The 288,358-nt window shown below is 38.3% G+C and overlaps 3 protein-coding genes and 1 long non-coding RNA gene across 14 annotated transcripts; 2 read left to right on the plus strand and 2 right to left on the minus strand.

The window, feature by feature from the left end:
- Positions 1-38,372: 38,372 nt before the first annotated feature.
- EDNRB (endothelin receptor type B) lies at positions 38,373-59,352 on the plus strand. 3 transcript variants are annotated; one of them, XM_051780494.1, is made up of 8 exons: positions 38,373-38,594; positions 38,809-39,321; positions 48,815-48,927; positions 49,090-49,294; positions 49,681-49,830; positions 50,745-50,878; positions 51,431-51,539; positions 57,545-59,352. In XM_051780494.1, the coding sequence occupies exons 2-8, from the start codon at positions 38,863-38,865 to the stop codon at positions 57,635-57,637; spliced, it is 1,263 nt and encodes a 420-aa protein (XP_051636454.1). In that variant the 5' UTR covers positions 38,373-38,594; positions 38,809-38,862; the 3' UTR covers positions 57,638-59,352. The 3 variants fall into 3 exon arrangements, with proteins under 3 accessions (XP_051636454.1, XP_051636452.1, XP_051636453.1); XM_051780492.1 differs by lacking the exon at positions 57,545-59,352 and adding an exon at positions 53,036-56,426; XM_051780493.1 differs by lacking the exon at positions 57,545-59,352 and adding an exon at positions 52,730-53,020.
- Positions 59,353-69,958: 10,606 nt separating this feature from the next.
- On the minus strand, positions 69,959-174,861 carry SLAIN1 (SLAIN motif family member 1). 4 transcript variants are annotated; one of them, XR_007903342.1, is made up of 9 exons: positions 174,365-174,861; positions 170,902-171,041; positions 144,991-145,140; positions 142,912-143,061; positions 140,497-140,835; positions 130,711-130,875; positions 128,475-128,772; positions 72,393-72,547; positions 69,959-69,977 (listed from the first exon to the last, which is right to left on the minus strand). XR_007903342.1 is itself a non-coding variant. In XM_051780476.1 (8 exons), the coding sequence occupies exons 1-8, from the start codon at positions 174,814-174,816 to the stop codon at positions 72,529-72,531; spliced, it is 1,713 nt and encodes a 570-aa protein (XP_051636436.1). In that variant the 5' UTR covers positions 174,817-174,861; the 3' UTR covers positions 72,094-72,528. The 4 variants fall into 4 exon arrangements, 2 of the variants coding, with proteins under 2 accessions (XP_051636436.1, XP_051636435.1); XR_007903341.1 differs by lacking the exons at positions 69,959-69,977; positions 72,393-72,547 and adding exons at positions 122,500-123,127; positions 124,265-124,475; XM_051780476.1 differs by lacking the exon at positions 69,959-69,977 and having other exon boundaries at positions 72,094-72,547.
- A 141-nt stretch (positions 174,862-175,002) lies between these two features.
- Positions 175,003-183,694, plus strand: LOC127467923 (uncharacterized). 4 transcript variants are annotated; one of them, XR_007903344.1, is made up of 3 exons: positions 175,003-175,154; positions 177,344-177,447; positions 182,128-183,694. It is a non-coding gene; the product is annotated as an uncharacterized LOC127467923 (long non-coding RNA). The 4 variants fall into 4 exon arrangements; XR_007903347.1 differs by having other exon boundaries at positions 182,701-183,694; XR_007903346.1 differs by having other exon boundaries at positions 182,717-183,694.
- Positions 183,695-183,805: 111 nt separating this feature from the next.
- Positions 183,806-232,007, minus strand: SCEL (sciellin). 3 transcript variants are annotated; one of them, XM_051780504.1, is made up of 18 exons: positions 231,587-232,007; positions 225,330-225,405; positions 221,446-221,563; positions 220,762-220,824; positions 220,384-220,452; positions 215,092-215,160; positions 213,293-213,358; positions 212,032-212,097; positions 209,967-209,999; positions 207,959-208,030; positions 197,490-197,549; positions 195,824-195,880; positions 194,749-194,808; positions 193,156-193,245; positions 190,227-190,301; positions 188,856-188,964; positions 186,449-186,551; positions 183,806-185,465 (listed from the first exon to the last, which is right to left on the minus strand). In XM_051780504.1, the coding sequence occupies exons 2-18, from the start codon at positions 225,370-225,372 to the stop codon at positions 185,449-185,451; spliced, it is 1,170 nt and encodes a 389-aa protein (XP_051636464.1). In that variant the 5' UTR covers positions 225,373-225,405; positions 231,587-232,007; the 3' UTR covers positions 183,806-185,448. The 3 variants fall into 3 exon arrangements, with proteins under 3 accessions (XP_051636464.1, XP_051636463.1, XP_051636465.1); XM_051780503.1 differs by having other exon boundaries at positions 220,384-220,455; positions 231,587-232,001; XM_051780505.1 differs by lacking the exon at positions 195,824-195,880 and having other exon boundaries at positions 220,384-220,455; positions 231,587-231,996.
- Positions 232,008-288,358: the final 56,351 nt, after the last annotated feature.

The raw sequence follows: 288,358 nt of genomic DNA on the forward strand, positions 1-288,358 counted from the left end.
TGATTTAAGGGGGGGAAAAGAAAAAGGAAGAAAAAAGGAAAGAAAAAGATTTTAAATTTTCTTAAATGGTTTACATACACTATCTTATGGCCTGTAGAGTGCTACGTATTTTGTACAATATTTGGCATAAAATTCATAGCACCAGATTGTCTTACTAACAAGAATGACAATGATGACAAAAATTTCCTGAAGGAGAGTTTTATATTGTGCAAATTCTGACCAAGAAGTGTCAGGACTGAAAACACCACGGGCTGTGCCAGTCAGATGATCTGCAGAGATAATTAACAGCAGAGTTCATAGCTTTAGCCCGGGGACAATGTCATGCAAACTGCTTCCAGGACCTGAGCTACCAGCTTTTTTTTGAACTGGGCTGTCAGGGAGACCTACTAATACATTTGGAACAAAAGCAGAAATTCCTGTGTGATCATCATGTGGTCTAGACATGCCTCAAATGATCAGCAACACTAAAATTTCTACCTAGATATATTAAAAAAAAAAATCAGGCATGTGTCACTTTAAGTTTTTCATATGTTTCATAAAAGGGCCTTTTTCGATAGGAGAAGGGGTGATGGTTTTAAACCATTAAGGAGGATCAATTTAAATTAGACATAAGAAAGAAACTTTTACAATTAAAAAAAAGGGTGGTGAAACACTGGAACAGGTTGCCCAGAGAGGTGGTCCCATTCCTGGTAACATTCAAGGTCAAGTTTGGATAGGGCAAGATGTAATTTCAAATTAGACACATATTTCATAACTTGCCATTAAAATACTCACATATTTTGTAAAACACTAAACCCTGGATTCCTATGCCCTTGTGTTTTTCTCTTCTGCTATGGTACCTAATTATTTAGACTTCATATTTCCTCCCTCCTTTTCCTACTAAGTGATTCATAGGTTTTCTAGTTACATTCTTATCATTTTTCGGCAGAACTGCAGCTAAATGCTGACCAGTTTCAAACACAGGTATCTAGGTCTACGGGTATTAGAAGTAATGAACTATGGCAATTGCACTTTTCGCTCTGAGATCTTAAACTGAGTTTAGGAAGAAAAAGATACCTACACTGAATAAAGAACCAGCATTTCGTAAAGACTTACTCTTCCCTTCGTGAGTGTTTCAGTGAGTCTCCCAGCTCCATTATCCCAATAGCCTTCAGGAATCTCCTTTACTATATTCAAGGTACAATCTAAATTTTTTTACTGGATTTACTAAAACCAACCAAGTATTCTGAAATACTTAGTACAGCATTCAGCGCTTCATTGTCATGTAATATAGTATTACGTAGCATTATAATGTAATGTAATATAATTAAAATAAAATTATAGAACATAATATAGCTTTTGCTTGTAAATGCTTGAAAACAGGTCTGAAGGTACTATACTGGTAACAATCAATATCCTCTATTTCCTGGGTAAAAAGTAGTTCAGCTAATAGTCTTCAGTGTAGAATGTAAACTATCATTTCACAGAATCATGGCGTCACAAAATCACAGAGTCACGGAATGGTCGAGGTTGGAGGTCGTCTGGTCGTCTGGTCGTCTGGTCCAAACCTCCATGCCTGCTTGTCTCCATCTGGATGGCAGTGACCAAGAGTTGTCCTTGCTGAAGAGTTTGCATGGAGCTGGTTCACCTTCACTTCCTAGAACTAGGTTCAGATTTTTTGAGAAGTGAATCCATCCCAGTAGATGATCTGAGAGATCATCCGTCTGCTTCACGTTAACTTCCTTCAAGTCAATACTTGGTGTGTGAAACTTAAACAACTTTAGCTATATTTGCAGTAAGATGACTACAAATATATATACAAATATATAAATACACAGCTGCATACAAACAAATGTATTTAAAGACTGTATATGTGTTTTTAGATGAATAACATTTACGCAGCACTAATGATTGTTTCCTTCATGTTAACCATCAATGATTTCCCTGAAAATGGGCCTAACAAGACAATGAAAGAAAAGGATGGTGGAAAAGGTTCACTCTGACCAATTCTGTCATATACTACCTTCCTAATATTATCATTTTTCTCTTTATACTTCACCTTATATTTATACTCTTAAAACATTGATTTTTTTTCTTTCACATTTAGAAACCTAGCAGGGGATATTGGAAAATTTTCAAGATATCTCTAACCTCTGCTCTGACAAGTCATATATAATAAAATTTTCCTCTTGGAATCCAAAAAATATAAGTATACTGGTTAACAAACCTTTAGTACTAAAGCTTACACATCACAAATCAAAATGAGAAACTATTTGAAAGTCCAAATATTTGTGAGGACCCCAAAAAAATTAAAATCTGTATGTCTTTGTATGATGTGCACCAGAAAGAGTATCCTTTCACAGACAATTTAGACAATGAAGCCATTAGCTGGAGGCTCAATCTTTATTTGACAAAGGAAAACGTAAAGATAGATACAAATCTCAAAAGAAGTGAGCAGCTCTTTTAAGCTTATGCATTCATAAGTATAAGAATTTACCCCGCTACATTGAAGTGTGGACTAGAATACAGATAATTTAAAATAACTAAGTAATAGTTCTGGCAGCAACAGGAACAAATAAATGAACTGTGATTTGCTGCTGTATTAATGCAAGTATGAAATCAAATCAGACTGAAAAACAACTATTTTTAATTTCTTCTCTTCCTACTTTGTGAAGAATAACGATTCAGTTAGTGTGCTCAGACAAATGTTTTAAAGACAAATGTTTTAAAGACAAATGTTTTTCCCCAGTGGAAAAGAGTAATGTCACTAGATATTATATATAGCATATTCCAAACACGTATTATTCCTCCTTCGAAACAATTACTAATTACAGTAGAATAAATTCCCTGTACTTCAGAGAAAGTCAGTGACTAAGAAGGGAAGTAGATCTTAAATTAATCATTTTTGATGTCAAATAACATTATTTTAATAGTTTACTCTTCTGGTAGTGTTTGTGCAGAATGCTAATAGAACTCTTAAATATACTTCAACTAGTAGATTTTGTAACAAATCAGGAGTTGTTGTGTCTGTACTTTTAGTCTGAGAAGGTAAGGGAATTACCTGGTTTCTCCTCTACATTAATTTGCTTATATTACTTCACAAGCATAGAAGAGTGATGCCAATTCTGATTTCTAAGAGACACTTATATGAAAAGGTCAAATTATCCACGTCAGTCAATCTTAAAAAACACACTGTGCAATGAAGATAACTTTTATTCTTAACTCTAGCATTGGTGCACTTCTGGCCTGTGTCTGAACTAGAGAATTCTAAAAAAAAAATAAAATCATACTAGAGCCAATACTAACTCGGCTGCTCTAATGGAGACAAATTCTGTCAGCTTCTGCTATTCCCACCAGTATGTCCACAATCCTTCATGGTATGAAGAAATAAGAAGCACAGTTAGGCTGAGTAGCAAACAACTGCAGTAATCCGTGTAAGACCAGAACAGTCTTTATCACAACAAATATTATTGCATAGAAATTGAATGCTGACCACTTTTAAAATTATATTAGTGGAATGGCCTCAATTTTTTTGATTAAGTGCATTTGGACAGGATCTTTCTCAGTTTAACTAGATACATGGCAGATGTTAGATATGAAAGCTCTTTCTATCATCAGTGAAAAACATCAAAAGTATGATTTTTGCAAGCAATCTTGGACAAACCTTCCACAAATAATTTGTCCACTGACTATAAAAGAAGTATAGATGCCCACTTTAGATTAGATGCTTAATTTCAGTACAGCTCAAAGCAGGCAAGGTTGCCCAAGTTGCCTATATAGTTATATATAATTCCAATACATAACATACACAATACATGTATTATATACTTATGTGTGTATATAGAGTCTTTGTACATATCAATATGTGTAAACACATGGGGGGACATGGGCATATGAGTGTGTGTATGCATATAAACTCAAATTACAGAATGTGTACATCCTAACTGCTTTATAAATTTAATACAGTTATACTGTAGCACACAAAAATGTATTGCTGGATGCCTGGATGCATACTTTTAAAAATCATAATAAATCATCTTATACAAAGAATAATCTAAATCTTTTAGATTAGAGTTTGCTGATGTACCAATGAGTATTTCCTTTCTAATCTCTGTTTCATTTGTATAGTTACACATGTACTTAAGAGTATTTAATAATTCAGGCCTTAATTCATGACTTAATGTTGAGACCAGTCAGAGCATGAAATAGAAATAATGCTCCACAAGTGTAAGAGAAAACATGAGATTTCAATCCAGTAACAATGAGATAAAATCCTATCTATGCCTGGTGCCCAGTGAAATCATTTATATTCATAGAACAATTTTCTTTTTGCCTACCCATGCTCCCTAATTGATATCATCTGTGTTCTCCAAACTCTTCTTGTTGAGCTCAAACCAACAGACTTAATGTTCTTGGGAATCACTGACTAATTTTCAGTGTATTTTCTACAGCAACAGAAATGAAAGAAATTGCATAAAGAGGATGCAAGAGAAAAGCAAAATGAGGAGCCACTGCCATGATGGAATCAAATTTCCAGACGTGTCATTAAAGTGAGGAACTAATTGCCAAATTCTGGAGCCAGATTTTACACTTGGATACATGTACATAACTCCCACTGGTTTCATTAAGACCTATTCTTATGTACCATAGAAGAGAGTTTGGCTTAAGATTTGCAATCTTATCACATTAAAAAAACTTGTTCTTCAGGTGCAGCCAGAAGTTCAACAAGTTAGTCATGCAAATCACATTATGTAAATATTTGGACTCTTTCTTTTATAAACTGTTTCAGAGTAAGCAATAGGTCCTACTACACTACTCATTTTATCAGTGATAGTGTTTCTTGAAAATTGTCAAATCAAAACAGAACAAGCAGCAGAGCAAAAGAACCATGAGGCAAAATGCAGGAAATAATGTGTGCTGAGATTAGTCACTGAAAAACAGGGTGACAAGACACTAAGGATTCTAATAATTGACCTTCTGTTCTGCTACACAAGCAAATAACAGAAAGAAGCTAAGAAGTGCTTAGCAATACTATTGCAAACACTATATCCAACATATTATTAAGAATTCTTTATCAAGAGCACCTTGACTAACTCTCAATAAAGATATACACAGAAGGTATAATCGCTGCTATGTGTTAGGAGAAGATATACAGGTGTTTGTGTAGCCCTTAGCATCATACAATTGATATGAATATGTCTGTGGGTAGGAATTTGTTGCATATTCAAGCACTCCCATTGGAAGCAAGAAGAATACAGAGATGCTGATTTTTTTTTTGGAGGGAGAAAATTTGTGCCACTAGAGCTCAGTTGGAGTTGAAGCTGAACAGAAATGCGGGGAACAATAAAGAGTTTTTTTCAAATATATTAATGTCAATAGGAAGTACAAGAAATATTATTGGCCCGTTACAGAATGAGGATGATCAACTCACAAACAGGGACAGACACAAGGCAGAGATGTTTAACACTTTCTTTGCCTCTGTCTTCAACACAGATGACACACCAAGGGGGTCTCAGTGCCCTGAGCTGGAGGACCATGACTGCGAGAATGATCAACTCCCAGTTGACCCTGAAACTGTGCGGGATCTGCTCCTCCAACTGGTTCCCTACAAATCTACAGGGCCTACATGGGATTTATCCCAGAATCCCCTTGATGATTTTTGAGCAGTCTTGGGAATCCAGAGTGGTCCCAGCTGACTGGAAGTTGGCAAACACTGTCCCTATTGTCAAGAAAGGCAAGAAGGAGGATCTCAGAAACTACAGGCCTGTCAGTCTCACTTCAGTGCCTAGTAAAGTTATGGAGAAGATTATTCTGGGAGCTATTGAAAACCACCTGTAGGACAACGCAGTCATTGATCACAGCCAGCACAGCTTCATGAGAGGAAAGTCCTCCTTATCCAACCTGATTTCCTACTATGACAAGGTTGCAGTCTACAAATTCCTCATAAGGGAAAGAGGAGAGGCAGGCCCTGATCCCTCCTCTGTGGTGACCAGTGACAGGACTCGAGGGAGTGTCCCGAAGTTTTGTTGAAGGAGGTTTAGGTTGGATATTAGAAAAAGGTTCTTCATCCAGAAGGTGGTTAGGACTGGAACAAGCTCCCCAGGGAAGTGATCACAGCATCAGGCCTGACGGAGTACAAGAAGTATTTAGATAACACAGGCACACGATGTGACTCTTGGGGATGGTCCTGTGCAGGGCTAAGGGTTGAACTCAGTTATCCTTGTGGATCACTTCCAGTATTCTGTGATTTTCTGATCACATTGTATTTGCAAACTATGAAGCTAATTTCATATTACAGACATGGTGTTCAATTCAATTGCCTAAACATAAGAGTATGGTATCTTCTGTAACATCCAAGGGTAGCTAAGATCCCACACAGGACTAACAGATACGAGACAGGAACTACATGGGATCTAGATCCTTCTCAGTAAAAGAAAAAGAAAAAGGAATATTCTGGGCAACTGTGTTGAGGCCTTTGCCAATACACAGACATAATACATTTCTGTGAACAGAACCATCGAGTGCCATCTAACGTTCCAAGGATGCTAAAATATCTGTACACATCTGATGGATGTGGCTCAAGACCTATGAGAGATCTGTGATTTTCCACAAAAGCAGCATTTTCCTCATGGCAGACTGACTCCAGAAAGTGTAAAATGGCACCAAACACAGATATTTATGCAACTGCATTGTGCCAGTTGTAGTCTGGAGAGCTACTAAGTTCATCCTAGAGTAGGCATCCTGGGGGAGATTTGGCTTAAGACAGGTGTGACATTTATGACTCCATCAGTATTTTAGAACCTTCACAAGTCAGGCAAAGTATGTGAGGACAAATGAGAGACTTGTGGTCTTCTGATGCATCAATTTTATACCTCTCTGAATCTAAAATTACTCCAATCACCTCAGCAAGCAACCAGTTGTATAGTTACATTAGATGTATTGAAAAGGTCAATACTACCTATGTGGATTTCATTTGATTACATTGAGAGGTTGCATTGCACATAGATTTTTACACAGTAGGCACATATATTAGAGCAACTGAATCTAGAGTTGAAACTAAATCAATTAATTAACTAATATCAGAGATTCCAGTGTATCTGAACTGTTGATGGAAGACTGGACAGGAGTATCACCACTACAATGCTATATAACCTGTAAGTCAGGGAAGTTAAATGTTCAAGGACAGGTTGGATCGGGCTTTGAGCAAACTGGTCTGCGTGAAAGGTGTCCCTGCCAATAACAGCGAGGTTGGAACTAGATGTTTTTTAAGGTCCCTTCTAACCCAAGTCATTCTATGATTCTGTGAAGTCCAACTTTATATCAGCTGATACTGGTGGTAGAGAACATCCTAGGTGTTCCTGTAATTCTATCTTACCTCTTAACTGTGATATATAAACCAAAAATTTTAATATCTCTGTACAACGACCTGTATTTGAAGCCCACTCTGCTTTATAATTATGGAGACTGATTACATATTAATATATATTTTATATATTTGATTATATATTTTATATATACGATTATATATATTCATAAATATTTTAAAAAATCTTTAAAAGACATTCAAAAGACACAGAAACACTCTTGAGACCCTGTTGCATTGAGTACAAATTACAAAATGCAAATGTAAAAATTATTTGGATTTCTTTCATATCATGAATAGTCTTTACCCCTCATTTATTCCATCCAATGTGTTCATTAAACTATGCAGCTTAAAGCAAACAAATTTAAGGACAGGAAACTGAAGTTTAATATTCTTAGGTAGGGACTTCACATTCTCTTAATATAATGCAAAAACACAGATTGGGTCTTCCATTTCTGCCCTGAAAACCAGACAAATGTTTACATGAGAGACAAATAAATGTTTGGTCTATTGCAAATAACTAGTTTACACAATTTTTCATACTGTTGTATACTCATGTAACACAGCCAAAACCTTGGAAGGATGAGCTATCTTATGGTTGCCCCTCCGCCAAGTAAAAATACACGGCTTAATTAAAATTTAGACCTTTAATCAAGATGATTAAAGAACGTGGAATCCTTTTTCACCAGAAACACATCTGGCACTATAACTATTATTATTTCTTTTTTCTTCATTTTACAAACTAGAGATTGAAACATTAAATACCATAGAATTAATCACCAGCAGGTCAGATATTGAACTCACTTGTCCCAAAATGCTTCCAAAAAAGGATGAGAAAATGCAATTTATTTACATTAATGATATATTTATATATCTAAGAGGTGAAGCAAGCTTAATGAGCAGGACGCAGATCTAAGTAATATACATCCCCAAAAGAATTACCTTCCAAGTGAGATTGTCAAGTCTAGACGAGAACTTATATAACAGTTCAAATAAAAGGATGACGATGAAAATCATTTCAAGGTGATTTCAAGTCCTATGTATGTTTTAGTCAATGGAGTTCTGTTAAAGACTCCAGCCAAATACAGTCCTCAATGACACAGAGGACCAGATGTTTTTGTGTCAACTATGCAGAAGACCAGATGTTTTCATGTCAACCTGGAAAAGGGCTTAGGTTAGTAACAGCATAATGAATGGAGCTACTTAGGGTCTAATCGTTTTGCTGGCATGGGACAAGAGCATACAGCCAGCAGTAATCAGTGTGAAATTAGTGGTTATGCAAAGGAGTAAATAAAAATACTTCACTGCATTTTATTGAGTTCACCATCAGAAGATCCTGAGAATTGCTATCTTCTGCCATTCTTTCACTCCAATGCAATTCCTAAATTGCAGCCTACCACAATGACCATTAGGTGCATTGTAAAATGCACAAGTAACTGAGGGTGCATTTTACATGTCCTGGAGTGCTTAGAAAGTTTGTCAAGGATTTCTGAGCTGGGAAGATTCCTGGGAAATACATGAGAACATGTTAGATGTGTGACATGGGGAGACAAGCATAGCACCTCAACACAGGGAACAATACCTGAAGACAAATATCTCCCACGCTGGGCCTAGGTCTTACATGGAGATGCTTATTTAGTTTACACTTAGCAGAAGCACATATTCAATCTTGTGGCCGAGATCCAGAGGTGGTTTGGGAAATTATGTTCTTGACGAGGTAAACTTAACTTGCATCATGTTTAAGATTATGGTAGCTATTTCTTTGAAAATACAGACTGCAAAGCATGAAGATATGCTCTGAAACAGAAATCAAAATTGAAAAGTTACAAATGTAAAGTAAAATACACAATGGCAGGGGGGAAAAAAGTTTTCTTTGTCTGGATTAAAGATTCTCATCTCTAGCTGGCCAGAGGCCCACTAGAAAAAAACAGTCTGACTCATCAGATGCCCTTTGAGGAACAGCCAGAACAAATACAGATGGCCAATAATGTACAGTAAATGTCATCTATAGATAACATTCTGTCTAAACACACTTTAGAAAGGAAGACAACTGAAATACAGAAATGATTTCTGTCAGTCTGACTTAATCATCCACTTCGTCAGAAAACCCACAAAATATAGTAACTTCCTATAGAAATCTTTACAGAAAAAACTTAAAATTTCCTGAGGTATACTTCTCAGAGAATAATATGAAATATAAATGTTCTGAAACAGTACTTTCCACAGGTATCATGACAATCCTCTGATCAGCATTAATGATTGAGGTAGGCAGAAACTCTGTAACTAGTTTGCATGATGGCAACCTGCTCTGGAACATTATTTCTTATCAGTTCTGTCTTTCCTATGTGCTTTATTACAGTGCACACCAGTGGGAATGGGCAATGGGTGATTGCCTCTTTTGCAGGAAATTAGACACTTGCTGAAATAAAAATCTTTCTGACTGTTAGATACAACACAGTAGTTCTAGGTACTGTAAAAGACAGACTGTGCAAGGGAGTCCCTCTTCCTGATGGTTCATATAATATTACCCAGCTTCAGCTTGCTGACTCTTCCTTGCTATTTCCCACTGCTGAAATGTGCTAGAAGACAGTGAGAAACACACTGAATGCTTCCATAGTTGCTGCTACAGGAACACTGTGTTGTTACAGATGTGAAAAGAGCCAGTCTGTGTGATGATGAGAGAGGGTAATGGCAGTTTCTCTAGACAATCTCTCCCTCAGAACACTACAGAGATTCATATCTGTGGGAAAACAATGAATAATTGGCAGTCTTCTATGGTTGCTTCAGAACTCAGAGCAATCATACAGCTAAGTGACCTCTGTTTCTGCTGGGTCACCAAGAGGTAAATAACAGGAGAAAGGCAGTAAATGAAGCATTATTGTGCAGATTCTGCCTATACTGTATCAGTTCTGTAGAAAAATAAAGGTTTCCTGTGTTCTCTTCCTCCATGGTCTCAGTGGCATGATTAAGCGCAGCACTACACTATGCATGATGTGAGTTAATTTGCCCCAGGCTGAGCACTGGGAGGTTCAGGGAAACAAAAAAGTTCCCAGAGTGATGTGGTTTACTCAATGAGAGCTTAGGTAAACTGCTTTGCGTCTGTGGTCTGGAACATATGGACTGAGCAAGTGGCAGTCCCAATCCTGTGCCTTAAACTGAGAAGTAGGAAGAGGGAGTTTACCCTTCCCTTTTTAAGGCACTTTTGCCTCCACTATCTTTCTCCTCCCAATTTACTAAAGCCATAATTTGTAACACCATTCCCCAATGACTGCATTTCCAGAATCTGGTCTTGCTCATAAAGAGCTAGTTGCATTGTAGCATGCCTGGTGGCAATATTCACAAGGAAATGCTTAGCCCTTCTCTAGCAAAAAGAAGAATTAGAAAACTGTGGTGTTTTGGTTATGTTCTGAAATCAAAATAAAGCAGTCCTATGAAATGCAGAATTACAATAAATAAAAATTTTGTCTGTTTTATACCTGTGATTTCTAGTCAGTCTCATGTGTCATAATTTACAATTTTCAAATGTTCTATACTCAGCATACCGTGTTAAAGTCCTTTTTGCTCCAGCAAAAAGGTGGTTGGATTGTCAATCAAAATATGCAGTATGGTCAATATTTCTGCTGCTTTGAAACCAGAGTTAAACATGATTCTAGAAGCCTTTATTCCTGCCAGTAATCCTCACACACATGAACACCCCCAGTTAAACAATGAGGATTATTCACTTCAGGTGAGATAGGTAGGACTGGCCCATTTTCTTCCATATTCTGAATCTTACCTGAAAAACTCATTTATGCATGGCTTGACAACATTCACTATTGAACTTCTTAATTTAGAGCAATGACTATACCAGGTGCTTGGATCAGAATTGCAGATTATATTTTGAATCTTAAATCTGTTCCAGCCAAGTTTTCACACGCAAAGATTAACTACTTTCATGATCCACTTAATCATTCTTCTTTCAAGGATTCAGACAACAATTTATCTTTTACTTTTCTATTATAAATGAAGCATCACATGCTTAGTGGAAAGAAAGCAATATATGATTTCTCAGAATAAGGACCAGATTTGAAATAGACACAGCTTTGATCTGCAACCCTGCTATATTTGCAGTTTGCTAATATGCAGTATAAATGCAAATGAAAAACCTTCAACATAATGGAAATATTTCTCATAAAAGTCAACACATACTGGACTTAGAATTATACTATTAGCCATCAATATAAACTTTAGTAGCTCTTTTGTAGTCAGTTGTCTACTAGATATTGTGGACACAGTGCCAAAGCTGGCAAATCAGTGAACAGGTAAGGCAAGACTGATGCATAAATGATGGAAACTGTGTGAAGATACATGTGCTAACAAGAGGAAGGAGGGACAAAGCTGAAGAAAGAGTCCATAATAGATAGGCTATCTGGAAAATGTGTAGAATATCTGCTAAATATCTGAGTCTGAAAATATTTTTCACAACAAGCTTATCTGACAAAAGGAGAATTAAGAATTTATTTCATTACATCTGGCTTTCAACAAAATATCTGAAACCAGATCAGCCCTGGTTTGGGTGGCCACGCTGCTTTGGTGGTCACTTATTTTCCCATCAGAGACATCCAAGTTTATCTCAGATTAAAGTTCTAGCATAATGAAATTTTATGATCTGCAACAGCAATCTATTCTTATTCAGACTGCTGATATATCACCCTGAACATTCTGACAAGACAGAGGAGGTCTTGAAAAACAGGCCAAAAATGCTGTGGATGTTTATGTACATCATACCATTCAGCTATTTCACAATGCTGATATATTTCTATTTATATTTTCATCAGAGATAAGAGGTATTTATATTTCCCTCCAAGAACTGTTGATTAAATAATACTTGTCAACTAAACTTTAGGTTTACACAGTTTTCATGGAACAATCTGAGAATTAGCTTTTTAAATGTCGATTTAGATTTCCTAGCAAGACACCAGAAAAAACGCATTCTAACAACTGAACCCTTACTAAGGGCAGCTGTGTTCAAATTTGAGTCTCAGGGTTTAAAATTTATTTGATTTTAGTTACTAGTGGAGACAGCCACCGGGAAAATACAAGTTCTCTGTGTTTCATCTGGAGATACTGGCTCATGTACATAGCCCTTACTTGAACAAGACATTCAGGGGGAAGAGCTGGGCATGCCATCCAGCCAGGAATTATGTGACTTGTACCAAAGTAAAAAATTTATCTCGTGTCTGACGGCATACAGATACAAAGGGAACTGTGACCCAAGCAAATACAGCTGAGCATGTAGTCACATCATCTTCTCCTTGCTTTGATTGCAGTTCTTATGCAGCAAGGTTTTCTTCTAAATAGAATGACACACTTACACCTTTCCTGGGTATGTATAGCTCCTATACACAGTAAGTTCAGTCCCCTTTACTTTGAGAAACATTTCAATATAATACGTTCCCAGCTGATAGATTCACTTCATCCAACTGCCAGCAGAATAGCTCTCCACATCCAGAGTCCTAGAACTTGATTGTTTCATAGGGAACTATGCAAGTGTCACACAAGAGCCATTTCAGAGTATAAAATTCTTAATCCATAAATCTGTGGTTCTCAATTAGCGGTGACACTGTCTCAAGGAAAACACTCCAAATGCAGGGAAGGAAAGCCTTAATGGAGGAATTCTAACAGCATCTGATAATGCACACACACTGAAATAAGACATAGAAATCCATTGCCTGGAAAAATATACAAATATTTTTGCACACTTATCATCGTGTCAGATGCCAAGGCCAATTGAACGTCTAAGGCACCCCTCAACTGAAGGCCCTCCACTGCGCAATTCATGCTGCTGGGGCTCAGTGAAACCTTTCATGTCACATGTCAGACAGACATGTATCTGCTCTGTATGACATTGGTGACATTCCTTCGTGATATCAATGGACTTTCTTGTTTAGGCTGGATCATTTAAAGTTATGTGAACAGGAAGGACATGAAGCCCATACCATGCACAGTTTACCATGTGATACACACACAGTCTTTCCTTAAAAAATATTTCAAATATTTCTTTTATCAGTGGGTTGCTACTCCATTTCCACTTTAGACCTAAAGGGACATTTAGACTGTCTTAACATCCATTGATAACTAGCAGGAGAAGATAATCTAATCAATACTAAAATACCATGAATATATGACTAAACTAGATTTATGATTTTATTTCATATCACCACGAATTCTATTATAAGCAAGAACAAACACTCCCTTTATCTACAGCTCATCACTAAGGAAGAGAGCACTCCCTCTGGTATGCTCTAATAGCCCCATGCCATGTCAGATATGCAAAGCAATCATAAATCCACTTTAGCTTGTTAGTTTACTGCTGTTTTCTATCACCAGACAAGCACAAAGCAACTGGAATGTGTCAGTGAATCTGGCTCTAAATCACATTTCTTTTTTTCTTTTTCAAGTGGTATTTTTAAGCTGCGCCAAGTAATAACATTCCAAGACACCCAGGGAAGAGAGTAACAGCACATACACTGACTTTCTAGCATGTAGATGGCCCAATTCTCTGTGGAGTCCTGGCTGCTTGGCACAGTTTGAGCAAAGCAGTACAAGCCCAGCTCAGATGACTGGGTATATGGAGTTTACTGGAGTAGCATGTACAAGCACGTTCCTGAAAGAAGTGCACAAAAATTCAGTAATTCAATTTCCTTTTTTTTGTTTTATAAATGTATTTTAGAGAATTTAGTAAATCATAGTTGTGGAGGAAAAACACTTTCTAGAAAACTTTCTAGGAGGAATAGGTTTCTTCCCTTTCTTAATTTCCTTTTTTTTTTTGAAGTATGTTACATCTACATTTTACTGTTGTTTTATCAAGAGGAAAACCAGAAGTACATAAGTGACAGTCAGGAAGATAAAGTTGCACTATTGATCCAAAGTTAAAGTCAGCTCTGCAGCAGGGTTTAAAAAAAATCCACATAGAAGATGTAAAGACAATGGCTGATGAACCTAGAGAGACTTTCTTTCTTTAGCAAGACATGGAAACACATAAAAGTCTTTTTAACCTCACATTCCTGAGTGACTATGCCTGGTTCCATAGTCAGACTTAATGAAATGGCAGTTACTCATCTATTACATTTGACAAGGATTCTGCCGTTTTTAAAAAAAAAGTAAAATTGTTTCTTTTGTGTGTCATTCTATTTTGAAGAAAACCTTGCTAGTACACCAATGGTTCAAGAGATATTACGATGATATGAATGGTCCTGTGACCAAGGAATGACTTATAAACATGACTTGTAAAACTATGGAACTTACATTGTTTTGCTTAATGTGATAGAAAAGATCAAGAATTTAATTCTGCTTTTCCCAAATTATGGATAACAGCTTTAGTTGCTTTAAATAAGTAAGTGGATCAAACCAACTACCTACATAAAGAAGAAAATTCTCAAGAAAACCAACACAAATACAGTATGCCAACATATTTGGCACCAACTCAAGTAATCTAGGGCAGGAGAGAGATCATTTGTATTGAGAGCCAGCTACTACATTTGTCACTTAACTCTCCAGCCCAGCAGGGCTTCAAATAGTGCCAGCAATTAAAGCTAGTTAGGCAACCAAAGGTTACATAGAGACAAATGAGGCCATAAAGGGGCCCTGCTTGTAAAAAATTTTGAGAATTACAGACTTCTTTTGTGTATATTCTGTTCTTCTTCCACAGAAAATTTATTTCATAGGTATTTCATAGTGCTAATTTAGCAGCATATGCTTTCTTAGAGCAGTCTGAAAGAGAGATAATAAATTAGAGATTGGTAGAATGTAATGGCCTCATTTCACAAAGATCCAAGGATGTGGTCATCTTTTCCCCTATAAGCCTGTATTTTTGCATGATTTTTACAAAGCTAATTAAATGCTGTCAAGTATTTCAGCCCTTGCTGCTATAGCTGTGGCTGTTTGTCTTCAATACTAACATCTTAGAAGCAGCATGAGACCATGCTTCTGTTTCAGAATATCCCATGTTCATATGTGTACCACATGGCCCAAGAGTCCACCTACGTGTGCCCTGCCCTGAGCATGCTATGCTAACATGCAGTGAATGATTGTACCCAGAGGCTATATCTGTACTATACCATAAAACAACCAGGATTGGTGCTCAGGTCAAAAGGCTGTGCTCTTCTGAAGGTTTATTGTAGAAGAGGGTATAACCTGTGATGTGTAAAATCTAGCCACTGGATGTGTCTGTTTGAAAGTTTGAAAATAAAACACATACTGAGAAAAGGAAGAAGGAAGTCCTAGAAATCTCACATGACCCAGTACCTCAGTTTCCACTCAGATCAACAGTTAATCAAGTTCTCAGACAACTTTCTGAAAATGTACATTACCATGTTTCACCTTTAACCATGGTGTTGGTGTTTGGGAAGTAGCTGTAGGATAACAAGATCACAGGATAATTGAGGTGAAAAGGGACCTTGGCAGGTTTCTAATGCAAGCTGCTGCTCAGTGCAGGTGTAGCTCTGAAGTCAGATCAAATTGCTCAGGACCGTGTACTCTGGAGTTTAAAAACCTGACAGAGATAGCACAACTTCTCTGGGCAACATGTTCCACTGCTTGACTGTCCTCAAGGTGCGCAGTTTGGGGTTTATTTTTGGTTTTTATGACTTTGTAACTTTTCTATTCCAATGTACTGCTGTTGTTTCTTGTTCTCCTGCCATGCAACTCCTCAAAGAGTCTGTCTCTGTCTCCTGAATACTGCCCTGTACCGGGGTGTTTCTGTTAGATCCCCCCTCAACCATCTCCTATCCAGGCTGAACAAGCCCACATCCCTTGGGTTTTTTTCTAAAGGGCAATTCCAGTGGCCCTCCACTGGACCATTCTCTAGACCTGAACAATCACATTTTCTGCACATGTGGCTGAGAACAGAATTTGAGGCTTTCACCCTCCTCTCCCTGTCTCCTTCTTTCTCATTCCTTCCTTCTCTACACATACTATTTTCCTTTATACGAAAAAAACCCTTCAAACAGCCTTTTTTTTAACACTTTTGGTGAGAGAATTTTCAAACTCACAAGGCTGTAAAGTGGCAAAACACCCAAAAGGAAAAGCCATTTAGGTCCAACTGTTTTCTCTGGTGGGCCTAGGCTTGTTTGGAGGAATAATAATAGTAATAATAGTGTAAAATAGTAAGAGTAGTAATAATAATAGTGTAGTGCATCTTGAACCAAGACATTGCAAAATGTGAGACAATTTGAAATGAAAAATATAAAAAAAAAAAACAAAAACAAAAAAACCCAAACCAAAGAATCACAGTCAATTCTGACAGGTACAAAACATTTTGTTATCCCTGCAGTTAGTTAATATTTAAAAAGAATAATTGCCTTAAGCTGACAGGCTAAAACAATTTCTATCGTATCTTAAATTCATTATTATAATTCAGAAGATTTCAAAGACTTATTAAACCAAAAATATTACATTTGTTTTGAAAGTACCAGTTAAAAGAGCTGAGTGTTATTTGGTAACTAGTTGCCCTCTGCTTTGGAGAAGGAGTTACAATTTCCTTACAAAAAGTTCCCAGCTTTAGGCAGGGAAAATACATTCTGGAATTGGCACACCAATATGCATGTCCTTGTTAAAATGGGGCCTAAGAGAGTCAACAAAGCAGAGGATTAATCAAGGCACTTTCTGTGTCATTGTGTCTATGTGCATTCAGAGTGCTGCTCTTCCAAGATGAAGTCTTTCCTTCTGCTAGCTGGATTCCTACCAAAAAAAAATATATATATATATATATATAAAAAAATACTTCTACTCGGTGCAGCCAAATATTTAGGCCAGAAAGGAAAAGCATACCAAGCAGCATGATGGTCTAGCTAAATGGTCAGAAACAGTGACAAGAGAAGAGCTTAAATCTCCCACCCCTGTTTCCAGTTTACTCAGTGCATGGGTAAAATTAAACACAGCAAAAATCCTGGTGGAAAGAAGTGGCAGCCAAACCTGTAAGTGTGTATTATACATTCTCAGAATATATTAGTTGTATTGGGCCTATTAGGGAACATAATAAAGGAATATTCATTAGCCAAATTGCAACTCAGTTAGGCTCAGATGCTCAGCTCTGTTAAAAACGGAGTAATCCTATATGTGATTGGAAACATGAAAGTCAGAGAGTGAATTTTCTATAATATTTGAGTGTCTCAAGGTCTCAAGTTATGTGATACCTGAGTGTAGTCTTATTTGTATGCATATAATTTCAGCCTAAACTCTCCATTACCTACATAATTCCTGTGTTGTCATTGAGTTCTTAATGTAACTATACCAGCTTTTTTCCTTCTTTTTTCTTTCTTCATTTCTCTTTATGGCAGATACCGACAAAATAAGAACAGAACTGGTCACACAGTACTAGGAAAACAGCTCCTATCTGACTTGGCCTCCCAAAGTCAGGAGTTCTTTCAAAGTAGTAATTTCAAAGGAACAAGATAACTGCAGAAGAACTGACCTTTTTGAAATATCTTAGGCAAAACAGAATTGCTCATGTTGCATGTCAAAACCCATGCCAAAAGTGGTTCTGTCTTTGGTTTGAGAAATCTTTTCTTATGAAGTCTTAAACTAACACAGTACATTTCTCCAAAGGTTTTTTATTTCAACTACAGTTTTCTGATAAAAATTACCTTCCTGAGAAATGCTTAACTGCTTCTCCCCACAAGAAGGACATGAGTCTTTTTAAGGTTAGCAGAGGACTAAAATAAGGAGAGGAAAACTCATCAATAGGTAGCTAAAGGATTGGTGCCACGGCAGAATTTTGGTTTTTTTCAACCTTGGAGCAAATTCTATGGTACCTAGCCTGGTAGAGTCAAATGGGCTTCATTTATCTAGCAAGGGCAAAAGGACTCTAGCCCATAAGTTGCCAGGGCTGATGAAGAAGGCCTTAAACTAGGTTTGAAGGAGGAAGGAGATGAAACCAGGCTCTCCAGAGATGAGCCTAAGGGTGGAAAGCCTGAGTTAGAAGTGATATCAGCAGCCCAGCTGAAGTGCATGTACACCAATGCATGCAGTGTGGGTAACAAACAGGAGGAGCTGGAAGCCATCATGCAGCAGGAAAGCTGTGATGTGGTCGCCATCACAGAAACGTGGTGGGATGACTCACATAACTGGAGTGCTGCCGTGGGTGGCTACAGGCTCTTCAGAAGGGATAGGCAAGGTAGGAGAGGTGGAGAGGTGACTCTATATGTTAGAGAGTCTCTTGACTCTGTAGAACTTGAAGTCAGTAACAATAAGGTTGAGTGCCTGTGGGTCAGAATCAGAGGGAAGGCCAACAAGGCTGACATCCTGGTGGGAGTCTGTTACAGACCACACAGGCAGGATGATGAGGGTGATGAATTATTCCACAAGCAGCTAGCAGATGTCTCAAAATTGCCAGCCCTTGTTCTCGTGGGTGACTTTAACCCGCCGGATGTCTGCTGGGAACTCCACACAGCGGAGAAGAGGCAGTCTAGGAGATTCCTTGAGTGTATAGAGGATAATTTCCTACTTTATCTGGTAAATGAGCCTACCAGGGGGTGGGGCCTTGCTAGACCTGCTGTTCGCAACGAAAGGGGTTGGTAGGAGATATGGTGGTTGGAGACCATCTGGGGCACAGTGACCATGAAATAATAGAGTTTTCAACACTCAGGGATGCAAAGAGGGCTGTCAATAAAACTTCTACCCTGGACTTCCCCAGGGCAGATTTCAGTCTGCTCAGAAGGCTGGTTCAGAGTGTACCCTGGGAAACAACCCTTGAAAACAAAGGGGTTCAGGAGGGATGGACATGCTTCAAGAAGCAAGTCTTCAGCACACAGGAGCAGGCAGTCTCCGTGTGCCGAAAGGCAACCCGTCAGGGAAGACGGCCAGCCTGGTTGAACAGGTAGATTTTAAAGGAAATTAGGGGAAAAAGAGAACTTACTGACTATGGAAAAAAGGGCTGGCTGCTCATGAAGAGTTTAGTAATACAGTTAGGTCATGTAGAAAGAAATTAGAGAGACAAAGGCACACTTTGAACTCAATCTAGCCACTTCTGTTAGGGATAATAAGAAGTGCTTCTACAAATACATTAGCAAAAGGCGGGGTAAGGAAAATGTCCATTCTTTGCTGGACATGGGGGGGAACATAGTCACCAAAGATGAGGAAAAGGCTGAGGTACTTAACACCTTCTTTGTCTCGGTTTTCAACAACAAGGCAGGTTGCCCTCAGGACAACTGGCCTCCAGAGCTGGTAGACAGAGACGAGAAGCCAAATAGCTCCCTGTAATCCAGGAGAAAACAGTTAGTGACCTGCTGAGCCACTTGGATCCTCATGAGTCTATGGGACCAGTTGGGATCCTTCCTAGGGTGATGAGGGAGCTGTCAGAAGAGCTCCCAAGCCACTCTCCATCATTTACCAACAGTCCTGGCTCACTGGGGAGGTCCCAGATGATTGGAAGATGGCAAATGTCACGCTGATCCACAAAAAGAGTTGGAAGGAGGACCTACAGGGTCCCTAGTTTCCCTAGCCGGGAAACTACAGGCCTGTTAGCCTGACCTCAGTGGTCATACCATAACCTGGCAAGGTTATGGAGCAGATCATCCTCAGTGCAACCACACAACATCTACAGGATGGACAAGGGATCAGACCCAGCCAGCACGAGTTTAGGAAGGGCAGGCCCTGTCTGACCAACCTGATCTCCTTTTATGACCAGGTGACCCGCCTGGTGGATGAGGGGAAGGCTATGAATGTGTCTACCCAGACTTCAGCAAAGCCTTTGACACCGTCTCCCACAGCATACTCCTGAAAAAGCTGGCAGACCAAGGATTGGACAGGAGCACTCTGCTGGGTTAAGAACCGGCTGGAGGGCCAGGCCCAGAGAGTGGTGGTGAATGGTGCTACATCCAGTGGTGTCCTCCAGGGATCAGTGTTGGGCCCAGTTCTATTTTATATCTTTATTGATAATCTGGATGAGGGGATTGAGTGTACCAAATTTGCAGATGACACAAAGTTGAGGGGGTGTGTTGATCTGCTGGAAGGCAGGAGGGCTCTGCAGAGGAACCTGGGCAAGTTGGAGAGATGGTCTGATTCCAGCAGGATGAGGTTCAACAAGACCAAGTGCCAGGTCCTGCACTTTGGCCACAACAACCCCCTGCAGCGCTACAGGCTGGGGACAGAGTGGCTGGAGAGCAGCCAGGCAGAAAGGGACCTGGGAGTCTGGATTGACAGGAAGCTGAACATGAGCCAGCAGCGTGCCCAGGTGGCCAAGATGGCCAATGGCATCCTGGCCTCTATCAGGAACAGTGTGGCCAGCAGGTCCAGGGAAGTGATTCTTCCCCTGTACTCAGCACTGGTGAGGTAACACCTCGAGTACTGTGTCCAGTTCTGGGCCCCTCAGTTCAGGAAGGATATTGAGTTGCTGGAGCAGGTCCAGAGAAGAGCAATGAGGCTGGTGAAGGGACTGGAGCACAAGTCCTATGAGGAGAGGCTGAGGGAGCTGGGGTTGTTTAGCCTGGAGAAGAGGAGGCTTAGGGGAGACCTCATGACTCTCCACAACTACCTGAAAGGAGGTTGTACCCAGGTGGGTGTCAGTCTCTTCTCCCAGGGAACCAGCAGTAGGACAAGGGGGCACAATCTTAAGCTCTGCCAAGGGAGGTTTAGGTTGGATATTAGGAAGAAATTTTTTATAGAGAGAGTAATCAGACATTGGAATGGGCTGCCCAGGGAGGTGGTAGATTCACCATCCCTGGAGGCTTTTAAGATGAGACTGGATGTGGCACTTAGTGCCATAGTCTACTAACTGCTGCGGTGTTGGATCAAGGGTTGGATTTGATGATCTCAGAGGTCTTTTCCAACCCAGTTGATTCTATGATTCTATGATTCTGACATACCAGCTGGCTAGACTTTCTTGAGAAACACAGCAGACAGAAAAAAGTTCAGCATTAATTTCACTAAGCCCCAGACTTGCCTGTTTTGCACTGGTTTATGAGCAGTCAGTAGCCAGTAAATTTCATTCTTTCAGTGCAATAACAAAAGCAGTGTGCATGACAGGCTAAAGCATAAAAAGCTCGTGCAGTATGCCACAGGATTGTCCTGGTAAATTCCTACGAACTCTTCCTTAAAGCCTTGAAAAAAAAGTTGGATAAAACATCATTGCTTTGTTTTCCACCCATGACATGGTCTTGACTCTCATGAGACAATCAATCCCTTACAGAAACTTAGTCCTCTGTTAGTGGTCCTCTGGAAGTCAGACTAGCATTGGCAGAAAAAAAGAAAGGATTATACTTAAAAGGAAAGATGTAAGAGAGACAAATCAAAACAACTCAAATTAAGAATGTTTTTCTATTCTATTGTCTGTTCTGGAACAAATTACAGCTTGTCACAAAAAATGTTCCAAATATTTCTGTGGTCTGGTTTTAGATTATTGTTATCTTTTGGGGCTTTTTTATTCAAAACAGTTAGTGATATATAACCAAAAACACTAGAGTACTCAGTATTTCACACCAGTGAGGGACATTTTGGATCAGATTACTAGCTGCTCATTTGTTCTTTTGCTTGACTTATTCTTCCTTGGCTAAGAGAGCATCATCTGTTTATAAGCCTTGAAATGGGCTCGTCAGTATAACGTAAATAAGAACTTAGCCCTGCCTTTGGACCCTCCTTAGTCAAGGGAAGTTCAGACCAGAATCCACTGGAGTACTTGTTTAACTGTTTTACTGAGTCAGGAAAAGAGTGATCAGCACATTGGCAGATCAAGTCCACTTGTTGTGGTATTTTAATAAGAAAAAACCTTATATGAAACCTCTAAAGTTACTATGTACATTACATTTCTGGAACAAGCAAGCATTCAGGATTGGCTATAGAAGAATAAAGGCAGTGCTTTCTCTTCTGTTATTGTACAGACAGGAGAAAAAAAATATTAGCATTACACATGGGGAAACACATAAATTGTCTGAGACTCCGGGTGTCTCACAGAGAACCCAAGTCACTTTCAAAGGGTAAAGAATGGAGCACATGGCACCACCAGAACACATTTTAACATGCCTTCTTGGTTGAGAAATTATTAATATGTAATTATTTTGGGCTCATAATTATTTTGTTATTTTCTGCGTTTCAGTCACAGCCAAGGAAAAAACTGCTTAGCACAAAACGAAAGCACAACTGAATCAAATATGTTTAGAAGTTTAGAAACAAAAAGAAACTACTGACACAGCATATTGTATAATGAACTAGTGAAATTTTATGCTTAAGTGGTCATCAGTAATGTGGAAGATAGCCAACTCCCCTAGACAGCTATCATTCAACTTTAGCATGATTTTAACAGTAAAAGTGTAAGGGAATACTTCCATTATTGCTAGTGGAAGAAAAGGTTTCCATGAATGTATTAGGTAAAAAGCAGTGTAATCTCAGTGGGCATGGAAAAGATCTATCAGGTCTTCCAAACTTGCCACTTGTCACTGTATGACTTTTCCTCCAATGGTAAATTGATTACTGTTGCACAGAACCCTGCTCCAAAGGTACCTATTAAGGGTTATCTCCGCAGTGACAGCATAAATGTGTTTTACTAGGATCAGTATAATTCCCACCTATTCCACTCTGTCGACACATCTGCATATATTGAGACTAAACCTAATTCTAGTTCAGATAGTAATTTCCTACTGCTGAACTGCCTAAAATAGCTTTTCATTTTCTAGACTCTCAGTAGGGTAGAAGCCTTTTATTGAAGCTTATTCTCAGCACACAGGAAAATTGCACAACCATATATAATGAGATTGCATCACGTCACTTAGATTTCTCCTTAACTATCTCCAGACACTGCAAACATGTAATCTAGATCATTCCCTGCATCTCTGCCTGTTCCATCTGAACACCAGGAAACACTTTGTTACACTTTTTTACTGTGAGGGTGACTGAGCTCTGGCACAGGTTGCTCAGGGAAGTTGTGGAATCTCTGTCCTTGCAGATATTTAAGTCACCTGGACATGGGCACGGACAAACAGATGTACATGGCCCCATTAAGCAGAGGAGTGGACCAGATGACCTCCAGAGGTCCCTTTCGACTTCAGTGTTTACCTGATGATGTGGTAGTGTAATCTTCAACACCAAAAAAAATTTTTATGAGGTAAGACTTTGAAAGAAAGGAGGATATGGAACTGGCTAAGTATCAAAAAGAAAGCTGGGACAGAAAGGGAATTTGCATAAGTTCAAATATTTAACAAGAAAAGAAATCTCAGGCTACATCTTATCAGTTTATAAGCTGATACATTTTATAATGTATCCTGTTTTATAATATCCTGTTCACTGCATATTTTGCTACATGAGCCTGCTGAAATTCAGTCATGTGCATTGCTTTTTCTGATAATTGAGAATGAGTGAAGACACAGCAGAACAGACTGCTTGGACTTCTGCATGATAATCCAGAAAAAAACTCACATTCAAAATGAAATATCTGCCACATTTATGTTATACTTATATCTTTGTGATTTGGTCCCTATCAAAAAGTGTGGAAACCTTACGAAAGACACTAAGAGCATCCCCACAAAAATATCTGAAAAGTGGTCACTCCGGGCCTCTGTAGCAGTGAGATTTACCTATTGATGTCAGATGCAGCAGCTGTTTCAGATTTCCTCTTCTCCTTTTTAACTTCATTCCCTGGTGAAGCCAAATTTTCCTTCCTTCGGCATTGATTAGTGCCTCAGGAGGAAAAGGAAAGTCCAAAGAATTCTTCACTCTATAGCATATAATCCTCCTTTTTCTCTACAGTTCTCAAGAAGCTCTTTTATTAAGATAGTTCTTTGATTGCCTTTCAGACAGAATCGTCCTGTATTCAGTCCTGGATATCTGTGGGAATCTCTGTAGTCTCTATCTGCATGATGTAAAATACCTTAGACACTTTTTTCCACTTCCTAGTTATTTTTTAAGTACTCATCTTCATATACCACTCAAAGAAATCTTCCAATCCTTCATTCACATGTAAGTTCAAGAAAGAGCCATATTTCATAGTATTGGCATGAGTTCATCTCACTGGAGTTCACAGGAGTCATTTGAGATGGAACCTAAAGTTTTCCTTTATTCTAAGCAGTCTTGTAAAGGAAATACCTTGCTTGATCTGCAAAACACCATAAAAGCAAAACACTGTTCTGCTACTTTTCCAAATAACAGTTTAGCTGATTAGCAGCTTAATCACACAATTTGTTATTAATTCACTTCAGGTTACTGTGGTTGGATATTTAAAACCACATGCCAAAGACTTGTGATGTTTCTGTCAGGTCACATTCACTTCAGTTGGTAACTGGCTAAGTACTTAGGGAAGTGTTTTCATACAGAAAATCATGGGCAAACTTTGGAAAGCTTGGGTAAACCAACAGATGTCCAAATGATTGTTTAAAGGTAGTTTGAACTTAATAAGTTGTGTTTGTGACAACCTCATGGGATGACTTTCTCTCAAATACTTGCTAACCATGCTTGTGCCAAAAATACACAAAAATTGTAATTTCTTAAAATATGCTCACAGATGCATATCTAACTCTTCAGCAAATGATGCCCTGTAACTATTTAAAAACAAAGTTAACCAGATTTGATTGTTTGATTTTGGAAAAGTCTTTATTTCTTTGGAAAAGTCTTTATTTCAATTCAGTTGGTATTCTAAATGATGAGTCTAACTGTGCTTCCTATAATCTTCTTTTTTACAAAGTAAGTTATTTTGTAAAAGTACTGAGCAATTGGCAATCAATTATGCTAAAGTCAGCAAACTTCTATGATGGCTTGCATCAGTTTTTCCATCTTTAATCAGAATATTTATCTGCACAGAAGTAACAGTTAAAGTTAGAATGTCTTTTGTGAGATGAAAATTAATGACCAGAATCTTACACCTTCAAAAAGCTGCCCAGTAAATAACTAGCTCATATAATCAAAGTGTTTTACGGCATAAAACATTATGACAAGATTCTTTTACTAGATCACAAACAGCCAATAAGTGGTTTTTTCCTCACATGTGTAGAAATAAATCATTCGTATAAAATAGAAATTGCCTGCTGTGTTTTTTATGAAAATAACAGTAACACTTCAGACAATGTAGCCAAGGGTGGGACTACTAAGGTTATAAATACAACATTAACAACGTCATTGTATTTCCCTTGACTTCCACATTTGTATCTCTGGGGAAATAAAGGCCCTGTTACTTACTAACTTGAATTCCTGTCATTGTACTTTGGGAATCAGTTGCTTGGGATGAAAACAGACAACATATGCCTAAGGTTATCATATTTGGGGTCATCCACAAGCAGTGAGGTATAGCTGAAAAATTTATTTTTTTTTTATTTAGAAAGGCACAGAGCTAGAGAGACTTGTAATAAATCAAGATAAACAACAAACTATGAGACGGCAGAAAGTGTAGTGGAGAAGTGAAAAATGTCCCACTTTTTTTTTTAATTAAAAAATAACCACACTCTGCTGGGATAATCATAATATTTTTTTTAAGTTTTCAGCCAGTCCAAAGTGGTGATGTGTCAAGCTTTGCAAAAACACCTATTCATAGTTTCCTTCCTGGCATCTTTCCCTCCTTTCTGCCACTACACTGTTAAAGCGAACTGATGACAACAAAATCTTAAGTGAAATGCTTATCCCCTATTCTAGCTAAGGCCAGTGGGTAATTATCTCTCAACACTCACTAAAAATCTACTCTGAGTCACACAGAGCTGCTGTTAAACTTCCATCAAGCTGTAGCATTCCTTTTCCTCTGAAAACATCCATTTTTGTTTAGAAAGGACTGCATTAATGTCATTACATGTTAAATCATACTATATACGTATAGGCCCTTCTTTGGTTGGTGCAGAGTCCCGTTGCTCATGCAAATTGGTGGCTGAGAGTCCTGATGAAGCCAAGCATGGTGTGGGTAAGGATGGGATGAACCAATCAGTTTAACAAATTAATATCACAAAAATCCAGACTCCCAAAGTCCTACAATCCCAATGCCGTCTCAAACACAGTCCAGTTCCTACTCAAGGCTGCAATTCATAAGAAATTCTTGGAAACATAAATGAAGGAGGAGTCACATGGGGACAGAAAGACACAAGGGCAATGGTCCCAAGCTTCTCTGTCGTGCTTCTCCATGAACCTATGGATGTTATATATATTCCACTTCAAGAAACTCTGAAGTCCTTAAGAGAAATAAGGTAGCACAGTATCAGCAGTCATCTATTTTGGGTTTAGATCTTACATATCTTCACATCCAAATCTTTACTATTCCCATTTGGTCAAAAAATTTATAGCTGTACACTTAAAGGGGAATGGCCAAATGCTGGTGTCAGTTAGATGGTGGAATGGCAGAAGCAGTTTCTTGTTGCAATGTTGCTTTATCTATATAGTTAAGACGAGGCAAGAAGGGTCACTTCAATTTTTAGTTCCTGGACTGAGGCCACATGTGAAGTAACAGTGAAGTAAGCGGGCTCGAAATAAGCAGGCTTGAGCTATTGGGACAGCCAAGCACCATACAGTTCAACTGTCAGTTTCCAAGACAAAATAGCTACACCCTAACAGCTTGTAGAGAACAGTTTTTGCCCCTGATAACTCTGGAAGCATGCCCAAGTATTGTTTGGGAGGGTGATAGCTAGTCGCTAGAGTTGTGCATGCCATGGACTATAGCACACTTTAACAGCATGGACCTCCAAATTCCTGTGTACTCTGGGAATGTCTACTTTACTTATACAGACACAACTAGATGTTCTCGGGATGGCAAGAAGTGCTAACTTTCTGGTACATCTGAAACAACCTCTCCAGTGACAATGGAAGTTATAGCGAGGTGGAGGTCCATCTTTAATTCCAAGGAACCAGTAACAGGACAAGAGGAAATGGCCTCGAGCTGCACCAGGGGAGGTTTAGATTGGACATTAGGAAAAATTTCTTCTCTGAGAGTGTTATCAAGCATTGCAGAGGTTGCCTGAGGAAGTGGTGGAGTTACCATCCCTTGAGTATTTTAAAGACAGGTAGATGCGGTGGGGTGGGAAGGCAAGGCAAGGCAAGGCAAGGCTAATTTATTTATTTTGGTATCACTGTTTTTAACTTCGGGATAATTGAATTCACCAAATATATTTATTGTGATTGACCCCATCTTGTCCTTCCAGAAGACCAGTGGGAGTACTATTATTGATTTCCAGAAGAGTAGAATTGGGTCCAAATTATCTGAATCAATGCCAAGAAAAAGCTTGTTTTCATCTGATCTTATGGCTAGTGCCTTATGCCAAAAATAGAGATAAAGGAAATGTTTCCTCCTTATCATTAATATTAACCCATTGGAGCAAAGTGTGTGTTACACTCAGTGATTTTAGAAATTAAAACTATGTGGAACATGCAACGAGCCATTGTGTAGAAAAAGATATCATAATTTACCGATGGCTTAAATGGTGAATAATGTTAGACATGGAGAAACAATTGGTTAGGAAACATGTTCAGATGAGGAATAAATAATAAAAGAGACAATATGACATCATTTGTCCTTGAGTGGATCTAAAATTTATGTGACAAGACACAGACAAATGTAAGAAATCTCAATAAACTCAACATACAGATGTAGGAAAAAGCTTTTCTTTTTAACTTATTTATCCTATCCTAAACCTTCTTCAAGCTAAAACTCAGACACCAGGCTTCACCTCATCTATTTTTAAACAACTAAAAGATTGAAAATTAAATCCAAGCTAATCACTGTACTCTCACTAGACCTAAAGGAGACAGAATAGTAGATTACCCAGAAGTCAAATCCTCTGAGCAACTTTATACCCTAATGTCCAGATGCAATTAATCACCTTCAGAGACAACTGATTATATTAATGCAAAGAAATCTTATAAAAGCTGCTTCAAGTTTAGCTTCTGTCATGCAGATGCCTAGCTCAGAAATTGCTCTAATGCAGAGTACAGCCTCCAGCACACTTTTTGTGGGTAAACAAGGAGATCAGGAAAAACAGAGTTCCATTTAGCCAGAAAACATCCACTATTGTCTAGTCTTTGATGAAGGTCTTATTTGCCTCATACTCTTTGAAAATTAACTCAGAAGAATTGCTCTTTAGACATACTATGGCCAATCTGCACAGACTCATTAAGGTACTTAGATAGGTCTCCACCTAGCTTTAAAAAGGGATGGGTTCTTTTTTTCCCTGGTCCACAGCTACCAATTCCCTTACAGTTCAGACTGAAATGCCCCACTGTTTTTCCAGATGACCCTTTTCTGTCAGCTGCTCATCTCCGCTATCTGCGTTACCAGTGGATCCAGCTCTGAAGCTTTGTCTGCTTACATTGAGTGAGTGACTCACTAACTGCATGTCATTCCTCCCTGTGTAGAAGGCAACACCAAGGTCCAGTGTAACCCTGTCCTCAAGGCTTCCCTGGAACTTGCAGGATATGGCTGTATCAGCAAATAGGATTAGCCAGGAAGCCCAGGATCAGTGGCATCATGCAACTTACTTGCATACATCTAAACCCTCTTCCCTGCAACCCACCCCATCCCATACACACCAAAACAAAGTGGCTGTGTCCAGATTCCTTTTGGAACAGTCTCTATCATGCATTACCCCCATAACGCACAGGCATTATCCAGGGCAGCTCTAGCTGTTGTGTGGTGGTTCTCTGAAGAGTGGTGAATTTAATCCACTCATCAGTTAATAAGAAATATGTGGAATTATACTTTCCCATTTCCCAAGACTTGCTCTTGCACAATAATGTTTAGATCCATAACTGCTCATGGTGCCCAATAGGCTGGCATGTTCAGGAAGCAAATCACCTGCCTAGGGGGAAGCAGTAAGCGGGACACGAAGCCCTCAGAAATGATGGTTGACTTACATTCTTAAGAACATATTCATCACTCAGCTGCTGGTATGTGGTAGGAACCACTGGTTACACATTTACAGCTAATATGAAAAATTAGGGAAGGAAACCGATTCTCTGGTTGTTCCCTTCCTTTTTATTCCGGATGCAAGACATATATACTAGTTTCATGTTTCACCTATTGAGCCTGCTGGGATTTAAAATATTAAAAGGGGCAAAGGGGTAGCTTAAAATGGCAGCTGCAAAAGGAATGATGAGAAAGGGAGTGGAGCATATCTTTTTTTAACAGTGAGGGCAAGCACGTTGGCAAGCTCATTGCTGGTCTGAAGTATAGCAGTGTTAACTAACCCCAACTGTCTTATACCATCAATAAGTAGCAGTAAATCTGCCTCTCTGTATTATCAGTCCATAAAAAAGGTTTAATCTAGTAGAAATTAATTTTGACATTTTTACATTTGTACTGACAAGATACTTTTGGTAAATTGGATGTTACTACACAAGCTATCATACAGCAGAAAAAATTACAATCGCATTCTTAAATGTTATGGCATCTTATCTTTGCCCTAATTCTCATGGCTTTTTGCTTTTTTCATGTGGACTTCTGGCATAACACAGCTATGAAAGAAATGTGTGTTTCAGTCAAGTGTTTCAAAGGAAGGGTTGCATCAATCTAAATGCATAGGAATCATGTCTGAGGGATGTAACTTGTATTTAACCAGGAAATTCACACTAAAATAAAGTGTCTTGTTTGCAAAGCCATTCTGTGTTTAAAAACAGAGGAAGGAATAATCCTCATTCACGTCATTAGAGTAGGTAGCCAAGGAATCTGTATGAGGACATGGGCTAATGGGTTATCATACTCTTATATTTAACGTAAAATGCAACCTTGGTACTTTATTTTTAGCATAATAGAAGTAAGCTCGTTCTGCTGACTATGAACAGAAATAGGGGAAATGGCTCAGATATATTGAAACTCTCCTTGACGATTCGCCAAAATTATAATTACTCTTTTAGAAGACACAACATTTGCACTTGCTTTTCTTTGTTGTCATTTAATTTTCTTCCTCAACTACTAACCAGAAAGAGAAGTGATGAGAAAGCAAGATAGTTATTGTATGATTTCATTCCTGACTAGAAACAAACAAACAAACAAATTAGAAATGGACATAGACTGAGTTTCTAGTGGGCTAAAGTTGCTTTAACTTTAACCCACTAGTTGAAAGTGCAAAAAGTGCCCAGAGCTGCATTTGCTAACCCAAGCTGAATGCACACTCCAGCTTACGTGAGTTAATACAGTGCTGTGAATTTCTGTTCCATTACATTGCACATTTTACATGGTCCCATTCTAAAAGACAATTGCATACAAATGTCAACACACCAAAGAAGAGGAACACAGGACATAGGAGTAGATCTGTGATCCATTTCATCTGCCATCCAGAATAATGAACACAGGAAGACAAAGACATGCTATAGTTGGGTTTGTAGGCCACCAGGAGACTGGCACGGTGGAGAATGAGAATGAACAGTACAAACCTGGAATGGTGAGAATGATGCAGAAGAATGTTGAAAACCACAACATCTACTTGTTATTTTCAAGATGTTGAATATTTATTTATTTTAAGAACATTTTCATTATCTGCAGGTGAAAAACCCTGGAGAATTTATTCCCTTCTGACAAAGAGTCTTTATCAAGATATATTCATGCGGACTGTAGCTAAGTTTGGAATAAGCTTTCTGCAAATTTTTCACCTATTTGTAAAGTCTTTCTGAAGCCTAAATCTGATATTTCAGCACAGAATTAAACACACTTATTCTGCCCACTTGCTACAGAATCACAGCCCTTATTTAGCTACAGTGAAAAGACTATAAATATGCCTATAAGAAAATACTGGCTTTATGAAGAACTCAGAGAAGGTTTAAGTCTCTGCAAACAGAAACGAAGCAAGATCTATTTTCTGAAGTTAAAAAATGAAACCATAGAAGAAGCGTCAGCAAATTTAATCTATGAAGAGTGGGTGAGATGATAGCAGCAATGTTTGAATATCAGTTTTGTCAAAACAGATATCTGAGTCATGCCGTTCAGCTGCAAATCTGTCAATATGAAGGTCTCTCTGGATGATACATTCATGTCATATTAAGAAGCTTTGAAGTGAGAGAGTTGGAGAAGAAACCAGAGGGTTGCTCTGAGAAGAAATGGTATTTTGTGGCTGTGGCTTCTAAAGTTCAAGTTCTTCTGTGGGAAGATTACAGAACATATATCAGATATTACAGAAGGAGATATGCCAACAGTAGGGTTTCAAAACCTGGATGATAAAAAGGCCCAAAACAATAACAAAAAGATCAGGAAAAAGTGAAGAAAGTAGCTTTAGAGAACAGTTAAAAATGGAAAAGAGATAGAGCAGAACCTTGAAGACTACATTTTTCCCCCTGAGAACTAAGGGGAAATGAAGTTTTCACTGAAATAGTGCCATAAAAGGGTAGTTTGCTTGGCAGTAGCAGAAAGTCTCCAGCTTAAAAAAGTGGAGTTAATTTCTATCTGATATTGGGAAGAATATGATTTTGCTGGCTCGGAACTTAAGAGAAAGAGATTTAGGTACTCTCTCTAGTAAAGCAGAGAAAGAAGGAAGGGTCATGAATGGGAGGTCACAATAAAATGGTACCTAAAAGTCAAGGATGGGGAGAGAGCTAAAAACAAGTTAGGGTGATCTTTTCCCCAGAGAAACCAAAACGTATTTTTGAGCAGGAAGTAGCTTTGAAGAGTTCTTCTTCAAACATGAATACTCCATTTCCTGGAGATAAAAAATAGATTGCAGTTGGGAGCAAAGGAGTCCACTTCAGAGAATGGTGGGTTAATCTAAGAACAAATACGTGACCAGGCTACTAGAGTATCTGTAGCTTATCACAGATCTGCGAACTCAGAAACAAGCAAGGTAATGTTCTGTTAATGGCTGCAAGTGGATCGAGTGTCACAGAACATGCTTGTGCCAGCTGGGTGTGAGAGTTCTGGGCTCTACAGTACAAAAGAGATATAGAAGTACTGGATAGATACCAGCAAAGGGCCACAAAGATGATTAAAGACCACCTCTTCTATGAGGACAGGTTGATAGAGCTGGGACTGTTTTTCTTTGCAGAGAAAGGGCTCAGGGTGGACCTTATTAATGTATATATGTACCTTGGTGTGGAGTCTCCATCAAAAGCCATCTGGACTCACTTCTGTAGAATCAACTGATCTTGCTTGAGCAGGTGGGGTGGATTGATGACCTCCAGAAATCCTTTCCAGCCTCAATCATTATGTGATTCTGGCAGTGATAACAGTACCTGTGGCTAACAAACCTACTCAACTGAAGGACCAAAGACAGTAGGAGAAAACATCACACAAAAATCACAGTATTTGAGAACCAAAATGGATTCCAGAAAAACAAAATAAAACAACTCCAATGCACCTGGAAAAAAAAAGGACAGCAAACTAAAAGAGTCCACTGTGTAGCAACAGAGTACTCTGTCTTTTATGGAGGACTTTGAGGTTGTAGGTCAATACCTGTATGGGTTATGTTAAAGGATTATTCTAATAGTGACCATGCATCTGAGCAAAGGAACCCACTTAGGCCTTTAAGCCCAGATGCTCAGTCTGTTAATATAATGTAAAACATGTTTGTAATGGAAAGAAAGTTTTTGAACCTAGAATCATCTTGGTAACATCAATAAAAATGTCAGATGTCGAGGCTTCTTCCAGAGGCCACCTTCTATAAATAAAACAGCATCTGGAGACAAAATTCCTGTTTTGCCTTTGTTGACAGCATACAATCTTTTAGCACTAAATATAGATGTATGTAAAAACTGGTATTAACAGTTTGAGCCTTTACTACATAAAAGGAGAAGACTTGTTTCTCCACTACCACTTTTTTAAGTGGCTAGATTTTGTTGCAAAATGCACAAGGTAACGATAATACATGCCTGTTTTCAATATATTAAGGACGGTGTTTGTTGAGGTCCTGAGAAGACATGCATCTATAGTAACCACAGAATGTCTGTGTAGAATACAAATCCTTCAGCAACACCTATTGAAAAATGTAGCTAAATAGCCATCTCATCAAGCAGGTGCACTGATTTGAAAGAGTGTGGTTTCAGTTCATTAGATCTGGGCCTCTTAAATACCTCCTTACCAAAAATGTGGTGTCTAGTAGAACCAGTAGTGTTAGGAACTTCCTAAAAGATATAAGTCAGCTTCAGTCTTTGCTGACCTGGAGAAGAGAGTGCTCTGACCTTCTCAGGGTTGAGAGCTGATGAGCTACCAATCTATTTCCATGGCAAACATCCCAAACTGAGAAAATCACCAAGCACTGCTTCGCATTCTACATCCAACATCTGTTTCAAATAAAAGTGAAGAACTTCTTCAAAGGTCTGATCAGTAAAGACCTACTTGCACATATAAAATCTTTTTAGGTCTTATAAGAGAAAATGTTAGAGCCCAAGATCATGATGTAAATCTGTAGAAAACCTTTTCTAGATCTTTGAGCATTTGAGTAGCTTCCAGTCAACCACATAAAGAATATTCCTACCTCTTGGGATATATGGCATCTAAACACTACCTCTTGCATATTCCCCTAGGTCTGTCAGTGCAGTTTGGTGATAGTCACAGAATCATAGAATCACTTGCATTGGAAAAGACGCTTAAGATCTTTACGGCCCCTCAAGGAAACAACTTCCACTTTAGAAATGGAAGTGTCTCCCTTTTCAACCCAAGCAGAGGATCCCACAGACTATTTTACTTGTTAGGAAGTGCAGCCATGTTACTGCCCAGAAGGTGCCCCACAGTGCCTCGTAGCAAGAACCAGCTTTCATCACCACTACTTTGGGCTGGCCCCTCAGTAATAGATTTCATTTGGAGCCAGTTGGAACCACCCTGTATAAGCATGAAGCAAATAAGGCGGCTGTGGACAGCCAGCTGTCTTGCACCTGAAATCCCTCCCTAGCACTCTTTTTCTTTCCAGCATGGATTTCCTTGTTATAATGATTTTTAACTGTATGATTTTATTGGTGTACAGCTTGACAGTACATTTTAAAGTCAGAATGTGGTGGCAGCTTCATTAAATCCAGATAAATGCTGTGTTTGTATTACATGGACACACTTTCAGAAAACCATGGATGAGTGAATCACTGCACCTCTTGCTGAGGTCAGACATTTTGTCTGGAAATGAATTTAATCCAGACTTGAAAGGCTTGACTGGAGTGATCTCTATGTGATAACATAAACAATGTATGGTCAGTTATCACCTCCTTTGTACAAATTCATACATTTCCCAGCAGCTGAAATATGTACTCTTTTTTTAACAACAGATCTTATCTAGGCTTTCTGGAAGATTCTAATCCAAACTCCTACTAGAGCTGAAATTTAAAAGTAAACTTGTTCACCTTTATTCTATTGAAGTAGCATGGGAAGAAGAAAAAAAAGAAGTGGTTTTAATAATTTCCATAAAATTCAGAAATGCTGCTCTTTCAAATCTGCAGCTACTTTCACAAATATATTTCAGTAACTTCTACCTTAATAGAAGTTACAGAAATACACTGATTCAGTGTATTTTATACATCAAGTTAATTACATCAATTTCAGAATTGTAATTTACTTTGTGATTTCCTTTGCTGTTGCTGAGTAGGAAGAATGAGAGAAGCAAATTTTACTATGTGGCATATTGGTTTTAATCTTGGAGTTATGTGGAAAAGTGAATTTCAGTTTGCAATCAGTCTGACTCAAAGACTTGAACTTTATTCCATATAAAAATCATTGAACTCTTATAAATAAGGACTGTAAGAGGCAGTCAAATGTTTTCTCCTTAGTATAAATTTGATTGTCTTTCACTGTTTTGCATTTTGTAGTTTTAAGTTAAAATAAAGAACCATTTACAATGTAATCTACATTAAAAGAGGTATCTGCATTCAAACTTCATGTTTCATTTGTGGTATCTACCATTATTATTTATTATATTTTTTTATGATAAAATAAATATTGTTTCATTCTTTCAAGAATCAGGTATAATGTCAACACACTGCAGTCAACAGTCAACATTATAATTTGTGGATGTTGCTTAGCTTTGTAGAAGAAGAGACAAAGCATAGTTATACATCATATTAAAAAGAATTTCATATTTTTGCATAAATTTAGACTAAGAAAAAAAAGGAGACAGATAATGTCATTCTTCTTTGTCATTTGTCCAGTATATAAACATATGCAGCTACAAAACTGCAATATCCTAATATCACAATTTCTTAAAACATTTTTATTCCTTTAAAATTGCCATTGGAATTGTTTCTATGGTGACTTCTGAAACACAGAAAACTATTTTCTGACTTCAGTTCAGCTCATACATCTAATGAGTGGCTCACACTGAGACAGCTATTCTTTCTATTCATCCTAGACTTGCCCCTGTTAGCGGGCAAATTTCTACCAGACACAACAAAAGGAAAAGAAGGCCGGAGGGGGCAGGTTTCTGAGACTACTTAGTTGCTGAACTGCATAAATAGAAAATGAATGAGATTTGCAAAAGTACCTGCAAACTCATAACAAAATTGTCATTGATTCAATAACAGGAATTAAAGTATACAATCCTGTGGTATGTCTTATGAGCTTGTTAATAAAAGGATTTTTGATGCCGTAATTGTGACTACTTCTCATGATTTATATTACATAAAACATAATAATCTTTAAAGTCTTTCTGTTGTTAACAATCATTCTGGTGGTGCTTACGGTTTATCCAGTCTCTTTACTTTGTGTATGACATTTCAAATTAGAAAAGAAAAAAAAGTCAGAACATTATCAGTCATTGATGGAAATGTTGCATCTGACTGTTGCATCAGTCATTAAAATAGTGACTGGTCACAATTCATATGATTGTTAATAGTTGGTGGGATGGAATGCAGTGGAAGTGCAGAATATAATAAAATGAATCTCAGCCAGTCTGGAAGATCTTTGAGAATGGAGTATAGTTTTCCCTATTTTGTACAAAAGTGAACTTTACATAGGACAAGGAGCATTTCTTCTGCCTAGGAATTAAAAAAAAAACCAGATACACTAGCAGCAGTTTGCATAATCTTACATAATGTATTTCATTCACTTCATTAAGGAATTGATTTCATAGCTTAATTAGCAGAGGCAGCTTAAGGGACACCAGTCTATCATATTTACAGATGTTTTTCTCTTGTTGAAATCCAGATTAAACTTGTTAGTTGATCTTCATTTAAATTACAGTTAATTTGCCAAGATACCCATTATGCTCTCAGTATTTAATACAGTATTTAATCCTCACATAAATTTCTGTGAAACTGTGTTTTCCTTTAATTTTCATTAATTTAAGCAGACTTGTGCCACAGCATATGCTCTTTTTATTTTTCAAATATCTGAAAAAAAATTACTAGCAGCAAAAAGGGTGGTAAATTAAGCTAGTTGCAACCAGAGACAGCTTAGATGCCTTGTCACATAGACTCATTTTGTGAAATATTAGAGAGTAATATGTTTCAGGCATCTGCAGCCACCACAAAGTTCTGTATATACTAATGTTAAACACTTCAGAAGCTAAATTGCTATTACTAAAACTTCTGAAGCTGAAGTAAGTGGCAGTAATGGTGTTGCTATTGAACAGTAACAAACATATCTTGTGGAATTGTGCTAACAAAATTGTTAGCAAATATATCTCAATGTAGTCACAATCTATTTCTTGATGGTCAGGATCAGCACAGAAGCCTTTGAGACTTAGCAGGAACCTTACAAGTAAAAAAGCATTTGAGATAAAAGTTAATGCTATGTTAATTGGTGAGACTTTCTAATACAAATCAACACTGCATTTAGCAAAACATTGTTCACTTATGGATTGCTGAAGTGGAAATTGAGAAAATACAGAAGTGAAAACTGAAAATACTTTGTTTAAATCCCCAGGGCTCAGAATATAATATTGAATTCAATCTTCATACTTTTGGGAGAGGAATCAGTCCTGCAAAATGAATCATGCTGCAAAACACAGTCTTGAAAAGCCTGAACCTGGAAAGATCAGTCTTCCAGCTGGTGTGGAATCAGCCTCCAGCTACTCTTGTTCAGTTTAGAAGTGACTTTGGTGTCTTTATTCCACAAATACTACAATTTAAAATGGGATGAAAAATCAGTGTGACATAAATTAGGAAATGGATCAACAATGATTAAATAAAAAGGTATTTGATATGTGAAAAGGGAGCTAAATGAGGATGAGAAAAGCCTGTCTGCTACAGTAGCTCAAGAAAACGTTAGCAGGAGATGTTGGAAAGATGAGATCAGCCCACCAATTTCTGAGAAAAGCATTTAGTTTTCAGTGTTTTCCCCTATGGGTATGTCAATAATATAGGTCAGTGGGTCACTTCTGTAATGAAGCACGTATATATGCAGGATTTAGCATCCAGCATGATTAAAGAAAAAAAAATAAGATTAGAGGTGTCAGAAAACAGCTATAAATTCAGCTCTTTTTAGTTAGACATGCAACTGTCTCCAGCCTGCAGAGGCTGTTCTTAGTCTCCAGAGAATCCTGTACAAATCTCTGCGCCTTTCCTTACGCTTCACTGAAGGGTGCAACGACTGGAACGAGCTAGCTGAGATCAGATGCCTTGCTAAGGCTGCGCAAAGCGGCAACCAACCAGAAAACCGAACTGGATCACTGCAACTTCAGAGCAGTCAAAATACCATTTCTGATGTAAGAAGGGTATACAAAGTACCCCGGTTTGTGAAGCTCTTTAAAACGTGGCACTAATCTCGTAGGCGTTGCACAAGCAGGTTCTCCAGTGTGTGTGCCCCTCGGGGCGTGTAAGAGGGCTGTCGGTAGGGAGGAGAACCCCGTACCCACTATTGGGAATTAGCCTCGGAGAGGACAGCAGGGAAATGCCCTCCTTCTCCCAGTTCTCCTTCAGTAATGCCCAAACCTCTTGTAACAACCCTTCTGATCTGAAAAATTGTTTCAAAGCCGGCAAAGTTACATCTTTAGGCTGCCACAGTCAGATTAGTATAAGACAAGAGGGCAGGTCTCAGGGCATGTCGTCCGGTCGGTACCGAGGTGGGGAGCCCTCTGGCCCGGGGGCATTCCTGACCGCTGTGATGGGAAGCTCGGCGGGCTGGCGGGCGGGGGGGCTGGGCTGGGCTCCGCGGGGGGAGGAGGGCGCGGGTGGGGTCTGGCTGTGAGTGATGGGCCAGATGCGGCTGAATGTTTTAGAAAAGGGGGGGCCCTGCCCCGCCGGCGCGGCTTTAGCCACGGGGTCTGGTGCGCGGCTGACGGCCCCCGGGCTCTGCCACAAGCGCCTGTCCCTCCCGCCTCCTCGGCGGGGAGCTCCCTGGGAATCGCTGTCGAGCGACGGCAGCCGGCCCGGGCGAGGACAGACAGACAGCCGGGGCGCGGAGCGCGGCGACAGCCGGCGGAGCGCGTTTCCCTGGCTTGGCCGGCGGGCGGGGAGGATCGGCTCGGCTCTGCTGGGCGAGGTGAGCGGGAGAGGAGCGGGGCACAGAGCGGGGCGACGCCGAGCCGGTCCAGCCGGAGGGGGCTGCTCGCCCCGGCGCTGCCCTGCCGGCTGCACCCCCGCACTGCCGCCACCGCCCGGGGACAGGCAGCGCCCCGGCTCGGCCCCGGGCGGTGGCGGCGAGCGGCGGGCGCGGTGTCCCCGCAGCTGACGCCCTGTCCCCTCTCTCCGCGCAGGTCGGCGCTGACGGCGGCGGGCGCCTGGCGGGGAATCGGCCGTGCCGCGGAGCCATGCCCGCCGCCCTCCTCCTCCTCTTGCTGCTCCTCAGCTGCCGCGCCGCCGCCGAGGGCGACGGTTCCCTGCGCCGGCCGGGCCCGGGCAGGCAGACCGCTCCGGCGGCGGCCGACGCCGCGGCCCCGACGGCCGGGGCCCCCGTAGTGCGGGGCGCCGAGCACAACTCGTCCCGCCCGGCCGCACTACCCAAGGGCGGGCGGGCGGCTGGAGGGCGGCCTCGCCCTGCCTCGCCCCCCATGTGCACGGGGCAGACGGAGATCAAGGAGACTTTCAAGTACATCAACACGGTGGTGTCCTGCCTGGTCTTCGTCCTGGGCATCATCGGCAACTCCACGCTGCTGCGGATCATCTACAAGAACAAGTGCATGAGGAACGGCCCCAACATTCTTATCGCCAGCCTGGCCTTGGGCGACCTGCTCCACATCATCATCGACATCCCCATCAATGTCTACAAGGTAAGGAGGGGTCGGGGATGGATTCGGGAGCGGGTGCGGGGGTGCGGTGGTCACGGCGCGGGGAGACGCGTCCCTTCCTGTCTAGGAGTCATCCTTGGACTTCGCCTCACGCCAAATACCGCCCGAAGGTGGTATTTTGATCAGATGTTGTCGCAAATGGCACCCTCTCTGTGCCCCAGTCGCATCTCAGCGTTCCAAGCTGGGAATGGGTCGGAATGGGGGTGGCCAGGCTCTGAAAATCCCCTGGAAACAGCTGCTGTCCCAGGGATAAAGAAAATAAATGCGTTTGTCACTTCCTTCTTTTCCCGCAAAGACTGGAGGGGAGACAGAAGCTCCTTTCCTCTGGGTACCGCTCGGTTCCTCCTGCTCAGCTGCTGCAGGCTTGGTCGTGATGCTTCACTTCTGTACAGTCGGTTTTGGCATGGGGGTTTTTCAAAGAAACCAAGATCGTTCAGCTGAGCGGCTTTATGCATCTAGCGGTTGGGAGGTACGATGCTTTTCTGAGCCGTGAACGGTTTCCCCCCTTCGCCAGTGTTGCACCATGGGCAGCCGAAAGGGAGCTTGCTCCTCTTGAACCTTCATTAGTCTGTCCGTTGACGTAATAAGACTTGCCATGGAAGGAGTACAACCCCTGTCTTGTCTACCCAGCTTGTGCAGTCCATTTATCCTCAGGAAAAAGTTGGGAAGTTGAATCCAGCCTCTAGCTGCAATCAGTACTCTTGCGAGAGATACTGGAAATAACATAGCTCCTTCTGCTTTGAAAGTTTACAGTCTGGGTCCCTAAGCACCCATCAGTTACTTCATAAAGTGGACAAAATAGCCTTCATCTGTCATCTTCTCTTAGTTTTGTATATGATTGTAAACAGGGAATTGTTATTTTTAGCTTTAGAAAGCCACGTCAAAGGGTTAGGTTTTGAATCCATAATGATTACTCTCAGAAGCTGCTGAAATAGAAGAATCCTTTATCTTCAGTCTTTTAAAGTATTGCAGTATTACAATGCAGGGAATGTCATCACTGTGTTAAATTCATGAACCAGTTAATTTGGATTACATGACAGTTCTTAGATTTGAAGTTCAATGTTTTTTATACTCTACTTTTTACCTATTATATCTTTATTTTTACTGTTTATCTTAGTTCTTGATAGAGGAGTGACTCTTCTCAACGAGGGTGAAAAACAAAAAACCCTTAACATGCTTTAAAAATGTGTTTTTGTAATAACATACACTGAACAAAAAGGTTTTTTTCACCTATTCTCAGAAAAATCAAAAAGATTGTATCAATAACAGCTGCTCAGTACAAGACTTTGCAATCTCAGCGATACTATCTCAAAATTTAATTACTGGTAGCATGCAATAATATACCTCAGTTTTTATCTCGATTGAATGTCATCAAGTATATCATTATGAGTAGGTTGGAGCGGGAGAAATAAAAGGTCAGATTGCAAACCGATAAATATTACACCAGCTGCAAGTCCAGGATTTTTATGGTGCTGTTCATAATGCTAGGGGCTGCACAGTAGTTCTCAGGTTCTAAATCTACCATGCTGCTACTCATCTTAATGAAGAGCCCATAATCAATTTATATTATCCCTTATAATAATGAATTAAATATTTACTGGTTTAAGATAGGACTTTTGAATAAATGTAAGTTTACAAAAACAAACAACCCCTCCCCATTAGATACTATGTTTATTTAATCAAGATTTTGAGGGTGGTTTGAGTTGTTAACTTTTTATTGATTCCACATCCCATTTAATTCCATCCTCAGAGCAATATTTTGAGGGAAAATGCAATCAAAAACTGGCTGTTATCACGCAGCAAAAGCTTGGTTAGTAAATCAAATATGCTTAACAGTTGAAAGTTGCAATTTGAAACCATTTAAGATGGGATGAAACAGATCCAGGGGTAGAATTGCCAGGTCCCCAGTTAGGCAACTGCATGAGAAAGAGAGTGAGAGAATTTCTTGTGTTAATAAAATGCCAGCAGTTCGCTCCACAACACTTGTCCTAGAAAGTGTGAAAGTGTCTGTGAATGCTTTCCAGACAGACCCATAGGACACAATCCAGAATCCACACCAGAAGCAGCTTTTTATTAGGTATTAAAAGTGATAACTGCAAAAGATATCCCCTGTGACTACATAAGTAAATATGTAAGTAGCTGGAAAAAACCACACAAATGAAAATTGATGTCTCTTAAATCAAGCATATCTAAAGAAAAGCAGGTGTTATCTAGATTGTGAGGCAAATGCCGTCCAATGCATAAGATGCTAATTAGCCCATTGCACTTCATAAATTTGAATATCAATCAATACTTTCAGTAGAAAATGGAAAGTATCTGGAATCTGTCACACAGTCAGTCAACTGGGTATGAAATGAGGGCTTGAAGGGTGTTCAGTTCCAGCATGCAGAACCTGGCAGAGCTTTTCAGCATTGGTAAGTGGTTTGGCTTCGGCTGAACCTCCAAACTGCAGAATGGCAAGTAGATGAAAGTCTGAGGCAATCATTCTGCAGTATGTAATGTTGTGGCAGTGTAGATACTTTGCAAGATTGTTACTAATTGGATGTGCAGGTGGTCCTGTGCCTGGTCAACTGCTTCACTAAACAGACTAAGTTAGCATGTCTTTGTTAATTTGAGGCCTTAAACAGCAATTAAGGAGCAGAAGGAAAGAGTAGCTGGTCAGTGAGCTTTTTATGTCCTTCTCTGCACTTAATTTTTGGAAGACAAGACAATGGTGGCTTGTACACCTGACAATACAGGTCTGCAGTTCTGGAAGGCTTATGCTCAGTTTCCCAAGTCAATAAAGCTGCTAAGTGCCGTGTATAAGGCACCAAAACATCAGGACTGAAAATTCCAAACATACATTAGCTTTGCTTCTCATAGACTTAAAAAGCCATAATGAAATAGCACAGAAACATGCTTTCTCTTTTGATACATAAACAACACCTCACTCTCTCATTTTGTGATATTTATTCTCTCATGTTAAATCCAATTTATTGTCATGTCCCATGGATTTTTAACAACAAAAACAACCTATCCTCTGCACATTATTGTGTGGCTTTCTGAACTCTGTCAACTTGCTATGACACAGATGACTAAGCAAAAATATCTACCTGGTAATATTGTCATAGGTTCCTTTTTCTCAGAGCACAATAGAAAAGTGGATAAAAAAATTTCCAGGGAAGTAAAAAAATCTGGTCTTTATCCAAGCTAGTGATCAAAGGCCAGACTCAGCTTTGTAGGCACTGATTTCTTTTCAGTAATGTATTCTAAGGATTACATAAAAATTATGGTTAACATGTAGCATTATCAAGCACTGGAAATACAAGAAAGACCAGATTAGGGACTCTATATCCCATGCAGACACAAACTGGCTCCTTTTTTAATCCAGCAATGCTCTGAAAAAGGCAAGATTTCCATGGAAATTTGTTTGTGATGATCTTACTAACTCTTGTAATGCAATTACCTGCATCATGATAAAGCCAACCCTTGCCTAACTTTCAAAAAAAAAAATAAATCAAGGTGCTTGTCTTTAGAAAACGTTGCTAATATTCCATATTAGAACTCTTGGCCACTGGTTCTTTTGATGTTAAAGATAACTGCCATTTAACTGGGAGAAATGCATCATTTCCTTTCTTTCAACCTCTGAACCACTTACTTGGGATCTTGCAAAGTTCATCTCAGAATTTCTTATGCAAAGTTTATTGACATCTGGCCGTATCAAGCTAGAAGTTTGTTTGGTGAACAAGTGTGGTTTATAGGCACTTAAAAAGGATCTGAATTGTCCAGTGGAGGAACCTGTCTGGACTCTGCAGGCAATGGCAAGGTAACTTGGTTCTGTAGTTATGTGGGAACAATCTACTCTGAAGTCAGATATATGGACTACTGGAAATGTCTGAATGTTGTTAAAAGTACACATACGTAGTTTTCATGAGGATCTCCAAACTGAAATAAGTTAGATGATGCTAATATAGATTTGTAAACTTAGGGGAGTAGTTTTTTCATTATGTATACATTTGTTGTGTATACATTCACTTAAAAGATATATGTGACAAATTTGAGAAGTTTTCATCTGATTCGGTTTTTGCTTCTACCCTGTGTTTATATATCCCAATCTGACAGCAGCATGGCTTTCTAAGCGGTTACTTTTGATGCAGTCTGTTCACTGGGGTTGTGAAATTGCAGAAATGTTCTGACAACACATTATGAGGTTTCTGTAATTTTAATCTTCATTAGGTATTTTTAAATGAAGTTTCTAAGCAGAAGTCACTAATAAAAATACAAGAAACTAATTGCATGCCTCATATTAAGAATTACAGTTTATGGGACTGATATAGTTTATTGGATAGTTAAGTTAACTAGAAAGCGGGAAATACATGTTCTTGTCTAGAGGGAAGATCCTCACCCTAACATAATTATAGCTGAATATTAATAAGTTTTGTAATGCTGTGTGACTTATCCATTACCATAAGCTTAATGTCCTGGGCAAATTTTCTGTATTGAAAAACGGTCCTATAAAATACTTAAAAATACTTTATCTGCATAAAAATATCAGGTGAAAATTTGCTAGTAATTTCATAGATATATTGAAAAACCGTTGCTTGTGAATTAGGTGCACCACTGCATATCTGATTTCCCTTGTAAGTGTAGTTCATAGTGATGAAAATCACATCCTACTCTCCTGTGAACTGGACTTGCTGTGAGCACGCAGCTAGGAGGAAATATAAATTCCTGCCCTGCATTTCCCATGTGCATTCATTGCTCTGGACTAGAACACTGACGTAAATATTCGCACGCTTTGCCACTTCTTCCTGCTCAACTGCAGTGGGTCACCAGTTGGAGCCATGGTGTCAGCCTTCTGGCTGGTGACCACGGCAGCTGAGCCCTCAAGAGCAGCGTATTGTGCTTGCATGCTGGTGTGTTCCAGCAGCAGATTGTGAACATCTTTCAGTTCTTACACAACCAAGAGGAAGCAGAGCAGGAATTGTGATTCGCAGGTGTCTCTCTGAGTCACAACATCTCTTGGGGCTACTTTCATAGCTGTGCAGCTTGCGTATCAGTTTAGGCTCAGATCTGTCTGGTCTGAGAAAGTGTTGATTAGGAATGAATCAGAGGTATTGGTTCTTTCAAGTATGATTTCACATAATTTTGAAACTGGAAAAGGTCACTCGGAATATAGCCAGTGGTAGACTTCTCTTGGCATTTTACTGATGAAAACACAACATTATTTTCCTCTTTGCTGCCACTTGGCAGTATCTCATCTCATGGCTCTAAGTTGTTTATCATTTATAAAATGACACTGTTTTTACAACTACCCTATTGTGAATCATAAGAAAATCATTGTACTTATACAAAATTGCAATACACTACATCTGTACTTCACTAAGAATAATTGTTGCTCTTGTCCACAAATGTGATGCTCCTGAATACTTTACATTGGACCTTCACTGTACTTTAAGGCAGTGTTTGGAGGAGATGGCAATACAGAGAACAAACAGAAACCAAGGAAACACAGTTCAGCAATTAAAACATTCTACTTTTTTTTCCTTTTACTTTCTTAATGTTTTCAAGCTTTTGGTGTAAAGCATATCATTAACCATTTGCAATACCATGGTAAACTTGTGACATGCATTAAAATGCTCAAATTTCAAAATCCATCAGCTGCAAGAGATAAAGGACATGTTTTCCCAGTGCACTGCAGCAGCTGCATGTCCATTTTGCCCTGATTTAAGCTGGCTGAATGCAAGTAATATATATAATATTTTGATGTTATGCTAAACCCAGGCATCCTTTCTCTCAGTAGAAGGCGTTCACTCATGTGCCACCCCTTTATAATCCAGCTGCAGGGGTCCCAAACTGGAGCTGGCTCCAATCCAGTCAGCTTGGAGCACAGGTATGACTGTCTGCACCTGAGAGATAAGTTCAGGGAAATCTCCAGCATAGGGCTGAATTGTGATAATCATACTGTGATTTTAGGGAGAAGAGACGGGGAGTGTCTTGCATGTACACCAGCTAGATGTAGATAAAAGTTTTCAACAGAATCTGCCAACAGAGATTTGACCAAGTTCTGAATTTAAATTACAAAGAAAAGAAATATTTTACTTTTGAACTGCTTTTTTAATGAGTCATCTGTCATCTAATATACACACATGTACAAGAGGTACCATAAACAAGTATACAATATACTTGCTATCTAGTCCTTGATTTCTGGAGCAACTAGATGTAATAGGCTGGAGATTCACTGCCTGATTTATATAAATTAAATTAGTTCAGGTGTCATTTGATTCTGTAGAGTGAACATTTAGAACACCTGTAATTATTCACATTGCAGTTTCATAGTGATTGTTACTGTCACCCCCTCACAGCAATTCAGGAGAAGAGTCAGGGAGAGGCTTTGCTGAAAATACTTTAATTGCAGACTGAGTTATTTTCCCACATCACATAAGAAAAAGATACTTTATAGTTATTACAACCTCATCCCTGCTTCTGCTGCTTTATTACTTTCCATAAAATTCTCAAGAAACATAAATCCTTAGAATTTATCTTTCTGGTTCATTTCTACAGAGGCATCATGTTCTTTGTCTTACTTAAGTAGATCATTGAGGAAATAAATCAGAGCTGGGCCATGTTGCAGTTTCTCTGCTATTCTTTTAAACACTCCATCATAGCACAGGGCTAAAGCAGGTATTTGGAGCATTCTGGTATCTGAAAATACTGGTGGGCACTTCACAGATTTCCAAAAGCCCATTGTCATGAAATGTACTTAACTCCCTTGGTGTTCAAATAAAATGAGACTTAAATTATGTCAGGGCTTTTCAAAAAACTCTTGTGGACCATGTAAGTGTTTATCTTTAGATGCACATGTCATTTGTGCGTAAGGACTTTGCTGAACCAAACTGATGTGAGCAGGCAACTCTGTGTCAGTCTTCAGTTACAGAATCATGGAATTGTTAAGGTTGGAAAAGACCCCTAAGACCACTAAGTCCAACCATCAACCTTGCACTACTACATTCTCCACTAAACCATGTCCCCAAGTGCCACATGTACGTGTTTTTTGAATATTTCCCTAGGCAACCTGTTCAAAAGCCTGACAACCCTTTCAGCAAAGAATTTTCTGAATACCCAATCTAAACCTTCCCTGGTGCAACTTGAGGCCACTTCCTCTTCTCCTGTTGCTTCTTACTTGGAGAAGAGACCAACCCCCAACTCACTACGGCCTCCTTTCAGATAGTTGTAGAGAGCAATAAGGTCTCACCGCAGCCTCCTTTTCTCCAGGCTAAACAACCCCAGCTCCCTCACCACTCCTCATATGACTTACTCTCTAGACACTTCACCAGCTCCATTGTCTTTCTCCGGACATGCTCCAGCACCTCAATGTCCTTCTTGTTGTGAGGAGCCCAGAACTTGACATAGGACTCAAGGTGCAGCTTCACCAGGCTGAGTACAGGGGTATGATTAGTGCTCTAGTCCTTCTGATACAAGCCAGGATGCCTTTGGGCTTCTTGACCACCTGGGCATACTGCTGGCTTGTGTTCAGCCAGCTGTTGACCAGCACCCCCATGTCTTTTTCTGCCAGATCCTTCCGACCACTTTCCAGTCAGGTACTGTTCCCCAGGGCTGTAGTGCTGCATGGGGCTGTCCTGTCCTCCCAATGGCAGGACTTGCCACTTGGTCTTGTGGAACTTCATACAGTTGGCCTTGGCCCATCAATCCAGCCTGTCCAGAATGGTCAGTAGAGCATTCGTACCCTCATTTTGGTACCCAACAAAGTCTATACAGTATGATGAGCTATTTCTTCTTTTCTTACAACACTGTTAAATGAGAGGTTTGAAGAGACTTGAGCCAAAGGAAAGATTTTTCAGTCTCTTTTGTGTAGTCATCATTCTTCTTCCCTCTCCTTTTGCATTTTGTAGCCCTCTATCTGCAGCAGACCGAAAAGGCCTCATTTGAAGAAAGTTATGAAAACATAAATGGGCTTAGATTAACTACTTACAGAAACTCAGAAACCTTACTCTTATGTATAACAATTGCATCTCTATTTCTTGGCATAACCCTTGTTCTGGAGAGTCTTGTTTTTATGAGACCTGGAAGATTTGGCTGCTGCTGTGGTGTGTTTGAGGCATTAGAGCAGCTCACAGCAGAGTTCAAAGATTAAATATTTCTAAACTGAAGCTGCAGTCAAACAGTCCATAGCATCAGCTGTGAGGAAGGTGCTTCCCATGTCCAGTAAGTCTTATCTCCTAAATCACATAAAATGTACAGTTGGGTATGTGACAAGATTTCCATTAAAGTGTATGACTCAAAGTGTAATTGAACCCACCTGAAATTCATTGTGCTGCTTTTTTTATTCCATTGCGCTTATAGGTATGTCGAATGTGCAGATAGTCCTTTCGGTATTGTTATACAGAATCATTGGAAAACTGGTCAATAAAGATCTTTAGTGAGAGATTCATCTGGTCTGTCTTTACCTGCTGTGAAACATTTAGATCAAACTAGCTGTTTAGGCTCGCTGTGTGTCCAGTGGGCCTCTTTGTTATCAGAAGATCAGCTAAAAACTATGGGGGATACATTTTCTCTCCACTGTTGCCTGATTTCTCAGCTGATGGAGCCTAGACACTAAGCTTCAAATAAATCCCATCCCAGATGTGCACTTTTTGGCTTTGTCCCTGTTCGGATCAGCCTGAAGTAATTTTCTGTATTTCTAGTAAATGATGAGTTACTTGGAACATGTATGAAAAGCAATGAACACTCAGGGGAGATAAAGCCAATACACATGAGGAAGATCTTCACCTGCCCAGGTGCATCACACTGAGATGATGAAGATAAAAGCAAAAAGAGTGGAGTTTGTGGGCTTAAGAAGTCAGGACTAAGCCTTAATTCATATCCTTGCCCCGCCAAGGAGTAACTGAAGCTACTGTCCAGTTTTTAGAACACACACCTCAGAGAGTCCCTTGTGAAAAGGTTCTTCTTGACTAAGTTTTACATAGAATCATAGAATGGTTTGAGTTGGAAGGGACCTTAAAAGGTCATATAGTTCCAATGCTCTGCCATGGGCAGGAACATCTTCCACTAGACCAAGTTGCTCAATGGCCTCTCTAACCTGGTTTTGAACACTTCCAGGAATGGGGCATCCACAGTATCTCTGAACAACCTGTTCCAGTGCCTTACCACCCTCACAGTAAAGAATTTCTTCCTAATATCTAACCTAAACCTACCCTCATAGTTTAAAGCCATTCCCCCTTATCCCATCACTACATGCCCTTATCCAAAGTCCCTCCACAGCCTTCTTTCAGTCCCCCTTTAGGTACAGAAAAGTTGCTACAAGGTCTCCCCACAGTCTTCTCTTCTCCAGTCTGAACAAAGCCAACTCAGTGTGTCTTCATAGGGCAAAACATGGTGGAAAAGAAAAACAGTCTAGACAAAACTCCATGTTTCAGTTTGGGGATTTTTTTTATTTTTTATTATTTCACCTTTAATTGTTGTTTTCTTTTCACAGCTGCTTGCAGAGGACTGGCCCTTTGGTGTGGAAATGTGCAAATTAGTACCTTTCATTCAAAAGGCATCAGTTGGCATCACAGTGTTGAGTTTGTGTGCCCTCAGTATAGATAGGTGAGACCCATTTTTCATCAAACTCTATAATTTCCTTTCTATATGGGCACTGGCTTGTATTCACCTTTCCACTCAGCTGATATAATAGAAGATGAGTTTAAGCCATTAAATCAGGTGGGGTTTCTCATATTTTTAATTTGTAAATGTGTGCTGTTGCTTCAGGTACCGAGCAGTTGCTTCTTGGAGTCGCATTAAAGGAATTGGAGTGCCGAAGTGGACTGCTGTTGAAATTGTACTGATCTGGATTATATCAGTGATACTGGCTGTTCCAGAAGCTATTGCATTTGACATGATTACGATGGAGTATAGAGGAAAGGATCTTAGAATCTGCTTGCTCCACCCCACACAGAAAACATCCTTTATGATGGTAATACACTGACATTTATAAAATCTCTGGAGCAGTTCCTTGGATCTTCTCAGTGTTGTGTGGATTGTAATGTGCACAGGTGTATGTGACATGTAGGTGAATATAATGCTTAAATGAAATACTGACATTTCTGAAGTATATTGGTTAAAAAGAGAGCATTCATATGAAATACTGTCATTTCTTAAATATATTGGTTTAAAAAGAGCATTCGGAAATGTTTGACTTTTTGTGAACTTTGAACCTGTTGTCCTGTTTTCTCATCTGTAATGTACACCTTACAGAGATGCTTTTCAGGACAGACTGATGAACTAGTTATAGCACACTTAGCAAAATGCTCAGCATTCAACTCCTAACAATGTTTTTGCTTTGGTTCTTTTTCATTTTAGTTTTACAAGCAAGCTAAAGACTGGTGGCTGTTCAGCTTTTACTTCTGTTTGCCACTGGCTATCACAGCGTTTTTCTATACTCTCATGACTTGTGAGATGTTACGAAAGAAAAGTGGGATGCAGATTGCTTTAAATGACCACTTAAAACAGGTAAACATTTATCCCTGACAACTCTGCTGACTGTAGACAGGATAACAATAACACCTTTACTGACTTTACTGACACATCATTTTTCTCTTCCTGTATGATTACTAGTAAAGAGAAGTTTCCTAGTAGTGGTGCTGCTGAACTCATATACATGTGTATGCATCAGAGCCCTCAGAAACCTAAGATTTTAACTGATAGTTACAGGATTTGTTCTTTCTTGTTTGGTTTTAATGCTTCAGGTTTTATAGTTTTTATTTCTTCTTTACAATAATTAGAGCTGAGTATTTTGTAATGCAAACTGAAGGTATGCTATAGTCTAGAAGATGGTGCTATGAAACTGTTAATTATTTTGAAGCATGTTCTTGCTAAACTCTAGTGAGGTTAGCAGTAAATGTTAACAGAACAAAACACATTCCAGCATACATTCCAAGTTATTAGTGCATCAGACACAAACATCATACATCACTAGAATTAAACTACAGTTATACTATAATGCATAAATATGCTCTTTTCCTCTTACCTTGTTAAAACTGTAATTGAAATCTCTTGGGGCATTTAAAATAAGACCTGAGATCAAAGCACAAGAAAATGCAATTGAAAGCAAACTGGTATTTGAAAGTGATTGGGAAGACAAATATGTTCCTAATTTTAATTTAAATCACTGTTTTCATGACCTTGGTTTTTCATATTATTACTCATACTTTTTGAAGTAAGAGATACAGTGAATCAGTGCAAGACATCTAAAACAATAGAAAAGATTAAGTACATATTCCAAGAAAATAAGGTATTTGATGTTCTCGTAACTCCTGTTTTGATAAGCTTTTTTATCTTGTTTATTAAACATTTGGATATTAGAAAACAACAATCCAGAGAGAATCAGAAACTATAACACTATTCTGTCCAATTTTCTTTCTCAGAGACGTGAGGTGGCCAAAACTGTGTTCTGTCTGGTACTTGTTTTTGCCTTGTGTTGGCTTCCACTTCACTTAAGCAGAATATTAAAACTCACTATTTATGATCAGAAGGACCCCAACAGATGTGAACTTTTAAGGTGAGACTGCAAAAATAAAATGCTTAAACACGCTGGCATTCTCCATATGCGTATCTGGATTTCCTAATGAACTAACTTAGTTCTGTGTTAGTTCTGAAGTTGTCCCTGCTTCTTCGTCCAGGACCCTCTGCTTTCACTCCAGTAGCAGAGAAAGAAAGTTGTGAGAAATGCCCTCACTTTTCCCTGTCTTACTCCTGATCCTTTTTGGGACTGTACTACTGTCTTGAGAGTAGAAGAGAGATTTCTGTCCCTGTTTTCCCTTTCAACAGAACAGCTAGGATTCAGTTTGTGCAGAAAAACTTCATGAACATTTTCTTCCACAAATTAAGGTGGTTGGATCTTCTGAATTTACTTTCATGAGAACAGTCTACTGATTCAGACTTTAATGTTGACCACAACTGTGTTCACCATGAGCTAATCCTGCTGATTTAAGACTCCTTACTATTACATTTAATAGTTAATCTTGATTGAGTGAAGCTGAGACCAATTTTCATAGTTGTAAACCTCTACTAAGCTTTTTAAGAGAAGTGTCTCACTTTAATTTCCACACAGCTTTTTTCTTGTGATGGACTACATCGGTATTAACATGGCTTCACTGAATTCCTGCATCAATCCAATAGCCCTGTATTTGGTGAGCAAAAGATTCCAAAACTGCTTTAAGGTAAGAGGCTGTTGGGAGCTGCTCCTTTTGTTAAAATATGATGTCAACAGTAAAATTCATTCCCTAACATGAACAGACTGTTTCAAATGGTCATTAAATTTGACTTGAAATTTTAACTGGGTTGTGGTAAGTGTTCTCTCCCTGTCCTGCTGAAGCTACATAGAAAGGAATTAAGGTTTAATGGGAACAAAAAGAGAAAGCAAAAGAGCAGAGTGTATAATAAACCCTCTCAGCACCATGCTAATCAGTGCTACATCACTTCCTGTCTGAAGCTGGCACTCAGCCACTTCCAGAACACTGACGAAGCAGACTCAGACCGCGCTGCAGAGATTCACGTAGCCATATCCTCTGCAACCCATTTGGGAGGGCATTGACCCTGGGTTCCCCCCTCCTGCCTGAGCACTTAAATCAGTTTTGTAAGGCAGAGGGTGCGAGTATCCACTCATCCCTTTGCAATGCCAACATTTTATGAGACAGACCTGTTCACAGTTTTGCCCTGGTCTGACTAAATATACCCGGGCACTAATTCTCCATGCAGTATTTGAGGCTCTAGATTGCACGTGGACCTTTAGCCTTCATGTCTGCTTGGAAAATGACCAGATTTGGACTTTTTTGTGGCCTCTTACCATCTTCAGACATTGTATCAGAGTTTTTACATTGACAAATTCTCGGATTTTTCTTTTCTTGACAAACATTTAACCACTCACCACTGCCAGGTTTATTGCCTGGCTGTGTAAATTCCTTACTGGCTATATCTTTCAACCAGAAGCTAGCCAGCCCTACATCTAGTAATGTTAATGTATTTCCCACATAATTGTGATAGCACATGTTGCAGATGTTTTAGTGTTGGTCTTGTCTTCCCTCTCTATGCTGCTGGCTCCCTGAAAGAGTCACTGGAGCTGAGAGCATGTAAGAGGTCTCTAGCATCCTGAGTGTGGAAGTAAGTGGGTGTGAGGAATACTTCCAGCACCCAAAGACCAGAGAGTAGCATCAAAGGTCATTAAAAGTTCTGCAAGTACACCTAGTAAATGTATGAATTTATGTAGATTTTCACCATTCTTCTACTTTTCATTTTGCACCTCAAAAAATGAGCTAAATATCTTGCTTAGAAAGTATAGATGCTCATACATTTTTTTCCCGAGAAAGATTATCAAAGAAAGGACAACAAGGAGTCTTAATTTTATTTTCAGGTGCATTTAGAATTGCAGACCAGATTTGAAAGGATACGTGTGTGGCTGCTATCAGATATAACTCAGTATAACTCCTCCTGCTCTCCAGCACTCAAGTTGCTAATGGGGCATCCCAGTAGTTAGTAGTGGCCATTTGAGCAACTCAGAGATTAACCCCATTTCTTTGCTTACACTGTAATCCCAAAACAGCAGCTTATACATTTGCCATTTCCTACTGTACCCCTGAAGAAGGGCAGCTTTTCAGTGCAGTTTGCCACACGTGCAAAACAAAGTGATGTAATATGTTTATTCCTTTTGTTTTAACAGTCATGCTTGTGTTGCTGGTGCCAATCTAAAGATCTGTTGTCCCTGGAGGAAAGGCAGTCCTGTTTAAAGTTCAAAGCTAATGATCACGGATATGATAATTTCCGCTCCAGTAACAAGTACAGCTCTTCATAAAACAAGCGTAAAAGATATATTCTCTTACATTAAAGTTGGTGCCTTTTTAAGTAAAAGTGGCAATTACTTTTAACAAGATGGTAATGTTCAGAAATATATAGTTTTGTATTTGCACAAAAAGAGAGCATGAAAAAAATTGCCCTAAAATTGTGTCACATTGAAAATCAAGGACATTTATAAAATCGTCATTTATGGAACGCGAAGAAAAGCATAGAAAGAAGGAGTCATTGTTAGCACTTGAATACTTCTGAATCAGCACTTCCAAATGATCCCCACTTCCTGTACATTAAACGGTCATTTGTATTCTCTGTAACAGTTGTAGGAACTGAAGTCACAGTAATTACTAAATAGTATAATATAAAGTTAATTGGATCAAAGCCATTATTATATATAACTCAATGTATTATCTTTTATAAAGCAGATTAACCACCATCACTATTGTGAGTTTTTTTTTAAAAAGCATTAAATATTTTTTAATAGATGTTTAAATGTAAAAAAAAATAGAATTTTTATCAGGGATTCTATAGAGATAGCTACTGAAAATATTAAAGGATGCAGTGAAGTCAAAAGTGCATTTTACATTGATGGTTGTTTTTACCTATTATTGTTAGAAGGAACCTCCCAGGGATTCTCTAAATACCATTCTGTAACCACTGTGCATGTTTAGGGCATTTGGCAGCACTGTGGGTGTGAGTATTTGTGTTTACTCATAGCAAAAGAGAGAAAAACACACCAAAACCAAAAAATTGTAACTACTAGAAACATACAAACAATGGCTGATATTTCAGCTATTTTTAGCTGAAAACAAATTGATTGTATTCCATGTAAAAAGCGGGCATTTGAGAGCCTGATGGTTCTTTACTGGAGATACTTTTACAACAATTTACAACTGTTTTTGCAATCCAAATACTGTCTTGGGGAAAAATGCTTTAGAAAGATCAGGTGGAAAAAAATTTAACCAAGGAAAACAGAGAGAGAATTGGAACTGCTATTTTCATTTAGATTTAAATCTTAATAAAGAAAATAATTCATGAACTGTACTTCTAGAGAACAGTACTATGTAGCATGCTCATCTTCATACTGTTTTAAAATATGTTCTACTTCTCTAGTTCCATATTTATGGCTTAAGAAGACGTGTGATTAGTTTCTGCATCTGTAAATAGTTTAGAGAAACATAATTAATTGTAAAGTATTAAGATATGGGCAGGACCCTGTAAGAAAACAGAAAGATAAAGATACCTGTCGTAAACATGGTGTGTGTTGCCAGGAGCAATGCACATTTTGTACATACGTGACAGGTCATTCTTTGGCTTTTTGTTTCCTATTAATTTGTTACAGATGTCCCCAAAGACTTATTAATGTATTTCATGCACTAAAGCATGAGTTTTTCAGGAAAAATTGTCATACAACGTGCTTTTATAAAATACATGTTTTCAATAGGCTTGGTATTTTATTATAATACAAATATTTATCAAAACTCAGGAACTTTTTTATTTTAAATTTCCAAATTTCTCATGTAAGGATTTTTACCTTGTTTTCCAATTTTGATTAACTCCAGATTTTTTAATAAAGTGCTTTAAATATGCTCTGCATGAAAACAGCTTTCATTAAAATGTTCAACTGATGATATTAACTTAGGTGATTTTCTGACTTTAGGTAGCTACAGCTACCTTGCAGACAGCTTATAACGGGGGAGGTGAACCCCAGTTGTGGTGTTGCCCCCATCAAAAGCTAGTAAGTGTATGCTTGTATAATCAAGCTGAGGAGAACCTATGCACATGCATTTGACCATGGGCACATGGGTGTGTGGGTGTGGGTGTGTGAGTATTGTGTGCAAGCATGTATGTTGTTTACCATTAGGTTGCTGTTACCACCTTTCTGCAGCAAATGCACTCAACTGCTATAATGCTGAACTTCTATAAATATAATTCTATTCTAAGGTTTGTTCTTTACATTTTTACCTTAACTTTCATGGTAACTTTCTCACAGTAAGCTGTGAATATTACTTCACTTCACCCTACCTGCATCTATTTCTGTGAAATGCATTTCATCTGTTAAGGATGGATAATCAGTTAAATCCTAAGTTTGATACTGATCAGTGTTATTTTCATCAAATTATATCGTTACAATATTGTACATTTATATTATTGTTATTTTTATTTAAAATATAGCTGTTCTATTGGCAATTGTGTAACATACTTTTCATTTTTTCCTGGACTAATTCTTAGTTAAGACAAGTACTGCTAAGTCAGATATTTAGGTTTTGCAAATAAAGACAATATATACTGCCCCCTTTAATATACAAATGAAATATACAAATATTAGTGCACTTTTTGTCCTTTTTTCAGTATTATTCAAAGCAGTATTTTTAGTGACATTCTCATTTCCCCTAATGAAAAATTTCAAAACTTCTGCTCCTATACAGTTCTAGCTAAGATTAAATATCTTAATACTCAATACAGGTGTTTTCTGAAATCCTCAGTATAGATCTATGCCTCCATTCACTGAAATCACTGAATGTTTAACCATTCAATTCAGCTGGAGCAGAACTAGGGACATGGAACATAGCTCTTGGAAAAACCTAGCTGACATTTGCTACCCTGAACTAAAAAAAGCTACTTTTTTTTTAAGGAGTTGATTAGGAAAGGTGGGAAAAGAGGGTAAAATAAGCTTGTGGGGTAAAACACCCAGTCTAAGGCTCTCTAAGCCCCAAACAGGGGTAGCATAACAACTGCAGAGAGGCACAGCCTTCTTTATAGGAGTTCAATGTGCTTGCAGAGAGTGGTATGACAGAGTAAGAGTCATCTGTCCCAGTGGTCTGATGAGTTGATACAGAATGGCTCAAGATGAAAAAAACTTGCAAGAAACTACATCACAACTCTGGGTTTTGGCCTTCAGAGAGTAGTTTGATTTTAGTTCCCCAGCTGCTCTGAATTCTGCCTAAACTGAATGGAAACACTGGTACTACAACTCAGAGAATCAAATGCAAAATTTGACAGTTACGGAGCATCTGCTGTGAGCTGTGACATTTCAGTGTCCCAAACAGCTCTTAATCAACACATAAGTGGCTTAGCAAGAAAATGTCGTATGAACTGAAATAATGTTTAAAGGATCTTTTAATACTGTTCTGTATAGCTGTGTAAAATAATTCTATATTTCATTTTCTGTGTTCACTTAAAATAGGAACTTCTGTGGTTCAGGCAGTGTAAACATACTAAATTACCAATAAAATATTTGTAGTTTTGATTCATTACAAAAAGATGTCTGGCCTTTTTTCTTCTGGGGGGTCTCAATTATTAAAAAGTAACAGAGATATAAAAAGAAGTAAGCATTTCAGAACTAAATATCAAAGCTTTTGAGGGGGATGGTTTTATATAGCTAGTTGAAAAGAGTTCAGACTTGCATATGCATTGCAAAATTGTCCGATGTTTATTGGAAGAGTCGTGCTTATCTTTGCTCTGTTTGTTTTTGCACAAAATGTTCATCTCAGTCTCTTCTCTACACACCCATATATAGTCACAAATTCTCTTATGTTAGGGACATCACAAATAAAAGTCACTAAGCTTTTAGTTCATTAATTTAGAAGTGTATGCACTCTATGGTGGAATATGCCATTTGAAAAGCATCATACCTTTGTATGCTGACAGTGTAATTTTGTGCATATTTTCATTTACCTTTCTTAAAGAAGTGGAAAACAGTATCAGACTAAATATGCTGTAACTGGTCAAATATATAACTAGATGTTTGCAGTGTCTGTACATCCCAAAATGTGTTTGATACCACTGCTGTTTTGCTCCTAATAGTTAGGTTTCCTTCTCTTTACTTGGTGGCCTGTTGCATCCATGTAGATTTGTCTTTTTTCGTGCTCCCAGCACCTTTAGCACATAGTTTCAAGTTTCCCTGTGCTTGGAACAGAAGCACCTGTAGAAAGGAGATACCTTGCAAGTAAATGTTCTACTTAATATCTCTCCTGGCCTCTTCACTTCCTTTCCCTTTATCCTGTCCTATGGTCCAAGGTCTTCACCAACCACTCACTATGAAGAAGCATTTTTTGCATATTTCTTTGAAGATCCTACAGCCTTCTACAGGTAGGCCATAGTCTTCACAGCCCAGCTAACTTTTTATCTACTGTGGTCTTGGCTCTTTCGCTGGGGAGATTAACTGCAGCTTGTTGACAGTTTCCTAAACACACTAGAACTTTCCCAGCAACATGCATATACATGTAGCTTACGTTCTTCAAACACTGGCTCGCTCTGACCCCTCCTGAGAAGGGCAGATTTGGCACTTTGGTGTTGGTGGAGCAGGATGGTCCAACTGGCAACCTGTGCCTGGGTCTGGTCCATAGAGTGGTTCACTTTTTACTGCACTCTTCTGCAGCCTGCTGCTCTGACCACTGGGTTCTTGGAGTCTGCTCAAGAAGGCCCGAGAGTTCTCCATGTACATGCTGTGCACCTCTGTTTAAATTTCTAAGCCAAGTTACTGAACGCATTAGAAGACCAAAGGAAACAGAAGGACTCAAGATTAGCCTTATATGTTCTGCTGGTCATTTTTCTTCTCAGTCAGCAGTGGTAAGAGTACTGTGTTATATAACAGCAGTAGTCACATGATTTACTGGCTTGTAATTGCTAGCTTAAAAACATTAAATAAACCCCTGACATCTGTTTGGTCTTGCCAGTTTTTTTAATATACTCTCATTTATCTGTGAAGGAGGTCCCAAAGATCACCCTTACCAATGAAAGGGCACAGGCCCCACCCAGTCCTCTTTCATTCTCTTGAAAAATAAAACTATCAGCAAGAAAAATCTACTGTAATAAAAAGTAAAACCTTCAGAAATTACACCTTAGTAATCAGTATCCTAAACCTCCATGAAATCTTTGTGACAATCCAAGGGTGTCCTGATTGTGGGAGGTAGTATCTGAAAGGAATTTTAAAGTATGACGTGGAAATAGTCAGGTCATACACCTCAGCACGAGGGTATGAATGTTGTGGCATGTAAGGCCTGCATCAAAATTTTTCAAAACAGTAATATGGAAAACACATCAATACTTAGATGATACCCATCAGTGGATATCTACAACTCTGACTTCAGTATTGCCATAAAAACTTCACATCCCCTATAGTCAACCTAGAGGAGTGCCCTGGAAAAAAGTGGGAGTCAAATCCTGAAACCCAGTAAAACCTGAAACACTGATAAAAAATTAGGGCAACCATACTTTCTTCGCAAACCACATCCTCCAGAAATCACTTCTACTGGTTTTGCTCTTGGGTGAGCGGAATGGGGGAAAGCATTTGTTGCCATTTTACTTTTTCATGACCTTCATTTCCCAGTTTGTGTGAGTCGCTCCTAAGTCTATTTACCCTGAAGAAACAGATCAATGGTGAAACCCAGGCAGTCAATGGGTCTCATCTGAAGCTTTTAGGAAAAAGGTTGATGATAAATCCCCAAGATGCTCACGTCTTCCCAATACATGCTCAGCCTTTGAAGGGGCAGGAAAGAAACATGCCAAGCTGACAAAATCAAAACTGGAGGATTTGGTAAGTTTTAGTTTGAGCTGCGAGATGGCAGAATTCAGGGGCAAACTGGATTTTTCTTCTTTCCTTTTTTTTTTCCATAAACGAAACTGTAACAAACATCATAATTACTATTGGGTGTTCACAGAACCAGACTGGAGTTTGCCAAAGATACCGGAAGCTTTTCCCTGAAATGCACCTGCAGCAGGCAGCACGTCCTACAGATTTGGCCCCATTGGTCTTCTTAATGTACTAGCATAGACATAGCAGGAATCTTCTGCTGTAATCGAATACTTGACACCTACAGTCACCAGGTGCATACACTTTTGATGCATATTTATACGAGTTATATTGCATATTATGTAATATAATGTGTAGTATACAGAATGTTTTTCATTAGTTTTATCTGAAAAAGTTTACAATGAAATCAAGAATTTTTTTAAAAACCATATCAATCTGAACAAAATGTAGTCCACTGACTTCTTAAAAAAATCTTAAAACACTTTTAATGTGTTCTATAACTTTGTTGTTTGATTTTTAAGGAGTTTTTATTAGACTTGTAAAAAATTTTACATTAATTTATGCCAGAATATGACTAATGTAAGCTATGTGTGTCACACATGCAAATTATGAATGTCTGCCTAACTATTGGACTAGTCTTTTGCATTTTTAAATTATGTGTTCATTAGCATTAATAATGACAACTGTTCATTGACAGAAATATTTTTATTGTTTTCTGAAGTGGATATAAAAATTTGAAATACTGACAAATCATGTAGTACTCACACTGCATGGCTATATTATGAATTGTAATGAAAATATGTCTAAACTTTTATTAACTGGTATTAATAAGTTCCAAAGATAATTGGTTATGAAATAATTTTATAACTTTGTCATTTTAAGAATTTATAATTTAAAATTCTTCATAGAATCAAATTTTGTAACTTTCCTGGCCATTTTATGACAACAGAAAAATATTATTTTCAAAAAAATTTAGAACTTCATATTTTCATAGGAGATGGAAACAGACTGTGAAATTAATGCTCTACTTCAAGCACCTCCATAGGTTATGAAGATCCTTCCTGTTGAACTAACTACTAAAACAATCTTGTTAAATTTGTTTGACAAAATTTCAAAGAACAAACAGACAAAGAATATGGCAAGCTCCTTAATATTTGCAACTCATTATTAAGTATCTTAAAAGCATTTGACCTTTATAAAAGCATTCATACTTTAGTTGATGTATTTCACTTACAAATGTCTTCATAGAAAGATCTATTTGTCTCATATAGGTGAGGTTATTTAATATTTGTTTATGTATATACTCAGTTTATGAGAGAAATCAAATTATTTTTAGTTGACAGAATAAATTGATATTGTAATACAAGTCAAATACCTTTAAATTACAGTATTTATAAACATATCTATGCATAATGCATTTTTATCTCTGTGTACGTACATGCACAAATATACATATATTACGTAAGCAAAAATATTGGTCACAACATAAAAGATGCAGAAGAAAAAACTAGAGAAGGTATAGTTGGGAGTAAAAATACCAGAAATTTTGAGTACATGTAATTTACTGAGACTTCTGTGCTTTTGCCTGAACTGAAGAACTTACAGCTTTCATAGAAGTAACCAAATTTTCCAACTGTTCAAGGTCTGAGCATGATTAGTCCAGTCTTCCCAATGAGTCGCAAAACCCACAGTAGAATCACATTTCATGGCACTCCTACACAAGAGCAGGATTGCCAACTATGGGGTTTTGACCAAATTCCAAATTAAATAATTACAAATTAAAATCTGTTTCCTCTGTTCTTCTCTCTTCCTGTCAGTGCATGAGTTAGCAGAGCATACTGCCCTGTTTTGCAGTTTCACACTTTGCAGGGAGACATCTGCTGTGTCTTGCACTGGAGGAGAGTGCATTTCAATACTAGAAAATGGGAGCCTTCCAAATCCATTGTCAGTTTAGAGTATTTGGGAGTGTTTCAGGATGAAAAGCAGAATTTATATGTAAAATCAGTATCTTAACACTCAGAGTTTCTTTAAGCATATGTCAACTCAATGTTAAGTGGATCTAAATCACCCCTTTTTAACTGACTTTGTTAAGTTTTATAAACATGTTTTAAAAGGCTTTTAAATCTTTGTGTATCTTTTAGTTGTATAGTTAGAAAGATTTATTATAATCTGGAATTCATTAAATAGCGCTCAATTATTTGAATAAGCATTAAGGATGTCTACAAGGTTGAGTGTAGAAAGCCATGAGCTGCAGACATCCATGTGCTCCAAGCTCAAGCTGAAGTAGTTTAATTGCTTCCAGAGCTAAGCAGACTAAGATCTTGGGTAGAATGAGCTAGTGTCAATCTGTTGTCATGCAGGTGGCTCCTAAGTGATGTGTAACTACTTACAAAAGCAAGGCTAAGTGCTTGAACCATTTGACTGTACAAATATAGCAAGTTCATCATAATTTATTGGCTGTATTAAAAAAAAAAAAGGGGGTTGTTTGCTTATATTCAGAAATTTCATAGATTGCTTTGAGTTGGAAGGAACCATAGACAGGGACACCTTCTACTAGACCAGGTTGCTCAAAGCCCCATCCAACCTGTCCTTGAACACTTCAGGGAAGGGACATCGACAGCTTCTCTCAGAACCTGTTCCAGTGTCTCACCACCCTCACCATAAAGAATTTCTTCCTAACATCTAACCTAAATCTGTCCTTTCAATTTAAAGCCATTCCCCCTTGTTCTGCCACTACATGCCCTTGTAGAAAGTCCCTCTCCAATACTTCTCCAATACATTTGATTGCATTTGTTTGAAAGAATCAACAAAGAACTGGCAATATTTGTTTTAAGGTATTTCATTACTTAAATGCACTTTAGGAGGATTTGACAGATAAGGAGCAGTTGAGATATCTGGGACTCCTTACCCTGGAGAAAAGAAGGCTGGGGGAGGATCTCATTGATACCTGACAGGGGAGTAAAGTACCTGACAGGGGAGTAAAGAAAGCAAAGCCAGACACCTGTCAGTGATGCCTAGTGAATAGACAAGAGGCAGTGAGTAAAGATTGAAACACAGGAAAATTCACTTATAAGAAAAACATTCTGTAGTGGAAAACTGCAACAGGTTTCTCAGAGATGCTGTGGAGCCTTCATCCTTGGAGATACTGAAAACCTGGCAGAGTACAGCCCTGTGCACCCTCTCTGTAAGTGACCCTGCTTGGAGTGAGATGTTGGAGTACATGATCTCCAAAGGTCGCTGCCAATTTCAGCAATTCAGTGATTCAAATGTAGTCCATTCTATCAAGTGTGTAAGTCCCATCTGGACCTAAAAACACTGCCACTGTCAGAGAATAGACATGAGATCAGACAGACAGGTTACTGCAATAGAAAAAAAGTTTCCATTTTTTCCCTTCCATGTTCATATTTCAGTGTTGGTCAAGTTTTTTCATTAATCACTTTTCTTTAATTAATTATTAAAAATATAGAGATTATAGATAAAAAACTGATGTTTTCATATGCAGCGTTGAGCAAGAAAAGAGGTACTTGTAACTACAAGATTCAGTAGATATTTTGGAAAGCTTCTCTTAAAATGCACCAAAACTGTCTTCCTTGTGAGATAGCTGGACAGCTGAAATAAATGGAAGTTTGCCACGTAAAGATGTGTTGAGCTTTCTTAGAAAACAGTTTAGTTTAGTTCAGTTTAGTTTAGTTTAGTTTAGTTTATTGTGGGCAAATGCATATCAGATATAGTGCTAATAATACTAGGTAGGTATGTTTACTTTTAGTTTTAAATAAATATTCAAAGTCTGCATGTCTTCTTTCTGTAGACTAGCATATCTGGGGTTTGTCTACCACTTTATATCCTTCAAGAGGGATTAAGTTATGACTGGACCTCTCATTGCATTAATTCACTGTATAGCCAATATGAAGCCCTGATCTCTAAAGAATTTGTTTCTCTGAATATTTTTTTCTATAACTGGATTAAATAATATGAACTACTGCTTCTTTCAGAGGGTAAAAAGCAAAGGAATATCTTATTTGTAAGGTGACACTAGAGCTACTGTATACACTTCCCTCCATTTTGTCTCATAGACAATTGTATGCATTTCAAGTGATGTTGAAGCAGTAATTCTGTTGCTCAGAAATCTTTGACTTTGTTGTGTTTCTTGAAAAGTGGGAAGGAAGTTGTGAAACACACATCATATATATACAGATGTCAAGTACAGTTAATGAAGATAAGCAGAAGCATTCCTTAATAGCAGTTAAGCAGAAGGAGGCAACATGTTGTCCACTTCAATTAGGAATTTTCTCTTCAAGGCTCCTTGCTTAAAAAGGCTTGTCAGTTCCTTCACCTAATTTTTATCAATATGCTTTTATATTACTCTCTAAATTGTATACCACATTAAAAATTACACCAGACTTCTATGTAATACAGGATTATAGATTTGCAGCTGCAACTGCAGTGTAAGTACTAAAGACCATGATGTTTTGCTGTAATAGGCACACGATACACACCAAAATCTACCGCACAATATTTGAAAGATGTTAAAATCAAAGTTATCGCGCACTGGAACTCTACAAAATATTTGTCATACATATGACTCTCCTTTCAGTATGTCCCAGAATGAGATTTTTCTCTTTTTGTGATGATAAAAACACTAAATTATCTTTACATATTGGCCCATTAACACCACTGACCTTTGTTGCTTGTAGCAGCATACACTACTAGCCTTTACCTAGTTTCACACTGATGGCTGCAGACCACCTTAGCGGTCTTTGATTCATCAAGGCAGTTTTGAATTCTAATACCATCTCCCATAGTGCTTCCATATTCTATTTCATATGTAATGCATTAAGTGTACACCGTGTATAACCAGTCCAAGTCAATTGCAAAAGTACTGAACAGAATGACATGCGCAAATGATTCTTACTTGAAATGTAAAGTCTTGCTTGAAATAATCTACCAATGTGAGAGAGATAGCTCCTGTTTAAGGATGGTTTTAAAAAATTTTGAATTTAGGACAATATTAGAGTGGTTACTTTTTAGATAAATTTTCTCCATGGTGTTCACGAGGACATCATATACGACAAAGTCAAGGAAAAGTCAAAGTCCAACCTCTAAGCTAGTCAGTCCTTATTTCTGTCTCATGTAAATCAAACACATCATTGTCCAAACTACCACTGCATGTAAAGACACTCTTGAACAGATCCCTCTTTCTGTTCACGTTCCTGCTGTATCCAAGTGATTCTGTGCTGCCTTCTGCCAAAACTACCATCCCACTCTGAGTTTGGACAACATGGATTGTGAAACATGATAGGGAAGGAATGGAAACTTAATCCTATGTCTGCAGGGGCAGACCTACCCTCTGGGATCTCCCTTTCTCTGAAGCAGCAGACAAGCAGAATTGGTGTCCTTGTCATGGCTACTGCTTTGAGCACAGTCAATTCAACATTCTGGGCCCGAAGAAATGGTTTCTTGTTTGTGTGCAAGGGACAGGACTGGCAATGCTGAACAGAATAGTATTCAATGGAACTGTGATCAGGGAAGGGAAGGGAGCTTTAAAATCTATTCTCAGGGCTGCCTCATTGGCAGCTTACTTGGTGAAACTGTAATATAAATACTTTCTTGAACAAAAAAAGACAGAGGCAGAGGGAACAGTTTCTGATGCAGTTAGGTACTATGTAGATTATACAGCTCGTGGTCCTCAGGTTTTAAAAGGCACAGCAGCCTTTGCAGTCATGGTACATGACCCTTAATATAGCACAAAACTCAAACTGGAATGACACAGGATTTCTCAGTGGCCTTGTACTGTCACATGTCTATTAGATCTGCACTGGGCATGATGTGGACTCCATAGGCTCACACCCACGTTGGAGGACAATTCAGATGGAGACAGATTTTGTTTCTTCCAAAGCTGATCTACTTTGAAACCATTGAAACTGGTATAAGAACCAAACCAAATCTCAGCAAGTGAAGAAAATTGAGGGGTTTATTTACAAACCCATTCTACTGCTCTGAACCAAATTGCTGTAGGCAAGATCAGAAGCACTTTAGGAAGAATGATTCAGGAGGCATCTAAACTTTTCATACAGTTAGCCTATCTTGATTTAATCTACATATGTGTTGACCATTTTTATAGCTATTCTCAGCCTTCTCACCTCTCTATTTTTTTGGTTTGATTTCTATTTATTTTTCAGATTATTAGTGTTTCTGTACTTTCATTTAGTGAGAAAGCTGTAATTTTAATTCTAAGTTTTCATCACATATTTGTGTATTGGGATTGTTTATTTGGGGAAATCTTTTTAGAAAGATGTTGTAAAGTTCCAAGTGACTAAAACATGTAGGAGAACCCTTGTGTAAGGCAGAGTATATTACATACACCCTTAGCCCACACAGGTATCATGGAATCAGAGAATGTCTCTGGAAAATTCCAGGGATGAGACCCAGTGATGTAAATAATTACTTGTATGTTGCAAATATTTATTTGGAGTAAACAAAAAGTAAGAGAGGTTCTGGTGCAATGACTCACCTACTGACTGATATAGTAAACAATTACAAACTGTGAAAATGACTCCACTAGATTTTTGTCATTTCATAGCTTTTCACAGAAGAGTTATTCACTTCCTCATCATCTATTTCCTCTTCTCAATATAAATAATGTCACAATAAATCCTCTGTTCAGTGTTTCTCATTAAATGATACAAGTAGGAACAACAGAGCCAAAAAATAGCTAAGAAAACCAGGAATAGTGTGTCATAGTGTGGCTAGTATGCTAAGAGAACCAGACACCCTGTAATGTCTGAGCTATCACTGGTGTCAGAATACATAAAACAGTTTAAAATACCACAAGTTACAGTAATGACTTTACTTTCATTAAAGAGAGAAGCACTTTATTGCAACCATTTTTTTAGTACATGAAAACAAACTTGCCTAGGGTCTATATTGAACCATGCATACATCAAACAGCTGCACAACTCTGGATTGTGTAGAGCCAGCTCCACAAAGGGAAAGCAGCATAGTCATGTTACCACAGATGATTGACTAGCCCTTGTGCACGACATGGTTAATTAGCCTGAGCTCATCACCAGAATAATGCTGCTGTGCTGCTTATCAGATCTAAGGTAGCATCATCCCCATGTCACGCTATATAAATACAGATACCAGTTCTCTCAGAGCACACTGAAGAATGGGCATATCCATACAGTAGAAAAAGGGCAGAAGGGCTCAAATATCCAGTCTGATCCCACCAATGACAGTCTACAGAGTCTCACAGGGTTATTTCTGCTACAGGATAAGTAGTCCCACTGAAAATTAAACTTGTCTTTAGAGAAACACCCAATCTAGATTTAAAAACTGACAGTAATTCTTAGGTGAAGCCTAACAATATAGCCTAAGAATAAGGTAAATATATCCACTAATGTAATAGATTGCTAAGAAAAAAAGTGCCTTTATTTTTGTTTGAATTTTTAGCTTCACCTTTTTGACAGAGGAGCTTGTCAGACCTCTGACTGTTGGACTGAACAGCTCTTTGCTGTTTGTCCTGTTTTGTGTACCGTGACCAGTTATCCTTAAGTCATCACGTTGATAAGCTAAGTAGATTGCACTGCTGGAGACTTTCCAGGTCCTTAATATTCCCATGGCTTTTCTTTGACCCTTCTCCAAATTATTCACATCCATCATGAATTCTGAGCACTAGAACTGGATGCTCTATTCCAAGTAGCAATTGCTTCTCTGCCAAATGACTTCACCTTCCACTTTTGTCCAATGAATACACCTAGCGATAGTATTTGCCTTTTTTTTTTTGTCCATATGATCCCAGTAAAGTGTTATGACATGTCCTCTTCAGAATCTGTGCTTCATAGGAAAGTCCTCACTCCTGTTTTTATGGCTTACATTTCTGTTCCTATATGTTAGACTCTCTATTTGGCTGTACAGACAATTTTTTGTCTATTCTTGCTTACGCAGTCTCCCTGGATACTCTTTGTTGTTAATTCATCTCTTCTTAATTTTTTCACTCCTGTTATCTATGTGTCATCACCAAATTTTGTCAGAATGTTATGTCCTTTTGCCTAATCATTGGTAAAAATGCTCAATGACATAGAGCAAAAAAATAGTCCCTCTGGCATCTCATGGAAAACACAGTTAATCAAAAAAGACACAGAAACCCTCTCTTTTTGCAATTATGTATGGAGATAAACAGTTTTGTATCAATGTAATGTGTGCTACATTGACCTGTTTTTCTGTAGTGTATTAATGAAGTCAAACCTCTACCAGAAGTTCCTTAGTTCTCCAACCAAATTTGGATCTTCATTCAAAATATTCAGTAACTTTGCCAAGATAAATTTCTCTCAATTTTATTGACTGAAATAATGATATTAACATTTCTTAGTATTTTTAATCAGTGTATGTATATTGATCCATTATTTGTCCTAATACTGTGCTCTGACTGCCAAGCCTGTATTATCCAGGTCTGGGCTTTTATCCCTTTTATCCAGGTCTGGGTTTTTTTCTGTTTTAAAATAATGGCACAATATTAGCTTCTATCCAGTCCTCTGGAAATTCCAAGGCTTCTTGAAAATCAAGACCAGAGGTTCTTTACACTAACCTCAACATTAAACTTGACAAGGGTTTGTTTGCAAGACTATTGGAACTGCTAACTTAAGATCATGTGATGTCTTGCACCTGTACCTATCCTTAGTACCACTGGAGGATATCAGATCAGCATCACCCAACAGGAAGACACTATTCTTTTTTCTCCTCAGTCCATAATACAGAACTGAAACACTTATGACTGCCTTTTCTGTGTCAGCCATTGCAATTCTATTAGGGTCATCCTGCCTTTATTATTGTTAGTATTGGTTTTGTTTGGATCTACTCAGAAAATACTTTTTCTTTGACCCAGATGGTTACAGGCTTCCACTTCTATTCCTTAATCTTCATTAATTTTCTTTATGTGCTGGCTTCTATGCTGTTCACTGATATCACTCATAAATATATCCCTGATTTTACTCATAAATATATCTTCTTTTTTATTATTTGTTCTGCTCTGATTTCTCTTACGTTAAAACTTCTTCTTTTCTTAGGTCAAACACTCTGTTTTCTTTGGAATACTGTCACTTTTTCAACATCTGGTAAAATATTTCTAAGTAGGTCCTAGTTATTCATAATTCTTCTCATATTATTTCTTCTAACTGGATCTTTGTATCATATTGAATGACAAGAGTCAGTACTGTGCATACAACTAAGAGATGCAGACTGAATAGAAAAGACTGCCACCCTCAGATGATTCAGGCATCCTGCCACTTCGACCATCCGGCAATGGACCAGTGCAGGCTTAATGGGAGAAAAGAATCCCAGAAGGATCTGGTTACCATTGCTTTGTACAGAAAGTAGTGAAAGCATTCCCATCACCAGACAGTAGTACCACCATCATGTAAGAAGACAAAGACACACAGAAAAGTTTTGCTTACGCTGAAGAATTAAACTCTCATGGCATTCAACAGCTACATCTTCATAACAGCATACACCAGACCAGTGTCAGACATGGAAAAAAAATTCATTTCTCTTAGAAGTTAGTTGCAGTCCTTGGTGATTGTTTGAATAACGTGTACTGTTTGCGCATGCTTAAAATGTGTTTTCACCTCTGCAAGAAAAAAGTGGCAGCTTTTTTTATAATTATTCCTGCTTTGAGGCAACGACAGGAAGCAACAAAAATAAAAAGAAAAATCCCTCATATGGTGCTTGGATTGGTTTCTCTTTGGCTGTGGTAAGTAGAAGTTTTAGTGTGCATGTTTGGACACATATATGAAGGCTACAACTTACTCTGTTGTCTGATCCAGGAAAGGGCAGAGTATCATTCCATTCTTTTTCTTGGCTCCACATATCTAGGCTGCCAGCACGTATGCTTATTGTAGCACCTCTGCAAATATAATATCAAGCCTTACAAATCCCAATTGTTCTTTTGATGTGTGGCACTAGTGTTTTTCCAATTAGCCTTCCATGACACCAGTTTCATGGTAGATCAGCATGGTCAGACCACAGGCCAGATGTGCCAGGTGGAAATAATCTCCACTAACTCTAAATGACTGCAGAACAGATACCTACATAATCATACTAGGTTTGCTTTTTAGTCAGTGGAGAAAAAGAGGTACCCTCAAATCGAGGTCTATTTTAACTATTTTGGAGATCTCTATGAGAATATCACAGGGAGTCTATTATTTTCCAACAATAAAATGACACTTTAGCAGTAAAAAGAGTTTAAAGAGAATAGCTCAGATGTACATGTTCTTAAAAACTGTTATTCCCCTGTATCGGGCACTCCAAGGATATCTTTCGAGCTCTTACAGAATATTGTTCTTCTTGGAGAGACAGGTGAAAATAGAAACAAAGGGTTGTTAGCTGAAGTGTTCTTGCTTTGGATCTTCTTGGTCTTCAATTCCAGAGGAGATTTAGAGACATTTTGGAGTTCTGTTTTTCCTAGACAACAGTGAAAACCTTTGTTTAAAGATCTTTCCACAGAAAGACTACTAATAACCATTATCTTTCACTAACCTTAAAGGCCAAGGGAGAAAACTTGCCTCTAAATCAGTTGAAAGCAAGGTATATTAATTGGAAAAGGAAAAGAAAGTTTTTATCAAGCTAAGTTTTACTCTAAATGTAACCAATGTCAGAGACCAAATGTATTCAAATATGGGATTTTCTGTTGATTTCATGTGAGAGGTACAAGAAATAGTGATGGGCCTCAGTTACTTATACCCTGTGGTTACTAAAGGAAATAATGCAGTCTTTACCTCCCACCCTTTTCCAGTGTACAATGTTTTTCTCCCTTCCCTATGTGCTTGATGAAATCATTTTGACTGTAAAACTTAATTGGCTTAATGCAGTTTGGCATAACTGCCACCTTTTCTGAGATGAGATAGTAAATTGCTTGGACAACACTCTCAGGCACATGGTGTGATTATCCGGGTGTCCTGCGCAGGGCTAGGAGTTGAACTCGATGATCCCATTGGGTCCCTTCCAACTCAATATATTCTATGATTCTATGATATTTGGTTCAAGGAACTTAAAGGCTCTACAGGTATTCCTGGTTAGGCATGATTCGCCCTTGGCAAACCACATTATTTTCCTCCATATACCTGGAAATGGTCTCCAGCAGTTTTTGCTCTATAACTTCTCCACAGACTGAAGTGAGACTGATTGGCCTGTAGTCTTCCAGATCCTCTTCCTTGCACTTTCTAAAGATGTACATGACATTTGTCTTTTTCACATCTTCAAGAACCTCCTGCACTCTCTACCACTTTTCAAAGATGATGATGAAGAGAACCTCAATGACATAAACCAGATCCGCTGGCAATCTCTGATGCATTCTGTCCAGTCCCACGGTCTTGTATATGTCCAGTTTGCTTAAGCAGTCTCTAATTCTAACACACCCTACCTGGGGTAACATTTCTTTCCCCCAGATTCTGCCACAGAAATTATGGAAGCTGGAAAGGAGACCTTGCCAGTAAGAGTCAGGTCATTGAGTCAATCTGTCTTTTCTATATCCTTCATCATCAAGTCATCCATCCTATTCATCAGTGGATCTGTATTTTTTGTTGGTCTTCCTTTTGCTCCCAATGTAGTCAGAAGTCCCTCCAATTGCCTTTCCTATCACTAGTCAGTTTAAACTCCAGCCAGGCTTGGGTTTTCATAACTTTACCCCTTCAAGCTCCAGCAACAATTTCCATACTCTTCCTTAGCTGATTCCCATTTCCCCTATCTGTATATTTCCATTTTGTGTTTGAGCTCAGCCAGGAGTTGTCTGTTCAGCCAAGTTGGCTGCCTGCCACACCTGCTGTTTCCTGCATATCCAAATGATCTTCTTGTGCTTTGAGGAGTTGTCCCTGGAGATCATTGCCCTGCCCTGCTCCTTTGAGTGAGGCCTTGCTGCAGAAGTCACTGCCAAAGATTTCAGCATTTCTACAATTCTGCTAGAAGAACAGTTTATATTAGGGTTTCCTAATCCACTTCAGACAGAGCAAACCAGGTAAACTGCTTAAACAAAAGAAATTAATACAATTAATTTTCCCTGAAATGAGTTAAGGGAGTACTCACAAATTGCTTTACTGGCTGGATATAGGGTGGTAAATGGCAGAGGTGATAATGAACATCTGGAGGGAAACAGACCACTGAAAGTCAGTGAATCTGTCTTCAAAAGCTCAAATTGGCAATACTTAGAGCAAGATTAGGAAAGGTTGATCTGGTACTAATCAAAGTAAGTACTTTTCAAGTTATGTCACAGAACCCCCAACACACAAATTTATATTCACATTTATATATATATATATATATATATATGTGCAATAATTGAACTAAGAATTTTAAATTCATTTTGACATTTTAGATACCTTATGTACCTGTAGAGACCTGGGGTTCTTTGACACTTTCTCTAAATGTCTCTTATTAACACTGTCTTTTTTTTTCTTAAATATTTCAATATTAATTCACCTGTGAGAATGAAAGGTTCTGATAATAATTCCAAACATGGATTTTAGACCAAATGAGTGGCAGTATTCAAGATCATCTCAGACAAGGGTAATACTTTGAAGTTGCAGCTTCATGATCTGGATTATATATTCAACTTTCAAGGGAAAAAAAGTAGAAAGTAGAATTTATATTTATTTTTTTTTTATGGATAATGCCCTGAAACATCTGCAAAATAAAAACTACTCTAGTTATTAAATGGTGTTGAACTAATTGTACTCCTTCCTTGGTAGACCCACTGGATATCCATACCACTGGATCTACATGCACAACCGCCCCGGCAGTGATTGGAATGACTTCTGGTTTGTTCTCATCTTGCCAGCAGGCTTGCAAGGTTTGAAGAACAGTAGAGCTGGAAGCTCTCTGCAGTTACACATGGGCCTTGTTATTGTGCAAAATCACATTTCCTGGCCTTCAATGAACCATTACTCTATGGTTAAAAACGTGTCTCTGAGTGGTGTGTCCTATTGACCATCACTGCAACTTTTTAGGCTGAGATCCACTTGGGAAATGGCTTCTCCCTTACTCTTAACAGACACAATGTAGAGCCTTTATCAAAACCTTGTTAGTGCATCTTCATCATGAGTGGTCTGAGTCTCAGTTTATTAGGACTATGAGTGCTGGCACTGTAGGCAAACATAAGGGGAGACTTAATGTCTGGTGCCCTGGGTTTGGTTCTGTGATACCCCCGAGGCCACCTCAGCACATGGGTTCCTTGAGTTACCTCCACCAAAATTTCAAGAGATGGCCACAGTCCTGATCTATTAGTCTCCAATTAAAAAATAACTAACCAAATTTTGTATTTACAAGTACAGATTGAATTCACATATAGTTTTAATCATGTTTCTGGCAAATAACTAATAGGGGAAAATATTATTCAGTTCTAGCCTTATATTTATTGCAACAGTTTTATAAAATTCAATAACAAATAAATTATAAACATCAGTGCTTTGAAAAACAGAAAAGGCAACAATTTTTCTCTGTATTTCAAATACATACACTGTATAGCCAGTTATTCCTTGGCTAAAAATTCTAATGTTCTCTCCACTGTTTGTGTTTTGCCATTGTTAACAATTTTGCCATTGTTAAGTCTCCTCCCCTTTACTGGAAATAACATTTCATTTTTCCCTCTCTTCAAACATCCTACTTTGCAGATGAGCAGGATACAGAAAAAGGCACACCTACTTACTGAATCTAAACATGCCTGAGTTATCATGACATCTTCAAAGTGCTCCTCTTCCTTCCACTCTGTCCCCCACCCTTGTTGCCACATCCATATTACGATTGCTTTTGATGTCAATGTGTCTGCATTCCTGGTTCTAGTGTCAGCCATCATTTAGGATACTTAAAAGAAAAATTGAAAGAGGAAGAACAAGTCAGACTAGGACTATGTTTTGTTGTAGGAAGCCTTCAGAACATGAATCATTTTAGACATAGGAATAATCGGATTAAAATCAGGGGCTTTAAGCCATTTGTTTTAAGAAGCTGTGAAAATAACTTACAAGACCAAGGACCAAGAGCCAAATCTAGATCCATGGTTTTGTACACATAGCATAACTTGGTACATTGACCTGTGCTAGGAACCAGGAAGAAAATACACAGATTAATGGTATCAGCCATGCTAAAGACTGAGTGGTGGTTTTCAGTTGCCTGAACACCTGTGACTGGAATAATTGGAGGTGTCCTGCCTGCTCTCCCCAGTATCTTTTTGTGTGCTATAGTTGATGTGCTCAGTGTAGTGGGTGGTGAGAAGCCTCCCTAAAGTCTCTGTGTCATCTCCCACAGATCCCCTCCCCACCCACCCTCCCTCAGCCAGCAGTAAGTGACCAAACTTGTTAGTTACATTCCTAGTGACATTTTGGATACAGTCCCACATCTAAACCAGTGAACGTCTTGTGATAGTCAGCTTCTAAGCACTCACAAGATTGCTACTTTTTTGGCACAGCTGAGCAGCTCAACATATGTTTACACATAATTGGAATTTTAAATTATGCTTCTTTTCCAAGAAACTCAGTCTGGCAGGTAGACTCTATGCACACATAACTCACTTCTAAGGCATAAACTCCATGAAGAATACAGCAGTCATAACCACCTTCCTTTTAGAATTCAAAACTAAGATATTTGCTATGCAAAAGAATGGCATTTACTATTAAAAAAAAATAATTATTCAGTCTTAATTCTTTCCAACCCTTTATATAGTAACTCAAGAGACACAGTACCTTCTGAAAAGCAGGGGATGATAACACTTTTTTCAAATGTCAGTTTGCCTTTTCTCACCTGTAAAAAGTGTACCAGACATTAGGCTGCAGGCTGCTCATGACACAAAGCAAAGCTTATTCATCCCTGTTGTTCATCTGTGCTATTATACAAAAATCAAAAGTGCAGCCAAGGTTGATGTGTCTGGAGAAGAGCAGAAAACTTATTACTCTTCTCCAGCAACTAGGACACTCACAAATGTGGGCCTCTCATTCCTACTTGAATTTCTTCATTTGACCTGAAACAGCCATCAGCTAGCATGAGCAATGAGTGCATTCATGATTTTCTTTTCTTGCTAAATTATGCAAAGCCCTGAATGTGAAGAAAAAACCCAGTGAAATCTGTCTTTCTTCACCAGAGAGAATCCCCTCATTAACACATTTCAAAAGTCATCATGAAAAAGCTGGATTTGTTTTCTGAGACTAAACAGGATCTATTCAAGTATTTGTTTAGAATAAGGACGGTAAGGTCACTACAAGTCAGTCAGCAGAAGTATTTAATTCAGAAATCAAATTATTTTTGATTGTTATTTGTATTTCTTGTCATATATGAAAAGAGTAGAAACCTATTTAGTTGCAACTTGTGAGACAGGCTAGGAATTATTTCTAAATTCAGATTTTTTAGTGTAGCATAGGTAGTAAAGACACATCAGTGTTAACACTGGCACAGATACACACAAATTTAAAATTGTTGGTGGAAAAAGTCTTTTACATCTCTTAAAACAAACTGTAAATAAGACTGAGTCTACCTGAATGCCATGTGAAAGATTGTCTTGCTAATCTGGAATTTCTCTCATTGTATTCATGTATTTTTGTTCTTCTGCACTTAGAAAATTTTCTAAAATATGTCGGGAGGATGGTTAATACCTTGGGCCTCTACAAAAATATTTAAATTCAGTTTAATTTCCAGTACCATCTACTCTCCTTTCCAACTCTAAACAAACAATAAAACATGTCTTAGATTTCAAGCCTAGAATTGCAGATGTGGGTTCTTTTTCTTTAAGTAAATTTATTTAACATTTTTAAAAGAACTGTGGAGAGGATTATGTCTTCTTCATATACAGGTTCATTCTTTGGGCTCTTCTAAATAGAATAATTAACTTAAGATAATTATATAATGGGTGTTTTCAGTCCCAAATTCCAAATACAGTCAATACATATGTGTGCACATTTCTGCAGAACATCATGTGGAAACTCTTGGAAAATCCAGCCTCAGCAACCAAGGGAAACCACACTCTTATCACCATGCTGGCAAAACCAGCAATGCCCTGTCAGTACTGGCACCTCATCTATCAATAAGGTCAGGTAGAGCAGTTCACAAGCAAGCAGGCAGCATTCCTACTCCAAGGCAGAGGACCTTTACTTCCCAGGCTATACATTACACACAGCTTTTGCTTGGTCCAGGTAGCAAAAGGAAAAGTATGCTGGATGTTCACTGTTCCTCAGAGTTCTTGAAAATACAGAGTTATCACTGGCCATGTTGCTTCCACATGGCTGCATTTTCTGCCTGGAAACTTAATTATGGTAGATTTAAGAGAATTTTAAATATTCATCCAATATTCAGTGTGGAAATGCTGAATGATATCCCGATCTCCTCTCTACATAACTATTGCAGCATGGAGATCAACTGCACAGGAGGTTCAATGAGAACATGTCCCATATGCAGCACGTTTCATATTTACTTTCACATTTAAAACTTGAAAAGGGTAGATTGAGATTAGATATTAGGAAGAAATTCTTTACTATGAGGGTGGTGAAGCACTGGAACAGGTTGCTTGGAGGAGTTGTGGTTGCCCCACCCCTCCCCCATTCCTAGGACACAAGGAATGCCCACTTTCCTAGGACATTCCCTAGATCAGGGAAACAAAGGCTCCTCAGGTGAGTTTATGTCGTGGTGCATGCATCAGGCATTGGTGTAATCCCTTGGTTTATTAATAAAAAGTGGTTGAGCAGTTCAAGCAGAACTGAGCTTGAATGGATGCCCTCCTTCCACAAATTTCTTTTCTCAAAAGGATTCAGAAGCAGGGACCTGGTTGACACCCCCATTACCTCAAGGACTATGCCACTCATCACAGAATCACATAACTGTTGAGGTTGGGAGGGACCCTGGGGGTCGTCTGGTCCACCATTCTTGCTCAAGCAAGACCACCTACAGCTGGTTGCCCAGGACCATGTCCAGACAGCTTTTCCAAAGGGGGAGACTCCGCAAGCACTGCGGGAAACCTGTTCCAGTGCTCAGTCTTCCTCACATTAAAAACAGTGTTTCCTGATGTTTCAGTTTGTGTCCATGGCCCCTTACCTTCACCTCTGCACAGTGATTCAACTTTAACAGCAAACAAAGACTGTTCCTGCATCCCTACTTTGGCAGTAATTATATAAAATAGCAACAAAGGATTCAAAGCCCTTTATAAAAATAAGGACTTGAAAACCAAAGCTCCCAGTTCCTATTTCATGAGTTTCATGTCCTTCCTCTGTCCACACAATGAACTGAACCAATTGTCCATATGCTCAGTGGAGCATAGGCATCTATCAACTGCAGCTGGCTTTATCTTCATTTCACTCAGGTATCTAAGGACTTTCTAGACATATAGGGGCTTACAGTCCACAGGAGTCACTTAGGTGACTCCTGGTAGTCACTTAGGTGACTCAGTTCTACTTGAACTGGTAGGCTTAATGTAGCCCTACATGTTCTCATTGGCCTGTAAATAAATCAAGTAATGCAGCAATAGAAGACAGATATTCCTTGATGGATGGCAAAAGCTACCCTATAAAATAAATTTTTAACAGTATCTAGAAAATACATCATGTCTTAAACACTTATCTTACTTTATTGGAATGTAACAAAGATTAGAAGACACGAAGACAACTAGCAATTATATTAATAATTTTGTTTATTGCTTACTGAGTCACTTTAGTCACCCTGAATGAGACTGAATGACCAGTTTGGCAAGTCTCTCTGAAGAATGGTACTTAACATTTAACAGAAGCATTATTAGTTTGCCCTTTAATACCCCCTGTTCTTCAAACTCGACAGAAGTTCAGCATTCAGCCTTCTCTGCACTCAATCTAAATCCCATTAAAGTCAATGCAAGTCTCTCCCATTTTAATGGGATTTAAATCAAGCCTTTAATCCTCAGTGTCTCTGTCCTCTGTGTCACCCACAGACAGAAAATTATGAATGTGGGTTCCTGATGTAGATATTGCTGCAATGGGAGGTGAATTGTAGAAATCAGTGCAACTTACTGTAAAAAAAAAAATCTTTGTGTCTCTTTCTTATTAATGAGAGCAGAAGATATTGTATAATTTAAGAAAAGTTAAAGCAAATATTTAAGCTGTAGAATCTTGAAGATCTTCACTCTGTCGAGTCTACACCTCTGAAGAGATTCGCCTGCATCAACAAACTTGCCTAAATTTTGGAAGCTAATCCTTCAAGTTCCTTTACAGGACAAAAAAGTGTCACCTCCAGAGGGCAATTCATCTGATCTGTCTTAGATGTATGTTTTAAGCTAAGATGAACAGCTTTCTTCTGATGCTTATTTCTTGCCATTGATCATACTGGGAAGGTTGAATGGATAACTCAGATATCTCATTTTTGGCTGTCTATAGTAAAGGCAGATGTATTTCACCCCTCATAGGATTTTTTTTTTTTAAACTGCAAGAAAGTTTAAACCTGGAAAGTAGAGTTAGCTCACCTCTACTGTGATGGTGTTCAGTTCCATTTCTGTGGCTAGATGCCAGGAGCATAAGACGCTGGTTTTGAAAAACAATTTTTTCTTTAAAGTAGAATACATATTTTATGTAGAAACAACTGAGTTTATATACATATTTTGAATTACAGAGAGATCATCACATCACTTGTTAGGTTATTGCTATAATTAATCATCCTTACTACTAACCATATTATTCCAGCTCTGGTAGAACTTCATAATTTCTTTAGTATTTGATGCAAATCCTCTCTAATAGTTTGCAGTCCATATGTTCAAGACTTTCATTTGCCCTTTAATCACAACAGTATGTTAGGACCACATAGATAATTTGGTGTTCACTGAAACTCTTTAAAGCTTTTAGCCATGTTGCTTTTCAAGGTACATATCCTTGAAAAGTAATATATTCATTTTTCCTGCCATGAGTGCCTCATAATTAGCTGTACTATAAACCTGTTTCTCTCCACTGAAGAGATTCTGTCAATTTGCTCTTCTAGCAAAGCTATTTTAGCAAAACAAGATACTAAAGGAGTTTTTCCACCAGTGCATCTACCACGTCTACTTTAATCATTCTCACTAAGCCAAGATTAGAGCTGCATATTGTGTAGACAGATATATGAGTTTAGGGTGTGTGATGGTTTTTCCCCAGCTCAGCTGAGACATCATACTGACAGAAAAACTTTCCATCATAGATCATATCCATACCTAAAAGCTTCCCTACAAAGCCTAAGGACAAAAAAAACCCAATCAAACAAAAAGAAAACTTAATGTACACATAGCTTTCAGTAACAAGTATTTTTGGGGATACAACTTGGCAGGCTCCACTAGCAAACACATTTACTCTTCTGTTACACATTTACACCAGTATTAGAAATATTGCCTTGTTTCCAAGCATTTTGTTTTTATAGAAGTTTCACCCCAAAAATCTGTTCCTTGATGCTATCACAGTGATGGGAAAAAAAGTGTATAACACCTGCTTGAGTCTACCATGCAACACGAGCTGTATGAATGATCTTTCCTCCTCACTATTTAACTATGTTATTGCCAAAAAGTATTGCAATAAAAAATTACTATTATGAAAGCTCAGTTGTGGACTATGGGGTGATGAGGTTGCTTTTTTATATGTAATGCAATTATTTGTACATGATGCAACCATGAACTCTCTTGTTCTTTTTCTGCCTCATATTTGAGAAAAAAAAAAAAAAACAACCACAAAATATTAGTTACAATCAAATAAAGAAAGGTCAGGTTTTTTGTGGATTTTCTGAAAGTATAAAAAATGCATGACTAGGACTAAATTGCCACTTGTAAACTAAACACTGGAAAAGTCATAAACCTTTGAGTCACATAGAAAATGTATACTCTGAGCAAGAATATTCTTCAAACCACTAAGTTTTACATATAGCACATATATTAATGGGTATGGTTTGAGCTGAGGAAAGAGTTGTGGTGACATAGAAATCTAAGGATCTTGAAAAAGTGAACAACTTGGTATGAAATGGTCTTTTATATAACTCAGAAAGAACTGCGTGTGGTTGAATGGCTCTAAGACCTTTCTAGTAAAATCATGATCAGTCAAGCTACTCTTGAAAAAAAAAGGAAAAAAAAGTAGAAAGAGTGAAGTAAAGAAAATTCAGAATCAGGAGTCATTTTTTTAGTTCATGGGACTACCGGAGTGCTTACAGCTCACAGCTACACAACTGGCAGATGTAACCACAGCACTAGCTGTGTGCCTTGTCATTACAATGCTTCCTTTTGTCCGATGGCTGCAAATGTTTGACAGTCATTAGAAAGTGGTCCAAGGAAATACTTCCTTTCCATGTACGAGATCCTTGTCGTGGGTTTTTAACACTGAGCATTCTCAGTAATTCAGCCATCATTAGCAAAAGAATAGTTTCTTACAGCTTGCCTCTGCCCTTAAGGGTCTTTTATAAAGAGGACAGAAGCTCTTTGTTATCACTCCTTCACACATTATTAACAGAGATTTAACAGAAAGAAGAAGGGCTTGTTACATGCCTGCTGCAATTTGTCTTTTATTCGGTTCACTCGGATCTTCATCATGTTCACCAGAAGATGGATGAATCCAGATCCAGGGTGACTCTTTCAATATTAGACAGAAAATTATTTCAAAAAGGCAGACAGAATAATCTCGCCCTGAAAAGAACCAGATCAGCTAACGAGACAGTAACTATTCCTGCATACCAAACAATATTTTTGTACAACAAACTGCTGTTCAACAGAGGAAAGTAAACCTCAGTAATATGCAGATATATTACCTTGATAACTTGATATGATCATCTTTTTGTCTAGTGGATGTTTTTACTTTTTGTCTCTGCTGCCTAATTCTTTCCAAGCTACCTATGCACATTGCACATCCGTTGCTGAGCCCCGATTGTCAGGCATAAAGCAGTAATTTGCTCTGATTTCTTCTAATCCTATCGCATTTGGGTCTGCAAACTGATAGCTGTGATGGGGTTTTCAGCTGGTGTAAAATGGGATCGCTCTACTGCTGACAGCAGTCAGGCTGACTCAACACTAGCTGAGCCTCAGCTTCCTCAGTTCAGCCTTTGGCAGGGTCCAGGCCCCCACAGTGACTTGCCACTTTTTACAGTTCTAGCAATATTTTGATGAATTTGGGACCATGCCCAGTATGAATCATAGGCAACTATCCAGCACTGATGCTCAGGGCAGGAAGTTGTAGATCTTTCCATCATGGCCCAATGAGTCACTTAGCTTTCAGTGAAAATTTCTGTTGCCTCAGAATTTCACAAAGGGATGAAGAAAACAAAAAGACACAAATATAAAAAGGGAGTTCACAACATGGGAGCCAGCATTACACATCATACCTATATGCTAAAAATCTCTGTGACTTCTTGACAGTCAAGAGCTCTCAGCCTAAGAAATTTTGAGAGTATCTGAATGCTGAAGCTTAAAGATAAGATTGCTTAAGTGCAGATTATCCAGGAAATGGTATTATCTAACCTATATTTTTCTTAGAGTGCTGTTTACATGTTCCATTTTATTTGGCAACAAAATTAATTCCTGAAAAGTCCCACTCACTTTCAGCATCTGTTCCCACTCCCTGTTGAGGTTCTCTGCTTTACAGTGTGCTCTTGAAGGGTCACAGGGATGTGCCAGGTCTTTTCAATGATCTAGGGTTAAAAAAAATAAGCAACAAACAAAACAACAACAACAAGAAGCCAATATCTATTGTGACTTTTGAAAAAATTGAAATGAGGGAGCAAGCAGCTGTGGGTGGACAGGAACCTTCCAAGACAATTTTAGCATTGAAAAAACTGTAATGCATAACTATGATTAAAAAATAAATAAAAGCATATAGGTATATGGGAAGCCTTTAAATCTTCCATATCAAGAACAGTGCAGTGCAGGTCTACTGGTTTAGTTCACAGGAAACTAGAGGATGCTCTCTCCCTACAGGTTAAATTCTTCCAGCTATTGGATGGGTTTGAGCAACCTCCTCAATTCAAGGAGTTGAATAGTCTCAGACCGAGCACAAATTTGATCAGGTGTGTGCAGTGCAAGATGTTTGTAACCAGCCTGTCAAAGAGAACCAACAGTGCTGCAATGAGGCATGTGGATGTAATTAAGTCATTCCAGGTAGAGTAAGCAAAGGGAACCATCCTAAGTGAAACCGCAGGTGGAATTCAACGCAGATAAATGTAAAGCCATGGGGGAAAACATTTGGAAAAAGAGACCTCGTATCACATGCAAAAAGGTGATTATATATAAAATGAGCAGAGGTATTCTGCAGCAAGATCTTGGGCATAGGCTAGACAGTGCTGTGAAAGCACCAACTCCAAGTAGAACATTAGGATACATTAGGGAAGGATAACCAAAAGGACAGGAAAATGTTTATGTCATTGTTTAAATCCATCATTCATTCACACCTTGAATAAATATTGTTTACAGCTTTGATGCCTTCATTGTAGAAAGAATATTAGGAACTGGAAATGTTTTGATCCACTTTTTCCCTTCCCTTCATGTCAAGACACTGCTAGGGCAGAGTACTGTGCTAGACAGACGCTTTGTCTGAACCATTCCTATGACCACACGTGTATGTGAAGACTATTTTGTGACCGAGAGCTACAGCTTAAAGTTCTGAAAAGTGAGTGTTGGCAGCCAATTCCAGATGAAAAATGTACTTGTTGTATACTCACCACCATACCTCCATGTGAGGACAGGGGGGATGAAGACTTGATTACAAAAAGAGCATTTGAAACACTATACATATGAAATCATCTCAAGTGTAAACAGCAACCAGTGTGAACAACTTGCTATGCTGCCTATACAGGTAGCAAGTTGAATGCTTATGCAGATGGAAGTAATGCAATAACTGCTCGGTACTGTGATCAGGGTCAAAATATGGCTCAAGTATACCTGCAATGTCTGTGACCGAGCTATGGCAGGTACAGACACATACTACAATCATCCAAAGCAGAGCTTTAACTGGGTTATAGAATAGCCTAAGGTTGCTGCACAGATAGGGCTTTTGATGCTGTTCTCCCATGTCCAGTTCAAGCCCACCCCACCTTTCTCACAGCTGCATACAATGCCAGTAGGGCACCACCGATGCTGGAAAGCTCACAAGCAAATTTGTTTGAATGCTCAGCTATTAACGGTTGCAAATCCCAGGAGAGGCTGATTATTTCCTCTTTGTATCAGCAACATTCCAACTATGTGGGAAAGTGCAGTTAATTCAAATGATATATTTCTGCTGCTGAAAACAAAATGTCATATTCAGAACTCTGAAAATACCACAGACTCTGGTAACATCAACAGTACCCTGTTGTTGGTGATAGTTGTAAGTAACACGCACCCCATTCACTTGACTGTTCGAACACTAAGAGACGTATTCTCTTCCTCACTCTGTTTCCCCTTCACTCAACTGCTAAAATGACAAAAGGAGGCCGGCTGAATGCTACAGGCTTTTTACAGAGTATAAAACTAGTGCCTTCACATGGTCTTAGGAAAACAATAGTGCAGACACAATCAGCTGCTTCAGAACAACTGAGCAATATGGAGATACAATTTGGACTGGGAGAGATCAGTATCTACTCCATCTGCACTGTGCCTATGCTGCTTGCTGACCATGAAAACAAATGGAACTGAAGAGCTAGATACTGCTGACAACCTCCTCCTCAGAGGCTTTAATTGGATTAGGGCTCACAAGCAGTTTGAGTAGTTGGTCACCCCTCTGTACTGGTATTTTGAATGTCAGCTGGGAAAAACAGGGAAACAGGTTTGAAGTTTAGCAGGACTGATCAAAGCAGTGGTGAGTTCTGGTATAAGAAGGTCTAACTGATGTTCAGGAGCAGGGAGAACAGTTTCTCTAAAATGAGATGTGTGTACAGTACTTGTTTCAGAAAGAAGAAGTGTACACAGCATAATCAATGTGAAATACCCCTAGGTATAATTAAAAATATGGCCCACTGTTAACGAAAAAAAAGCAACATTCATATCGATGTCAAAAATGAAACATCTATATAATCATAAAGATAAGGACAGTTACCTCTGTAATGTCATTCACTATACAGGGATCTTAGAAAATCTGAGACCCTGAATAATAAGCATGTAGCAAATAAGAAAGCTGCAGCACTGCTTCAACCCTGTACTGCTGTTTAAGCCAGGATTGCATAGCGAAGGGAGAGGAAGCCATCTGAAGCATAAGAAGCTGGCATTAGTGCCAGAAACAAAAGACCCAAATCCCATGGATATCTTCAGCATCAAAGAGTCTTTATTCAGTGCAACCACCTTTGTGTGTTTTCAAGTAAAATTAGAGCCATGTGCCTGATCAGTCTGATCACTGTAAATCAGCCCCCACCAGAAGAAATTTCAGGAGTTCAGGTTCCCACAGGTCGAGATCAGAAAAATTCTGAGGATATGTTGGATCCTGCCTTTTCAGCTCCCAGGGAACCCTGCATTGCAAGTCTAATAGAATTAGACATTTTCAAGGGCTGTAGGAGGCGTGTCTGGATGCACAGGGGATGTGCCAGGGCGATGGGCCCGAGGGGACATGCGCAGTCACATATAACTCTATTGGCTGAAGAAGTCACATGGTACACAGGGATTTAAGAGTGGGAATTTTGAATAAACTTCCTCTTTGTCTCACCACCGCACGAAGAGCGTCCTTTATTCCTTGCTGTGCAAGGGGTCCATGCCATAAGTGGCGCCCGAACAGGGACATCTTTAGCTTATATTAAGTGAGATATCTATCCTGGATCAGGAGATCAGCTGGTGTCTCCGGGATCTTCTTCATTTTCGAAGAAGGGAGACTTCACCACAAAAAACTTTGACGTCAATAACCCGTGGTCTTAGTGAGATCTAAGAGACGGACAGTTAGTTTAGTGAGCTCAATAATAGTAAGATAGTGCACGGAAGAAGAGAAGAAAGAGTTAAGGAAGAAACCGAGAGGTCAAAGCAGCCACCGGAGAGAGCGGAGGGGGTCAACGCAACATCGAAAGCGGTGAGTGACTGGGACGCACCCCGCACGTCTAAGACTGCTCCCTGGGCGAAAGCGTGCCTGCAGCTCGGAGAACGAGCCGCGGAGCACCTTAAGATCGTCAGGGAAAGGCCTGTTAGTCCCCTGAGGGTCGGTCATCTGGTAAAGCGACTCTTCGCTACCGACTGTGTGGACCACGTGCAAAAAGCGGCTTGCCGCTGCCGCGTCCTAGCAACCCCAGCCACCGCTGACCCCCGCGGAGCCCCCGATCCAGTTTTCTGTCCAGCAGAAACTGGCCGCGGCTCCCCGCCTGCTCACCGCTGCAGACTGACCCTGCGGCGTGCTTAAAAAGCACTGCCAGCAAAAAGCCCCTGCACCGTATTCAGACCGCGCGGGCTTCACCGAGGCGCCGCGCCGCGCCTTCCGACACAGCGCACCCCCGACCCCCGCGCCGCCCAGCGAACCGCGGGAGCCCCGGAGCCGCCGCTGCCGCCGCTGCGAACGCCGCGTTCACCGGAGACGGAGCCGGGACCACGCCGAGCCGCCGCCACGTGACTGAGACGCCGCCGCCAGCGCCGCCGCTTCGTTCGCCGCTTCGCAGCCCGCACACGCCGATCGCCGCAGCCCCAAGCCGCCGCCTCTACAGCCAGCCCCCACGTCTGTCGCTACAGCTGCCCGTGCCTGCCGCCGCCGCTTGCCGCTTGCTGCCTGCACCGGGACATCAGCCGCCGCCAACGGGACGCCACAGCCCAACCGACAGTGAGCCAACACAAATCAACAAACCGACAGACCCTCTTCAGCAGCGCACCCCAGCAGCGCCGAGACACAAAGGTAACATGGGGAACTTTTTCCCTACTGAAGTATCACGGGACACAGAAGCACTGGCTGCTCTGCTGAATCCTTACTATGTTCAGGTTACAAGGGCTGAACTATCAGAGTTGGTGCGGCTCATTAAAGCAGCCGTACCAGAACTACCTCTAGTTGAAGCCCTCAACATTCACATATGGGACAAAATAGGCAATCTTATCAAACTCAAGGCTCAGGGAGGGGATTCCCAGGCAAACAATGCTTACCCAGCCTGGCAAGCTATAATGACTGCATTAAGCAGATCCCACCAAAGAACGACGAACACATACACCCCCACTCAGGCTGCAAGCAGCAGCCCCACTTTTACGCGCCGCAGTTTGAACTCACAAAGCTCGGCGGGAGGAGGGGGTGGAGCCGTTCACGATTCTAATACGGGGAAGGGAACCGGGAGCCCAAGGGACACGGACCGGCGGGAGGGAGCGGGGCCCCAGATGCGAGGTTCCAGTCAGTGGGACAGCAGCAGGGGGTCCCGTGACGGGAGTGGGGGGGCTAGCCCAGCTTACTCGCCAACCCATCCCGCGCATGAACGCCGAGTACGCGCCCAGGAGCGGGCACCACCATCTCGCCTGCCACGCGGTTCGGACACCGACCCGTCCTTCCCCGCCCCCGCGCCGTACTCCCCAACCACCACCACCACCCACCCACAGACAGCCGCTTTCGCAGGAGCTGCGGGGGGGAGGGAATGGGAGGAATGGGGGGAGGAGGAGGGGGATTTCGGGATAGCTCCGCCGGCAAGGGATGAAGCAACATACCGAGAAGGTACAATTGATAGGTGGGCTTTATGCAGAGAAGAGGCATTGCGTACTGGGGACTTACAAGTTATACAAGCATGTCCAGTAATTATTGGTCCACGTCAAAGCCGCAGGTTCCAACCATTACCACATGAACTAACCAAAGAACTAAGACAGTTAATGAGAGAAACTGGCATATCATCCCCTAACACGCTTGCATTTTTAGAGTCACTAAGTTCCACATACATCTTCATGCCTCATGACTGGAGAACCTTGTTACAAATAAGCCTTTCTAACACACAATACAATGTATGGCTGAACGATTTTAGAGAAATCTGTTCTGCTTACGCTAATGACCCGCAAGCAGGGGTATCAGCACACCAACTCACAGGGGATGGGAACTATCGTTCCATAGATGCTCAAACCGGTTACACTAGAGAGGTATACGAAGTAATAGCAAAACATGCCATGCGGGCAATAAGAAAATTGCCTACATCAGACAGAGATGCAAACTTGTCATTCACCAAAATAATACAGGGCCCAACAGAACCCTACACAAAATTCTTAGATCGGCTGCAATCTGCTCTGGATAGGCAGATTGAAAATGAGGAAGCCAGAGAGATCCTTAGCAGAAGACTGGCTTTCGAAAATGCTAATGTGGATTGTAAAAGAGTTCTGCAAACCCTTCCTAAGAGGGAAACTTGCAGTATCTCAGAATTAGTTCGTGCCTGCCAAGAGGTGGGTTCTTTAACACATCAATCAGATTTGCTAGCAGTAGCACTGAGTACTCAGTTAAGGACACAACAGGGAGCCAGACCCAAAGATGGTTGTTTCATTTGTGGGGCCCCTGACCATTTCCGAAGGGACTGCCCTCAGAAACCTCTAGCATTGGCACCTCGAAAACAACCCAAAGCAAGGAGGATGCCAAAAAACTGGAGGCGAGGGGCGCTGTCGCACGCCCCGGTACAGCAATCACATGCGACACAGGGGAACAGGCTGGCGATTTGTGCCCCCCCAGCTCAGCCAGCGCTCTGTGCCCCTGCACCCCAGCCAGCGATCTGTGCCCCGCCACATCAGCCAGCGCTGGGCTGGACTTATCCAACAGGGACACAGTTCTCATAACTTCCACTGAGGTGGTGCTAATCCCGACTGGACATCGGGGTCCCCTTAATCCAGGGGTACATGCACTGCTGATTGGAAGGTCCTCTACCACCAGAATGGGTTTGTTTGTGCTGCCAGGTGTAATAGACTCGGATTCTCATAGCGAGATTCTGATAATGGCATGGACCCCTTCACCCCCCTGCTTCATTCCGAAAGGACAGAAGCTTGCTCAGTTAATCCCCTTCTACAGTGCGTCGCCTGCAGGGGAGGGGAGGAGGGAGCGGGGTTCAGGGGCCTTTGGCAGCACGGGACAACCACAGGTTTACTGGGCAGCAGCCATCACAGCAGCACAGCCGCTCATGACGTGCCAGGTTAATGGGCACCGATTTACAGGCCTTTTGGATTCGGGAGCTGATGTTTCCATAATAAAGGACTCCGAATGGCCACTTGACTGGCCTACTGTTTGCCCAGCTGCAACCATTCAAGGGGTGGGAGGCACACAAAGACCCAGACAGAGTGCTCAAGTACTCACTGTCTTGGGACCAGAGGGGCAAGTAGCAAAGGTAGCTCCATTCATAGCCCCAATCCCTTGCTCTCTGTGGGGACGTGATATACTTTCACAGTTTGGCACAGTAATGCAAATTCCTCCTGCAAGCAACCAGGTTTTTCAATAGGGGCCATTGGTCAGCTGTCCCAAGCACCGATTAAGCTGGTCTGGAAAAGTGACCAGCCGGTCTGGGTAGACCAATGGCCCATGAAAAAAGAAAGGCTTGAACATTTAAAGATGCTTGTAGAAGAACAATTGGAAGCGGGACACATTGTGCCAACAAATAGTCCCTGGAACACTCCTGTATTTTGCATTCCAAAAAAAACTGGCAAATGGAGGATGATTCAGGATCTCAGAGCAGTAAACGCAGTCATTGAATCTATGGGGGCATTGCAACCAGGATTACCCTCACCTGCTATGCTCCCAGCAAACTGGCCTCTGACAATAATTGATTTAAAGGATTGCTTTTTCACCATATTCCTGCACCCCGAGGATGCCCCAAGGTTTGCATTTTCCATTCCAGCATTAAACAACTCACAGCCTATGCAAAGGTATCATTGGGTTGTTCTCCCTCAGGGGATGAAGAACAGTCCAACCATATGCCAAACAGTAGTTGCAAATGCTATTCAACCCGTCAGAAAACGTTTTCCTTCTGCAATAATCTACCAATACATAGATGATATTTTAATAAGCATGGCCACAGAAAATGAACTGCAAATTGTTGTTACTGCTTTAACTGATGCTGTCCAAGAAGCAGGCTTACAGGTTGCAGCAGAGAAAATCCAGCGATCGCAGCCCTGGAACTATCTTGGATGGAGAATCACGCAACAACAGATTTCCCCACAACCGCTGCAGCTCGAGGTAAAAGACACTTTAACCTTACATGAGTTGCAAAAACTTCTGGGAGCTATTAATTGGTTAAGGCCTGTTCTAGGCTTAACCACAGAGGAGCTACACCCTCTCTTTGTGTTACTAAAGGGGGACTCTGATCTGACGTCTAATAGGGCTCTGACAGCAGAGGCCAAACAGGCGTTAGACATCTGTGCCAAGGCGATAGAATCTAGGCAGAGCAGAAGGAGAGATCCTGAACTGCAAATCTGCCTAGCCTTAATTCCCAGCAGGTATCAGCCATTTGCAGTCTTATTCCAGTGGGACCAGACTGAAAAGGACCCACTGCTGGTTCTAGAGTGCTAATAACGCCAAGGTCTTTTCTACCATTAACTCTCTAGGGTGGTTTCCTGACAGTGTGGCATACCTTGATGATGTAGCTTTATTAACTGTTATTTTGAATGGTCTCTTAGAGAACCTATATTCTGATGGAGAATGAATGAAGCAATTGCTTGCCTTAAAACTCTGGGTATAGTGTTAAACATTGTTGCTTTAGCAGCTTTTCAGTTTCTGTCAGTCATTGGCTGAGGCGTCTCAGGATGTAATTTTGTGTGCATTTGTATACAAATCATACCTTTTGTAACTCACAGGAACCAACCAGAACGCATTTCAAACAACAGGTAAGGGTTAACAACATCTCACGGAAATTCACTTTCAAAACAGGTTATCAACTTCATACAATAATAAGCACAATCATAACATCCAAGGATTGTTTTAGAATTTTCCCAAGGTAATGACACTCAGTCCAGAACTATACAGAAGCTTAGTTCATGGATTGTAGTTTTCTTACTGTTCCGTGGCAGGATTTATTTAAGTCTATTGCAGCATATTGAGTTTTTCTAGATGCATGTGTGAAGGCCCTGAGGCCTTTCACTGGTCCAGTTTTGCATCTGGTGTGGTTTTTAAAGGTAAACTGTCGATTTCTGCCACAATCTGTGCTTAAGGAGATGAGTTAAAATATTACCACTAAAACTTGCTAGGGCATCTTGAAATCCAGCGTCCTCAGCTGTCATCCTATCCAAATTGTCCTTTCAAAGCTGGAATGTTGGTAAAGGCAGGATTTCTTCTGTCCAGTTCCTCAGTCGTGCTCTGCCCTAAATGACAAGCTTACAAACTCAATAGCAACTTACACAGATTTAGGTGGTGAGGTATGACAGAAGAGGCTGTTTTAGAACTAACAGTGGGCTTCTCTCAGTTTGATCCCACTGAAACAAAGCTGCAATGCTTCATACCTGCTGGAAACAAAAACTAGGTAGATTTGCCTTTCAGGATCTCTCCTGTTTTGTTTGCTTTTCGTTACCTTGGTATAATTTTCTAACATTTGGTTTGCCTCTGCAGTTAGCAATTCGTCAGACTTTAAGTTGGAGTTCTCCCCTAGCAACACAAGGAGAGGGCAACTGGCAGCCCTCTGAGGTTCCTGCAACTCGTGTAAATACAAATGTTTTTTACCTCGAGCTGTGTCACCTGTGTAGAGCTTTTTTGCTGTGTTCTCTTGTCCATGGCAAGTCCAGAGTTGTGCTTGTTGGCTTCTTCCTGAAACAACCTGAAGATCTGCACCTTGGGCAGTTTTGGTTAAAACAGCAGAAACAATTAGCAGTTCATTTCTTGTGGCATTGGTTATTAATGTGTCCTCTGCATAATGGTGTATTATGGCTGTCTGATACTTCATCGAGGTATTTTGCATCTCCTGAGGAGAGGCGGCCCAGCAGTGATTTTTGATAGTCTGTGCACTGCTTGAAACCACGATGGAAAAGAGGGGTTTTTGGGCATCCTCAGGGTGATGGAGAATGGTAAGGGAATGGTTTTTTGAATCAGTTACCACTCGTGACCAATTTGCTAGAAGCCTTATAGGTAGAGGCAGTCCGATCTGCAAGGCTTCTGCATGTTTTTTGACTGCGTGTTCTGCTGTTAACATCTGTAATGTTTTCCACCTGTCACCTTTCTCTGAGGTACAGGGTACATGGTTATTTTGGGTGTTGGTTATTGGTATATTGTGGTTTGCCTTAAGTAGGTTTCTCTTTTGCACATGAAAAGTAGTACAAAAAAAGAGTACAACTAGCAATGCTATTACAAGCAATACAATGCTTGCAGCATATCTTTTGTTTTGCGTATGGCACCCTTGGTACAACTGAGTCATTTCTCTGCTGCTAGGGTGTTTGTGGAATGTTGCTATTAGGGGCTTCCAGGGGCAATCCTCCTGAGAGTGATCCATTTCTCCACAACTAAAACAACTAGCTGTGTGTCTGACTTCCTTGTGTATTCTCATCTGGGCATCTAAAGCTGCAGCTAGAGAGGCAGGTAGTTGCTTCTCAAGGCAAGTTTCTTGACAGGGTTGTACCAGCTCAGTAAAGTCACAGTTCTCCCTTGCAGGAGGGCTCTGCAAAGCTTTTGCATTTTCTCTTTCAAAAGCCAAATGCTTGCACAGCATCTCTCTGGCTTCATTGTATTCAATTTGCTTGTTCAAAGTCGACTGCAGCTGGTCCAAACACCTTAAATTTGTATAACTTTGTAACTCTTTACTGTTGGATAGGTAATCAATTTGATCAGCAGTGAGAATGTTTTCCATAGCTTTTAGGGCTTGCCTGGCTATCTCTCTATGGTATTTTGATTGTGAATCTAAATTACAATTTGCTTTCCCGCCTGATTGATGTGCCGTGGTGTCTGCTTGTAGGTATTTAATATGAACAGAGCAATTTTTCTGAAAATCAGCTAACCAGACTGTATATTGGGTGTCACTGAGAACTAGTTTTGTCAGTTCCTTCCAGTCATATGTGGTGAGGGGATAGGTGTGACTCAATGCCTCCAAATATTTAAAAATATTGGTTAAGGACAAACCAGGACCTCTTATCAAATGCCTCAGGTTCTCTGTGGCCTTATACAAGGCCTGACTCTGAGGGGACTGGCTTTGGCTTATATCGTCTGGGCATGCCTGAATAATATTCAGGTTTTCCATTCGAAACGCCCTGTCCAGACATTGCTCCCACATGTTAGCTGACTTCTCCCCCTGTGCCCTATGCCATCTCAGGAAGGTGTTAACCCCAGAGGGTTATTATCCAATCAGATATGGCAAACAGATGTTACACACATCCCAGAATTTGGCTCCTTGAAATATGTACATGTAACTGTAGACACACATTCACAGTACATCACTGCTACAGCACACACAGGTGAGAAAGCCAAGGATGTAATAAGACACTGGCTAAGCTGTTTTGCTACCCTTGGCACTCCACAACAGATTAAGACCGATAACGGACCAGCATACGTCTCTGAAAAGGTAAGGAATTTCCTATCAGAATGGGGAATTTCACATATCACAGGGATCCCACACTCACCTACGGGACAAGCAATTGTAGAAAGGGCACACCGCACACTGAAAGAGATGCTAATAAAACAAAGGGGGGGGGAGAAGCTATACAGTCCGCAAGAACGTTTGTGGAAAGCCACATATGTTATCAATTTTTTAAATTGTGACAGTGCTGAAAGAAGCAGATATGAGAAGCAGCACAAATCTCAGGCCTTTACCTCTCCCAGGCCATTAGTCATGGTAAAAGATTTGATCTCGGGACAATGGACAGGACCTTTAGATCTTCTGACTTGGGGGAGAGGTTACGCTTGTGTGGCAACAGGAAAAGAACTAAAGTGGATTCCCTCCAGGTGTGTAAAGCCCTATTTGGATACACAATCACAGCTGCAGGAACCAGATAACTCAGGAGTTTAAAAACAGTTATGTTATGTTTCAGTTTATATTAATGACCAATGTGGTGACAAGCAAACTGCAAATATTGGTGTGTGTATGTGTATGCGTGAATGATGACGGCCGTCGTGTGTGAGATGTGTGAATGAATAAGAGAGTTGTGTGACTGGAAAACATAGAAACACAGAATACCTCACAAGACCACATTACCTACACCACAAGGTCACCTTGGAAGAATTGAGTTTTGATATGCTTACCCTGTTTCTTGAATAAAGTTTGAAATCCCCAGTTATTAAAAAACCCTCAGATTAATAAAGGTTATAGTTTATACACAGTTGGGCTGAAGGCCCCAAGTTAATAAAATAATTATCCAAGTTGCACTACCCTATAGGAATATAAGGTTTTAAAAGGTTTATGTTAGAGTTAAGAAGCTAAGCGAAGCAATGCGCTGGGTCACTGCGAAGCTTGGTAGTTTACAATGTTCTGGTTGTTTGCACTGTTTTTTTTACTGTCTTTTGTGACTTCTTTAAGATATTAGAGAGAGGGGATATGTAGGAGGCGTGTCTGGATGCACAGGGGATGTGCCAGGGCGATGGGCCCGAGGGGACATGCGCAGTCACATATAACTCTATTGGCTGAAGAAGTCACATGGTACACAGGGATTTAAGAGTGGGAATTTTGAATAAACTTCCTCTTTGTCTCACCACCGCACGAAGAGCGTCCTTTATTCCTTGCTGTGCAAGGGGTCCATGCCATAAAGGGCTATCAGCTATCTGTTGCAGATATCCTTAATTTCTCTTTGAATCTTGTCATCAAAACTCAGTCTGAATCCAGTTGAATACATCTCAAATCAGAGAGTGAGCAGTCTGATTTGACACCGAGAGTGCCTTGCTGCACTTAAACATAATCCCAAACTCTACCTGTTCTCAAATTACTTTAAGTAAAATTGCAGAATTGCATTGCTATTGCAGAGAAGGTGGCACACATAAAACCTCAGACATGCTCTCCTGGTGCTTTTCTCTCTTCAACATGATAGGATTTAGAGAAACCCTCCCATAAATTACATGATTTGACTAGGTACCTGAATCTATGTGAAATAAATCCAGAAGATAGGACCTGAACAAAAGGCTGTTCACAGTGAACAATATCTAGCAGAAAGTCTATTTAAATATCTCAGTGAAGTCAACTGGGTAATTATATAGTATTCATATACAATATGTAGTAGGGAAGGAAAAACTCTTTCTACAGAAGAGATTCTCTGCTGCATTTCTTCTAAAAGTAGAAGGAGGTCATCCTATCAGGCAGTGTTCAAGTTTGAACTCAGAGGGAAAGCAGGAAAAAGAGGGAAAAACAACAGCAATGACCTCTCTCTTATACTTTAGGAAATACTTGTTTGGAGGATTGCATGAGAACATATAGTTTAATGTTTTTGGTTTCTTATCAGGCTGGACCAAACTCAAACCAATGACCTTAAGGTTAAAAGCCGTACATGTCTTTTCCATGTTTCCAAACAATCCTACCCTTCCTACTCATAAAATATCTTATTCAGAAGTCCACACCACTGAATTACATATGGCTTGTAAAAACAATTAAGTCTAGACAAGGATGTTGAAAGGTTATGCGGGGAGAAAATTAGAAGGGCCAAAGCCTAATTAGAACTTAATCTGGCTGCTGCCATAAGAGACAATTAAAAATGTTTCTATAAATATATGAGCAACCAAAGGAGGGCTAAGGCAAATCTTTAGCCTTTACTGGATGGAGATTCTGGCTGGCTGGTCAAACCCAGAAAGCTGAGGTGAATGGTGTCAAATTCATTTGGTGGCTGGTCATAAGTGTTGTTCCTCAGGGTTCAGTCTTGGGACCAGTCATGTTTAATATGTTCATTAATGATCTGAACGAGGGGATTGAGTGCACACTCACTAAATTCACAGAAGACACCAAGTTGGGTGAGAGTGTTGATCTGTTGGAGGGTAGGAAGGTTCTACTGAGGGATCTGGACAGGCTGGATCAATGGGTTGAGGCCAACTGTATAAGGTTCACCAAGGCCAAGTACCAGCACCTGCACTTGGGTCACAACAACCTGTAAAGCTGCCTGGCAGAAAAGAACTTGGGAATGCTAGTCCACAGCTGGCTGATCATGAGCTGGCAATGTGCCCAGGTGACCAAGGTGGCCAATGGCATCCTGGCTTGTATCAGAAATAGTGTGGCCAGCACGGCCAGGGCAGTGCATTTTGGCTGACCCAAGTGCCTACAGGTATGTCTGAGATATGTGTGAGCAGATAATTGCTTTGCCGAGAAAAAGTGTGTTTGCATCTGTGTGCGTGTGTGTGTACATGTATGAGCAGAACTAGGCCAAAACCCATTCTAGGAAGGTGTAGTGGGTGTGACTGGCAAGGTTTGGGTAAGAGAAAGCTACAGAAGTGACTTGTCTGGGAGAAGGCCATGAACTATTCTGTACAATCACAGCCCATTCCAGCCAGCTGAGCAACCAAACCAAACTGTGCCAAAACCTCAGCTGGTCAGAGGAGCACACAATGCTTCTGCTTAGACCTAAGTAGGAAAAGACAATAGCCAGAGAAAGAAGAAGCCAGACAAAGAAGCCAGACCATTTTATTATGCCAATTAGCTTGACAACTCTACCAGATAAATGATGAAAAAGTCTTTGCATTTCATTCTGCATACTTGAATTCATCCTATATAATGCTGTTCGTTAAGGCATATTCTGCCTCTGAAAATTTCAGGTTTTCAGTTTAATGAAATTTTTGTTTTACTATTTCAGTTCTCTATGTTTGGCTGTAAACACTGCATATATTAATACTGAATATAGTTAAAATCAAAATGCTGTTTAATTACCTAACATGATACTTTATTACAAAGAAAGGTCATTCAATATATAGGAAAATGAATGTGTAATTACTATGATGTTACAAAGATGAATGAATTGAGGGAATTACAATAATATTATGGGCACACATTCCAAAAGACACAAGTTGAAAGAGCTTTATGTTATTAACTTTATTGGGAGTCTTTCCAAAAGACTCGAGTTAAAAGAACTCATGCCATTAATATATTTGTGAGTCATTCCAAAAAAAAACAAAACAAAAAACCAGTAGTATAAAGAACTTCTTGTAGGTTGATTTATTTGTTGATTTAAGCAGAAAAGTTAACCCTTTTGGTATTAGATGCTGGATTTTTACAGTAATTCACTCTACTAATGACTCTTGTAAAGGGAGTTGGGCTTTCCTGGACTAATATTCATTAAATGTTGAAGTTAACCAATTGAAATCAGGTGAGGTTTTTCCTGTCTTCTCCATACAAACATTTATTTTCCTGGTTCTTCACAATTCAGTCTTTCTCTATTCTCTCTGTTTCATATTTATCACTGACATGTGTTGCTGCTATTACTTTTTCATTTGAAGTGTTCTTTTTCTGCCAGAACAGATCACACTCCTGCAGACAAGTTCTCAAAATTTTTAATTTGTTGGCCAGTACTTCTGCACTGATAGTAGTGTGAGATGCTCACTTGTTTTCTTCCAAAAATGTCTCTGCATGAGTTTCTCACACAGGATGTTCTAATACTAGGAAATTTTCCTCAGTCTATTGCACGATGAGGGAGATAGCTTGCATGCTTGTTATGCTGGATAATACCGTCTCACAGTTCTGCTTTATTTCCACATCTTTTCACACCCATATTTCAGGTTTTTTCTCAGATAATTTTGGGCCAGGCTCTGTGTTTTCTGTGCTTTTAAAAGAGCACTGAATATAGAGGTGTCCTGGCCATTGCAGAATTCCAAATAGTGTCCTATCTTTACTATCACATTGTCGTATCCCGTGTTTCACGCTCCACTCTTAGTCCTTTGATCTTCCGGACCACATATATATATTCCATTGTGGGGTGGTGTCAGAAGGACTGGAACCTAAACAGTTTCCTTGTGAAAAAAAAATGTGCAAGCATGAACTGGAAAACAGCAAATGACAGAGTTTTGTTCCTATATAAAATATAAAAATAAATCCTGGCAGATCTAGATTCTTCAGCCTGCAGGCTTCATTGCCTCGTGTGCCCTTCCTGGTTCTCATGCTATAGACCAAAACAACATGCCTTAACCTTGGCAGCATGCTACAAAACATTCTTGTGTTAGATTGTAAGGCACTTGTCTTGTTTGTGTCCATTGCTGAACTGAACGGTGCTAAACAGTATTTAAGAAGTGGCAGCTGGAGCCAAGAGGAGATCAACACTCATGGTTTCACCACTTCAAATTCTGAAAACATAATCTGGGGCCAAAGAAAGAAGCTGGAATTTGAGGGACGTTTCAGGATTTCCAAAGTATGCACAACAACTTGGGTGGAGAATTAGCTATGCAACATGCCTGTGATCCCATGTGCTCAGGACAAACCCTATACAGAGATGCCAGAGTCCAAGAGATAGGTCTGTGTCTCAGCCTCTCCAGACTACCCAGACCCCAGCTGTGCAACATCCCACAGGATTAGCTTCCAGATGGTGGTAACCATGGTGATGAGGGCCCTAGGAATAAGTGGACAGGCACACAGTCATGACATTTATGAATCTCCTCACTGACCATCAATGCTCTGCAGAATCGGGGTGTGATGCCTCTACCAATTCACGCAGTTGTAGGTCATAGCACTGGGAAATCTGGGAGTAAGTGTCCCTTTAGTGTCTTATATGCACAGTGGGAAGATGCACTTACTGCTTCGGAAAGGCCAAGAGCAAAGCAATGAATGGACATCGGCAGAAGGGTCTTGGCCTTATCTTCCTCTGAATTACCTGGCAGGGAACAATCTCTCTCCAAACTGGTTTGAGGTAGACAGCCCCCCCCAGGGCCACTTCTTGTCCGTGACAGAAAGGCTCTGATGATGACGTATTATTGCTGCATGGCAGGAATGAACTCCCCACCAAGAACTTCATGTGTTCCCATTCCTACCTTAGAGTTTTGGATGTACTTTGAGCATCCCAAGTCCAAAATATAATGGTCTCATCAGAGAGTGCCCCCCTCACCAAAAATTACTGCTCAGTAACAAAGTCTGCCCTCCTGAGAAAGTGAATTAAAGGGTAATGTCCCAGTCAAAACAGCCTTGTCTGATAGTTTCAGAGATGGGAGGAGACCATCTTGCCAAGGTCTACTCATCCTCTGCTAGACATTTTTGTTCCAACACGTGGGGTGTGAACAACCCTAAAATATTCTTCCCAGTCAAAAGCATAACACTGCCACTAACAACATCAGTAGCCATACCAATAGACAAATTATGTAGCAGGTCCAAATAAGAGGTTAAGCGTCTGTCTCTGTCATACAGAGAACCAGAGATACTTAAAACTCAAGGGGACAAGATCCTGAGCAGCCTGATCTCAGCTGACACTGCTTCAAGAGAGAGTTGTATCAAAGGACATCAAGAGGTCTCTTCCAACTTAAATTACTCTTTGATTCAGTGATTCTAACACATATTTATGCTAGAGTATCATCACACTCAACTGTAGGAAAAAAATAATCACCTAAATTAGAAGACCCATGTGCAGTCCAAATGAAACCATTGCTAGCAACTGAGATAGTACAGTATAAAGCTTGAAAGCTCTTTAGAGGCTTAACATACTGTCTTTCTCTCTGACTTCATTACATACGTGAAAAATAGAATATATTTAACAAATATCATGGAGCAATTTTCAAATTACTTTTTATGTATAAAATTTTTCACTCATGGTAAATCACTCACTATACAAGACACATTCTGACAAAATAATATATGTAGCATGAGACTAAAATTTTTTATGACAGTCTAAATCTTGGACTAATTTTCAAAGGAGAATGCACATATCTGTAAACTTCAACATAAAATTCTGGTTTGTCTTTTGAGGGCAAATAGTGATAGTCTTAAGTGTAACCGCGTGTGTCCAAACACAAGAAACCATATCAAAAAAACAACTTGCTGGCAACCAAAACAGAGCAAAATGCTGACTCACTTTGTCATCACAATCTCTGACTGTTCTTTCTCCATCAAAGTTGGACGTTGAGATGCACATATTTGGTGTGCATATACTATGAAGACTTAATAGAAGCTCATACTGTGCCTTAAGAACCACTAAGAAACATGGAATTTACCACAGTTGTATAAATATACAATCAGAGAAAGTATCAGGACCACAGAAGTCAGAAAATGCATACACAAGACAGATACAGGACAGAGGAAAGGAAGAACACGAGCACAGCAAACAAAGTGGTAGTAGCAAATATCAGCTCTTTTAGCATTGCTATTATTGGCTTCATTTGTTGCTTAAATCTTTTCAGTGGAGTTCTGACAGGAATTAGGTAGGTGGAAAAACAAAAAGATAGGAGTAAATCTGTGAGAGTAAATCTATATGGACAACAGGCTACATGGAGTTAAGACAGTAAAAATAAGCTTTTGAAGTCATCACTGTTTTAATGCTTTCAGCTTCCACAGTTTCTGCAGTGGCTCTGTCAGCTTTACTTTTTGGTTGGCTCAGGTCTGCTGCTTCTCTTGTAGGTTTTAAAATCTGTATGGCAAGGGAAGTAAGACATCTAAGCTCTGTCCAGTTTACCGTCTAGATGGGCAGTGATGTACTCCCAGATGTCCACATGACAGTATGTTTAAGCCCAGTAACTTCTGCTCAGCCTTTGTTCCTAGCTTTCACTTCAATGCAAACTAGGAAAGCTGTGCAATCTTCATCATCTCAGCCCTAGAAGCACTTCTAACCCTGGTTATTTAGACATAGCCTTAGTGATTCCTAGTCCATATTTCTTAGTTCAGAAAATTATACATTACAAGAATCTTTAAGCACTGATTGCCTATGCAGAGTGTGAACAGCAAGGCTATGTACTAGCTAAGGATAACACTTTTTAAGAATAACAAAAGCAATTAGGAGAGGGTGGCCCCACCAGTCCTCTAAGGGGGAATTTTGTACCCAGATGGAATTTTGGACATAAAAAGGGTCATTTTTGCACTCCCTCTTATATAAAAAAAGACCATACAGGTCATTTAAGGACTGAAAAACCTAAGAGAACCAGAAATGCTTTATATTGGCTCAGCTGAACAGAGATATTGAGCAAACTTTTGAGATGTGTTGTATATGCCAGAAGAACAAGCCAAGTCAAGCAAAAGAGCCCCTATTGGTGGCATAGGAAAAATTGTTCCCTTGGAGCAACACAGGCTTAGACTTGTTTAGATTGGCCAAGAAAATAAATGCACTTTTTTTCTGGACTAAGTTTACTAAGAAGCAGTATTTTGTGAAGTTTGGGTGTAGACAAGTTACTGCTAGTGTGCCTTTAGTCATAATCCAAGTGACTTTGAAAAAGTTTACTATAATTAAATTACAGGGTATAACAACTAAATACAGGTTGCCACCTGTAGGTATTTGTATTAGTAGACAGGGAGAATTATAATGCATTTACTGATGATAGAAGCTGATGTCAGAGTTCTGTGGAAGTATAAATACAGGTATATGCAATATGATCTGATGGTCATGGAGTTATCAGCAATCCCTTGACTAGAAGCACTGTATATGCACATGATGGAAATTAATGATCAGAGCACAGTGGAGATGGAGGAAGCATAAAGTCCAATCAAAAGTGCCTCATGTCATGCACCCTAATCATATGACAATTGACCGAATTTCCCCAATTCCCCACCTTTTCCTATTTATACTGTGGCTAGACCCAGTCAGACTATGATACTATTGTTCACATGCTTATGAGATTGACATCAATAGAAAATGCTATCTTCAGTTTCAGGAGAGCAGGTAAGAGTCATTTAGCTTGATTTTTTTTTTCTTTTCTAGTCACGATTAGGCAATTGTTACAATAGATAAGACAGCTAAGCCCCAGGTCCTTAATACTATCATATTCAACTACTTACAATTTCCTATTGGAAACAGTTATGATATTTCAAGAGAGACCTGTCACACCACAGACCAGTCAAAACCACCTTGGAAGCAAGCCCAATACATGTAGCTTAAGGACTAATATATTAAGTGTTTTGGTCAGGATACTGAGCAAAGAAGATCATGCTCTGAGTGCATGGAAGCTCTCTTAGATTATCCTGCTTTCCTGGCAGACAGGGGAAAGTAGGGAAGTTGGAGTAGTGTACAAAGGAACATGCTGAGATATGTTTTATGTTCATTTCATGTTGTATATCTATCTAAAAGTTCATATTAAACCTAAAAATATTATGGAGTTCAAGAAGCGTTTGGACAATACTCTCAGGCACATGGTGTGACTCTTGGGGATGATCATGGGCAGAGCTAAGAGTTGGACTCGATCCTTGTGAGTCCCTTCCAACTCATATTCTGTGATTCTGTGAAAAATATTATGTAATTGCAACTCTAGTAAAAGGCCTCCTACTTGTCCATCCTAAACTGGGAGATATAATAGATCCATGGACTTGACACCTGGATGCTCCAACAGTGAGTGAGATATAACCTAAAGTAAGAAGCAAGTAACCAGAGCTCTGAAGTTCTCGGACTCAAGCTAGAAGCTGAGTACTTCAGGGAAGAAGCTGTACCTTTTTTCTGTTTCTTTGATTCCTATCCTTCCCTTCCACCTTCCCTCCTTTCTGCAAAGCATTGTTTAATCTGTTCATTTGTTTGGTTCATCACAAATATCTGTAAAACTTTTTCCAGACAAACCAGGCTTATTTTCCCAGGTTTCTAGGTGAATATTCAAATCTGTTTTAGTAAAGAGATTTCTAGGGGCCTTTTGTGCTGCCAATAAAGCCTAAGAAAAAGACTACTGTTACTAAGTTTTAACTGGGAAAATAAGCTGTGGTGTATGAAACTTTGCCTTTAAGGAGTTCATCTTGGAAACTGTGTCACTGATCAAAAATGATCATGCTCCATTACCACAAACCCTGAGGTTACCTCTAAACTGTTCAACAAAGCATACCACTTTGGCTGGCACCAGCATGTTTACCTCAAACTGGCTTAGGACTAACCTCCTAGAAACATGTCTTGGTGGTGGCTAGTTGAAGCAGTCTGAAACGAAGACAGGGAATGAACTAGGAACTGAGGGATATAGATCATCTTGGGTATAGTGCCTGAGCTTCTTTCCCAGCTCCCTTCTCTTCAGCAGTGATGACCAAGCCCTACCCTCACCTTTCAACATCAACCATGGAACTGCAATGGTACCAATATACAACTAATGAGTGCCTATACCTTTTTGGAGGAGGCTCAGGAACACCTTGGAGGTAGGTCTCCCCACCTGCCAGAGGATTGGACAAGGTTTGAGTCATATGGGTTAATTTTGTGCCGCAGGACAGAAAAGTAGAGAAGAGAGGAAGCACAGCCAAGAAGGTGTTAACCCGAAACTGAAGCAAATCCAGCAACACCAGACGCAAGAGAGACAAGAGTCTGTCCAAGCAATATGGAAAGGTTAATTTTGAGCTCATTCCACTTTCAGGCATCCATGACAATTGCAAAGAGGTGCAGTAATGTAGCTCAAGAAAGCAGATGAAGTCACTCAAACTAGGACAGAATAGAAGAGGTAACTCTGCTAACTGTTTTGGATTGCTCCTCAGAAAGCTTTGGTTATTCCAAGCTATTACCTGTACAGAGATCCTAGTACATGGCTTTTAATGAGCTACGTGTCAGATGGTTTGCACCACAGTTTACTCCTCTGCATGCAATGTGCTGCAACATTCACAGGGCATATAACAAAGTCCCAGAGAATCTCCTACAAGTAGTTCTCCGGAAGCTGACACCAACACAAAAGTTCCAGAGTCTAGCTGTTAGCAGGGATAGTGCTGACAGGTCTTTGGAAGGGCTTTATGATTAGGGATTTCAAGACTGTCAGCCACCCTGCCCAGAGGTGGTTTGGAACAGTCTTATTGCATGTTTTTCCAGGTTGCCTTTTGATGGATGGCTTGTTAATCCAGGTAATCTCTCTTTAAGAGTAACTGTTCTGCCAAGGCAAGGAAGTGACTGAGTTGTCACCTCAAAGCCTGATAGTCATGCTCTTTTGGTTTAATATAGATTTTTAAAATGCTCCAGGCACTACAGAGCATCCAAAGGACTTCTAGCCTGTGATAGAGCATGTTTTTGGACCAAAAGCTTCTAAAGGTATTTTGTTACATGAACAGTCAGCTGTAAATTTGTATCCTGTTGTATTTTCTTTCAGAACATAACATAACAGGAACATAACCATTTAAAAAATAAAACCCAGACCACTCTACTGTGTTGGTCACACTTCTTACAGATGTTATTAATTGCCCTCTGTGACAGAAAAATAATTTTTCTCATGCCTCTTACAAACATGATCTAGAGATGTTTTTAAATAATGTTTTCATCACGTCTTCAGGCATTACCTTTCTACAAACATTTTGGCAAGAACGACATGTACTGTCATGTCACAGAATACCATCTGACTAGCAGTAAAAATAAATTGATGTACAGAGTGTGTCTGTCCTGTAGAGTTGCTTCAGGCACTCCATAGCTTAATATAAACATTCTAAAATGTATAAATATGTACTCATTATAACATACCACCTAAAATTCAAATAATTGAGAATTAAGTGAGCATGAAAAAAAAGATTTTATGAGCTAAATAAACCCCAAATCACTGTTATTTAGTATTAACATAGTCATGTTTATCTAACTGGTGCTAGATCAGTTACTTTAAATCAAGGCCTAGGTCTGGCAACTGTAGGCAGGTTAAAAAACTAAAACACTCTACCATATGCCTGCTAATGGAAGAATTTGGCTTCTACAAGTCAGATCAAAACCTATCATAATCATCAATCTTTTTTTCTGAAAAAGTTCTGTTAAGTTACATCATAGCTCTCCAGATAACACTGACACTAGTAATTAAATGTGCTTTGATTATAATGGGAGCTTGGATGTGCAGTTCATTTGCAAGCATACTTTCAGGCATCTACAGTCTGGTACTAAATCCCACTCCTAAATGGTTTAAGTCACAAAAACTTGAGAATTTATGACTCTGTTGAATAGCTTAACTACAACAGGACATCACACTGAGCCTCCTGCTTTCTATAGGGAAGCGCACAGGCCTCCCACAAGTGCTGTACTTTATCTACCAGTCCCACAGAGATGGTTCAAGACACCTTATGGCAGTAGGCAAATATGTTTCGGTAACTGGATTGGTTCCCACATGTCAACCTTCAGATGAGATGAACAATATCACTGAAGCTCCTGCTTCTCTCTACTGAGTATAGAGAAGGAATAGCAGGTAGCTCAGGTATCAAAGCTGAGCAGGAGAATCCCACTGCACATGACTTGTGTAACTGTAGTGGTGACTCAACAGCAGCTGGAGGATGAACTTTTCCCATTTGAAAAATCCTATAGTGGAGCTAAGCAAGTGAAGTTCAGCCTAGTCTTTGTGCATATCCAGAGACAGATATGCTGTCTTGAAAGTGCATTATCACCCTGAAGACAAAACAAGGAAAGAAACAATGTGATTTCCTATCTGTGGCTCATCTTGGAGAGAGAAAACTCTTAATACTAAGCCTACAGTTTCCAGCTACATTTCAGTGTTTCCATGTGTCAGTAGTCATGGACTACCAACTCATACAAAAGCTCCTGTACTACTGCTTGCCCTTCATGTTTTCCTTGGCCTTACAGCATGACCGGAGCAGGTACTCTCCAGGTATAATCTCACCTCAAAGAACCTGGTCTTTGGTCAGGGCAGACTGCAGTTTCCAAACCTCAAGTCTAACAATAAAGTGTATGTGTTTCAGAAAGAAATGAATTCTCTGGGGAATGAATGTTAAAATACACTCAAAACAAAAATTCCACACCACCAAACAGTAAGAAGTTACATGTGTCATAAGGAATTTCATGTAAGGAACTCGTTCTTATTAAGATGGGTTTTGTGCTGTGTTGTGTCAGAAAGGAGAGGTTAACAAGGATGGGGAAATCATGTATGTTTATATATACTGAAAGTATCTCCACGTTTCCTCACCTTCATGGAAAACCACCATGAAAAACAAGATAAGTGGGCTGAAAAATTGTGGGTTTCACAGTAAAAATCACAGTTAAAAAAAATCAGCAAAAATCACTCTTTCATCCAATAATTAATATCTTGAGTTAATCTCCAGGAAAGCTGGTGTTGGACCTATCTTTTGCATCTTGACACCGTTTCCAGATTAAGCTTTCTTCAATTTGCTTCAACTTCAGTGCCAAGAGTTTCCATTTTTTATAGTCAGTCTTCTGAAGAAGAGTTAAAATTACAGCACTGTCTTCGTTCTAAAAATCAGACAGTTCTCATTCGTTCCTACTACGATGAAAAATTTATTGTTTCTCATGACTCCAAGTCAAATCTCAAGGGCCACCCTCCCACCTTGGAACTATTTTGTGATGGAGAATTTGTTTTTGTTTTACTTCTCGGCTTCCTAAAAATGATTCCCTTTGATTCTCAGAGTCTCCATATCAATGCAACATTATGGATAATGAAGAGTAGTTCTGCTAGCTTTGTCTTTCTCAAGTCCTATCTGCTCTTGGTTGCTTTGAATGCTCTGAGTTTTCAAAACATATAATTGCTACACTTTTCATTTCCTCATGTGGTCATGATTTGTCTGCATTAGATCCAGCACTTTGTCAGAAGGTGTCATTTAACATAAAATCTGAATGTACAATAATAGAGTCAAGATTCATTCTCCATAGCTATTAATATCTTGGTGAGGAGCTGTAAATATTTGAGGCTGTAGTCAATGGAGAGAAGTAAGCATTTTGTAAAGCTTATCATCCTGCCAAGTACTTCCTTCTATTGACTAAATAAGAGGACATTCATATTTTAGATACTGTAGTTAGATTCCTGACTTTCATGAGAATACATTCAAGAAAAAAAACACCATACTTTTAACATAAAGCAAAATGGTCAAGTTAAAGCCAGGAATATCTTGTGGATGTAATTCTATTTATTTTGCATATATTATAGTAAAAACAAAGAGAATGTACTGCTGTTAGGCTGAGGTACCTAGTGTGATTAGTGTCAAGCCTTGAAGTTCAAGGAAAAATTTTAAAATATTTGAAAAAATTCTCTTTAGTAAAAACCAGAAAATTAAATCTTGCGTAATTTCCTAGGAGTGTTCCTAACATCAATAACCTCTTTATTGTCCTGGCTCTCCCTCTAATGAAATTCTGAAATAGAGAACAGCTTTTGTGTACTGAATTCTAGTAAAAATGAAAACTTAATTTCCAGAAAACTGTTTTTTTATAATAAGGACAAAAGACAGACTGCTTGATTTTCTTCTTTGTTATCTGTTAAGAGAGTACTGGTTCTGGTACATAGCTGTTACTTTGCAAAGCCAACTAGACATCAACATGAGATGATTTATTTAACATTTATATCTGTTTAGGAATGCAGTAACTGTGAATGACTTTAACTACCAGGGAAATAAGTGGTTCATGAACTCCAGGAGTCAGAAGTAAACAATTTGTGAGCAGAAACCATGGAGAAGCATACTTGCATAGTGGATAAGAACAGCAGTAAGTGATGACAAATTGCCATTTAAGGATAAGAAACGTAATTTGCAGAGCACTGAAAGCAAGAATGTGATGAAATAAAAAAAATGAGGACAAGTGACTTATTGCTACATAATTAATGTGATGGGTGCCTCCTCTGTTGCCTATCAGCACCTTATTTCTGCACAAATTCCAGTGGTTACTTGACCAGTTACTGTTCATCATATTTGCTTTTGTGTCTAGAGTAACTTAGCAATTGGGGTGTTTCAGACATAAAATGTTTACTATACAAGCAGTATAAACATTATATGTGAGTACATGCACAAAGAAGACAGAGAAAATTTATCTTCCAGTGCCATTTAAGTTTTTCCAAAGTTGCCCATGGGCACATATCAAATGACACTGAATCACTTATTTTAAATGTATAAATCCACCTTCCAACAAATCCACTGAGAATAGAAGCAGCACTTGGATAAAATGCACTTTAATTTTGACAATGAAAGAGTCTTTTAATTCATTTAATATAAAACTTAGTGTTCCACTGGCAGGAATCTTGAAAGCATGGATAATACTCTTTGCAACCATCCCAGAGACCCCAGGAAATGACAGGGATGTGGTGTTAGAGTGGGGACAGGATTCCTCTCTCCTCAAAGTCCAATCTAGTTGCCTAGGTCTTCTCTGCTTTAATGGAGAGAGAGACACTGACACTGACACTTCCACAGGGAAGCTGACCTGAATAAAGATCTTGTTAAAAGAAAAATTGCTTCAAAGACAATCTTATCTTTCTTCATTGAATATAGGGAAATCTCATATGGTTAAAGTTAGTTTAAATAAATCATAGCTTTAGAAATTATGCTTTGGGAAGAAATATTTTTTGTATTTCAGAAACAATGAAGAAGAGATGACAGAGCAACTTCGATGCACCTGTAATGGCACTGAAGCAGTGGGCCCAGCAGGAGCAAGTGGTGGGTATGACATAGTTGTTCTCTATCTGTTGCTCCACTTGCCAGTTTTTATCTCCACTTAGATTAATAAATAAAACACCCAAACCGCCTTTCTTGTTTTATTACTTGTTTGTACTGTTTTATGCTTTTACTGGTGCTGAACTGTGAATACATGAAAGCAATGAAAGAGCAGACATATACAGTAGGCAAACATTACAAATCAAACAAAAGAAAAAGACCCTCTTTGTATTTCAACTATATTCCACAAGCAAATTTCATTTTAATACAGACAGATTTGCTGCTGGAAACTGTCTAATATTGACCAGACAGATTATGCCATAGTACTGTTCAGATGTTACTGCTGGCAACTGCTAAAATGGTTTGCATTTTCACCAGCAAGCTGATCATACTGACAGATTTAGGTCAAAGCGTTGAGGAAGCTATTCACACCTGGTCTGCAAGACTGAATGGGCTAATACATACTGATGAAAACCTGCACTGTATTTAAACTGAGGGTCTAGTTTTTTTAGTGCTGTTGCAGTTTGCTTACTATATTAGCAGTCATGTACAGGCAGGCTACCTTCTCAAAGCTAGAAGGGTTTTCCTTTCCACACTTTATGTTTTAAAATTGGCCAACTGCCTTTGTTGCCTTCTGAGTTGGCTTTGTATAATTTAGCTACTGTTTCATGTAAAATACTTAAAACTAATAAAAACAAATAGTACTCAAGAAACCTTAGAAGACATGGAAGTAATGACAATAAGCACCACGTTATCTCCACCAATGAATTTCCCATCTTCCTGTGTGTCTTGTAAACTCTAGGCTATTCACATCCAGTAGTGCTTATATAGAAGGCACTGCAAATGCAGAACACATTGCTTGTGTTAAACCAAAAATTGCCTATTATGTTTTGCAGACCTGTAAGCCCTCATAATCATGTTTCTACTACAAGCGCAGGACCCAGAAAAATCAGTGAATTCCCCTAGTGCAAACCCCGTGTCCAGAACAGGTACAGTAGTTCAAGCATTTTGAACAGTACCCATTGCAAGCAGGCAGCAGGACATCCAAAAGACATCCTAGATATCAAAGGGCACTTTTGTAAACCACTTTCTTCTTCACTTCCAACCAAATCTGAAAGAACTGAGTTATGTGTGAGCACCGTGCTCTGGCCAAGTGTTAGGTCCTCCCTTATGGGATCCCTGTCCAGCAAATGAAGCAGCTGTGTTTTGCTCTAGCTGATTTCCCAGGTGGCCTGTTCAGTGCATCCCCTCTGAGAGAGCTTTCCAATGTCACAGCGCAACAGAACAAAAAAAGGACATTGTTGTGGCTAGATCATTGCTCAAAATTAAACACATAGGCAATCCCCTTGAAAATAGAGTATGTCCCTTGATTTTGTGAGCTGACTTCAGATTATACCTGAGGCACAAAAGTCAAAAACATTTCCACAACAATTTACCTTTGTTTTAGAGTCTTTCAAGGTAAGCCAATGCAAATAATGACCATTTAATTTAAAGAACTTTTTCCAGCTGACTGTGTTGTCTTCCTCGACCAGCAAGCAACACGCCCATCCATACCTGAATTCAGGCTTGCACCTGAATATAAATTTCCTCAACCTGAAATTCAGTAGTCAGTACAGAGAAATGCTTGTCAGGAAGAGATGTAGCAAGAAGCAGCATGAACACAGGGATGTGAGATGTTATATGGGTTTTAGAACTGTCTGCAACAGGTTTAGCATAAAATTATTTAATGTTCAGAAGGGATGCTGTGGAAAGGGAGATAGTGGAAAAGCCCCACTGCATGGGGTAGAAATGGAGACAGAATTTCGGAAAGAGGAGCACAGACCTGACACAGGTACCTGTAGTCCTTCTTGCTGCACTGTGCTACAACTTCTCTCCAGCTTTGGAAGAGCTAGAGAGCTGTGGTAGTGGTCAGGTGCTCCAAATCTAAGTCACTAGCACAAGACAAGAGGAAAGAAATGTGGTATTAAGAAGAAAAGAGAAATGCATGAGACATTTTCTAAGCAAAACTCTTTCTCAAAGAAATGGAAGAGAGTGCACTGAATGCACTAATGTACTGTTTTGCAGTAAAGCAAAAATGTAAGGATGTGAGAGAATTTGTATCCAATCCTAGAGTAACTGAAAAATCATTTGTGATAGCCAGTAAACGGGAAAGATAGATTGGAATGAAAAAAATTCTTTCCCTTTAACATAGTAAAGAAAAACTCTTCAAAACAATGAGTCGGCATGAGGGCAGACAAGCTTTATTAAACAAAAACAAAAAAAAAAAGGAAGTCCCCTTTCCTGTAGTTTTTTTATAAGAGTACTCCTTAAATTGGAATTAAGGAACCACAAGCCATAGTTTCTGTTTTTTGAGCATCTCTTAGTGTCACTCAGTACTGAAAAGCATTTGTTAGGTGCCCTAAAATACATGTATACTTTGGCTGTTACTGCTCAGGACTAAATGTGTTTCATTAGAGTCACCTGGGTACCATTTGGGTATATATAATTTTGAGTCAATACAGTTTATTCTGCTCAGATGTCTGACAAGATACTCCCTGTTCTAAAGGAAATGTGATTTATTTCTTCAAGTATGAAAGATCTGCAGACATACATTGAGGCAAATTTCACCATCTGCAAAGCCATCAAGGTAGGGGGAATACCACAACCCTACAAACTGTATAGCTTTCATTTTCCCCTACATTAGGAATTGACTAGTGAAGGAAGGGGATATGCAGTTTAAGCGTTAGGTGGTAAAGTATCCTATGATATCAGAATCAAAACTTTCAAACTTGTGAATGTTTATTCTCCCTCCTATCCTCCAGGCAAACTAGATGCACTGCACTTTACCAGTGCTCTGGGGTGTGTGTCATGCACAAAGCATTAAAAGTTCCTGTTTATTCTGAGTGGACATTTTTGATCCTGGGACACAGATCATAAAACTAGGCCTTTTTTCTTTTATACTTTGCCAACAACAGACTGCTCACTCTTCTGTGGTAGCATACATACATACATATATCAGCTTTTGGACCATTTGAAAGACCACATAAATGTAAGCTATAAGGAAGGTAGTAAAACTTGAGAATCATGCATAGCTTGTCAGACTGTAAATTATGACAGCCGTCTACTTAAAGAGTAAGACTGTAAAGATCTCATATGAGAAAATCAATTCTAATTAAAACATCCACTGACGGTTGCTTATATTTTTTAAAAATACACAATTATCCTGTGCAGGACTAGTAGTCCTAGTTCTAGTGAAAAAAAAACCAAAAACAAAACAAAAAAGCCCAAAACAAAAACAAACAACAAAGTTTTGCAATATTACTGAGTCATATGTTAGTGTGACAAATGCTGTTTATCTTAACTTTTTGCAGCTTTAAACACGAAATCTAAGAGGGAGGAAGCAGGAAGACAATTTTGCAGTCAAGAATAGCTAGTGTGAAAGGAAGGGAGGGAGCTTTCCCCTTGGGCTGTGAAAAGATAACTTGCAAAGCCTTGCTCTTTCTTTCAAAATCCACTTAAAATTGGGGATGGTGAATCACCAGGTTCTGGTACTTAAAAGAAATAGTTTATGGCAACTTTTTTTTTTTTTTTCCAAAAAATAATCTTCTTCTGTCCCAAAGATTTTTCTGAGGAATGGGTTCTATAAAATAAACAGGAAGATCATAGGTGACCTTGTGCATGTATTCAGAGTAAATAAATCTTATTTTGTGGTATATCATAGAAACAAAATGCCTTGGGTTGGAAGGGACTCTTAAAGATCATCTAGTTCCAACCCCCTTGCCATGGGCAGGGAGACCTTCCACTAGACCAGGTAGCTCAAAACCCCATCCAAGATGGGGTCTTTTTTCCTGTATTTTCTATAATGATTTTGAAAGCTAACTTCTATAGCTCACAAAGGGCGGGGAGGGGGGGGGAAGGTAAGTTCAAGCAAGTTTTTGTCATTCAACAAAAGAAAAAGAGGTTTTTTTCCAGTTCTGGATTTTAAAATGGTTTTAGAATGTATCTTTTGATACGCTTATTTTTCCTACAGGGAAGGGGGAAGATATTCCAGTATTCTGGACATTCACAAATGTCCCCATTTAGGTTTTTTTTTTGCATTCAGTAAGAGTAACAAGGAGCAAACAGACCCAGCTGTGCTGCACTGTACACACGCAGTGATGTATTTTCTCCCCACCATGTAACTAGCAACATATACTGTGCAAAGCAGAACTTTGTACAACAAGAAGCAAAACAACAGAGGTTCTACATATTCAGAAGCTACCTTGTTTCCATTATGAAGTTATATACACTGTTGCAGCACTTCCACTCCAAAATTCATTTTCATAGCTCAAAATGAAGCCAGCATGTGATTAAGCAAACCGATATTTGCATAAGAAAAATTGGGACTGCTAGGAAAATGTTCTACAATTATTTTTAGTGCTGAAAGAGCCATACACTAATACAGCACACATACTAGAGACGACTGAATATTTCTTGAGCGTAGGTTTTTGATTTAGGCTCACAGAGAGACACTGTACAACTGTTTGATGACGATCTCTGATGTGGACACAGCTTTTCCAGAAGGCAGAGCACTTGGCACAGACCCTAAAGTCATATGACTAGCATAAGCCTTAGACATTACCATCTGTACCTTCGACCTCTTTTGTAAAAGGGTAAGAACTACCACTGTTTTCCCTTGAATGGCTGCTAAAAAGCTTAACTAATCACTGCTAATAAAGTACACTGAGGCTTTCTCACAGCATGAGTATTCAATTCTTTGAGACTGAAAAACATGGAAAAAAGAGCTATCTTAATGCAGAGGCCCGATTCCATCTCAGAAAATGAAATTTTATTTTAGGACCACTAAGATACACAGAATGAAATCCTCAGAATGGCAGCTTCATTGAAGTCTGCTGAACTAACTAGATGTACCTCAGTAAAATATATGGGCCATAGTTTTTAAGAAGCATAATTTTAATTTAAAACATTTGAGGACTGGAAATTAATACATGAGCACTTTGGCTTTTCAGATTCAGAACAGCCCATACAGAGTTTGCAATTAAGGGCTTGTTTATTAAATTTACATTGCAATTAATGTTAGGCACCTATTTTCATACTTTCCTGAACAGGAGCAATACCAGTGTTGTTTAAGAGCTTTCTCAGTCATTTTCCAGCTGCAGTTATTAAAACAATCAAATAGATACGGCTGTTTCTGAGGCTTCAAAACAGAACTTCATGTCCCCTGCGTGTAGTGAAACAATATCTATTTAATGCACATTTCACAGAGTACAAACTCTCTAAACTATTTTTGCAACTGTATTTTCATAGTGTTCCATTTCTCTGGCATCTGGAGCAGTTAAAGAGCCTTGCTCATCTGCAGCAAAAGCAATAATGTTTCTGCCAATATCTAAGAATGAAAGCTGAAACAGCACTCAAAATAAATCTTGAATAAATGTTCAAAAACATACCCTTAGGGTAGTTCCCCTTGTTACTGGCAAATCAATTTTGTGTGTGTTTGATAAAATGGTTTGAACTACGGAAGTTTAATACTGCAAAGAATGTTTGATGATGTTAGGACATGCCATATGACAAACTCAGAGCAACTCATGATACTCCTAGTTTGCCAGTTCTTACCACTAAAAAAATCTATCAAATGTATTGAGCTGGACATCCATGTTCTTCATCTTTCTAGTTACTGGCATTTTATAGTTAATTTCCAAAGTTTTCCTCCTACCTTTTTTGGTAAATCTGAGGATTTGTATTAACTTGTCTTTATTACTAACACAGGACATAAAATTCCCTGAACTATTTTTCCTAAATGATAAAATGATGGTACATTTTTTTTCCAGTGAGGAGAACTAATAGCAAAAGAAAACTTTACCAAGGAAGAATTTTTATATCTTTCTCTCTCCTGAGCACTCCAAATCATGACTAGATAACTTCCTGGAGATTCAGCTAAACACAAGGGTCAATGGTGAGAAAAGAGGGTAAACTTGTAGAAAACAGGAAAAATTTAAATCAACAAGGAATCATAAAAGCAAAGCAAGCCAAGTCAAATGAAAAAAAAAATAGAGTAGTACAGCTTTAAATAAGCTTAAAGCCACATTGAATTCTATCAGTTGAATCAGAAGACTTCACTGGGCAGAGAGCCTTTTCTATCAATAGTGACTCCAGTGATGCGCAGTATGTAAAGTCCTGCCCAGAAAGGAAGAGACCAATCAAGTTATGAAAGATACCCCAGACACCAGAGGCTCTAGGATGGTGTGCAATATAGATACAGTTTCTATTTATTTAATTTTAATGGGAACTCCCTAGAATTATATTGCACCACATACCATTTTGAGTTGCAACTTTAATTCCATTTCCTTCTACTTGTGAAACTTCTACTTTTCAGAAATAAAGTTTCATGATGTCCTATCAGTGCCATGGTGGTGTCAGAACCATGGAGAAAAGAAGGAAAAAGCTTTTCATTTTCCTAATTCTTTTGGCTGTTGAAACATTTAGCTGGTATTTTGGCTATACAAAGTAGAGCTTTGTTAAGAGTGACATAATGGCTATGTTAAGAGTGAACTGGGATTATGCTAGATGACAAAGCAGTGGTCAGTAACAGCTCGATTGCATGAGGCCTGATCTGGATTCAGCAGTGACTCTGCATCATTTCAGGTAGTAAAATGGTCCCTGATTTCTTCCAGGACACAGAAACTGCAGTAGTTTTTTTTTCTGGAAATGTTTCAAAACTTATGCACACTGAAAGCCTCTGAAAACTGAGCATAACCTTTTTAAAGAGGTACTCCCTTAAAGAATTTGCAAAATATTTGTGGATGGTTGTTATTTGCCCTTGGCTATTACATTCCAGTTTTCATCTGCAGAGCAATAGAAAGGAACGTGTTTGTTTGGCATATGCCTTAAAATCGAGGCAATTAATAGTAAGATTCAAGACCATGATTTTTCCCTCCAATTTCCCTCTTCTTGTTACATTTTGAAATAATAACTCTTGTAAGATATGCTCGGTAAAAAAAAAAAAAAATCCAAGCAGAAACCACAGGTTCTATCTGCTGATGCTAGTTACTACCATCTGCATAAAGGTTTGCTATGCTGAGTACATCTAACAGCTGCAGCCTCCTCCAGGGAAGTAGCAGTCAAAAAGACTCTTACAACAGATGCATTTCAGATTCTCCTGTTGAACATGATCCTTTCGGTGACAATATACACAGCCTGCATCTACATTTTGTACACATTTTGTACCTACATTTGTCATGACTGCTTTACAATAGCATATTTGGTGACTTTTTCCAAGTTTATTTTTTTAGAAATAGAGCCAATAAGAGGACTGTAGGCATTTAAACATGGCAATTCCTGCATTTAAGAACTGTTTCATCTAAAACACAGAAATAGTTGCAAGAGAAAAACAACCAATCAAACCAAACCAACACAGTGTTTCCTTTCCCTTAACCACTTGCATTCAAAGCTATGCACCAGCTATTCTCTCTCTCTGGCCTGAAGTTCCCTGTAGTTTCTGTCCAGTTTAATTGGAGAGGTGGAGGGAACTTCATGACAGTGGCACTCCTTTGGGACCTAGAAACCTGGTCTATTACTTTTTCAAGAAGCACTGGAACCATTGATAGCTGCATAGAAGTTGTTATTTTGGAGGCTATCTTTTAGGCTGGTAGTTCTGTCCAGGTCTTGCAAGGCACATCTTTACTGCTAAATAAGACAGAATTTGGGTTAAGCAGCAAGCTCACAAATCATCCGCAACATTTAAATGTTAGTTCACACCCCCTTTCATAACTCTCTCCAAGATAAATTTAGTTCCACAGGAAGCCACCTCTCAGCTGTGCAGCCATGAGGCAGTTTGTCTCATTTGGCTTTGAGGTCAGGGATTGGCTCATGGCCTCTTTTTAATTAGAAGCGTAAACATCACTTCAAAGAACATATGTGGGTGTCTAACCTCATTAGAGGATTTGTGGTTGTGAATCCCAAGTGAGCAGAGTCATCTCTGTTGAAGACTTAATTCAAGCACCTACAGTCAAGGAAAAGGGAAGGCTTTAATTAGCATTTTTTATTAGCTAGCCCTAATGGAAGCATTCCTCTGAGGTGTTTCTCTCTCCCTTAGCAATTAGGATGCTTCCTTACTTTACTTAGTATTTTGGATTACCAACTAGGAGGATGAGAATGCCAAAGGTAGACATCACATTTTTTACCATGCAGGCACTCACTTCCACAATCAGATCCACCCCTACACTCCTTCACGAAGAGTTTTTCTTCTAGAGGTTTTCACCAGGTTTAGACTTAATCTCTGCTCATTCAGTCTCTACTAATGCAAATCTAGATGAAGAACAGAAGCTTCCTGGTTGGAACTGCTTAGAAGCAGTTAAGAGCCCAGGCAGGACAGAAGCTCACATGCTAGGAAAAAGAAGAGTGTCACAAGATTTTAAAACATCAAATAATATCATCATATTCCTTTTCCCCTGCTGTTTTTCAAGTCACCATAGATGCTATCACTACTGCTTTTTCTTCCCCTTTAAGGGGTCAGTATCAGCTCACGGATGACAACAATTGTGTGGTGGCTGGCTCAGAGTCCTTGGTCTCAGAACTAATACTTCAAGACCAGCTCCTGAGTAAATCTAATAAAGGAGGATGCCAAAAAAAGTTGCCAGAGACCTTTCCTTTTCAAATACATATTTGAACTGCTCTATAAAAGTACACACAGTTTGTTTTGTTCAGTATTATGCTGGTTTTTAACTTGCTTTTCAGACTCTTAAGCTCTTCAAGGCAGGGACTTGTTCCTGATTTGATCCAGTTTTATCTCCTGATCAATGCCATGTACCCAACAGCTGAACAACAGGCCCAATTCTGCAGTAACACTGCCCTGAATATCAGAAAACAGGATGGTATTTTTGTTCACAGCTATTGTAATACACAAAAATACCCAAGTGTTTGGATTGCAAAGGAAAGTGCATGCATAATCAACATATACCATCAGATCATCAAGTGCTCTAGCCCAGATGCTCTGGCTCACTATTACACTTGTGAACAACCATAATATAATGTAATATAATAATAAATACAGATGAACCACAACTGTCCCAGTTTTCTACCATTCTCTCTCCTTCCCTCAATTTTCATGGCTGGATTAGCAGAGGGCACATATATGAGTGGATGCTAAAGGACACTAATTTTTCATTTTAAGCTAACATTTTCTACTACCTGAATTCAGGTCATACCTGTATCAGTTGAGATTAGCTCAGTTGGTTAACAGCATGGTGCTAACAATGCCAAGGTTGTGAGTTCGATCCCTGTATGGGTTATTCACTTAAGAGTTGGCACTCAATCGATTATCCTTGTGGGTCCCTTCCAACTCAGAATATTCTGTGATTCTGTGATCTTGTCTAACATCCCAGAAAAGTCAACTGTTCTTCAGGATAAGAATCAGTATGTGTGAGATAAGGATGAGCTATATAGACCACTTATAGTGCATTTAGTGTCTCTGGATATCTTCTAATCTACCTCTCTGTTTACAGCTCAAAGGAAACAGCATAGGGACAATAAACTGGCTCACAGTTGTGGCTTTTTGACTGTTGCTGCATGTTACAGTTCAGTACCTCTTATAGAAGTCTCCTTGTCTTCAAATGAGTACTATTTCCTTCAACAAGCTTTATTTCTGATTCTCTTTTTCCCCTTTACTTTCACTTGTGTTACTCTTATTGTGTTGCATGACACAAAGGTACAAAACTTTCATCAGGATACAGAAAAAAACCCAAAACTTAAGAAGCCATACATAGTTATTTCTTTATGGATACCTAAACTTTCACCAAGCCTTTGCTCACTGACTAAATGCATTGACAACACAAAGTAATCCCATTTACACAGCACATATCTGTACAGAAATTTATTTTCAAATCTGAATTATGAAGTTCTACTATTCCACTGCTTTTCTTCATTGCTAAATAGTTACCTCTGTTCAACAGAATCAGAAGTTATTTGCTTCACTGTAGTTCCCATAAAACCTAAACAATAACTCCGTTATGCCAGGCTCTAGGAGTATATGGTAAGTTCATTAAAGCAAGGACTGTTTAAGCAGAAACTCAACCATGAAAGAATATAAAAATGACCAGCTCTAAAGAAAACGTTTGGAGAAAACAATCCAGGTTTTCTGATTTCCAGTTTACTGTCCTGACTGCTCCTCTCTCAGAATCAGCTCTGCAATTCTCTCGTAGCTAGAAGAGCTTTGTTCATATGACAACGTGCACATAGCTCAGGCAATCCCCTCACCTAGACTGCCAGTTGCTTTGGACAAGGCTTTTTGGCTTTATTCCATGAAGTCCAATTTGCTTCCAAGCCCACAGACATTACCACAGCAAAAACATTTAATCCCATTACTCAAGTGTGGACAAGTCAGGTAGGTTTTCTGGTAGTACTGAGGCTTTAAGAAAACACGTTCATTTTTACTGCTTTGTGATTCTGTCTGCAGGCTAACACATGCTGTGGGAGTTTTTCCCGTATCTTTTTTTCTCGGGGAGGAAAAGGGGAAAAAACCCGCAAACTATTTCACAAAAAACTTAACTGCTCTGTGGAACTAAGGAAAAGTTTTGAAATAGAGGGCAAAACTGCAGTTTACTGCTTCACAAAGGATTAAAAGAATATACGTAAGTTCTCCTCAAGAAGATGGCCTGCTTTTATGTAAACTGCCTTTCATCTTATCATATATTTTTCACACTGAGGATATAAAGTAGACAGGATATCAAGTGAGGCTACAAAATGAAGCAGAAGTAAACAAGGCTCTTTTTAGTAGTTTATGTTCCAAAACACTACTGAAATGCTCCAATGTTTCCACATCTCCATCTCTTTCTCAGAAAAATACTTGTGCTTATGTGAACCCAAGAAGCACCTGTAATTTATATTTTGAAGTAGGACATGAATTTCTTGAGCAAACTGTTGGTTTAGTCTATATGGAGGCAATAAGCCTACTCTTGGAAATGATGCTAAGGTTTTCCACGATGGAGTCCTCCATAACACAAATGCCCTGAGTGTCGTTTTTGCTACTCTATACTATAAAGTTAACTTGGATTTTTTTGAATACCTGAGACTTTTCAATCAATACTGGCATTTACACTCAATTCTGTATAAGGCGACTGGGTGTCAGGGAAAATGATCTGGAATAGCTTGTCAAACAAATAGAACATTTCTTCCTGTTTTCTTTGGAAAATGTATCATCGACAATGCAAAACAATTTAAACCACTAGTTTTAACAGAATGTTCTGTGCAGTGAGTTTGGAATTCCACAAAAAAACAAAATATCCATGCCCAGACAGAGAATTTTATTCCAATCCGTTTTCACTCAATGCCATTGTATAAACTGCTTTTTGAATAGACTTCAAGATGTTGACAGTAATGAAACATCACTTTAAATGGGACCTTGGTAAGACAGTATCAGGAAGACAAATTTTTCCCAGAGTCTAATTTCAAAGGTGCTAAAAGTCTTACAATTTGAGCTAGATGCAGTGGGAGCTGAAAATACTCAGTGCTTCAGAAAAAGATGCCCATGTTGTCAGACTGTGCATAACTATATTTGGCTCTTCATCAAAGAGCATCACTCAGCTCACTCACAAACCACAGGACTGGATAACAAAGCCACACATCTGTTATCAGCCATCAGCTACCAGGCTGATAGTACTGAACTAGGTAAGGCAGATGCATGGTCTCCTTCTACCCAACCCACCCAACCACATATCTCCATCTGCATGAGACTAGCCAAAGTAATAAGGTATCTTGAGAAGCAAGATAAGCTCCAATAACACTCAGCATAGCTTCTGGATCAGACTTCACTTATATCAACCAGATGAGAGCATACTTAAAAGGACTCGAGCCCATCTGCACCCACCCAAGTAGCTGCATCTGTAAATTAAGTGGGATGAGCCCATTGTATATAATCAATGCTGTTTCACTTTGGTTGAAAAGATCAGGTGCTAAGTATTCCTTTTTTGTAGGCAGAAGTAGGTTGTCTAATGTGAATTCAGATCGAGTGAAGAGCAACACTCTATTTTATCTGTTGCTTTTTTCCTTCTCTCATATATAGAACAATTCTTTCCATTGAACATGTATACATAATCAGAGCTGCATAATTTAGTGCAGTCAGGGACTGCCCAGAAAAACATGGATTAAATCAAAACACATTTTCTTTGGCTTAAAAAAAATCACTTTTTCTAAATTGTTCTTTTCTTCTGAGTTCTTGAGTTTTCATTTCAACTATTTACATTTTAAAGGAACTGAATGGGGTATTAGCAACATTATGTAAAGAAACTGGATTATATCCTGGTGCTGGCATTGGAATACCTCAGTTTTAGAAACAGTGTAAGTCTCTTAAAAAGGTCAGTAGTTTCTAAACATTTTGCTAAAATGAATTCAACACATTTGTACTGACTCAATGAAATTCATAAGAAGATAGCAAAAAGCACATATCAAGGCTATCCAAAAAGTTAGTATAACCTCCTGCAGGAAGGGTTGAAAAGCAAAGTCACAGAAACATACCAGTATGTTCTCTTTTCTATTATTGCAAAAAATTCCAGTTTAGCTGTATTATAGTTGACATCCACATCATGTTTTCTGCTGCTTCTATTATCCAAAAGTTCAGTCTCAGATAGAGTTAATATACCTTGTTTAGTAACATCTGTGTGCAGACTGCAAAGTATGAAGGTTGGCTGGATTACTAGAGCTCAGTTTGGGAATTTGGCCACAGGCTCATTCTTTCTATAGGTCTGGCCACAAAGACAAAGGAATATTTTATTTTTCCAGGGAAACAACAGAAATCTCAGGGGCAAGAAGTGAACAGAAACAAAGAAGAAATATTATTTTATTTTTTTTTCTTAACAAAGAAGAAATATTATATTCATTCTTCTAATTAGAAAAAGTAGTCACAATAGAAAAATACAATACTAAATGTATGGGGATAGAGAAAGAGCTCTAGAGAGCAGAAAGACTGTGTATGAAAAGGCAAAATATTATCTTTTGTCTGTGCTCACAGAACAAAAATAATGTTTGAGTATCATCTAGTGGGACTCTGCCCCAGGAAGTAGCCTCTTTTAAGCATTCCATCTTAGCAAGCAAAGAACATCTGCTCTCTGGTACCTCCACAGAGGGCAGTGGACAGCCATGAACATGCATCTGGGTACCAGGTGTGCAGCAGGTATTGTGCTCTTGGAAAGCAATGGGGCTGCTGCAGAGCAATGGATCTGCACTGCAGATCCACACTGCATGGCCAAATCTACTCCGTGCTTAGGAGTCACAAGGGGATTTTTCTGCCCAGCCACAAGAACAACTTACACAGCTCAATCAGTTTCAGATGTTCAACTTCTTTGCAAAGAGGCCTGAATTCAGCAGAGCAGCAGCAAATACCTAATGAGAGAGTTGACGGTAGTAACAGTTACCTTCATTTTTTGTATTTGTCACATTTTTCTGCAAGTAAGATTCATTTAATGGTTTATGAACATTATCTACTGTCTATCTACCTGTAGTTTCATAAAATTTTGACAGCTGCATCTGGGAAATGTGCTCATATTTTGACTGTGTTAGATACCAAGCCTCTCTCCACCTCTAAAAAGTCAAGACAGATAGTACAGAGATTAATTTTTGAAGTATTTCTCTGCAAAAAGTTTGAAGTTCAACTATCATTCAACGTCCAAACTTCTTAACATGTAGATGTCAAGAGCCAATTCTGTACATCTGTCCATTGTTCACATGAACCAGTGGAAGACAAGACTACCAGTTGCTTTTACAAGTATCTACGTGTCCCATCATTCCATACCCTGCTCAATGTAATGTATGAATTAAGAAATGTGCTTAGTACTTCTTTAAAGAAATGTAGTAAGAATCATGCAATCATAGAATCATGAAGGTTGGAAAAGACCTCCAAGCTCATCGAATCCAACTTCTGACCTACCACCACCATGCCAACTAAACCATAGCACTAAGCATCACATCCATTTTGTGAACACTTCCATGGATGGTGACTCCACTACCTCCATAGGCAGACCATTCCAATGCCTGTAAAAAAATTATTCCTGATGTCCAACCTGAACCTCCTCTGGTGCAGCTGGAGGCCATCTCCTCTTGTCCTGTTGCTCGTTGCCTGGGACAAGAGGCTGACCCCACCTCACTACAACTTCCCTTCAGGTAATTGTAGAGAGCAATAAGCTCACCCCTGAGACTCTTCTTCTCCAGGCTAAACAACCCAAGCTCCCTCAGCTGGTCCTTGTAAAACTTGTGCTCCAGACCCTTCACTGGCTTCACTGCCCTTCTCTGGACACTCTCCAGCACCAAAATGTCCTTCTAGTAGAGAGAGGCCCAAAACTGAACCGAGAATTCAAGGTGTGGCCTCACCAGTGCCACATGGGAACAATCACTTCCCTAGTCCTGTTGGCCATACTATTTCTGATACAAGCCAGGATGCCATTATCTGTACTGGGACCAGTGTAATTTAATATCTTCATTAATGATACAGATGAAAGGATTGAGTAGACCCTCAGCAAATTTGCAGATGACACCAAGCTGAGTGGTGCAGTTGACACACCTGAAGGACATGATGTCATCTAGAGGGACCTGGACAAGCTCAAGAAGTGGGCCCATGGGAATCTCACGAGTTTTAACAAGTGCAAGGTGCTGCACCTGGGCTCAGGCAACCACTGGTATCAATACAGGCTGGAGAATGAACAGATTGATAGCAGCCCTGACGAGACGGACACGGGGGTGCTAGTGGGTGAGAGGCTGGATACGATCCAGTAAAGCGCACTTGCAGCCCAGAAAGCCAATTGTATCCTGGGCTGCATCACGAGCAGTGTGGTCAGCAGGTCAAGGGAAGGGATTCTGCCCCTCTACTCTGCTACGGTGAGAGCCCACCTGGAGTACTGCATCCAGCTTTGGGTCCCCACCACAGGAAAGACATAGTGACATCAATCTATGATTATACCAAAATCAGCATTTGGGCACCAAAAGACTCTTTTTTGTTTGTTCATGGATAAGGGATTTGTAACACTGAAGTCATTTAAATGATTATGGCTTATACAAAAGGGGAATGAGGTTTCAAGAATAAACCTATCTAATCACTCCCTTCCTTCCTTCCATGAGATGCTTTATATAAAGTATTGTTGAACTGTACATGTAGAAAGATAATCTCCTGGGCCTCTTTAGGTCAAAGCCAATCCCTTGAACTGCCCTTGAAACTAATGGGCAGCTTGGTCAGATCTGAGAGCAGGGGTCCCCTACTCCACTGACATTAATTTGGATTAAGTATAACTTCTTACCTGGCAAGGTAACAGCTGTAAGTCTCAATGATGGAGACAAAAGATGCACTGAAGACCTGCTCCCCAGGCTGATGAGTGAGCAGAAGAATAGCTGGGTGGGATCTGCAGGTGGATGGTCAAGAACTGCACAAGCCAAACGAGCATGTGTAATCACTGAGAGAGGTTACAAGAAAGGCGTGAATCTATAGAAGTATAGATGAGGGGGAAAAGATGGCTGAGCAGACAGGCTGGTCAAATGGGAAGAAGAAAATTAAACTAGACTAGTCAGAATATACCCTTTTCACCTCAATGGTGACAGAGAAAGTGATCTTGCTTTAGTCATTTCTTTTTTTAACCAGAATTTCTGAATAAGTAAGTCATGCCTGAGCATTAAACACCACAGATCCGCTTCCAAGAGAGTGTGTTACTGCTCCGATTCTTTTTAATTAGGAAACCTCACCAATCATTCATAGTGGATATTTAAGTAGTGTTTTTCTGTATAAAAATGCTAATTTTTAGTATGTGTGTTATTATACAGGCATTGTAATAATGGGTCTGAGATCCTACCAGGCTTCATGCTGTAAAAACACAAAGGAAAAAGACAGGAGTCCGTGTCTCCAATGACTTGCAATTTAAGTATAGCAAAAATCACCAATAAAAAAAATGATGAAGCAGCATTCATTAGTGGGCTCAAAAGCAGAAGATGACAACACTGGCAATTTAACTGTTGTCCTGCTTTAGGTGGTAGCGTATCAGAGAAAGAGCCTCGTAAGGAGGCAAACAGCAGCAGTACCACAGCCCACAGCTGAAACAAGTGTGATTCTGTCGACTCTTAGATCAAGCTGCTCATACCTTGGGTTTCCTCCTAAAGTCTGATGGCATGTGACAGACACTTGACAAAAACACTTAAAATAGCAAAGCTATAAGGTTACCAAATCCTGACATGATGTATTGAAGGGAACGGGATAACTAAAAAAGCAAAACAACTGCATCTTCTCAGAGAGCTCATAATATCCAAGATGCTTGACTCTCCAGTTCATGACACATGCTGTAGTGTGAAATTTAAAAATGCAAATCACATTTGAGCACCTTCCTTTAACATGGCATCCATCACACACAGACAACACTGGAAAAAAAAACATATGCACCGGCTTCAAACCAAGAGCCTGGAAAAGAGAAGACCTTTAGCTACCGAAAGAAAATATTTTCAAAGTATATACTGCCCTCCTGTGTACAACTCGGTATTACCTCCAACAGCTGCTACCTATTTCAAAAATTGAGAATAACGTAGTGCTGTGGTGTTCCAGATAAAGGAGGAACAGCAATAAAATCCTGGCAGGAGCAAACAGAGTGAAGAGACAGTTCAGACCAGGGCTGCTGGCAATGAGAAGAAGCTAATCACTGCCACTGGTCTTCATCCACCTTTTATGAAGATCATGTTAAATCCCTAGCACCAGAAGCCGGGAGAGCTTATTAATTCAGGAGGTTCTACAGACCTCCTCCTCAGAGGCAAAATGCAAAGCACCCCCAAGCTGGCTCTGAACCCTACCACAGTCAGTCTGTGAGACAAACCATTCAAGACAACAGAGATTGTCCACAAATGACTGACTGCTTTAACCATCAGTAATTTCTTCCAATTAAAGCTTGTAATGAATATGATAAGTTTGGCATAGTTCTGCTTAAATACTTACCTCTGCAGAGATAATTTCTTCTTTGGAATACTTCTTGATACCCTTTTCAACAGTTCTGCCTTTTTTTTTTTTGGGGGGGGGGGAAGATTTTAACTGGATTAAAAGAACTACAGTATGAAAAATTAACTCTTTATCTCTGCTGAACAACGTTATGCTGAACAGGGGTTCTACCGCACTACCATACATCACTTCTCAGTGTAATACTCACCACCGAACACTTCCCCTTTGCTTTTTATTTCACCTTGTCCTTTTAAGAAAAGCAGGTCCTCGAGCAAATTCAGAGCCATAGTAATAGATTCACCTGGTACACAATCTCTGTTTCTCATTGCAAGTCACAATTGCACTTGCAGAATCTAAATATTAAATTGAAAAAAACCCTTAAGATAAGATTGATTTGAAAATAATACACATTTGTTTTCTAGGCATACCATGGCTACATAACATAATTGAAAAAAAAAAAAGAGTTTTTCAGATTACTCAGTTACTATTTGCAAAAAGTCCAGCATAATCTTGATAAAAAGTAAGTAAAAACTTCAGGAGCTAAGTAGATGACAGTTGCTAAATTCTGACAATGTTTACATTGCATACTCAAGAAGAGCATTATTGCCGAAATAGATTCTTTATTTCCTGAAACATTCCAAAACAGCAGTATACACAGTTGTAATCAAATATTAAGTCATATGCCATTGTAAGAAAGCATTGATTAGTGCAATTGAATTTTGTAAAAGGTCTATCAAAAGGATTTATTCACATTAAAACTCACTTTCCATAAGCAACTGTTAATAAAACATTACAATTTTATTCTTTGTAATAAAGTACTGAAAATCAACTGTAGTTTTAGAGATCACTGTATCTTTGTAAATGCAATGTGACATATGGGGCCATTTTAAATACAAAACACTATGACAATAAATTAAAAATTGAACAAATGGCGAAGGACCAACAAAACCATGCTGACCCAGCCGGATGACAATTTCCAGTGAATGCTACCTTTCTTTTGTGCTTCTGCAACATAAATATACTGCTTTGTATTGCCAATGGTAAGATTTTGTAAGATATGTTCCTAGCGCTAAAAAAGTACATTGCCCAAAAAATATTATTTATGGCACAGAAAAGTTAAATTATCTCTCTGTTGTTCAAGGTTCAGGCAAGTTAAAATGAACTTAAGTATAGAAAATAAAATGTACTGGAAACACTAAAAAAAAATTCAAGCACATACATAAGTACCCCCAAATTCAAAATAAAATGCATGATGCCTTTACACTGAATAAATTATCTCAGAACTTCAGTATGGCAAAGCTGCCCAAAAGCATAATCTCCCAGTTCCTTCCAAGGAAATATTTTTGTACTTTGCACACATTTAGTACTTTCTTCAGTTCCAAATGCCAGTGCTGCCATTGTTAATCTGATAACAATGCAGCTGTTCAGGTAACTGATTAAGTGCAACAATTAGTATTTGATAAGATGTTCATTTTTAAAAATGACATTACATTGTAGATGGTTACATATTAAGATCCTGGGGGACATAATACTGTACGACCCTCCTTTTACAAATCATTGTTACCCAGCCAGCTGGGTAATGAAATCTGCATTATTTGTTTTCCACTGTTGATGGGCATCCTTCATCAATAGCAGCCATCTCTCCAGTTCCCATCCCGTATTGTGCTGAGTGATGAAAGTGGCTTTGGAGGCTGAAGAAAACTGTATTAACCAAATGATAGGAAAAAAAATGACAAAACAAGTCATATTTCATGTGAAAGATCAAGGTAACAAACATCATTTACTTCTGCAGCGACACTGGCTTTGGGGCTTGCTCAGAGACATCACTGGTGTATGTCTGATTACATGTTAATGCACATGTAAAGATCTATGGTGAAATCAAGGTCACTTTCAATAAGACCCCATCACTGTTAATGGTCTTAAGAGCATAAAAGATTTGTAAAAAGGAATTAGGAGAAAAATTGTAATCATGCATGAGATGCCTCTTAATGGGAAGATTTGTTTTTTCAGGGCTAAAGACAATAAAAACTTATTTTTGTCACTATGGGCAGCAGACATCTAATGGAAAACTCTCTCCTAAAAGTTGTTGTGCTCAGCATGCTCATGAAAAACCAGGACTTTATAAAAACACTATGCGGGCACTAAAGAATTTTATCAGTTGAACAACTCTACCAAGTTCTGCTCCGGACCCTCTTATCCAAGACACATAATGATGGGTTTCCATCCCACAGCCACAGTCAAGAGAGCCACCAGCTCCAGCACTACCATTCCTGCAGGGAACTCACTGTCCTCTGGGTCCCCACCCTCACACCTGGGTTGCATCTCTCATTCATCAATGAGGAGTTACAAAATGCTTGCTGACCATCTTCCAAACCCTCTAGGTACTACTGAGGCAACTATTTCAAATAAGACTAAAAAAAGGAAAAACAACCATCTGATTTGATCCAACTCACTGATGACAAGGCAGGCTCTACCTCTAATTTGCCACAACCAGAATTAGCTGAAAATAATGTATCTCAACTCTGTGAAACTATTTCTCACAAAACCAAATCTGTGCCTTGTTTTCACATTACTCTGCTTTTGCTATAAGCTACTGATGCCTCCTCTCCCTTCCAGATGCTTTTGGCATTAAAAAGGCAGAGGTATGTTGTAAGGTATGTTGTAAGGCAGGCAGGCAGTCAGTAGAGTAGCTTCTTGCCTCTCTGCTATAAGTGCTTTTTTAGTGGCAAAAACACTGCACTTAAGTAAAAACAGTTAGTTACACTTAAGATTCAGCCAAGCTGCTTTTATGTAGCTCCACTTTGTGGCAGCATCACTTATCTTTGATATAAATCCAGTTAACTTGAGACACAGAACTGCCTCTGCTGTTTTCTGCAACTGCTGCCTTTTCTTTTCCAATTCAAAACAGCTGTCAGCTGTAAGAATACTTCCATGTATCCAGAGATGAATCTCTGCTACAGGGCACTGGACAAGAAAATGTGCCAGCACTGAAAACCATTTTAAACAAGCACAAGGTGTCAGTATGATGTCATGTGCTTTGAGACAACAGTTTTGGGGGGTCTGTAGTCCATTTTTACTTTTCCATCACCAGCTGGATTGCAGTGACTGACTCCAGTGCAAGGCAGCAGGAACAAGCTAGCTTTGGCTCTACAAGTGTGCTTACACTCCTTCCATGCCTGTGCTTGGTATCTGGCATGATCCAGACCCTGAGCTGCTGATTGACTTCCTACCTTTAGGTGGACCCTGTCTCATCTGTTGACTCGTCTGGATACTGGGCCTGTCGGTTGACCCTGGTCACCACCAACGCTGCTTTTGCTTGGGCACTGTGGGGCAGCCTTAGCTGTCCCACTCAGGTCCCAGCTCACCTTACCCTGTGAGAAGCTGCCTCCGCTGCCTCACACTGCAGAAGGTTAGAAAGTGGGGAACTGGAAGGTAGGGGTCTGCAAGAAGCCCCAGGCATGGAGCTGGAAAAGGCTGAGGGTTGTGTGGATCCACTTTAACAGGAAGGAAAAAAAAGCTGCTGCCTTACTTGTAAGGCTAAGAGATGGATGTTACCATCACAATTTCTTTACACTACTTGTGGGTGCATGAATCTCTGATGGCAAGGAGAAGATTTTTTTGGCCAAGTTAATTATCTTGGCTGTTATAATTTTATTTTACAAATTATTAAAAGCACTCCCTCATCCTTTGTTTGATTCTATGCAGTAAATACTGAAGTTCCCTAATGTAACCCCTATATAATGTGTCTATATATATAATGTCTCCCTCTCTCTCTCTATATATAATCTGTATTCTGTTTTAAGAATCTAGAATACCAGTAACATAGCTACTTAACAGTCTGGCCATAGGTACAAAGACACAAATGTGCTCTGAATGTGCACTTCTCCCTGAACATCTGATTTATTCAAAAAACTCAAAAGACTTGTTCTACTTTTAACCAAGTCATGACTAAAAACACTGTTTAATTCTGAAAGAAGCTTAGAGTCTTGAACTGATAATCAGAAATATCATTCCTTAGAAATGACAACAGAGATAAAAACCAACAGGGAGAAAATCTGCCTGATGGCTGAATGCCCTCCAAGGAAAGTCCACATGAACTTAAACCACCTGTATTTTTTCCACATGCATCAATGAAATTAAATGAGGGTATTAAAGAACTGTATGCTGAGCTCCAATCTACCTGTGCTTTTTGAGTCCTATAAACTTGTCATTCCCACAGTGCAAAGACCATCCATCTTCAAGGATCACTGTTTTGGCTCTATGGCAACATATGCTGCTGTTAAGGTACATTTGAAGGAAAGAAGACAAGAGCCCAGACTTTTTGGACTATAAATAGCTTTCTTACTGATTTGAATCAGCTTCTAATAAAAACAAGTGTTGAGAGTACAGTGTCTCACTCTCCCACTGAAACGTCTTAATTTTGTTTTTCTTTAATATTGTCTGAAAAGTTACAAAAGAGCAAGGGACTTTCTCACATGTTACTATGAAAGATTTAAGAGCTCTCCAGAAGAACATGAAGTTGAGGAAAGAAAGAAGAAAAAAGGAAAGAAAACCCTCTACTATAAAGAACTCTAACTGAGAAAGTTCCAGCTGAGAGCAAAGGAGGTTATAATAGAAATCTCATGGTACAGTCTTCATCAAAGAAGAAACCTGACAGCTCTTTATCAAAGTTTCACTGCAGTTGGTCAAAATCTGCTGTCAGTCACATCAGTGTAACCCCCAAGTAACTCAACCAAAGAGAGAATGTGAACAATTGAGCTTATTCTGGATATAGCTAGTATGTAGTGAAAAGTATAAAAATGATGAGAGCTAAACAGTGACAGTTCATCCAACAGAAAACGAGGTGGTCACACAGCAGGCCCTCACAAGAGGAGGGATGTGTGCAATGGGAAGAAACCGTTGGAAGAGTTAACACAAGTTGACAGAGGTTTTCTTTGAGAAACTTCATCACCTATTAATTACAGAACATGCAGCTAGAGTTTAACTCCCAGCTGTGATAAGGTGATGTCATGGTTTAATCACCATGACAGGTGATTAAAACATAGTCTCCTTCCTCAAGCTTATTTTATTGCTTGATTTAAAAATAATTCATTTGGAGATTAAATTCTCTTGGAAAAATGCAAAAATGCATTTGCTTAACAGTACGGCTCATTGCAAGTATGTGATACTCCAGGATTCCCTGTTTGCCTATTGTCTCCCAGATAGAATGGAAAAGATGGTGGTTCAACCCAAGACTGTACTATCCAGGATATTTCCCTCCTCACAATGTGTAATGTCACAACTCATATTTTTACAGTCTACTGCCATTTACAACAACAAGGATGCAATTCTTTCTATTTGAGTACTCTAAGATTTGCTCATTCTCTGACACTGAAATAGCAGTTGGCACATGTCTGGAAGAAGGTAAGTCACATATGTTCATGATATGAGGTTTCTGTTTGGTTTGATTTCTTATTGATGGGTGGTAATCCATTCTTATTTATATACGATTGCACAATATCAATTATCATAGTTTACTAAGGGCTACCAGCAAGCACTGTCCCTCACTATTTCTGGCAAGAAACCTTTGCCCATTCAGTGACTCCCCACTGGTAGACAGAAACTCTTATGTTTTAGAGCTTCATGTGCAGGAAGAAAACAAAATCCCACAATTTCAGCCTAAGCCATCCCCACAGGGACAGAGGCCTGTTTAACTCTTACCTTCGAACTGGCTGTGCAATTTTACTTCTGGGAATGCCACTCCCATTGACGGCCAGCGATGGTCTTGGAAGAGCACTGCGCCCCACAAGCCCTTGATTGGCAGTCTTGTTTGGCATTGGGATCCCAGTGTTAGAATATAACTGCGAGTTGCTGGACACTGGAAGACTGCTATTGCTACTGCTACTACTACCTTGTACGGTTGGGCTTACGTAGGCAGTAGCTTTGAGAGGCTGTCTGACAGACACTGGAAAATGTCCCACACTGTGAACTCGGTGCTGAAGCTGTCCTGGTGATGGAACTGCAAAAAGTGATAGAAAAGGAAGTAAGAAGGTCACTATGCAACAAATAAGGCCAAGTAGTAACGTTCGTTTCTAGATAGATTGGAATAGGGATAAACACATCACTGTACCATTTACTTACTGACTACAAACTGCTCAAAACCCCCTTGGATCCAATGCTGCATCCAGTAACTCTGCACTGAACTAAAATACTGTGTTCCACCCCCATACTGAGCAAAAATACTGGCTCAAATTCATCCTTCTTTCTCTCCTCAAAGGGGTTTCATTAGCTGTTATAAGCACACTAAATCCATCTACACAATCAGAACTTCAAACAGGAGAAACTGCTAAAGGTATAAATTAATTAATTACTGTTAGATCATTTCAATTTTTGGAAGGTGGCTTGCAAGAACTACATCTTGCAAGAACCACATTCAAGCATTATGAAATATCAGAGAAGTCTGAGCTTTCTGTATAAAAACAATAAAAAGGCTATAAAAAGGTCTTGAATGTAGCAGCACATTCCAAGGCTGATGTTATGTAAACTATCATTTTAAATCAATGCTCTGAGTTCCAGAAGCTTTATATATAGATTTTTCTATCCAATTCTGCCCTCTGGTGTACATTTGACATGCATCAGTTTCAGAGTCCATGTATCAAAAGCAAACTGTCAAAAGCCTGAAGCACAAAAACTAACACAGCGTGTCTAGAGCAATCAGTTTTCAAGTCTTTGAAAAAGGGCATCTTAAAATCATTTAAATTCAAATCAGCAGAAATTTCAGGGCTGTGATTCATTTAAACTATATTGGCAACATATTGTCAAGGAACTCTGATCATAACAGCTCCTTAAATACCCCAGTGCAGCCACTTATTAGAAATGTATTTTTTTAAAAAAAATTACTTCAGAAAAATTACATTTTATATACACACAGATATATAAGAGCATAAATACACAGAGAAATAGAGATTTCTAAAATATTAAATAAAATCAAACTCTCAATGCAATACCATGCAAATTCATGTGGGAACCTGAACTACTTCCATTCTCCTATTCAAACAGGAAAAAAATACAGGAAAAAAAATACAACAAAATAAATCCATCAGTCAAGAATATTTTCCAGAAAAGATGTAATTAAAAAGTTTTGAAGACATTTGTAAATTCTGCTCAAATTTGAAAGAAAACACCTGAAGTTTTTTCCAACTTCTCCCTCCAAAGTCTCACGGGACATGGAAGGCATAGGTTAAATCCTTTCTTCTGCCTACGTCCAATGAAATACACTTTTTCCATTTCCTCTCAGAGTACCTCAAGCACTGTGCTAAAAAAGATGGGTTTGGATCTTGATCGATTTTGTTCACGTTCTACATTAATAATTCAGCATCCACTAGATCAATAATCCTTTCATTTCCCCCATCAAGAAGACACCTAAATTAAACCAATTACAGTCATTTTAATTTCCCCACTCAACAAGTATATTATACTCAAGGATACAATGTTTACTACATTTGCTTGGAAGAAAGTGGTTCAAGTTCAGTAGAGGAGAGGTCATGTATTTTAAGATAGTATTTATATAGTGGACTGTAAACCCAACATTGCATACAGTATCAAGAGAAGCCATTTTTAATTGTAGCACCAAAACTAAAAATGTAAACTTACATGAATTAATTGGATTATTGGTGCTTCTACAATACTACTACTACTTATTATCAAAATTTCAGTTTTGAAGCTGGCACAAGATGACTGGGCAACGAAAAATAAAGGTGAAGAAATGCTCAATAACAAGACTGGCAAAATTTGCTTTCAACAACAGAAATTTTGAAATCCTGAGTTATATTAAAATCTGGTGCAAAAAGAACAGTTTGCTTTTAATTTTTTCACAGAACAAAGGATCAGTGACTGAGATGTGTATTTTACCACTTCATCAATTCCTTGCATGCAGCCTAAAAACACAGGTACTTACTACTTGACTGCATCCTTGAAATCCCATTACTCGCTCCATGTAAATTGGAGTCAAAGCTCTGACTGTTCCTCACAGTGACGGGAGAACCAGCAAAGCCAGCATTACTGTTAATGGTGGGGGTACTTGGCATCCGAGTGAGGTTAGGCATGCTTCTTCGAAGTTTATCTGAAGCAAAAGAAGACAACATCCACAGTCGGGTCAGAATTTCCAACAAACACAAGCAGCCTCCAAGTAATTTCTGTAGAAAACCAAAATTATAACAAATTACTTCAAAACAAAGAGAGGTTTTGTTCTGCAGGAGTAATATGAAAATGCTACTGACGGTCTAAAATGCTACTGACTATTTTTACACCACGATTATTCACGAGTAATTTTAAAGACACCAAGAAGCAGTACATTTGCAGAATTGCAAGGATTTAAACAATAAAATGTCATAATAAGGATAAGTTTCACACAGATGTGTAAAGTAGGTCAGATGCGTTTCTTCGCAGAGAATACAAAAGCAAGGCTGCAGTGACTGTCAGACACAGGAATTTACACTCTGGATGTTTAAAGACTGGTGAGATGAATCCATCCTAAGTGACTAAAGTCTTGCTTTCAGGTGCCAATGAAATGCTAAAAAATTCTATTCAGAACCTAACCTTATTAGCATGTTAAGTTTCTGCAGGTGGCCATGTGCAAAACCTATGAAGTCTTGATGCTGTTCAGTTGCCTGGAGCACTGGGTTGACATCAGAATTTTCAAATCTCATGCTTCTCCCTCCTACCTCACTTGTGGTACTGATTTGGTGAGCATTTTCAGAATAGGTCTGTAGGGCCTTCCACAAAAAGAAAGCTGCAAATGTCCCAAATGTTTCTGGGGCAGGTTCAACAGCTAAGGCAAGTGTCTTAAGAGGTCAGAAGACATCTGCAACTCCACTCACACTAACTGATGTGGAGAGAGAGAAGCTGAAACCAAGTCTGACATTTCAAGACTTCCCAACCACAACAGCATCAGGTAATGAGGTAAAGCTCTTTCGGTCTCTTCTGCTGCTGGGCCAAAAGGAGATGATTCAGTTCTGTATAATTGGAAGAGACTGGCAGGGGCAGGAAGGCACAGACTGAATGACCTGGTCTGAATTGCCTCCTGTGACATGACAGACTTCAGTAAATAACCGCTGTGGGGAAATAATGGGTCGTTTATTAAACTATCATTAACACTCCACCAAAGGTTTGCCTGTTGGCCAGGCTGAGGAGCAGTGGTATGCCCTGCTGAGGTGGCTATGTCTTTCCTGGTACCGTGGTCAGCATAGAGGCCACCAGCTCCTGTTCCTGACGTAGGTTGCAGTGCCTGGCAGATGTTTGTCCTCAGTTCTTACACTGCAGCAGAAAGCAGGGGTATGCTTGTCTTGTAAGAGGCAGCTACAACTGCTCTCTCCAACAGTAAGCAGGGCATTTCCAGATTGATGTTTTGGTTTTATGCATACGAACAATACATGACACTGCTTGGAACTGCTGGTATGGGTCGACCTCCTAGCTGACGCAGTGCAAGTTCAGTCCACAGAAAAAACAGATTTATTCAGAAATCTCTGTTGCTCAGTCCACATAAATACATAACCTATTTAGCACCGTCATGAGCTTCTCTAATCCTTAAAGCTGCTAACAAGTGAAAAGTAATACGAAGTGACAGTACAGTTCTATCTATGCAGGTTATCAGGAGTCACTAACAGTAACTTCAACATATGTGATGCCTGTGTAACTCCAGCAAACTGTGTCACAGCAAGGCTACATCATCTCCAGCAGAAAAAGGAAATGCAAGATCTGAATCCCTGGCCAAATCCTAATAAAGAACCACTTAAAGGGTAATCCTTTATCAAAGAGTTAGAGTTGTACTTTAGTGACTAATTACTGACACTGGCAGACTGAAACTGTCAACGGCATTGCAATGAACATTAGCAAAATGATTACCACTGTGGTTCAGTCAGGTGGTAAGTATTAATATCACTGATGAAACAATGATAAAAGTTATCAGGCTTCCAAAACTGTCCTGGAGATGCAAACAATGGCATCCACACAGCTACTGCATGTCTCTTTTTTCCAAAATACTCATGGATCTTGCAAACTGAAAAGGGAACTGTCCTCCTGTGATGCAATCCTTGGCCCAGAGTGGCAGAAAATTCATGAATATGGGATGTCTGTACCTACTATTAATTCTAGCCTACCCTTTAAAGTCCTAGGTCCTGAAATCCTTGGTCAACACTACAGAACTTGGCAAAAATGTTTGAGCAGCTGGATGGTGGTAGGGAAGATGGCACCGCATAAAACAGCTTTTCTAGTATCATGTTGTATAGTAGAAGTTCTTAAGACTCTACATGCTCTTCGACTCAGGGACTGCATTAGCCACCCCAGGCACAACCTGCGCCTTCATCTGTCCAGTGGATGCAGCTACAACAGCAGATAAATAGGTACAAAAGTAGCCTGGATTTCCTCCATGCCATGAGTGGCCACGTCTTTTGCCTCCTCTCCATTAGTCCCTTCTTGTTCCAGCAGTCTGCTCTGCTGCTGATTCATTCAGTCCTCAGGCAGCAGATTCCTGCTGCACCTGCAAATTCTCATCCATCAATCAGCTGCATTACTTCTTTGATGGGTCCTTGTGTCTGCTGAGATAAATGGCCCTGAAAAGCAATGAAAATAGCAGGTCAGTTTTGTGTTTGGGGAAAACCCAGAAACGTTCGCCTTGATGGCATTTTGCAGCTTTCATCTCCTTGGATGATGCATCTTCTTTCATCTCTTTCTTGAAGTTTGTTCTGTCACCTGCTCCCCTCCTAAGAACTGTGGAAATAGTCTTACAGACGTTTTATTTGTAAATGAAATGCTGGCACTTGTGAGCTTAATATATGGAAGCAGAAGGTAGGAGTTATGTGATTTAAATATTATTTCAGGCCACAGAGATGTGACTAGGTATAAGCTTGCTGGAAATATATAAGAAAACAAAAATATTTTTCCAAGCTGCCAGTAGTAAATGCTTCCTTTCCAGACCTCTTTGCTCTCCTGAGACTGATGAGAAAATTAACAGAAAGGAGAAGTGAAGGAGTAGAGTTGAGATGTATTCTCAGGTGAGAAATAATTTGCTCAAGTAGTCCTGTTTATGTTGAATGCTGAAATTTGCTACAGTTTCTGCTACCTCTTCTGCACTTATCTGGTTCAGTGGCAAACCTAAAAAAAAGGATCAGTTCCTTGAAGCTTGTTCTGTTAGGAAGATGTGGATAATAACACTAGGGATTAGGGACTCCAAAGGGCCTACACCTGGTTCAGGAAACAACTGGAAGTGGTACTTAGTGCCATGTTCTAGTTGACAAGGTGGTGATCAGGCGAAGGCTGGACTTGATAATCTCAGACATCTTTTCCAACCTAAATGATTCTGTGGTTCTACAGCATCCACAGTTACTGTGACCCATTAATGAGTCTCAACTATGATTAAGGCCGAAACAAAAATGATTCTTAAGCAGTATGAAGCCACATAAAGCATCACAGATGGCATCTTCACCTTTCCCAGCCTTCTTTGAGATATAATAGCATGACCAACAGACACCGTATTGCCGAAATATTTGAAGTGTGAAAAAAATTCAAGAGTAAGTCATGCAAGGGGAGTTAATAACTCATTCCTGGTTACTATCACCTTCTCATAATAATTGGTGCATATACACATGTGCTTGTTATTTCGCGAGCATTCTTTAGGGGGCATACACTGCCCTTGTTTCACATATCTGCAGTAGAATGAAACACCAAAATCATCTACTGCATGTTTACACTTTTTCCCATATCCATCCATGCTGAATTAGCCCACTGTCTACAGCACAAGAAAAACTGGGAATTGTGAAATACAGGATTGTCTGCCCTCAACGGAAAATGTGCATGAAAAGGCCACCCCCCAGCACAGATCATATTCACTACTGCTGAGAAACAGGTTGAAAAGGAGGCAGAAGTGTCCCTTATTTTGTAAAACATTCCACAAAATTACAGTGAAGACAGCAGTTGGCCTCTTACTCAGCTGCTTCAGTTCTGACTTTTTCCAGGAAGCTCTTCTCCTGATGCTATCTCTTCTCTGAAGTCAGATTGGGATCAGTGGCCCAGCTTCTTCCTGGCAGGAGACCAGAACAGGCAGCACCTGCCTTCTGTCTTCTGATCCCAGCACTGCTGGTGGCTGTCTCCATTCCACTGCTTCTTTTTTTTCCCCTTCCCTGACCTAATACTATCACCAGCTGCAGATTAATGTCCATGCAGCACGCAAACAAACCTTGCCCTCGGAGCAAATCTGCCCCAGAAGAGGTGCACTCTTGGTGGGCTGCCAGATGGGGACTTCTGTAGCAGTTCTTGATAAGTATCATCTTCTATCTGCCAAGATACCTCAGCCAATGAGGCTCTCCTTGTAAGGAGGGCTTAAGATGACTCTACAGTGAAGTGTCTTAAAACACATCTTAAAACACATTTATTCCTTCATTGTTATTCTCTGCAAGTGTTGGCAATGTTTTATTTGAACAAAATGGCTCATGAGCCTTGCCAAAAGTGCAGTATCATTAAGGAATGCGATACAATGAATAAGAATTATTACTGGCAATATATCACTGTTCGAGCTACGTTAGCAATTTCTTACACTTATTTAATTCCTTTACATAAACCCTGAAAATTCAATTCTGCCTTATCTGTATTGTATGCACAAATAAGCTGATGTAAAGAAGACCTGAGATCAGTACCTGCATTACGTTTGTTATAGTTATAACATTTATGACATCCCAAACACACCACAGTCTTATTAATGGTCTGTGGAGTCATCAGCTGATACAATAGAGACAGTGGTAAAAATGCAAATATGGATTAAAAACTAAAAGTAAGTCCTGAAGTTAAGTGAGTGATGCCATTCTTTATGATTGCCAATACCTACATTTCTCTAATGTCGAATGTTTTATTCAAAACTATTGCTTCATCTCACCCCAGCTTCACATGCATATGTTTGCCACCACAGTCAGTTACAGCCAATTAAAGATTTTTCCATTATCCTTCCATGACTCCTCCCACTGATCATTATTCTCAATGTAACTTCAAAGGTAGCAAAGTAAGATTACTTTTCTTGTTTTCTTTAATAAAGTCTGCAACAATTTCCTAGAAAGAATTCTCCGCTTCTTACTGAACAAGAGAGGTTATGAGCAGAAAACCACTTCATAAATTAGTAAGAACAGACTTTTTCCCACCTCTTCAAACACACAAATCAATGTTAGTCTGCACTGAACTGATATATATCTAAACACCAATCTACTGCTCCTGAAATGCTGCTCTTCTGTATCTGCCTGCAGTTTACTTTGAAAAAACCCAAACAACAAACAGAAACCACATTTGCAGCTTTCAAAACGAGGAAAGGGTGCAACAGCCCATAATGTTCATAATATTTTGCCTGAGAAATATTACTCCCCAGAAGAGCAGGCAATAAATTAACTCATAACTAGTAATTTCTGGAAAATAAAAGCAAAATTTTTCAAGTGAATGGTATCTGTGGCCTGTTTATGAAAGTCTAAGCCAAGGCAGAAACTTAAAAACCAACAAGAAAAGGTAATGGAAAATATATATTAAAAGTAACCAGATAGAATGCACTGCTACTCCATGAATGACGTATTTTCATCTGCCCCTTCTTACTGTATTATAATGAGTTCTTTCTTTACCAGGAATAATTTGTCCAAAATACAAAGTTGCCAATTTTCAAGTATTATAAAAATGGACCCTTAAAATGCACAGAAATAAGGGTTTCCAGGATAAAAGTTTATGAGCAAGCTGATCTCAAGAACTGGAAAGTGGGCCTGAACACAAGAAAATCAATCCCATTTTCAGTAACTTGTCTATCCTGCATTTTGACTACTCTGGATGATTTCACAGCACTATAGTTCTGTTACTTCTAGTTTCAGAAAATTAGAAGTAATAAAAGGCATAAATACTAACATCTATTAAAAAAAATTAAATTATTAAATAGAAATAAATTATATTTGTTAAAAAGTTAAAATGAAAGCAATTACTTCTGTGTCACAGTAAGTAAAAGAAGTGCATATTTATGGACAACATGAAGCAGAAAACAGCCTGGTTTTATGACTTTTGGTTGCATTTGTTATATGAAAATGACTATATGTAAAGTATTCTTGATATTAATAGATAGCAACATTTTAAGTTGCTAACTATTAACTTCTTCAAATTAGAGAAATGAGAGGTATAAACATAAATCTTTCCATTGTAAACATATTAAAAGCTTTATCAAATTATAAAACACAAACTAACTAGATGGACTCACCTTAGCTAATTACAACAGATATTCAAAAGCTATTCACCTCCTCTCTCAGATCTTCTTTAAATGATCTATTATTGACCCACTAATTGATTACAAAATTCTTGAAAACCAGAATACCTTAAAAAGTTCACAAATGGAATTTTTCTGATGTAACTCATCATTATAGACAATTCGGCTGATTTAGGGAGCGTGTGCAATTAAACAACAAAAAAACCCCAAACCTATTTCATACAAAGCTTTTCTATTTAGTGTATTCTTGCTAGAACTGGAAATAAAACCTATTAGAAAGCAAAGATAACATACACACTCTACAGGCAACAGCTGCAAAAATGTTGTGTAAGAGGTTAACAGGTACACCTACTGTCTATGCTACAAGTGGCCCCAAAGACACCTTAAACACATCGTAACATATTTCACAATATACATACATTTTCTCGTATCTGCCACTTTATGCTACTGTTTACCAAGACCCTTTCAATACAGGAAGCTGTTGGGGACTGGCAGTAAACGTGACTGGCACCACTCACTCTGACATGGGTGGGATAAGACAAGATAAAGAACCTGGGCCTGAGAGTGTGGGCTAAATGGTGTGCTATATTAAACCAGAAGTATATATTTAATTTTTTTTGTACAGCAATTTAAAACAGGGCAGAGCATCAAAATTACAGCAGGGGCAACACTTTGCTATAGTACATTGGTAGGAACAATGTGTGAGCTCAAAATTATGGCTTCAAACACAGCTGGAAAACATCTGTGAGCCTATTCTCACCCCAAGTAAAGGTAGAAGATTAGCAGGGTGCCAGAAACCGTAAACAATTTCTCTGCTACCTAAAATACAAACCTGTGGATGGAGAACAAACACACCACTGGTTATAGGGAGAGATTTAGACAACTAGTGCACAAGTGTCTATGTAGAGGTACCTCATGACAACTGAAAAATCCTGGGTTGTCTATGGCATTTAAACAGAACTGACACAGGGCGATGGTGAAGCCAGGGGGTATAAAAGTACCTCATGTAGCTCTGTGTGGACAGCTGAATTGGGCCGTTCATACACAGGTGGGCACCCACATCTCAGAATCTAAATGTAGAAGCTTCTCATCAGGCAACCAATATTATACTCTGAAAAGAATTATGGAAGTTTTCCATGTTTATCACACCTTTAGCATATTTGTTACAGTGTAGGTAATTAAATTAAGTACCTCAACCAGAGTAAACAAACATCACTAGAAGCAGGCAGGGCAGTATCCATCACACCATTTGCCTAGAGGCAAAAAATCATACTTAAACTAAACACAGAGACTAGTTTGGAGGAGACTTTGTGTCAAAGCTAAATACTGTTTTTCCACCCTGGACAGAGTGTCAAAATTCAACAGTTACTTGCTGCTTACTCTTCTTTTATGGAGAGCTCTGTGAATGACCAGATGAAACAGGGGCCAGACCCTTGACAGCATATACAAGAATACATGTGATCTCTTTGGAGGAAGAGAGAGGAAGAAAGATTCAGGAAGACTGTTGGAATGGCCAAGACCAGCAGCATATGGTATGTACGATCTTTATTAATTACGGATCATACTTTCCACATATACTGAAGGCAGAAACAAAATAGTTCAGCTCTTCCATCTATCACATCCCTCTTTGTCATTTGCCTTGGTAAACTGTTAACAGTGTGGAACACACCATAATCCACCATACTGAGCATCAGACAAATTTCTATTCTGCAGTCTATCTCCATTCAATCTGCAGCAGTTCTTGAGAGACAATTAAACTGTTGCCAAGATGGTAAGTGCCAATGAGATGATGATGTAATACTACTCAGACATATTCAACACAGTGAACACTTTACTCCTTGTCTCTTTGTCTGCCAAAAGAACACAGCTAAAGTAAAATGTTTCTCACCATCAGTATTTGCCATTTATATGGATCAGAGCTGCATGAGTCAGCGGCTGAAAGTGTAGAAACTGAAGAGACAATTCCCCTCTAAAGATAGTGGTATAAGACTGTCTGCCATTCCTCCAAGCAGGTAACTGAAATCACACATGTCCAACTTCTGGGTGACACCAAACACATTATCCAACACCTCAAAGTTCTCGAGAAAAAAGTCAACCAGGTGGTAAAATTGATGGTCTTTTACATTAATAGACTTGCTAGTTAATATACTGGGAGTGTTTCTAATGCCCTAAAGGTTTCCATGTGGGAATCCAACGCCTAAGTTCCACTGACATGGAACATGAAAAAAATCATTCAAAACACATTTGAGGGCCACATAAAAAAAAAGAAATAATAATTTAAAAAAAACAACAACAACAACAAAACAAACAAACAAACAAAAAAACCCCGCAAAACTACATCCTGTCCTTCCTGAAACAAAATGCTGCATAACTTCCCTTTCTATCTCCCAACATTTCTGCAAGCCCAGCAATACTGTCCCATTCTTGTACCTCACCAGCAAGAAAAATAACACTGAAATTAATATGGCATATATGCTGCACCAACAGACACCCACGTTGCTCTACCCTCCGCTAACATCAGCTTTTCTTATATACTGCCACTTGTCAATTATACTTCCACGACATGGCTTACTTTGAATGCAAGTGCTTTTGGCACCAACCTGTCATGTCTTATTTGTCAGAAAAGCAACATGCATACCTGTAGCACTATAAATAGCAACTGTGTGTTGTTTTGAACAACACGTTTATTTTCTTGCCCAAGGGTGAGCTGTAACCTGTAATGTTACAAACAAGACCCTGGCCGGAAATGGACTGCTTAGAATTAGTTTGGAGGAAAGACTGAAGAAATAAGAAAGTAAGACACAGCAGAAGGAAGAAAATTGTGATCATAACAAGAAAAGAAAAGTAGTTAACAGCAACAACGTAGGGAAACTTAAATCATGAGTAAGCACCAAAAGACAAATCTTCCAGAGGCTCTGGAATACATTTCAAATGCAGTGCAAAAAAGCAGCAATGTCTCAGGATAGTTTGGGAGTGACAGTATCTCCCACCACTTTTAACGGTCAGCCCTATCAGACCTAGAACAGGAGCAAGGTGTTGACCCCTGCCATAAGCACTCATCCTGGATTCACAGCACAGATGCATTAACAGCAAGCTCAGGAATAAGAAAGAGAATGAAAATCTGAAACCCCCGATTTATATGTAACTGTATCCACGACGGACATGCACACATCAAGCTTGAAACACGATCAGTTCTTCTAACCAACTAATAGTCTGTTAAACATGCTCTTCTTTCCTTTTTTTCTTCTTTCTTCACTCGTGGTCATCCTTGCAGCATTTTAAAACAGATTAAAGCAACAACTTTCAGGACCAGGTCACAGATTACATTTTGTAGCAAACAAATGCTTAACAATAGCATATTTTTTTTAATCATCCACACAGGCTTAAATTATTTGTCACAATTTATGGACAAAATGGAACTGGCACTTGACGCAGAGAGAAGACCATTTCTCAGGAAAGCATGCAACCCACCTCCATTAATCCTATTTGGTTGCTGATCTGGAGTTTGGGCTTGAGGAGAGTAGTAGGGTTGCTGATAAGTATTTGTAGGGAATTGTGGGGAAGTAGGGCTTCTCCTGCAGTCCCGGATACTGGAGAAAGTCTGTGAGTGAGGGATCCCTCTCTGGAAGGGGGAGCAGCGAGTCAGACGTGGCTGTGGAGGTGGAAGGTGGTCAAACTCCTCCTCGTCCTCAAGACTATAGCGATCATATTCCTGGTCACCACATGTCCCTTTCTTTCCCGAATGCAGAGAGATGCTGGAAGTGTGCCTTGACACAGATGCTGAAGTCGAAGCATAATCTTGCCTAAGGCCTGTAAATTCCAAGAGGAGGATGATTCAGCTCCTGCTAAGTGATTAACTCTTAATATGCACTTCAAGCTTGAAAACTAAGCAGGTAAGTAGACATAATTTTACACCAAAAATTGGATTTACAACATAACTAGGCCAAAGATCTGACGTAGGATTCATCTGATCTAATTTTCAGTTCTACCTTTTAGGTATTTAAGCCCAAATTATTTCCCTCAAGATCCCTTTTTAATAAAAAATTGAAAAAGAATACTGGTGTCTCCAAAAGATGGCTTAGATGTCTCTCTTAACAGAAAATGAACCCCCTCACAAGGTACCTAGTTCTATGCCAATAAAAAGATTACATGAGTACTAGGTTTGTAACTATAAAATATTCTTAATTAGAGCAATTACACTCACATTAGTTTTTGACATTTTTTAAACTTATAACCCATGTAAATATTCTGGCTCTCCACCCTCTCTGAACCAGTAGTAGTTCCTGAAAGCATCTGGTCTCACAGACAAGGCTTAGTGGTAACACAACGGTCTTTTACATAGGTACACAATCCTACCACCCTTTTCTTAGAACACCAGGTTTTGAAAATCATCTTGCTATTTGCACTACCCCAGAAGAGCCTGTTTACTCCAGGTCAAGTGAGAGGGAAATATTCACAACCCTTGCACATCCCCCCTTTCCCTAGCTGCACAGTAGCCAGGGAAAAGGGGGATGTACATCACATTTCCAGGAGCCAAGTAGCTCTGCCAAGAGCTGCAGATAACAGCTTTCCTAGATTTACAAAAAGCCCTCAGCTTTAACAGATGCCTTTGCTTCATAATAGAAACTTCTTAATATGCTTCCTCTCCCCCTCCTCGAGTGGGAGTTTCTATTTGTGGCTGTGAAGAGAGCGTGCCTGCATGCACGTATAGAACTACCACTTTCCACAGGATTACATGGACAACAACTGTCACGTGCTCAAACATCCTGTTCAGCTGCTACTACATGGATACAACCACTGCACCTGACACAGATTAGAAGAAAACCCAGTGTTTTTCTTTCCAGTTTGCCAATGACCTAATTCAGAGCTAAGTACCTGAAATATTTTTCAAACCTCACTCTGAAGGAGATGAGCACAGCTGTCATTTAAGTTATGCAATCCTTTTTATATTTAATAGTCATAATTTTTTTCTTTTTAAAATTAAAACACTCGCTAATTTCTCTGCTGAACATAATAAGTGCTACTAAATACTCAGCAAGTTTGACTGCTGACAAGTGATCACTCTGCCTGCTCTGTCTGGTGTTTGCAGACAGATCACTGCTCTATTTTTTTCTTCACATTTTTTGTTTTATATAATCACTTATTATTTGGCATTTTCCTTCTGGCCCCACCTCTGAATTTCTCTTGCTTTTAATCTCACCAATTCTTCCTTGATGTCTTGCTTGATACTAATAGGAAGTAAGGAAGACACTGCACTTACTGTCTCAGTGACCTCTAAGACAAATGCCCTTTATTTATGAATAAATTTTCCAAAAATTACTATTTAGCCAAACTATAATCTTTGTCAAACAAGACTTTGGGTTCAGATTTGTGATAATCACTAGTTTCAAACCAAGATGCTAAATTTAAAGGCCCCAATTCAGTATTCGAAGGGGATTTAATTTCAAATTTAACCTGACAACTAAGAAAATCAAACTTGAGGCAAAGAAAGTGACAAGAGCTGCTTATTTTTGCCTTTCTCATGAAACGTAGAAGAAAAATGTTTATCATCTTCTCTCTCCAGAAATAAAATTATTTCAATTAATGTGGTAAGACATTATAAATCCTCTAAATCTAAATGTACTTAACATATACAGATATACCAGTCTGAATTCAGAAAAATACAAACATCAAATTTTGAGAGATCCAGTATCAGCTCAGATTAACCTGAAGCCAATAATATGCACATCTTCTCCATGCAGGTGAAGAGTTTTTCCACCTGTCACTCAAGAGGCAACACCGTTTAAGAAAGATCCACTTGACTAAGACCAGACTGGAGCAGTTTTAACTGCAACAGGAAATCTTCCTTAAGACTATTATAAAAACAAACAAAAAAAAGCCACCTACTCTCCTCCTGTAGACGAGCCATGATCTGAACATCAGTGAGATCCTGCAGCTTGTACCCCATTGAGATGGAATCATCTTCCAGTTCTGAAGTGCTCAGTTCACTGTCTACTGATGACTGTGGACTCAAAGGGGAACTCCTAGAAATGTAACCTATGTAAGAAAAAATAAACTTTAGGCTGCAAATATGTCTGGCCATCTTTCCTTCATGATCATCTGCCCTTTATACTACAGTAGCTTAATATATTTTCTGTACAGCACATAAAAACTTTCAGAAGTGTAGTTCCATTCACTAACAATTAGCAGAGAGCTTTGATACTCGTGAGTAGTAGTAAGTGTAGTAATAGATCATGAATTCCCCTGCTTGTTCCCAAAATAGCATTGAATAGCCCAGATAATGAATAATTTATGCAACACAGTTCTGATCCAGCTGAAATCATTTAGTGCAGTCTAACCACATCTGAATTAGAATCTCTTATGGGACTGTGATTCTTCCTACTCTGTTCTGAAATGCAAGCGTGTATATGTGTCACCAACATCTGGTCAGTACTCGGATGCCGTATCAGAGCTGTTGAGCTAAATTTTATTGTTTCTTCTTTTTTTAAATTGTTTATAATTATCAGATAAATCAATTACAGTAACAATTAAGACTGAACATTATGCAACAGAGAAAGCATTGCCTCTTTCACAGAGCTACCTTTCGGAGAAAGCTCCAGATTCCACTTTTTCCCTGCATTATAGCAAAACATAAACTACTTTGCAATTAGTTGCATGATCTAGTTGTTGTTACACTTTAAAGAAAAACCGTTCAACTAAAACAGTAAATCACTTTCTAATATCCTCTGGACCACCAGAGACCCATAGCCTGCAGGGCAAGAACTGCTGTGACCTGGCTCACCAGCCGTGCTTATGTCACAGATGTGTTTGCATCCTCTAGCAACGTTGAGAGCAGCCACCTAAAATTCATCCTACATTCAGCTGTTCTCTAATAATATCTTCAAAAGAAAAGGACAAGCAGGGGATTACTTTGCTTTGGAAGGATTGTAAGGAGCAAATCTGTTTGCTTTTTCAAATATGCAAGTTACAGCAGTCCCTGAGGTTCTGTAGAGGTAGTAATAGCTGTGCTCTTTTGGAGCAGCAGTGGGAAGCTAGACAAGATACCTGAGGGTATCTCAAACAGCATGAGACGCTTTCATTTAGGAACTAGATTTCATCCCACTGAATAGGGAAGCTTACACATTTCACTCACATGCAGACACCTACATCAGGCATTCAGTCCGGAGCTTCATCTCACCCACAGTCCCATATCCCTTAAAACAAGCTTTTTGCAGTGATTTTATGAGTTGTAAGGAAAATTGTACTCAGATCTGTGTGACACCGATGCTAACTTCCTTAGCCCATGCCTGCTCCCATCAGCAATAAAATGCTAATGCCTCTTCCCCAGGAGATTATTTTCTCCACTACCACTGCTGCTTAAGAGAAGTCACAGATACAAACTGACTGCTGATACCTGTACTGAAGAAGGAAAAATGCAAATCCTTGCAATTTACAGACCATAGAAAGTTTGTATTTTTCCCAGAACTCTGCATCCCCTGAAAATCAGTGGTAAACATAAAATAAATATCAGATAGTAGCAACAATACCAGTTTGAAAACAGCCATGATTCTGACAGTTATTTTTATTATAGAGAAAGTCTCCTTGCAATTTCATCAGACAGCTGCACATATGTTTCTGCAGACACAAGAAATGGGTACCATGGGGCAGAAAAAAGCAGCAAAGTTGGGGACTGTTTAAGCTGACACAGTCACAACTATACTATCAGGTAAATTGTTATTGATGTTTACTAGTATCACTTTCCCATAACATGCTGCATAACAGAAGATAACATGTAGTTAATTTAATTAGGAAGATAACTTGCAGTTAATTACCAAATTTTAGGTCATTAAAAAAAAAATCTCCCCATGAAATGTGAGTTTATATACAATCATCTGTGAAAAGTGTACTGCTGTTAAATGCTAGCAAGATTAGATTAAATTAAGCAACTCTGTAAGCACCACAAATCAACAGAAAGATAAGCATTACCTGTCCGTTCAGGTGTTAGTATTGCTTTACTGGAGGTTTTAGAGAAGCTGGGACTATTAAAGCCATTGGTATACGGGGTGAGTCTTGCAACAGGACTATAGGGAAAAGCCAAGGAGACAGGTGTAGAGAAGAGGTTCCGCCATCGGCTAGCTGTGAGGGATGCAAGGGAGGAGGGGGAAAAAACCAAGATTTATAGTTATTAATAAAATAGTGCTGTTAGAGAGAAAAATAATTTCATCTTAATCTGTTCATTACACATTTTTTACTTATTACAAAAGGAAAACAATGGAAAATTCAGCAGCAAATCAGAGGAACAGCACAGTCTTCTACATGTGTAAGTCTGCTTCAAAAGCTTTTCTAGCAAATATGTCTTGTTTACTATTTTCTACGTATACACCTTTTTGGTATATATTCATCACATACATCACTTGGTGCCAAATAACAGAGAAAGTAAAAACTGCTACAGTCAGTAGAGAAACACAAATGAAATTTTTAATGCTCTTCAAGGAATTGTTCATGGCAATCAATCATCACACAATTGAATTAGCAGCTAAATTATCAGTTAGAGGAGTTTAGAGACACAGGAGTAAAAGACGCTTAACCACCAAGTGCTAAAAACAACTGTAATCCCATAGTAAGCTTTTAAGCTACCACATTTTCCCTTCTCTTTTTACAGTATCAAATTCCTGATTGCATAACCATGTTTTTTTTGTTTTTCACTGTTTCTGCAGGACCAACCAAATAACAGAACAAGGCATCTCTTTTTCTACATATTGTTTACAAAAAGCCTGCAAGGCATCTGGTCTTCTGAGCACTATCACAAAACACTCGGAGTAGGCAAAAAGAAAGCTAAAGGCTTATTTAATTTACATTTTCTTAGCTCATCCAGTAAAAATATTAATACAACTGTCTTGTGTTTTGCCTATTTTTAACACACCTTCAAAAGGTAAAATAAAGAACATCCACATGCTCTTCAGAAAATAAATACTAATGATAAAATTGTTTTAAGTAGAAGGCAAAGGAAAATTTTAAAAGTATAAATTTCAGAGAACCCATTAAGATACAAGCAAATATGAAAAACATATGATAGTATTACCCTCTTTTTTTCCTTGATAGAATCTATTTTGCCCTCGGAAATGTTATGTACACAAGAGAGGGAGCTAGGAACATACCTATACCTAGCTTCGGAATCAAGGGCATAATCTCAATGCTTAGCAGTTGTACTTTGTAGTGTCATATGCCACAAACTGGTTTTCAAAACAGAAGGGCCCAAAAGCCCTCAAAATCTATTCTCTACCACATGGCTACTTTAACAGCAGAAATCTGCTGTGTTATTTGGACCTGTTCATCTGGTCATCTTAAACACTCATAGATATTACAAAAATACTCAGGTTCTGTATTTTCAAACCTGACAGCAAAAAGATTTAGCAGGACATACAAACTTTATTCCTCCTTCTTGCTAACATCAACACCAAGTGGTCATGGGGACAGCAGGGATATCTCATTGATGGGCTGACAATCACATCCTTGCAACCTTTTGGAGTAATCAGTCTGTCACCAGTCTAAGAAGTGCTTTCTCCGTTTGCTTGGACCCACTTAAATGTACTCCTGGGTCTGTAAGGAGTAAATAGCCTTTTCTACTCTTCCCACAAGTGCTACTAAGCTTGGAGTAAAGGCAACTGCCTGGCTCTAGTGGTGGCACAAAGCAGTCTGCTGGGAACAGGGATTACCTGCAAGGCTCAGGCTTTGTGGAAGGTTACTGAAGTACACATAAGAAACATAAAAAAAAATTAAAATTGCATTCTTTAGTGTCTCCTCATCAAAGAATTATTGCAATTCCCTCCTTTTTGACAATTCTAGTTCCTTCAAGTTTAAAGAAACCTAAAGGTCTGAGATCTTACCTTAAGGCAGCATCAGCATCACTTTTAGGAAACTGCTCAATGCCCAGCCACACAGCTCAGAATTCCCAGTTGGGCCATTTGTCCTTAACATTCACTAATGTGATCAGTTCAAAAATAAGGCACACAGGTGTTTCAGGACAAAAAGGAGAGCAAACACAGATGGACACAACTCTATGAACTAGCAATTAACACAAATCCCTGGGGATGAGATTAGGAACAGGAAAACCCATGTGATGAATAAGTGGCTTAAAGACTTGTGCTATCGGAATTTTGGGGTCTTTTATCATGGGGCAGTTTATAAGAAACCAGGCATGCTGGAGACAGATGGGATTTACCTATCAAGCAAGGGCAAAAGGTTTCTAGCCCACAAGGTGGCAGGGATGATTGAGGGGCTTTAAACTAGATTTGAAGGTGAAAGGGGATAAGACCAGGCTCCGCAGAGATGAGCCTAGGAGTGGCAAGCCAGAGTTAGGGGCAAAATCAGCAGCCCAGCTGAAGTGCATCTACCCTAAGGCACACAACATGGGTAACAAACAAGGGGAGCTGGAAGCCATCGTGCAGCAGGAAAACTGTGATGTAGCTGCCATCACGGAAATGTGGTGGGATGATGTGCATGACTAGAATGCTGCAATAGATGGCTCCAAGCTCTTCAAAAGAGACAGGCAAGGTAGGAGAGGTGGTAGGGTGCCTCTGTATGTTAGGGAGTCTTTTGACTGTACAGAGCTTGAGGAGAGTGATAATAAGGTTGAGTGTCTATGGGTAAGAATCAGAGGGAAGGCCAACAAGGCTGATATCCTGGTGGGATTTTGTTATAGACCACACAACCAGAGTGAAGAGGTGGATGAACAGTTCTATCAGCAGCTGCCTGATGTTTCACCATCGCCAGCTTTTGTTCTTGTGGGAGAATGTAACCTGCTGGATGTCTGCTAGAAACTCAACATAGTGGGGAGGAGGCAATTCTAAGAGTGGCCCAGTGGAGAAGGACCTGAGGGTGCTGGTCAACAGCCAGCTGAACATGAGCCAGCGGTGTGCCCAGGTGGCCAATGGCATCCTGGCTTGTATCAGGAATAATGTGGTCAGCTGGACTAGGGAAGTGATTCTTACCCTGTATTTGGCACTGGGAGGCCACACCCAAGTACTGTGTCCAGTTCTGGGCTCCTCAATTCAGGAAGGAGGTTGACTTGCTGGAGTGGGTCCAGAGAAGGGCAGAAAAGCTAGTGAAGGGTCTGGAGTGCAAGTCCTATGAGGAGTTGGGGTTGTTTAGCCTGGAGAAAAGGAGGCTCAGGGGTGACCTTATCTCTCTGCAAGTACCTGAAAGGAGGCTGTAGCAAGGTAGGGATCAGCCTCTTCTTCCAGGCAGTTAGCAAAAGGAAAAGAAGACATACATAGTCTTAAGCTGAGCCAGGGGAGGTTTAGGTTGGATATTAGGAAGAAATTATTCAAAGAAAGGGTGATTAGATATTGGAATTGGCTGCCCAGGGAAGTGGTGGAGGTACCATCCCTGGAGGTGCTTAAGGAAAGACTGGGCGTGGTACTGAGTGCCATGGTCTAGTTGACATGGTGGTGTTTGGTCACAGTTTGGACTCAATGATCTCTGAGGTATTTTCCAACCTAATTGATTCCATAACTGACAAGGAATTAATAACAGCAAATTGATTTGAAGCACTCAATAGAGTAGATCTCAATATCACATCCACAGCTAATGTCTGTCATTTCCACTAGAAATCATCAGGAAGAGCAAGAGATGGCACTTCCTTGTGATTTTATTTTTCTGCCTAACACAATCTAGTGTTTTGTAGCAGCCTGATGAGCTGCCAGGCCAATTAGCTGCCAGCATGTTCTCACCCCCAGATGTGGTCAAGCGTAGAGCACAAATAAACATCATTCATTACCCTCTACAATAATTGCTGTGAGCTGGCCCACTGAGCACAAAGCAACAGTTATCACGACTGTGAAAGCAAGAACCCACACGAAGAGTATAATTAGTATTTATGGCAAACCAAATTTCAAACTCCTCTTTCAAATAGCATGTGTTCTCACAGAAACACGGATAGAAGACGCCAAGAAACTCTATCTACACTGATCTCTATTTATACTAAATCTCTAGAGATACTAGTGTAAAATATTCACACTTCTACAAACTTCTGTCACCATACCTCAAATAAAACTTCAAAGTGTTTAAGCATCAGCAAAGGATTTTTAGGTATATGATTAAATCCGTTGTTTAGGATCAAATATAGAAAACTGTCCTCATTAGTTTTCAAATGGAAATATCAAAGCACATAGAGTAATTTATGGTATTAATAAAGACAGAAAAATTAGATCTACTGAAGTTTTACACTAATGACAAAACAATAAAAAGCTATGCAGGAAGCAAGTGCTAAAGACATGTAGGCAAACACATTAATTAATATAAAAATTGTGAAATCCCACAACTGTGCAATGGATAGTCATTTGAGGATGACTGAATCAGAGACTGTCCTGGTTAGCACGATAAAACACCACTATAGTATGCACGGATGAGACAGTGATGTTAAGACCTTTATTTTAAGCTTAAAAGCCCAGCTGTTAAGTGTTGAATTTTACAGTATTTGTAGCTTCTTCTTAAAGCCCCAAGTCCAGTTGCCCGCTGATGAAATAAGAAACTCAGGTACCCTTTAAAGACAAAGGAATCTTCTAACCTTTGCAGCTTACTTATATGGAAGATGCACTGAAGGAAGAAAGACATTCAGCCATAGAAAGGAAAACAGGGCCATCTAAAACAACCATCAAAAGAAAGAAGCCAAAAAATCCATTTAATTTACTGACAGCAAAGATGTAAACACATTAAAAATTTGACTTCTTGAAGCATAGACGTGTTGGAACTAATATTCTTTAATACAATAACCATAAATTGTCCCAGCCATCTAAGTCTACAGTTAGATTAGAAGTGCCCACTTTTCTGGGTATGATTTCCCTGGTTTTGAAAAATTCTCAGTAACTTAACTGCTGCTAATGTACTGTGCTACAAAATATCTACTGTAATATTTTAAAAAGGGACCTTTCAAACTGACCACATAAAGAATCAAACAAAACCTTTCCTTTAAAAAAATAAAATCAGCAACAAGTGAGCCTGCTTATACCTTTAAAATATTTACTAACAGAACTGAAAGTTTAAAAATTAAGACCTTATTTTTACAACTTCCCCAGAGATATCAAAATGGTAAAACAGATGAAAATAGTAACTCCTATTGAAAAATACGACCAACTAATAAAACACAAATATCCACTACCCTGGCTCCTGTGAATAATCAGTACTTAATAAGAACTGATGGAAAATTTCACATGAAAGCCTGAACAAGTAAACATCTACAGAATTGCATGGTTCAAAAGGAACAAGAAACCCTCAAAACCTCAACATGCTGTACTATACCTAAAGCAATTCCTTTCCTAAAACCAATTCCTCATTTAAGCTACATAAGGTACAAAATTCCTAAACATATATAGAAGTGTGGCTTTGAGAGCAAAGATGAAATTTGCTATTTAAATTAATAGGAATGTTCATAAGCATACCCAGTGTAAAAACTGGTATAGGTTCTCATTATATTGCTTTAATTTTACGGGTCACATTGATGTAAACAGAGGCAGATCAAACACAGGTCCTCTACTTGATGAATCAGATATACCTAGGACATTAGATGTGATATACATAGGACATATGGGTAACCAAGCATTGGAACAGGTTGCACTGAGAGGTTGTAGTCTCTCTCACTGGAGATATTCAAAAGTCATATGGACAAAATCCTGTTCAGTGTGGTCTAGGATGACCCCGCTTGAGCAGGGAGGTTGGACCAGAAGACCCACTGTGGTCACTTCCAACCTTACCCATTCTGTGATTCTGTGATCATATTAGCTAGGGAATCAGGGTTTCCAACAAACCAAATAAAGTACATGCACATTTTGCACACCTTCCATTTTCATAACTCCATTATGAAACTCAGTGAAATCTGTTCGTCAGAACTGGAACTTACTTTCACTCTGAGCAACACGAATAAACAGTACTTCTTTGCTATAAAGACAGAAAACAAAGTCATAAATACCCCTGTTGTATTACTGACTAAACATACTAAATTATATGAAGCATTATCTAGCTTGTTTATCTACTCAATTAGCTTAAGTTTTATATAGGCCTCAGGCCAAAGTCAAAAATACTTCTTAAGCTCGAGCTAGAAACAAATTAAATTGCATATATGCAGACATTTGAACATGGGTACTAATTACATAGCCTGCACAAAACCCTCTTTCAAGCCAGCACTGGAGGAATTTACAATCCTATCAATCCACACAGCACTTTCCTCTTGACACACTTTCTTCAGAGTAGAAAGACCAAACCACTTCTCTGGTGCATTCTCCATATGTACTGTTGCACAGCAGCCACACTTAAAAACAGATATCTCTCACAAGAGTAAAACACAGAGACCTGCATGGGAAACAAGCATTTCGCTAATCACTGGAGAAAATCGGAGTGCTAGAAGGGAATTCAAACCCCTCTCTTTACCATAGATGATAATGTCTAAACCACCTAAGAGACATCACCTCAGTGAGGCTTATCTAATACCCCACCCCCAAAGACAGGTATTCAACCTTCACTTTTGGTTCCTGTAAAGCAGCAGTTCAGAGTCTGAAAAGTACTCCCGCAGTCAGATGTCTAACACACTTGACTGATAGAGGAAGACGTGGAAAGAGTCCCCACTACTCACTGAATAGTGCTCCTGTTGGGACACTTGCCACAAGCGGGAAACGCGGGCTCCCACTCACTACTCAGCAGTCTGAAGAGATTTACATGGGCCGCTGGAAAACCCTGGGCTCCTGTTAGAACTTGAAGTAGTCTGAGGTAGAAGAGAGGTGCTAGATACTCAAGAGCAACCAACACTGCACTGCCCCTATCCAGGAACAGATCTTCAGGGAGCTAAGTTTTCAAAGAAGTAGAATCTAAATTTCAAGTACCTCAGTAGCTCCCAAAGACATGGACCTTAGAAGTATGTATAATCCCTAGCTCTGCTTCATGGGGTGAAGCATTTGGCTCCTGTGCTCAGAAGAGGACTGCAACACCTTCCAGGGTTTAGGTGAACACGGTGTTTCAAAGCTTTCCTTTGCAATTACAAGTCCTAAATATTTGCTTGATATTAAGCTGCAACAATTCGTATACCTCAGGAGCTGCCTCAGCAAAAATAAAATAGACCTCCTTTAAAGGTACAATCAGAAAGCCTATCTAAACTGCAGCAGTTTCTAGAACTTTCAGCTAGCACAGCAAAGTAATGCAATAAGCAACGGTGTTTGGCATACTGCAATTGGTGTGAGCAGGGAAATATTCAAGGTAAATGTACAACTACTGTACTTCACTGTAACAGTGAAAGACTGACATGAAAATTGTCTTTAGTCACATTGCATGCCAGAAAAACCACTCTGCTGTCCAGCTGCAGCATGCTGAAAAGAATTCTCTGACCCAACTTTGTCACAAAAGTGACTTTATGACATCAAAGAATTCAAAAAGTCTAGAAAGGAAATGGAATTGAGAGGTCTGAGCTACTTCCTACAAACCACAAAAAAAGGATACTGCACCTTAGCTATGTGATTTGGAGACTTGGGTTGTGGATTTTTTCGTTTGTTTCACTGGTGGTTTTATTATTTGCCTCTTTAAGGCACACTCATTACCATACAGCTACACAAACAGACAAGCACAAAGGCTTTGTGAAACATGTAACTGCCCCAGTATTCATCTTCTTTCTGCGTGCACAACTCTCTCTGCATGCACAGGTCCAAAATCAAATTTTCTGAGCAGAAGTAACAGCCAAACTTGGCTTCCCAGCTTCTCTTTTCTGAGAAATTGGCCAAATATTATGCTGGAGTATTACGCCTTAGGCACAACCTAGGGCTCAAATGTCTGTTCCCTCCCCAGCTCCCAGTTTTTATATAAACTGTCAGTCTGATGCATTTTCTTTCTATTTGGTGAATTCTTAACCAGAACCCATGAACATACAAGCTTTCACATTTCAGCTCGTTTAAAGTAAAATAGACCTTTCTGAGCAGGAGACTCATTCTCATGTATTACTACATAAGGTAACCTGAAACAAAAAATGCAGCCCCAGATTCTTCTACCAAATTATTAGCATCAAATAAGGAATTAGGAACCTTCCAAAACAAGGAATTCCTACCAAACAGCACCATGAATACAAAAACTAAAATGGAAAAACTACACAAACCCACAAAAGAAGAATCCATCAAAGGTTAAAAAAATCACATCTAATTCAGAGGTCACATCTGGTTCAGTCAGTGTCTGAACTGGATATACAGCTGGAATGGTGTCGGGGCAAGCATGTATGCTATTTCCTCACATTCTCTCTATCTATTTATGGTGCTTTAAGACACTGGATCCTGCGTCCCAGACACAATGAACATGCTGTTATGTACAGACATTGATGGCTGACCAAGTCACCTCAAGACACCGTATACTCCAAGAGAAAGGACAGGGTGCAATTCATCTCACCTCCACCTGCAAAGGACACGAGCTGTGCCCCTTTGTCTGCTCTGCCTACAAAGGCAGCCCAGTGTGACTGGCTCCAATACAGATCTCTGCATACATTGAAATGAAACTCACTGTGACAGTATTCATTGCAGAGAACAATAAACAGAGCTTAAAAACAAAGACTGCATTCAGTTTTCACTTTTTCTAAGCAATTGAAAAAGACAATTCTTGCAGCACTAGAGCACTGCAATTCTTGCATCCATCCTACTCAAACAGCTTGCAGATATTCAACTAAAGTTATTGAACATCTTTCTCAGTAGCAATTCCAATTGAAAGGGGACATTTATGTTAATTAATTCATTTTATAAAAGGAAGAGTTTTTCAATCCCCTTTAGCAGTTGCATCAGGGCATTTAAGGGAAAGGTGGAAAAGCAGAGAACAGCAGCAGGAAGGTGGGGCTGCTGAAGTCAACACTGCCTCCAAAAAACACATCAGAGAACAGTCTCCAAGATGTGCATAAAGGCAGGTGAGATAAACCCAGCGTCTGGCACCAATAATTTACTTGCACATACAGTGCAGAGTAAAACAACAGCACTTTCATTGTATTTTAAGAATTAGCAACAAAAAAGGGAACAAAATGGTAATCACCTTATAATGTCACTCAAAGGGTAAAGATCTACCACCATGATGTGCAGACAATGCACCTAAGGTCACAAAAACATCTTCCTCCAACTCTTGCAGTGCCAGCTGGATAGACCTCCTGCCTCCGCTGGTTCTGGCTGTAAATTATCAGGTCTCTGATTAGGTTCACCCAGCATGTACTGACTGAAATGGGAAAGAAAGTCATCATCCAATAATCTCAACTACTAGATCTGAAGAGGCAGTAATTCCTGTAGGCACAAATGAAGTGGACATATCATAGAACAGGACATATCTCCTTGCCAAAGAGAAAACTAGTTACATTCCTATGTAAAGGGATACGAGGAAGACCCAACTACAGTAAATTGAGGATCATCTTATTCCAAAGGTAGTTGATTCACAAGAGACTTTTAGGGTTTTTTTTATACCATACAGCAGAGTATCCAAGAGCCCTGAAGAGGCTACTCTATCTCCCCAGAAAAAAACAGTGCTGTGGCAAGAAACCAATGTCTCTTCCAAAATCAGCATACCTTCAAAAGCAGCTAGCTGCACCCAGTCTGATGGGTACAACTAACCCAGTCTCAAATAGTTCAAATAACCTTGCCAAAAGCTCTACATCATGTTAATGTATGAGTAGTGGAACAGGTGTCTTCACGAAGACATTGCTTTTGAACTCCATGGCAGGGCAAAGAGTTAAGATTTAAGCAGAGCTGCGTCAGAGGTCATGACACATACACCACTTTAACACTGTTTGACCATCACATTCATTGTGAATCACATTCTACTCACTGCCTGTTAATCCAAAGAGAATTATTTTTGCTGGCACAATTTCTGAAAGACTTTATCTTTTCCTTAATAAAACACAGGTCTATAACTGATTACACACACTTGCACCTTACCATTATGAAAGAGACATTCATATTCTCTCATGTCATCATAAGAAAAATCCAAACTCTTATGCTCATTGCATAAACATTCTGAAATTCATCCCAACCTTTTTTTCCTTCTTGAATTAGTTACCTTTGATAACTGCTTTGCCTGTACTTCAGTGATAGCATGATACAGCAAAATCTCCCAGATTACTGTGGGAAGCATATATAGCAATCACTCAGCACTGGTTTAATCGTTCTGTTGGCCACAATACTCCACAAATAGTTAAACCAGCTACATTTTTAACAGAAAAATCTTTTTTCTGTCTTAAGGTGCTGGCTCTTGGGTTTGTAGCATCCCCCACGTCTGAAAAACAGTGTGTCTGGGTTTCAAGACATCTCTTCACTGACTACTTGCTTGCAGAGCACTGGCAACCTTTATCTGTCATATAGTTCATACCTTTTAAATTCAATGAACATTTGCTTTGCAGGCCAATACAACATTAGCTCTGAAACAGTCAAGAGAATGTCTGCAGGTAAGCAGCAGTGAGGAAGATGGAGCTGCAGGCATCACCTCCTGCCATAATTCAAAACATGCAGCATACTCAGCAGAGATGCTTGCTCAGGATGCAGCTCTCACACAGTAGAACATTTGTTTGATAGCCACTGTGCAGATTTATTAATACCACAGTTCTGTGGATCATGGCATTATCCAAAAATAGGAGGACATAAATGTTTGACTCAAAACTGCCATACTGTCACAGAATATGTCTCACAGAGAGGTGTCTTTAACTGTAACAGGATCAATGACATGCTCGTGGAGTAGGAAGGAGATACAGTCTTGGAACCTCACCTGAAATCAGGTAGTTTGTAGGGTTTGCCACTAATTTTCAGGTCTCGTATAAAGAAACAAAGGATGTTTAAAGTCAGGCATGTAATCTGACTGAGATAAAAAAAGAAAAAAAAGCTAATTAAACAGCCTTAACCAGGAGAAAATGCAGAAATTCCTTCCACTTTGAGATGGAAAGTAGTTAAGAAAGCTGTTATTTTGAAAGACTGCAAACCACTTAACAGAAAGGACCAGAAGTGCTCTTCCCTGGCACATCCCCTGGGGCATGCTGAGCCCTCTAACTCACTACTCTCAACAGCCAAGATTCTGGATCAATGAAGGGAGAAACCTAGCATCATATATTAAATTAATGATGTATGTTGGAGTGGGGGTTTGCTTGTAATACAGGCTCATGATCATAAATCTGTACACTTAAGCCCTTCAACATCCTAAAAAGTATCTGGTGGTAAGGTTAACTGAGAGAAATATGGCCTGATGCTTCTTTGGACATGATTATTTATTATTCAGAAGTAGGCTCTCAAGTTACCAATCCATCTGGTACATACACTGGTTATGTGATTTTTGCTACAGGTTCTCCTCTTCCCCACTCAGACAGCTCTGTCCCTTGGGGCTATCCTAGTATGAGCAGTTTGCCTCAACATCCAAGGGGAAAAAAAACTGTTTCATGTCCCCTATTCAGAGGGGCTTTCATCCACCCTTGTACTTGTCACATAGGTTGCAGTGACAATCTTTTTCAGTTGCAGTAGAAGCTGGTAAATTCATTTAGCTCTCTGTTAGATTACTGTTTGAGCTAGTACTTATAATAATGATGCTTTTCTTGGGCATCTGTCTTGCAGCTCAAAGATACTTGTCTCCCCAAACCAGTCTACTCCATACACACACTTAATTCTTTGGATTACTTTATAAAGACCAAGTAAGACTTGGTGCTGGGGTATTTCCCTAATACAGTAGAGTAATACCTGTAAATTACTCTTACACCACTGAGGAAAGTTGTTCTTTATGACAACACTCTACAAGCATTACATGAACTAAGTACATTATATCAATTCAAGGAAAACTTTCCAGAACAAATACATGTACCCACCAGGGACTTCTACAAAAGCAGGTCATGGATTCACATCTTTTCACATGCTTGACGAACCAAACTATGCTGCACTCACATCTCCAGAACTGACCTGACTTTTCCAGTTCTTGTACAATAGCAAGAACACCACTATTTGCTCTGTGTTAGACAAGTTTTGCACAACCCTCCTCAAGCAAAATCTCTGAATTTGGGGAATCAAACTCCAGAGTTTGAAACTCTTTGTACTGATCACTGCCAGTCAAATCTGGAGGATGAACTTACTGTATTTTCAGTCATATGGGAACAAACACATACAAAAACTCAGCTTATCACATTTTTAACTTCAAATATAAAGCAGAAAACTCATCTCAAAGTGATCTGACATTCATCCCAAAAAGCACGCAATTAGTAGGTAAAATACCTTACAGAACATAAAGGCAGTGCACAAACTAAAAGAAAATTATAGACTTCCAGTGACTTCAATAGGTTTTCGGTCAACAAGTTCTTTTTTCTACTACATTTCAACTACTCTAAGTTTGCCACCATTTCTATCTAGTACATTATACATTAGATGTAATTACAAAAGATTTTTAAAATGCTATTTAGTTACCGCCTCTCCTACCATAAAACTGGAGACACTTACCTCTTGTCTTAGGTTAATTCTCAAGTGGTAGGAGGCCTGTTTTCAACAGAATTAATTCCAGTATACCACAGCATAAGTAAAAGCTGCAAATTAATTTTGTCTGATGATTAAAAATTCTTATAAGAGCTACAGTATGAAAGCTAATCTGAATTTCAGCCACACAGGAGGAGAGAGGTAGAGGAAGAATATTTTGCAAAACACAGTACATCCTCCATCTTTAATAAACTGTGATCCATATTCACCTCAACTAGCTTTCAATACTCAAATGTGACCTCCAGTCTTACCTAACCAATTATTCTCCTCTCTATCACTGAAGACAGATATCATGCTCTGGAGATGTTATTTTTTAACTAGTCACTGATTTCAAGCCTGAAGCTTATACAAAGTAGCACAGATCTCATCTTGAGATCATTTATAGCATGTTTAACACAGAGAGATATATATGGTAACTAGAGACCTGACCTGAAAGCTGAAATATGAGGAGTATCAAGACATTCATTCAAGTTGGATCCAAGGGACAAGCTATACCAATGTATATTATCCATGCAGCACTGCATTGTGTGGATGTACTGAAGCTAGGTTGTTAGGCATGCTCTGCGTGGTGTAGACACGCTGTATACATTGACAGGATCAGCTCTCAGGGTCTAATCATGTTTTGATAACACAACAAGAAGGGATGAGGTCTTCTGCTTGCCTGTATATGCTCTGTATACAAGTGTACCTTTCAAGGCTACTAAGAACATGAGAAGCTTTCATCTCATCAGCAAGCTACCTCCTAAATAGCAAAAGAAGTACAGGCCTTATGTATTTTCTTAACTTCAGCCTGAGAAGGAGTCCTGTTTTCAAAACAGTTAAGCTAACTGCACTTTTTTGTACAGAAATAAATCTCCCCAACCTCTTACAAAGGTACATTAAACATCCCTACTTCAATTAGCCAACAACAGTTTTAAAACCCCAATGATAGCAGTGCATTCACTCCTTTGAAAATGTTGTTTTCAGTCCCTAGAGAAAAGCAGCTGCTTTGTAATCTTAAGTCTTCCTTCTGGTAGGTCTAAGATCATCAGTGCCATTGTATTTATCTTCCTGTTCATTCAGCATGAGAGCTGAGTCACTGCAGTCCCAGAGAGTTCTCCTTTTCTGCAGCTTTGGTCTCAGGAGCTGAATAAATGATGGGAAGAGACAATACTAAAAGTACTATTCCAGAAAAACAAATTAAGATCAAATCATGACTATGTAATAATCAGGACAAGAATTCAGCCATGCTGTGAACAACTTTATTTAAAAAATACGTTGAATATATTTCAAGAAGTGCTCAGCTGCCCTTGATAAAATGGACGAAGATGAAGGGTGCCTTTGCCTGTTCACTCTGCAAGTCCATGCTTAGGGGCTTCCTCTAGGATGAGGAGCAAGACATCTCTGTGTGATTTAAACAACAGGTATTAGTTCAACTCCCCTTGCAGATCAGAGCACAGGTACTACACAAGGTGCTCTCATGCTGAAGATATCCCATTCATTTACTCTATATATTGTACTAGAAGGAAACAAAACATCCCCAAACTATTATCTACTGGTTAGTGCACTACTTTAGAGAAGGTAGCCACAGCTTTCATTCAGTTAATAAAAGAGAACTTCATCTCCACATGCCACACAGGATGCATCACAACTGTAGGTGGACATGTACTATACTGCTAATCGGACATGCTAGCAACAATTTTAATCAAAGGTGTGCATTTTTGCTCTGAACAGGTGACTGGAGGAGAAATATAGCTAACTACATTTCCTAAATTTAAATTTTCTCATAGCATACATAGTTCTTTTCTTCTTTGGTGCATTACCATTGGCAAGACAGGTAAGCACAAAGGGTGAGGATCCATTCTGTTAAAAACAGACTCACAGAAGGACAATTTGCAATCCTTCACCTAACAATATAGAATCTTTATTACATACCAGGTAGAAATGAAATATATGTGTCTGTTGGGGTATAACTCTTGATCATTTATCATAACACAGAAAAGATAAAATTATTCCAACATTAACCCTGAATTGAATTTTTTCTAACATTACTGTTTACTCCTGAACTTCCCCTGCATCCAAGAAACACCCATAAACACATTATAGTGCCCCTACAACTCTATCTACTTGCCATCTGTATTTATTCACAGGTTAAACCCTCCGGCAGCAGAGTTTTGCAAGAGAGTTTCTCTGTTTATAGTTTCTGACTCTGACACCCTGTTTCCAGATGCCACACTCCATTTTCTTTGCTCAAGTATACCTACTGCCTACATTGAGTCAGAATGAAAAAGCTAAAAGTTAGGCTCAAATCAAGGTCAAAAGTAGCACTTACCCTCCAGGAACCCTGTGGTTTTTGGATAAATATAGTAAGTGTCACAGTTATGTGCCTATTATGAGAAAGTGTTAACACTATTACCCAAGCAGAGAAAAGATTCAAAACACTTAAAAAATAAAAGCTACTGTAAAACAGGTTTTTTCTACTTGTAAAACACCAAATGGAGAAAAAAAATCATGAAAGTCTGGGATTAAGAAAAGTTCTGATGGAGGTTTAACTGACTGCCAAATATAAGAATGTATTCAGAATACATATTCTCATGTAGAATTAAGGTTCAGCCCCAACTTAGAGCCAAATTAAGAAGTACTAACCAAATAATTACTTCTAGGAAAACGGGTTAAATAACACAGATGTTTGCTATAAATACCGTTACCATTATTATTGTCAAGGGGGTCAGGGATTCCGCAACAGTTTTTAACCTAAGCAGACTAGTCTCTTCAGATTCCCTAGAGACCAATGTCTCCTGGCAGTAACTTGGAGCATGTTCCTAAATTTAAGCTCCCCTGGGGTGATTTCAGACATCTTGAGAGAGTCTCCTTAAGTAAACTTTTTGAGAGTACCTTCCAGAGGTACCTACACTCCATCAAGAACTGTACAAGCATTTAACAGAGGCAATCTTTGCTCCTCACTAACAAGTAACACAGGTATAAGTTGACAGAGGAGGAGAGAGGAGTATAATATCACCCAAGAGCACAGTACAACAGGGAAAGCGTGAGAATGGCATACAGACAAGAGTCAGAGCACACAAACTGCAGAAGCTCCTTCAGTACAATTATTACACTGCTGCAACATTATTCTGCCTGTGTCTTACTGTCCCAGATAAAAGTACTCTGCAGTACCTTCTAAGCATTTCCACCACCAGAACCTGCCATGTCCACAGTAAGCAAAAATGGGCTCGGACAACAAAGTCTGAGACGCTTCTTCAAGCTTCTCCCTAAAAACCATTTTGTTTCTTCGAAGTAATTATTCCAGATTTTTCAGCACCCGCATAGATCAAAAATAAAATCTTTTTTGGACTATGTCCAACACAATAAGAACATACATGCCTGATTAAAAACTGAAATTTGTTTCCTTATTCATAAATAAAGATCCATTTGTGATTACAGTAAAGTATTTCACACCCAGTGTTTCAAAAGACGTCAAGAAATAACCATAATGCACTCTGAACACTGACTATATAAATGCAACATATGAAGCAGAAAAGACAAGAAAGAAAACTGATAACACCACAGAGGAACAAACTGAAGCCATGACTCCCTCTGTCACTCCATCCTGCCCTATTTCATGCAGACAAATCACTCTCTACCCTGCCTTTCCTATGGGTCAGGAAAGAACAATGAAGAACATCAAGAAGGTTTGCTAGTGGTTCAGAGAGCTGAATGAGGGACATGGACTTCTAGGAAGAAAGAACCTTAGGGTGTTAGGATGCTGAGCCCAGTGCTCTGTGTTTGCAGGCAGCAACACAACAGATGACTCAGCTGCTATCGCCCACACCCTTCAGGCCATAAAATCCTGCCCTGCACCCATAGAAGACTTCAGACATTTTATGAAGAAGAAATTGCTTGAAGACAAAAATCACAAACACATCAAGTGCCAAATAACTCTAAAATAAAACAAAATAAAAAAGGATATGCCACCAGTCAGATGCAAATTCTAAAAACTTAATTCTACTCTTTTATTAAGGCTATAGTGGGGTAGTACCTCAAGCCTAAAGAAATTGGAACTATATAGTATGAGCCATTCCTGAAGAATACAACAAATTATATCCCCTAGACCTAAAAGCTTACTTTAATTTCTGACACAAAACTTTACAGGGCTTTCAAGTGATATTAAGTGAAGTGCAAGCAGTTACTACTACTTGAGATCCATTCACGTGCTAAAAATACAGAAATGCAAGTTACCTTGCACTTATTTTCTTGCATGCTGATAACTTTTCTATATTCTACCAATATAAAGTGCATACTGAATTTCTTCATATGCAAAAAGCAATTCTAAACAGAAAAGACAATGCTTACATACACACAGAAGTGTCTGCTTGTAGGCAGCCTCATTTAAACACCTACAGTCCGAAGCATATCCCACTCTTCAGCACAAAACAGGAGAAGCATGATTCAGCTGTCTAAAATGAGAATGTAATGACATTTGAGGTGCTCCAGTTAAGTGAGGCTGTTGTGCAGATCCTGTATCAAACTCATCTGCCCATCTAGATACCTCAAGGATGCAAAAGCATGTCAAATTATGCCTAGGAGCCTCATTAAGATCAATGAATCACAATCAAAGTGATTGTGCCTTAAATCAGGTATATACCAGATGCATGCCTAAAATTAGTTAGAACAAATCTGGCCCATTACAAGTTCTATGAATTCAACAAATGCTGAGACTCAAGGACAAGGTACCAACAGTCAGACACAAGAGAAACATGTCTAGCTCTGGAAACTTAGACACAAAATATCTTTCCCAGGGAGATTCAATCACAAAGATTTTCCTCTGTGATGCAGATGCAACACAAAGCAATAACCCCTGTATCTCAGTTAAGACTAGCAGACACATACTATAGAATTTACACCAATTATTTCACCAGTGATTGGACTGTGGTACTGATTTTTTGTGCCTATCACAGAAAGATATGGATAGCTCCTAGTATGCGAAAACACCAAAAAAATCCCTAACTGTCCTATGCATCCTCATTTTGGAGAATAAGCTTAGGCATCTAAACAAATGATTACAAACAAGGTCTGAATTGCCATGACTGAAGTAGCAGACTATGAGAAACCATCTCTGAATGAAAGGCACCAGGGTTATTCTTGCAAAATGAAGAGGGTGTTCAAAACTTGTTAGAACTATAAAGGAATACTGCCATCTAAATGTCCTAGTTGCAGGGGCCAGGACCAGTTTATTACTATGTGGGTATAACCAAAACTATGTACTCTACACCCTCTATGGAATTTCTGATGGACTGTTAACAACGGATCACTTGCAGTAGCTGCCCAGGGCACAGCTAATGACTCAGCTGTGATAACTCCCCTCTGGGGAGGAATTAGCACCTTCACACCCAGCCTGAGGGGTCACCACTGCTAATGGGCTGGACTGGACTGGCATAATAGGCAGCTGCAACACCCAGACCATCAAAGACTCCAAATATATCCCATGAGTTAAATCACCCATTGTGAAACTCCCTGCCCTGGGGGAGATACTGCACATTCCCACCTGAACCTGAGCACATATAATCTTCAGGTTTTTTGGAACAACCAGAACTCCAACAGGACTGTGACTGCCACTCTCAACAAGACTGTGATCATTACCTCAATAGAACTGCCACCATTGTCCCGACCAAGAGGCTTTCCTTTCCTTTTACTTTGCAACCAGGGGGGCCACGTGGTGCTCAGTACAGGGACCAATGAACACTGTTCTGTTCTTGTCCCAGGGGCTGGGTTATACATCTGTTTTTGTGGGTCAAAACCAGTTTTTCCTCTGTATCGTTGCATCTATTGTAATTTATTTTTAGTAAATTGTAACTCTGATTTATAATCTCTCTAGAGTTGGGTTCATTTCTCCCACCAGTTTACTTCTAAACCAGCACACTAAATCCTTCCAATGCCAAGTACTCCGAAGTTTTTTCTAATTAGTGGACAGAAATTACTATTGCCAGACTCAGTTCAGACCACTGCTTAAGAATAAAGTAAGACAGGTTGGGTGGACTGTGGCTTCTTCAGAGTCAGACAGGTAAGTTCCTCCCAGGTATCTAACTTAAATGACTAAGGTTCAGTGAAATTATTCATAACCTTTTAGGATCAAAAAGACCCCTTACAAATCCTTATCCTATTCGAAAGAAACAATCTGTCCTCCATCAGCTGCAGATCAAACTATGAAAAAAAATCAACTGATCTTTTCTCCTATGCAGCACAGAACAATTCATCAACTCTTAGAGTGGAACTTATCTGACTGCAAGAAGACACCTAGGCTAAAGTTATCCACTTCTAACTCCCTGTGTAACCATTTTAGAAATGTGCAATTCAAGGTACAGTTCACTATGAATTAATACAGCACAGGTAGCAAGATCAACATCGTTACTTGATACTGCATAATGGGGGAAGACAAGGGAATACAAAGAAGTTGACTTTCTTTCCAAAAGTAGGCAAACTTATTTGTTCCAAGTCAGCCTGCATGTGCAATGACACTCTCTACATTTGAGGGGCACACAGGATTGAGTATGTTCAGCCATCTGCTTTCAAGGAAAAGGCTTTTCCAAAATGATGATGTCATAGACATTTCTCTGGCAATACAAATCTGAGCACAGTCAGCAGTGTAAAATCAGCTTACAGGTACTTTACATTGTAGAAGTGGTAATGGTGGTCCAAATTCACCAGTGAACATGACCCAATACCTCTTTTGTCTTGGTAACATAATAAACTTAAAAATATATAAAATTAATAAAACAAATAAATAAGTGCCTATGCTACCAGCTGAATGTTATTTTAAAAATTGTTATCCCATCTCAGTTTTCCACAACATCTCATAGCCAGAGTATAAAATATCCAAGAACTTGAAGTCGACTTAATTCTGTATGATTCTCTAAAGTTAGCAAAAATGTAATCTTTGCACTGCCACTAATGTTTCTCAAAACAAGAACTACCTAGGTTCCAGCTATTTTTTGCTAACAAACGTAGTTTTTCATCCCACAGGCACACTTTCACTACTTTTGTCTCTCAGACTTCTGAAGTGTGAAGCATTTAATGAAGTATGCCATTACTGCACCTGAAAAAGCCATATTCGAAAAAACTTTTATAATTGTTTAGTGACCCCACCGAAAGTGAATATTCCACAAGAAAATGTTTTCTGTATTTAAAAATTCTTCAAGTAGATCCCAATCTAGAAGTAAAATTAAGAAAATAGTATTTTAAAGGAGATTCATAAAAAATATATAAAATGCTGAGGAATTTTATTTTTATAAACTTCTATGTCTCTATCATTTGCACAAACTCATTTTCTGTCTTGCAACGTTAAAAAAATATCAAGCAAATCTGTAAATGCCTATGCCTCACAAGTATTCAGATTAGAGCTTACTGACTACATTTCATTATCAGGTAGAGTCAAAAAAAAAGTTTTATTTCATTATAAGAACTTTTCCATAAACCTTTACTTGAAAGCAAATTACTGGTGTAAATGTGTTATTTCCATGAAATATGAACACATATAAGCTGAGTGTGGAACACTTGGGAAAGCAAGTGCAGATAACCAACTTCTTTCTAATATATTAACATGCAAAGTCAGTTGCAAAGGTAAAATAGACTGTATGGCATATTTACATGTAACTGTGGACTATATCCCAGAAGATACAGTCCAACCAAAAGATACTTCAGGATCATGGCATAAAACAGTCTAAACCAAAGCTTCCCAAAAGATGCAATGCTATGAAGACAAGAACCAAAGTTCTCTCTGAAAGTGAAAATACAGAAATTATCAACACATCAGTAAAGAAGCCTCTATATAACCACATGCAAGAGGCTTGTCTGCATTCTGAAATGTTATTCCCTGCTTTCTTCCGCAGACATCAAAAACAGACCGTGAAAAAAAGTCAGCAAGAAAGACAAAACCTAAAACAATAATTTGGGGACTAGCACACAATGAGCAAGACACAGACTATCAGAAGCAAAAATGGAATGACAGCTTCCAGAACAGCAGTTTTGAAAAGATCCTCTTTTCCACAGAAAAAATATCTCCAGGGAATAAGCTTTCAAGTGCCCTTAAGTGAACTGTTAAAACCTAGGTTTCTTTTTAATTTCTATCCAGTAAAGTATTTGCATACTTCAAAAACAAACCCAGTGATTGGTAAGTACTCTGCTAGGTAACACTAATTGTGCCTGTATTTTTAGCATAAAACAGGGTTGATGCTACTTCTACTGCTTTTAGACATCCACTGCATTACAGACCTTGAACTTACACCATAAGTTATTTTAAATAAACCTACTGAAATCCTCACATAAAATTTGACAGTGTCTCTAGCTGTTTAACCACTCATAAGAAGCTGATAATCCCTGCTCAGTAGCTAGCATGAATTTATAAAACATATTCTGAAATGCCATGAGTATCTTCTCAACTGAGGCAAGACCCAACACCACCTCTCTACCAATCTTTACAGAGACTTCAGAATTCAGCTTCCTCTTGCAAGTATAATGACAACCTAAGGTCTATTCTAAGCAAATAATTATGAGCTGCACAACAATCAACCCCCAATACTGAAATTAAATTCTTGAATAGTATGCATATTGTAATTTAATAAAAAGTAGAAGTCACATCCAAGAGCTGCAGTAAAAAGCCAAGTGATATCTCTGAAATTAATAAAAAGTGAAGTGTCTGATCTTCTATGCATTTGTTGCCATAAAGGTTTTAAACCAAACACTTCCATCTTCAAGTGTACTTGCAGAGTAGAAATGTTACAGTGGTAGGGTAAAATATTCTGTTTGAAATGAAAGTATAATATCAAACCCAAGTTTTTCCAAATAGAAAAACATGAATCCTCAGAAGCTGCGCTAGACAATCCATTTGCAAAACCTCTATGAACTGTGTGGAATTATGCAGCTGTTACAACAGGTTACTTCAAATAAATTAAATGTTAATAGGAAATAACTGCTGTGCATGTATAGATGCACTCCAAGCACTAAGTTTGTACTGCAGCAGCAGATGGCTATACATCCTGACCTCTGAGATGCCACACTCCTCAAAGGGTGCTAAGATGTTGATAAGAGTTGTGGTTGTTCATCACTTTTTCTACCAGAAACATACATAAAAAGAAACCAAACCTCCCATGTCACTTTTTTCATTCCTTCTACAGCTTTAGACATTTTATTTTTTATGATGAAAACAACAATCCAATCATCTGTAAGCTTCTGCACATTATCATTTGCTACCTCAAAAGCATTTTTCACATTATATATGAAAAATAAGAAAGCTGTATGAAATCTTATTAATCTAGTTCTGAGTACCACAACATACATCTCTGCTCCATCAACAGACAGCAAATAAATTTGAACCTGCCTCCTTCTGCATAAGCAACAAGTTGCACATCCAGTTAAAACCTTTTGCCTGGGGCTTCCTTTATTTTTATAGGTAATGTCAAAATAAGTTTTTCTTCTCAGTATGTTATATACTCGGACATAAACCTTAGCTAACATGTAACATTGGGATCCTGCACAATAAAGGATAAAACTTCACTGATGAGATTCTTGGTGCTTGTGGAATCATAAGCAATTGGAGAGAAACTACAATGGATCTGTTTCACAACATCATCCACAGACAACGTAAGAGCATTCATCCTGAAACACATTAATAATTTAAGAAGCAAAACAGAGTTTTACTCTTTAAACTACTGCAGCCAACTGCAAAACCTACAGACTTCTGTTCCTTGTTCTTCTTAAACATCTGAAGCAGCATTTCTGAATAAGAACTCATCTAAGCCAAACTCTGAATCTAGCCAATATTTCATATTCTACAAGAAAGAAGAGCTTTCTGTCTGGGAGGCTAAACTGGATGAGATATGCTTTGAAGCCCTGCATAAAAGCTGAGCTCCTACAGACTGACTCCTTGCTAAGCCTCTTAACTCCTCAGTTTATCCACCTGCCTGCTTCAGAGTTTTTTACAGAGGTGAAGTTATCTTCAACCAGGGTGTCAATCACCAGCTTACCAATTTCAGAGGGGTTATAACCATCTGCACTAGCTAGGAAGGTTACAAATAACATGTCTCTGCTCACTGGGCTTAATACTGACATGTTCCAACATCTTCAAGTACTATCAAGAAAATACAGAAACAGCTCTATGATGCCATTAAGACTGTTAGGTGGTTCTGTTCATTTCAGTTGACCTACTGAAATATAACAAACAGCAAGATTAAAAATCAAATGGAGAGGAAACTCTAACCCTGCAACAGAGATCTGCTGTAAGGATAACAAATCAGAAAGGTTTCAAACAAAAGATAACTGAAGAAGAGCAGGAAGAAAGAAGTGATCCAGGTACGGTGGCAGAGAAAGAACAACCAAAACAAACAACAAAGAAATAGTACCTCAATACTATAACTGCTCATGGGAAACAGGAACAATTCCAAGCAAATATCTTATCGTGGAAGGTTACATTTAACTTTCATCCTCCTTAAAGCTAGCATGCTTAAACCACAGAAACAGGGCTTGTAATAAGCCTAGTTCCTTATAAACATGATAAAAGCTTTACCTACTTAGTTGTTGACCAGAGGAATGTTGAGAAGCTTGTCCAAGTTCTCACAGTGGTTCACAGAAGAACCACCTGCTGGAGACCACCACTGTGCTTACAATAAACCTTAAGGATTTATGCCAAGATGAATTCTTAACTTCCACCATGAAATACTTAAACCAGTCATTTTCATTAGAAAAGAAACAGGTTGGTGAGCACAGCGAAGTGAAAAGAAAATACCATCATTCAAGTGATTCTCCAGCCTGAGAGACCAAGAAGTCCTTGGATTATTTCATCGCCTTGGACTGCTTTGGCAGAAGTCTCTCACAAGACTTTTAGCCTTGCTATGAGCTATCCCAATGCTGGGATATTTCAGACAACAAATGAAAACTTTTAGGGAAATCTGGATACAATGTAATTTAAAAAAAATCTACATAAGCATGAATAAATGAGAGCAGAATTAATAATCTTGAGAACAGAAATTAGTTAAAAGTCAAAAGCAGGCTAGCAAAATTTTTATTACTTTTGGCTCACAGCTCTCTGTGCGCACTTACTCAGATATGCTGACTTTGCAAACAAAAATCAATTTTACTGCTTTTAATTTCTATGTGCTACAGTGCCTAAAGAGCGATGACAACTCAACTAGTTTAACTTTTGGCTAATGCACCATGGACAAAATCACTAAGCAAATTCCACCTATAAGCCATTCCAGAAATCACACACTGGTACATCATAAATGTTTTTCGACTACGCATTTAGTAGCTCTCAAGTCCATCACTGTTAACCAGTGACTCAAGGCTGAGCAGAAGAGGCACAATTACATTTTCAAAACATCTCCAAAATGCCCTTGCAAAGCATATGGCTAAAAGGGGAAAAACAGCATTCAACTTACAAGTACAAAGTTTGAAACTTCAGTACCAGGAAAGAACAATGCCATTCTTACTGAGTCACTTTTAAAATTTGGATAAATTACATGTACCTATTTATACACACATATTACTGACTGAGTGCATTGCAAAACAAAACACTGGAAAGTCAGGTTACAGAAAGTTTTTTGTACTTTAAAAACCAAATCATTAGATTCTCACAGAAATCTCACACCTGGTGCAAAACTGAGACAGAAATAAATATTGTGAAACCAGCTTCTACAAAGTTAGAATAAGGATGACATTTTTTTTATTACATATTACTTGTAAAGCACAGGTGCTAAAGAAAACATTAAGAAATACGAGAGTTAATCAAGAGACTAAGTGAATTATTAATTAAAGCAATTTTAGCAAAGAATTGCTGCAGTACAAACACAAGTCTAGTTTATCCCTGAACGTACTGTTCCCATAATGAGTTTTATTCATGGTATATAATTTCTCAGAAACTTTGGACAGACCTCAGGAAATTCATGAGCAAATCACCACGAGTAGAACATGTGGATCAGAGCAACACATTGTCAAGTGACTTATGTCACTTCCTGTGACTTCTGCACAGACAGTAACTGAACTGATAACCACAGAGAGATTCAAATCTGACATCTTTATTGTCTATTAAATTTAGATAAATCCTTCTAAGGGAAAAATAGGTCATGCTGTCCTCTGACTTGTTTCTACATTCCCATTACAGCCTTGATTCAGTTGTCCATACTCAGATGTGCTTGCCCACCTGAGAGTCCCTTGGGGAGGCCAAGATATGATTAAAAGATGGCAGGTGAGGCACAAGACCGATGGAAGGTCTGTATCCTGACTAGATATCAGCCTAAATGAGACCATCTCAAATGGTACTAGGTACCTACGTGCAGCAATCAAAGTGGAGCTTCCACATCAGATTCAGTTCCACTGCTGGATGCTCAACACCACACAGACAATACCTTTAGGTGACTAGATGAGGTGAATGCCAAGCACCCACTGTTGTCAATGGACTTAAAAGAGAGCTACTGAATTCATTCTACAGCAAATACCTAGAGCTCATCACTGGAGCAGCTCACCTGATTCCTCTGACTTTACAGACAAAACTCCCACTGGTGGTCAAGCATGGACATCCTTCAACCCTAAAGCTAGGTGGGATGACTACAAACATAGGAACCACAGCTTGACCCATGTAACTTAAGGCAAATGAGCTCACCAAAATATTGCTAGGGCAATAATCATTGTAGTATCTTTTAAAGGCAATACAAAGAGATAGATGCCTTCAGAGTCTGAGTCAGATAAATGACTGATTTGGATAAGACTCAGCCACAGCTACCCATATGGGTAGCACACAGGAATATGTTCAGTCTTTCTTAGTAATTGCTGTAGTTAACTTATACAGCCATATGTTCACGTTGTCATTATCTTTATTTCCGTCTCCTGTTGCTTCCTGTATTGTTCATTTTCATCTTCTTTCCTAGTGAGTTATAAACCTTAAGACAATATCCTCCCTTAATCACTTTTTTCAACAATGCTTAGTACAATCTTAATGAGACCCTAAATGGCAAAAAAGTAAGAATCATGCTGTCTGATATTTATTTAAAACAAAATTCAGCACACCCAGATATAACTCTACAAGGTCACTGGCACTGAACAGCCATCAGACTGGATCCAGTACTTGAGATAACCCAGAGCCCAATAGAGCAGTACTATCAGTCAAGTTAAGGCTCTTCTTAGTCTACTATTTTAAGCAATGGATGCCAAGTTTAAACAAGTTGTGCAGGAGAAAAAATTGTTAACAAAGGAGGTAAACACCTTCAAAACTGCATGATCAGAAAAAAAATTTCAAACATTTGTTAGCATTTAGGTATATGTATGAAAAAACTGCATGTCTGCCATTTGTAAAGCTTGCTAAATTGTGAAAAACACCAAAGACAAGTGAAACACCAGACCAAAAATACCAACATAACTATCAAAAAAATTCTAAGAATAAAATTACCTTGCTCCAACCTAAAGCATAGGGAACGTTTTGCAGCCTCTGTCTCAGGAGTTGGATGATCCAGAACGCGCCTGCACCACTGCAGAGGATTCAATGATTTGTCTTGAGTAGTGTGAGTCTTGGTAGGCAAGACGTACAACCTTAACCAAAATACACAAAAATATCAGCAAGATATGCAACACTTAAAAGTTGCTTTTTTAAGTTCTTATCTATTAGCTACTAATAATGTATAACATATGAAGCCTTGCAAGAAGATATCTAATTAAAAAAGACTTTCTGGGGTAGAAGAGTTACATTAGTTTTCTTCCTTCCCTCCTCAGAAAACTAAGTGGCAAAATACAAACTTTACAGCTCTGGCATGACAAAACAAAGAATGAGATTTCACATTAAAATCATCCATCTCATCACTACCACTGTCTTCATTCCAGCACTGCCCAAAGTTCAAATGTATTAGGTGCTACACACATACAAAAAAAAGGTGCTCTCACTTGTCCCTTTTATACTTATCTTTACTGGAGATAAGACAATTTCAATATTTGATTTTATATTTAAATCACAATTTCACTGTTAACTATTTCACACCTTTACCTATCACAATTTAATCACCTTATTATATATAACAATATATATAATCACCTTATTTTCTATATTATATATAGAAAATTACATATATATTATTTTCATACACCATATCTTCTCCCAAATGAATCAAATGTTGTATCAGTCATATTTGTAAAGATTACAAAACATTTGGTGAGAAACAATGAAAATCCATTTTCGATATTCAACTCCAGCAGGAAAAAAATATATGCAAGAAAATCTAGTGTATGTGCCTTATTCTCAGACAGGAGCAGACAATTAATCAGATGGCCAAGCACATTAGGAAGCCAGGTACCAATGCAGATTTCATGGGGGAATTCTTGAGGCTGAGATCTGGGTAGCTGCTGTCAACCCTGGCAGATTAGCAAGCACAGCAGACTTGATTCACCTGGGAGAATGCAAATCTCCTGGGAAGCAAATTATTCTTGGCTGCTGGAGACAACAGAATGGCTTGAAGGGACTTAAAAATCATGTAGATCCAACTCTCCAGCCATGGGCAGGAACACCTTCCACTAGACCACATTGCTCAGAGCCCCATCCAATCTGGCCTTGAACACTTCCAGGGATGGGGCATCCACAACTTCATTGGGCAACCTGTTCCACTGCCTCACAGTAAAGAATTTCTTCCTAATATCTAAATCTTGCAGCTCCCTGGCCTGACCACCTCCAATACGTGGGGCTCAGCAGATACTCAGACACCAGAACACTCTGTAGACACCAAAGGAATCTGGCCTGCACACAGCAGGGGCAAATGACAAGACCAAAAAATAAACAGGATTTTGTTCCTCAAGGGATACTAGCAGGTAGCAGCAGCCTTTCACCTTCACAGTTTTGGCTCGAGAGCTACCTAAGTCCCACCAGAGCAAGCACTCTCCAGTGTCTGCTCCATGGGGGGTTTTTGCCTTTGAAGTCAATCAGCACTGTCTGTCGAGCTTACAAAGAAAAAATATCCTCACTGCGACTGCTCTCTTGGCAATCCCAGCAGACATCAACTATTGAATTTCTCTGAGAAGATTCATTTCCCCAGACTTCCTGCACTGCCTGGCCACACATTTAAAAAATGATACTGAAAAAACCAAAAAGCAAAGAAAAGCTTTGAGCTTTATTGTTAACCTGCAGAACTGCTTCAAAAGCTAAACATCTAACTGATGATCAGACCTTCCGGTAAAAAGCTCAATGCCAAAAAGTGGTTTGATATCTCTGCAGTTCCACAGGGTCAGTTGTTTTATGTTTTTATGTTTTTTTATAACTGCAGATAAAAAAAAAAACAAAACACACACAGACATACAAAAAAACCTAAACCAAAAACCACCAAAGGTATTTAAGGCCTAAAACTACCAATCAACAACTATGATATGCAGTGGGCTTTAGCTTTCCAGACAGTCATTAACAGCTAAAACAACTTACTCTTAGTGGAATAAACTTGTTAACAAATCCCTATGATGAAATTCTGCCGGTGGACACGTGTGTGTGACAAAGGTAAGTTCTCCTGCCCAAAAAGCATTTAGGATTGCTCCCAGAGAGCAAATCGAATTGGGAATTTTACTAAGGCACAATGCAACAATGACTTTCTACCATTCTTAAATGTAAACATGGAAAACATTTTGTTTAACAGGATATGATCAATCAAATTTGCTTTTCCTTAATGCTAAGAAACCTAGCAGTTAGAACCAATGGAAAATCTGATTTAAGTCTGGACTGACAAGCCCAAACCAGCCCTGCACAGACCAATCGTACCCACAACGAAGCAACACTGACAAAAATCTCCATGCCATTTATAGATGATTCTCAAAAGCAATTTTCAGAACTATGGTATTGTGTACCACAAAGCAAACACAAACAGCACTCAGAACCATTTATGGCATTTGAATTAATTTTTGAACCCTTTCTTTTTTACCAAAAATAAGAACATTTCAGCTGCTTTATACTCAGTTGACATAAACTTTGTCTCAACTCAAAAACTAGTCTCATTAAAAATATTTCATTGAAGCTTTGACAGATACTTAAAATAGTTATTTAAATATAGATAATTTACATATTCTTATTAACACTTCAAAACTATTTAGGATCAATTACATTTAACATGGTTACACGGCTAAGATAGTATGCCAGCACTGTCCCTACGATGTTCGTCCACGTTGCTGAAACAGGTTTTGAGGTACCTGCCTTACTTATTCATTTATCTGTAGCTTGTAATTTCCCCTTCTATTTGTTTTTAAGTGAGCGTAACCATTCCTCCAGGTTGATTTTATTTTCTGCTTTATTCATTCGCTAGTCGTTTTCGATTTATTTAATTTACTAGCACCCTGCCGTGCCTTTTGGAGCTTCGTGGGCGCGCTAAGATACACAACAATTTAGATCAATGTCTAAAAGACAAAAGCCCTCCCAAATCCCTGAAGATGGGAGACAACTGGGCAGAGATTTTAGGATGAGGAGGCAGCGCTGCTCAGATCAAGGCTTTCCTGGAACAAAATTCGGCTATTTTTAATTCCTTATGTAAACAGGAGGCTGAAACTAGGCTGAGATCTGAACCATCTACCTCAGAGTAGAGGTAGAAAACGAGCACTGTTCCCCCGAGCCGGGGGTTCAAGACTCGACCTGTGCCGCGTCCCGTACACGGGCCCCTTCCCTCGGCAAGGCCGACCGCACCGATGGCACGGTTTAGAAGGAGGGAAGAGGAAAAAAAGAAAGAAAGAAAAAAAAAAGAGCTGATTTCAGTCTAAGCAGGGAGATCAGGTGGATTTGGGGGCTAATGCTAAGCAGTGCCGGGAGACCGCCGCGGGAGGCCAGGTCGGGGGGCGACCGACACACGGGTCCGGGGGGCACAGCCAGGCGGGGCGGGGCAGGGCCGAGCCGCATATACCAGGTATCCTCGTCCTCTCCGCAGCCGTCCTCCAGCTCCAGCACCGCCACCTCGTCCAGCACCGTGGCCGCCGCCCCCGGACCACCGCCGCCTTCCAGCCCGCCGCCGGCCGCCGGGAGGCCGGGCGAGGGCTTGAAGTAGGCGAGGGGCTCCGGCGGGCACAGGATGGTGGGCACCGGGCTGGGCATGCACGGCGCAGCCGGGGCGGGGGGGCTGGCGGGGCGCAGCCCTCCGGGGGCCGGCGGCGGGGCCAGCAGCAGGTGCGGGCTGGGCGGGCCGCTGGTCACGGCGGCGGCGGCGGCGGCGCGGCTCCGGAGCTGCTCGTTCTGCTTCTCCAGCTTCCGCACCAGCTCCTGCAGCTTCTTCACCTCCAGCTCGGCGCTCACGCCGGGGCCGGCGCCGCTCCCTTTCACCTCCGCCATCATCGCCGGCTTCAGCAAGGCAGCCTCCATCCTGCCAGCCCGCTGCCGCCGCGGCCGCCGGCACCTGCTCCGCCGCGCCGCCGGAGGGCAGCGCCCGGCCCCCGGGGGAGGCGGGAGCGCCGGGGAGCGCCGCTCGCAGCGCTGGGGGCCCGGCCCGGCCCTGCGGTGCTGCGCTGCCCGCCCGCCCCCGCTCCGCCGCCGCTCCTGCGCCTCCCGTTAACGGCGGCGAGGGCGCGGGCGGGATCCCCTCCCACTCCGGCAGCCGGAGCGCCGCGCACACGCACTCGGCAGGAACAAAGAGCCGCCCGGCGCCCCCGCCATCCAGCCGTGGAAAAGCCGACAAGACCCACCTCCACGGGGAGCCCCAGGTCTTTAAACAAAAATGCCTGCCCCCCAGTGCCCCGCACCGCACCGCACCCCGCCCCGCCCGCGGGCTGGAGCCGGCCCCAAGCGCTGCGCCTCTCGTGAGCCGTGTAATTAGAGCCTGGTGGTGTCAGGGTGGTAATTACGCAGATCGAGTGTGAGGGGAATGGGAATCACAAGTAGAGGCTTTGTTGGGCTTGAAAGGGGCTAATTCAGCCAAAACCCGTGTGTTTGAAACGTGCTGATTCTGGGAGTTTTGGTTCATAGCGAGGAAGGCGACGTATTTTTGAAGCTGCATTGCTGGTGAAGCAAGAACACGGAACCAAGCATTGCAGAAAACTGCATTAACTATGTAATTGTTGATGTATAGGAGAACACCTGACGGGGAAGATGTCTTTGTATTGAAATGTCTTCCTTTAACACAGTTCAGATTTGTAGGTAGACTTGTAACATGCAAATCTTTGCAGAAGAGGTGAGTAACATTCACTCACGGTAGTGTTTTTACATTGTCCTTCATTGTCCAGCATTGTAAGAAACCATTGCTTGTGTCCCTTCCTTCCACCTAGGAGGTGAGCCGAGATTCAGTGTTGCCCAAGACTGCTTAGCCATCACACAACCCTCATTGAGTTCATTCCCTCTAGCCATATGAAGAGGAGACATGACCTAAATAACCATCTTGAAGTTTCCTAAAGCTCTGATACAAAATTGGGAGCAAATCTCAAGGAAGCCAGGGGAGGTTTAGATTAGACATCATGAAATATGTCTTCACCAAAAGGGTTGTCAAGCACTGGAAGAGGCTGCCCAGGGAAGTGGTTGAGTCACCATCCTGGAAGTATTGAAAAGATGTGTAGGTGTGGCACTTAGGGACATGGTTTAGTGGGGACTTGGCAATGCTAGGTTAACAGATTTGATGATCTTAGAGGTCTTTTCTAAATGATTCTGTGATTCTAAGTACGTAAGTTTCTTGTCTACCCACTAATAATAGCTATTAGTCACTACTCAGTTCTTGAGTATCAGCTTTATGCAGAGCAGTAGCCTTATCAGCCACTGTTGCCTTCCCCATGCTTTTTTGCTGGCTCAGATTTCTTGTGCAAATAAAAACAGACATTATTTTTCTGTTCAGGGCATAAGTCAACTTTGAAATCATCCAGCCTGTCACACTTCTCTCTCTTTTGTTTATAATCTGGAAATTTTCTTCTGCATATGCACAGGGCAACAGCACTGTTGTTTGTTAGTCTTTCAAGCACTCTTGCAGTGCAAGTAATACCTCCCAGTCTTATAAGAAGGACTGGAAAGGAAGATAGAGCACAGCACAAAGCGTTGACTTCCAGATGATGTAACTTTCATAAGTACAGCTCCCAGTGTACTACTTTGCCACCAGATAGTACTTAATCTAAAACTTTTGTTGGTATCTCCTCCATCCATTTGGAAGAAGAAATGGAAAAATGTTGAGAGTAAAAATCATCTGGCTCTAATTCTGCCGTGTGTCATTAGAGTGAGTAATAAAATCCAGTTTTCACTGCTACAGGTAGCTGTAATATTTATTTCCAGAGGTAGAAGAGTTGAGTTTCTATATGTTTAGCCTTAGACAAAATGGGCTAAGGTTGTTATCACTAGTAATGGTACTAGCCTTAATTCTTAGAAGTGCATTGTTCATCCAGTAAGATTGCAAAGTGATTTAAAAGATGAATTAGGAGCATATGTAATATGGACTTTATTGACATCAGTAACATACAACGAAAAAAAAGCCAAGAAGAAGTTTATAATAAGAGTAGTGCTGGATGATGCAATGAGGTGAGAAGGTTCAGTTAGATATTATAAAATAAATTTGCACTGAAAGAGTGGTTAATCATTGCAGTAAGTTGCCCAGGGAGGTGTAGTCACCATCTCTGGTTGTGTTCAAGAGACGTCTTCAAGATGTGTCACTTGGGTTTATGGTTTAGGAGTGATTATGGTGGTACTGGGCTAATGGTTAGACTAGATGATCTTGAAGGTCTCTTCCAACTTTGATGATTCTGTGGAATACTCAAAAGAGATTCAGAATGGAGGAATCACTTTTTTTCTTTGAACTAAGCAGGTCATTTAGTGAACCAGCAAAAAAAATGGGAAATGGATATCTGATGTTTTCAGTTGTCAGTACAGGAATATGACAGTATGGTCTGGATATTGCATAATTTAAAAAATCTTGATGCAGACATCAGTTTGGAGATGCACCAGGAGACACATTTGAAGAGACACTAGAGCATGTAACATCATGACATAGGATCTGAAGAGTCACCATGGAAATGCTTTACCTCAGTTGTGAGTACAAGTAGTTGCAAATTTTCAAATACCATCTACTGTTTGTGCCACCTGTGCAAATGCTCCATGCAGACACTTGTTTCAGAACTGAGTTCCCAAAGAGAGAAGAAAGCTTAGGACTGAGCATAGTGTCTTAGCATGGGTACAAAAGCTGTTCCAGGCAGTTCAGATGAATTGAGCATAGGCAGGAACAGTGTTATTACATCTGGTCCCCAAGAAAATGGGACAGAAGATTGATTGGCTCTTTCTTTACTGGACTGCTGTAAGCCTGATTTCCATCCAGCAGTATGGGTAGAAAGCAGCTTAAACTTGTGTGTGCTTCAACTACCATGCTCACAGCCAGTGTGAGAAACCCCCTTTTTTCCAGGCATTACCTGGACAGGTGGATCTAGTAAAGGATAGAAATGCATTTAACCGTGTTGTATTTGTTGCTCTATTTTAAGTGCACTAACATATAATTCCACTAATACTGTAGCTTCACAAAGAGGTGTTGGCAGGTAAAATGTATGTTGATGAACACGCTGTCTCATGGTGTTCATGCTGGTCTGCTTGTCTTCTGCAAAGATGATTTGAACACCTTAGTCATTAAATTATTTAACCTAATTTTGGGGGTTTTCAAACACAAATTATTCTGCTCCCAGTATTTGCATTACTAATAAATTGTCAATGAGCTCCATTCAGTATCCCAGCAGTAGCTGATGAGTTTCATCAACCCAGAACTTCATCAGCACTTTATAAAGCACATTGAAGACTTGATGGTTCCATTCATTTTTTTAAGGCTTTGATAAAATTTGTCTAACACCAAACCCAAACATGATGATGTGCCCATGAAACCTGTTATTCCTGGACCAGAGAAATTATATGCCTTAAATCTTCTACAGGATGATACTTACACAGTGTCCTATAGTAAGAATTTCTGAATCAGTATAGTTACTAATAGGCTGCCAATGCAGAGAACAAAGAAGCAGGAAGTCCATAAATCCCATCTGCTCTTTTCTGATAATAAGCCTGTTGCTTTATACTGCAATAGCTGCAGGCTGGACCTGCCTTTCAGGCAAGCCAGTAAAGAATTAATTGCAGTAATCCAGTCTGGGTTATACAAAGGATGTGTAACAATAAGGTGAGAGGATGGACAGTAAACTCCAAGTCTGGTGAGATTATTTTAAAGTGCAGTTTCAGTCTGAAAAATCACTGTGAAAGTAGTTTTATAAAAAGAGAGCCACTACCATGCCAGCAGAAGTCATCTAATCGAGTATTCTGCTTCTAGCAAAGGCTGATAGTAGCTTTGTAAAGAAAACATCTCAGAAACAAGAAGAATATTGAGGTATTTTCTTCATCTTTCAGAAGCTGTCAAATCAGGACATCTGGATCATTTATTTTCGATAGCCACTGATGTGTAATAATATTCCATTTGCTGAGTCCCATTTTTAAACCATTTAAACATTAGGGCTCTACAACACCCTGTGGCAATTAAAGCTGCAATTTAATAATGTTATAAAAACTGCTTCTTGTTATCTACTTAAAATCTGCTGCCTAGTAATTTAATTGGGTGCCCCTTATTCTGGCTTTTTGAGAAAGACAGAATGATTAATCATTCCCTATTCAGCTTCTCTTTGTCATTCATGACTATATAAAACTCAGTTACTTTTCTTCCCAGCTGACAAGCCCTAATTTATACAGCCTTGCCCCCACAGAAGTCAGGCTGAACCTCCCATTGTTTCCTGTCTCCATAATGAAAACTGAATTTTCTAACCCATTGTTTTCTTTCTATTCTTACTCCATGTTTTCTTATGTCATGATAGTTTAGGGAAAGACTGTGAAAAAATTCTTTTAAATCCAGGTGTACCCAGTTAAAGAAATTGGCTTAACAGAAAGCATATTGGCTTTTTCAGAAACACTCATATATTCATGAGCATGCTTGATTTAAAAAATCAGTGTGGACTCTAATATATCATACATATCCAGATGCCTCTGTATGCTGTTATTTATTATAATTGGTAGAAAATTGGCTTGATAAAAAATCAGAATAACTGAAATGTAGTTCACCAGACCAGTTTTCATGTATTTTTCAAGTCTGATGTCCCAGCTGATGCTTCCAATTTGTTGGGCACCAAGCCTGCTTTGAATGGTAGGGTAAATGGTTGTGAGTAGTTCAACGATGTCCCATTTGGGCTTTGTAGAGTTTTTGCATAGATACTACCTAGAGCTAGCAATTCGTTATTGTTAAATTTATACATTTGCTTTGAAGCATTTGAGCAATTAAACATTTTCTTGGAGTTACAGCATGGATTTTTCATACTCAATGTCTCTTGCAAACATTTTGACTTCCTAGCTGTTGCTAATTTCACGCTAATTGACTTTCTCTTTTTTATACTGTTTCCTTTTCTGAACTACCATGATTCCTTATGGCTTTTTCCTTATTTAATTAATATTAAATTGAAGTACATTGTAGTCACTATTAGAATGGATTTACTATAGAATCAAATCCAAAATTGCATCATTATGGTGAGCCCCAATTGTTCCAGAAAATCAGCGTTTGTGGTATCAAAGGTACTGTCTGTGCATTAAGTTTAGGGTCTGCTAGTTTGTAAATCCATCTAGACAGAATTATACATGACAGCTCTAATTCAATGGATTGTTATTTTATTTTAACTAATCAGTTCTGTATCAAATCACTCTGAGTTTCAAATGCTTTAGACCGTCCCCTTCCCTTGCCTCACTTCTCCTCCTCTCCTCTTCCCTTCCCTCCTTTTTAAACAGTCCTAGTGATCTCTGCATTAAAACCTAGAAATCAGAATTCTCAAAGCATGTGCCCTCCTCTGACTGGGTATCTGGGATGTCTCTCGCTAGAGTGAAAGAGGCAGAAAAAATACTGCTCATTCCCAGCTTTCCTTCTTCAGCTTTCCACCGATGTCATTCCTGTAAAAATTAGTGTGCTTGTTCCCGTAGAGAGTTTTGCTGTGAGAAAACTGCTGTTTTGCTACAAAAGGCTTTACTGTTACTTTTATGCGTGTTACTTTGGTAAGTGGATAAAATCAATGTTCAGTTTTAAAAACAGATAAAAACAGTGTTCAAATACATTATCAGTCATATACTTCCCAAATATTGTTTAAATATTTGTCTCTTTGAAATTAGAATGCTACAAATACGGTTAGCTGGATTCTCATTCTTAATTCCAAGATTTGAATTACATACAGAGATAATATAATTCAAAGTTCCATGGGTAAAAATTCCCTCAAGCAACCAGAAAATATGAAGACAGACCAATGTTTTCTGGAATATTCGTCTTACAGCCAAGTTTGACTATTAATTTCAATGGCACCACTATTTACAGCAACACTAATACTTTTAAAATTCCTTATTTGGCTTATTTTCATAATGCTTTCATCTTTTTCTGAATATTTTCTCACTTTTCTGCTTCTTTTAGTATTTGAACATGTGGAAAAATATCTTGAATGCTAGAAAAAGTTTGCCTTTTCATTCCAGAAATTATGATGTCTTTTTTTTTTCCTGAGTAGGTAGTTTTAAAATGTTGGCTGCCTATTATTTTGACTGCAATAGCTGTCTAAGTTCCCTAAACAGATGTCTGATGATTGCACAGCAATGCCAAGACTCAGACAAGTGCTTTTGGCGTGATTATATTCAGATATTGATTTTAACAGGACAAAACCAGTCATTTTTAAGTCTTGGCACAGGCTACAAGACTGTAGTTGTCAGTTTATAACTGACACAGTTATAAAAACCCCACAAAAGATAGTACATTTTTAAACAGCTTGCTTGGAAAGGGAGGTGAAATCTAAATTTTTCTTGGGTCACTTACACAGGTGCAGCAGTACCGCCCAGAGGCCACTGCTGTGCTGGGCACTGCTCAAGCAGAAGATAGTTGCTGTCCAAAAGAGCTCAGAGACTGGAAAGACAAAGATACTAAGGCTTAAAAGAGCTCATCATATGAAAACACTTCTAGTACTCTTGTATTAAACCTCCCACAATTCCACTCCCTCACCATCCTACTCCAGACAAATCTGATTGACAACTCCTCTAATGTTGCTAGAAAGGGACATGGCATTAACAGAAATAAACAGAAATTCATTCACACTGCTTTTAATTATTAGTTAGACCACTAGGATGAGATGGTGAGATTCCAGGATTTGGTCTTTGCTCCCAGGACTATATGTTTTCTATTCAGCAGTCATGCATGAGGTATTAAGAGGCATATAGTGAATGTGCAGGCATTGTGGCTATCCTGTGGAACATGGGCCATAAGGATCCACCCTGCACAGGTGAGGGTGCAAAAACATTATGGAAGCATCCTGTTTATTCCTCTCAAGGGCCTATTCCACTGTGTTACACAATTTGGTTAGGTACATTGAGGGAGAAAGTGAACTTGGCACTCCCGCTTTCTGGGCCAAGTTCATCTGTTCAGATGGAGAACACCATCTCCATGGTTTTAAAAGCTGGTAGTTACCAAGATTTTTGAGGAGGTCTGATTTTAGCAGTGTGCCAAACACATTTTGAAAATATCTACAGGTTCTTCTCCCTGAAATGCAAGAAATGTTTGTAAGTCCTAGTTTTACTGATGCCAGAGATTAGAGCTGAGTTGCTCAGACCAGGCAAAGCAGAAAACAGGGGAGGAGGCCTTTGAAATCATCAGTTCAACTCATTTCTTTTTCTATTTAGCAGCTAAACGAAGCTGTTTGGTCAACAATTTCAGACTTTGGCACATGAAACCAACCTAAGTATTAAATCTCTTTCTCTTTATCGAATGAAGGATATTTCTGCTGTTACACTGCTGTGAAGAAAAATGAGGTGTTTTGGTGCAGCAGAAGGAAGAAAAGGATGCTACATTTCTCCCTCGTAGTCTGACATCAACTAGACTGGAAGCTAAAACCACGTCCTGGTGTAACAGAGTAGTTATAATGAGCAATATACAAGTATGATTAGAAAGCAAAACTAAGGAAGAAAGCAGATACTTTTCACTGTAAACAACAGGATTTGTACAAACAACAGGATTATGTTAAACTATCAAGGAAGGCAAGCAGAGTAGCAGAGTTCTGACCTGGTATGTTCCGAGTAAATAAACTGAACACATTAAGCTATCCCAACACTACATTCATCCCTATACGAAAGAGAAGGGAATAGAGGTGACCCACTGAATAAATGCAAGGCCCCTTTGGTGTTGTCTAGTTTTTTACAAGCCTAGCTAAGGAGGCTCTATGAAGTAATGGAAAGCATGTTTTGTCAAACTCACAGGAATTTTTGTTTCAAGAGGAAGAGGATGAGAGGACAATGTTACAGACATTTGTCACCCTGTGTCGAGCACTGCTACGTAGAGATGCACAGGCTGAGCGTTCTGTAAGAACCTACACAGGATACAACAGAATATATCAACACAGCAAAACTGTTCTTATGACATTTCTTGTTCCTGTAAATATCAGTAGCTTCGAAACGGTCTACACACATAAATGCATCGATATGCATTATATGCATTATTTCACTCCTTTCCTCTTATTGTGTGGTTCCCCCACTGTAGAGCTATGCCCCCAACTTTGTAAAATAATGTATCCATTACACACTGAAAAAATGAGCCTGATGAATCACAAAACTCCACATAATTTAGTGCATCATCTCTCAATACAGCTTTTCAGTCTAATCTGAGGCATTATTGAAGATAACACGTTCATTAAAACAGCTGCCAGCAAACTGTTCATTTGGATTGTTTCATGGAAGCACTAGTCAAAGGGAAATGAAACACCACATGCTAATGATATGCAAAAAGGACAAAAAACATTTAAGTTTTGATACATTGATATTGAGATGTTAATATGATTTTTCTTAATGAGTACTGCTATGCCAGCTTTTATATGGTAAATCACAAACCTGGTGTTTCTTTTCAGGAAACTTATACAACATATAATAAAATAACAAAAAAAAAAACCACATGGCAAAATTGCCAGGGCTGTTCAGCACAGATGACTAAATGAGAACAGAATTATTATTTATTGTTTCTTATTGCTACTTCTCTGTGAGTAAGCATTTAAGTAGCAGATATTTTGATCCAGAGCTTGCTCCTGGTCTCTAGTGGAGTGAACTAAAATCTCTCATCCCCTTAAACTCTAAGAAGTCCTAGATTCAATTATGCTGGCTCAAATGAACGTGTAACATCTTCCACTGTAACCAGGCTTTAGCAATAACTGTTGGTCTCCGAACAGGACCAAATGTGTGACATTAAAATTCTGCCACTACTTTTCTCACCCTCTTGTGCAAGTCTCATTTTTTCCTGACGAAGCACAGAGTAACAATAAGTATAGTTTAACTAGGATATGTCATCAGCAAGAGACACACACCAGAAAAAATATATATATAATTACAGATTTATTAGAGCTACTGCCATTAATTCATAAGAAATTTTCATAAAATTAACAAAACAAAATGTCTACTGTTTCATGGCTCCTTTGCATGTCAGTCTGAAGATCCTTTAAGCCAGACAAGACAGATTACATCATTATTCAGCTGCAGGCCCAATGGTTTAAATTACACAGACATCCATCCATGCCTCCTTTCTCCACTATGAAATGTGCAGTCAAGGTGAGAGAGCTTGACTGGGACAGCCATTCACTAGTCTAATATTTATCTATGGCTTGACATTTCACATGCTTCTAAGCTCTTGCTCAGGTCCAGCAGCCTCCAAACGCTCTAACTCTGTCATGGCCATATCCAAGAAGTCCTTTTAAGCTGAGGCGTAAGGAAGAAAAAACTGTTCTGGATAATCATAATCTAAAATGTCTCATGTCAAAGACTAGTAGTCAACCCCTTGTATGTCCAGTAAACTACTCAACTATTGAATATTTTAGGCAACTTATTATAACAAAGCATGAATTCCTCTTTCAGTTTCTATACTTTACACACATACACTGTCCAAAAGGGAAAAAAATGCTTTCACTGTAGTCTTGAAAGAGTTTATCTGACCTAATGTAGATGTGTAGAATTCTGAACTGTTCATTCCAGATTCCTTTGCAAACCACGGCAAATAAGACATACATTCAAAGCATGGTTAACACCACAGTAAAATAGACATTTGCAATCTGACCGATTGAATTGCTTCCTAAAAAAGTCTGCTCCTCTGTGTGAGACAGAATAGATCAAGTAACTCAGAAATAGATGTCTACATTGTATATAAATTTAGGCAAGAGGAATCCATCCAAAGTGTTTAGGTAGTTTAATAAAGTAGGAAAGATAAATACAACAACATAATATCGTGCAAAGTATGTATTTCATTATTTCATGGCAACTATTAAGTGTGCACCTCTTAAAAAATGGTAATACAATAGTAACAGTATTATAAACATGGAGTGGGATAATTCTACTTAAAACCCTCTAACTATATTTGCCTAGAATCCTTCTTCAGTAATAGAGATGCATTTTCCAAAGATGATTTGTTCTGTCTCAAAATTACCATTTAGGTTACTTGGAAAGAACCTTCCTCTGGAGATTGATGTCTCTCCTCAAAGGTACAGCATGAACCCCCTTCCCTCTGTATGAAAACACTAGTTTAAACCAAATAGTTGACCTCCAAATGGCTAATTTTTGATGAGATGAATCCCATTCATGCTGTATTAAGCTAACAGATCTTTATATTGGAGGAGATGTGTTTTACACAAAAGAGAATACAGCCCCTTCATAACAAGTGTGTAGGTATGTTCTGACATTCAGAAAATTTCAATAAATTATCATTGGTTTTACATACACTTTTAACAGTTTCACAGATCTGATGAAAATACTGAACAATGTCTCGTTTTGCTTCCTGCAATGTATGTATGAAAGGGCATCTAAATTCCCACTAAATTAATTCCTTTGATAACCATGCAGTAGGACTTCATTTAGGAAATTTTTTCCTAGCAATACAAATGAATAATTTTACACAGTGCTTTGAATTAACAGGCCAATACACTGAATTAAACAATAGTGGAACTTCTTTATCATGAGTTCTGTATGTCAGAATTAGTAGATCCATTTTTCTGCAAGAGAGAAAATATTGGTCAGAAATGCCAAGCAAAGAAGTATACTCTAATTTTTTTTTCTTTTTTAGAATATCTACTGAAGTCTGACTGTCCTATCTTGTAATTTGATTAATAAGGACATGTCAGTTTATAATGCTTAATATACAGAATCCTGGTATGTCTTTTTACCGTTTTGTAACTATTACAATGTCTTATTAATTTTCTAATCTGATTAATTGCAAAATTCTTCCTGTCAAATTTTGCAATGGCATAACACAAAGTATTCTAATCAAACAAATTTTTAATGTAATTTTTGTTAACATGATCTTATCTTGGAATTATGTGGTTGATAACTAGCTTATCAGAGCATTTCTTCTCCATTTCCATTTGTCTTAAGATGGTACAGAGGTACTAGATACTGATTTATATGAAATAATAATTGCTGTGAAGACACAAGATTTCAAATTTGCAGCTTATAGAAAAATTAATAAAATGTTCATTTGTCCCTGCCTTGTGCATTTGTTTACTCACTATGCTCCTCACAAAGGTAAGAATGATAATCACAGTATAATATTTTCATTATGACTTAATAGATTTTGTATCTTCTTTCTAGTGGTCACAATTGTTCCACTAGGTGAAAATACCTCTGGACCCTGGCTTAGTCATTTCAGTAGAGCAACCTGATTCTCAGGTGACCTTGCAATTTATTCTTCTCACTTCCAGGGCAAGAGGCTGTTGTCTCACTCTAGATGTCTTCACTGACTGCATAGGTAGGACTCTACGGGTTACAATGAGACCTTAAGAAATCTCTCTCACAGATACAGAATAATTGTATCTAGACTCTCGGGTTGGATATCATCCTAAACTTACTGAATTAGATGCTTTGAAAAAGTTTAAGTATGCAGAAATGAGAAAAGCAACAGCTGTGTTGTACGTTCAAGTTGTTTGAATGAAGTTCTCAGAATTGTTTTCCTTATGTTCAGTGCCATCTCCTACATTACCTTTAACTTTGGAATAGCAGGGCTCACAATGCACAGTTTGTCTGTAAATCCAAATGCTGTCTCCTGCTTTTAGATCTTCCAGGGGTCTCTTACATACTTCACACTTCAACACACAATTCAAAGAAAGAAGAAAAATTAAAATGAAACCCTTCTCTAATACTCATTCCCTGTATGCTGTACTGTAGGAACCAGGCAACCCCAGACCAGAATAGGGGTTATTATTACTGCAATATCATCAAATCTGAACTCTGAAAGAGTAGCTTTAATGAACAGGAAGTTAAACATCTGAATATCTCACCTTTAAACGTCTAAAAATCAGTGTCTCAATTGGTTCCCTAGGTACTCATTATACTTAACAACCCCCTACTTTCACTGAGACATTTCAAAAGGGTACTTTCTCTGTCTTAGCTTAGAGGTTTATCCTAAAATAAGATGAATCACTATTTTGAGATCCTTTTCTTTCTTCACCAAGTAAAGGAAGCATGATCACTCCTAATCATGCAACTCAGAGTAGATCTTAAAGAAACTAAACCTGCTTATTTCAAAATATTTTAAGACACTTATCTTAACACTTAACTATGTCTCCAGTTGCAGAATCTGGACACTGCTTTCACAAATGTCTAAAAAAAGCTAATTTTTGAGATAGGGAAGCATTGTCCACGTTTCACATATGAAAATACACAGATACACACAGAAGCTTACTTCCCAAGATCACAAGGAAAGCTGACAGTGGATCAAGGAGCATGGTAATTTGATGTATAAACTAGAACCTCGATATCCAGATAATTTTATCTATTTATTTATTTATTTATTTATTTTAATCTAATAAAATAATAGTAAATTCTGGTTTCTTTGGATATTTTATGCTCTGATAAGTGAAAATCAGCATTAGCATTAAGGTCTTATTAAAACAATCTGCTTCTTCACTTTTTTATGTTTCTTTGTTTAAATCACCAAAAGGATGGGCATGTCTTCGTGATCTTTTGATCACCAAGATTGGCTAGAATTTTTATACAGAGAAAACCCCCTATAATTTGGATTATTTACTCACAACTTTTGGTATATACCTTTACAAGGAAATGAAGATATTATACTGCTGTCAGCTACATGCAAATCTCTAACGGATACAGGGTATTTGTAAGGAGCTGAATGAATATTAATGATGAAAAATTGCACTGTTTAGCTAAATACATAACTACAAGCATGAGCCACAGACCTACATCAGTTGTTTTTTTACCAATGCTTTCATAAGTATGTAGTTATACAAAAATTAAGATGAATTTTGCTGGCCAGAAAGGTCCCAAATGGAGAATAGGTAGCAAAATAATATAATTTTTTTAAAAAGCATAAATATTTAACAGATAATTCGGCCTATACGAACTTATTAATACTCTTAACTGCATGAAAAGCCCATTACTCTCTATGTGGGTTGATCCATCTAAAAAGAATGGAAGCAAACCAGAGCTTATATTTACCTGCAGTAATAGTATTACATAGTGGTTTCCCAGGAAGAAATTGCATTTCTGGTGCTCAAAGAGCTCAGAAAGTCAATATGAGACAAAAAGCACATGTAGATTCATACATATTAAGAGCAACCTTACTGCTGTATTCTGCTTTGTGTTAATTTTCATGCAGTAAATAGGTAAAAGAACTGCTGTCAGAAGCAGAAGTCAAACCTATGCAGGACTGGGCAGAAAAATGAGCTATGCTAATGCAGTGACTTTGCAGAGTATTGTTTGTGAGAACAGCAAACTCTGTGTGTAGATGCAAGCAGAAATAAGACAAATGAGGCAGAAAGAAAACAGACCATAGGACTGAGCACTGCCAGGCATACCCTGAGAAAAGCAAATTTTTGGCTGAGGCTTGTGTTTTGGAATGGCAAGCAGAAATAAATTTCCTCTGCTTTCATTTTTAATGGAAACGGGGAAAAAATACCTAGTTTTTAATAATTAAGACTGTTTTAGATGTCACTTAATCAAGAACATCTACCAAACTTCATAAAAAGAGAAATTGAACAAAATTTTATAATACAAAGGAAGTGTAAGTTGAAGATAATTCACTGTATCAGACTGGAAGGGTGTATAAGTGAAGGCTTCTAAATGTGTGGGACATTCAGGATACATTCAGTTGCATCCTTTATCCTCCTTGTGGTTGTGAGAGAGGAGAGGCAGGGAGAAGGAGAGTAGAGGGAGGAGGGAGAGAAATGGAAAGAAAGAAGAAGGGACTGTGTAGAGCAGAGAGAGAAACAGAGAGATAGTATTTCCTACATTAATTTCCTCCGGTTGGAAGTCTTCCTATTCTTCAAGGTGGAGAAGGCCTAAGGCTTAAATAGTCTTATTATATGAGTAGTATAATGCAGGTATTACATTCAAATCATATTTCTTAGTACCAGGTGAAATCTTCTTACCTTGAAGCAAGTTGAATGACAGCAAATTTGCAAGGCATCTAAGATCATTTTGGCATCTATGCCCAAGGGCTTCCTGCAGTATGTACATATATCTTTTCCAATTATACTCCTGTGTATATAATATAACATCAGCTGTCAGAAAAAGAGCTACCATCGAAATCTCAAGCAGAAAAAAATCTCAGCATGCAAGCTTAGTAGGCTGCGTGGGAAAGACATTTGTATACTGTACAATGGCCATAAATGGAAAAATGTCGTGTGTATTCCCTTCATTCTAGTTGACAAGTGTAATATACATGCTCCTGTGATGGATAAATTGCTGAATGTAATTGTCAAATGGCAAAAAATATCTTCATGTAAAGAATGGTCTTCTCTGGTGAACTGAATTAAGCTGCTGAATGTCTGGGAGCATGTATACTAAATAGGGATGGAGTGGAAGACCAGAATTTTAACATTTTAATCACAAAAATAAATTGGTAGTTGTATTGAAACTGCCATAATTTGATCAATCTGGTATAGAAATTGCTGTGTTGCTGAAATGCCTGAAAACATTTTTGATTTTCTGTATGTCAGACAGAATTTATACCTTCATGGCAGTTATAGTGAACACGCATATAGAACAGTCTACCTGGTATTTATGACAATAGTACTTTAAAAAATTTTCTCAGCTCTTGTTGCATTCTTACATGACATCAGTCTGTATCTAGATATAATTGTTGTTGGTTTTGCATTACAAAATCAACTGGCCTTACTCCTTTCTACTCGATGACAAACCATCGTACTAATATTCAATCATTCCCAGAGTTTCTTATAGCTATGTTGGAAAGGATACAAGTCTTTCTGATTTGGTAATTCCAAGTATTGGGACTGTTTAAATTATCCTTTAACTCTTTTTCCCCATGAGGTAAGATATTACTAATGGAGCAAATATGCTTCTTATGTTTGGGAATATCTTAATTGTTGTGAAAACATAGTTTTTAACAGCGTTGTCATGTGAACTGATTCCTCTACATCTGGTCATAAAGTTGGTAATTACAGAAACCACTCTCACAAAGGAAGGACATTTTGTAGAGTAAGCAGCTGCCTGAGATAGAAACTACAGACTCACAAAGCCAACCCTATCACTTAAAGCATTGGCTATTGTTTCTATAGATATTTTAAAATGTCAGCTGTGACAAGCTTGACATAATATTAGGCTGCTGAGCTGTGGTAATGATTTGATGGCCAAGATCCCACTGAAAGAGGATTCTGTATGAAAAGCTGTCTGACAAGCCTAATGGTGACTTCCACTGCTCTCTTTTGTCTGAACACTTGAATGCTTATGCAAATGTCTGTGTCCTTTGGTACTCTACAATGTTATTAATGTGTACATACCGGTCAGAAGTGGAGTAAACAGTTTTAATAGTATTTCCAGTTATATTTTCTTCATAGGCACCATATGATGATTTGCTGTGAAGCAGAGAGTGCATAGCAATTACTAACAGTACTTTATATTTTTAAAGGTTTCACTACACTAATGATAATATGCAAATTAAACTAAAGTACCATGCTTGTGAAAAAAAAACCATGATAGTTGGTGATGAGTTCTTTTCCTGTACCTTCACAACCATAAAGAATAATAATATCAAATAAAAAACCCCTAAATTAGAAATATAGTGTCCTTGGACTGTGTTTTATTGTTGAATGATTCTTCAGCGTTTCAAAATTAAATCCACACAAGCCCATTGAGCAAAATTATATGATGTTATTGGGTTTGCCTGTGCTAATATCCCAGCCTGAATGATACGTGTCAGGAAATGGTGACAGACTGCATTTTTTTCCTTTTCCTCTGCTTCTTTCACTTGTCCTCAAAGAGCTTTCAAACAGCCATTCAAAATTACAACGTGGTCCTAGAATTAGAGTGAGGGTCATTATAATACAGGCTGTTCAATGTGTGATCTGTGTTCACTACAATAACTGTATTGTTCCTCATATCGGAGTAAAAGGAAGTAAAAAGGAATATACTGAACTGTCAGGGAAGTTTAATCTTCCTTTTTTAACAGTCCCATTTCTAAGTTGCTTAACTGTCAGTTTTTATTGCATGGAACGGATGAACATATATATGACAGCTGAAGAAGTCATACATATTTTGAACATTTCTGAACTGATTTAATTATCCTATTCTCCAGAAATTAATAAGGCATGTGGTAATTATTACATCTTCCATTTCACTCTTGAATAATATTCAGCAATGTTAGGAACAACTGTTTATAATCATGTGTATCTGCAGAACATCTTTTTTTACAGGCTTTACCTGAAATAGACTGATAATGTGTGTGAAAGGTGTTATGAAGCCCAGATACTCTTTTCTACATAGCTGCATTTTTTAATGTAAATATTTCTTATTTGATTTCTATGCAACACCAGAACTGTATTAAAATTACAATTACTGATAAGCTTAAATGATAAATGTTATATGTATGTTTCATAGAACATAGCAATGTTGAAAAACACAAAAATGTATATAACCACAAGTTAGGAAAAAAATATAACTACTACTGTATAGAAAAAAATAATGAAGCTACAGCAAAAATATTTCCAAAGAATCAGTTTCTAACCTTGTCAACTGAAAGTGTGAGGAAACATCGGAACCTTTTTAAATAAATTCATAGTCTGAGAGGTTGACAAGACACTAAGTGAAAACTGAGTCACAATGTAGGCTGAGAGCTGTGTATCTGATCATATACCTTCTTTCAGTTCATATAACTCACTCCTTTGCTTGCTATGGTGTGACTTGTTTACACAGCAAACTACTCAGCAATAAATACTCTGTAGAATCTATTGCATAAAACCTGAAATAACCTACAAAGACCATTCATTTAATAAGATTTCATTAATTAAATTAGGATTAGGGGTTCAGGTAGAGGGTATAAATTTTGTCAAGCATAAGAGAACATTGCATATTGCAGCACATTCTTTGCCCTGCCACTCTTGTATTGTTGTCTCTATTTTAACTTTCAAAAATAATCAGAATATTACAAATCAGAATCTGTATGTGTGCAAAATGCTGGAAAATGCTAATTGAATTTTCTGTTGAATATTCATTTTTAGTCTTAAATTGTATGCTGTTTTGCTTTGCCTTTATTCTCAGCCAGTTTATGGGTTTTTCCTTTGAGGCCATGCAGAAGTTTCAAAATACATAAATTTCAACTGTACTCCAACCTCCTAGAGCAAATGTAAGAAAATGAGAGATTAGAGATCCTGTGCCCATTCATACCCACACCAAAGCTCAGGTGTGCATAAGGTTAAGGATGGGGACATTGGCTGTAGTTCCCATAAAGTACCAGACTATGACTGCTATTTTCCCTGTCAGTAAGGCTCAATAGAAGATTACTCCTTTCCCTGCCAAGTCATCAGCCTTGACTCGGGGAGTTCAAAACTACTATACAGCAATACAACACCTTACATATGGGGTTATGTCTTTAAACAATCCCACCCACATTAATATTTAATTATTGGGTACTGAGTGGTTTGGTACTGAGGAGAGGTTTCTTCCTAATCCAAAAATGTCTCTCCTTCAGGAATTATATATTACATTTTTGTCATATTTCTTGAAAATACATTTTAACCATGAAGAACAAGATATAAATTCCTTTGTTTCAATTATTTCCTGTTACCAACACACCTGGTAATTCTAGAACACAGCTAGTTCTCTTAAATATCTCTACATCACATTTTTCACACAGATTTGCAATGTGTGTGCTTGCAGAAGCAGAATCCAGCTAGAGCAAGAGTATTGCAAGATAAATGGTTTTTAAAAGAGCTTGTTCCTGGTCAAAAAGTCAGGATGTCATGGTTTCAGTGATTGGATTGGTGATACATGGGTTCAAATTCATCCCATTTAGGAACTTAATAAGGCACCTGAGTGGGGAGTGTAATGTTTTCCTTACACCCTCACAAAGAAGTAAGTTTGTAAGAAATAAGGGCACTGTGTATCTAACACATAGGAAATACCTTTCCTCCATTGATTATATATGAATTCTGGCTTAGCTACTCTCCTCAATTTCATGTTTCAGCCACATGTCTAGAGCTACACGGGGTATGTTTTGTGCTCTCCACTCTGTGCACCAGAGCTATGATTTGTGAGCTTCTATGCCTGGGATCCTGGAAGAAGATTTGGAAGAGGGCTGGCATGATTCCAAAGACCAATGTGAGATTTCTAAGCATCTCTGAAATTTGATGCATAAAAATGGGTTTTTTTCTTATTTTTTTGCAAGAAATGTCACTTTAGATGCTATGATGCTCAATTGATTGTCCACAGTACCTGGTCTTCCTTTCATTGTCGCTAGAGTATTTTGTTTCTGGGAGATTATTTGGAACCCTTGGAGGATTCTCATATGCTTTCTCAGTTATCCTAAAAAAAAAAAAAAAAAGAAGAAACCGTACAACAAGAAAAGAAAGACTTTTTAGAAATCATTTTCATCTACACAGCTTTTAATTTACACTTAGAGCCGTAAATGGAGAGGCTTGGGCTTGAAAAATAGGTAAAAAAAATTTTGTTTATCTTACTGTTGTGAAACTGTTGCTGGTGAAAAATAATGCAATCACTGACCTATAATTTTAAGTCCTCCAGTTTATGCTGATATATTCAGATTTATTCATATCAGAAACTTCATCTAACTTTATTGAACTCTAGTTTCCTAGAAGTGCTCGCTGAGATTTTCAACTGCGCAATAATGTCTCAGTGGTTGATAGCGCTGTACTTTTTCTTGTCATTATTTTATGATGTATTCTTAGGCTTACTGCATTTCAGTCCCAAATTTTCTTTATTTTGGATATACTACAGTTATGTTTTTCTTAGAAATGACCAGCTGAACAGATACATAGACTCATTTCAGAAAGCAGGATTATTATTCAAGCAAAAAAAACCTTGCCTCTGCAGTTTTCCCTGCCACAGACATGACAGTCAAACAAACATAAAAATAAACCTTGCCATACAAATTATAGGATTTAAGGAATAAGTGCTATAATGTTTTTGAAGATTTTACAAAGCAGCTCAGATAAATGCTACTGCTGTTCTGAAGCAACTTGATGATTACAAGCCTTACAAGCCTTACAAGCCTTAACTCTGGATGTTTGGGCTGCAGCTTTGATTTGTTTCAGTGAGCTTGCCAAGGACCAAAGCTCTGCAAACGACCCTCACTTAGTGCTGTCATGTTTTATATGCATAGCATGCGGCATGAAGCAGCACCCTCTGTTGTGACTCCTCACCGGGCATACCCCCTTTCAGAACTAAAAGAGAAACTCATTCACCACAGATACTCAGTATATGCTTCTCTGGTCAGACTGTCAAGTGAAACTGCTAGGACAAAAATATTTTCTATTGAAAAATAGAAAAACTGCCTATGTATACAGATAGCTAATTCTTCCTCTTCGTTTAGATGTACAACTAAATGGAAGATTGAAAAAGATACCATCAGAATGGTAGCTAAAAACATATTACTAACTTCACTTTAATTGACCAAAATGGGTCCTAGCTTCTGCGAATAAAGAAACCTAGTAGCAGTGAAACCTTGTACTAGGAATGCATTTACTTATATTTGCTTGAGATGCTAGCAGCTGAGTTCACAAAACAGCCAGATAAGCACAAAAATGCTTATGAGGATCTTGTCACCAGTCATCTTCATTCCTTACAAGAGATTATATGTTTGAGTTGTTACTTATTACCAAAATACATGCAGTTTTATTGTTACGTTTCGTTAATCAGTCACATTTTAGAAATAATACAGATATCTTACTTATGTTGGGCAAATTTTGCTTTCTTGTATTAGTTCAAATTTCTGGTACCACACTAAACAGCCAGAACTGTTGATATTAGCTCTTCAAATTTTAGAGAAAACCACCAATTAAGTCTCACCGCTTTTTACTTTGGTCGTCAGCAGACTTTACTTCAGTGTTATCACCAAGGTCCTCATCTCTGAAAGTGAGAGAGACCTCAGAATTAATAGAAGTATTTTATTTAATCTAAACATATTAAACGGGCTGAATTATTTATGTTGAAGAAGAAAAAAATTGTGTGCATTTTGCAGAGAATATTCCTTACTACAGTTAGTAGTTATCTGTTCAGGCTTCAATATTTTTCAGTTTCTTTCTAGTGTGACACCACAAAAGAATAACAAACAACTCAAAATCAGCAAGTTCATTATAGTTTTGTAGGATAATTCAGACTGGAATTCAGGGACCTCAGGGGCTCTCTAGTCCAACCTTCTGCTTAAAGCAGGGGTGGCTCTGAAATCAAACCAAGTTGGTCAAGTCTTTGTCAGTTAGGTCTTGAAAACCTGCAAGGAGAGAGATGGCATAACCTCTCCAGGCTACCTGCTCCGCTGCTGGACAGTCCTCCATATATCCAGTCAGAATCTCTCTTGTTTCAGTTTATGACCACTATGTGACATTGCGTTCCCATGCTACAGGTGAAGCATGTACATCTGCCTACATCTGCTAAAGTGATCGTGGCTCTATCATTTTAACTTGATAACAGAATTTCATTTGGTACAGGCATCAATACCATGAGCTATGGAAATGGCTTCCAAAATATGTTATTTGCTTTATTATTATATGCAGACCAAATTCCTCTTACAACTGCTGTTATCTAGGATTGTATAAAATCTCTATATGGCATCACATTTATACTAGTAGCTGATCAATCACTTATTGTGAAAAAGCAATGTCATATAATAAATTTCATATATTAATATATGTCATGTATATAATAATATAATTTTACATTAATATTGTATATTAATTGCCCTGTAGTTAAACAAAAATGTTACCCATTGACAAACTGTTTCAGATTAAAAAAGTGTCACCCAGGTTCCCATTTGAACACAAATTAAAATGTAATGATTTTTACAGAACAAAACCTATTAATACTAATATCCAATCAACCATGAATGTTTTATGAGTATGTAAGAGAAAGATTATGACAAGCTCGCCTCTTATTTTTCTGATCAGCAGTATTTATTTCAGTAAGATCCTGAAGGTGTTTTTGTCTGAAAGAACAAACAAATACAACTGTTAAAATATTCCCCCTATCTAGGAAGGAATAAAGTGTCATAAAAGAAAGAAATATATTTATGCAAACATTTAAAAGGAAAAAAGTAAATTGTTAGCTACATTTGTGTTCAAAATTTGCAAATACTTATGTTCTTGAACATAATAAGAAAGTATGTTTACAATTTTCCCCTAGCAAGGTAAAGTTCTGTATAATTAAATAAAAAATATTATCTATTATATCCAAGAAAATAAAAATACTTTCATCAGATCAATGCCAGTGAAGACAGTGAAGGAGAAACATGAATTTTCAAAGAATTTAGAATTAATTTGCAGGCTCCAAATAGCTTAATATGTGTTTGCATTAATAATTTTCAAGAATAATTTTTTTATTTAAAATAAGAAACTTCTACTTCTTAAGACAATGTGTAGAAATATGACCAAATTTCCACATACTTTGCTTCTGGAATGATGAGAAATTCCCTCTGTTTATCATCATGGTTAACAATTAAAGCATTATCTGTATTTATACTAAAAATGTAAGCATCCAAAGACTCACATAGTTTACATATAAGGAAACATTTTTATAAATTTCCTAAATACAATTAAACTAGATGCAAGTTTTTCCTCTGTATTCTTTACTATTTTAAAATGGTTCCATGAATTAGAGGATGGAATGACCTATGAAAAGCACTCTTAACTACTGTAAAAAAACCCATGATTCTCTTTAGGTAAATAGGGAGCAAAAAAAAGGCCCAGCTAGCTCTATGAAACTCATAACTTGGTCACTTCAATCCATGATAGGCTTATTAATCTTAAAACTTTGGATACTCCTAAAATTCAGTAGTGTCTCAAAGCCTTGTGCTTTATCCTATTAAATTATCTGTGAGTTAAAATTTCCAAAAAAAATTATGCTCAACTTACAGGTTAGTGCTAAGTGTACATATATATATATATATATGTATGTGTGTGCATATAGATAAGATTGTCTAATGTAAAATAGATGCTCACAGGTTGGCAACATTTGTGTGCTGTTACTGTTTAGAACATCAGTCTTGACATTTATCTGCAGAATATCAGTGTTAGGTGTGACAAATATAACACAGCTCTTACTAGCACAGTACCCTGCCAGTTCCTCCCCTTCCATATGCTGAAGGGATGCTTGCAGACCTCAAGAAACTTGGCCTGAAACAGATTGAACTGACGCATTGTTCAAAAAGTAAGTTCAAGCTGCTCTCTGTGGATCACTGCCCTTGCTGACTGAAATGCTTTGTTACTCCTTGTTGGGGAAACCCTTATCATCTGTGAGTTCTATGGTATTTTGTTTACTGCCCCTTTTCTAACTATATGTCATTAACAGTTTAATTGCAGAAGCATATAAGGCACATATGGAAGCTTGCCATAGATATTACTTGTGATATTACTGATAGTGCACATGCCACTGAATTCATCTGTATTTTTACATTCATCATTCAGTATAAGGAATGCTACTTATTAATCTATAAAACATTTTCCAGATTTGCAACATTACCTTTCCTGACATTCTCATAGTTGCAAATTACTCACTGCTTTAGGAAAAAAGGGGCCTGAGAAACTTTGAAGACTTACTCCTTGTCACTTGTGGAAGAACTTGGATTCACTTTGCTGAGGTTATCGAGGTCTTGGTTCCTTTAGAGACAGAGCAAACCCCAGATCGTATCACAATCAGTATAACAAAATGTCAAGAAGTCAAACTAAATAATAATTTTAAAAAATTATAATTGGCACAACCTTTATGAATGAAAAAAAATAACTGATTAAAAGTTCAAGGCATACATCATTTTAGTAATTCAAAAATAGTCATAGTCACAGCCATATGCCCCCCATATGCACATAAGCCCACACTCTTCCTGAGGTAATGGAAAAGTCCATTTGTCTGTTTGGTAGGCTATCTAGACCAGCTCCCTCCCAAGTAAACTCTCCCTTCTCACAAGAAAGTTCATGTTTAAAGTGAGGGATGATGAGATCTAGTTACATCCACTAATTCTTGAACTTCCACACAAAAGATAGGATGTGATTTATTATTATTATTATTATTATTATTATTATTATTATTATTATTATTATTATTATTATTATCTGTTGTAAGGGGGAAATATTATTCCTTGAATTAGAACTTGTTAGTTAATTAATTTCCTTTTTTCAATATACTAACATTAGAGATACAATATATATTAATGTAACATAACTATTAGAAATGGAAATTAACATATTTATACTCTTTGAATGTAACTTTTAATGTTATCAAGTCAAAACATGGAGTGTTGTTTTGACTACCTTTATTTCCCTTCAAAGGATTGTGCTGGTCTTAGCATTTCTATAAAATACTTCATTTCCATGAAAATGCATTTTCAAAATTTTCAAACTCTTCTACTGAAAATTTTTCAGCAGCTTTACCCATAAAGTTACCATCTAGTTACCTTAACTCCCTACAAAAAATTGATATATTTACTCCTCAAAATAAAGCAATGGGAAAAGAATGATGCCTTTGATGACATGACAGTGCCACCCTATAGGACCTGTTCAGTCGCCTGGCAGTCAGCAATGTTCCATGTGTCTCTTTACTGACTTTTCATTCTGACCTGTTCTGTCATGAAACAACAGCCTTTTCAGGTTTCTTCTTGATCATGTTTGTCAGCTTTGGGGTTCCCTTTGATGAGATTATCAAGAGTGCAAGAAGACTCTACTGCCATTAACTACGATTCCAAACCAGTCCTTAATAAATTATATGCTTTTGGAAATTCTCTTTATATTATTGCAGATTTCACAGTTCCAGAGTATTCCTTCTGAAACTGTAGCCTTGCAAAACTATCCAAAACTATCGTTTCCTTTATGAGCTAACTGGATGGCAAATTGCTTCCTCAGTACGTGGAGGAAGCAACACTGAAATTATAGTGAGTGTAAATAAGGACTCAGGTAGTTCCTTTAACTTATATTTTTGCAAATTTTATTTTAAAAAACCAAAACCACCAAAAAAACCAGCTATGCACGTCTGACATGAGTAATATATGCATTATAATTCTTGTTTCTTGCATCCTCCATTCCTTTATGTTCTTAGAGGTATTTTAAATATGCATCTGAACTCTCCTATGAAGCCTACCAAAGCTTTGCAATTGCAGCTGCCTCAATGATGATCTTTATGTGCTATGCAACCTGCACATATATATAAGCTTCAGTGTTGTATATTCACCCAAAACATAGAGAGCAGGAGATTTGGGACTCCTGTTCATTCTGGCTGAAGTCATGGGATTATATGCAGTTTACTCAACACAGTTATCAGTAGCCTTTCTGCTTACTTCTGCTGACTTTCACAGCATGGAGCAATAGAAAAGCTATGACAGTATCAAAGCTGTGCCCTGCAGGCCACTATGTCTGTATACTCCTATGAGTTAGTTCCCTTCTGTAGTCTGTAAATCATAATGACTTTGCAGCCAACAGCATTTTCTTACTTCCTCATACATTATTTTCTGTGCTTTGGGTATCCCAATACACTGACTGGCTTGCAAGGAAGATTTTACTTGTTATCCAAAGGGATAACAAAAGTAATAAAAGTCTAGGCTACACATGCACTCCTGGTCAACTACAGCCTGATTTATAGAACTCTCAACTCTAAAGAGTCCTAATAAGTGAACAAAACCAGTTGCAGCTGCAGATTACAGCGCAGAAATAAATACAGACTGACCTGTTCCCTATGCTTTATGGTTACTATGGAACAAAACTTCTATAAAACACAACCCTTAGAAGATATTAATTTATTGCACTCGTAACACTTCTCAGACTTTCAGCCTCGTGAAACATCTTGACATGACTGCACCAGGTAATGAGGACTGGCATCTTTCGAGTTGCCTTGAGGTGGCTGGCTGGTGCAAAGGAGAGGTCGTAGGACACACAACTTCAAGTTACTGGTTCAAGCACAGTTCAGGTTATTATCAACTAAAGTTAAAATTTGAGAGCTGTTATTTATAAAAGGATAAAATGTAAAGTAGGGCAAGCTACAGGACATAGTGCATATCTCAGAATTTGTCTGATTTTGTTCAGGGCGTACTTTTGCTGACTTTTTAAATCTCTCTGTTAGCAAAGCTGTGTTTACTTTAGCGTTAGCGCACAGTGAGCACCAGTGTTGATATCAGCACATAATCCAGCCTCACATTAAAAACTAGAGTGAGCGTGCATTATAGAGCCTAAACAGAATTTCAGGTTAGGTTTCGTTTGACAGTTGTTACGTTGTTAAAAATCAGCAATACAATTTATCCCTTTTTTAATATTTCTAAAAGAGATGACAAGCATTACTGTGTGATAGAGACTAACCTATATTCATATACTGAAAAGGCTCCTTGCATATCAGAATATTAGATGCAGTGCAAGGCTGCTGTGGAGAAGGATTTCCAGTTGCAAGTATAACTGTCACTTGAAAAAACAAACTATTTTGGTGTCCAAGGCTGGCTGAATTGAATTCCTACTGCTTACATTTGTCAACAATTTTTTAAAATATAGATGATGATGAAAAACAGCAGCATAAAACGTCTATACAAAGCAGTTTAGACAAACTTGAGGAAATATCTTTCAAATATGGTAGATGGCTTGTAATAGATGTTGGCATTTTTCTTAAGTCATTCCAAAGGATGCCACCTCCAAGCATAGTATCTTTTGCGACAGCCATTACATCTCTGTGAACATTCTGCCTGGGGTGAGTATTTTTGAAATGGATCAGAATGAGGTGGGTTAGACAGCCTGCCAGGAGGAGAATACACAGTTTACTCGCAAATACAGTAAAATGAAGTATTTTAATAAAAACTCAGGACACGACTGGAAGTTTTTAGGGGCACCTAACTCAGGATAACTAATATGTATTTTTTTATTTTGCAAAAAAATACTTGTAACAGCACTAGAGAGGAATTTGTATCACCTTTTGTACAAAAGGATCTCAAGTATTGAAACAATTAATTAATTTATTCTAAAATAAAAACGTTAAGACTTGCATTAAGACCTCGGTGTGCTTGTCATCATTGCTGAAGTATGGAAGACAATTCTATTGATTCATTTACTTTTCTCTTTGTAAGTGAGCGCCTTCAGAAAAAACTCTATTTAGCCTTTAACATCCCTTTTCAGAAAAATGCTTAAAATAACACTGTGAATCCAAAAGGAAGCCCCACTCTGAAGGACAGAAAAAACTGTGTGCAACTAGGCCACTGTGGGCCTCATGCTGTAAACTTGGTAACCATGAATTTTTGCTGCTGCTATCTGATATTTTGCCTCTAGCTGCTTGTGTAAAATAGGATTAGAAATCTGACAATTAATGAAGAGAGTGCAGTAAAATAAAAGGATAGCAAAGAACATAAATAAAAATAAGTGTAAAAAAAAGCTGTCAAAACAAGCTGCATGTAGAATATATGGTTTAGTTTAACCAGGGACTCTTATTCTGCCATATCTTGACCCCTATGCCTCTCAGACACAAACAGAAAGGGAAATTATATAACGCTTGTGTGACAAGCTCAACAGCTAAATTTCAAAAGCTTGGTATCTCTGACCCTGTATCAGTATCAGCAAATGTTTCTTCATTTACCGAAAAATTATCTTTTGCATTACCTCATTCCATTGATGTTAGGTATCTGGTGTCTTCTTTAATTTAATGTACAAATGATCTATGAACATTTTCAGTAAGTAATTTTTAAAAGTGTAAAAATTAATGTATTATGTAACCACAAGGTATGAGTTTTTTCCCTTTTATGTTTTGTATCAAAAAGTTAGAGAAATTGAGTTGTCTACATTTGGCTTTTATTTTCAGTCTGCATTTGATTTCTAACTCAGTTCACTTGAGATAAAGATCTAATACTTTTCAGTCCTTCTGCTCTGTGAACTATGCTTGTGAATCTCACTTATTTCAGTGGATAATAGTTCAGAAACTCTGGTTTAGCTGGTGACAGGTCAGATCACCATCAAAAAGAAAACCACAAATTAATCCTACATCCACACGTTCAAGCACAGCTCACAGTTTTTGTTGGGTTTTTAGTTGGTTTGGTTTTTTTTTTAATCTTGAAAACATTCAGATAAAATTTCAAATGACATGGAAGCAGGAAACACGTGAATCATACCTACAAAAGAGCTTTAGTGATGTCGTAGTTGTTCAGTGAAAGCACTGAAAATCTTTCTAATGTTTGTATTTGCAAATTCTGAGAGCAATGAAGAAAATGTCAATAAAAATACATTTTAAAAAGTTTGATTGCATTTTTTCTGACTGTTCTTAATGCTGAGGTGAAATTGAAGTTGATCCTGGACATATGTACTAAAGGAAGTGAGAAAGGAAATTTTAAACAGACTGCAGCCATGCTCTTGTATCTCAAGGATCATGCAGGAGAGTATGTGCCCACAACTCCCTAGTCATTCAGTGAATGCTTATTTAACCTGTAAAAGTCTTGCTGAGCCCCTATCTAGTTCCAAATGTTCCCTAACTCTTGAAGGCATTCTTACCTAGTTATCTAGAATTTCATAATCCCTTTTTGCTGATACACCAATAGTTGACATAATACCCAAGCACCAATATTGTAGGTGTCGTTTTATGGACTAGAAAACTGAAGGACCATGCGTATTGCAGAAGGTTTGCTGTATTGCCTTTAATGAGTTGGACACTTCATGTCAAATCCCGGGATACTCAGTAAGGTTTCAGATGTAGTCACTCTGTCATCATCAACATAATCATGAGCAATCCAGAGGCAGATATTATAGCATACTATTTGAATACTATTAAAGGCGTCATGGACATTATTTTTAATAGATGTCCATCTGTTTTCTGATTAAAAGCACTGAGCTGAATTATAAAAACTACTGAGATGACTGAGATGATATTATAAGATATATATAGTATTTTTAACTGTGAAACCAAAAAAGTTACATCTGTTGTCCTTTCTTCAGTGATCTCTCCCAGTTGACCAACAAAGAATTCCAGTCAACAGTTCCCTCTTCTGAAATTATGGAATATAGAAAGACCACACTAACCAAGTCTGGCTAAAACCATAAGGGCATTTCTGACCTAGTCATGTCTGCACAGGAGAAGGCAAAAACAATCAATTGCCAAGTGGACCTTCCAACTCTGAACTAAAAGAGTTGGTGTAGAGTATACTAAATGTGTCAGCCGTCTTACTGGATAAAGTTTAACATCATAGGCCCAGCTGAATTTTGATCTGCTGTTATGGCTGTGTTACTGTCCCTGTATCAGGCTTTTGTCATATATAACTGGGAACGAGTAAAGGAGTTCTTTGAGAAAAGATTGGCATTTATTCTGAAGCAGGGTGCATTTCCTTCCACATTGCTATGCTCACTGATCAGTGCCAGAAGCCCTCATTCAGACCTTTCATCAATAACAGCTGAGGATGAAAGAACAGAAGAAGCTTGCAGTCAACTGTGAAAGCTAGCTTATACTGTGCCAAAAACAGTGTAATTCTTAGCCCAGAGGATTTTGGAGTTAAATACAAAGGAAGAAGCTGTTGATCAAAATGTTTCATAGAAGGTAGACTGAGAAAGATTACTGAAAAAGGACAATAACTTATTCCATTTTGCTTGAAGGGTATGTATGACCCTGTAAACACTGTATTAACTTTTCAGTTGGGAATAATGGGCTTGGATCTCTTCACATAAGCTGTGCAACAGTGAGTTGTTTGTATCAACATGCAGAAAAGCTGCAAACCAGCATTCCAGTGAATGCTGAATCTGTCAGAATTGAGAGACAGAAGGTGCCTGTCACTTGGAAGCCCTCTGCTGAAATGCAAAAATGTATAATCAAAAATGACTGTATTGATTTGTACTATCAAAAACAATTTAGAAAGTGTAAAGCCACTTCACCATAAAGAAACAATTGTCATTGTAGCCAAAGCAAGCTACTGAATTGTGAGTGTATATGACTTCTGTTTTAGCACCCTTGCTTCCAGCATTTTTTGAGGGACACAGGTGTCCTTCAGAACATTTTAGAGGTCTCCAGAAGGTCTAGATAAAAAGTGAAAGCAAACAAAAAGACATCCCAAAGGAAAAGTCACACAGGAATTACTGGTATGGGAGCCACGCCTTCAAATTTTGGTCATCTAAACTTTAGTTCAACCAAAGGTAATTGTTCAGGACATTTCTAGTGGCTCTTTGGAACTGCCTGTCTCATAGAATGGTTCGGGTTGAAAGAGACCTTAAAAATCGTCTAGTTCCAACACGCCTGCCATGTGCAGGGGCACCTTCCACTAGACCAAGTTGCTCAGAGCCCCATCAAACCTGGTCTTGAACGCTTTCAGGGACAGCAACTATCTCTCTCACTAGAGTAGTTTTCTCTTTTTTGTGCAATGGGAACACATAATTGGCCAATGCCTCAAAATGCACGTACATGTTCTCTCACTTTTCTGCTTTATGCAACTCTAGAGCAGGAAAAGTTTTATCAATAAATGTTCATTTAGGAGACCTGACATGATGGTTTTAATTCCATTGGTTTGGAAAATTCCAAGTTGATAACAGTTTACTCTTTTTCTTAATAATTTGGAAAAACAATCCTTTTTCTTATTTTTTTTCCTCTTTTCAAAGTTCCAGATGTTGATAGACATAGAAATGTGTGTTACAAGAGTTAATTTAAGCACAGGTAAATAATTTGTCATTCCTTCACAATCAATTACCATGAAAACTGGCAACACACCTCGGGTTAAATAGAAATATCATGAAATAGGAGCAAAATACAAACAAATTTACAGCATTGTCTAGATTTTCTATTATCTGACAAGAGTAATGATATTTAATTACTCTATACAGTATAGGAAAACCCTGTACAGGAGTAAGAATATAGAATTACCTTAATTATGTCAGAAAAAAATCTTCTAGTTCCTTGTTTCTGTTCCCTAGAAATTGCCTCTCTCACCCACATACACACAAATACACAGCTGAAACATTTTCTTCAACCTAACTGCTGTAGATGGCATATCAAAAAGATATGCTTATGTAAAAGTTTCTACAATATGCCTTGTGTCCCTACAGACTAATAGTCATTTGCTGATAGCAGAGAATCTCCCCACAGATGCTTTACAAGCTGAGTGGGATGTCTCTCTAATTTCTTATATAGCCGCCCTTACGATCACCTCATAAGCTTCTCCTCAAGTATGTCCAACATGAATTCTGATATATCTATGCAAAATAAAAGATAAATTCATCACTTCTACAATTTATGAACTCTTGGAAATATGGCTTTTTGGTTATTCTGCATCTTTTGGTGGTAATGCCTTTGTTAATGCCCTGATAAATGTGGCCCACTGTGACAAACACATTGGTTTCTGTAATGGGGTGTGTGCATATATATATATATATATGCAAGGAAGCAGTGCAGTTGAATACAAGTGAGCCCCATTATAAAAGCATTTGATAGAAATACACATTTTTGCACCCTAACTGTAATCATTAATGAAAGATTGACTTAAACACCCTCAGGGTGTTGGAAGTGGTTTAACAACATTTTCTACTGAACCTAGTTCTTCAAAAAAGTCTGGCTTTTAAACACCTGCAATTGATGGTTGCTACAATTACGTAGTGGAAAAATACAGAGTGAGAAGGTTGGATCTTCACTGAAGTGGAAATAAAACACAAAAAAGAACCTGATAAGCAATGAATAAAAGGCCCATTGAAGAACTCAGGAAAATGTCTCTGTATGTAGGCAGTGTAGTGCTCATCTGCTGCTGCATTTGTGTGATACCAATAGACCTGATTTGACCTATTATGCTCTGAAAAATGCACAATTATTAGGCAGTAGTTATCTTTATTTTTTCTGTGTCCTAGCCTACTTATGCTGTCTAAGGTATCTGTAAGATGTCTTTTTCGTTCTGTTAATCATATCCAAGAGGTGGAGGTCCATATGTCCATGCCTCTAGATATGAGATAGATATATACATTATTGTATACTCTGTGTTTTTAGATGGATGCCACGTTTAACTGTTGTCCATGAAAACAATGCAAAATTGCTTTTTACGTTAACAGAATCAATGTTAGGCCTTACATAGAACACTACACAATGAAGCTTAAACTTTTAGCCAAAAGAGATAGTATCTGACATCCTTTTCAGGTTAAATCCCTTCTAAAAGATTTTCCTTGTATCACTGACCAGTTTGATAGAAAGCTAATTACCATTTTCTACTTATTTTATACTGAAATTAATTCATTATTCCTTTAACATCCCTATCAGAATCCTGAGTGGAAAACAAATAATCAATTAAGTATGAGTTTTAAAAGCATGACTTGAAAATGTTTCCATTCAAAGTAAAAATATAGGAAACTAATGTATGCAACTTAAAAGAGTATTCTACTAAAAATTGATGTTACCATACATACTCTTCACATATACTTCCCTGTGTGACACAACCACTTTTGCAAAAAATGTAGTATTTTTATGACATTTTTAATAGAAAAACAGCACTTCTGCTGACAGCTGATTAATACATTTTTGGTTAGCATAGATTTAACAAAAATCTGTAGTTCTGTGAAGTTAACACAGCAGCAGCAGATGGATGACATCTGAAGCACCAGCCAAATGTAAAGGAATTAATAGCAGCAGTAGAGAGGGCTGAATTTTACCCACTAAGATTACAGACTACTTACAGTTTATATACTGACACAAATAGCAGTGCGATGTTGCCATAGAAACTTGTAGACCAGTAAAATATTCCTCCAGCTCTTCACCAATGAAGGGACAGGAATGCAGAGCTTGATGTGGTAATGAGAGCAACCAGGGGGTGATGAATGTGAACTGATTGAGGGTGAGGATTAAGGAAGACCTTAAAAATCCTTTAAGAGTGAAGAATGGCTGTGACTCCCTTGGTTAATACAGTGGCATATTTAATTCTCTAAGATGCCCTATGTTTGTTAATAGGAAAATGTTTCAGTGAAACATTGCTTGTTTTCTAGGGATTACGCTCTGAGGCATCTTTTGGATGCTTTCTTAGTAATTTTATACTGATTTTACATACTGAGGACTTTGGGCAAGGGAAACACAATTCCAAATAGTATACACTATAGCTTTAGACCCCACTAAACTGAACTTTATGAATCAAACTAATTAAAATTAGTTAATTTAAACTAATTTTAGTGACTGAACCATTTCATATATCTAAGTAAAAATGGCAAAATGAGCTACTATAATTCTCAGTGCATATCTAGAAATCTGTTTCTAATTCATTCAATTTTTAATTGCATATTCAGGCCTTTTATTCTCTTCAAGGTCACGGAATAAAAGTTTTTGAGTGCTTATAGAATCATAGAATCATAGAATGGCTTGGGTTGAAAGGAAACTTAAAGATCACCTGGTTCTAACCCCTTTGCCATGGACAGGGACAGCTTTCACAAGAGCAGGTTGCTTAGAGTCCCATGGTCTTGAACATTTCCAGGGGTGAGGCAGTTATTGCTGATTGTTTTGAAAAGCATAACATCTCCATCAGTACAGAACCTTACAATTTGCTGAAATTTTAGTTAAAAAGAGTCTCTGTCTTTTCCACCAATAACTTTCTGGTATTCTATACTCTTTCCAAGATTAGTACACATGCCATCTAACTTATACCACAAGAACAAGTCCATCTGTTTAAATGTACTAATTTTGTCACACTAAATCTATATGTTGGGATTTTACTATTTAAAATGTTAAGACTGCAGTGCATGAGTTGGGGTGTTTTTATATACATAGTAATGTGTAGTCATTATCTCTCCCAAAAGGTATTGAAGAGCAAAGAAAATACACTGTATAATCATACTACTCTAATTTTATTTGTTTCCAAACATTTGTAGCAACTATCTATATTCTGCTTTTCAAAATGAAGGCTAGACAGACTAAAAGATTAAAAAATGGAACACCTGGAATAAGTTAGCAAGTCAATGAAATGGAACTCAAAGTTTGTACTTCCAGGTCAATGGTTAGGACTAGATAAATGCTGCATTAATCACACACATGTCCAAATGAGATATCAAATAGAGTAATAAAACAATTTGAGTACTTACTATCACATTTATCAATGCTAATCAAAATATCATTTTTATGTTACCTTGCTATAGCTTGAACGTCCACATCGGTCTTTGATTTCTGAAGGGTCACCTGTTCTGATGAAAGAGCAGCCCTGCAATAGAAATGGTGGAAACATGCTGAAGGTACAAGACTATTTCCAAGAGCCTGGAGTAACAAGACACGGGGAAGTGGGTTCAAATGGAAAAAGAGTGGGTTCAGGTTATATATTAGGAAAAAATTCTTTACTGAGAGGGTGGTGAAGCACTTAAACAGGTTGCCCAGTGGAATTGTGGATACCCCATACCTGGAGGTGTTCAAGACCAGGCTAGATGGGGCTCTGAGCAACTTGGTCTAGTGGAAGGTGTCCCTGCCCATGGCAGGGGGGTTGGAACTAGATGTTCTTCAAGATCCTCTTCCAACTCAAACCATTCTGTGATTCTATGAAATGGTTTTTTATTGAGAGTGAGTTTGCATTTTCTTTGAGACATTTTTCTCTTTTTTTCTTTAATATATAGTATATATATAAAATATGTGTCTAAAGAATTATACATATATAAAAATAAAAATATAAAGAGCTATGTAATGTAGTTCACTAGATTACCACTGAGCCTTTTGAATAATTAGTATCCCAAGAGTTACTGTTTTGCTAGTATGGATGTAAGAGTTGACTGCCATTTCTTTACTGTTTCAAAATTATTTTAGTAATAAAGGAACTTCTAGATCCTTTTCTCCTACCTAATAAATAAATTTTACTTATTTAGTAAAGACAAAACTTTTGCTTAACTAACAAAGTACTGATTTTTTAAAAGCTAAATAAGTAAACAATTACACTTCCCTATTTTTATTTATTTATGTGAACAATCAGATTGGTCACTACAGGAATACTTAAATTATAAGAAATTATAAGAAAGGTGGCTGATGCAGTTAATGAGGGCTATCTGCTCCTTCAGAAAATTTTTCTATTAGTATGGCAACTAAACCATGACAAGCTGTGTAGCCGTCTTAATTATAAGCCATGAAATTGCAGGTTGGTTAAGTAATCTTTTCTTAATTTAGACCATATAAAATATACATTTAATTAATGAATTATTTAAATAAATTAGACACTCAAATAAGGTTGGAGTACTTTACATCAATTCATCTTATGTTAATGCCATCTATTACAAGCTTTTGCTTATGCAAATTTACCACTTTCTTCACTTTATTCATAGTGATTTGCAACATATGTAGCTGTGGAACTTAATTTGTGAAGCAGTTTTTAATTTTTATGGAGTTACAGTTGTTTTTTCAATTTGAATAAATATCCAATTAAATGTTTTAAGCAAATGAAAAAAATTGCTTTTCTGCAAGGAAGTCTTCTTCATGCCCTTCTGTGACATGGACTATAGAGGAACCCTTCCTGGTAAATTATACAGTGTTTATATTTTAATTAATACGTCTGTGTTAATAATTAATACGTCTGTTCTAGAACAAGCAGCAGTCACAAGTATTGAGGCCACGTTACTGAGAACACAGCTGCGTTGGGCAGGGCACGTCTCCAGGATGAAGGACCACCACCTCCCTAAGATCTTGCTTTATGGTGAACTTGCCACCGGCTGCCGCAAGAGAGGAACCCCGAAGAGAAAAGGACTCCCTGAAACAACATCTCAGCCTTGGCTGTATTGATCACCATAACTGCTCTACTCTGGCCTCTAATCGAGAGACCCGGAGACACACCATCTATAACGCTGCTGATGCTTTTGAGAAAGCACGCAGGATCACCCTTGAGGAGAAAAGGCAACGCAGTAAGAATCGTGCCTTGCAGAATATACCACCTAAGGAGTCTTTCTGCTGTGCCTTTTGCAACCGGACGTGCCTGTCTCGTACTGGCCTTTTCAGCCACCAGCACGCTTGCAACAAACATGGGTAGAGCCCTTCCCAAATCTTCGTTCACAAAGCCTAGCCATGATGATGATATTTTAAATAAATCTAAAATAATACTCAAGGTTTATGCGTAGAAGTGTGTTACATTTCTAAATCTACTAAGAAGCAAAGTAAGCAAGATATACCTTGTTTGAGCCTCTGAATTTCCTGAAGTGGCGCTAGAGAAAGAACAGAGTAACCATTTCAGAAACCAAGTAGGTAGTATTTCGGAATGCAAAATGCTAGTATTGAAGCACTTTGCAAGATTTAGGTGAATCAACAGCAATTAATTTTACTTTTCCTTCCTTCCAAGATGATATTTTTCTTTTTTCTTAATGCAGAATACATGTTTAAGTCAAGTAGCATAATACCAAGATTTAATCACATTCTTGATATGTTACTAAGATAATCCTTCCTCAATGGACATTCTCTGGTCAATCACTCTGACTCACAGTGTTTTGTTTTCAGCATAAAAATCACAACCAAAACACTCAATTCCAGTGAGCTGCTTATAGTCTTAGCTCCAACTGCAATTTCTTTTAAGTGTTCTGTAAAGGATGCTTAATCAGCTGGGAACTGAGGCAAAGAACTCTAGAAGTTTACATATCACGTGTATCATGTATATCGTGTTGGTATATAAATAACCCTGACCAAAAAACCCACATACCCATGATTACTGAACTCCCTTCCTGAGGACAGCAGAACAGTCAGCCGTTCTCAGATTTGAAGATAAGACACAGCTCTTTACTCAATCTTTAGGACTGATGGTGACCTTTAAAAACTGCATATTAGCATCTATGCATGGTGCTTTATTTCCTGAAACTCACAGGCAAGTAAAAGGCTTTCCTTCACTGGCTATTATTAGTAATATTCACAATTGAAATAGCTTTCATATCTTAAAAGCACTTTTAGAAGTTAAACCAATTAATCATTAAATGTCCATGACTTTTTAGCCAACTGTCCTTGATTACATCATTGTTAGAGGATCCAGGAAGGGACATGAAAGCTTCAGACAGAATATGCCTGTATTTCAGTCTTCTCTGAACTATGAGACTGGAGGAGTAACTGGTTAATTAGTGTTGAGAAGAATACAGGAATCCCAGCTTCCTATTGAAAGATGGGTGGATGGCATATAGAGGATGCATCTTTCAAAATTACCATGACCTTAGCAAGATATTGAAGTGAAGGCAGATAAATTCATCACAGTGGGCATATTAAAAACATCTAGTAAAGACTGACTTAAAAAAAAATAAACTTTAGCATCTATGAGCTATCTTTGTGCTGGGTAGAGAGTGACTTTGAATATTTGGCCGAAGAGATAGAATGTAGTAAACATAAGATTAAAAATAATTGACAAATTTAGTTTTAAGGGTTCACCTTGAAGTCTTCCAGTAACAGAGATTCCATAAACTCCCTGGGCAATAATCTACCAAGGATTATACCTAACACGACAATGTATCCATTCATTTCTGTTTCATTTAATTCTCATCATTGCTATGCATGACTCATGTTGGAAGTTTCCCGGATTAAAACTAGGGAAACAGAAGGCCATATTGGAGCCAATAGGGGACCTAAGCAGAGAATACCATGGAAATTCATTCATTAATATTTTAAACCATCCATATTCTGGTTTTAGATATAGGTCCAAGAAATGTTCTCTGTTCTCTTTCTAGTCTGCCAGAAAGCAACCACAACTTCAGAAATAAATATTAAACATTCATCTGCAAGTAACTTTATTGTGATCTTTTCTTCTAAACTATTTCTTAGACACTTAACTGACAGGTGACTAAGCAGATCTTGAGGTTTTGTTGATGCTGTTAAGGGACAAGGATTAGCCCCTGGTTGTCAACAGAAATGGCACCAATAGATTCCTGCCCTTATGGCCAGTCTCTCTTTAGCAGATTTGCCTTGAGGCAAAATAACTGAAATAGTTCAAAAGGAAACCGTGAAAAAAATACACAAGCATGATAGAATAATTTTGGAGGCATTTACGTAACCTCAAGTTGCTGGCACTTCATATACTCAGACTTCGGTCAACACTGGGCATAAGGCTGCCAAGAGCAAAAACAAGTACTTAGGCATGGGATGCCTTCTTTTTGCAGGGTATCTTAGACATCAAACTCAGTCCATCAAAGAATAGCCCTGTTGTCTCACTCTCAAAATTGGCTCTAGCCAAGAATTAGGAAATAACTAGTAATCATTCATACTTACTGTCTGGTTTCCACTGCCTGTGTTTTGGTCTTAGTACTCGAAACAGGGGGTGGCATCCAAGATTGCCTGTCAATGTTAACAAATAAATTTTTGAGTATTTGTTTAATGCTGAACATCACACTGTGAATGTTAGAATGTCAAAAGTGGTGTAAAAAATACCTGGAATTTTCCTTAAATTATCAGCATTTTGAAACACTGCATGTATACACTTTTTAGACCATTTTTTTACGTACAACAGAACGGAATAGGAAATAATACACTAATTTTAATTATTGTTGTAAAAAATGTATTCTGTGACTCTAGTCAATCTTTTCTGCAGTCTGAATGGTACAAATAAATGGATCATTCCTGGAAAGGACAATCAGATAAAGAGCACAAAGGAAAGGGTGTAAAGTATCAACCCAAGGAACAAATTCAGACTATTACAGGTTACATAAACAGAACAAGCTGTTCCTTTTTTTCCTTTTTTCCCCCTCTAAATATCAATCCAGGAATTGTTTGTGAGGAAAAAACAATTGTAACAGGAACAGTTCAATTCATTGATGACCTTCTGTATCTTCAAAGAGCCTGAAGAGAACTACTGGACTGAAAACACCTTAAACTTCCACCAAATAAGCAGGACTATTAATATAGAAACGATCACATTTTAATTTCTACATTCATAATTCTAATGATCACATTTTTATGCATGAAATATGAAAAAAATCACAAATTAACAGAATTTACAGCTGAGAAGGATGCAGAAAAATATGGCTATCACCAGCAGTGTATTTTAAATTAAAAATTTACTTAGTTCTACACCCTGTTTTTATTCTTCCCCAGAAAATACTATCTGAAATCCAGATTTTTAAAGGTGGCTGTATATCATTTAGGGAACTCTGTGGTTCATATTTACTGCAACAGCACAGGGTGAAGTTTGGCATCAGAGATTTCACAATTAGAATGAGCTACAATGCTTTAAATTTAGGCACTAAAAATGCTTATGACACTGAAATAGCTGAGTTAGGGGCTGCAGCAAAGAGTTAGCACCAGTTGTGCCATGTCCACTGGGCTCACGAAACTGGCTCTACAAAAGCAACATTTTAACTCCCAAGGAAAAAGCCAGAGTGTGCAAAAGTTTAATTCTTGAAGCTTGCTGAGGAACTTGAGTGGGCTGGAGGAGGAAGCTGGTAATGATTTTTTATGTAATTGTGATACATTACTAAGGCTTAATACGGTGCTATATATCCTCTAGCAACCAAGCAGTGGTGCCTATGAATACCTCTTTTTCTTGATTGAAGAAGTGGCAGCAGTGTTTGTGAGTGCTGCATTAGGAGTCCAAGATTGCCTGTTAAGGAAATATACTTAATTCATTAATCTTCAACAGGGGTATCATTTTAAACGATAAAAAATATCAGAATCTGTGTATGGTAAATCGTATAACTATATTTCTACATGCCAACTGAAATTTTGGAAATACCTCAAAGAATACAGAATTTGGGACACTAAGGGATTCTGATGTTTGGAGAACAGCTGCATTTTTACTTGGTAACCAAAGTAATTTCTGACTTCTTAAAGTCTTGACTTCTGTACCTATGCTTTAGTCTCCAATCAGTACAATATTTAAAATCTTTATTTTTCATACTTTAAATTTTATGTTTCTTGTTCAAGTAAGCTGCTCAATGTTATGATATGCCTGTAAAGGAGATGGTATTCCTCATACTCCTAAACTATATAATATCCAAGACAGTGATTTTTCTCATAAAATTTATCAAAAAGTTATTGTCTTATTCTCTGCAAGTCAATTATAGTAATTGAAGTATAGAGCTTTAGAGCTTTACAAATAATTTTATTGCTCTCTGGGAGGAAAAAATATTTATACAATTGAAATGTCACTTAAGACCCACTTCAGAATTCATGGTTGGTCTGTTAAAAAACCATCTCCAGACAAAATAACATAAAATCCAGTTTATATGATGCTTCATGTGTCATCATCACCATGATTTACCACATACTGGTGCAAAACCATAATTTGAAAGAATGACCTCTGTTGAACTTTAAATGCCAGAGGTATTGATTTACTCTTCAGAGCAATATCTCAGTTCTTCACAAGATGACTTTTTGAATTGCTGTGCTCTTTAGCAAATATATTCTGTGTAACTTATTACTGATAGAACTCTGCTGCTGATGAAGGCAGAAAGCAATGTATTTGTCCCTTTGCATTTATAAATATGGTGATTGAGATCTTCTGACTTTCTTTAATAAAAATTTCAGTTAGTTAATAGCTGTAAGTTCTTTAGAAAATATTTTTTCGGTGTTGTGTAATCATATTACAAATATAAAGTGGCCACCTCTGAATCATAACAACTTTTTTAATAACATGTCAAAAATGTTGTGCTAACTTATTCTTGATTAAAACTCTTGTTTAAAAAAGACTGACATTCTGACAAAAGAAAAGTTTTCTACTGGAAAAATCAACCTGTCAAAAAGTTATTTTTTATGTTTTGGTAGCCAAGTTTTCCACTGGCAATGTACAATGGTATTTTCCACTGAAAACATTGATTAGAATTTTTTCATGTAGACTTCCCTCAGAACTATGTATTGCATTTGGTAGACTTTGTGCAGACAGATCTAGAGCTCTAGAATATACCTACACTTTTAGAAACACTCTGATTCTTTCTTCTTCTTTTGTTTAAAATATTGTAATTTTTAAACAATCACTATGCTGAGCAAATGTGTAATATGAGATGGTCTCTCTTTTAATCTGTGTGGAGAAATAGGCTTTTTTAAGGAAAATTCCTCTTACTCTAAAAAAAATATCTGAGAAACACCAGAGGAATTGTCCTCCGAAAGACCCTTTTTCTCCTCATTGGCTATAAAAAGTCTGTGGTAATCTGAATATAGAGTCTACATTCCAGCTGTCAGGTGATGAAATGAAGCCAACCATTAGGCCATATTCCATACAAGTAATTTCTCTATATATTCTCGGTATGTACATGTATTCTAAAGTTATGATAATGCATGATAAATGATAAATTATAATACATAATATTTAGATGATAATGTTTCCAAAACTCATACCTGTTGTTTTGCTTATCATTCAGAGTTGGGCACTTATTTACTTTATCAGTATCACTTCTGGTCGGAATTCTGTCAGAAACACAGAAATTATTGATAATAGACACTCTCATATTTTTTAAACTCACTTTCAATAAAATTAAAAGATGTAGTATCAATTTGCCCTGTGTATAGATTAAAAATTCCCCAGTATCAAAATAGGTATAGAACAGAAGCTGAAATTATATAAATTTAGTGCATTATCTGAAGAGCCTAAGTAGCTCACTGAAAAAGACTTTTCAAAGGTGATGTCCAAACAATGATAGATATACTGTATTAAGCCTCACTGTTGCTAACAATTTATTACAACTCCTTTGAATTAGACCAGAATACTAGAAAGAAAGCAGTATTCAGTCAAGCAGTATACACAGAACTGGCACCTTTCCCTCTCCCTCACCATTCCTTGAGAGATGCAACAGTCTTGTTTTCTTTACAGATTTTAGACATCAATGTGGTAAGAAAATATTCTGGTCTAAAATCCCTGGCAAAGCATTGTAATGACCTACAGGAATAACTTCTATCAAAGAAGTTATATTATTTGTGTTTAAATTGATATCATTAAGCCATGAAACTTCCATGAAGAAAAAAACACATAATTTTTTAAGCCTATTATGGATTCTACAATTGTTGCCTAAAACATTTCAGAATTTTCACAGAAAGCACCATGTAGCTATCCTAGTTGAAGCAGATTAAGTTCTTATTTTATTCCAACTTTCTTTCCATAGTGGAATATCCTTTAGTAAGAACAGGATGACTCCAAAATGCTCAAATATAAAGCGATGTACATTGAAATAGATGACAAATGCTGAGTTGAGAGAGTTATCTTAAGTATTTGGTTAAATCAAGTGAAACACGTCTTGAGCTACAACTTATTTACATATAGAAATTTCTTAATTTTAGTTACTATTCCCATCTATAAAGTGAAGCTAGAGACACAAAATAACTAATCCTAGAACTATAATCTAACATTATGTATAAACCTTCTGTATCCTGCCTTCAGCCAAGCAGGATGGAATACTGTTGTATTTAATTCAAAACCTTCCAAGGGGTTCTGGGAAACGATCTGCACCAGCATGTGCTCTGTGCCTTTTGCAAAACATAAATTTAATTGTGCAAATGACAATCTCGCGTCAGGGCAGATTCTGACTGTGACGGCAGCTACAGTTACTGGGAAGATCGCTAGAGGTCTCACTAAACATGCTGGCGTTGCTGCGGATGCAAACCTGAGCGTTCCTCCTTATTGCCAACTAGCCAACGAACCAGCATTTCTTTCTCATATCATTGTGTATTTTCAAAATTTTAGCACCTTGCTTTACGTAATTTTGTATTTCCTCATTTTAATGTAGTAAAGATTCTATCTGGCAAATTAAAGAAAAGTAAGTATAGTGTTAACTTCTCCTTGTACAACTTTTCAGCTTCTGATTGGCAGTTGAAGAATATTCTCTGTTCGCACCCAGAATGCCGTCTCCAACAGACATCTCTGGATCAATGGTCCATTTGGTCATGTTAAGTTTTTCTGAGCCAACTTATGTTTCTGGCCTCCACAGTATCCTGTGGTGGTGACTCCCACGATTAATACATGCATTAAGAGAAAAACAAATGTTCTCTTTCTTATCTTCTTCATTTTTTTCTTAAATCATGACACAAACATTTATAGAGTGTCTCCTCATTCTTACAGTGCAACAGAAAATACTCCTTCCTCACTCACTTTCCCTATATTACTCTTTTCCAAGATGAGGACTCTTTGTCTCTTCAGATATTCTGCATACGAAAGCTATTCCATACTTTCTCACCTTTTTCTTTAATTTTTTTTTGTGGTTCTATTGTAGTTTCTTCACATAAGTGAAATGATGCATGCAGTGTTCAAGATATTCAAAGCAGGTTCAAATCACATACTAAAGTAGTTTCTGATTTGCTCTCCAGTCCTTTCCTAATAAATTCTACCATTCCAAAGGATTACATTATTAATAAAGTGTACAATGAAAGTGTCTCATTTGCTTCAGTCCTATCTATTCCGATATAATTCCTATAAATGTACTTAGGATTCAGTACTTGAAAAAATAGTAATGTAATTTTCGTCACTATCTAACTTTTTTCTCCCCTCTTTCGTCAAATATTTAGTTAGCTGCTAATAATGAGAGAGAAATAAAAGGATAAATAAATTTTTTCTATCCATCCAGAAAGTCTGTCTGTTGTCATCTGTGCAAAGCAATTGTTGTCTGAGTTAGAAGCAGTGTAAATCTACATGCCAATACGTGTGCATCTACTGTCATCAATCTTTGGATTTCTGAAAAGAATTTAATAGTGTTCAATGTTTTCTTGTGCTTGCAGTCAATGGTGCAATTGCATATAGTCACCTGTAACATCTCTCCCAGGTCCTTGATATGGAAAATGATGTTTGAATTTTGTAAACACTGGGTTAGGCAAAATTCATATAAAAAACCTCCCTTTTTGAATGTGGATATGGCAGTATCCAGGAAGCAAAAGGCTGCACTTAATATGGCTTTTAGATATGTTTTTACTTGCACATTTACACATGTAATGAAGAACTCAAAATTATTCCTATAGTCATCAAAGATTTTCTTAATTCAAATTTCAATTATTATTTTGTCATTTTGAAAACTAGCTAGAGATATTCATCCAGATTCTTTAAAGCCTTTTCTTTTGTAATATTGCTGTCATGGCTAGAAGAGTTTCAAAGTAGAATTGTGAAAAGATGTTCTAATATCTAGATTGAAAACAGGTAACTCATAAAGAACTCTTGCAGAATAGAAGACTGCCATTTTACAGAATTTTAGCTAGGCAAAAATAGTTTTCCATAAAGACAACATGACATAATTCTGTAAACTGCTCTCCAATCCAACAGATCTCCAATATCAATGTAATTTTTCTCTAGAAGCGCCTACTAGGAGCAGTCCTTTGAACTTTTTTCTACATTCCAGAAACATGCTCTGTTTTCAGCTCTGTCTTTTACTTTTGAAGAAAAAAAAAAAGAATGCTGCTTTTTCACAGAGGCAATAAACAATATAGCTGTTCTGCAAACTGGTTACTACTAAGCTTGGAAGACTTCTGTACTATGGCTATGCTTGCCAGAAATAATTTATAAGAAAGTAAGGGAACTGTACCAAGTGGAGAACATCCTTCACAGAGGAAGCAGAAGTACCAAATTCAACCATAAAAAAGGTACTAAGTGAAAACACATCACCACACCCTGTTATGCCTCAGGTTGCAAGTTTGAGGAGTTGCAGAACATGTGGTCACCCCTTACAGAACTGCCTTCTGGCAATAGGTGTGCACAAATTAATCCTGGAATGGCTGTATTTCACAGTTTTAGGAAGACCATTGATGACTGAGGAGAAATAAATGACAGCAGCTTCCTCATTGTGATAATTTCAAGATAGAAGCATCATTATTCACTCCATTTATGGACATATTCTGCACTAATTATCAGAACTGTATATTCACACCTATAATCCTTTCTTTGTATTCTCTCTCATCACTTACATTTTAAGAACCCTTTATGTTAGATATTTGTGTATATGAAAACACAAAGACACCTTACAATCTCAAATAATTCAGACATTTTTATATATCAGCATAAACCAAAAAGGTATAGAGTGCAAAAGGACAATGGTCTTCAGTGACACTGTAGAAACCGTAACTGTCCTATGACTCCTAAATCAGTAATCAGAGTTTGATGCATGAAAATTAAACCTTAAAAATTGTTTGGAAGTCAATGAGCGTATGAATAAGTGTGACATAGCTGATATATCCTACTCAAATTTCCAAAAAGCTTCACAGAAATTTGCTTTAAGTGCCCTTAAATAAACTGATCTCCTATTGGTAATAGAGAAGGTCTTCCCATGCATAAATAACTGCTTAAAAAGTAGGAAAGATTTGAAATAAACAGTAAGTTTTCAGAGTGGAAGGAGAGCTGTATAAGACCTGTGCTTTTCCAATGTTCATGAATTATCTGGAAAAGAAGAAGAGTGAGATGATGTTGCTTGACTATGTCATTGATTCATGGTAGTCAAAACAAATCCCAATTGGCAAAGTTTTCAGAAATCATCTGCTAATATGTCAGATTTCTAGAATGGCAGATGATGCTCACTTTTCTTAGATGCAAAGTAATGCCTGCCAAGAAAAGCAATTGATCTCTGAATGAGTTATTATTACTAAGGAAAGAAATCTTGCAATTATATAGGTAATGTTATGAAATCAAAAGTCAATTCTCAACAGTGAAGAGCAAATTCAACGTTATTTAGTACAAGGAAAGGAAAAGCAAATGAACCAGAAGTCGTTGTTATACTCCTCTGTGTACGTACAAGGTGTGCATAGATCTTAAATATGTGCATCAGGATCTGGATCCCCAGATCAAAAAGACTAATATGGAAATATGAAAGATACAGAGAAGAGCAATATGTAAATTGAAGTTGTAGAATGGCTTCCTCATGATGAATGAACAAATACAGCAGGATTCACTGGGGTGAATAGACAGGGGTATGATACCACACAGGTTTCTAGCCTATTCTTTTCCAGCCTTATGTGGAGAAGGTAAATTTTATCTAACAATTTTGCATTGTATCTTACAGCAGTAGTAAGGGTCACGAAATAAAATAACACGGTGCTAAGAAACAACCAAACAAGTGCACGTTTTCCACAGTGTGTGTTTATGTGCAGGTACTCATAGCATCAGCATGTTTTGGATTGCAGATGTTAATGGGAGGGATGGATTTTGAAGATGCAATGCAGAAAGAATCTGCAAACACTAACATGGTGATACCTTAACAGAGGTCAGGGCTGAACAGAACATTCAAATTACATGAAAAGCATATGATTCTTATATTTGTACTGATCATAGTATGAAGTGGCAGAGAGGATTTGCAAAGAACAAGAGGTTTAGCCATGTTGTGCTTAACTATTGGAGACAGGACTTTGATTTATAGTTTGAAAAACAGAAAATTGGGAAGGAATGGTTATCATCTGTGGAAAGATACATACAGTTATAAGGACAAGAATACACAGAAATTGTTACAGAAAAAAGAAGAACAAGATGTCAAAAGAATCTTCTCTCAAATTACATTTCCATTTGCCTCATTGAAAATTCATGCAAGAATCATACAAAGTTTTTTAATTAGATGATTAATAAATAACAAAACTTTTAAAGACCCCATGATTTCATTCATTCTTTCATTTTTAAGACCTCTCACAGGTATGCGAATCACAAAATATAATACATCCAGAAAAAAGCCATACCTGTCCAAGGTGGTATCAGATCTGTATCGTCCAAGTACAGCTGTCTGACCTTCCTTTTCATTTGTGCTACTACTGTAAAAGAAAGTTAGAAATGTCACATTTGTCATTGTGTTTATTAAACAACTCATCACAAAAATACCAATATCTATGTCTCAAATTAAAGTATCATACAGGATTTCTGACCATCCAGGTGTCAATAGATCCAACCCTGCATTCATTGCAGTGATCAACTTAAGAATTATTGACACTGGAGTCGGATTTACAGTGGAAATATGTATAGACTAAAACTGAACAAAGCAAGCTCTTGCTATAAACAGGATATAATGACAGATTTCTTTGGTAATATTATCAGAAAGGTGTTAAGATACTCTACCATACCTGTGTAGGCTATCTTGGGATTTGTATTGATTAAGCACAGCCCTTCCATAGTTTTCATCAGCACTTCGAGAGAAAGAGAAACAATGGTTAGTTAAAAATGAAGTATTAAAAATAGAGAACTTTTTCTTGGCAAAAGATTTGTCTTCGGTCAGATTTCACAGCTGTCCACTACCACTGTGATTGCCTCAGCTATAGATCTCTGCAGTAGAAGACTTCAGACATTTTGTAGTAAGGATTATCTCTTCCTACAAGCTGTTCATGGACTTTATAATGAGGGTGTTTTTTCTGCTGTAATGCAAGTCCTAGTTTATATTAGAATAAACTTAATCTGACTCTGACTAAAGCTCCTTAAAAAAACTTGCCAAGGTTTATAATCTTCATGGTTGTAAAAAGTCAAATCATAGTCTTACAACCTAAATATGTGAAATGTGGGATTTTTCTCATAGAGCAGAAACCTGGCACCTCATTAAATACTCAGAGGTTGAAAGTCCCAATGAAAAACATAATGAATATTCAGCAAACTAATACTTTCAAAAGGCAATCAATACCTCATCAAGATAAATAAATAAGAATTATTTAATTAATCTAATTCTGGTTGATACCATCCATGCAAAAATAGATATTCCAAGAAAATGTACATGGTATACTGAAATGCAGCACAAATGCATTTCATATTTTTCTTACCTTTCCTCTTCAGGCCTTTTCTTTATCCAGCTGTTATCTTGCAAAAGTGTCCGTCGTTTATTAATATCATGAGAAGCCTGTTGTCTGCTTTTGATTGCAACAGAGGGGCTCTTCTTATCTGCAAATGCAGAGAAACACGTCTTGAAAATGAACATGTGGAATAACTTTGGAAACCTCGAGTACTATTACAAAGGTTAAAATATGTAAAAGTTTAACACAAATTGAATTTTCAGTTATCACACCTGTTTAGTGAAGATTGTTTCCCTGATAAGTTTGTGGCTTCAACCTTGAAAAGACTGCCAAAGCCAGTTTACCAAACTAAATCAGTTTCATCCTTAATATGAAGGAGTTTTGTATATTTTTAATGTAAACAAATTTCACAGATCTGATAAAGGAATTATGAAATTTGCATACCACAGTAATCCCAGGAAAGTCAAACTGATGAATCCTATTTCCTGGGGTGTTGTCTATGGGTTTTATATTTGCAGATGTGTGACAGGATGCAAATTTTGAATGAAAGCTAATCTTGAGTTGACCACATGGTCCTCCAGCTACACCCAGCCCGACATATGTGGATTTTCACATTTCTCAAAATGTCAGACTCCCTCTGAAGCTTTTTCCTTAATGGCTGAATGAACAGACTTTCTTTTCTAATGAGCTCCTTAGTTTTACTGAACTTTAATAAAAGCGATACCTTTAAGATCTATATCTTTACATCAAATTTAACTAAAATTGGTGCACAGTTTCAAAGGTTATTGGGAGAGACAGACAGACATGCACACTCATGTGCTTTATGAACACAGAAGTCTTATTTACTTATGAAAACAACCTAAAATATCTTTGCCCAACAATGCTAATATTTAGTATATTGAAGAACTAACAATATGATACTGACTTGATTTGGGAAATTTTGGATTCCTCTCTGCATTAGAAAGCTGATGTTTATCTCCTTTGGTTTCCTTTTATGAGGATTTTGGCCCTTTTTTGCAAGAAAAAAATATGCAATGACTACTGTCCAGCATTCTCAGTTCTTTTATTCCCTACCTAAGTTTCATATGATCAGCCTGTTTGAGGTGAGAGAAAATATTGTCGTGATATTTTAACATGCCCTTTTAAAATGAAAAGCTAGAAGTTCAGACTAAATAGAAATTCCATTTTTTAATTGCAATATTTACCCCAAGTTTTTCAGTCAAAAGAAGTAAAAAAATTAAATATACAAAACCTTTATTAATACATCCAAATAATCAGTAAAATTAATGATGAAAAATACAGAGTTTCTCGGGTTTTCCTTTAGACACCTTCATGATTTTATACATTAATTCCTCACTTTCTGAGCATTCATGCAAAAGGAGTGCAAGACCATCAGATTTCAGGAAACATCGCTGTCTGATGTTCAGCAAGGACATTTGACTGTAAAGATTGTGTATGGAAATACCAAGCTCCACAGAAAATACATGCAGTCAGTAATATGTCATTTGTCAAAGATGTGTTTTGGCATTCTGCTGTGATTTATAAGAAAATGTAATTCTTACTTTTAATACAAGAACTTCAGCTGTAGTGATAACATTAAAAAATGACAAATGGCTACAATGAGTGGAAGATGAAATAACAAAAAAAGCACCAAAACAAATATTTTAAGTGACAATTGTCAAGATTGAATTTTTAAATACATTTTTCTCATGAAAGAAAAACACTGCAGTACAAAGATAAAATTCAGTCTAAAAATGTATGTCTGACTGTAACTTAAACTGCGTCTGCTCTTATCTATTTATATTCACTGTACATATGTCCATACTGCCAAATGAAAGAAGGCCAGAGAAGGAATGAAAGGCTTGGACTCATCAATCATGTTTGCTTAATTGCAGATGTTCTCTGGTTCTGTGTTGGACTTGCTCTCCCCAAGACTGAGTTGCTGGAGAAGTGGCAAAGGTTTGAGAAACACAGCTGTGATAGCACCGATACGTGCTTCTGTTTCTTGGCCTTGATGACAAGGTTTGGCTTTCTTTTTCCAAGCAGCATAGATGCAGCCCTTTGACAAATGACCAGGGACATCAAAGATGATGTTTTTAAGAATGTGCCAACAGTCACGGTAGATTAACAAAAAGTATTCTATCCTTACTTCATGATTTCTGCGTTAGCCTGTTCACTGCCAATTGAACTAGTTCTTCTCTTAAAAAGATTTGTTAAAATCTGACTTTAAAGACTTCAAAAAATGAAGGCATCCCAGGTTTGTCTGAATACCTCCAGTGGTTCATTAGAATATCTGCTAAAATAAACACTTCTTGCAAACCAAAAAGAGGAAGGACCTTCACCAGTTTAAACAATAACATCGTCTCATAGTCACTGGCAAGAATGAAGATAGTTTTAATTAGCCAACAAGATCATATGAAGTGTGTTTGCTCTAAAAATGTGTATGTTTCCATTCTCATGAATATTTAGGTATTTTTAATTTGGTACAATCATTTGTATTGGAGGGGAAAAAAAAAAGTTAATTTTTCAAAAATAGGAAAAATGTGAGCTCAAGTTTATGCATTCCAGAGAGAAAACTTCTCTACAGTAAGGATAGCTGATGGCACCTAAAGGGGTGGAAATGATTCCAGCATTCTTTTCATTCTAGTAGTTTTAGCCAAAGATGCTTTGATCTGTTTCCAATGCATTTTAATCTGTGCTCTTATGCTGTCAGCCATAACCTCCTCAGAATCTTGAAGAAAAACCTTAATGACATGAACATGACATAAACATTTCTATATAATCAAGAAGTACTAAGTATATATCCAACTATTAAAATTAACCATGTATGTGACATATTGACCTTTTTCCAATAGCAGTTTAAGAAAGCTGTTATCACCTACCCAAAAAATCATTTGTATTTTACAGAAATCATGGCTTTTTAAACTGTTTGGTGCAGAAATTTTGAGAAACCTCCTATAAAGGCAGTAGCCAAGGGATATACACTGTTTTCTTGTCAAGAAATATTGCAAGCATTTTGCTGCTACCTGAGGCCCTGGCTTTGCTGAAGAGTACTGATTTCTGGTCTAATGAATTTTCTCCCAAGCTTCAACTAAAAAATTAAACGTAGATCTGATACAACTGTTCAGGTCATGTGAGTGCAGGCAGATGCAGCTTGTCCCTGTCTTAATTTGACAGTAAAAGGTTTATGTCCTCAACACAATAGAGCCAAGCAGTTCCTTGCCGTGGCTGCACTAATTTTGGTGTACTTAGGCCTGGCACATCCCACCCAAACCAGATCCACATGCATTTCAAAACCTTTTGGTCTTCAGAAGTATTTTTTAGGTTTCAAGAAAATGGAAAATATCATCATGTTTACAGTTTGCCTCTGATCATTTCTCTGCATAGAAAGCAAACTCCAGCCCTCCTCAAGTTTTGTCCCTCCAGAGGAACAAACAATCCCGTCAGACAATGATTAAAAAGCTTTTCTCTCCCCTTGCCCTGTTCTAATTTTCCTCAATTTCTCCTCATTTTCCCTGAGCGAGTCAAGGAGACGGTGCTGAGATCAATGAATCTGCCCACTGCCCTTCCAGCTGCTGTGCTCCTGTGGGCTTTCCACAACAACCACAGCCTTTGGCATGGGGAATCACCACCTTGCACCACACCACCTGACTCCCCCACTCCACCACACAACACTGCTCAGTGGGATGTTCTGGCCTGAATCCCTGCCAGCAGCAGTTTGTGCACAACACCAATAGTCTGGCATCTGAAGCGGGTCGCGCTGTGACTAATAACCATCCTGTCACTGCCGAAACGTGGCAGTGTGCCCAGTGAGGGAGCTGAGGGATGGGCATGGTGATACTTAGAAAGGAGGAAGGCCACGCCTCAGCCTCCAAGTGCCCTGGGAGCAGAAAATGGAGAAGACTTGGTATTACCGCTTTGATTTGGAGACTGTTTTTGTATACTGAAAGCTGACATTTGCTCCGTGGTATGTTGTCCTTCTCTAGGAATCTAAAAGGAAACACGACAAAAAAAAGAAGATATTAGGAATCAGCCCCAAAAACAGCTCAAGTTTGTTGTCCACTTCGACCACCTCCTTGCATAAGTTTAGTCTGACAGGGTGGAATGGCATAGTGTTGGCTGCAGCCCTGCTCAGACCGAATCTGCGGCACAGTGGTGGCTTTTCCCTGCCTAGTAATGACTATGTGTACTCCTGCCTTGTGCCTCTGCCTTTCACAGTGCCTGTCCTTCCTTTCCCTTTTTGGGAGCATCTTCCCAGAGAACACACGGTGTGGTGATAGCCTTCGGAGGGCCACACTGAGTAATGAAGAATGAGGTGAGGTGATAAGCTTAATGGGAAAACAGTATTAGTCAGTGGCTCAGAGTGGCACCTGGAGCACAGGTGGGCTTACCCAGCCCTGCTGATGGGTCTCACAGCTACAGTGATCAGCAGCTAATGCAAGGGGCCAGGACAGAGACAGTTCTTCTGCTCTGCAACAGTTTTCCATTCACTGACTTCTTCCCTTATCTCAAATCAGGTTAAAAAAATGAGCCTCCAAGACTGCCAATTTAAAAAAAAAAAACAAACACCAACAACAACAACAAAAGCAAAACAAAACAACAACAACAACAACAACAACAACAAACCCAACCAATTATTTGGGAGTTGAGCCACTCAAAAGATTTCATGTTTTCCTTTGAAACTGGATTGTGAATACCAGCTTTCCTAGAGAAAGCATCAACCAGAACATAATGACTTTTCAATGACAAAAAATTCTCCCTTAAGTTAAAAAACCCCAATGCTGACACTGACTTACAGGTGTGGCCAAAACTGACCCTCTTTAGCAAGTGGATTCCTTTTCAAAAAGCAGTGTTTTCCAAGAAAACAATGGTAAGATGGAAAGCTGCCAACCAATTCCACTGTCAGACTACTAAGATTTACAGAAGCACTAGAAAACAGTTTTTGTGACAGCAGCAGCCCTTAAAAATCAGAAACGTTCCCATTTCTCTGGGTGACACAGCTATTGTGTTTTTCTTACTGCAGATGTAAAGTGTATTGCTCCCACACCTAAGATAGAGTGGATTGAGACTGGAGCCTGTGGCTCTTTCTTTACAGATGGGAAGGGAAGAAGATTTGGGATTCTAGCAAAAGTATAAAAGTTCACATGTATCTTACGTAGTTGTGAAATTCCAGATATTTATTGGTGTTTAAAATTCTGGCATGTTGATTGGAAAGCTCCAGCCCACATTCTTGTTTTTTTAAGCTTAGGTGTTGGTATCAAACAGGCATTGGCACAGTTTATGTAGAAAACATGTGACTGCTGGATCTGATTCCCACACAATAAAAATTTGCTCGGGGCTATGGTGAGCCGTATTTATTTTGCAATTGGTTATAAAATATCTTTTAAAAATACTTATATAAGAAGGTTTAAAACATATATGCACTGAATTTCCTAGAAACTGTTCAGGTAGGTTATTAAAGAATGAGTTTTAGATAGTGACCATTCTCACTATAAATTTTCCTGAACTGTCCCAAGATGGTAGAGAGGTCTCTGATGTATTTATGTTCTCAGCTTAGCAACAGCTGTACATCTGATGCAGTCAGTCAGTCCTGGGATAATATTTGATATTTCAGAATATTTTGTAAGCAATGAGAACTAGTACTTCTTCTCCTCAAGAAGAAGTAGTAGTTTGTATAGAAGGAATTTGGATTTATTTTCTAATAAGTACATTTAAAGCCATTTGCTAAGGGAAATGAACTGTAAAACTTTGAAAAAGGAGACTTCTTTTGTGAAAATTAAGTGAAATGAGATAATTTTAAGACTTAAAAGATCTTGTTTAAAATACACATTTTGCAATTTAAATATTTAGTACTGAAAATAACAGGAAACTGCTATGTAGACTTCATGTTAGACTGTAGCCCTCCTTCCTATATATTTGTAATATAAACTGAAATTTGTCACAGAACTGACAAGGAGTATCATATACCTTTGTTAGAAATAAACAAAAAAACCTCAGGCATTTGTTCTGAAATAAAAATTATGGCCAAAGTAAAAAATCCATACATTTTGAGGCTTGTCTTTAAAATCTACAGATTATTACAAATGTATTAATGACACTGAGATCATGAAAAGTGACTATAAAACAGGTTTGCAACTCCTAGTTGTATCCATGCAAGACAAAAGAAAGTCCAGCAAGTGTGTTTCTTTCATCCCCCTTAATTTAATTAAAACTATGTTTTGTCTCGTCCTATATTAATTTTTAATGGTTTAAGAGCAAAACAATATTTCTGTTGCACGTGTGTACAGCATCCAGAATAAACTGCTACCTAGTCTCCCAACCCAAAAGTAGTATGCATAAATGAATATAAAAAGCAGCCACACTCCCTTTTACAGTCAGGACTGAAAATGTTCCAGGTATTCTGAAATTTTAAACCTAGGCATTTTAGTCCTACAGAATACTGCCATATTGTCCTCAAGGCTTGCTTCATGCTTCTGAACTTTCAAGTTGTATATCAAAGATTGATCCTTTAAAATTTAAAATGCAAATTAAAAGCTACTTCAGTCTGTAGCACAGACAATCAAGAATCATCAGCGTAAGACTTAAATTTTAGGATCTTAGAAATTAAAAGATTCGTGCATAAAGAGGCAGGATACAGCTCATCAAAGCATTTTTTGAACTCTGTGTGTGTATCTGTGTATTTGGAAAGGAGAATGGACAAAACATTAAGATCACATTAGTTTAAATATTCCAGCTAATAAAGATGTGCAACTGTCACATTGTTCACACAGGTCAGTGAACATTTTATCTTCAGCTCATAGGCAGATTTAAAAAAAAGTTTTTAACTTTGTGAGAAAGAGGAGTTATAGGTTTCTATAGTATACTATAGTAGTAAATTTAGTTCAGGCATTCTTAATAGGATCTCAACCACTGAAGCAAAACAACTCAGCTGGAATGCAAAACAAAAACAAACAGGAATGCAGCTCCAGTGTAATTTGAATTTAAAAACAGCGTCAGGAAACTTTAAAGGAAATTAAAACTGCCCCAGCCAGTCCAGTGAGCAGTTCTCAAATGATTTTAAGACATGCCAGTCCTGGATTCAGACCCTCACCAATTTTTGGAGAAACCCAAATATAATTCCAAAGAAATTCAGAAAAAACTTCAGACATAACTTCAGGGAAAGTCAAATGCCCCTTCAACTTGGAAGGAAGTTATTCCAAAAGTAGCACAGGTCTCTAATCCTATTTTTATCACAAATATCTATATTCACACTTCTACATCTCCTTTCCACCTCCTGCAGTGACTGATCAGCAGAATACCTCAGGCCTGCCTTAAATTCTGAAAGCTAGATCTTCTAGTTTTCAGATAGTCTGAACACGCCCATTCTTCCTTCATAGATCCCTTTTGCCCCCCTTCTGCTCTTGGCTGTAGCTTCCTATTTGATGAGGCTTCACATATATGCATAGCTGTATTTAAAAAATACATAAGAACGATACAAGCATCTCCTGTAAGATTCATGTTTTCCACATCTGACCAAATTAGTCGGAACAAACTAGTCTGTGTTCTTTGGCTTCTAGCTAAGACAGTGATTAAGACCTTATTTGTAAATATTCTGTTTATATGCATTTTTTTTAATAAACAATATTTATTTTCACAGCTTAGACACAAGAAGCACTGCATATATACTGTATAATAAGTAATTCAGCATAGTAAATGTTGAAGGAGGGATGTGAGGGGGACACCTTCTTCTCTTAAAAGTCAAAACATTTGTTTTTATGCTGAGGTTTTTCATATAAAGCTTTGCCAAATGCAAATGCCTAAAATGTCAAACTTCCCAGTATTATTAATTAACTGGGTAATACAAAAAGTTGTAACTGAACAACTAGTTTAAAACAAAAATGTTTCAGAATTTTCCTGACATCCAACTTCTTGTGCTGCATTGCTAAAGCAGCCTGGACTGTAAAGAAGCAGCTGAGTTCGGCGTGTCCACATGAAACACCAGCTGGAACTAACAGGCTCCTTATATATGTGGCTTTACACGACCACAGCTTGCTGACTACTGTTTGCTACATGTCCTTCAAGTTCCAGCTTTTCAAAAGTATCTAGTATTTGCCATATGGAAAAGAAAATAGACGCATATACTTTTTTCTTTGTTTATCCCAAATATGAAACTTGCCACCAAAATTTCATCTTCTTGAAGAAATATTCTGTTCTGAAATAAGCTGAACATTCAGCTTATTTGAGTGGAGCTCAATATTTTAGACCTATTCCATTAGAGATGAAGACTTACTTCAGCTCTACTTTTCCATTTGCTTTGTTTTCCATTGAACCCTTAATGTTAATTCTATAGTACGAGGCTTATCTTTCATTTATATGAGATGACTGTGGAGAATACAACATTTAAAAAAAAAGCACATTTGGTCTTAATTACAATTATGAAACACACAACAGTATTTCCTTGCTTTCACTTAACACCTTTCATGTCAGCAAACCTTTTTATTTTCTCCATCCTTTCTCTTGAATACAGTAAGTGTGAGCAAGCAACTGATTAAAGTAATTCTGACTTTATACAGGATGAAGATCTCCAAGCCTTAAAACTAAGGCACTGGGGAGACACATCGTTATAGTTGTTCTTCTAGATAGGGATCCATAGGTGTGTGAGGTAAAATCTTTCTGCTTTGGAAGTCAATACCAATTTTGCTGTTCTCTACATCCATCATTGCCCCTCTCAGATATCAAAGTGGGGTGACTGGGCTATCAAATCTGGCTACCTATACTTAAACTTAAGTAAGAATTTGTGTTCCTTGGTTCCAAACAAAGGTTGTTTTGCAAATCACCATCACAGCCAGAGCCAGTCAATACTGTGCCAACCTTCATACATCCAAACATGTTATTTCAGATGAGAATATGATCTCTTCAAATAACATTAAACGTCCATTCTGTGAGGTGCAGGTCTATATGTATAACTGATTCTCTACTTTCTTCCCTACAGAATTGCCACTGGTGATTCTATTTGTTTGGCAATTAGTTAGTCTTTTTGTCTTTTTGCTGAAATTACATTTAAAAATAACTAAATTTATTTTACAGACATTAAAGAATAATAAAAGTATGTTCCTAGATTGATTTTTTTTCCCCAAGATTTACATATCAGAACAATAGCCATATAATATATTTGTGAACTTCTGAAATTAATACATTGGGTTTAAATGATTATTTTACTTTACAGTTTTGGCCACAGAATTAATAGCAACTCTCACAGAAAATAAAAACATGTATATGTGTAAAAGAGAAAACAAGCAAGGTTGGAATAGGTAAGGTAGGACTAGAGAACACATGAATGTATGACAGAAATCATTCATCTTTGTAGCTGAAAGAGCTCTCAAAACTGGTTTTTCAAGATGTGGGCGGAGGAGATTCTGTTTTGAAAGAAGTTTTGGAACTGTCATTAAAATCAGCTGCAAAGTCAGAACACAAATCTGTATGTATTTTCAAATTAGAAATGCATGATCAGTTTTAGATGTAGTGGTTTGGGTTTTTTTTTTTAATAACGTGTAGAAGAGGAGGTAATAATTTTGTTTATTCAACTCTGTCATTCATTTTCCTAGATTTTTGGTGAAGAACACATCCTGTCTATACATGGGTTCAGCTAATTGTATAGATAAGTCATTGTATCGAAGTAGAATGCTATTCCTTTTGCAAAGGTGCAAATGAAAGAAAACTGTTGCTAATTGTTTTTTGCCAAAATAGTAAAATTCAAGCAAATTCAAGTAAAGGAGAAAAGAGTAAATACTCTTTAATTTTAGATAAAAATTACAAAGAAAGAATAAACTAACAATAAAATTAACCAAAGAGCAAAACTGAGATTTAAATAGCTATTCATGAAAAGTGGTCTGAATAGTGAGTTTGTCATCAGAGAATTAGCACTAGAATAAAATGCAATTAGCAACATAATGTAAATAATCAAGTAATTGAGATCGCAGAGCCAGGAGAAGTCAGAAAGATCTGGGAAAACTGAACACCTAAACTGTAAAACTTCTAGACCTGGATTTTCATAGACAAGTTCTCCACACTTCTTGAAAATCAGATTCTCTGAAGTGGGATCCTGAATTGGACACTAGGAAGTCACAGAACATCTGAAAATGTAGGACTTTCCATACATGTTATATAAAACCAGAAGAGTAAACATCCTTACCTAGGTATGGTAGAAGTTAGTGTCCTAGCGTGGCGCAGTGTGGTTAGTCAGCCTGGAGACAGCTGGAAGTGAGGCACAGTCAAAGCAGACAGAGAGCTGAATTGTTGTTTCCCATCCAGCTGTCTGAAAACTCAAGAGATTTCTCCTTCAGAGGCTGAGTCACTTAAGGAGGAGGTAGGAGGTGTGGAAAAGGGTGGCACCTTGTAGAAATACCAGATCAATTAGAAGTACGGGTGAGTTGTTACGCTTCTGTGCTTGCTGTGCTTTTCAAGTGCAGTAGGGCTGGGTTTCACGAAATGAACTGCTTTAACAGACCCTGAAACAGAAAGCTAAGTGATTACCATTTGGAAAAATATACTATAGTCATTTTGGTTTTCCACATATACGTTGCAGAGCTGTAGGGCTGCCTCTCAGCTACAGGGTTTCAGGTATTTACACAGGTGAACATGAAGGAACACTATATTTCACCAAAGAAAAATTCTGGATAAGTGTTACATGGGGAACACACACTAGAATCTGATCTGCACAAAGTATTTGTGCTGTTTTAGTACGTGGGCAGAGGTAAAAAGATCTGGAGGGAAATCCCTCCCATCAGATCTTGTTGCAAGACTCTCTTATCTGTGTATATTTGCATTCTCCTGCAGTACAACCAGCAACAAACAGAAAGGAGAGAAGAGCTTACCTTCACTTATTTTTTTCTCTCTTTAAAATGGCTGCAAATAAGTTTGTAGGCTAAGAACTGCCTTACTATTAGTAAATACAGTAGTATAGAATCAATAATTTTCTTATAGAAATACTGTATACAACTCCATGCTTCTGTTTAAGATACAGAGGCTGGTTTTAATGTAGCTTGTACAGGCTCATGCTTCTTTTATATTTGGGGAATTTTTGTAATGAAATATGTGGCAGATCATTTAGCAAGATGCTGGGCAACCTTTATCTTCTGTAAAAGTTAGGAACTTCTTTGAACACATCAAAAACAAATCAAACTCTGTCATGAATTAATTTATTATTAGTCCTTATTTTTGTTGATGTTTTACCTCTTCATAGGCTTGGTACTTAGGAGGGTGAAGTTATTGTCTAAACATTAGTTATATCTGATGAAATAGAGCTGATGAAACAGTGCAGCAGACAAGAAAATACCAAGTATAAACTCCTAACTACCACAAGTATCAGAATTAATGAATACAAGGAAGTAAACATTTCTGAACTTTGTACATCTCAACTTTGGCGTTTCTGAAAGTTAGAAATACTTTAAGCGGTCCTGGAATGTTTACCTTTTTGCAATCATGAAGAAACTTTTGTGAATATATCTCTTTAGGGACATATTGAGATTTTATAGTTGCCCCCCAAATGAAACAGATGTCTTTCCTTGTAAGAAATGCACATTTAGCATTAAATGGGAATTAACTTAAAAAAATATATACCCTTTAATTTGAAATGGATGTCTAGCTTTGATTTATAGTAACAACACCTGAGACTAGGAATGTCTTTTTGTTTTGAAACATTTTTCTTTCATAATCCAGGTGCTACATGATATGAATTTGTTATCATTTTACATTAGCCAGACAAGTTGTGCTTGTAAATCAGAGATAAACTTAACCTGTCTCACAGCACTGCCTTCTTTAGCCAAAATGTTTGAGAAACACATATAGAGATGCAAACAATACAGTCTGGAGAAATTAAATTGATATTTTCCTGTATTTATGGCCTTTGAACACAGAGAAGAAATTATGGGACAGAGCAAGCCAGTTCTGCTACACAAAATAAGCCCAAGGGTTCTTCTAAGGCAGTCCTTGCTAAGTCTTTGGCATCTGGTGTGAAGGAATAGGCAGTCTACAGGAAAATGCATACGATATAAGAAATTCTAACAATGGTACTGACCTTAGCTTAAGAATAAAGTGGGCCAGCTGCCTTTTACTGACTGATGTGCAACAACCAGGATATTCAATGCATGGTGAATTTTTGATGTTAGCTGTGCTGATTACTTACTATTTCAAAGATGGAAAAAAAAATCAAGTTGGTTTTTTTTTTTGACTAAAGGAAATTTAACTCACTGCTAAACATTCTGTCTCATTTTCTGTATGGTAACCACATACAAGTATTGTTCCTGGTGAATAAAGAATACATGATGCAGTGCCATGTATCAGGAATTGAACATTTTCAGCATACAGTAAAAATGACCCATAACTATTTTCCATTAATAAACTTTGCATACTCTGAAGAAATTCAGGTTCCAGGAATTGAGAGGAACTCAAACATTTCCTCTACATCTCAGTATAACAAATGAAATCAATCACAAATACAGCCATTCCCAGATTGCTTGAACTGTTCTGCATTCAGGTTTCAGTTTTCTTTTAGTTCTCTAGTTTATGGCCTGTATTTAATTGAAGGAAGGACAGAAATGCAGATACAGTGAAATTTAATTTCTCAGGCTATTTCAGAACTTGAATTATGTCACCCTTATTCCCTTTCTCACTCTCAAGAAAGTAGCCAAGTTGAAGCACAAACAGACAGTATTCTAAACACACATTTTTCATAGTGTCAAAAAAGAACAATGCAAGAATAGTAGCACATGTATATACGTGTATATATATGCGTATATATATACATATATGCCTCTGTACTGACAACCAATGACTTTTAATCAAAGACTTTTAATCAAGGATGCAATTTACCTGGTCATTGCATTGGGCTGTGTTCTACTATTGATTTATCAGATTTGAAGGATTTTGGATCTTTTTTAGTTCAACCAGTAAGGTGCTTTGGAGATGACAAGTAACTTGTTTCACATCTACCTATCAGTAACCTACGTGCTGGAAGTTAGGTAAATACTCTGCTTTTGTTTGCTATTCTCTCAGAAAAACAGAGGGAGTTCTCTGAAAAATAGATACAAACATAAATGGCCACGTCCTAGGCTTAACAAGACACAACTCCACCAAAATAATAGCTTGATTTAGCTGACATGATTTATAAGAGAAAGCAAGAAATGTCTTAGAATTCCTTCCTACATTAAAACTTCTTTATAATTTATTATTAACAAGCAACAGGGACATATTATTGATTAGTAATCAGAGGGCACTATCTCTTTTTGCTTAGATTTCTAGCACATTTTGGAGGACGTTTCAAGCAGGCTCATTTTAAATACCTCAACAGTGGAGGCTTATTTGTCATCCACTGAATTCTTACAAGGCCTGCTAAGAAACTACCAGTGGGGGATGTTGTCTTATTTTAAAATAGAGTAGCACTGACAGAAAACTGAACCTAAGGAGTTCAGAAATGCCATAATTTAGATTTAAATGGCTTATTCAGTATTATTAAAGTCAAATGCTTATAGCACCCTACAGTGGCAATACATTATCACATTTCTCAATTCTCATGGTTTTCTGAACAAGATGGTTGTGTTCAGTGTTCTTAGCTTTAGCTTATACACTTTTCTACATAGTCTGTCCCTTGATTGCTAGTAAAACACATTTTTCTCTACATGACTCTCTTGTCAGTTTTTGCTGAATTTCCATTTTTCAGTACAAAACATATTGCAAAATAGTGTGCTACCTCCACATCCTTACTAAGATTTAAAAGATAGCATACGGAAAATGTCATCATGTAGCCTAGCTCTTTTGAGCTTTTATGTAGATTCACGACAGAGAGCTGGGAATGAGCAGTGATTCAGAGGACAACTTTTTGGACAAATATGATTCTGTGACTCCTCCCAAAAGGAGAGGAATATTTACTGAATACATCTTTTTCATACACTCAGTCCTTCAAAAGAGAAGTCCTTTAATACTTCAGACTTTCCAAGTAGGATTGGTTAACTACTGTGTTTTGGGTTATAAGATTCTATTATTGTAACTAGTGTGTCCAAAAGATTTGAAGACAGCCTAGCAAGTACTGTTCAATTTTTTTATTTTCAAGATATAGATAAAGCAGCTACATTTGTCCTATTAAATTAAACTTACCAAGGCCCAGTCTTTGGCCTGAGGACAAGTGGAACAGCATGTTCTGTACCTGTATCACTAAATTTGCTTTCCAAAAAGAACTGTGTGCCCTCATCCACACTCTTATTGAAAACAGTCCAGAACTTGTACTAGAGAGATCTGTGCCCAAGTCTTTTTTCAGAGAGTCAATGGGCAGGAACAAAACTGTGTCAAGGAGTGTGCATGATAATAGTATGGACAAACAGAGGATATTTCTCAAGCCCAGATCCTATTTTTAATTATTTAACTAGTATGGTCGTACTCACTGCACCTGATTTTTCAAAAGTTAATTGTATTTGATATAACTCATGTCAAAAGATGACTAAAACTAAACACTGAAACATATGGATAAATGTCAACAGTGAATGATGGCCAGTTGCAAGGCAGCATTTAGCAGGCAGACATGGCTAGTTAATGTAACCTTTATCTGGGAAGTGGGTTGCACATCTGTGCCACCTGCACATTTTTCATGCTCAGGGTTGATCTAAGATCTCCTATATATGTAAGCAGCAGTTCTAACAGGTTAAGTCAAAAAGGCAAGGGTCACTTATAGAAAAAAAGAACCCAGGGCAGCAAATAGAAAAAGAAATTATGCTCTTGCCTAGGGTGACACCTTCCTCTTGAAGGTGACTAACACAAGGTCTGCTCCTCCCTAAATTCCCAGTCCAGCCCTACATAAAATAAGCTGATGCCTAGGACCTGTGATACCTCTCTGTACAGAGGTGTTTTTCACCCTGGTCAAAATAATTAACCAAGGGAACGTATTGCCTATGGGTACACCCTTACCAAGAGGTATGTGTGACTCAGAACCAGACTAGAAATGGCTGTATAAATCCCAGTAGCACTCATAACAGCAACACAGAGGAGAGGGAGAAATAAGGAGTATGATTTTTTCCCATGGGCAAGTCATTCTTTCATTAGATTCCTGAGATTTCTGTAACTTTCCATTGAAGATTCTGGTTCTCTTGCTCCTAGATGGACATCTCAAAGTAAAATATACTAATGATGTGATGTGAGATGGAAAGACCCTTTCTCCGTGGCATCCTAGATCATACTAAGATGCAGATTTTAAAGGTTCAAAGTCCTGAGATGCCTTGCAAAGGGCAACTACTGCCAGAGCCAGGTGCCTGGGATCCTTTGTAACAACTTTGTTCTTTCCTTCATGCTCAAAAATTAGAATTCTTCAGCCTAATCCACATGCAAGGCTCATCTCCAAACATGCTGTTACTATCCTATTAGTGAGAGGTGCCTTTGCCTCTTATCTCTCTGCAAATGAGACCATATGCCCAGGTCTATAACATAGATTTTATTTAACAATGAATGTGAGGTAGAGAGATAGAAAGAAGTAGAAAAGGGGGAAGGGGGAGGGGAGAAAGAGAGAGAAAGAGAGAGGAGAAAGGGAGAGAGATCAAGTAGAAGATAGTCACCACTCCTGGACCCAGTGGTGTTCTCTTGGTCCTTCTTCTTGGTGGTGGGGGTCTCAGGGTTGTTCAAAACTTTTCACTGTTTATACAACTTAGTAAATAAGGGAATTGATGCTCATTGGGTACAAGTCACATAGTTCTCTTAATAACTAAGTATTCTATCTTCTATTGGTTAAATGATTCCCTTGCCTCTAATGCTAATTAGTCTGCATGCTCAGTCTTTCTTTTCTTTTGAGTCAGTGGGTTTCTTGTGTCAGAGGGCTGTGAGTTGGAGTTTGCAATCTTGCCCTGCCAGAACTACCTTTTACCCACTCTGAGCTGATTCAGCACAGTTGCTGAGTTGGTTTTATTAGTTTCTTCCTTATCTGGGGAGTTCTGCCAAACGTCCTTGTGTTCTGTAAATTCTGATTCTTTGTGTCCATTATCAGTGGTACATCCTTCTTCCCAAGGTTTTTTAACCTCTCCCTAGGTCTGAGATCATTGAAGCATGTCAAACCCTAAACTTCAGTAAATTCTACAGACAAGTAATTTATCTTCCTAACACCCAGACAACAGTACCACACAGTCCAGAGAGGTGTATTCAGGGGGTCTTCCGTGGCTGTCACTGGTCACAGATGCTATGTATCCCATAACTTGGGGTGATCTTTGTTTGACCAGTGACTTTCCACACAGTTTGCCATGGTGGGACTTTTTGTCTGGATGCATTAACCAGGATGTGCTAACCACACCTGACCTCTGCCAGGCCTGGAATTAGGGCTTTCCCATCACAAATTCCTCCCTTCTGTGCTCCTCTCAAGTTTTCACGGTGGTGGTTTATCTTATGGCAAGTTCCTTCTGTGGCCTTGACAGTGTTTGAGATAGACAACTGTGCTCTTTAACTCATTACACATGCTTAACTCTTTAAAAGAACAAGACAAGAAAGCAAGAGCTTACCGACTGGAAAAATCACTTAGCCTATGACTAAACCCAAGTTCAAATCACTCCTCCTCTTGATAGCAGCCCATTTTTGCCAGCAGACTACCTTACCACTGAGTTACTATTTTTTGTTTGAGGGAATATAATCACCACAGTTTTTCTACCTCCTGAAAGTTTAAATATTCACTGGAGAGAGAATAATGCTACAGTTCTTTTACTACAGCATACAGATATTGGTCTCACCACTGTCTAAATGAGTATTGAGATATTATGTATGGAATTCTCTTTATTCTTTTTATGTTGTAATTTTTCAGCATTTTATCACTTGGGTGATTAAAATAGCTAGATATAAGAGTATTTTTATAATATCATGTAGCAACATGATGTTGTGCAGGGGCAGGAGAACCTAAAGACACTTTCACTAGATTATGCTACTGCTAAAGTGAGTACAACTTTTCACTAAGTCTGATATGAATTACCATAGTGCACCAGGGATAATGCTGTGTTTTATTGATTAATTTTTGCCAGCCCAGCCTACATTTCCTATAGCTGATTCGAGTTGCTGTTCCTGGGGAAGACCTTTCAGCAGGTTAAAGTAAGGCATGCAATCCTTTTTAACCACACCTTTATGAATACAGGAAGGAGTACTGTCAGAGCTTTTTCATGTGCATTTTTTAAATACTAAGAAAACCTTAGTCACAACGCAGATGTATTTGGAGCTCATTGTTCTCCCAAAAGGTGTGGCAAGGTTCATAAACTAAAGAAGGAAGAAAAAATTTCTATAAATAGAATGCAAAATGTCTAAACCTTTTGATGTTTTCTAGTTGCCACAGAAAATGCTTGAGCAGTGTCTTCTATTCATAGCTGGTGTCAACGCATTTCATAGACATACACAGTCTACGGTGTTAGTGGGCCTGATTTTCCCACAATTTGAATAGCTCTTTACTCTGCAAATAAGTGAAATATCTTGCAGAAATCCCTGAAAGTCTGGTCCATAGCATGCTAAACTTGAGTATCTTGATCTTGCACCAGTGCCATTACTGTCTTAGCTAAAGAACACAGAGTTACTGATAAAATCAGTTATTTAAGGAAAATTGTGCTGAAAATCTGGCAAAGTCAAATGACATCTGTGTGGTACCAGATGATGGCTGTAACCAGTTTTGCAGCTTATGTTATTGATAAATAGCTTATTTGTTAATTTGTTACCATCATCTGAATTAACAAAGAATATTCATATGGGAGGGTAAAGAAATTAAAATCAGACCAACAGTAGAGGGAGTGTGAGAAGTATGATTAGATGTGCTTTTTTCATTAAAAAATAAAAAAGACTTTGTAACATCTCTATCACCTAAAAATGTTCTCTGACAGAGCTCTGGGAAAGAACCAACTGTGCTGATCTCAGGGAAAGATATGTTTTTAAAAGATGTTAGAGGAGGTGAAGCTAAAGGGAAAGAATTTTTTTCTTGCTCCCTATCTGAAATTTTCTTATAGCAATGAATTGGTCAGAGGCATTGCAAATATACAGGAGACAACTCCCCCAGGCTGTTCTTTTTATGGTGCAGATAGGGAGAGGTATCTGCCCCATAGAATGATATCCATGTGAGGAACTTCACATTACACTCATCTGATAGACTGGGTTTCCTCTCCTTGCTGGGAGATTATTGTGGATAATCTGGATATTGTGCTGGGATTATCTGCTAGGACTAAGCACCGTTTTCTCTGGTCATTCTTTCTTTTATAATTTGGCTCAAATTAGTTGACTGAGAACTTGACTGTGATTTGAAAACTTATATGGAAATTTTATACCAGTCAAAAAACCCCAATGAACCAATATCCCACCTAGTTAATGAAATCTTGACAGATGCATTCCCTACTGGTGTTATCTGCACACATAACTGCTATGCATGCTAGCCAAATTTTACAGATTGTGATCGTGTTCTCCATCCACATCAAAACTGAATATGAGCATGGAAGAAAGGTAGGATGTTTCCTGTTCCTGGAAGATGCTGGCTGTGGTACAGTTAGCACAGAACAGCTTACTGTAGAAGAGTTCTTAGAAAATGTGTTCCAAACCCAATAACTGCAGAAATATGACAAAGGCAAAAAATAGGAATCAAAAGGGATGGAGTTGAACTTAGAAAGGTTCAGAGAAGGACATAAAAGATGACAGAAGATACAAAATTGCTTCTCCACACAAGGGAAAAATGCATCACCTAAGATTCTTTTAGTGTGGAGAAAGGAGGTATAAGTGGTGTAAAAACATCACAAACAATATGAGAAGGGTGTATTGCAATTCTCCCCCAGTACAAGAGCATCAGCATTAAGCTAGTAGAAAGAAAAAGAAAGAAAAAGAGAAAAAGACAAAACAAAAAGAAGAAGAGGGAAAAGAAGAAGAAGAAAAAGAAAAAGAAAAAGAAAAAGAAAAAGAAAAAGAAAAAGAAAAAGAAAAAGAAAAAGAAAAAGAAAAAGAAAAAGAAAAAGAAAAAGAAAAAGAAAAAGAAAAAGAAAAAGAAAAAGAAAAAGAAAAAGAAAAAGAAAAAGAAAAAGAAAAAGAAAAAGAAAAAGAAAAAGAAAAAGAAAAAGAAAAAGAAAAAGAAAAAGAAAAAGAAAAAGAAAAAGAAAGAAAAAGAAAAAGAAAAAGAAAAAGAAAAAGAAAAAGAAAAAGAAAAAGAAAAAGAAAAAGAAAAAGAAAAAGAAAAAGAAAAAGAAAAAGAAAAAGAAAAAGAAAAAGAAAAAGAAAAAGAAAAAGAAAAAGAAAAAGAAAAAGAAAAAGAAAAAGAAAAAGAAAAAGAAAAAGAAAAAGAAAAAGAAAAAGAAAATGGAGATGTTTCTTCCTACAGTATATATGTAAGCTGTCCTTGCTGCAGGAAGATGTGTTTCCAATAGTTTATGAAATGCAACAGTTTATTTATATATGTATGTATCTGTATTCGTGCTCACGTGTGTTTGCATGCATGTACATAAATACTTATATGTGCATGTGTGTATGCCCATACATAAAACAGTTCAATGAGACACAAGACAAGCTTGTGGAAGAGAAATGCACTGATGCTTACTAAGTAAACAGAAACTGCACTGGGCTAAGAAAGACCAAATTGATAGAGACTGTAGGGGCACTTAGGGAATGCAATTTGGATGCTTCCTCTCTTTCCTGAGCATTTGCTTTTGGCAACTGTTGGAGACAGAATATTGGGCTACGTAGACCTTTGGGCTGACCAAGGACTGCCATTGCTATGTTATGCAGTCAAAATTTGTATAAGGCACATAACTAACATTGCATTAAAATTATTTCATAATTTTTTGATTAACAGTAAACAATTAGCAGTACAATCGAGGTTATACCTTTTTTTTTCAGAATGTTGATGTTTCAGATATTAAAATAAGCCAAAAAAACTTCATCACTCCTTAGTGACAGAGTTGTCATTCAGCCCCTCAGCTGAGAGTCATTCAGCATTGTCATCTTAATTTCTTCAGAATTAATTTCTTCTCTAGTTACATGACAAATGTGGAGAGTATGCATATGTGTAAACATGGAGAGAACTTCACTTTGTTAGCACATGTTTAAGACCTTTTCCTTACTCATAAATACCTTTGCAAACCAATAAAATTGCTCACCTGTTCAAATAACAGGAAAAAATAGCAAGGCAGATTTATGATATGTGTTGAAATGTAAGTAATCTGCAGGAGTAAAATTGAAAATGGTATCACAGAAATGTCATCTTCCCTCCACATTCCCCTCACAGCTTCTCTGGAGAATTCAGCTGTCTTTTTGTCCTCCCTTACCCACAGAAGTAGAAGGTTTAGTAGCATTTCCAAGCATCTTCCAAGGACTAAATTTGAGGTACAGATTTCAATCACAAACTATGTGAAAGAAAGGAGAATACATTTCCTAAATTAACGCATTTGCAAGTAGGGCTTTATGAGCTGAGAAGCTGAAGAAGCAGCTGAGCTCTCTTCTTGCCTTTATAAAATACTTGTCCTTTGATATGAACTGGCCAATAGACTTTTACAATGTGTGGAAGTTAGTGCACTTTAAATATCAACTTCTCCTTCTCTTCTATTTTTGGTAAATTATATTCTTCTAATAATTGTTTTCCAAACTGTTAGTACTTTGGAAAGAATGTTGGCAGAAAAAAATCTTTTACATGAGTTTTAATGTTCAGTACACAAAGAATTGAGCTGTGGGGTTTTTTCATTTGTTTTTGTTCCTGTTGTTAAGTGAAATGAAAACAAGGCTGCACTTTGGAATAGGATGATTTCTAAATAATTTGTGTGAGATTACAAGGGAAAGAGTCAGAACAGAATGATTATAATTATCTAGATTTAATCACAGAGGCCCAACTAAGTTCCTCAGGCTCCAGATCTTGCCACAGTGCTTTAAGAGCATAATGTGAAGAACCCAATAATTTCAAGAGTAGGCTGCTCTGGATCCTCATGCAGACTATTGGCCTGAGAGAGCTAAATGCCAATTAATTTTTGAGCAAATAATTTGAACTCTACTCAATGAAGGAAAAACCAAACTGGTGATAGCTATTTTCAAATATTTTTTTCCTCAGAACTAGGCAAGACTTTCCATCCAGGCCCTATTTAACCAAAAAGCTAGGCTACATCAAAAGCTAGGCTCCTACCTCTAAATATGTCACTCAAAACACCTCTAATGTAACCTCACACTAATGCAGATGACTAAAGTAGGTCAGAGGATTGGGTTGTAAAGTTACTATTTCTCTCCCCTGTTTTGAAAGGGAGCCTAAAAATGACAAGTTAGATGTAGGCATCTGCACCTTTGTTTAACACCTAGACATGTCAGATGAATTCCATGCAATAGCACGATTTCAAATAAATTTTTTTCTCTTGTAGAAAGGAGTTTTTGCTAAATTAGAAGGAGAAGGAAACAAGGATGCAGGATTTTTTTTCTTTCTCTCTCTCTCTGTCTGGCCAAAATTCAAGCTGCTCACTCTGCAGCCTCAACAGTACTGCATCTATAAAATCAGCTTCCCTACTGCACTGTGGCCACTTACACAAAAAGTGTGACAGGGAAACTATAATCTGGCCATGTTGGAGTCTGAATCATAAAGAAATTGTAAGATGAGAGGACAGAAAGAAACAAAAAAATCATTGTGCTTTCCTGGAAGTTCTGTCCCTTTCACTCACAGGTGCAAAGGAAATATTCCTTATATTTTTAGAAGGAATATGTCAGATTTTTATGAATTTTAATCCTCTAGCTATAGCAACAGTAAGACTTGAATTTGGGGGTTTAGCTGCTTTACTTGTAGATGTCTATATTGACTCTGTTCAGATCCCTGAGCTGCAGACAAACTAGTATAAATGAGGTTTGGCATTTTCTATGAATCTGTGAGCAGAACCTCATAGCATTGTGCCTAAGTCACAATCTTTGTATTCTAAATATTTTCTTAATTTTCTTAATTTAATTTTGAAATATACGATTCTGCTCCAGCATATTTGAAACATCTAAGCTCACAGTGCTGAACTCATTTTAGGTTGAAGCAGAAAACTCCAAGCAAGTGAGCTCGGTTGTAGCTTAATTATATGGCCAAGCTGGGTGTGTGAAAATAGCCAGTGCACACTGGAGAGTAAATTGCTGGGTTTGGTTTTTCTTGATTTACAAGTTGCTATAAGTGGTGCATGTTCCCAGGGAGTGGCAAAAAGCAGGGGTGTGTTAAACAGGTTTAAGGACATTTTAAAGAAACACTGTCAGGTTTGAGACATAGTAGATTTGGTGCACATCCTCCTTCCTTCCAAATAACATTTTCTGTTTCTGCGGTTACAACATCTGAGCTGCACCCTGACTCTCTGTTTAAGGGATACCACAAAATTCAGTGTTGCAGTTATGTGTCACACTGCTTGCTCTGTGTCTTTTGTTTGTTTGGTTTTTTTTTTTTGCCATGAGTGGGGAAACGAAACTGTCAGAACTGCTGTTCTTTGCACTCCTTGGAGAGCTCAATTCACATGCCATCGCATTCCACCAGTAAAAATCTTGTGGTTTTCTGCAAAAATGGCTGCAGTGGGGACAAGCAGCATTTGGATCAAACAATTTCTCCACTCAGAGTGGTACAACAGTTAGTTGCTAGTGTTGCTGGGGCCACCACTTTAAGGTCTGAAACTCCCCCATCCAAACTCTGGGCTCCAAGTTCCCAGGAACCTTGGCAAAAGTCACATGATTTTGAACCTGAATTTTTTTGTTTCTCAGAAAGTTTGCATGGAGAATGGACATAATTTTAAATCTTTTAGACACATAGAATTGGTTTCAAGCCTTGGAGACCTACTGGGTATTTTCTCCTTCTGGGTATCCTACTGGAACTAAGGGTAATTCCAATTGAATATGAGAGCAAACTTTCTTAAACAAGAGATGTCGGGAATATCCATTTCAATCTCTTGCTTAGTATAAGAGAATAGAATTAGCTGAGCACAATGTACACTCAAACTTTTGTATATACAAACAAATATTTGCCATTTTTGCAAGTAACACTGAAATATTTGTTTGGAAGGATTCAACCTCATTCCATAGGCAACATTTTTAAATCACTTTTTTTCCCACATGTTGGTAAATATGTTAATTTTTTGGATCTCTCCTGTGGCATTGTGCTATATTACTTACAGTGCTATTCAATATTTTGTGTAGTAAAAATACTCAACACCAAAAAGTCCAGTAGAATCATAGAATATCCTCAGTTGGAAGGGACCCACGGGATCATTGAGTCCAACTCCTGGCCCTGCACAGGACAACCTCAAGAACCACACCATGTGCCTGAGAGCATTTTCCAAATGCTTCTTGAATTCTGGAAGGCTTGATGCTGTGAATGCTTCTCTGGGGACCCTGTTCAGTATTCAGTTATTTGAATAAACACATCTTTCAAATTCCCTCTTACAAAGGTAATAAGGGAGTACCATGACACACATACAAATCATTGTTTGCCAGACCAAAACATAGTCCACGAAAAGAGCAGAGTGGAGTTGTCACTTGCAAGTGCCACTGTTTAAAAGACACAGAGCGGAGGCAGACTGAAACTTGGAATTAGGTAGCAAAGTAACTGAAGAGGATTTGAAATAAAAATTAAGGAAAAAGATGTCAAAGAGACAATGAAACAGGCAGGAAAGGATCACAAAGGTCAAAGATCACTTCGATAGAGTACGGCTGTAATAACACCAAAGTTGTGGGTTCGAACCCTGTATGGGCTGTTCACCTAAGAGCTGGATTTGATGATCCCTTCCAACTCAGAATATTCTGTCAAATCTGTGAAATATACGGAGAATGCAAATCCTGCAGAGCAATGTTCATGAAGGGTTTCAAGAACGATGTTCTTGTAAATGAAGATTAACGTATCCTACTGGTTTTAGGCAATGGTAGAGGTGTTCGTACAAAAACCAGAAAATTCTTTGCCTGGAAATTGTACACTTTAGAAAAACTGCCATCAAATGAAGAGAGGCAGGATAAGCAGTGATGTTACATGAGAACTATGCAATGAACAATGCATGGCATCTCAGCTATTCCATCCACATGGTTTGTGTTTGGGACAGATTAACGTCCGAATTATGCTGCAAAAGGAGCAAATAAAGGTAAGCACATAGGATGAGAAAAAAGAGTTGCTCTGTTGCAAACAAGAGAACCAAGTGATTTGAAGACAATGCCACAAACAAGCAACGCTCAGAAGTTCATGTATAAGGGTAAGTGCAGTTATAGCCTCTAAATACATTTTTTTCTCAGGGTTTTACAGGGTCAGCCTCTTAAACAGTCAAAGGGATAACTGCAGGGACTACCTGTTCAGGAAACGCCACAGAGATTGTCATCAATGAGTATCTCTGTCATTTATCTTACTGTACAGTGCAGTGATCCAGTAAATGGGTGTTGACAATAGGTTTTGCAGTGAATAGCAAGGGTGCGGTTTCTTTATCAGTTTAAACTGATCTAGTACCACATTCCCACTGAAAGTAACAGTTGTGCCTTCCCTGTCCTGCCCTTGGCGATACTCTCCAACTAATGCCTTAGATTGCCTTGATCAGAGCAGCAAACATCAAGATCTAACTCACTACAAGTCTCACAATCAAAAGAAATGAAGAAAAGTATGTGGAAAATAAAAAATATTCAGGGTAGACTAAGATCATTCTATTGTCATAGCGTGCTATTGGGTGATTTGCATCAGTCAGGAAACCAGTTTTTTTAATTCAGCTACTTAATTTATTAACTACTCAAACTAAAGAACAGTTCATGCCTCAAAATCAATATTTTAACCTCTCTGTAAATTCAGTCATATTGTTATTACTGATTTCCCTTCAATAATTTCCCTGCCTTAGCAGCTACAGGGTTTTTAATATAAGAGAAGCCTCCCACAGGATTTCAGTTGAAAGGACTTGCTACCACTTGGAAAGAATTATCTATGGCCTTTCAGAGGATGTCCTAAGTTTCTTGAAGTACTGCACTAGCTTTCCTCTCATCTCCCAATCATACCTTGTTCAAATTTCTACACATACATATACAGGAGAAGCTATTAACAACATAATTTGATATATATGGGTAATTTGCCAATTATTTCCAATTCATGTTCTTTTCCATACGGAAGAACTTCTTCTGATCTATGAAAACATTTGTTTTCATATTAGCGGTCTTTGACATCTTTCAGGCACTGCTGGGAAGGATAAAACTTGAGGATGGAATTTGAATGACAGAAACGGCAGGTTTTAAAGAAGCCATCTGACCTCCAAAGTAGTCAAACGTGTTCCAGTACTTTAATCATCCTCTCACTGGACTTGGTCCAGTAAGTCCATATTTTTTTTCTATACTGGGTAGTCCAGAATTAGACACAGTACTCCAGATGTGGGCTTATAAATGCTGAAGAGAAAAAGGATCACCTTCCTCATTTTGCTGGCAATGCTCTTACTAACATTGCCCAAGAAGCTGCTGTCCTTTTCTTGCCTTGAGTGGTGCATTGGTAGCTCATGGTCATCTTATCCCTTTCCTGGAAACTTTCACTCTTAAGACCTTTTAAGCAAAGCAACTTTCCTGACAGTGGGTCCCCAGCAGGTACTGATTCCTGGGGTTAATTCTCCACACGTATAAGGCTTTGCCTTTACCACTGTTGAAGTCAATGAGATTCCCCTCTGGCCTGTTCTCCAGCTTGTCGAGGTCGCTCTGAATGGTGGCACATCTGCCAGTCTGCCCAGTTTTGTATCATCTGTGAACCTGATGAAGGTGAACTGTGCTCTTTTGTCCAGATCCTTAATGAATATGGAGAACAGTACTGGCCCCAGTATTAAGCCCTAGGATACACCACTAGTGACTTCACTAGATTAGATTCCACAATCTAAAGCGCAGACCATCCTCCTCTTGATGAAAGACAATTTCTCTTCTCCCTAAGCTGCATGTATACTCTATAAATTGCTTCTTCCCCACAGGGAAGACCAAGCTATAATTAATAACTTTGAAAAGAAGTGCATGCTCTGTCTAATTATATATGTCTTCTTTTCATGGGACAGCATTAATCTGTTTCCTTCCTCATTTTCTCCCATTCTTGCCACATCTCATATCTGACAGCCATGGGAGGTAGAAAAAAATTAAGGGCTTCCATGAACTCTCCATTTAATAAGAAACAAGAAGGAAGGAGGTAATGACCCATACATTGGAAACTCTGTAATTAAAAAGTCAATTAAATGTAAACTATCTTGACTTCTGCCTTCTAAATAACTTACTGTAATTACTAAAATGTACTGGTTTATTTTCATTCTTGTGTTGCAACAGATATTACTATTAAAAAGTTTGCAAAAAGAAGGACTAGTAGAAGCCCAAAATCCAAAATTCATATGCACGAAGCTGTTTAAATGTAAACATAAATTTGTATTAGAAGCAAAGGAGATGAACACAGTAAATAGGCATGTTACATTGCAACATTCCCACTGAGTCAAATGGTATTTAATCACTCGCAGTTTGTGTAAGTACTACAGGTGTTGCTCCATGATGAACATTCAAGCAAATCTGAATACAGAGGTACTGTATCTCATTAGCAGTAGTACTATGAATGGTAAAATACCTAACTGCTTTGATTTATCAACAAGGTACAGAATATGCATTCAGGTAAGTATATGATCACACAGTAAAAGCAGACTTCATAGTTAGTGTACAGATGAGTGAAACTTTAACCACTACTTTATATATTTTAATCTCATAGTAAATTTCATGTAAGTATAATATAAATATTAAATATGGTCATGTACAAAATTTATGTTCCACATGACAAGCTTTCTCTGTAGTTGCCATGTACAGTGTGCTGCCGTACAATCAGGAGGAGTCCTAGTTCTGGCCCCTGGGCTGCTCATGCAGAGTGTCTGATCACAAGGTGGCCACATGTCACTCGTATTACTTTCTCCTCATTTTGTGTTCAGTGGAGTGGTCCTTAGTCAGTGCTTTGAAGAGGCAGTGGTGGACACCCATCTGTCTCTGCTTCCAGGTGGATAGAGCTCAGAATAAGGCACTTGCAAGCCAGACATAAGACATCCCTTGCCCTCGGTAATTCTGTATTGACCACTCCTAGATGACTGCACAAAGTGAATTTCAGGTGGTTCTATATTCAGGGTTCTCTGGCTCCATGCATAGTTTAAGGCAGGCAGAGACAGACTGACTCAGCTTTGAGTGTAAGTGGCAGACACCTCACTGGTGTGGTGAGGTCACACATCCTCTGGTTATGTCTGACCTTCCCTGAACTCCTTTAATTTCCTTGTTGAGACCTTTGTAAATTCTACCCATAAATTAAGGGAGAAACTTGAGATTTAAGACCAAGACAAGTGTAAGTTCTGAAATCCTCACAAAACAGCACTAAACACAAGAGGTTAGATTACTCCCTTGTAACAGACACAAGGAAGTATCTGCTTACTCTTTCAGTAGATAGGGATTTTCAGGAAACCTGCTTAGGCATGTTCAGGTGTGAATTGCTATGGGTCTTGGACTGGGATCGTGGGATTGCTGCCTCTGCCTCCCAGCCCCACGCAGCACCTCCAAGTCACAGTAGTTATTCCACTTGGTTACACTGAAGCTTTAAGGAAAGATCAGACTTGAGAGCTTCTGGTGTACTTCAGAATCACTCAGTACAATAGACAGAAAAATCTGTGAAGGGTTTATTCTTTATTTCTGGTACCACAAGATGAATCTTCAGGAGGCTGCTCAAGCTGTATGAACAGATTTATTATCTTCATACTAGAGGGAAAGCAGTGCCCTTACTTTTGACTGCAGGTCCTTGCACCTTCCTCTGACGTGTCTTCCTCTGGGCTCTGTCAGAAACAAATTACTGGCCTGGATGGTGTGTAGATCTAATCTGGTGTGTCCATGCATCTATAATGGAAAATATTAAAAGCAGAAGTGCCCTTCTTTCTACCAACCTTTGCAATAGAAAAGAGTGATTCAAAATACGATATCGCCATAGAAATGTTACAAATACTGAAACCAGGTTCCCTCTCACTTTTGACCATAATACTTGATTTAATTGACTTAAATTTCCTCACTCTCTCTCAAAAAAACCCAAATATTTTCATCCAAACACTCATTAACACAAAGATCACAAGACAGGACAATATACACAAGTCTGAAGAGGATATATAGTGCTAATTAAATTTAATAACAATCTATTAAGTATTAACATAAATAGAGTCCTCTAAGGAAGTAAGCTTGTATTTTGCCAAGAGCAGCGTCTTGAAGGATGATAGGGCAAGAAATACTACATAGATTATTACAAAAAATTACTTAGAAGTGAATGTACTAATTTTAATTATATTGGATAATACTGAGTCTTTCCATACTTTCGAAAAATAATTTATTCTTCTTGCACTAGTTTATTGTTGCTGTCAGACACAGGCAGGACTTTTCTCTCCTGTCTCAAAGTCCTACCTTCCATCCCCTTGGAAGGACACTGTCTCAGTCACACTCTGTCTGAAGTAATAAAAAAACTCACATAATCTTCACCTGACTGGGCAACTGCAGAGAATAAAATAGCACCTCACCTTACTATGATCCAAGACAAGAGCAGTTGTTTCAAAGTGGGTGGGACTTTCCTATAGACCCCACATACAGTCCCTACCCTCTTCAACAGCTGCTTTCTGTACTGCAGAGCTACATCCACAGCAATCCCTTCACTAGTTTATGTTTCCTGCTGGATGATGTAACGACTCAAACCAAAGCAAACCTACACTTCAAGGCAGGAAACCCTCTTTCAGGAATGGGGCGGTGGGGGTGTCAGGTAGCAACAAATAGTATAGTAGATAATGCTGTTCACTTAAACCTCCTCCACGCATTCTCCATAAAAAGCACTTTAATTACTGTAAATAGATTTTGATTTTACTATTCAAGCAAGACAGTTTCATAATAGAAACTGCTGTAGACTTGAGCCATTCTGTAGCTCAGAGTTCACAGTAATGTTCACAGTGGTAAAAATAATAGAGTTTTAACAAGGAGGTTCTGCTAGAAAAATGCTGACCTATACAGTCCTACGCACTTAGTCTTTTGAAAGGTTAAACAAATTGTTCAGTAAAATGAAATTGAAATCCAAAACTGTAACTGTAAAAAAACCTCAACCCACCTGTTGTCTCTATCTGGAAAAATGTAAATTCCATGGGTAGGTCATTGTATTTGGGATTCTGTAGTGACGTACATGTATGCCTTTGTGTAGGTAACTGCATGGTTTGAAGCAAACAACTTGGTGTCTACTTCACGTTCCAAACTGGGTGAGAAGTATCCAGAAGACCTTAAAAGAGTTTGGTGCAATATATGTTTTCAGGGATTACCTGAGTAGTCAATGCTGGGCACTTCAAAAAACAGAGTGGCTGCAGAAGTTTTATTATAAAATAAATGTGATCACAGCTGGTGTAGTACCAAGGGGTATCTCTTGTTTTATTCAGACTTCATGACATGCTGTTTCATTTATGGTTGGTACCCTGCTTTTTTCCAGGTGGCCACAGCTGTGCTGCCTACTGTCTAGTAAACCAGCAGTTAGTGTGCTCTCCTAAGCAAAGGATATTGTAGTTTCTTAGACTGGGCGTTAACTCACTCATATTTTGCACACACTTAAAGAGAAGGCACAAGGGAAAAGGAGGAGCTAAAACCTTTTTCCTAAAGAAAATGTCCAAACTACAAATTGTGGATACAGGAAGTTCCATCTTTCTACATATCAGAGATTAGGAGAAATAACCATCCTGTGGTACAACTAAGAGTTATTTAGCTATTTTATGCTATTTACAACAGCAGGAAAATAACAGAATTGCTGCAATTTTGCTACAAAAATGGATGAAAAAAGCCCTTCTTAAAGCTGTCGAAGTTAGTGTCATGCTTGTGTTGAATGAAGTACTGTTTGAGATTAGCAATACTAGTATGTTTGACTTTTTATACACGTATATAACACAAAAATTTTGTCTTAGAACATGAAAGAAATGTAAAACATCGCTTGTCCTGTCTGTATATGCTGTGTATCTGTTCATAAGCCTCCTGCTTATGCTTTCATAAGGTAAATCCACAGTTGTGTCTTCTAGCTCTCCTCAACCTCCTGAAAAACTACCAATTTCATAGTCCAGCATAAAATCTGTCCTTTTCTTTTCTTTCAGCATAATTGAGTTTTTGAATTCTCTGGTTCTGTTACTAAAATGTTATTGTTGTATAAAATCTGAAAGGTACTGTATAACTTGAGATATATAGGGAAAGACTATCCAGACGAGTCCACCTCAAAATTTCCAGGTGGCTTAACTATCCCTTTCTGGATTTCATCCTGAGCACATGCTTGCCTGTCAGAGTAATGAATGTCTCTCAAATACCATGGTGTGGTCCTTTTTATTCTCATACATTCATTCATCTTCAGTTAACAAGGGAATTACTACAAAAGTTACATACACAAGAGGGATTCTAAGAGTTAAATAACTGATACTCCTGTTTCTGAACAGATCACGCAACAAAAACTTTACAGCCTTTAGTCTAGGAGCTAGTGCTTTTTATAAAAGTGATATTTAATCTTAACTTCCTTATTTATAATGCAAATTCCCTGCAAACAGAGACCAATACCAATTTGCAGTTATCGATTCTAGAACATATGTACAAATTAGTGCAATGTGCAGTTTGAGCACTAGGTGGAAACAGAGCAATGAAAATAAGATCCCTTATCAAATCTTCCATACAACGAATGGAAGAGCTTTTTTCCACACACATGACTGAGATCCCAGAAGGAAGAAATGGCAGCTTAATCTGCTTCATTTTACTGGGGGACCTCTATCATTCTCACTTCTTTCGCACAAGAATAAGAGAAAATATTATCCTTAGTGTTCTTCATATTTATTTTTCCATTTTCTTCCCTCTCTGACTTGCTTTAAATTTTCAGATACCTGTATTGAGAGTGCTCAGATACATTTCTGTTGATTGTTGTTCAAGTATTTCAGTGGAAATTAGTATTTGAATTGGCAACCTTTCCTCTATTGCTGTTGCAGTTGTGAAAACTTAAGGTTGAACATTTAGTGCTGCTTTTGTCTGCTGCCATTCTATTGTCATAGATTCTAAGCAAATAAAATAGAGGAAAAAAATTTTAATGCTTTCCTTTCACCTACTTATGCAACAAGAAAATCAGAACTTTCATTCACTCCTCTGTATAACCCAGTTCCAGGAGCCTCATTATTATAGCTCTATTTCTTTTTTTTTTCCATCTCAGGAAAGAGAACTGAAATGATATCTAGCTTTGGATGGTAGCCATATTTTATATATTATGTTGCTTGTGAAAAACTTGGCTCCAGGAAAATCTGTATGCAGAATGAAACTGCAGCGAAAGCCCACAGAAATAAGGAGGAATGATGTAGCATTACACTGGAAATCACAAAGCAGAAGTGAGATGCACAACAGCAGTGCTGGTCCAAGCATGCGTGGTCAGGATGGGACACCCAGGCCTTCTCATCTTACTTCCAAGAAATGATCAATCTTAGTGTAAGACCATCCATTTGAAAGGATACAGCATGATCTACCCAGCCTCAGAAGAGACTGACCTAGTCATCCCTCATCCCTTTCAGTACCGTCTGCAGACCTTGAATGGTCTAGGTTAAACAGACACTATAAGAGCAAGGGGCATCTCTGGTTTAATTTAGAATTCATGACATGCTGCTTCATTTATGACTGTTACCCTCTTTCCTGCAATTTTTTCACTTCTTCCAAATTCTTCTAAATATTTTTTTTTTAGTAAAAACATTGGTGATTACCAATAACTTGTTCCATTTCATTATGCATCTTTGCCCACTTTTAACACAACAAGAGGGCAGACAGCTGTATCACAGGCCGGTTTTACAAACTGAAGCAGATTTCAACTGCTTGAGGTGACTTAGCCAATTGACTCAGATGCCAGAGTAAGTATTCATACTGGTGGAATGCAGGTCAAAATCCGAACTGAACTTGAAACCTGATGAAGCCTGGGGAGCAACTAAGACTATTGTTCCTGATCCAAGTAAATATAACCTTTTATCTACCAGATAAAAACATTCAGTAAGTTAGATTAAATGATTTTGAGTACATTTTCTAAACTCTGTAGGAACAAATGCTGAACGAAACTAAAAGTGTAAATATCAGATAGGTGCATAAGGCCTACTGTCCACATTCCTGAAGAATGCTTGTGTGTGATGGATGCAGTGTAGGTTAGATAGGCCAAGATATAAATGCAATTATAAACTAAAAACTTTGGCTGTGGAAAGGTTTTGAGGAATTCAGTGACAGTTGTCATTGAATTAAACCTATCAGTGGGATACTGTAAATTTCTTCAAAGCTATTTGAAAACAGTTTAAAAAATAGATTCCATAGAACAAGTAGAATCTAATTTAGTCCTTTGACCCTCACAAGATGGTCATCCTAATCCTGATCCTTACAACCATCTTTTAGAGGAGACACATTAAATAGTATAGAAATCTCCTCGCAATATAATAAAACAATTCTTTGCTTACAACTGAAAGGTATGAACTCCTAAATAAAATATAGCAATTGTTAAACACATCTTTAAGAGGTTCTTGTGTACATTCAGTAATATCTCTACTTGAATGTGTCAGAAGATACTGGCGTGTCTTCAATTTGTCCTATTATTCCAACTCTACTAAGTATGTAGGAACTGCATTTTATATCAATGGGACTTTTTAGTACAGCCTAGCTGCATGACAGAACAGTCTCCTGATGCCAACAACATATCAGTGCTAAAATAAGAAGGAAAAAAGAACTTTTCAGGACAATCAGGGCCTAGATTACAGATGGCAGGAGCACAGGAGAAATTCTACTTGTAAATTAAGCAGAGGTTATATGGAAAACACTGAAAAGCAAACACAGATGTTCTTTTTTCTTTTTTAAAATTTCAAATTAATCCCCATTTCCAAGTTCCACAGATAAGCATATTGCTATAACACGGACTTACCAATTTTGGCACTGAAGAGTGTAGGGTGGGAGAGCTTTCCAGGTGCAAAAACTTCCACTGCTTGTAAAACCTCTGATGATTTGACCACTGAACAGAGGATGCCTAATGCACCTCCTGTTACTACTTCCAACAGCTAAAATCCCTTTTCTACCAAGATTCAAGTTTCAGGTTAAAGCAGACTGAAAGTTTGCTGTTACCTACTTTTGCTGGTTGGCAGTTGCTGTTGGTGACTGAAAGTGTTACTAGGAGTGGTTTTGGCTCTGAAGAGGATAGTTGTGAGTCAACGTGGGACAAATCCAGACATGCCCAGGTTTCCTCCTGCTCTGTAAATGCACTGATGTGATACAGAAATCTGACTTTGATGATCTTTATATGCAATAAATATATTTGCCTTTCTGACACACAAAGGCTGTGTTCATACTCAGCCCAATAGGCATGTGACACAGGTTATTTTTTGAGGCACTCTAAATTGTAATGACTTCCTTGCCTGCAAGGTCAAGCATGAGTGATAAGCATCAAGAGTGAGATCCTGGCTGCTGTGAAGCCAAGAGAAAAATCCCATTGATCTCAACAGAAGAATGACATTGCCTCGAGATGTTGCAGACCGCTTTGGAGGAAACGTCCCACAGAATCCATTTTCTTCCTCTCCATCTTGATGTTCTAGCCTCTTCTTTGAATCCTCTCCATCTAGAGCCAACCTTCTCTACCAGGAAACCCCTCATGGCAAATATCCCTTCCTGTTTCCACTGTTTCCTCAGACAGGCTGCCTTTATATTCTAGTTTGTTTTGGTCAAGTTACATTCCAGCTAATACGGTAACCTGAAATCTTTACACACTCATTTTTTTTCCAGGTGAATGGCTGTTTTAAAGCAAGAATCCTTCAACTCACTTCTTTAGAACATGTCTTCGTGCTACACATCATGAGGATAGTAATTGCTCTCCTGGGTTTAGTATTGCACAAGTCTGGGTAGTGTAGAATGTCTTCTGCAGACAGACTGGATTTTAAGCAGGCGACCAGCAGGATGCTGTATTCATTCACTGAAGATACTAATTGACACAGTAAAAATGGAACTGCATATATGAAATATTAAAGGAATATATTCAGTAGACAAACTGAAACTGTGCTTTTGCAGCAGAGGACATCAGGAATTTGTGTTCCAAATATTTAGAAATAAGTTGGTCATAGACAGAAACAGATATATATAACCATATTCTTTGCGGTCTCTGCCTAATCCTGCTATCTTCAATAAACTGAACAAACAGACAGAAAAACAATTTTCAAAACGTTTGTTAAGAAAATTCAAGGAGAAATGAAGAGAGAAAGAAATAAGTAGACTCACTCCAATGAAGTAAGGATTTCTCCATCAGTGGCTACATATATCACCTGCTTATTCACTTATGTATTTATGGGGTTTTGTCCCTATTATATAGTAGAATCACAGTCATGAAAAAGACATCCTGTAAAGGTCATTGAACTGCTCTTAATTTTGTTTATATTAGAATGCTTTATTTTTTCAAATAAAGTGGATTATATCATAAATTATCAGACAGTGTACTATAGATTTATTATTTAGATAATAGATAACAGAAAATTAGATCTTTGCAGCCAAACTAAATCTGCTGCACAAGTATTTGCAGAATCTGTACACAGGGAATTAAAAATTTGTTCATTACTCTAATTAGGCCATCAAACTGTCAGAGCATGGAAGAATGCTCAAATGGTTCTCAGATTGTTTTCCATCATCCTTTAACACTGTAAAATTTATTTGCCATTGGACCTTTGAGCAAACAGGAGTAGTGTCTCACTTAGTTGTCAAAAAGTTTGACAGTACTTGATTAAAATGTAAACACCTTAGATGCAGAGCTGCTTGTAAGATAATTTAAGAAGTTCAAAAGTATCTTATATGTCTTAAGTTATTTAAATAGACTGATGGACTTAATGACTTTATTGTGAGACTTGGATAGCATAAACTACAATTATATTATACAATCAAATAGAGCAGTGTCAGACAATAATCCATGGACAGTACTGAAAATACCACTTATGCATTAATATATTAGGTTGATACAATCCTTTCCTATTGAATTAGTCCATAACTAAAAATTTCTTAGAATTTTTAGCATACTTGATCATAAAATCATAGCGAATCATTAAGCAGCAGCTCTAACAGCATTTTAATAAGACAAAACTGTATTTAGTGTCAGTGATGAGTGTAACTCTAAAAACATACACTGTCTGCAAGTCTGTAATTCTTGGATAGTAATTCAGGACATGTTAATTTTATAATGTCAGTCCTCCATCACCCCATCAAAACCTTTGAGTCAGTGCCCCTTGCAAAATGGCAGAAGTTCAAGAACATATCAAGGAGTCGAGAGCTTAAAGCACTTGCAGTCACTAACAAGTATTATCATGCACTCAGAATAATTGCTACTAAAAAAGCCAGGAGCTATCAAGCAACATTTTAATCTTGGTTCAGAGTAACTACTGTGTATTAAACCCCCCTCTGCAGTTTCTAACTGGAGATACTTATAAATGCTTTCGGAATGAAAGGAACTATTGAACAACTCTTATTGACTGGTGTTTCCTCAAAGTACTGAGGAAATCATAACAGATTTTCAGTTACAAGTAGGCACAACTTCTCTTTCATTGTTTCATTTAGATTAATTAATTCAGATTGTTTTTAGATTAAAAATCTAAAAACTAGTCGGATTTTGACTAATAACACATTTTTGCATTACTATGTTTTAAATAGAAGCCTATTTGGTACATGGAAAAGGAAATCTTGTCTTCCTACACACAATATATAGAAGCATGTGACTTGTATTTTCAGAATTCAGTTCATAGTGTTTTGTGTTAACCTACTGTACTCTGCCTTCTATGACTCTAAAGAAGACTAAACTCAAATTATAGAAATACATATTATATATAAATTGAAATAGACTGCTTTTGTTCTTAAATAAAGAAATTACAAAACCAAGTAATCCATTACAATGCAGTGTGGACATGTGATACTTTAATACTAACAGAAAAAAATTGAAAACTCCCAGGAGGTGGGAATTGTTTCTTTCATGGAACGTAGCTCAGCAATAAATGCCTCTGTCTGTTCTTCAGCATTGAAATGACACATCCTAAACTATTTCAAGGCAGAATGGACAAATGCCAGGCTTAAAGATGGCAAGAAATTCTTGTAAAATCTGCTATGAACAAAGCCAGCCCCAGTAGCTAAGGCAGAAGAAAATATAACGTAATTACTTCCAGTGTTCTCATGGGACCTTGCTCATATTCATAACAATGAGAATTAAAGCTATGCATCACTCTTGTCATTAACTAAGCTGTTTCTTTCCACAGGTGTGATGCAAGAAGAAATGAAATTATGGAGGCATAAACTGTCTTCGGGAGGACTGTCACCAGGACACAGCTTCATTGTGCGGAGTGGCTGCATGGGAAAGCCCCTTATTCACAAAGTAGCAGGTAGAAATGTCTTGCCTCTTGCTTTGCTAGTGGAGAACATGCAGGCTAGCAGACAAAGAAGTCAGCTGGTCACTTCACCTTTAGAGAACTGCTGATCTCACTCTCTCCTCCCACTGTTACAGAGTAAAGATCTGCTACAGTTTGACTGATTAGTTTTGTTTTATTTTCTTACCTATTCTCCTGACATATAAGAGAAGTTAACACCCAGTTCTTGACTGCTTAAATTAGTTTGGAATTATTGGAGATAAGCCAGCTGATTATGACAGAGCTTGGGATTTTCTTCTCCCTATAGAAAAAAGAAAATTGAGCCGCACAGTTACATCAGAGCTTTTTAGCAAGGCATTAATAAATCATGTAAATCAGATTAATGATACTGATAATTACTCACAAGCAATACTTTAGAGCTCAAGTTCCTGAAAAGAACCAGGTACCTAAAAATATGTATTTCAGTTATTATTTGTGTACTGAGAATGTTTGCCTTCTTTATACTGTTTGATGGTATGAAATTAATGAATCACTTATAGAAATACTATGACAATGTTTTGCTTGATTCAATGTTATGTTTGTATAAAAGTAGAACTAGTATGAATAAAATCTGCTTCATTTTGAGAATTTTTTCTTATTAACAGGGTGCCTAGGTTTATTCATTGTCATTTAATAGCAGAGTTTATATTTGTCTCACAAACAGAAAAATACTGGTAAAAAAATGCTGTTTCTCACTGTCATGGAATATAGCAACATTATTTTGATGACTGGACTGATAAAAATCCACATGTCCAAAATCTATTCAAGGAATCTGTGGGAGAACAAAAAGGGAAAGAATATCTGTTGACTAAACAATTTCAGAATTGTGTCACTTGATCTACCTTGTTATTTTGCACACTGGCAAACTGCTAAAAAAAAAAATTAAATAGTTTGGCTCTTGTGATTCTTCCTTGCTTTGTGGTGTTATATCCAACCCTGGATGTTCCAAAATCCTGCTTTTTTATTGCTTTAAACAAAAGCTGCTGCTTTGATCATCTCTAGTGTGTGCCAAGACACAAGACAGATACTCCAATGGTGTAGTTGTGCACCCTTGGAAGAAAATTTATTATTGAAGAAAAAATTATCTTTGCTCTTGAGACAAGAGAAAGGATTTACTCTTCCTTTGCTTCCTCCTGCTGCGGGCAAAGTGCCTCTGCAAATGGCCACATACTCATCATCAGGAGGGGAGATGTGTGATTAATGCAAAGGATTACTATTCCGATCTTTTACTGTCACCTGGGCAAGTCCCCTAACTGTGAGATGCCCTACTCCCACTTTTTAGTGGAGCTGATGATGGTAAACCTCCATTAAAAACTTTAAAAACAAAATGCAAATTCATGATGATTATTTACTATTTGCAAGGGACATTCTCAAGCATCTTGGAATTCTCCTTTAGAAACATAAGTATTTCACTACTTTATAAAGCAGAAGCTGTGGACAGGCATACACCATGGCATACCAAAGCTTCTACTTAGGAGGCAGTGCCAATAGCAGGTGTCACATTACTTGCTATTGTCAGGGAAGGTGGAAAAGTGACTGAAGGGCTCCCACTGGTTGCAGAACTGGGAAAATAAAGGAAACGTTGCCCTCTTTCCAGCCTTCTGGAAGAAAATCCAATTAGGGTTGTTACCACATTGAAAAGTCTCCCTTTGCTGCCAAAATGTTTTCAAAAGGCAGCCTTACAGTGGTACGTGCTGGCCAGCACATCTAGATAGCATTTTGGGAGGGCTTTTTATCGGTGTTGATTTGCATTTCATTTATTTATTTATTATTGATTTTCTTACCATTTTAAGACCAAGCACTGAATTAGTTTCAAAAGGTAGTTTCTCACTGCTAAATAGAAAGGGAGAGGCTGTAGGGTCGGCTTGGGATGCTCGACCACCCCTATTACTTAATTTTTCTTCTCTACGTGAATGCATTGTGGACCACACCAACTAGCTGTCTCCCAGGCAAATTTAATAGACACATGAAAAGCCACAGGTAGCAGGGACATAAGCCAGTCTGTGACCATAGGGTCAGGAATTGGTCTCCTACCCTCTTCTATTAGCAGTGTAGATGTAGCCAAGGGTTATGTGTTAGGTTAAATGGCCAATGGTATTGTAGTCAGCACATGCTGGGCAGCACACTCTGACACTGGCATCATGATCAGCACTGGATTACTTCAGCACCAGGAAAAGCTTGGAGGATACTTGAGCTTCTTGTGTTTCCTAAATGAAGTACATTGGTATGGGATGAGTCAGTTGCTGAAAGCAGGGTCTTTATTGACAGTGAGAAGAGCACTGTGAGTTTTCCAGGTTTTAGTCTAAGTTCTACTCTTCTCTGGGCACTGTGTCTTCTTATGATATTTCTGGAAAACAGTGGTTGAGAGACAGAAGGAAATTTTCCTCTGGCGTACAAGTCATGAGAACTGTGAATGAGAAATGACATAACTGGCAAGTGGCATTAAAGCAAAGAGCTGTTTAGGCCTATCATGAAGTTGTAAGTATTGTTTCAAGGAGATGCAGATACCACCATTTCACAGCAGCAGTGAATGGCAGTTTGGTGTAGATTGTTTGGATTTGCGAACAAAGGAAACCATCTACAAACAATTCTCAAGAATGCAAAATGTGCAATGAACTTCTCTACATGTAAAATTGAAACACAGAGCAACACATATGTGTCTACACTGGTTAATTAATAAACATACCACAACTAGAAAATGGTTACAACTAAGTGCTAAAACAAATAGCTTAATAGAAGGACTGAGTATAGAATGCATTCACTTCTAAAATTCAGGGGAGAAAGGAAAGAAGAGAAGAAGGGATAGAGATAGATAGAAGGCAGGCAGGAAGGTAAGCAGGAAGGCAGGCAGAAAGGAAGGAAGGAAGGAAGGAAGGAAGGAAGGAAGGAAGGAAGGAAAAGAGAAGTGGAAGAAAATATCAAAAGAAAAGGAGAGAGATCGTGAAAAGGCTTTGTATTTTATTATTTTTTAAAATTTTCCTCATGAACTGCATGAGTAAAGAAAAATTTTATATTAGAGCATTACGGAAATTCTACAAAACAGTCTTCACAATTGACATATTCTGTGTTTCTTTTTTGTTTTAACAGTTTTTGCTGTAGTAGAGATCTGTGCTCCATCTCCTTCACATTCCCTAAAATATTTGAGACATAACCACCAGGGCTGTGTTAACAGTTCAGAATGACTCGGTCATAATCTTCTGCCAGATCAAACCCAACTGTCCCAAATCAAGCAGGAGCTCCATGGTTTCAGTTAGACGCTTCAAATATGCCCTTCTGAAAACAAACATTTTCCCTTATTTCCCATGATCAGACAAGAAGAGCTACATCTTAAAAATGGTCTTGAAATGTTTCTAAAATGCCAAATTAGTAATGTTTATTAGTTCAAGTAATTCCCCTGTAAGCTATTATCTAGGGCTGATTGTTTAAATACAATTATAAATTTATACTAGAAATAACATTTATTGATACATCTACTCTGCTGTAACATTTTTGTACAGGTGAAATGATCCCCTCCAATGACCATGCATGCAATCTCTCTCAAAAAGAAACAAAATGAAAAATAAACCCATTCACTATTTAATATGGTCCTGTCATGCTTACTTCTAAATCTCAGAGGTATTTATACTTATACAGGAGTCAGTTACAGTCCATCATGTTGTTCCAGCTCTACATTTGTAGCAGCATAATGCCATTAGTCATTCCCAGAACCATAGCTATTAGAGATTGAAGTGACCTTTTAATGTCATCATATCCTACCCTGATTTTTACTATCCATGGCAACAGACTAATGTCAAACACACGATTATGACTTCACTGCAAAATGTAGCAAAGGAGAGGCTGATTTAGTTGTAAGCTACATTTCAGAAGGCACAGCCCTAGCCTTTGCCATCCAAATGAATGAAAGTAATTTACATTCCATCTGCAATTTGTTCAATAAAGTATTTATAACAACACACCTTGCTTTGGTACCTAAATAAAAAATTTCTTTTATTTTTATTTTGGGCAGAGGAAGGAAAATTAAAATGGCCAAGTCATGGAAAAATTAATCTTGATCCAGGAATCTTTCAAACAAACTACAGCTATTTTATAAAGTTGGGTGACATGGTTTATCTGTCTTCCTTACCCCCATCAAAGAACGGAGACTCCTATCTTGCAGGGATGACATACAGACAGGCCTATGTCCATTCTATATAATGTGGATTGTAGTGCAAACTACTTCTCAGTTGTATCCCCTATCCCCCTGAAGGAACCACTCTGCTCCACATCAGACTGAAATAATGTGTCTGCAATACAAGGAGCTGGAACCTACGAAAAACACAAGGTTAACCAATATTGTAGTATAAATACACTTTTGGTGGTGAGCAATTACTTCTATCTGCTGCATGTATCTCTGTATGCATGCGTCTGAAATTCTTCACTTTGTAAAGATATTTCAGCTTGATTTAGACTAAATGCTATATAACAGTGTCAAGTAACACAACACTTATGGGAGGTAGCCCTTCCTCAGGGGTAGAAATAATTACCCTGGGCCATTGCTGTGCTAACACAGATCTATTGTTTCTAGGACCAGAGCTAATGTGTATACAGGGCTACTTACTAGACCACATCTGCTCATCTCAAGTCCGTTGCACTTCTGGAAACTCACTTGTGAGTTTTCTTGGTATAAACATAGCACTGTAACATAATGAAAACAATAATCAACGCTCCTTTATTTGTGGTTAGTGAAATTGCTACAGCAAATTTATTTCACTTGCAACAAAAATTGCTTAAGAGATTGAATTCCAAGTCTAATCACATCAAGATCATTTATCAAGAATTGAGATGTGTGACTCAATTTTGTAGCTGGACCTCTCTCTCTAATAGGATTTAAATGACATTTCAGAAAGAATTAAAAACCTCACAATTATTGCAGAGGGTTAGAGTCCTATAGCATCTCACCTCTGGTATAAACCCACAGGCTATAGAGGCTAGAGACCTGTGGTAATATAGCACTAGGTAAGACATGTGAAAGGGAAATTACTTTGTCCTGAAGAGGATTCATTTTCCACTGATTCAGTAATCAAACATAACAAGAGAGATGCATTCTTAGTTTTTAATTTATCTCTATTTGTATTGACAAATTCATATTGAAATAAAGGAGATACATTGAATTAGATAATTTCCCTTCAAAAGGACTAAACAGGACTGTGTAAGGGCTTACTTAAGGAGTTGACCCGGAGCTTTGTGAAACACACTGTTGGGAAACTGAGCATCTATGGTTTTATATTTCAAGGATGATGCAAGATTTTTCAACCTTTAAATTACAGCTTGTGCAAGCAGTACTCTATTACTTAACAGATTTGCAGATGTGTCCAGCTTCAAGGTAATGGGCATTGCATTTCTGTCATTCAAGAAGCTGAGATTCAAAATAAATCAAAGAATGAATTATTCCTATCCTCTTATTCTCTATAAGCTTCTAAACACTACTTGGAAGGATTCTAGCAGAGATAATAATAGATTTGTATACAGACACTCTTCAAAGAGTTTACAGAGAAAGGTAAAAATTTTTTATCAAAATTTTAGAAACAAAAGATATGAGAGGACTTTACTTGAACCAGTTAGAAAAGTAATCCCTGCCAAAGCTTAGAATAAATGTAGTCCAAGGTCTGGGCCTTTCTATTACACCCCTCCACCTCTGCCCATTCCCTGAAAAAATCCAATATAAGAGGACAGGGGGACAGAGGAAGGGAGAGAGGAAGGAAAGAAGGAAGGGAGGAAGGGAGGAAGGGAGGAAGGGAGGAAGGAAGGAAGGAAGGAAGGAAGGAAGGAAGGAAGGAAGGAAGGAAGGAAGGAAGGAAGGAAGGAAGGAAGGAAGGAAGGAAGGGGAGAGTAAGGCAGGAAAGAAGAGGGGCAGGAAGGAAGAGGAACCCAGGAAGGAAGGCAGGAAGGCAGAAAGGAAGGAAAATTGGTTCTGGAAAGTTAGAATTGATAATATTTCATGACAAGGTGTTTTTCTTCGACTGTTGAATGTAAGACATAAAAAGCTGCGTATGTTTATGCCTGATAATATCTTCCGTGATTCAAGCTAAAATAACAGTTATTTCTCAGGAATAAAAGCTGAGCTCAATGAAAGGACATAATGTTATGTGTGTACAACCACTGGGAAACACTGACTAGCATTTTCCCTTTGACCTTACATGACAGTGTTGCATTCCAATGGAAAACATTGCCAAGTCTCAGTTCAGCATAAAAACAACACTGAGGAAAACATTCTGTAGCAAATACACAGAACTAAAACCTATTTCAATAAAAAAGGAGTCACAGTTGGAGCCAACAGCATCTCTGAAAACCTTTTTATTCTCCTGCCTCAAATCTGACAGGCCCATTGTAAATTCAATGAACTACAATTAAAAGAAGTGTTTGGGATAAACTAGAATTTTTTTTTTTGTACTAGGACTCAGCTGACTTACATATCTCATCACAAGATGCAAGGATGTGGTAACCATGCCCTTCTTGCTGTGTGACAAAAACTTTAGAAAAGAAAAGGCCATGATAAAATTAGAAATAGAAAACTTGAAAGCTTAATATTCTGCAGGCTATTCTGTAATACAGGAATTTTTATTTTTTTTTAACACTTCAGTTTCATGATTTGGAGCTTGTGGATGTCACTTTACAGAAATAAACCTCAAAGGAGAGTCAGATTTGTGTGGGACTTGAATAAAGTGCTACCTCAGCTCTCTTAAGTTTCTCTTTGTTGTAAATACCAGGCTGTTAACCCGCCCTTTCTGAAATAAAGGAAATGTAATATTTTACTTCTAAACACATAAGATTTTGCCAGATTTTCAAAGGCGTTAGTTGAAATGGATCTTCTGAAAATTGACGTCTCTGCAGTGTTGTTTTCCCTTCTAAATAAAAATTTTCAGACTCTGATCCCTGAGAAATTTTTGATTTCCCAAAAAGGACAGAAAATAATAAAGCCACTGTCTGTAAAAGCAGAAGTGATACTTTCCCTGTATTGCAAAAGCCAGAGTTCTCTCCCTTTTTCACAGATGGGACAAGGATACTGAAGAAGTGCTTTTTGAGGGGTCCCCTCCACATCTGTACTGCCACTGCCCAGGCTGGGCAGGGAGAGATGAAGATTCCCCACATGTAGGTGCCCCACCAGCTCCAGAGGAGACTGTGGATCCAAGAGGAGATCCGGGAATATCTTAAAAAGAAGTCTACCTGGTTATGTCTATATTGGCAAACTGAGAGACAGACTCTGACGCTGTGATTCCGCGCTCTCTACTGTGGACAGCGTGCCCCTGGTATGGTTCTGGCCCTGACCAGCTAGCAAGTTCCCAAACAAATCCTCAGCATAGATCCAGAGTTAGAAAAAGCTGGCACTATCTTCCAACATATGGAATGTAGCAAGCTTGTTTATGAGACTTCAGTAGCATGAGCAAGGCTAGTCCGTGCCAGCTGGCCAGAGGATTGAAACATGGATCCTGGCACTGCTGAATTTGCAAATACAGGTGTCAGAGACTGAAACAGTTAATGATTTATGCATTCTAGGATTGCCAAGGGACTTTTGCAGGCTTCTACAGGACTTTTGCATTATACCTTTGATGGCCCATCAAAGTCCATCCCCCCCTCTGGCAATCTTGAAAGGCGGGAACCAGGCCAGACACAGAAACTCTGCACAGGCCCAGGAGAGGTTGGAGGCTCGAGGCACAGCCCGTGACACTGACCATGGATATAATAACTCATAACTTCTTGGAGTGTGGGGGCTTCCCTCCTTCACCCCCAGCAGATTAAGGCCACCACTTCAATTGACAGACATGGAAGCGGCAACTACCAAGTGTCATCGCTGGACCCCGTGGGCGGTGGCTATATACATCTGTCCACTCTCAGTTTTTCTTTCTCTTACTCTCCCTTAGCCTTATCCTGTCTTTCCTTTCTCTCCCTTATGCGTTTTCCCCCCAGGGGTTATCCCTATGATAGATAATATAGATGACAACACCCAAAATGCTAACATACCTGTTAAAACAAAATTGTTAACATAAACCCTACCTATATATGTTTTCAGACACCGATTATTCAGTGTCGTTTCACTCTAATCCACCCCAAGGGATTACTGAAAAGAACCTGGGTTACCCCCCCCTTTTTTTCCGGAGTGGATCATAACAACAGTATCTCATGTGTTGATGAGACAAGTTGTGGTGCTTACTACTAGGAATAGGATGAAGTCAGTATGATTCTTGACATTAATAATTCTTCTGGAAAGGCCAGGAGACCTAGAGAGGTGAAGAAACAGTTTATATCCTGTAAGTCAGTAAGGGCAAATGTTGATTTGAGTAGGAATGAAAGCAGGTGGAGTGAATGGATGTGCTGTTTGGAGGAGAGAGGGGAAATAGGCTCCTCCCAGCACATTTTTGACATTAAAAGTCCAATGATTTTTTTTTAATCCCTCAGTGTTTGCAGATGCATTCAATATTTTCAAGACAAGATTTTTTTTGTTCCTTTGTATCTTGGTCAACTATTTTTAACAGCTTTGGGAGCTATTGGAATACAGCAAACCAAGATAGGCTTTCCATGTCATGGACTTTTGTAATAAATTCAAAACACTGAGTAAACTCCTTCAAATTTGTCAATTTTTTTAGACAAACTATTGTGATGTATCAAAGGCTAATCAACAAGATTGGAAAAGAGCAAATGCACATCTACTAAATCACTATTCTTTATAATCTTTTCAAATGGATTTACTAACTGTAGACAAAGTTGACATTAAGTTCAGTAGCAAAAATAAACTCTCTTTAATAATTTGAATTTGCTGGAAAGGTTGACTGCCGCTGAAGCAGCAGTAAGAAGTCAAATCAAATCTCAAGCAGTCAAGTTTACAAATTTTAATAATTGCTTTTTTTTGGAGGAGGAGGCAGTGGTAATTTTATATCACTACACCTTTCTGAGATTATCCAATTGGCCAGGTCAAAAATCTGCTTCCATTACCTTCAAATTTACTTTGAAACAAATAAGGAGTATTTCAATTGCGCTTGTAAAGGAGAGAAAAACTCTTTTAGAATCATTAGTTTTCAATTCCTTTCCTTTATCACTCTCACCACAGCTAAATCAAAAGGTTATTAAACACTGTCCCTTCTTTAGGAATTCAGTAAGATAGATTAAATGCTAGGTTTTGACTATTTGATTTAATTAGAAGGTAAATTTAGTGTTGGTACACTGAATCACTAAAGCGTATTAACAGCCATTTCAGTTAGATGTTAATTTAAACACCAAACCAGAAAACATTTTGCTTGTCCCTGAGCCCAAGCTGATGTACATATTTTCCTTTTACTTAGAGTGAGATAAATTGAATGCTGATTTTATCTGACATCTGCTTTCACCAAAGTTTCTTCATTTCCTGTATGAACCTGTTCTGCAGTGGCCTTTTCACTAATGAATAACACACTAGATTCTAATGAAAGATAAAATATCTTAAAGCATTCCTTACTGCCTTATGAAATAATTGTTTCACCCATTGCCTCCTCACCACATCTTCATTAAAATGCCACACCCATATAACAGCTCATAACAACATCATATAGAATACACAGATTTAGGGAATGTAGGAGGCCCCAAGCAAATTTTGTTTCCAGCAAGAGTCACAAGAAATAGTCAATTAGAGATATCCTGAATGTGAGTTTAAGATTGTCAGAGGAGAGAAAAGTCTATGTCCCAATCACTTAACATGGCACCTGCTGTCTTGGCAGCAGCACTGCTTTTCAACTTGGCTCTACAGGGACATCTTCCCATTACACCTTTAAGCAGAGCTAATCCTTACAAGTCTAAATCAGCTAATGATTTCACACCACAGGAAGTCAAGTTGTGGAATGACAGCAGACTACAATGTGCCAAGTACCACAGATACACCAGAGATGTTTATGTGAAGCGAAAGATGAACAGAGAGACATCCTTCAGAATTAACCAGTTTTCTTTCTACATAAAAGGGTCTGGGTTAGAAGCAGTATTATGTGTGGTTCTGTATCCAACACTGCAACAGCAAATCTGCTTGACTGCTCCCTATTCCCCAAATCACATAGACTCACCAATCACTTTCTTGTTTGGTTTTAATGTCCTTTATATGGATTGACCTTCCATACATATCCCAAGTGTCACACCTGATACCTTTCATCTGCTTCACCTCCACAAAGTTACCAATCGAGTACTTGATCTGAAAATAAGACTGCAGTGAGGTTCCATAAAAATAACAATTGAATTTTGTATCTTTTCTTTAGGTACCTCCAAAGGCAAAGATGATGATGGAGTTACCTACTCTGTGTCAAATTATATAATTATTAGGGCACTCACCAGGACCTGAGACATATTCCACCTTTTCTCCCAAGCCTCATGGAGGTACTCAAATCCACATCTTCCTTCTCTGAAAAGGTAACCTAAACATGGGGGTATTAGTCATGCAGAGAACTGAACAACTAGCAGGGTAGTTCAAGGAATAGGAGGAAGGAGCATCTAAAACCAGAGTAGCCTGGTAGTGAAAGGAATTATCTAGGATGTGGAGGAGGCGGGTTGGACCTCTCCCTCAGCAGAGTAGTGATCTGAATCTTAGTTTCTCAGTGCTTGAGCATGTGATGAAATGATAAAAACAAAAAAGTAAGGGGAACCTTTCAACCTTTGAAATTGAGTGTGAAGGAAAAAGCTGTCTTCAGGAAATTACTCCTAGTAGTGCACCACAAGTAGAAAAAAGCTTTGCAGAAAGAAGCAAGGCACAAAAAGACTCATAGACCATATGCTGTGCCAATTCAGATACTATACTTGGCTTGATGGTGCTGTATCATGAAGTACTAGTCAGTCTTGCCTTAAATGCTTATTCAATGCAGAGAATCACTACTACCCTCAGGAAAGTAATGTAAAACCTACACCACCTCAGTTGCCAAGATAGAGACCTTGGCACAGCTGCAAAAGCATCAAGGAATTCTTGAACTGCCGTGCACAAAGGGAGTTTTAGTCCATCCTTTACTTTGTGCTCCCTCCTGTATTTCCTCCAGCCAAGACACAAAGAAGTTGCAGAGCCTTGTTCTGCCCCTCACATCTGACATGGTGGACCTTCTGGTGAGCACTCAGGGAACTTGTTTTATCCACAATGCATGCTGACACTACAAAATGCTCTCACCACTCAGTTCATGTTTTTCCTTATCTAATTTCATCCTAAAAATTCTTCCTCTTAAAGAACAGATATAATGTCACTGAAAAATAAGATGAGGAACATTAATAGTTGTTTATTTTTTTATACTGATATTAAATAAGCATGTTGCAATTGGGTATGTCTGTCTCGTATTGGCCTCATAAGTCACCAGCGTGCTTGTAACAAACGTGGATAGAGCCTTCCTAAATCTTCGTTCACGAAGCCTAGCCATGATGAAATAAGCATGTCATGGGTCTGAATCTTATTTATTTGTTTCTCTACAAATTTGATGTTTACATATTTAAATTCTATAGGCACATGGGAAAACATTGTAAATATTTATAGTCCTTTGGATGAGGAGACCTGAAAATTAGCAGAAAGTTTTCCAGACTGCAGTGAAGACAGTGAACACTTGCTTTCCTACATGAAATGTGCCTATTTTCACTTTGAACACTTGCCAGGTGGCAAGACTGAGTTAAAGTACATGGCAAACATGATTTCTGGGTAGATTTGAGCTGTCAGTTGAGCCTGCTCCTATTGCCCGTGTGCACATGCTGGATCCTTCATGGAAAAACTTGGTATCCACCCAGCTAAACCTGGAACTGACTCAATGACAAAACCATCTCAGGACCTGCTCCAATAAGCATTACAGGTGGAAGCAAGCCAGCTCTCATCACCTCCACCTGGCCCAGCCTTCGAACCCCTTCCTACCAGGCAGCGAGCTGTCATAATACATAACTCCTTATGCAAACACACCCTTGGCATCACACAAATACACCAGTGTTTGACTTGCCTCTGAGTAAGGGACTGCAAGGGACAGTTGCTTCATCTGTGATATCCAAGTGCTACAGATACGGCCAGGCTGCTCAAGGGGGAGCACAACAAGTTGTAGAACACAATTCACTGGTTGGAGAACTGGGAATCCAACCCCAGAGCAGGTGGTGTGACCAGCACAGACACAGTCATCCTTTCCCCACTAGATCCTTACAGAGGTTGTGTGCAAGTCAACACCAGAGAAGTTGCAACTGAGAGAAGTCTGGCAATGCCAGCTACTGAAGCTTATTTGAAGCTCATGTCCTTCTAAGTCTTAGCTTGAGAACTAGTGTCAGCCAGTCATGCATTGAATGCCCTACCTACTTTGCTTACTTGACTTTTTTTTTATTTTTGGATGTGTGTGGGGTGTCTGTTTTTATTTCAATCACTGATAGGGCCTGTGCTGAATGCTGCAGATCAGGTTTGGTTAACCAGCATTGCTCCAGGGCTTCACGCTGTGTACAGATTCCCGCACTGCACAGCCAACTTTTTCTTGTTTGGTGACTCCTCCCTGATTCATTGCCCACTTTCACCCCAATGCCTGTTTCTATTTTCTGTGCTTCTTGTGGTTCTGCCCAAATGCCTTCTTACCTGCATTTTCAAAGATCTGACAACAGTTTTGTTATTTTTATCTGTTCTTATTTTCAACTGGTTTTTTTTTTGCTTTTCTTTATGTCAACTCTGTGATTACCTGCAACACCCTATTGCATAAGAACATAAACACATTGTTCAAAGGTTGGGGATTTTTTTTTAGATTATTAACAACTACAATGAGATGATAATACTGAACTCTACAGAAGACTAGTAGACATCTACATTCAATACATAGCTCAAAACTGGCAGTCCTCATAGTTTTTTGATATATTTTTTAACTTAAGTGACAGAATTTATCGCAAATTGCTTTTGGAATAAATATTTAAAATAATAATGGATAACTATCCAGGAGTTTACTAAAATCCACATAAGAACTATGCCACTTTATTCCTTCCACCCAGTGTTTTGTTCCAGCAAACTTTTTTTTGAATCATTAGTGTGATGTAAAATCCCTGTTACAATAATTTTATTTTCTTTTATCTGTATAATTTTTTCTGTATACTAATTCTATTAGTAATGGAGGTTAAACCAGAATTAATTGAAGTTATTATAAAAATATTTATTTTTTTTACCAAAAAGTAATCTTTTCTAATTTTGTTAATGAGGTAGCTTACTCTTTTGACCTTTTAATTTAACTCATATTTATAAGTCCTTCTTGCTTTTACAATATTTGTAAATTTGGGTGGTACATCTGGAAGCTTTGAGGTAGTCTTTGCCTCTATCTCAAAACTCTGAGCAACTTCCTCTCAACTTTTTTCATAATCCTTGCCATTTTACATTGTAGTCCCAGATCTCAGGTTTAATGAAGAACTATTCACAGCTGTCCTGGTTTTGGCTGGGATAGAGTTAATTTTCTTCCTAATAGCTGATATAGTGTCGTGTTTTGGATTTAGTATGAAAATGAAGTTGATGACACACTGATGTTTTAGTTGTTGCTGAGTAGTGTTTTTACTAAGTCAAGGACTTTTCAGCTTTTCATACTTTCCTGCCAGCAAAGAGGCTGGACAGGGACAATAAGTTGGGAGCCAAGCAAGCCAGGACAGCTGACCCCAAACTGACCCAAGGGATATCCAAAAGCATGTGGCATCATACTCTATATGGAAACTAGGGGAAAAACTGATCGGTTCTCGCCACTCTGGAACATCAGTCCAGAGCATCGGTCATTGTATGGACGTCAGTCAGCAAATCGGTGAGCAAGACTACTGTGCCTCATTTGTTTTGTGTATTCTAATTCTTTTATCATTATTCTTATTTTCTTCTTCTTTTGTTCCATTAAACTGTCATTATCTCAATCCATGAATTTGAGTTTTCCTATTGTCTCCCCCATCCCACTACTTGGGGGGGGAGAGAATGTGTTTGGTGGTGCTTAGTTGCTGGCTGGGGTTAAACCGTGACACAACCACATGCCTTTTGTTGTCTACCAGAGGAATTGCTTTTTTTTTTAGTTGACAATTTTTCTCTACTCATAGAACCAATTAAGTTCGTGACTTACATACTGCTCATGACATTTCTTTTTTTTACAGACATCCGTCTCAAAATTTGATGGCCTTGTAATACTATAATTTATAAACTCTTTTCTTCTTATATTATTAAATGTAAGTATTTTGCTATAACTGGATACAATTTTTTTCATTTTTTTCACTCATTAGAATCAACATAAAGAAGGAGATGAGGAACTTAAGAATTCAATGAATATTCTAATATTTGTATTCTAAACTTTTAATATTTATATTCTAAACTTCTAATCTATTTTACAAAGCCCATCCATGACAGTTTCTTACCTAGTGGTGGCCAAATTACCTGAGATTCTCCTACAAGAAAATTATTGTGTTACTAAATCTTTTTTATTTTTTAAGTGTGCTATAATCAAAGTCCACTGAAACTTTTTCATTCCTCATCCATTTCATCTTTCCCAAGAGAGCTGCCCAGCCAGGCTTTACTTTCACATCACATTTCACCTTTACTGCACACAACCCTGTTATTCTTTCCACCTTACATCATCTTCTGTCTCTTATGTTGTTTAACCAACTGTAATAAAAAGTAAAAGCCCTGGAGTGGCAGCAAGCTATTGATGACTTTCTCTATTGGTGGGGTTCAAAATTAGAGATGCATAAACCAGCAGTACACCTTGGCAAAAAACGCCAAAGATGGCTAACATCATCCAGAACTGTATTAACAGAACAGCCAGCCACACAAATAATGCTGTGTCCAGTTTTAGGCCTTCAGTACAGGAAGCATCAATAAACTGGGGTAGGTTCAGAAGGGACCACCAGGGTGGTCATGGCTAAACCCCTTGTCCCGTGAAGAGAGGCTGTGGGACTGGGGCTTGTGGATCCTGAAGAAGACATGGCTCTGGAGGGACCTGAAAGCAGTCCCTGGTATCTGCAGGGATGTCAGCAAGGAGATGAAGCCATGTGTTTCACGGCAGTGTAAGGTGCGAGGCTGGGAGACAGCAGGTACAAATTAATAGAAGAGTGGTTCAGACAGGATATGGGGAAAACTCTTCCTCCCTTTGAGTGCAGTCAGGAGGTGGAGCAGGTTGTCCAGATAGGTTATGCTATCTCCATTCTTGGAAGATATGACTGGATAAAGCTCTGAGCATGGTTTGATTTGAGCGGGAGGTTGGACTAGACCTCCTGAGGTCCTTCCCATCTAAATTATACAGTAATTTTCTGGCTACAAAGATTGCCTACAGAGCAGCATTAAATATCACATAATATAATTCTCATAGATCCTCTTATTAAAATTGTTCAGATTTATCATTTACCTGGTTAGCACAAAGACTACATTTCATCACTTGTAACAGTCATAGCTGATGGTGAGATCTGTAGCTCCGGCTCATTTCATATACTCTGCTATTGTGTAGAGACACTGGAGTACATTCATGCTCTTGTTCTTTGCCTTCTGTCTCCTAGCAACTCCATCTGCTGCCTTATTTTGAATGTTGGAAGTACAAGTCAGATTTATTTTTTTTAGTTAGGGAAAAAGCTGCTTCTTCTCTGCTTCTAACCTAGCTTAACACACAGTTTTATATTTAAGATGCTGGAATGTCATTTGCATAAGTAAAGATGATTTCATCCTGCACTCTGTCATGACCAGACCTTCTTTTCCAAGGATCTAGGCCATTTCTTTACCCCTGGGTTCTTGACCACATAGGAATTTCAGTGACTGTTAATATTGTCAGTTATATAAAGTCAGAAATCGTTAATCCACCTTTAATTTGAGGAAATGATTCTGTTGGGGTTTGTTATTAGTTATTGTTTGGTCTTTCATGAGCTATAATTAGACATTCTCTGGCATCCATATTTCACACAAATCTCTATTACTCATTCCCTGGCACATGACATATTTCCTTGCCAATATTTGTGGAGCACACTGAGTGGCACTGAGAAGTACGTAATAAAAAGCGCTTATCCTGTACATGCCTGTCAGTTACACACCTGTTAAATTTAACCCCTCCAGCTCCACTGTAATATTTGTATCTTTGATTACGAGTGATTAACCATCACAACACAACCTCTTATCCATCCAATGGATAAAACATGGTACTATTGGGTGAGAAAAAAGAAGGGAAAAATCAGTCTGCACATGAAGGATGTGAGAGTGCCTCAAGAGAGCACCAAAATATTGCAAAACATTTCACCTTTCTTAAAACATTTGATTATTTTTACATTAAGGGATGACTTTTAATTACAAGGTAGCAGACTGAAACCTCAGCCTTCTTTGTAGCCTACAGAAAAATCACAATGACTTTGATGTATTTTCAATGGAATTGGAGCTGAACCTTTTGTTTTAGAGGTCACTGGTTCCTTAGTCTGAGTTTTTCTCCCTTCAGTAGCTTCAGTTCTTTCTATAGTGTGTAATTTTTACATTAGTCATGTCTCCAAAGTACCCTCATTGATCTTTGTAACTGTTTCAGACATCACCTTTTCTGATATCAGCAAAAAATATTATTGGGCTGCTCATTCCTGGAGTTGAGTTTGAGCTTAAAATCTGAAAAGATGGATTGAGTGGGAAAAATAGTCTGTCTTTAATGCATTTGGGTTAGATTATACCTTAAAACAGAATCTGAGGGAGAAAAGCAGCAAATACAATGCCTAGAAAGTATGTTTTGGTGAAAATTCATGATTTTTCAGCTTTATAAATCATTCCTAGGACTCTCTCTTTTGAGCTACAGGACTGAGTTGTGACACTGAAGATATATTGGTGTAGGGATTATAGCAGTTTTAGGAGAACAGATTAAAAGAAAATGCAAACATCAAAGTACATAACAATAGAGGAAGCTTCCCTTACATACAACATACAGACAGTTTAACTGTAGTACAGACAAATTATTTTTTGTGACTCCTTTATATATGTGTGACTCCTTTATATATTGTGACCCTTATAAGGAAGGGTGAGTATCAAAAGAAACCACATACTGATGGTGTCTAGAACTTTTATTTTTGAAATATTCTTGAGCAATAGCCAATGGCCAATGGTTAAAAAATACAGGTGATCACTGTGTTGGTGTATAGGTGATGTCATCAACTACAAAAACCCACCTCATTCCAAAATTCCCGTGTGGAGACAAGCTAGAATGTAGTCCAGTAGCCCTCGTGCCTTCCTTCTCTGTTGAGGCTGTCATGAACAGAACCAATAATCACCTAATTTAACAGAGCAAAATTATGACGATGAGTTTATCTTCTTAAATGTTTTGCCCATGACACAGTAACAAATAGAAAACAAGCATGGAACACACTGGCTGTGTTTATTTCTTTTGTAGTTGCCCTTGGCAACAACAAAACTAATATGTAAAAAAATATAATAAAATACATATTGGTTTTAATTGACAGAGAATATATAGCTTTGAAAATAAAAAAACCTAGCAGAAAAAAACAAAAGGAAATAAAAATTATGATATTTTTAAGATTTCTATTTTAATTTGCACAGCTGCGGTCTTCTATCATAGTGAACTAAAAGAACAGTAAATACCAGGCAGCTGACACTTAAATCATATATATCTCCTAGTTTTCAGCTCAGCATCTGCTGCATCATTTCTCAGACTTCAAGGTGTCTGGGAAGAGAGACCAAGGATAAGAAAAATGCATCTTTTCAGTTGAAATCATATATTTTTCAATTACAAAGGACTACAAGGCCATTATCCATTGCTATTACACAAGAGGGGCACTCTGAAACTTCATTTTAATTTAAAGACAAATCTACCTTTACAACAGCCATTTAGAGGGTTACAGGAAAAAGAAACTTGACTAAAACATACCAAATTTAATGTTCAGGAAAAATGAGCATGTCCATTTTTCAAAAATAAGTCAACTTGCAGTGCAGACAAGCTGTTTCCAAGTGGAATAACATCTTCAGGTGCCTCCAGAAACCAGCTCAGGGATGTGGTTGTCTTTCCTGTGCTGTGCTGATTTTCAGTGCCAGAGTAGAGTTCTGATTTCAAGAATTTTCTCCTTAAAAAGAAAGGGCCTGATTCTTCTCTTACATCTTTGAAAATCAGGGGAGAAAGACAATAGAGTAATACTAAAATTGAAGCAAGTAAAGGATAAGAGAAAAGAGCTTGAATACTACTTTATTTATCACTCCTTTCATTAAAAGGAATTAGAGTTAATTAGCCCAGCTTGTAGTGAAATTAAGGTATTCCATGCATATCCTATTTAGCCTTTCTATTATCTTTCTCTTGGATTTTCTATATTTGCCAGAACTTCTATAAAGGAGCATATTAGATGACTTTGGCCCACATCATTAGAAAAATCAACATTTTAGTTTAGAATCAGATCAAGACACTGTAGCTCAAAAAAAATTAGCACTCTCTTATTTAAAGTCTCTCCTCTGTTAGGGGAAGTTATACAATTTTCAAAGCACTTTAGAAGTGCCAGTACTATATTTTAAGAAGGCGGAAGGACTAAAACACCATTGAAGCCCCACTGCTAATTCATGGACCCCAGCTGTCCATGCTGCCTATGCATTACCTACTCCCTATACTCTATATGGGACATATTTAGCCCAAATCATTTTGCCATAGAGAATGCTAACCCTGAGCAGCATGGCTTTCAGCCATTCCATGCCTTTTGACCAAAAGGCCAGCAATAAGCCCCCAAAGTCAGCAATCAGTATTTTACAAAACAGACATATTCAGAGAGACTAGAACTTAAAAACTGGCACTCATTGCCAAAACAGGATGAAGTGGTGAGATTCCCTTCCTTTACTAGTGCTCATGGGCTAACCATAGATGTGCTGGAAGCCCTAACTAGTCTGATGTGGTCAGAGTACAAGTTTTCATGAATTTTTAGGAAAAACTGATAAAGTTACTAGGGCAAAAATATGGGAACACTTTTTCTTCCTCCAAACTTCCTGCTGAAGAAGAACAGTACTCTTGTTTGGCTGTCCTTCTGGTTGAACTAGCAGAGGCTTGTACACAGCTGGAGCAAGTGCCTCTCACCAGTCAGAATTCACCACTGGGAAATATTTACTCATTCCTACAAATTAAAAACATGTCTCAAACATCACTCCTGTTTCTTAAAATACAGTTGGAGGGTAATGAGTTGTATTAGGTTATTTTGGCTGCATTTTTTATGTTCCTCATAACCATTTCCATTTTTTAAACAGTAGGAAGGTTAACATGGAAAGAGGGAATACCCTCAACCCTTTCTGCTAAATGTTTTTTATTTTGAATAAAACAATTAATATGTGACAGGGAACGTCAGCACACAAATGAAGCCTGGTCTATAATTAGGTTCATTACTCTGGATCCTAGTTTAATGCAGGTACTTTATGTAATCCATGGTTATATTACTGTCATTTTTAGGATATCTTTCCTCCCTTATGTCTCACCAACCAGCTGTAATAGCTCTTTATTTGACTTGTGGGGGGTTTATGCTCCAAGCCCTAGCTCTACACACACAGGCACACACAAACACATAGGCATATAAATACCTCTCCTAGTGTGCATGATGCTCCTATGTCATGGTGCTACAGAGGGATTTCACTGCACAGCAATGTCCTTGCGAGGCACATATTGTAACAGCACATTTTTCTGTGAATTTAGCCCTGGTGTAAGAACCTAGTTCGGTGCTTTTCAAAATATTAGTCATATTGCTTGTTTACAACACACAACATTTAAGAATTGGACAAAACAGATTTAAGTAAACTGGTGCAAGAAATCATTTAAAAAAAGGAAATCCAGTCTACCGCAGAACCCCTGTTTCTGGACAAATACAGATGCAATGTTACAAAAGATGCTGGTTTTGCCACAAACTTCAATAAAACAAGCTTTCCCATTACACTTTGTTGACAATTCACCCAGTTTGAACAGTAAACATGAAAACTTATTCCTGAAACATGTTACTTTGCACACTGATTTGAAAATTTTCAAGTACAATTTCAAAATATATCTGAGGGTTTCTGGTCCCAGTATATCAGGACTCTTGCGATCTGTTTTCTGTCATTAAGTAAGATTCTTGAGAAAAAGAATTCACTCTTTGCAGTGCTAAATAAATGTTATCATTAATGAATCTAAGATACTCAGCTTCAACACCTTACTTTTATAGCATTATTTTACTAGGTTTTCCTTATGACATAGCAGTATCTAACACACTGAACAAGGATGTTCATAATCACTCAAATATTGACACAAACCTCTGTCTGTTGCTATGATACTGCACCCATTTTATATTCGCACTTAAGTTATAAGAACATTTGCTCTGTTGTTTACTACAAAAAAGACAAGACAAAAAAATCTGCATTTTATCTTCACTGTTATTTAAGGACAGCTTAAAATGACTCACTAAACCCCTCACCCTGCCTTTTGTTAGAATTACAGGGTTGAGACATCACATTGGATAACGGCATTGAGTGTGCCAGCCTATTGTTTTTAACCTAGTTACTGTAGCATTGAAAATTAATAAATATTACACGTAGGCTCACATGATGTGATGTACATGTCCGACAACCAAACAGCCCAGAAACAGTTAACAGTGGTTCTAATTTTCTCTTCCACCTATGCCTAACCTGACAATTAAAAGCAGCTAGTAGAGAGTCATGGTGATGGCAGGTGTGAAGCTTGCCTTGGAGATATTTTTTGGCCTTGCAGATGAAGAGTTAAAAATAATATGGGGAAAATTACTGAGTAGAGAAGATAAATAAGGGTCAGATAAGGTGTTGGGTTTTTTTTCCCTTTCTTTTTTATACCACTGCATTTGAAGTTCTTGCCCACTGGTTACAAGTAGGGACTGGCTCCCCTATATCACAGAATGGCAGAATGGTTGGGAGTTGAAGGGACCTCTGGAGTTCATCTGGTCCAATGCCCCTGCTAAAGCAGGTTCACCTACAGCAGGCTTCACAGGATCACACCTAGGAGTATTTTAAATGTCTCAAGGGAGAGACTTCTCAACCTCTCTGGGCAGCCTGTTCCAGTGCTCTGTCATCCTAATAGTTAAGAACTTTTCCCTCATATTCAGATGGGACTTCCTGTGTTGCAGTTTATCCCCACTGCCCCTTGTGCCGTCGCTGGGCACCACTGAAAAGAGCCTGGCCTCATCTCTTTGACATCCACCCTTAAGATATTATATGCATTGATAAGATGCCCTCTCAATCATCTCTTCTCCAGGTTAAACAGGCCAAAATCCCTCAGCCTTTCCTCATAACAGAGATGCTCCATTCCTCTAAACAGCTTGGTAGCCCTCCACTGGATCCTCTCCAGTAGTCCTTGTCTTTTGCCCCAAACCGGACAGAGCACTCCCCATGTGGCCTCATTAGGGCTCAGTAGGAGGGCAGGATTTCCTCCCTCAACCTGCTGGAAAGGCTTTTCCTAATGTAACCCAGGATACCATCAGCCTTCTTGGGCACAAGGGCACACTGCTGGCTCATGGGCAGCTTGTTGTCTACCAGGACCCCAGGTCATTCTCCACAGAGCTGCTTTCCAGGATATATTATGCTGCAGCTATTTTATGGCAAGATGGACTGGTTTGTCTGTTCCTGAGCTGGTGATGGAGCTGTTTTACCCTGAAAAATTGTGTCTCTTCCATTCAGTGTTCTATTTCTCCCAAGGAACATAAACTTACAGCTGTATGGTATCGCTCCAGCTTTGCTGTGCTTTACATCCCTTCCTTCTTCAATGGGATAGCCTTGCCTCTTTTGCTTTTTCTACAATTTCAGAAATTCTGGGTGGTGAAAAGCTGTAAGCAACTTAGTTGTCCAGACCAGCACAGGAATGAAAAAGGTCTAAAAGGGAGCAGTGGCCTTGGAGATGAATGAGGAAGACTTACCTTTTCACAGCATCTCATACCCCTTTTCTCTTGGTATTTATTTGTCCTGGCTGTAGTTTCCTTAGAGCCCTACAGATCTTCCTCCACCCTCTCTTGTCCCCATGGGATCCCACCAGTTTCCTTGAAACGTGCTTCTCTGCAAAATTTGTCGGCAGTGCCAAAAAGGTTTGAGTTAGTTCTGGTTCTTAGCCAGAAGGGAAGTGGTGGCTTTGGAGATAAGGGAGCAAAGGTCTAACAAGCATCACAGTGGAGAGAGGTCAAAGCTGATCATATAATTGTCCAGATTATATGGTGGACATATGCAAACCCAAATTCCCTGTTAGATTGGGATTACTCCCTGAATTATATTGAAGGGAGGCTTTGTGGGTGCCTGTGATAAGCCCAGCTAGATGGGATTTCATGGCAATTGTTGGAGCTCTCTGTGAAAATATAAAATTGAGTATTTCTTCAATGAGAGATTCAACCAGTTTGCAGGAGGACAATTAAATTATGTAGGAAATAATCCCAGTCAGTGAGGATGAGGACTTCTGTAGGCATAGCAGTGCAGCCACATGTCATATGTTCATACTTTCAGAACAAAGGCGCTGTCTAAAATGGAGAAATTTTTGATGTAACTATTCTGGCATAATCATATTAGCAATGGGTTGTTACACTGATCTGATTACACCCTTCTATAAATGCACTAGTGAATTTCCCTGTGCAAACAAGCCTTGTAGAAGAAAATGCAGTCTTTCATTATTCCATGATGAAAGACAGAAATGTAAAAAGAACAGCATGCACAATCTGCCCTTTGAAAGGAAAAACAGCAATTCTGAGTATCTCTCTTCCTCTCAGGCAGACACAAAGGACTTGAAGGCAAACCTGTTGTATGTCTCCTTTAGTGGTCTCTGCTCCTCATTTTAATTAGTGCACAGCACTGAGGAAGAATTAAATCCTGCTTGTTTTACTGAGGCAAGTGATGCCATTGACTTGAATTAAGCTACCTGCAGGATTAGAAGTAGAAGGATTAAGACCTCAGTATAACAAATTCATTGCACTCTTTTTTCAAATGCAAATAGTTGCCTCTCAATTGTCAGCTTGATTAATCTGTTCGTTGTTTAGCACAATGAGACCCTGATTCTGCTCTCTAATTGTCTCCTAGGCTGCTTTGTACCACAAACATCCTCAGTTTCCACAGAATAATTGGGATGGAAGTAGAACAGTAAGTCCTCTAACAATTTTTTAAATATATTACAATATATATTGATACATAAACAAGTCTCAAACAAGACAGAAAACTTTCTCATACAGAATTTGTTCCATAAGTTGAATCCCAGAAAACTTTCTCATATAGAATTTGTTCCATTAGTTGAATTCCTGAACTTCCAGTTTGCAATGCGGTTTTATACCTATTTTACCTTCTATGTAGACAAGCTTTTGCTCACCTCTCTACCCCACTGTGATGCTGAGGGAGAGACACTGATACTTGATACGCAACATGAGAAGTCTCACATTATTTGACAATTGATGCAACTATCTTGTGAAATCCCTTTATAGCTGCTTTCATTCAAATGACTTCAGCAAGTTATATGAATTACTCAACATTAACTCAACTGTAATCAATAACATATTTTGATCTGATATGTAATTTTAATCTTTAACCTGTTATTTTAACATATTTATTAGATTTTTTTTTTTGATTGGACACCATTGACAGATTACTGTTGGTTTTATTTAGATTATTTGAAAAATCCAGTACAAAAGACTATTTCTGTGTTTATCAGAAACCTCACAGTGTCTTGAAACTCTGCCAAATTATTCCTAATTGTATGATGCATATCTTTACCTTTACAGCAGTGCTGAATCTTTCCAGAGCTTCTCTTTGATCATTTATTTGATTTGTCACTAAACTTATGTTTTACCTTCCTTTCCTACTGAAAAAAAAAAAATTAAAAAAAATTAAGCATTCTCACTAGGTCAGTGTTATACATTCTTTATTTTTTAATAAAAGAAATTTAAATTGGCATTACGTATCACTGAAAATTACTGTGAAAGGAAAACGGTCATATATTGGGAGGTTATATATCATACCAAGGAGTTGAGTTCCAAACAGAAACCAAAAAATGAGGAAAACCAGGATAAGAATGCAGATTAACAGAGACAAATAAACATTGAAACTGTTTTTAAGAAAATTTGCAGGTTTTGTCTGCATTTATAGTGTCTCAAAATTATATTTTTGTAATTAAACTTTACATTATTTATAATACAAACTATTATATTATTTTATCATTATTAATATTAAATAGATATTTATAGTATGTTTTTTAAAAAACATGGTCTATTTTAAGCACTTCTAACTTTGTAGCAAGGATCATTGTGTGTTTGCTGCCTATATGAAAATGTTCAGACTTCTGAACCCAAAATTTTTTTGAAAAGTGGAGCCCATTAGGAGCAGCATATTTATGTGAACCTCAGAAATTGTAGGTGCTTTACTGAGCATTTGGACATCAGGCTTACAGATGCATTTGCCTACAGAAGTCAGTACTCCTGTGTATGTGCCGTGTATACCTGCACAATGATTGAGGAGTAAGAGCTCAGAAGTTGGCAGGTGTTTCTGAATTAATACTTCAGGTCTTATTTCTTGAAGATTTAATGTTGTTGATTTTTTTAATACCTTGCCAGTACAACCCTCCTGGCCTCGGCTTTGTTGTTACATTGGCCCCATTTGGCAGTAAGACTCCTTTGAGGGAATGGAGCCTTAGAAGATAGGAATCTAAGATTCAAATCCTGGTCAAATTTAATAAAAGGGTAGGAAAAAACCCCAATAAATTATTTGACAACTCGGATTTTGTGGTAAGAAAGATCCTGGAAAAATTTATAGTTACTGAAGGAAGGCATAAAAAATATGGTGAAATTGGGATTTGACTGTTGTATTTAACATATTGTGCTGGTTTTGGATGGGATACAGTTTATTTTCTTCATAGTTGCTGATATGGGGCTATATTTTGGATTTCTGATGAAACAGGACAGAGAACATGATATTTTAGTTATTCCTGAGCAGTGGTTACAGAGAGTCAAGGCCTTTTTGCTCCTCACCCCACCCCACCAGTGAGGAGGCCAGGGATGCACAAGAAACTGGGAGAGGACACAGCCAGGACAGCTGACCCTAATTGTCCAAAGGGATATCCCACACCACATGGTGTCATGGTCAGATATAAAGCTGAGGGAAGAAGGAAGGGAGGGACATTCAGAGTGATGGTGCTTGTCTTCCCTAGTTACTGTTAGGCATGATGAAGCCCTACTTTCCTGGAGATGGCTGAACACCTCCCTGCCCATGGGAAGTGGTGAATAAATTCCTTGTTTTCCTTTGCTTGCATGTGTGGCTTTTGCTTTACCTGTTAAACTGTCTCCTCATGAGTTTTTTCACTTTTAGTCTTCCTCTGCCCCATCCCAAACGAGGGTAGTGAATGAGTAGCTGTGTGGGGCTGACTTGACAGCTGGGGTTAAACCACAACACATATCAAACTGAAGAAAGAAGTTTGAGACCGTAATACAGCAGACTAATAAATAGTGAGGTACAAATTAGACACTTTACTCTTCAAAGAACTGTTTGGACTGAGGACAGACAGCAGTTAACCATTTTCATTACAAGGTCATAGTGCAGACAAAGACTTGCAAATGAGGTAATACATTTAAGCGAAAAATAACATTATCGTGGTGATATTTCACTATAAATACTACAATGTCACAAATTGCTTGCTAAAAGAATGACATACTTCCTAGTAACTCTGTAAGATACCCAAGCAAGTCTTTATCACAATAACCATTTTTCAGGTAAAATGTAATGTTATTTAAACAATTTCAAAACATTAGTTCTTTAATCACAGGATTACTAGAGGTCTGGCATGGCTCAGAGTACTAAAAAGGGTGCTGAGCTTAACTTATATTAACTTATACTTAATATAGGTTCAGGCAATTGACTTTACATATCTATGGCCAAACTGCACTGTATTTGATAGTAACTCGATAGTAACTAATTGCGACTAGAGGCTAGTGGTCAACAGCACAGAGTCCTGATGGACATCAGTGACAAGAAGTGTCCCTCAGGGATCCATGTTGGGATCAGTGTTATTTATATCTTCATTATTGACATAGACAAAGGGATCAAGTGCACCCTCAGCAAATGTGCAGATGACATCAAGCTGAGTGGTGCAGTTGGCACACCTGAAAGACAGGATGCCATCCAGAGGGACCTGGACAAGCTTGAAAAGGGGCCCATGGGAAGGTTTAACAAGTGCAAGGTGCTGCACCTGTGTCAGGGCAACCCTCAGTATCAATACAGGCTGGGGGTGAAAAGATCAAGAGCAGTCCTGCTGAGAAGGACTTGGGGGTGCTAGTGGATGAGAGGCTGGCAAATGTCTAAGCTTAACTAAAAGACATCTGAAATCCCATTGTTCGACCTCAGGGCCTTTTGATCTGCATAATGTTCTCTTGAAAATATAGGTTCACATCCTTTAATTCAATGAATTTTTTATTCATTGCAATTCACTGCAAATGACTACTCAAGAAGACTCGTCTTACGTGACTGCTAAAAGTAAAATCATGTCAGCCTTAGAGCACAATAGTCAGATTTTGCATCTGCAATGATTATTCTGGGCATTTCTGTGTTGTCATGTTACTTTCTCTGCCATTTTTTTGCTTCCCAAAGCTCTGAACTGCTTTCAGGTTTGACATGGGGCAAGATAGGGCCTGCTGTTAAGACATTGCCCTAAAACTCATAGATTTTACCTCCTTCAAACACACCATTGAATCAGAATTACACAGGTTGGATGAATGGCAGCCCTTCTAGGTTTTTGCAAAAAGAACATTTTTCTTTCCTTCTAGCTCCCTTCAGTAAGGATAAGAGACATTTTCAACTAAGTTTTCCAAGAAGGCTGGCTCGTTATATTTGTTGGAACAGCTCCTAAAGCTCCTTTGGTATTTGAGTTCCTGAAAGGACTCAGATGCTGAGAGACATGCCTAGGTTTTGGTTCTCACTCAGTCTTTGATGGTGGGAAGCAGATAAGCTGCTCATAAAGGGCAGTTCTCAACAGTGAAATTGTGGTGCTTAAGCCTAAATTCCACCAGTACACATGGTATATTGTTACAGACAATCATAGGGGACGAGCACAGACATTTCAGCTACAGTATGTTGTATTCTTTCAGGCTGGTGCACAAAACTTTTTCAAAATCCAAAGAAAGAAGAATTTCAGCTGAAAATTTTGAATGTTAGAAGTGACAAATATGACAAAGAAAGGAAGTATATTTTTGGAGAGACAAATAAGAGAGAGACACCAGAAGTCTACAAAGTCTTTTCTTGGTGGATATTCAAGGGACAAGGGTTCCATTTTTAGGGCCCCTAAAGTAATAAATTCTAGATGTATTGCTTCTTAAAAGGAAACCATTTCTAATCTGCTGGTTTGAGGGAAGTCTAGAGAGTAAGGAGAAACATATGTAGGTGTTTAGATATATGCAATAGTACATATACATTTTAAAAAGAAAGGTTGGAAGATTTTACTTAAAAGTGCTTTATGGTGGGGGGTGATACATATTTATTACAGAAAAAATGGCAGGATTTCAATTATAGTAATTTCAGAACAGGGCGTCTTGAATATGGTGAGATACAAGAAAATTTGATGCAAATGAAAGGAAGAAGAAGGCAAACACACAAATCTGCTCATAACCTAAAATTTATTCTGTGTATGGCTTACTTGTAACTATAGTGCCCTAGTATTTATCTAAATTATTTGGAGTAAAAAAATAAACATAACATATGTGCACTTATGTATACTTTCCAGCTCATACCAAAAAAATATTCAATACTTATTCAACTAATTTTGCTACATTTCATGTTTTCTCATTGTACTGGTTTAAAGGTAAATCAGCAGGGGAAAATGAATTCAACCCAAAAGAGAGATTATAAATCAGAATAATTTAATAAAATAATACAATAAGTACGATTGGTTTTAACCAACGACAAGCAATTGGTTTTAACCAACAAAACCCAAATGTATAACCCAGCACCCTGGGGCATGAACAGAGTGGTGTCCTTTGGGCCCCCTGAGTCCAAAGTAAAGGCAGAGGGGGAAAAACCTGTTAGTGAGAGTGCTGTTGCAGTCTGGTCAAAAGTGGTGGTTGCAGTCAGGTCAAGAGTGGTGGTCTGCAGTCAGGTTGAGAGTGGTGGTCTGCAGTTTGGTTGAGAGCAGTGATCTGCAGCCTTCCTCTGGATCCCACGAGTGGTAAAAAAAAGTCCCGAGACTCCAAGATTATATATTCTCCAGTTCAGTCAGGAATGCTCAGTACTTCCCTCAGGGCGGGGGGGTTCCTCAATGGGCGTGAGGACAAAAGCACCCTTCTATCTCGAAGGCCTCTTAACACCTAATTTGTAGCCTGATGAGTCAGGCTGCTCTGGGCAGAGGGTGCAAATAATCTATTGACAACAGTTTCTGGGAAATGGCATGGAAGGCTATAGAATACACAGTTTTGTGTTACACCCATCCAGTGATGAACTGGACCCAGCTGTTCTAACTAGGACACTCATATTAGAGTACAAATACAAAGGCAGAGGAAATCAGTGTTTGGTATGAGACTATCAAGGTTTAAAGGGCTCGTGTTTGAAATGTTTAGTTGGAATTTGGAAATGAAATAATAATCAGAATCAGTTTCTAATAACAGCTATTAGTTTTCTCTTATTTATATCTCAAAGCTAATTAAAAACTGACTAAATATGTTAGCATTGCTATTTTAAAAGCCAAAGATATCTCACTTTTTTTTCTTTAATTGCAGCAAAAATATGCAGCATGGCAGTTTTTAGAACACACTTTTGAAGACATGCTTTCCCCTAGAAAAAGAAAATTTGAAATTGAAACCCCAATCATCACCATCTAGTAGCATTTTAAATACTTTATGACATATGCCACATGTACATTGGGTTGGTATGTATAACATAAGACTTTTGGAAGGCTGCTTTATTTTGAAATGCCTGCTGTAAGACAGCTTGAATTCATACTATAAAAATGCAGTACTCTCATGGTTTCAGAACTTTTCAACTAAGAACAAAGTAAATGTAATGGAAAATGGTCAGGTTTGGTTTATGACCAAAGAAAGGAGGTACTAGGATAGGGAGAGCTAGCTGAAGACATCCTCGTGGTCGATGTGCATGATAACAGTTTTCATGACCATAAGCATGCACTGGTGCATTTTGTGCCCATGTTTTTTCTGGGAGAGCGTTTGCTGGACCTAGAGAGGAAGGCCAGGCAGTACCACAGCTGTATTCAGTACAGTGCTGTCAAATGCATGATTAAGTTTATACAAATACCATACAGCAATTTCTCTGTTCAGCAGCTGGAAGAGCTGATGTTACATAGCTGATCATTGTTTCCTTCCTTGCATTCACAGTAGTACATGGATGCCAGCATGATTGATAGGATTCATCAGTTGTGGATTAAAAAAAGTCAGATACCTGGATTATTGTTTATTATAACTCTAATTTGTAATGATTTCTGTAATATTTGCAATTCAGAACTCTTGCTTCAGATTTCTGTTTCTTATGACATAAGTGTATCAATCATAGTAATTATATGCCACTTTTTTGAAAGAAAGTCTTGGGACTGTAATATTAACAATTTCTGTGACAGATAAATATGAATTTATTGACAGCATGAGTAGCAACTTGGGAGAATGACTGAGGCTTTCATAGTAGAATTCTAAAATAAATTTCCCTATTCTTGTGTCTTTTCCTAACATGTCAATGTCAATAAATGGGGTTTTGTATGGATGATTACTTATTTTATATGAGCATTGTCTGTGCTTTTGTGCTTATTTTTTGTTGAAAAGGAATGCCAGTACTTAATGTGAACATGTTATGATTCATCAGTTTAGTCTGTTAAGAAAATAATAAAAGCTAAGTAATTTGTATTACTGAAAATTATACATATGCTATAATTAACAAAACATATGCTAAAAAGCTCCATGTGGTACTCCCAAGAAATTACCTACGTTTTAAAATAACTTCAAATGAAAATACAGAGACCACCTCATTTAACTTCACTGATTTGCAAACAGTCTTTAGGTACTGTGTTACATCCTACATGTTAAATTAGTCTTTTAAAATATTCATAGATCTAAATTAAGTACTTTAAATAATTTCCATTTTGAGTCTTAATATGAATATTGAAATCCCAGGGCAACTCAGAGCTTACATATTTAAAACATATTTTAAATTTACCGATAACTTCTCATAAGTGCAGTACTCTGTTGAGTTAGGGCTTGGAAATTAAACCATAAACAAATTGTTTAATAATATGACCTATGCTTTAGAAGAAAAATTATGGATAGATGGTTAGTTGGTTTATAGATTAATTCCATGAATGTCCTCTCCCAGTTACAATCACAAAGAAGCTTTCTGTCTTAGTTACTGTCTGTGTTGAATTAAAAAAAGGAAAATAGTTATTATATTTTACATAAGTTTTAAGTTGCTAGCTGAAAATGAGGAGCAATCACTACATGGGTTTCATGAAGGCCTGCTAAAAACAGGAAAGACAAGTCAAGCTACACAGATGAGATATGGTACCAAATACAAGTGCACAAAAGACCACTTTTGTAAGAATGTCTGCTTCAATTATACAGTTCCACATCATCTCATAGCCCAAGTAGATTTTTGGATCTATAAAGAACATTTCAGCTGAGCTTTAAAACTAGTTTTG

Source organism: Manacus candei, unplaced genomic scaffold (genome assembly GCF_025592945.1).
Source record: "Manacus candei isolate 608988 ecotype Guabito, Panama unplaced genomic scaffold, ASM2559294v1 h1tg000014l, whole genome shotgun sequence".
NCBI lineage: Eukaryota > Metazoa > Chordata > Aves > Passeriformes > Pipridae > Manacus > Manacus candei.

Coding starts and splice junctions, on each gene's coding strand:
- SLAIN1 (XM_051780475.1), bottom strand. CDS start 174,816: ATGGAGGCTGCCTTGCTGAAGCCGGCGATGATGGCGGAGGTGAAAGGG. Junction 171,042..174,364: donor GGAGAGGACGAGGATACCTG/GTATATGCGGCT, acceptor ATTTTGGTTAAG/GTTGTACGTCTTGCCTACCA. Junction 140,836..142,911: donor GGCTCGTCTACAGGAGGAGA/GTAGGTGGCTTT, acceptor TGGAATTTACAG/GCCTTAGGCAAGATTATGCT.
- SCEL (XM_051780503.1), bottom strand. CDS start 225,372: ATGTCAGCTTTCAGTATACAAAAACAGTCTCCAAATCAAAGCG. Junction 195,881..197,489: donor TCTTCCACAAGTGACAAGGA/GTAAGTCTTCAA, acceptor TTGTTCTTTCAG/ACAAAAACACCTTCAGGATC. Junction 193,246..194,748: donor GACGACCAAAGTAAAAAGCG/GTGAGACTTAAT, acceptor TTTTTTTTTTAG/GATAACTGAGAAAGCATATG.
- EDNRB (XM_051780492.1), top strand. CDS start 38,863: ATGCCCGCCGCCCTCCTCCTCCTCTTGCTGCTCCTCAGCTGCCGCGCC. Junction 48,928..49,089: donor TGTGCCCTCAGTATAGATAG/GTGAGACCCATT, acceptor CTGTTGCTTCAG/GTACCGAGCAGTTGCTTCTT. Junction 49,295..49,680: donor AGAAAACATCCTTTATGATG/GTAATACACTGA, acceptor TTTTCATTTTAG/TTTTACAAGCAAGCTAAAGA.